General features: G+C 52.8%; 10 protein-coding genes across 28 annotated transcripts; 8 read left to right on the forward strand and 2 right to left on the reverse strand.

Annotated features, from left to right (window-relative positions):
- Positions 1-27783: 27783 nt before the first annotated feature.
- Positions 27784-29750, forward strand: NANOS2 (nanos C2HC-type zinc finger 2). The gene has a single exon (XM_003915742.3). It carries the CDS (start codon positions 28275-28277, stop codon positions 28689-28691), a length of 417 nt encoding a protein of 138 aa, XP_003915791.1. The 5' UTR covers positions 27784-28274; the 3' UTR covers positions 28692-29750.
- A 12287-nt stretch (positions 29751-42037) lies between these two features.
- Positions 42038-55472, forward strand: MYPOP (Myb related transcription factor, partner of profilin). 2 transcript variants are annotated; one of them, XM_031659145.1, is made up of 3 exons: positions 42038-42095; positions 42839-43389; positions 53921-55472. In XM_031659145.1, exons 2-3 carry the CDS (start codon positions 42891-42893, stop codon positions 54613-54615), a joined length of 1194 nt encoding a protein of 397 aa, XP_031515005.1. In that variant the 5' UTR covers positions 42038-42095; positions 42839-42890; the 3' UTR covers positions 54616-55472. The 2 variants fall into 2 exon arrangements, with proteins under 2 accessions (XP_031515005.1, XP_031515004.1); XM_031659144.1 differs by having other exon boundaries at positions 42046-42095; positions 42287-43389.
- Positions 55473-56610: 1138 nt separating this feature from the next.
- Positions 56611-61228, forward strand: IRF2BP1 (interferon regulatory factor 2 binding protein 1). The gene has a single exon (XM_003915741.5). The coding sequence runs from the start codon at positions 59073-59075 to the stop codon at positions 60822-60824; it is 1752 nt and encodes a 583-aa protein (XP_003915790.1). The 5' UTR covers positions 56611-59072; the 3' UTR covers positions 60825-61228.
- Positions 61229-70978: 9750 nt separating this feature from the next.
- On the reverse strand, positions 70979-81324 carry FOXA3 (forkhead box A3). The gene is made up of 2 exons (XM_003915740.1): positions 81059-81324; positions 70979-72699 (listed from the first exon to the last, which is right to left on the reverse strand). Exons 1-2 carry the CDS (start codon positions 81125-81127, stop codon positions 71716-71718), a joined length of 1053 nt encoding a protein of 350 aa, XP_003915789.1. The 5' UTR covers positions 81128-81324; the 3' UTR covers positions 70979-71715.
- A 1065-nt stretch (positions 81325-82389) lies between these two features.
- On the forward strand, positions 82390-132576 carry SYMPK (symplekin). 4 transcript variants are annotated; one of them, XM_009194777.4, is made up of 28 exons: positions 82401-82496; positions 90753-90780; positions 92092-92215; positions 92352-92417; positions 94390-94443; positions 94540-94613; positions 98006-98132; positions 98878-99127; positions 103221-103391; positions 105228-105467; positions 109835-109989; positions 113896-114046; positions 117002-117206; positions 118334-118484; positions 119334-119569; positions 120622-120703; positions 120902-121015; positions 121963-122110; positions 123009-123169; positions 124456-124564; positions 124873-124973; positions 125495-125585; positions 126588-126689; positions 129880-130067; positions 131064-131240; positions 131441-131536; positions 131835-132167; positions 132317-132576. In XM_009194777.4, coding segments are annotated over exons 2-28 (3846 nt in total). In that variant the 5' UTR covers positions 82401-82496; positions 90753-90778; the 3' UTR covers positions 132455-132576. The 4 variants fall into 4 exon arrangements, with proteins under 4 accessions (XP_009193040.1, XP_009193041.1, XP_017808026.1 ...); XM_009194776.4 differs by lacking the exon at positions 90753-90780 and having other exon boundaries at positions 82390-82496; XM_017952537.3 differs by lacking the exons at positions 82401-82496; positions 90753-90780 and adding an exon at positions 82873-83135.
- Positions 132577-132648: 72 nt separating this feature from the next.
- On the forward strand, positions 132649-152710 carry RSPH6A (radial spoke head 6 homolog A). Of its 5 annotated transcripts, none has more exons than XM_017952539.2 (6): positions 132649-133463; positions 137635-137872; positions 143071-143835; positions 146567-146711; positions 148030-148214; positions 152298-152710. In XM_017952539.2, exons 1-6 carry the CDS (start codon positions 132817-132819, stop codon positions 152304-152306), a joined length of 1989 nt encoding a protein of 662 aa, XP_017808028.1. In that variant the 5' UTR covers positions 132649-132816; the 3' UTR covers positions 152307-152710. The 5 variants fall into 5 exon arrangements, with proteins under 5 accessions (XP_017808028.1, XP_009193036.1, XP_003915787.1 ...); XM_009194772.2 differs by having other exon boundaries at positions 152302-152710; XM_003915738.4 differs by having other exon boundaries at positions 148097-148214.
- Positions 152711-155871: 3161 nt separating this feature from the next.
- On the forward strand, positions 155872-164948 carry DMWD (DM1 locus, WD repeat containing). 3 transcript variants are annotated; one of them, XM_009194770.3, is made up of 5 exons: positions 155872-156396; positions 157622-157804; positions 161805-163079; positions 163957-164031; positions 164382-164948. In XM_009194770.3, exons 1-5 carry the CDS (start codon positions 155956-155958, stop codon positions 164427-164429), a joined length of 2022 nt encoding a protein of 673 aa, XP_009193034.1. In that variant the 5' UTR covers positions 155872-155955; the 3' UTR covers positions 164430-164948. The 3 variants fall into 3 exon arrangements, with proteins under 3 accessions (XP_009193034.1, XP_009193033.1, XP_009193035.1); XM_009194771.2 differs by lacking the exon at positions 163957-164031 and having other exon boundaries at positions 155903-156396; positions 164382-164943; XM_009194769.3 differs by lacking the exons at positions 163957-164031; positions 164382-164948 and having other exon boundaries at positions 155882-156396; positions 161805-163430.
- Positions 164949-165212: 264 nt separating this feature from the next.
- Positions 165213-178232, forward strand: DMPK (DM1 protein kinase). 9 transcript variants are annotated; one of them, XM_009194768.2, is made up of 16 exons: positions 165408-166427; positions 168231-168289; positions 168757-168848; positions 169104-169187; positions 169266-169361; positions 169992-170140; positions 170425-170518; positions 170770-170976; positions 171059-171322; positions 173313-173398; positions 175246-175357; positions 176077-176234; positions 176329-176426; positions 176598-176644; positions 176934-177023; positions 177351-178232. In XM_009194768.2, exons 1-16 carry the CDS (start codon positions 166249-166251, stop codon positions 177501-177503), a joined length of 1968 nt encoding a protein of 655 aa, XP_009193032.1. In that variant the 5' UTR covers positions 165408-166248; the 3' UTR covers positions 177504-178232. The 9 variants fall into 9 exon arrangements, with proteins under 9 accessions (XP_009193024.1, XP_009193023.1, XP_009193026.1 ...); XM_009194760.4 differs by lacking the exon at positions 168231-168289 and having other exon boundaries at positions 165213-166427; XM_009194759.4 differs by lacking the exon at positions 168231-168289 and having other exon boundaries at positions 165213-166427; positions 176938-177023.
- Positions 178233-178693: 461 nt separating this feature from the next.
- Positions 178694-183137, forward strand: SIX5 (SIX homeobox 5). The gene is made up of 3 exons (XM_003915736.4): positions 178694-179896; positions 180764-181569; positions 181814-183137. The coding sequence occupies exons 1-3, from the start codon at positions 179088-179090 to the stop codon at positions 182422-182424; spliced, it is 2226 nt and encodes a 741-aa protein (XP_003915785.1). The 5' UTR covers positions 178694-179087; the 3' UTR covers positions 182425-183137.
- Positions 183138-183374: 237 nt separating this feature from the next.
- Positions 183375-220065, reverse strand: BHMG1 (basic helix-loop-helix and HMG-box containing 1). Its single transcript, XM_009194758.4, has 14 exons — positions 219875-220065; positions 215123-215227; positions 207555-207684; positions 198424-198535; positions 195264-195401; positions 193992-194237; positions 192600-192708; positions 191392-191492; positions 189323-189478; positions 188866-188939; positions 186164-186352; positions 185848-186092; positions 184476-184565; positions 183375-183933 (listed from the first exon to the last, which is right to left on the reverse strand). Exons 1-14 carry the CDS (start codon positions 220024-220026, stop codon positions 183786-183788), a joined length of 1995 nt encoding a protein of 664 aa, XP_009193022.2. The 5' UTR covers positions 220027-220065; the 3' UTR covers positions 183375-183785.
- Positions 220066-223919: the final 3854 nt, after the last annotated feature.

Genomic DNA, 223919 nt, shown 5'->3' on the forward strand with positions numbered 1-223919 from the left:
AGTTGCAGTGAGCCAAGATCACACCATTGCACTCCAGCCTGGGCAACAAAGCAAGACTGTCTCAAAACAAAAAAAAAAAAAATTAGCTTCCAGGGCCTCAGTGTCCAGTCAGGAGAACCGACACCACCACCACCACGACCACACACATACACAGAGCCACAGTCCCACAGACAGGCTCTTGGACACACATCTCCACACACAGCCCTGCAAATACACAACACCAGGTAGAATCAGGATAGGCCAAGGTCGAGGTTTTCGAGTCAGGTGAGCTACGGGTTTAGATCCCAGTGCTGCTGTGTTACCCTGAGTCCTTTGTTCCTCTGAGCCTTCATGTCCCCATCTGTAAAATGGGGATTTTTTAAATTGTTATTTCTACATCATATGGCTTATGCTTGGATCAATACACTATTCACTTTTTTAAAATGATTACTGAAGATCTATGATGCATAAGGCACTGTTCTAGGTGCTGAAGATAAAGCAATGAACAAAACAGACGCAGGTATCTCTGGCTTTTTGGAGCATATAGTCTACTGGAATTGGGAAATTCTTCTTAACACAAAACCTGACACATGGGACTAAAGTGAATTCAGAGGTTGCAGACCATCGGCCAACAGGCAGGTGCGGTACCCATAATTTCATTTGACCCGAACAGTGTTTGGTGGGATTGTTGCCGGCATTTAAACATTGGGAGACTTCTGAAAACATGGGTTTCAAGACCCTCTTGAGAAATGCCATGTGATAGCTTCGATTGCAGTTGCCACCTGCCCACAATGGGCTGGCCTGGGGCCGCCACTGCCACTCACCCAGGGCAGAGAGGCTTAGCCCCTTCCTGACCTGCACTGCTCATTTATGTCACATGCCTAGGTTCTGGACGTTTGCAGCCCCTGAGCAAATATTTTAAAATTACTAGCCTGGCCGGGTGCGGTGGCTCACACCTGTAATCCCAGCACTATGGGAGGCTGAGGCGGGCGGATCATGAGGTCAGGAGTTCGAGACTAGCCTAACCAACGTGATGAAACCATGTCTCTACTAAAAATACAAAAACTAGGCCAGGCGCGGTGGCTCAAGCCTGTAATCCCAGCACTTTGGGAGGCCAAGACGGGCGGGTCACGAGGTCAGGAGATCGAGACCATCCTGGCTAACACGGTGAAACCCCATCTCAACTAAAAAATACAAAAAACTAGCCAGGCGAGGTGGCGGGCGCCTGTAGTCCCAGCTACTCGGGAGGCTGAGGCAGGAGAATGGCGTAAACCCGGGAGGCGGAGCTTGCAGTGAGCTGAGATCCGGCCACTGCACTCCAGCCTGGGTGACAGAGCGAGACTCCGTCTCAAAAAAAAAAAAAAAATACAAAAACTAGCTGGACATGGTGGCAGGCAGCTGTAATCCCAGCTACGCAGAACACTGAGACAGGAGAATCACTGGAACCCGGGAAGTGGAGACTGCAGTGAGCCAAGAATACACCACTGCACACCAGCTTGGGCAACAAAGCGAGACTCTGTCTCATAAAAAAAAAAAAAAAAAAAAAATTAGCCTGGCCAGACATGGTGGCTCATACCTGTAATCCCAGCACTTTGGGAAGCCATGGCAGGAGAATTGCTTGAGCCAGGAGAATCACTTGAGCCCAGGAGTTTGAGACTCTGTCTCAAAAAACTTAAAAATGAACCAGGTGTGGTGGTACATGCCTATAGTCCCAGCTACTCAGGAGGCTGAGGCAGGAGGATCACTTGAGCCTGAGAGGTCGAGGCTGCAGTGAGCTGTGATTGCACCACTGCACTCCAGGCTGGGCAACAGAGCAAGACCCTGCCTCAAAAAAAAAAAAAAAAGATAAGTAATTGCCTTACATTTTGGAGGTGTCAGAGATGCAGCTTGGCAGATGACAGAGAAACAAAAGAGACCAAGACCAAGGAGGCGGGGTGGGGTGAGGCCAGATGCTTGGATTCTGATGTGACCCAAGGCACTTCGCTTCCTCTCCCTGGCTCCCAATCTCCACATCTGGAAAACGCCCTAGAAAACTGTACTTGCCTTCTAGTATATTCCAGAAGGATTCTACATGTGACTCACCCCTTTAGTATCTCACATAGGGAAAATGCTCAGCACATTGTAGTCACCAGAGACCCCCTCCAGCTGATAAAAATAACAATAACAGGACTCCAGAGAAGGACAAGCCCAACAGAGGGGGATGGAAGGAGAAGGGGGACTCAGGCTAGGATAAAGTAAGCAAGAGCCGTAGGGATGAAGAGAACGAGGGCAGACGTGCAGATGAGGCTCCAGCTGCTGGAGGTGTGTCCATCCACTCATTCATTCATTCATTCAACAGGTATTTATTGAACACCTACTGTGTTCTGGGCCTAGGGATATGGTGATGCCCAGGACACATCACTGTTCTTGTATTTATAGCCCACGGGCCATATCCCTCACTCTCAGCACGTCATAGGTGCCCAAAAGTCTACCATCCCATAAGCCACAGGCGCCTCTGGTACTGGCCTGTGACCCTCAAACATTGCCAAGCCAGACTGTTTTCAGGAAGAGTAAAGGAATTTGCCACCAAGAAGCTAGGAAGTTGGAAAGGATTTGGAAGGAGAGGGCGGGTGTTTCTGTTCTGCTGTGTGGCTTTGGAAAACCCTCATGATCTCTCTGGCCCAGGAAACGGAAAGGAAAGGAGATGAAGTCAGGATGAAGGTGAGTAATGGGAGATTCCTAGCTCCCTCAAAGCCCCCAAACCTTCTTCTCTGGGCGGGGGTGAATGGGGCGTAGAGAGATTTGCAAAGGTGGGGGATCTGAGTGAGAAGAGAGATGAAGGAAGAAGACAGAGAAGTTGCCTGGAGCAGAGAGACAGTCCTAGAAAGAGGGCTAGGAAGGGGGAAGGAGGGAGGAAGAGGCCTAGGCAGGGACCTGGTGGGGGTGTCTCAAGAGAGGTCTCTACACATCAGAGGGGCCAGGTCATTAAGAGAGGAAGGGGAGGCCCGGCGCGGTGGCTCATGCCTGTAATCCCAGCATTTTGGGAGGCAGAGGTGGGAGAATCTCGTGAGCCCAGGAGTTTGAGGCCAGCCTGGGCAACATGACGAAACCCTGTTTCTACAAAAAACACAAAAGTTAGCCAGGTGTGATGGCACATGCCTGTAGTCCTAGCTCCTTTGGAGGCTGAGGTGGCACGATCGCTTGATCCCTGGAGGCAGAGATTGCAGTGAGATCACACCACTGCACTCCAGCCTGGGTAACACAGGAAGACCCTGTCTCACACAAAAATAAAAAACAGACGAAGGAGAATAGAGAAGGTAGAGATGGACTAGAAGAGAGGGAGAGGCAGACACACACAAACAGAAAATGAGAAAGAAACAGAAACTGGAAAGTGATGGAAATAAGGTTGCCAAGGTTTAGCAAATAAAAATACTGTGTGTCCAGTGGCATTTGAATTTCAGATTAAAAGAAGAAGTTTTTAGGCCAGGCGCGGTGGCTCACACCTATAATCCCAGCAATTTGGGAGGCCGAGGTGGGCAGATCACCTGAGGTCAGGAGTTTGAGACCAGCCTAGCCAACATGATGAAACCTCCATCTCTACTAAAAATACAAAAATTAGCCAGGTGTGGTGTCTCATGCCTGTAGTTCCAGCTACTCGGGAGGCTGAGGCAGGAGAATCGTTTGAACCCAGGAAGCAGAAGTTGCAGTGAGCCGAGATCACACCATGTCACTCCAGCCTGGGTGACAGAGTGAAACTCCATCTCAAAAAAAAAAAAAGTGTAAAAATGTCCCATGCAATATTTGGGCAATAAGTATGCTACAATATGAATTGTTGCTTATCTAAAATTCAAATGAAAGTGGGCATCCTGTATTTTACCTGGCAACCTTAGGTGGAAGAAAGCAAAAAGAAATCTCGGGGGCAACACAAAAAAAGCCAGAATTGGTTAAAGGAGCCAGGGTGTCCACCATCTGGAATCCCAACTGGGACATGCCCAACTTACTGCCTGTAACTCCTGTATCCCTTTCCTCTCTGCCCTTCTGTCACCCCTCTCTGTCCCTCTGTGCCCCCCATCCCTCTGTCCCCTCTCTCTGTTCCTCCATCCTCCCTCCCTCTGTCCCTCTGCCCTCCACTCTGTCCCTCTGTGCCCCCCATCCCTCTGTCCCCTCTCTGTTCCTCCATCCTCCCTCCTTCTGTCCCTCTGCCCCCACTCTGTCCCTCTGTCTCCCCATCCCTGTCTCCCTCTCTCTATTCATCCTCCCTCTCTCTGTCCTCCTCCTCTGTCCCTCTATCCCTCCTCTCTGTCTCTCTGTCCCCCACCTCTGTCTCCCCTCTGTCCCCTCTCTCAGCCCCTGGATCCCTCCCTCTCCATGCCCCTAGTTTCTCTACTATGTCCCTCAGTCTCCCCTTTCTCTGCCTCACACTCTCCCTGCTTTCTGTCCCTACGTTTCCCTCTCTTTTTCCCTTGGTGTCCCTGTTTTGCAGTCCTTCTGTCCCTCTTGCCATCCCCAACTCCTCTTAGTTCCTCAGTCAGTCACTACTACTCCTGGAATCTGCCTCACGCATTAAAACCGGTTGAGTCACTGTTCTCACTCCTACCAAGCTGTCAAGTGGGGGCTGGTTTTGGGGGGACAAGGCCTGAGGGGCAAGTGATGGAGAATGGGAAACACTTTCAGGGGCACTACCCCCTCCGCAGTCAGAGCTGACGAAGCTTTGGGCTGGGAATAGGCGCTGGGACAAAGAGACGTTCTGCCAGACAAATGCTCGCTCCCATCTGCCACTGAACTCGGAGAGTCTGGCAAGTCAGAGATCTCTCCAAAGTCCCCTCTATTCTCCTGCTTTCAACTGCCATGCCTTCAGAGAAGTCTGTTCTCTAAAGAGGCCTCTTGGGCCGGGAGCGGTGGCTCACACCTGTAATCCCGGCACTTTGGGAGGCCAAGGCGGGTGGATCACTTGAGGTCAGGAGTTCGAGACCAGCCTGGCCAACATGGCGAAATCCCGTCTCTACTAATAATATAAAAATTAGCCAGGCGTGGCGGCGGACGCTTGTAATCCCAGCTACTCGGGAGGCTGAGGCAGGAGAATCGCAGGTGGAAGTTGCAGTGAGGGAAGATTGCACCACTGCACTCCAGCCTGGGAGACACAGCGAGAGTCTGTCTCAAAATAAATAAATAAATAAGTAAATAAATAACAATGTAAAATGAGGCCTCTCAACCAACACCTTCATGCCAGCATTCTGGTGAGGTCTCTGTGTCCCTGTTTCTGGCCCACCTGCCCTTGCCTCTCACTCCTCTCTGCCTGTTACCTTCTGTATTTCTCCGAGTGTCTGTCTAACCAGGTCTTCCTCCTCCCATTGATTTTTTTTTTTTTTCCTGCATCTGAATCCCACCTCTGCAGAATTGTCTTTCTCCTTGTCTCTTCGGAGGGATGGGGTTTCTGTGTGTCTCCCTGAATCACTTTCCCTGTGTCTGGCCGTGTCTGCATCTATTTCTCCGTCACCCATCGTTGCCCAGAGGCAGCGAACAGAATTCACTTGGGACAGTGTAAACAAAAAGGACTTATTAAGGGACACAGAGCCTCTCAGAAGAAACAGAATCCAGGCTGAGCCTCCAGGGTACTTTCAAATCCAGCGCCCAGAAAGGGCCGCCCAGGAACTGCTGTTCCTCCTGCGCGATCAGGACGCCGGTAGCCCGTTCCGCCACCGCAGCGTCTCGCAGGAATCTGCACTGGCCTCCGGGCTGCCTCTCGCTCAGCTTACTTCGGTAAGAAATTCAAGCTTCCCGCGGAGGCACCTGATTGGTGGAACCTAACTTTCGTCCACAGGCGCAGCCACAAGGCGTTCTGGGAAATGTAGTTTTGAGCCCTCCAGCCGCTGCAGTTGCAGAAAGGTGCACTAGGAGAATGGAATAGATGCTGAGAGAGGCCACACTTTCTCCCCGTGGTTGCACCCCCTCTCTCTCTGTCCATCTCTGTGTTTATGTGCATGTATATCTCACTTGCTGACTTTATGTGTGTTCTGTCTCCTTTGTTTGTTTTTTTTTCACTCTCCAGGTTTGTTTTTGTTTTTGTTTAGTTTGAGACAGTCTCGCTCTGTCACCCAGGCTGGGGTGCAATGGTGCGATCTCGGCTCAGTGCAACCTCTGCCTCCCGAGTTCAAGCGATTCTCCTGCCTCAGCCTCCCGAGTAGCTGGGACTACAGGCACCCACCACCACGCCCGGCTAATTTTTGTACTTTTAGTAGAGATGGGGTTTTTGCCACGTTTGCCAGGCTGGTCTCGAACTCCTGACCTGAGGTGATCCATCTGCCTCGGTCTCCCAAAGTCCTGGAATTACAGGCGAGCCACCGTGCCTGGCCCCCAAGCTCCAGTTTTATTTCAGTTATTCCATCTCTATGGCCTTCTCTATCCTTTTTCTTGGTCACCACCTGTATGACCAGTGCCGATTCTCATAGCCCCCTGCCTCACCATTATCCTCATCCTCAGTTCCAACCTTACTATCGAGGATCTCCCTCTTGACCTTCACCTCATTTTCAGCTGAACCAGAGACTCAGAGCCCCAAGGAAGAGGAGGAGGGAGAGGGAAGATATGGGTGTCCCCTAGTTCCACAGACAAGCCAGACACAGGACCCATGCTTTGGCATTTATCAGCTGCTCTCCCTGCAGGTGGAAAGATCTAGCACCTCCAGGTAGGCAACGTGAACCAAAAGAGACGGGTGAGTTACTGGCTAGAGTTGGAGCGGTCACAGGGGTGAATTACGGTTTCGGTTAGGAGCAGAGTAGGACCCTCAGTTGGCTAGTAGTAATTGACCACTCAGCTTTACTCTCCAGAAACCTGTGGCCATCTCGACCCCATTCCCTCTTCACTGTTCTTTCTCTTAACCAATGAGCTTCCAACTGTATGGAAACGGGAGCTGCATCCTTCTCAGGAAGTACCTAGTCATTTAAAATGCATATATTTATTGGCCGGGCTCGGTGGCCCATGCCTGTAATCCCAACACTTTGGGAGGCCAAGGCTGGTGGATCACAAGGTCAGGAGTTCAAGACCAGCCTGGCCAAGATGGCGAAACCCTGTCCCTACTGAAAATACAGAAATTAGCTGGACGCGGTGGCAGGCACCGGTAATCCCAGCTACTCGGGAAGCTGAGGCAGGAGAATCACTTGAACCCAGGAGGTGGAGGTTGCAGTGAGCCGAGATTCCTCCACTGCACTCCAACCTGGGTGACAGAAAAAAAACAAAAAGTTACTAAGCATCTACCATGGGCCAAGGACTATTCTAAACACTGAGGGTTCACCAGAAAACAAAAGAAAACAAATTTCCCTATCCCAGGGAGTTTATACGGTACTGGGGAAAAGAAACAATAGCCAAAATAAATGAATAAATTATACAGTACACTAGATGACTAATATATGTTATGAAGAAAAATAAGGTAGAGAAGGAAAATTGAAAGTACTGGAAGAGGGGACACTGCAGCTTCCAATAAAGTACACAGGAAAGGCTGCACTGAAAATGTGACATGTGTTGGCCGGGCGCAGTGGCTCAAGCCTGTAATCCCAGCACTTTGGGAGGCCGAGACGGGCGGATCACGAGGTCAGGAGATCGAGACCATCCTGGCTAACATGGTGAAACCCCGTCTCTACTAAAAATACAAAAAACTAGCCGGGCGTGGTGGCGGGCGCCTGTAGTCCCAGCTACTCGGAGGCTGAGGCAGGAGAATGGTGTGAACCTGGGAGGCGGAGCTTGCAGTGAGCCGAGATCGCCACTGCACTCCAGCCTGGGTGACACAGCGCGAGACTCCGTCTCAAAAAAAAAAAAAAAAGAAAAAGAAAATGTGACATGTGAGTAAAGACCTAGAGGAAGAGCAGGGCTGGGCACGGTGGCTCACGCCTGTAATCCCAGCACTTTGGGAGGCCCAGGCGGGTGGATCACCTGAGATGAGGAGTTTGAGACCAGCCTGGCCAACATGGTGAAACCCCTGTCTCTACTGAAAATACAAAAAAAGGCCGGGTGCGGTGGCTCACGCCTGTAATCCTAGCGCTTTGGGAGGCCGAGACGGGCAGATCACGAGGTCAGGAGATTGAGACCATCCTGGCTAACACGGTGAAACCCCATCTCTACTAAAATACAAAAAAAATTAGCCGGGCCAGGTGACGGGCGCCTGTAGTCCCAGCTACTCGGGAGGCTGAGGCAGGAGAATGGCATAAACCTGGGAGGCGGAGCTTGCAGTGAGCCGAGATCGCGCCACTGCACTGCAGCCTGGGTGACAGAGCGAGACTCCGTCTCAGAAAAAAAAAAAAAGAAAATACAAAAAAAATTAGCCAGACGTGGTGGCAGGCGCCTGTAATCTCAGCTACCCAAGAGACTGAGGCAGAAGAATCTCTTGAACCCAAGAGGCAGAGGCTGCAGTGAGCCGAGACAACGCCATTGCACTCCAGCCTGGGCGACAAGAGTGAGACTTCGTCTCAAAAAATAAATAAATAAATAAATAAAAATGTTTAAAAATTAGCCAGGTTTGGTGGCAGGTGCCCGTAGTCCCAGGTACTCAAGAGGCTGAGGCACAAGAATTGCTTGAGCCTGGGAGGCGGAGGTTGCAGGGAACCAAGATTGTGCCACTGCACTCCAGCCTAGGTGACAGAGTAAGACTCTGTCTCAAAAAAAAAAAAAAAAAAAAAAGATTCATTAGATTCAGGTAGAGATGACAACTAGCCTTGGTGTTTGGATTATGCCCATGGTCAAGGTTAGGGTCAAGTATGAGATCAGGGTAAAAACTGGGTGTAGAGTTAAGACTGGCTATAGCTAGAATCGAAGTTAAGGCTAGGACTATAGCCAAAAATTAGGGCTATGTTTACATCTAAGACTGAACTGGGATTATAGCTGAGATCAAGGTCAGGGTGAGCCTCCAGTCAGGTCCAGGGTTAAGGTGTAGGCTTGGGGTATAACAGGGCCATGATCATCAGACTTAGCATCAGGGTGACAGTCATTAGAGATAGAATTAGGCCACGATTGGAATCATGGGTAAGAACAAGCCATAGGTTTAAGGTTGGGGACAGCGTTGGGGTTAAGGACAGTCAGAATTTATAACAGAGTTAGGGTTAGAGATATAGCTGAGGTCAGAGTCAGGTTAGGCCAAAGGTAGAATTAAGACTGGGACTGGGGTAGGATGACTTTAAGCATTGATCCAGCTTTTGGCAGGGTGTGGGCTGAAGTAAGGTTGTGACTTAGTTAGGACTAATGTAGGCTGGAGATGGATGTGAGTTGAAGGTTCAGAAATGTGATTCTTGAAGGCCGGGCATGGTGGCTCACGCTTGTAATCTCAACACTTTTGGAGGCCGATGGGGGCAGCTCACTTGAAGTCAGTAGTTCAAGACTAGCCTGGCCAACATGGTGAAACCCCAGCTCTACTAAAATTAGCTGGGAGTGGTGGCACTCACCTATAGTCCCAGCTACTCAGGAGGCTGAGGCAGGAGAATTGCTTGAACCCAGGAGGTGGAGGTTGCAGTGAGCTGAGAACACGCCACTGCACCCCAGCCTGGGCAACAGAGTGGTGGCTCATGCCTGTAATCCCAGCACTTTGGGAGGCTGAGGTGGGCGGATCACCTCAGGTCGGGAGTTCAAGACTATCCTGACCAACATGGAGAAACTCTGTCTCTACTAAAAATACAAAATTAACTGGGCATGGTGGCACATGCCTGTAATCCCAGCTACTCAGGAGGCTGAGGCAGGAGAATCGCTTCAACCCAGGAGGCAGAGGTTGCGGTGAGCTGAGATCGTGCTATTGCACTCCAGCCTGGGCAACAAAAGCGAAACTCCATCTCAAAAAAAAAAAGCAGAGAGGGAGAGAGAAACAGACCCAGAGGCAGAGACAGACACCAAGAAGGGGTGGAATAGATACCCCAAGGGTTTCAGGGCAGAGTCCCCGAGAGAGAAGAAAATGAACCAAAAATTGAGAAATCTGGGAGGGGTGACTGAAGCCCCCTCCTCGTCCTCGCCCTGAGCCATCCTTCCCCTCTCTCTTCATTTAATGAGGCCTGACCACCCTATTATTAGTAATACTTGTTCATTTGCTGTTTTTAATAGATGAAGTATCATTGTCTCATTGTCTCATTTTCTGTTTCTTTTCCTCCTTATTTTTTTTTCTTTTTATGTTTCTATCCTAAAGACAAGGGGAGGAAGCCTACCCAACTCTGACCTACCCCTCATTTACAAACACGGGCAGGCCGGGCGCGGTGGCTCACGCCCGTAATCCGAGCACTTTGGGAGGCGGAGTGGGGTGGATCACCTGAAGTCAGAAGTTTGAGACCAGCCTGGCCACCATGGCGAAATCCCGTGTCTACTAAAAATACGAAAATTAAGCCGGTGGGGTGGCGGGCGCCTGTAATCCCAGCTACTCCGGGAGGCTGAGGCGTAAGAATCGCTTGAACCCAGGAGGCGGAGGCTGCAATGAGCCAGGTTGCGTTGCTGCACTCCAGCCTGGGCGACAGAGCGAAACTCTGCCTCAAAAAACAACAACAACAAAACAAACAAACAAAAAAAACACCTAACCCTTTCCTCCCTTACCATAGATCTCAGGGCGTGGGTAGAAATTTGAGGATGAAGGTAGCAGACAAGTGGCCTTTGGTGAGGAGTGTCCCCACAGTGCCCCCAGGTGGGGGCACTTGGCTCTTTTCTCCCCACCAGAGGGTCGATCTCTGGAGATGCTTTTGAGAGGGGATAGGGCTGGGCAGAGGTCTCTGGGTCACGTGACCCTCGAGTCTTCAGCCTCCCCCCACCACTCCCACCCATCACCGCCCCTGGGATTCATGTGTCCCAGGTTTGGGAGGTACCTCGCCAATCCCCCCCATGCCAAGACCTTTCTAGGAGCGAACAAAGTCTCCGAGACTGACATCCCTCCACAGTCTGGTGACTGGTCAACACCTAGGCCACTGAGGTGACAGAGCGGGGAGTGAAATCCGGGTGGGCGGGGAAGGGGTTAGACCTCCATACGGGACGGGGCGTGGCTAGCCCTGGGCGAGGAGGGGGCGTGGTTAGTGCGCACGGATTTGGGCGGACCCAGACCTGAGCGTGGCTTAACATTCTCATGCCTGCGATTGGAGGTTAGAGGCAGGTTGACCCGTTCCGACAGATTGCAGAACAGAGGATGCTAACCTTGTAACTAGTCCTGGAAGTGAATCCTTAGCGGTCCACGTGGTTCTCTAAGCTCCTCAGAGGCCAAACGTAACACCTGGATGTAATTTGGCGCGGTGTCACAATAACGGTAATCCGCAGCAGCACCGGCGACCAAAGCGAAGGCGATCGCTTGAGCCCAGGAGCGCCCGAGGGTATTGGCTATGATCGCGCAACTGCACACTCCCAGCATGAGCGACAGATAGATCCTCTCTTCTTTCTTTTTCTTTTCTTCTTTCTTTTTCTTCTTCCTTCTTTTCCTTTCTTTTCTTTTTTCTTTCTTTTTCTTTCTTCTTCTTTCTTTCTTCTTCTTCCTTTATTTCTGTTCGTTCCTGTTTGTTTTTTTTTTTTTTTTTGACTGAGTCTCACACTATTGACTGGGCTGGAGGCTGGGGGGCAGTGGCAATCTCAGCTGACGCAACCTCCGCCTCCCAGGTTCGCTGATTCTCCTGCCTCCACAGCCTCCCGAGTAGCTGTGATTACAGGCGCCCACCACCACGCCTGGCAATTTTTTGTATTTTCAGTAGAGATGGGGTTTCACCTGTGTTGGCCAGGCTGGTCTCGAACGCCTGACCTCGTGATCCACCTACCTCGGCCTCCTAAAGTTCTGGGATTACAGGCATGAGCCACCGCACTTGGCCACCGAGACCCTGTTTCTTAAAGCAAACAGAAACAACAACAACAAACACTCAATGGACGTACAGTGAAGCTGACGGAATCTCTCATAGCAAACACACTGCAGTGCTGACACCAAACCCTATAGGCTGCCCTTAGTGAGCCCCCCACCACATATACTGGACCTCACCACCCTACTGGTGGTTATTAGTAATACCTGCCTGCCACGTAATGTTCACCATTTCCTTGAATTCTCACAGTGCCCTGTGAAATTGAAACTGTGATTATTTCCATTTTACAGACATGGCATAGAGACACTAAGTAACTTCCCCAAAGTCACATAGCTACTGAGACCTGGGCCACTTCCCTCCTGAATCTATGCTCTGATTTAAGACTGATACTGCCACAGACCCCAGGAGCAGGCACAAGGAAATGAGTAACAAAGTATGGCTCAGTGACACAGAATACTAAAAACATAGTAATTTTTGGCCAGGCGGGGTGGCTCATGCCTGTAATCCCAACATTTTGGGAGGCCAAGGCAGGAAGATCACCTGAGGTCAGGAGTTCAAGACCAGCTTGGCTAACACGGTGAAATCCCATCTCTATTAAAATTACAAAAATTAGCTGGGCACGGTGATGCACGCCTGTAGTCCCAGCTATTCAAGAGGCTGAGGCAGGAGAATCGCTTGAACCCAGGAAGTGGAGGTTGCAGTGAGCTGAGATCAAGCCACTGCACTCTAGCCTGGGCAATAGAGTGAGACTCCATCTCAAAAGAATAATAATAGTAATTTTTTAAAAGCAACGAAAGCACATTGTACACAGGAAGACACACACCCCAACTGAATGATCCTCTCCCTATACCTGCTTCCCAGTTGTGCGACCCCAATCCACTCCCTCCCCTGCCAAGCCTGGGGTACTCACCTTATCCAACAGTGACAGGCTCAGCTTTGCCCACCTTTCTTGGCAGAGCTGAGGTCAAGTAACTCACCAGAGTTGTTTTTTTGTTCTGTTTTGGTTTGTTTTTGTTTACGTTTTTTATTTTTGAGATGGAGTCTCACTCTGTCGCAGGCTGGAGTGCAGTGGTGTGATCTTGGCTCACTGCAAGCTCCGCCTCCCCGGTTCATGCCATTCTTCTGCCCCAGCCTCTCGAGTAGCTGGAACTACAGGTGCCCGCCGCCACACCCAGCTAGTTTTTTTTTTTTTTGTATTTTTTAGTAGAAACAGGGTTTCACCGTGTTAGCCAGGATGGTCTCGATCTCCTGACCTTGTGATCCGCCCGTCTCGGCCTCCCAAAGTATTTTTTATTTTTTGTAGAGATAGGATCTCACTATGTTGCCCAGGCTTGTCTCCAACTCTTGGGCTCAAGCGGTCATCCCAGAACACACCCAGCCCACCTGGCTTGTTTGTTTGTTTTTTAGTGAAAGGGAATCAGCAGAACACCTGGCTTGTTCTTAAAAAAAAAAAAAAAAAAAAAAAGCCAGGCGCGACGATCATGCTTGTAACCCCAACACTTTGGGAGGCCAAGGAAGGAGGATGTTTCAATCAAGGAGCTTGAGACCAGCCTGGGCAACGTAGCAAGATCCTGTCTCTATTAAAAATTCAGTTAGGCCGAGTGTGGTGGTTCAACCCTTCCCAGCACCTTGGGAGGCTGAAGTGGGTGGATCATTTGAGGTCAGGAGTTCGAGACCAGCCTGGCCAACATGGTGAAACCCTGTCTCTACTACAAATATGAAAATTGGCTGGGTGTGGTGGCAGGTGCCTGTAATCCCAGCTACTCTAGATGCTGAGGCAAGAGAATCGCTTGAATCTGGGAGGCGAAAGTTGCAGTGAGCCAAGGTCATGCCACTGCACTCCAGCCTGGGCAACAGAGTGAGACTCCATCAAGAAAAGAAAAGAGAAAAGAAAAGAAAAGAGGAGGGGAGAGGAGAGGAGAGGAGAGGAGAAGGCTGGGCATGGTGGCTTACACCTGTAATCCTAGCACTTTGGGAGGCCAAGGCAGGCGGATCACTTAAGGCCAGGAGTTTGAGACCAGCCGGGTGGTGGTCTCTACTGGTGAAACCCCGTCTCTACTACAAATACAAAAATCAGCTGGGTGTGGTGGCAGGCGCCTGTAATCCCAGCTACTCGGGAGGCTGAAGCAGGAGAATCACTTGAAAACCCAGGAGGCAGAGGTTGCAGTGAGCCAAGATCGTGCCACTGCACTCCAGCATGGGTGACAGAGCAAGATTCTGCCTGAGGGGGAAAAAAAAAGTGATTGCTCAAGTTGATTAGATTCCTATAGTTCCTGGAGGCCCTCCCTATATGCTTCTATTTCTCTCCCCTCTCCCTCCCATCTCATGGGGTGGTGAGCATTGGCTGAAACCCTAGAAAGCCCAGATCCTGCTGATGCGATCTGTACAGGTCAGCACTCAGGACAGAGAGCACTGGGAAGAGAAGGGCAAAAATGGGTCTGCAGGGGCGAATGGAAGTTACCCAGCAGTAAGCTCAGGGGCAGGATGCTATCAGGGTGTCAAATTTATGTGTGTAATTGTAAAGAAAGATGAGTGGCCATCACGGTGGGTGGTTCACACCTGTCATCGAACACTTTGGGAGCCCCAGGACACAGGAGAATCACTGAAGCCTAGCCGTTCGAGAACAGCCTGGGCAGCATAGCAAGACGCTGTAGAGACCCCGTCGCTACAAAAAATACAAAAATTAGCTGAGCATAGGGGCACACACCTGTAATCCCAACAACTCAGGAGGCTGAGGTGGGAGGATTGCTGGAGCCCGGGAGGTTGAAGCTGCAGTGAGCTATTATCACGCCACTGCACTCCAGCCTGGGTGACAGAAGACTCTACCTCAAACAAACAAAGAGCCTGTGGTACATTCACGCTATGCAATACTACTTAGCAATAATAAAGGAAAGAAGGTTTGGTACCTCCAACAGCTTGGATGAATTTCCAGAGCACTATGGTATTGAAAAAAGCCAATCCCAAAAGGTTGCATACTGTATTATTCTACTTCTGTAGTTCATTAGTCTGTGCTCACACTGCCAAAAAGAAAACTACCCGAGACTGGGTAATTACAAAGGAAAGAGGTTTAGTCAACTCACAGTTCCTCAGGCTTAACAGGAAACATAGCTAAGGGGCCTCAGGAAACTTACAATCACAGCAGAAGGTGAAGGGGAAGCAACTACCTTCTTCACAAGGCCTCAGGAGGGAGGAGCAGGGGAAATGCCAGACGCTTACAAAACCATCAGATCTTGTGGGAAGTCACTCACTATTACGAGAACAACATAGGGGAAACTGCCCCTGTGATTCAATTACCTCCCATCCTCCACACGTGGGGATTATGGAGATTACAATTCAAGATGAGATCTGGGGCTCATGCCTGTAATCCCAGTACTTTGAGAGGCCAAAGATGGGCTGATCACTTGAGGTCAAGAGTTCAACTTGGTGGCCAACTTGGTGAAATCCCATCTCTACTAAAAAATACAAAAAAATTAGTGAAGCATGGGTCAGGTGCGGTGGTTCACACCTGTAATCCCAGCACTTTGGGAGGCTGAGGTGGGTGGATCACCTGAGGTCGGGAGTGCGAGACCAGCCTGACCAACATAGAGAAACCCCATCTCTACTAAAAATACAAAATTACTTGGGAGTGGTGGCACATGCCTGTAATCCCAGCTACTCGGGAGGCTGAGGCAAGAGAATCGCTTGAACCCAGGAGGCAGAGGTTGTGGTAAGCCAAGATCTCACCACTGCACTCCAACCTGGGCCATAAGAGTGAAACTCCATCTCAAAAAAGAAGAAAAAAATTAGCCAAGCACAGTGGCACATGCACCTGTAATTCCAGCTTCTTGGGAGGCTGAGGTGAGAGAATCGCTTGAACCTGGGAGGCAGAGTTTGCAATGAGCTGAGATCGCACGACTGCACTCCAGCCTGGGCATCACAGGGTGAGATTCTGTCTTGCAAAAAAAAAAAAGAGAGAGAGAGAGATTTGGGTGGGCACACAGCCAAACCATATGATGAGATTTGGGTAGGGACACAGTCAAACCAACATTCTTGAAAATGACAAAATTATTGAAATGGTTAATAGAGTAGTGCTGGGGATGAAGTAGGGGCCAGGAGGGAAGTGGCTGTGGTAATAGAAGGATCACATGAGTGATCCATGGTGATATCGTTTGAATCTATGTCCCTGCCAAATCTCACATTGCAATGTAATCGTCAGTGGAGGTGGGGCCTGGTGGGAGGGGCCTGAGTCATGAGGGTGGATCTCTCATGACTTGGTGCTGTCCTTGTGACAGTGAGTTCTCCTGAGATGAGGTTGAGTCGCACCTCCCCCGGGGCCTGCAGAACTGCGAGCAGTTCTTTTGTTATACATTACCAGTCTCAGGTTCTTTTTTTTTTTTTTTTTTTTTTTTTGAGACAGTATCTCGCCCTATCACCCAGGATGGAGTGCAGTGGCACAATCACAGCTCACTGCAACCTCCACCTCCCAGGTTCAAACAATCCTCCTGCCTCAGCTTCCTGAGTAGATGGGATCACACGAGTGTGCCACCACATCTAGCTAATTTTTTTGTATCTTTTGTAGAGACAGGGTCTCTCCCTATTACCCAGGCTGGTCTTGAACTCCTGGGTTCAAGCTCCACCTGCCTCGGCCTCCCAAAGTGTTGGAATTACAGGCGTGAGCCACTGCGCCTGGCCTCAGGTATTTCTTTATAGCAATAAATGTAATAAATAATAAAGTGGCCTAATACATTTGGGGTAATGAAAATGTGCAGTATCAGCAGGGCACAGTGGTTCCACCCCTGTAATTCCAGCACTTTGGGAGGCCGAGACAGGTGGATCACCTGAGGTCAGGAGTTTGAGACCAGCCTGGCCAACATGGTGAAACCCCATCTCTACTAAAAATACAAAAATTAGATGGGCGTGGTGGCGTGTGCCTGTAATCTCAGCTACTCAGGAGGCTGAGACATAAGAATCGCTTGAACCCGGGAGGTGGAGATTGCAGTGAGCTGGGATCGCACTGCTGCACTCCAGCCTGGCGACAGAGCAAGACTCCGTTTCAAAAAAAAAAATTTCCAGTATCTTTTCTTGGGAAATAAATTATATTGCGTAGAACTAAGGCTGGGCACGGTGGCTTATAGCACAAAAATTTGCAATCCTACAAGGAGAGAGAGAAGGAGACAGAGATCAGATCTGCAGAGAGAGTGGTTGAAATTTTTCCAGAACTGATGAAAGACACCATATCACAACTTGAGAAGGCCAGCAGATTCCAAACACGCCTGTAATCCCAGGACATTGGGAGGGCAAGGCAGGCAGATCACACGAGGCAAGGCAGGCAGATCACACGAGACCAGCCTGGCCAACATGTGGGATTACAGGAGCCCAACAGGTGGTGGTCTTCTGTAATCCCAGCTACTCGGGAGACTGAGGCAGGAGAATTGCTTGAACCCGAGAGGTGGAGGTTGCAGTGAGCCGAGATCGGGCCACTGTACCTGGCCTGGTGACAGAGCTTTGGTGACTCGGCCCCAAAAAAAAAAAAAAAAAAAATTAAAGCAACCACAGGAGGAAATAGAGGGTTGTTAGGCTAAGTGGTTACTTCTCAACAGCACCAGTAGAAATCACAGGAATGTAAAATGAAATATTCGATGTGCTGAATAACAGAACTCTAATGCAGGAATTTGAGGTATTTAACATGCTATGTATACAAGGAAAGAAGGAATAATGTAGAATTTTATACCTTGCAAAAATAACTTTAAGAACGTACATTGTATTAGTTTGCTAAGGCTGCCATAAGATACCACAAACCGGGTGACTTAAACAAGAGAGATTTATTTTTTTTTTATTTATTTTTATTTTTTTTTGAGACAGAGTCTCGCTTAGTCGCCCAGGTTGGAGTGCAGTGGCAAGATCTCGGCTCACTGCAAGCTCCGCCTCCCGGGTTCACGCCATTCTCCTGCCTCAGCCTCCCGAGTAGCTGGGACTACAGGCACCCGCCGCCTCGCCCAGCTAATTAAGAGATTTATTTTCTCACAATTTTGGAGGCTAGAAGTTCAAGATCAAGGTGTCAACAGGTTTGGTTTCTTCGGAGGCCTCTCTCCTTGGCAAATCGCTGCCTTCTCTCTGGGTCCTCACATGGCCTTTCCTCTGTGCACACAGTGTCTAGTGTCTCTTCGTATACCTCAATCCCCTCTTCTTTTTTTGCTTGTTTGTTTGTTTTGAGACGGAGTCTCGCTCTGTCACCCAGGCTGGAGTGCAGTAGCGTGATCTCTGCTCACTGCAAGCTCTGCCTCCCAGGTTCACGCCATTCTCCTACCTCAGCCTCCAGAGTAGCTGGGACTACAGGCACCCGCCACCATGCTCGGCTAATTTTTGTATTTTTAGTAGAGACAGGGTTTCACCATGTTAGCCAGGATGGTCTGGATCTCCTGATTATCTGCCTTGGCCTCCCAAAGTGCTGGGATTACAGGCATGAGCCATCATCAATCCCCTCTTCTTATAAGGACACTAGTCAGGCTGGATTAGAGTCCACCCTAACAACCTCCTTTTATTTATTTTTTATTTTTATTTTTTTGAGAAGGAGTCTCGCTCTGTCACTCAGGCTGGCTCAGTGTCACAATCTTAGCTCACTGCAATCTCCGCCTCCCGGGTTCAAGTGATTCTCCTACCTCAGCCTCCCAAGTAGCTGAGACTACAGGTGTGGGCCATCATGCCCGGCCAATTTTGTATTTTTAGTAGAGACGAGTTTCACCATATTGGCTAAGCTGGTGTCGAACTCCTGACCTCATGATCTGCCCGTCTCGGCCTCCCAAAGTGCTGGGATTACAGGCGTGAGCCACCAGGCCTGGCCCAGCCTCCTTTTAAATTACCTTCTTAAAGGTCCTGTCTCCAGATGCGGTGGCTGACACCTGTAATCTCAGAACTTTAGGAGGCCAAGGCCAGTGGATCACTTGAGTCCAGGAGTTCAAGACCAGCCTGGGCAATATAGTGAGACCTTGTCTCTACAAAAAAAAAATAATAATAATAATAATAAATAAATACAAAATAATGGTCCTATATCCAAATATCGTCACATTATAAGGTCCTAGGTGTCAGGGCTTCAACATATGAATTTGGGGAGACACAATTCAGTCCATGATACAGCAAATTTTTTTTTTTTTTTTTTTTGAGACGGAGTCTCGCTCTGTCGCCCAGGCTGGAGGCAGTGGCCGGATCTCCGCTCACTGCAAGCTCCGCCTCCCGGGTTCCCGCCATTCTCCTGCCTCAGCCTCCCGAGTAGCTGGGACTACAGGCGCCGCCACCTCGCCCGGCTAGTATTTTGTATTTTTTTAGTAGAGACGGGGTTTCACCGTGTTAGCCAGGATGGTCTCGATCTCCTGACCTCATGATCCGCCGGTCTCAGCCTCCCAAAGTGCTGGGATTACAGGCGTGAGCCACCGCGCCCGGCCGATATAGCAAATATTTTTAAAAATATTTTTAGGCAAATATTTTTAAAAACATGGCAGCTCACGTCTTTGGTCCCAGCACTCTGGGAGGTGAGGCAGGTGGATCATGTGAGGTCACGAGTTCAAGACCAGCCTGGCCAACATGGTGAAACCCCATCTCTACTAAAAATACAAAAATTAGCTGGGCGTGGTGGCAGGCATCTGTAATCCCAGCTACTCCGGAGGCTGAGGCAGGAGAATCACTTGAACCCGGGAGGTGGAGGTTGCAGTGAGCAGAGATCATGCCACTGCACTCCAGCCTGGGAGACAGAAAGAGACTCTGTCTCAAAAAAAAAAAAAAAAGAGAGAGAGAGAGAGAAATGACACTTGGGTGGCTACAGAGGAGTGAGCAACTGGAGCCAAATGCAATGGAAAATGAGATCATAGAGATCCCAGGGAAGGTGGGAAGAGGGGACACATATTACCTAGGGGCCTGTAGGTCACAGTAATGTTTTGGGACTTTATTCTGAGAATAATAGAGAATCAGAGTAAGTTTTAAGCAAGAGGAGTGACATGATCTGATTTATATTTTAGAAGTCTCATTCTGCTGCTATGCAGTAATCAACACCCAGCCACTCCTCGACACTTTCTCTCTGCCTTCCCTCTAGTCCAGCCACCATCACCTCTTGCCTTGACCTCACAGGGCCCTCAGCTTCTGCCCTCAACTCCCACTGTCTGTCCCCCCACAGGGCAGTTAGACAAATCTTGCTAGATCTTCAGTCAAAGCATTCCCTGCTGCTGCTCAGACACGCTCATCACTCCCACCTCACTCAAAGCACAACCCAGCGTCCTTACCGTGGCCCACGGGGTCCTGCATTCTCGACCACCCCCTCCCATTCTCCCTCTCAATCCACCTGAGCCACACTGGCCTCCCTGAACACCCAGTCATGGTCCAACCTCAGGGCCTTTGCGCTGGCTACTCCCTCTGTCTGGGTCGCACTTCTCCACATATTGAAAAGGCTCCCTCCTCCACATCCTTGAAGACCCTTCTCAAATAGTACCTCTTTCAAAAGGCCACTCCTGACCACTACTCCCTTTTTTTCCTCTATAGCACATAGCCCAACCTGAAAAATATACATAACACATATTATATATTATATGTATATAACTATTAATTTTTATATAATTACATATAAAATGTTTTTAATTCTCTTTTTTTTTGAGAGGGAGTCTCACTCTGTTGCCCAGGCTGGAGTGCAGTGGTGAGATCTTGGCTCACTGTAACCTCCACCTCCCAGGTTCCAGAGATTCTCATGCCTCAGCCTCTTGAGTAGCTGGGACTACGGGTGCACACCACCACGCCCAGCTAATTTTTGTATTTTTAGTAGAGACAGGCTTTCAACATATTAGCCAGGTTGGTCTCAAACTCCTGACTTCAGGTGATCTGCCTGCCTCAGCCTCCCAAAGTGCTGGGATTACAGGCATGAGCCACGGTGCCCAATTATATATATAAAATTTTTATATACATTATCATATTCATATTTGATAAAATATAAACATATAAATGTATTATATTGTTATATTATGTATATAACTATTATATTTTATATATAAATGTATATTATATATATTATTTATATATTATATATAATGTATATTTATATATTTATATATTATATATTTGTATATTTATATATTTATAAAATATATATTATATATTATACAAATATATATATTTATATTTGTATTATATTATATATATATTTGTATATATTATATATTATATATTTGTATATTTATATATTATATATTTATATAAAATATATAAATATACATTTGTACATTATATATGAAATATAAATATATAAAATATATAAATATAACATAAATATATAAGATACACATTTATATAGAAATATATAAATAAATATAAACATTTATATATAATATAAATATTAATAAGTGCATTTATATTTTAATACTAAAGGTACATGTCTTAATATTGATAAATATATTTATATATAAATATATAAATGTATAAAGCATAAATATATTTTTAAATTTATAGATTTATATAAAATATATATGATATATAAGATATATAAATATATGACATATATACATATAAGATATATATGCTATAAAAATATATATTTTACATAAGTACATATATACCTTTTATATTATATATAACATATTTATATATTATAAATATATTATTAATATATTATTAATCATCAGTGTTGATATACAGTATTTTGTAAATGCAAACATATTTATGTATTATTGGCCAGGCGCGGTGGCTCACATCTGTAATCTCAGCACTTTGGGAGGCCGAGGCAGGCGGATCACGAGGTCAGAAGATTAAGACCATTCTAGCTAACACGGTGAAACCCCGTCTCTACTAAAAATACAAAAAATTAGCCGGGCGTGGTGGCGGGCACCTGTAGTCCTAGCTACTTGGGAGGCTGAGGCAGGAAAATCGCTTGAACCCAGGAGGTGGAGCTTGCAGTGAGCCGAGATCACGCCACTGCCCTCCAGCTGGGGCAACACAGCGAGACTCCATCTCAAAAAATATATATATATAATTACTATATTAATAGTGTTATATATTATGTATAATATATAAAAATATGAATATATAAAAATCATGATTCTAATTCTATAAGTATAGCATATGTATTCACTTATATATAACTAAATATATACAATATATAATTTTAACAAATATATATACTTTTTTTTTTTTTTTAAGAGACAAGATCTTGCTCTGCCTGCCCAGATGGAGTGTAGTGGCACAGTCACTACTTGACATACTGGGCTCAAGCAATCCTCCCACTTTAGCCTTCTGGGTAGCTCAAACTATAGGCATGCCTCCACATCCAGCTAATTTTTTATTTTTTTTTAGAGATGGGGGTCTCACTATATTGCCCAGGCTGGCCTTAAACTCCTGGGCTCAGGCGACCCTCCTGTTTTGTTCTCCCAAAGTGCTGAGATTACAAGGGTGAGCCACCACACCCAGCCCCAGATCTTGATTTGAGTCCAGTCTAACTGAATCACATCCATGAGAGATGTCACCTCCAAGCCTGTTTCCTGTTCTGTGAAATGAGAATATTACAAGATACTTGACAAGGCTGTCTGGGGACTTAATGAGATGGCATAGGCAAGCACGCAGTAGAGACCATGAGGACAATGATGATGATGGTGACCTCGCTGGCCCTCGGGGTCTCTCTCCCCCTGGTCTTCATCTCCCGTCTTGGTCCCCGCATGAGCGGGTCCCTCGGTCTCTCTGGGAGTCACTGCGGCCCATTTATGTGTTTCTCCCCACACTTTATCGGGGTTTTTAACTCTTGCCCCTCCCCACACATCTCTGGACCTCCAGCAAGAGCTATTTTCTGCCAGGCATCAGGCGGAGACGGAAACTCACAAATAAACAGGGCACCTTGGCGTCAGGTTAGCAGACAGTGGTCGTGGCCTTGGGGTGGGGGCGGAGGTTAGGGCGTAGTAAACACCGGGGCTGATGAATTTCTAGTCAGTATCATCTCCCGTTCCCTTAACTCATAGCAGCAACCACACCAGGGTAAGAGGGCTTCGTCTGAAGAAGGATAAGCGATATTTTCAATCAACTCAGCCAATAAAATTGGAGTGGGGGTGTGGAAAGCATCCGTGGCCCAAGTAACAGAATCCTAGAAGAAAACAATCAGGGAGAAAATAATAAGGGGGGAAAAAATAAAAAATAAAAAACACTCCCAAGCCAGCAGTATCTGGGATTCTCCAAACAATAGGTGCAATTGTTAAGGGGAGTCATGGAGCCTCGGATCGGCCTCTCCTGACATCATTCTCAGACACCCCGCAGATGTCACAGCTGTAACCACTGTCACTGGGTTACTGGGTCCAGGCCCTGCACAAACAGGGAACTCACACCTCCTGCGAGGAAGGTCAAGGCTGTGATTTGCGGAAAGCACTCAGCACAGGGACCCCCGTGCCCATCATGGTGCCTCCCGGGGAGCCTTGTTCTTCCATTCTGCAGACCACAGTCTCTTCTGCTCTCGAGTACGTCTGTCCATGGCTGACAGGTCTCATCTGCTCTGTGTCTGAATAGCTAGCTACCTGGCTCAAATACGCCCATCCTTCCTGGCTTCCCACCTCCATCTGTCTCTACACCTGCAAGACCCCCAGGGTCTGCTGCTTTCCCTTGGGGTCTTAGGCAGGCTCTTGGCTCACAGCGGGCTTGCCTGCTCCTTCACAGAGGGTGGGAGGATGTCTGAGCTCGAGGTCAAGCAGTCTTGGGTTTCAGATCCAGAGTAACACTTTTTTAAACATTATTTTTATTTTTAATTTATTTTTTTGAGACAAGAGTCTTGCTCTGTCACCCAGGTTGGAGTCCAGTGGTGCGATCTGGGCTCACTGCAACCTCCACCTCCTGGGTTCAAGCGATTCTCTTGCCTCACTCTCCCAAGTACCTTGGATTACAGGCACATGCCACTGTGCCTGGATAATTTTTGTGTTTTTAGTAGAGACCGGATTTCACCATGTTGGCCAGGCTGGTCTCTTAACTCTTGGCCACAAGTGATCTGCCTGTCTGGGCCTCCCAAAATGCTGGGATTACAGGTGTGAGCCACCAAGCCAGCCCAGATTAACACTTACTGTCCATATGACTTTGGACAAGTTCCTGAGCCCCTCTGAGTCTCCTTTTGCTCGTCTGTAAAACAGGACTATTAACGGACTCTGTTTGACAGGATCTGGGAGGATTTAGAGATGACACAGGTCAGGCCCTGAGCATGGTGCCAGCCTAAAGATGCTCAGTAATGAGTCTGCCTATGATTATTGCCTCAATTGTGTCTTCATTATCGTAGATGATCTTTTTTTTTTTTTTTTTTTTTGAGATGAGGTCTCACTCCCTCACCCTGGGCTGGAGTTCAGTGTCGCCAACACAGTTCACTGAAGTCTCTCAGCCTCCTAGTTTCAAGCAATCCTCCTGCCTCAGCCTCCTGAGTAGCTGGGACTGTAGGCATGCATCACCAGTTAACTTTTTTGTACTTTTTGTAGAGACTAGGTCTTACTAAGCTGCCCAGGCTGGTTTCAACCTTCTGGGCTCAAGTGACCCTCCTGCCTCAGCCTCCCAAAGTGCTGGGGTTACAGGCATGGGAATTTGGGACAATGGATAGGGCCAAGAAAGGACCCCCAACAATATAGATAATATTTTGAAATGCCCCTTTAGAACTTTGAACATTAAACTCATAGGTAATATAGCCCACCAACATACAAATTTTACTTTATTTTATTATTTTCTTTTCCTGAGACGGAGTCTTGCTCTGTCGCCCAGGCTGGAGTGCAGTGGTGCTATCTCAGCTCACTGCAACCTCCACCTCCTGAGTTCAAGCAGTTATCCTGCCTCAGCCTCCCAAGTAGCTGGAATTACAGATGCATGCCACCACACCTGGCTAATTTTGTATTTTTAGTAGAAACAGGGTTTTGCCATGTTGGCCACGCTGGTCTGGAACTCCTGACCTCAAGTGATCCACCTGCCTCGGCCTCCCAGAGTGCTGGGATTACAAGCGTGAGCCACTGCGCCCAGCCACAAATTTTATTTTCAAAAATGCATATCGTGTCCTAGCCAAAATATAAAAGGAAAATAAAAAGACAGTAATTTATAATAAAATAATGTTTATTTAAGTATATGAATGCTCCGGTATGGACACTCCAAAAATCATCTGAGCGGGGCAGACACTAGCCTCTCTGTGTAAATTCACCATGAATGAGATACAAACAAATGGTATGTTGTTTGGGGACAGATACCACAAGCAGCATTGCCTTGAGTGTTGTGGCTTCTAGAATTGGTGAATAACTGAATAAAGTTCTCAGAAAAACCAAGAGCTTGAAGACCAGAATGAACATAGTGGTTGCATTCCAGGAAAAATGAGTGTTATCTTAAAATATCGCAAAAAGCACCTAGTGCTTATATATAAAACATAGCTAGGCTCTGAATTCGGATAATTATAAATGGGTTTTTCTACCTAGATGGGTGTTCAGTGGGACACTGGAAAGTTAAGTGGGGCCCAGAGCAGGTCTTGGTGGTGCGAACTGCTGAGATATCTGCCATCCCTGGTCCCCACCCACTAAATCCAGCCACACCCCCAATCACTGTGACAAACTCAAAACGCCCTCACCAATTCCAAAACATACCCTAAGGGAGATTTGCAGAGTCTGAGGGTATCCAGCCCCTGCAAACCATGCTGGCTTCATCTTGGAACCTTCACTCCATTCTAGCCACTCCAGCCCCCTTGCTGTTCCCAGATCTCAGGATGTCTTTTTTTTTTTTTTTTTTTTTTTTTTTTTTGAGATGGAGTCTTGCTCTTGTCACCCAGGCTGGAGTGCAATGGCACGATCTCAGCTCACTGCAACCTCCGCCTCCCAGGTTCAAGCGATTCTCTTGCCTCAGCCTCCTGAGTAGCTGGGATTACAGCTACTAAGCCACTACCACGCCAGCTAATTTCTGTATTTTTAGTAAAGATGGGGTTTCGCCATGTTGCCCAGGCTGGTCTCAACCTCCTGACCTTGTGATCTACCCGCCTCAGCCTCCCAAAGTGCTGGGATTACAGACTTGAGCCACTGTGCCCAGCCTGCTAATTTTTGTATTTTTAGTAGAGATGGGGATTTCACCATCTTGGCCAGGTTGGTCTCGAACTCCTGACCTCAGGTGACCCACCCACCTCGGCCTCTCAAAGTGCTGGGATTACAGGCATGAGCCACCGTGCCGAGCCACAGTTTCCATATCTTGTGTTCCCCTTCCTGGAAGATTCTTCTTAGTAGTCTCAGCTTCCAAGTCCCATCCCTGAGCCAGCCACTCTCAGAACACCCGGTTCACAGGTCAGCAGGTCTTTACAGTCTAGGGGTTTCTCATTTACTGGTTGCTCTCCTGACCTTGTTCATGAAGCAGACATAAGGTAGCCTTGGTCACTGCTGAATTTCCAGCACCCAACACGGAGCCTCAATAACTATGTGTTGAATATCAAGGTGGTCCATGAAGACCGTGGGTGGAAGAAGAACCCCTGTAGGTGCGGTGGGTGGGAGACAAGGCTTTTGCTGGTTCCAAAGGCCGGGAAGGATTTAAGACAATGAATAGGGCCAAGAGAGGGTTTTGTTTGTTTGTTTGTTTGTTTAAGAGACAGGGTTGTCCAGGTGCAGTGGCTCATGCCTGTAATCCCAACACTTTGGGAGGCCGAGGCAGGTGGATCACCTGAGGTCAGGAGTTCCACACCAGCCTGGCCAACATGTCAAAATCCTGTCTCTACTAATACAAAAAATTAAACAGGTGTGGTGGTGTGCACCTGTAATCCCAGTTACTCGTGAGGCCGGGGCAGGAGAATCACTTGAACCCAGGAGGCGGAGATTGCAGTGAGCCGAGATTGTGCCACTGCACTCCAGCCTGGGTGACAGAGCAAGACTCCATCTCCAAAACAAAAAAAGAGACAGGGTCCACTCTGTAGCCCAGGCTGGAGTGCAATGGCACAATCATGGCTCACTGAAGCCTCAACCTCCTGGGCTCAAGTGATCCTCCTGCCTCAGCCTCCTCACTAGCTGGGATTACAGGCACATGCCACCATGCCCAGCTGATTTTTTATTATGTGTAGAGACAGGGTCTCACTATGTTACCCAGGCTCGTCTCAAACTCCTGGCTTCAAGTGATTCTCTAGCCTCAGCCTCCCAAAGTATTAGGATTACAGGCGTGAGCCAGCATGCCCAGCCCAAGAGGGGGCATTCTAAGTGAAATCGTCTTGTGCCAAGGTCCTCTGCCACTTCTAACCTCAATTCCCAGTTCCCAGAGTGAGTATGAAACCCGACTCTGCCATTTCCTTGCTGTGTGACCTTGGATACATTCCTTAACCTCTCCAAGCTTCATATCTTTCTCTGTAAAATGAAAATAATAGTCCTGGCGCAGTGGCTCACGCCTGTAATCCTATCGCTTTGGGAGGCAGAGACAAGTGGATCACCTGAGGTCAGGAGTTCCAGACCAGCCTGGCCAATATGGTGAAACCCTGTCTCTACTAAAAATACAAAAAAATTAGCCGGGCTTGGTGGTGGGCGCCTGTAATCCCAGTTACTCAGGAGGCTGAGGCAGAAGAATCGCTTGAAGTTGCAGTGAGCAGAGATCACGCCATTGCACTCCAGCCTGGGCGACATAGCGAGACACTGTCTCAAGTAAATAAATAAAATAAATCAGGTCATGTTGTTATTATTATTTTTGTCTGTTTATTTTTATTTTTTATTTATTTATTTATTTATTTATTTATTTATTTATTTATTTTTGAGACGGAGTCTAGCTCTGTCGCCCAGGCTGGAGTGCAGTGGCCAGATCTCAGCTCACTGCAAGCTCCGCCTCCCGGGTTTACGCCATTCTCCTGCCTCAGCCTCCCGAGTAGCTGGGACTACAGGCGCCTGCCACCTCGCCCGGCTAGTTTTTTGTATTTTTTAGTAGAGACGGGGTTTCACCGCATTAGCCAGGATGGTCTCGATCTCCTGACCTTGTGATCCGCCCGTCTCGGCCTCCCAAAGTGCTGGGATTACAGGCTTGAGCCACCGCGCCCGGCCGTCTGTTTATTTTTGTAGAGACAAGATCTCGCTATTTTGCCCACGCTGGTCTACAGGTCCTGGGCTCAAGCGATCCTCCTGCCTCGGCCTCCCAAAGTGCCCGGAGTGCAGGTGTGAGGCACTGCGCCCAGCCTGGTTGCTATGATGATCAGGAATAACTCTGAAGTCTACGAAGGGTGTAGCCCCTCCAGCCTAGGGGTGGGGGATATTTGCAGACATGGGCTTTCTTTGAACAGATAGGGAAACTGAGGCACAGAGAGTGGAAGTGTCTTCCCAGAGGACACAGAGCACCTTGGCAGCAGAGCAGGGACCAGAGACCAGGGGAATGATCTCCTTCCAGATCTCTGTGAAGAATTAAAGTCAGATGGGGGTTATGGGCAGGGAGTGGGCCCTTTAAATCCTAAGCTCCACCTTTGCTTAGAAGAGTCTCTGGGCATTATAAAAGGGGGTGCAGCTCCCTTCTGCTCTGGGAAACGCCTGCTGCCCTTGCCTACGGGCCCCCAGCCCCAGCCCCTCTCCAGTGGCCCACCACCCCTGTTTTGGTGCCATGCAGCTGCCACCCTTTGACATGTGGAAGGACTATTTCAACCTGAGCCAAGTGGTGTGGGCGCTGATCGCGAATCGGGGGCAAAGGCTGGAGACCCAAGAGACTGAGGAGCCAAGTCCTGGGACTCCGTTTGGGCAGGATCAGGGGCTGGGTGGGTCAGGGGCCAACGGGGGCCTGGGCACCCTGTGCAACTTCTGCAAGCACAACGGGGAGTCCCGCCACGTCTACTCCTCACACCAGCTGAAGACACCAGACGGCGTGGTGGTGTGTCCCATCCTGAGGCACTACGTGTGTCCTGTGTGCGGTGCCACCGGTGACCAGGCCCACACACTCAAGTACTGTCCGCTCAACGGTGGCCAGCAGTCCCTCTACCGCCGCAGCGGGCGCAACTCGGCCGGACGCAGGGTCAAGCGCTGAGGACCGTGAGATGTCCACCACCCGCACCCCTGACCCTCCTGGTCTGTCCCACCCAAGTCCCTAAACTCTCTCCTCCAGTCACCCAGCCCTTTGGAATTTCTGGCCCCCAGAACTCCACCTTGGCTGGATCCTGAAACAGTGGAGACTCCTGGGAGCCAGGCCAGCCCCGCCCCCTTGGACCTGTCAGCCCTGGGAGCTCTGGCCTGTGGGCGCCCGAGGGTCCTTGGTGTGCGGGAACCCTTCCTACATGGCCTTGTAGTGCCTTCTGGGCCCCGGTTCTTGGATCTTTTGTCCTCGTGGGGCCTGCTGGTGACAGGAGCCCTGCCCCTTCAACTTCTCCGTTCCTTGTGGAGTTCTTGGATTTTTGAACCTCCAGGATTCCACGGTGCTGTCCCAAGCCAGCCCTTAGGAGACACCGAACAAGGCTGGCTGAGAAGTGCCAACCCGAGAACTTCAAGATGGGATGTCCACTTAACACCAGCCTTCTCCACCTTCACCCTCCTGTAGAACCACGGTGTCATCGTGGACCACATCGGTTCATTCCTTCCCTGACCTCAGCACCCATCCGTCAGGAGCTGAGTGGGACGCTGGAGAGCACCGTGTCACTGGAGGGCACGTTGTCTTCATAGGCTCACCTGCGCCTGGAGAGTCATGGGGTGAGCTGACACCTTTCAATGCCCCCTGGTTGTTCTTCCCCTTGTTCAGCCCATTGCACTCGGCACGTGCCCCCATCCTCAAATCACCGATGGGTCCTTTTCCCCAGCAAGAAGCACATCTTTCCAACACCTCCCATCCGATCCCCCAAATTGTGATAGTTGACTAAAGGATATTTTTTTCCCCCTCCTGTATTTTTCATCCTCCAACTTTTAAGTCGAGGATACCCCGATAAGAGAGGGGTTTGAGTACCCGGATGGGAAAGGCAACGGCCTAGCTTTTATTTTAGGGGCAAAGAAAAGAAGGACCCCAGTCAGATTTTAAGTTGTTCAGTTTTTGGCACAGGGCTGGGACCCTGAGTATTGAGCTCTGGTGAATAAAAAGATTTTTCAGTCGTCTTTGAAATGGCTGTATCTGTTTCCATCTTTGGTTTGTTTGTGAGACAAAGTCTTGCTCTGTCGCCCAGGCTGGAGTGCAGTGGTGCGATCTCGGCTCACTGCCCGGGTTCAAGTGATTATCCTCCCTCAGTCTCTCCAGTAGCTGGGACTACAGGTGCGCCCCACCACACCTGGCTAACTTTTTTTTTTTTTTTTTTTTTTTTTATACGGAGTTTTGCTCTTGTCACCCAGGCTGGAATGCAATGACGCAATCTCGGCTCACTACAACTTCCGCCTCTCCGGTTCAAGCACTTCTCCTGCTTCAGCCTCCCCTGAAGCTGACATGCATCACCACGCCCGGCCATTTTTGTATTTTTAGTAGAGACGGGGTGACCGAGTAGCCGGGACTACAGGTGCGCACCACCACACCCGGGTAATTTTTATTTTTGGTTTCTGTTTTTTCAATATTGAGATGGAGTTTCGTTCTTGTTACCCAGGCTGGAGTGCCAATGGTGCAGTCTCGGCTCACTGCACCCTCCAGTTCCCGGGTTCAAGCGATTCTCCTGCCTCAGCTTCCCAAGTAGCTGGGATCACAGGTGCCCACCACCACGCCCAGATTTTTGTGTGTGTGTGTATTGTTAGTAGAGACGGGGTTTCACCATTTTGGCCAGGCTGGACTCGAACTCCTGACCTCAGGTGATCCGCCCACCTCGGTCTCTTAAAAGTGCTGGGATTGCAAGCGTGAGCCACTGCACCGGGCCTTTTTTGTTTGTTTGTGATGGAGTCTCTCTCTGTCGCCCAAGCTGGAGTGCCGTGGCCCAGTATCGGCTCATTGTAACCTCGCCTCCTGGGTCCAAGCGATTCTCCTGCCTCAAGCTCCAGAGTGCCTCACCACACTGGCTAATTTTATATATGTGTGTCTGTGTCTGTGTGTGTGTGTGTGTGTGTGTGTGTGTGTTTAGTAGAGATTGGGCTTCACCATGTTGGCCAGGCTGGTCTCGAACTCCTGACCTGAGGTGATCCGCCCTTCTCGGCCTCCCAAAGTGCTAGGATTACAACGTGAGCCACTGCGTCCAGCCTCTGTCTCCATCCGCTCATCTGGCTTTGTCCTCAGCGGCTGCGGGAAGGAGCAGGTAGCTGCATTGGCCAGACCCAACACGCAGGGAAGCTGGAGGCAGGACAGGAAGGGGCTTTGGGTTCCCCTCCCAGCCTGCACCCGATACATCCGCCAACCTGTGAACTGGCTCTCAAATTCCTCCCGTGCCTCCGCCTTGATCCCCGTTCCCTTTTCATGTCATGTCTATGGGTTTCTCTGGCCCTGTGAACTCCCGGGATCTTCCAGGACCGGCTTTTTGGTAGTCCTTAAACTTTGAGTTCCCAGAACCCATTGGAGAGGTGTTGAAAACTGTGGTCCCTGCCCTGCGTGGTGGCTCACGCCTGTAATCTCAACACTTGGAGAGGCGGAGGTGGGAGAATCACTTGAGACCAAGAATTTGAGACTAGCCTGGCCAATATAGTGAGACCCCGTTCCTACAAAAAATACAAAGCAATAGTCAGGCATGCTAGCATGGGCCTGTAGTCCCAGCTACTCGGGAGGCTGAGGCGGGAGGATCACTTGAGCCCAGGAGTTAGAAACTGCAATGAGATATGACCTTGATGCTGCACTCCAGTCATGGTGACAAAGTGAGACCCTGTTTCAAAAAATAAAATTAAATTAAAAATAAATAAATATGCTGGGTGTGGTGGCTCATGCTTGTAATCTCAGCAGTTTGGGAGGCCAAGGTGGGCAGATCACCTGAGGTCAGGAATTTGAGGCCAGCCTGGCCAACATGGTGAAACCCTACCTCTACTAAAACAAAAATCAGCCAGATGTGGCGGTGCATGCCTGTAGTACCAGCTACTTAGTCACCCTGTCTCCATTAAAAATGCAAAAATTAGCCGGGTGTGGTGGCGTGCACTTGTAGTCCCAGCTACTTGGTCACCTCATCTCTATTAAAAATACAAAAATTAGGCCTGACACGGTGGCTCAAGGCTGTAATCCCAGCACTTTGGGAGGACAAGGTGGGCGGATCACCTGAGGTAAGGAGTTCGAGTCCAGCCTGGCCAACATGGTGAAACCCCGTCTCTACTAAAAATGCAAAAATTAGCTGGGCATAGTAGTGCGTGCCTATAATCCCAGCTACTCAGGAAGCTAAGGCAGGAGAATTGCTTGAACTCGGGAGCAGAAGTTACAGTGAACCAAGATTGCAGCACTGCACTCCAGCCTGGGTGACAGAGCAAGACTCTGTCTCAAAAAAAAAAAAGAAAAAGAAAAAATATTAGCTGGGCGTGGCGGCAGGTGCCTGTAATTCCAGCTACTCGGAAGCTGAGGCAGGAGAATTGCTTGAACCGGTTGCAGTGAGCTGAGATCACACCACTGCCCTCCAGCCTGGAAGACAGAATTATGTTCCGTCTAAAAAAATAATCGGCCGGGCGCGGTGGCTCAAGCCTGTAATCCCAGCACTTTGGGAGGCCGAGATGGGCGGATCACGAGGTCAGGAGATCGAGACCATCCTGGCTAACACGGTGAAACCCCGTCTCTATTAAGAAATACAAAAAACTAGCCGGGCGAGGTGGCGGGCGCCTGTAGTCCCAGCTACTCGGGAGTCTGAGGCCAGAGAATGGCGTGAACCCGGGAGGCGGAGCTTGCAGTGAGCTGAGATCCGGCCACTGCACTCCAGCCTGGGCGACAGAGCGAGACTCCGTCTCAAAAAAAAAAATAAAATAAAAAATAAATTAATTAATTAATCAATTAAATAAATAATAGAAAAAAGAAAAGTACAGTCCCCACCCCGGGAAATGTACACATGCAGGAAACGTTGCATGTAACATCAGGGTTTTTCTACCTCATTCTTCCACAAATGTTTATTGAGCACCTACTTCGGGCAAGGCACTTTTTCTTTTTTTTGTTTTTTGAGATGGAGTTTCACTCTTGTTGCCCAGGGTGGAGTGCAATGGCATGATCTCAGCTCACTGCAACCTCCACCCCCTGGGTTCAAGCGATTCCTGCCTCAGCCTCCCAAGTCTCTAGCATTACAGGTGCACATCACCACACCCAGCTAATTTGTGTTATTTTTAGCAGAGATGGGGTTTTGCCATGTTGGCCAGGCTGGTTTCAAACTCCTGACCTCAGGTGACCCACCCGTTTCAGCCTCCCAAAGTGCTGGGATTACAGGCATGAGCCAGCGCGGGGCAAGGCACTATTCTAGGCATTGAGGGTACAGTGGTGAGCAAAACAGACAAGGTCCCTGCTCCCATGGAGCTGTCATGCTAGTGGGAGGGGGGAGCACTGCCAACCCATAAATCTATAATGTCAAGTGCTTCCCTTTATAGAGAAGCAAGGCAGAGTACAGGAATGGAGACTGAGAGGAGAGGCTGGGTTTTTCGTGTGTTTTTTTTTTTTTTTGAGACGGAGTCTCACATTCTGTACCAGGCTGGGTGCAGTGGCCGGATCTCAGCTCACTGCAAGCTCCAGCCTCTGGGTTCACACTTGTTCTCCTGCCTCAGCCTCCCGAGTAGCTGGGACTACAGAGGCATCCGCCACCCTGCGCCGGCTAATTTTTTGTATTTTTTAGTAGAGGCCCAGGGGTTTCACTGTGTTAGCCAGCAGCGGTCTCGATCTCCTGACCTCGTGATCCGCCCGTCTCGGCCTCCCAAAGTGCTGGGATTACAGGCTTGAGCCATCACGCCCGGCCGTGTTTTGTTTTTGAGACAGACCCAGGCTGGAGTGTAGTGGTGCCATTCAGCTCACTGCAACCTCCCACCTCGGGTTCAAGCAATTCTTGTGCCTCAGCCTCCTGAGTAGCTGGGACTAAAGGTGCACACCACTATGCCTGGCTAATTTTTGTATTTTTAGTAGAGACAGGGTTTCACCATATTAGTGAGGCTGGTCTCGAACACCTGACCTCAGGTGATCTGCCCACTTAGGCCTCCCAAAGTGCTGGGAGAACAGAGGTGAGCCACCACGGCCAGCTGAGAGGCTGCTGTATACAGGCTGGTCAGGTGGAGGTGACATTTGAGCAGAGTGCAAATGAAATGAGGAAACCTGGAGAATATCTGGGGGAAGGGCTGTCCAGGCAGATGGGAGAGCAGGTTCAAAGGCCCTGATGTGGGATTGAGAATAAGCAGAAATCTGGCTGAGTTAAGATCAGAGAGGCAGATGGGGCAGGCAGAGAGTCCAGAATGCTGCATACCCTGCTGAGAACTTGACCTTCCTTGTGTGTTTTTAGACTCTGAAACCCAGCCATGGGTTCTTTTGTTCCCTGTGGTTACACAGGGAACCAAAGACTCCAGTTAAAGACCTCTTCCCACAAGGTTCTTTTCCAAAAATGGAGCTCCCACCTGTAATCTCAGCACTTTGGGAGGCTGAGGCAGGAGGACTGCTTGGGGTCAGGAGTTCGAGACCAGCCTGGCCAACATGGTGAAACCTTGTCTCTACTAAAAATACAAAAATTAGTCAGGCATGATGGCACATGCCTGTAATCCTAGCTCCTCGGGAGGCTGAAGCACAAAAATCGCTTGAACCAGGGAGGATGAGGTTACAGTGGGCTGAGATGTCACCACTGCACTCTGGCCTGGGCTACAAAGTGAAATTATAAAAAAAAAAATAAAAATAAATAAAAAAGGCAGCTTTGCCCAGCAAAGACTCCCAAGATAAATCAGACAGTGGGGAAAATGAAAAAGAAGAAGCAGCCCCAAGCCCAGAGCTGTGGTGTTGCTGCAGGGCAAGAGCCCAGCACAAGGGTACCCAGCCCAGCACAAGGGCAGGTGAGGACTGGTATCTTTCTACCTGCTACTCCATCCACCTGAAGGAAGGGGCATCCCTTTCAAATTCACACCAACAGGCTGAACCAGGAGGAGAGTTTAATAAAGAGACTGGCAGGGCGCACTGACTTCACACCTGTAATCCCAGCACTTTGGGAGGTTGAGGCGGGTGGATCAAGTGAGGTCAGGAGTTCGAGACCAGCCTGGCCAATATGGTGAAACCCCGTCTCTACTAAAATACAAACATTAGCTGGGTGTGGTGGTGCGTGCTTGTAGTCCCAGCTACTCAGGAGGCTGAGACAGGAGAATTGCTTTAATCCAGGTGGCAGAGGTTGCAGTGAGCCGAGATCACGTGACTGCACTCCAGCCTGGGCGACACAGCGAGATTTCATCTCTAAAAATAAATTAATTAAATAATAAATAAATAAATAAATAAAGAGATAGATCTCTGCCAAAGTGCACAGCAGTTCAGAGAGCAACAGGGACAGTGTCCCCGGTACTCAGAGGGGTTATGATGGGGCTGGTGGTGGAGGCTGCTTTACACCTGGAAAAGTGAGACAGGAGAGAGCTAGAGAGAGATAAATAGTGGTTGTCAAGTTTTGTGTTTCTCTTTTTTTTTTTTTTTTCGGGTAGGGTTCTGCTCTGTCCTCAAAGCTAGAGTGCAGTGGTGTGATCATGGTTCACTGCAGCCTCAAACTCCTGGGCTCAAGCCATCCTCCCACCTCAGCCTCCTATGTAGCTACAACTACAGGCACAGCTCACCCCACCTAGCTAATTTTTTTTTCTTTTTCCTTTTTTTTTTTTTTTTTTTGTAGACACAAGAGTCTTGCTTTGTTGCCCAAGCTGGTCTCGAACACTTGGCTTCAAGCGATCCTCCCACCTCAGCCCCAAAGTGTTGGGATTACAGGCGTGAGCCACCATGCCTGGCCTGTTTCCCTTGTTTTAAACCACTCAGTTTGCAGTACCTTGTCATGACAGCCACAGGAAAACTGGGGCTCCGGGGAGGCATCCAGGGAGTCTGGACTGAAGTAGGTGTTGTGTCAAAGTCCGGCCTGGAGCCTGTGAGAAGCCTGCATGCAGAGAGTTATGGGAAGAGGTACAGAGAGCTCTGTAGGTGTGGACAGGTCGAGGCCAGATGCAGGACAGTTGGTGATTCTCCTGCATCTGCCCTATCTCCTGCAGTTACCTCCCATGAACCAGTGACCAGGGAGGCAGGCAGATGGACAGCACACAGGGCAGCCTCCTGGGCTCAGAGGAGATACACAGGGGCAGAGTGGGCATGCAGGGGCCACTGGAGACTTCTACATGGCACCCGTGTGCATCAGACACCACCTCGCCCACCCCTGAGGAAATCAGAGAAGACAGCAGCTTCTCCGTGCAGAGAAGCAAATGCTTCAGAACGGCCTCTTCTCTTCAGCACCACTTTGGGCTTAGGAGAGAGAGTAGGGAAATAGTTCTACACCCACACAGAACCAGGGAAGGAAAATTAGATCCACTAAGGATAGACCTAGAGCTTCACAGAGTCCCCATTGTGCCCTGAAGTATATAAGGCCAAGGCTTTGTCTCTGCACCTCACACTCCCACAGTGGCCAAGAGTGCCTACCACTGTGTTGGTCTCTGAAACTGGATTTGTGCACGTGTGGGGTTCTAGGGCTTCTGGTGAGTGGTGACCATAGATTAGACCCCATTTCCAATGCTAACCAGTATCTGGCCCATTCTGGAGAATTTTATACAAACGAAGGGAAAAGATTGCACTTTTTTTTTTTTTTTTTTTTTGGAGACAGAGTCTCTCTCTGTCGCCCAGGCTGGAGTGCAGTGGCATGATCTTGGCTCACTGCAACATCCACCTCCTGAGTTTAAGCAATTCTCCTGTCCAGCTTACCAAGTAACTGGGACTACAGGCATGCGCCACCACGCCCGGCAAATTTTTGTATTTTTAGTACAGATGGGGTTTCACCATGTTGCCCAGGCTGGTCTCGAACTCCTGGCCTCAAATGATCCACCCGCCTAGGCCTCCCAAAATGCTGGGATTACAGGAGTGAGCCACTGCACCTGGCCCAGATCACATTATTAACAAAAGTCTTTATTTGTAATTTGTACTGAGAATGTTGAGAGATCACTTTTAGGTTTATCATTCAGTTTCTCCATTTCTCTACCCTCCCACAAAAAGTCTTGCTCTGTCACCCAGGCTGGAATGCAGTGGAGTGGTCATAGTTTACAGCAGCCTCGAACTCCTGGCCTCAAGCAATCCTCCCTGCGAGGCCTCACAAAGTGCTGGGATTACAGGCATGAGCCACTGTGCCTGATCCAGATTCTCTCTTAATGTGTCTCTCCATCTGTCGTTTTTGCCTTCTTCCTCTGCCCTCCTTCCTTTCTCCTTTCTCCCTCCCCACGTTCCTTCCTTCCTTCCCTCCCTCTTATCCAGTCCAAAACAGAAATCTCACACTCATTAGTAAATCCTCTTGGCTCTAGCCTCAACATCCATCCCAAATCTGGCTATCTCTTCTCCAGTGCACTACCCTCCAATGCCCCACCACCTCTCACCCAGAGTACTGCAGTCACCTCCTCAATGATCTTCCTCCTTCTACTCTCAACCCCTTAGGTTCTATTTTCAGGCTGGGCACAGTGGCTCATTTCTGTAATCCCAGCGCTTTGGGAGGCCGAGGCAGGTGGATCACTTGAGGCCAGGAGTTCGAGACCAGCCTGGCCAACATGGCAAAACCCCATCTCTACTAAAAATACAAAAATTAGCAGGGCATGGTGGCGCACATCTGTGATCCCAGCTACCCGGGAAGCTGAGGCACAAAAATCACTTGAGCCTGGGAGGCAGAGTTTGCAGTGAGCCAAGAAGGCACCACTGCACTCCATCCTGAGCAACAGAGGGAGACTGTCTCAAAAAAAAAAAAAAAAAAGGGTATATTTTCTTTTCTTTTCTTTTCTTTTTGTTTTTGAGATGGAGTCTCGCTCAGTCGCCCAGGCTGGCGTGCAGTAGCATGATCTTGGCTCACTGCAACCTCCACCTCCCAAGTTTAAGCGAGTCTCCTGCCTCAGGCTCCCGAGTAGCTGGGATTACAGGTGCCTGCTATCACGCCTGGCTAATTTTCATATTTTTAGTAGAAACGGGGTATGCCGTGTTGACCAGGCTGGTCTCAAACTTCTGACCTCAAGTGATCCATCTGTCTCGGCCTCCCAAAGTGTTGGGATTACAGGCATGAGCCACTGCGCCCGGCCAAGAGTATATTTTTAAAACCCAACAAAAGTGATCCCATTAAAACGCAAGCCAGCTCACCTCCCTCCTCTGCTCCGAGCCCTCCTGTGGTCACTGTCTTACTCTGACTAAAATCCAAAATCCTCATCTCGGCCCACAAGGCCCCACACAATCTGCCTCTCACCCAAGTCTGGCTCTTTTCCCACCCTCTCCCGTTTGCTCAATCTTCTCAAGCCACTTTGTCCTCTAAGCTGTTCCCCGAACACTTCTGGAACATTCTGGCCTCGGGGCCTTTGCATTCACCCTTCTGGCTCCTTGGACAGCTCTTGGCCCAGATACCTACCTACATAGCTTACTCTGCCACTTCCTGCAAGCCTTTGCTCAAAGGTCACCTTCTCCCCGAGGCCTTCCCACCCACATATTCCTGATCCCTCCAACCCATCTCTACTTTTCTTTCCTCCTTAGCACTTATCATCATCTAACGTGCCGTGCAGCTGAGTAGTTTATGTCTCTGGTTGCAATGGTCAGTTTCACGTGTCAGCTTGTCTAGACCGCTGTCCCGTCATTCAGTCAAATATGAATCTAGCTGCTGCTGTGAAGATATCTCGTAGATGTGATTAAAGCCTATAATTAGTTTACCTTAAGGAAGGAAATCTATCCTCGATAATCTGAGGGGGTCGGGTGCGGTGGCTCACGCCTGTAATCCCAGCACTTTGGGAGGCCAAGGCAGGTGGATCCCCTGAAGTCAGGAGTTCAAGACAGACTGGCCAACATAGTGAAACCCTGTCTCCACTAAAAATACAAAAATTAGCCAGGCATGGTAGTACGCACCTGTAGTCCCAGCTACTTGGAAGGCTGAGGCAGGAGAGTTGCTTGAACCTGGGAGGCGGAGGTTGCAGTGAGCCGAGATCGCACCACCACACTCCAGCCTGGGAGACAGAATGAGACTCTGTCTCACGTAATAATAATAGGCCAGCACGGTGGCTCACGCCTGTAATCCCAACACTTTGGGAGGCCGAGGCAGGCGAATCACCTGAGGTCAGGAGTTCAAGACCAGCCTGGCCAACATAGTGAAACCCCATCTCTACTAAAAATACAAAAAATTAGCTGGGGGTGGTGGTGGGTGCCTGTAATCACAGCTACTCGGGAGGCTGAGGCAGGATAATTGCTTGAACCGGGGCATCGGAGGTTGGCAGTGAGCCAAAATCATGCCACTGCACTCCAGCCTGGGTGACAGAGCAAGACTCCATCTCTATAAATAATAATAATAATCAGGCCGGGCGCGGTGGCTCACGTCTGTAATCCCAGCACTTTGGGAGGCCGAGGCGGGTGGATCACAAGGTCAGGAGATCGAGACCACGGTGAAACCCTGTCTCTACTAAAAATACAAAAAAAAAAAATTAGCCGGGCGCGGTGGCGGGCGCCTGTAGTCCCAGCTACTCGGGAGGCTGAGGCAGGAGAATGGCGGGAACCCGGGAGGCGGAGCTTGCAGTGAGCCGAGATCGCGCCACTGCACTCCAGCCTGGGCGACAGAGCGAGACTCTGCCTCAAAAAAAAAAATTTAAAAAAAAAAAAAAATAATCATCATCATCATCATCATCATCTGAGTGGACCTGCTACAATAAGTCAAAAGGTTTTCAGAGCAGAGCCGAAGCTTCCCTGAGGAAATTCCACCTGTAGAGAGCGGCTTCAGTTCACGCCCAAAGCTCCAGCCTGCACTTCCCACGGGTGCCCTTTGTATGGATTTTGAAGGTGCTTAGCCAGCCCTACAATCCTGTAAGCCAATTCCTTGCAACAAATTGCTTCATACATACCCCCTACTGGCTGCGTTCCTCTGTGTTATACCTGATTGATGAAGTGATCTACTTCCTGTCCATCCCCCATCCCCCGCTAGAAAGGAAATTCTGAGAGTGGAAATCAGTATTTTGTTCACTGCTGTACCCCAGGTGCCTAAGGCGGCACTTTTTTTTCTTTTTCTTTTCCTTTATTTGAGATGGAGTTTCGCTCTTGTTGCCCGGCTAGAGTGCAGTGGCACGATCTCAGCTCACTGCAACCTCTGCTCTGGTTCAAGCGATTCTCCTGCCTCCACCTCCCGAGTAGCTGGGATTACAGGCGCCCACCCCCACGCCCGGCTAATTTTTTGTATTTTTAGTAGAGACGGGGTTTCACCGTGTTAGCCAGGATGGTCTCAATCTCCTGACCTCATGATCCACCCACCTCAGCCTCCCAAAGTGCTGGGATTACAGGAGTGAGACACCGCTCCCTGCCTTGTTTTTATTTTTTTGAGACGGAGTCTCTCTCACTCTGTCGCCCAGGCTGGAGTGCAGTGGTGCGATCTTGGTTCACTGCAATTTGTGCCTCCTGGGCTCAAGAGATTCTCCTGCCTCAGCCTCCCGAGTAACTAGGATTACAGGCACACGCCACCACCCAGCTAATTTTTTTTTTTTTTTTTTTTTTAATTTTTAGTAGAGACAGGGTTTCACCATGTTGACCAGGCTGGTCTCGAACTCCTGACTTCAGATGATCCACCCATCTCGGCCTCCCAAAGTGCTGGGATTACAGGTGTGAGCCACTGCACCCAGCCTTACATTCACCATATCTTACCTGATCCCACACCCCCAAGTGGGACCTGGGCCAGAGACTTGGGTTTCACCTAGATATCTTCCTTTCCCTCCCTAGCCCGACACTCACCATGCTTTCCATATATTCTCTCAAACGTCTCTCCATGTCCCCCCTTGACACTGTCCCTGTCTTAATCTAGTCCCCCCGCCCCATTCCTAATCCTTTTCTTACCCCTGCTCATGACTTTTTTTGACTCTGCCCAGTAGTCTTGCTTCCTTCCACCCACCCTCCACACAATAGGCAGAGGGGCCTTTTATTTTTCTCTCTCCCTTCTTTTGAGACAGGGTCTCACTCTGTTACCCAAGCTGGAGAGCAGTGGCCTGAGCATAGCTCACTGTGGCCTCCAGCTCCTGGGCTCAAGCAATCCTCCCGCCTCAGCCTCCCAAGTAACTGGGACCACAGGCATGTATTTTTTTGGTTTTTTTGAGACGGAGTCTCACTCTGTCACCCAGGTGGAGTGCAGTGGTGCAATCTCAGCTCACTGCAACCTCCACCTCCGGGGTTTAAGCGATTCCCGTGCCTCAGCCTCCCGAGTAGCTGGGATTACAGGCATGCACCACCATACCCGGCTAATTTTTGTATTTTCAGTAGAGACAGGGTTTCACTATGTTGGCCAGGCTTGTCTCGAATCTCTGACCTCAGGTGATCCGCCCGCCTCGGCCTCCCAAAGTGCTGGGATTACAGGCGTGAGATCCACCGCGCCCGGCCCAGGCTACGGATTTTAGCTTTTATGTTCATTGTACCAGGAACTGTATAAGTGCTCATTTATATTTATTGAGTCGATGAATGAAGCACCGCTTGTCGCATGACCTTGAGGACTCCTGCAGGATGCTAACGAACACATTTCTCAGCCGGACTGAGCTCCATCATCCTGCCATTCGGCTCACCTCACCTGCGTTCTGGCTTCTTTCCTATCTCCGTGCACTTGCTTAAAGTCATGCCGGCGTCAGGATTTCCCTCCCTACCAGCCAAGAAGCTATTCCCTCTTATCTTCCCCGCTCCACGAGGTAAAGGTCCGGACAGAGGGGCCCCCAAGGCGTGATTGGAAGGCTTGTGGGTTGCTATGGTTACCGCATCCGCCCGGGGCGGGACATCCTCAGGACGCCCCGCCTCTAGGGGGTGCGAGGTGGGAAGCTCTGGAGCTGCCCAGCACAGGGGCGGGCAAGCCTGGAGGCAAAGCGGTTTCCTCACGCTTCCATTCCACCCACGCAGTTGTCAGGAAGACAAAACGCTTCCCTTCAGCGCTGCCTCCCTCCCCTTTCTCCTAGAGAAAGGGACAGTTGCGTAGTTAGAGAGCAGGGTGGGCTGGAAGACTGTCCGAAAGGATGAGTACTGGCGCGCTCCCAGTGTCTCTGCCACCAAGGCTCGCTACGCCTGCGCCGAGACCCAGTCCCGGGTACGACCCGGGACACGCGCATGCGCGCAACGGAGTTTTTGCGCGTGCGCCGTTGTGGCCCCAGGGGGCTAGGGTACACGCGCGGCGCTAATCTTACGGCTGCGCAGTTGCGGCCTGCTGGTGGGGCTCGGCGGAGCGCAGTTCTGCGCCTGCGCTGTGCTGGGGGAGGTGGGAATGAAACCCAGGCGGTAAGGGCGTTGTGGCCGACTGGCCCTGGGCGCGCTTGCGCCTTGGCATGCGGGGCGGCCGGAGGCGGGGCCCAAAGAGGGGAGGGAGGGAGGCGGGGGGTGGGAACAGGCCGCAGAAGCCCAAGCCCTGACCCACCGGCGGCTGCGGCGGCGCCGGTGAGTGACCCGTGGCCCGACTCGGTCCGCACCCTCCGCGACCCTCGCTCTCCCTGCCGTCCCCCGTAGCCTCCGCTGTCTCCTTGTGATACGGGACCTCCGTTATCTCTAGAGCTCCCCTTAATTTCTAGCAATCCCCAGAGCCTCCACAACCCCCGCAGACCCTGATCCCTAATATTTGATCGTTCCAGCTCTTCCAATGATACAGGAGCTCCCACCTCACCATTATTCCTGGACATCCTCTGAGGGCCCTTCTCATATCAGTCTTACAGACGGCCCGGTTGCCCCCTGGAGCTCCTAGAGCGCCTCCTCTGCTCCAGATTCCCCCCTTCTTGCTGCCTCGCCCCTTACGCATCTCCTTATCTTCATGCATCTAAGACCCCCCAAGGCACCCCCATCCTCCCTCCATTTCCTATCCTCCCATGCCCCCATTATCTAACTCCTGCAGACACCTCCTCTCCTCGCACTTTTCCTCCTTTTCCCTCCATCCCTCCAGACCCTCCCCCAATTTCTATCAACTCTTCAGCGTGGCACTTCGCCCCGCGCGAAGTCCGAGCCGAGCACTCGGCCGGTGTCAGCTATTCTTAGGCGCTTCCGACTGCGCCGGGTGCCCGTCGCCCCCGCCGGCCCCCCGCCCCCACTCCTGCCCCGGGGAGTAAGAAGCTCGCGGCCTGGCGGTCCGGGCGGGGCGGCGGCGGGGGGACGCCGAGCCCCAGCCAGCCCCGTGCGTCCTTTGCCCGCAGCGCCGGCGCCCCCCATGCGCCAGACGGCAGGACGGCGGCGTCGGGGGGCGCCATGGCCTCGGCGGCGGCGGGCGAAGCGGAGGAAACCACCCGGTTGCGCAAGCCGCGCTTCTCGTTCGAAGAGAACCAGATTCTGATCCGTGAGGTGCGCGCCCACTACCCGCAGCTCTACGGCGCGCAGAGCCGTCGGGTGAGCGTGGCCGAGCGGCGGCGCGTGTGGGACGGCATCGCCGCCAAGATCAACGGTATCACCAGCTGGAAGCGCACGGGCCAGGAGGTGCAGAAGCGCTGGAACGACTTCAAGCGCCGCACCAAGGAGAAGCTCGCTCGCGTGCCGCACTCCACGCAGGGCGCCGGGCCCGCCGCGGAGGACGCCTTCTCCGCGGAAGAGGAGACAATTTTTGCCATCCTGGGGCCAGGTGTGGCGGGGCCAGGGGCAGGTGCTGGGGCGGAGGAGCCCCCTGCAGCCCCCTCTTCACAGCCGCCGCCCCCAAGCGCCTGCCCCCAGCGCTACGTGTTGTCGGAAGACCGCCGGGAGGACCGACGTGCAGGTGAGTGTCTTCGGCATCGCTTAGCGAGAGCGAGCAAACACAGAGTCGGCTGTGTGTCTGCGCTGTTCCAGCCTTGCTGCAGCCCTGTGAGGTGGATGCTGTCCTTTTCCCCATTTTATAGCTAGGGAAACTGAAGCTCAGAAAAATGAAATTACTTGCCCCAGGTCCCTTAGCTAGTAACTGTCAAGAGTCAGGAATGGAACCAGACCCAGGAGGCCTGACTCAGGTCCACACCTGGGCTCATCAGCGCAGGCAGGATTTCATTAAATGCAGTGTAGAGTAGTGACTCTGGAGGCAGGCTGCCTGGGCTCCTATCACAACTTTGCCACTCAACTGTGTCATCTGAGTAAGTTACTGTACTTCAGTTGCTGCATCTGTAAAATGGAGATAAAAATAGTCTGCACCTCAAAGCGTTTCTGTGAAGATTAAATGAGCTAATATGGGTAAGTTGCTTAGTTCAGCACCTCCTGAACTCTGTTAGTTCTTGATAGAATCCTCAATGCGGTGAGATGCATACTATTTCACTATTTCGTGAATATAAGACTCAGACATGTTCGGTAATTTTCCCAAGGTCATGCCTGGGATAGAGGTGTGGAGAGCTGACTACAGAGACTTCCTGCTTAGCCTTGATTCTGGATTATTTCTTCTACAGCCGTTCCCTGAGCACCTGCCCCGTGCTCGATGAGGTTGGGGACACATGGATGACTGAGCCAGTCTAGTAGAGGGGTGGGCAAGACAGTGATGACTTGAAGGGTCAGGGCTGGGGTAGGGGATCCTAGGGACTGTGGGAGCCCAGAGAGAGTTTCTGATTTTGGTGGGTGAGGTGGGGGGTTGTCCAGGAGGGCTTCCTGGAGGAGGGGACATCAGAGCTGAGATGCAAAGAGTAAGAATAAAGAAGTGGGAAAGTATTTTTGGTAGAGGGAACAGTATGTGCAATGGCTTAGAAGGAAGAAATCTTGGCCAGTTTGGGAAACTAAAAGAACTTGGGCAGAGGTTTTACAGTGGAAAGGTTGAAGAAAAGTAACATTTTGAGATGAGTTCAGAGAGGTCAGCAAAGGCCAGACCATACTGGGCCTTTAGGCCAAGGTGAGGAGTTTGGATTTTATCCTGACTGCTATGAGGAGCCACTGAAGAGTTTGGAGAAGGGGAGGAACATGGGCATGATCAAACAGGACAGTTCAAGATTATGTGATTCAGAGAGGTTCATTCATTCACCAACCCAAAGTCACACAGCAAGTAAGCGACAGAGTCAGGACTCAATCATAAGTGTGTATCCAACTCCCAGTCCATGGCACTTAACCACTGAGCAAGATTGCCCAGCAATAACAAGAGTTAATATTGACCACAAGTTAGTGAGTGTGCCAGAATTAGATTATACATGGCTTGGAAGTTAAGGTTAGGAATTTGGACTTACTATTTTTTTTCTGTTTTGTTTTTTGTTTTGAGACGGAGTCTTGCTCTGTTGCCCAGGCTGGAGTGCAGGGGCAAAATCTTGGCTTGCTGCAACCTCCGCCTCCCCAGGTTTAAGTGATTCTCCTGCCTCAGCCTCCTGAGTAACTGGGATTGCAGGCACCCGCCACCATGCCCAAGTAAATTTTTGTATTTTTAGTAGAGATGGGATTTCACTATGTTGACCAGACTGGTCTTGAACTCCTGACCTCAGGTGATCCACCCACCTCGGCCTCCCAAAGTGCTGAGATTACAGGCCTGAGTCACCATGCCCGGCCTGGACTTGCTCTTGAGGGCATTCAGGAGGCATGAAAGTCTCTTAAGTAAGAAGGTGACACAATCGGCCGGGCGCGGTGGCTCAAGCCTGTAATCCCAGCACTTTGGGAGGCCGAGACGGGCGGATCACGAGGTCAGGAGATCGAGACCATCCTGGCTAACACGGTGAAACCCCGTCTCTACTAAAAAATACAAAAACTAGCCGGGTGAGGTGGCGGGCGCCTGTAGTCCCAGCTACTCGGGAGGCTGAGGCAGGAGAATGGCGGGAACCCGGGGGGCGGAGCTTGTAGTGAGCCGAGATGGGGCCACTGCACTCCAGCCTGGGCGACAGAGCGAGACTTCGTCTCAAAAAAAAAAAAAAAAAAAGAAGGTGACACAATCACATGGGACCCTTGTTCTCAAACCTTGAATCAAACCTCAGTGTTTCCATCTGTGAGATGGCCCCATAGGACAAGAGCAGAGATGGTCAACTTATTTTTTCAGAAGCTTGTTACCGCTTCATTCACTCATTTAACGTATTGAGAACCTCATCCAAGGCAGACACTGTGGTAGGTGCAGGGAATACTGTAGAGAACAAGACAAAATTCCCTTCCCTTATGGAGCTGACATTATTATTATTATTTATTTATTTATTTGAGACTGAGTTTTGCTCTTGTTGCCCAGGCTGGAGTGAAATGGCGCAATCTCGGCTCACCGCAACCTCTACCTCCCAGGTTCAAGCAATTCTCCTGCCTCAGCCTCCCGAGTAGCTGGGATTACAGGCATGTGCCACCATGCCTGGCTAATTTTGTATTTTTATTAGAAACGGGGTTTCTGCATGTTGCTCAGGCTGGTCTTGAACTCCCGACCTCAGGTGATCCGCCTGCCTCAGCCACCCAAAGTGCTGGGATTACAGGCAGGAGCCACCACACCCGGCCTGGAGCTGACATTCTATGTAGTTGGAGGAAACAGACCACAAAGAAGTAACCCCCAAAACAGACGGTATACCAGGAGGTGGTGAGAACTAAGAGGATAAATAAGGCATATTCAGAGGATGGTGAGTCATGGAAGGGGGCTATACAGACAGGGTAGTCAAGGAGGGCTTCTCTGAGGAGGTGAAATTCAAGTAGAGATGGGAATACAGTAAGCCTGACAGACAGCTGGGAGAAGGGCACTCCTGCTAGAGGAAACGGCACATGCAAAGGCTCTGAGGCAGGAACACGCGTACAGCATCCTCGATTAGAACCTTACACAGGCCTGGCCAGGCGTGGTGGCTCACGCCTGTAATCCCAGCTCTTTGGGAGGTCGAGGCAGGTGGATCACCTGAAGCCACATATCAGTTCAAGACCAGTTTGACTGACATGGAGAAACCCCGTCTCTACTAAAAATAGAAAATTAGCCAGGCGTGGTGGTGCATGCCTATAGTCCCAGCTACTCAGGAAAAGCTGAGGCAGGAGAATCACTTGAACTGGGAGGCGGAGGTTGCAGTGAGCCGTGATCGCACCATTGCACTCCAGCCTGGGCAACAAGAGCGAAACTCCGTCTCAAAAAAAAAAAGAACTTTACACAGGCCTGGCATGGTGGTTCACGCCTATAATCCCAGCGCTCTGTGTAGTCCCAGCTCACACACTCATTTAAAAGTAGGGAAAATGAGGGCCAGGTGCAGTGGCTCATGCCTGTAATCACAGCACTTGGGGAGGCCAAGGCAGGCAGATCACCTGAGGTTAGGAGTTCGAGACCAGCCTGGCCAACATGGTGAAACCCCGTCTCTACTAAAAAATACAAAAATTAGCCGGACGTGGTGGCGTGCGCCTGTAATCCCAGCTACTCAGGAGGCTGAGGCTGGAGAACCACTTGAACCTGGGAGGTGGAGGTTGCAGTGAGTTGAGATTGTGCCACTGCACTCCAGCCTGGGAGACAGAACAAGACTCCATCTCAAAAAAAAAAAAAAAAAAAAAAAGGCCGGGCGCGGTGGCTCAAGCCTGTAATCCCAGCACTTTGGGAGGCCGAGACGGGCGGATCACGAGGTCAGGAGATCGAGACCATCCTGGTTAATATGGTGAAACCCCGTCTCTACTAAAAAGTACAAAAAAAAAACTAGCCGGGCAAGGTGGCGGGCGCCTGTAGTCCCAGCTACTTGGGAGGCTGAGGCAGGAGAATGGCGTGAACCCGGGAGGCAGAGCTTGTAGTGAGCTGAGATCTGGCCACTGCACTCCAGCCTGGGCGATAGAGCAAAACTCCGTCCCAAAAAAAAAAAAAAAAAAAGGAAACTGAGAGCCAAAGTTTGCAAATAAATATGATTTTAACTCTTAAACAGTGAAGCTAGGCACAGAGGCATGCCTGTAATCTCAGCACTTTGGGAGGCTGAGGCGGGAGGATTGCTTGATCCCAGGAGGGCAAGACCAGCCTGGGCAACAAAGTGAGACCCCATCTCTACAAAATAATCCAAAAATTAGCCAGGCATGGTGGCACGGCACCTTGGTCCCAGCTACACATGAGGTTGAGGCATGAGGATCCCTTGAACCTGGGAGGCGGAGGTTGCAGTGAGCCATGATCACACCACTGCACTCCAACCTGGGCAACACAGCAAGACCCTTCCTCAAAACAACCAAAAACAAACTCTTGCAGGGGCACTTCTGTGACTCCTGTGAGCCTTGTGGGCATGAAGGCTACTTTCTGTTCCTTTATACTTCGTAGACTGGAAAAGCCACATTTCTGTGTGGCTGCAATTCCCACGTTCCTCGTAAGGAAGACTTACCATCCACACCCATACCCCAGGCCCACAGCCCTTGCCCAAGGAGTGGTTAAGAGCATGAACTCTGGCCTGGTGTGGTGGCTTACACCTGTAATCCCAGCACTCTGGGGGGCCAAGGTAGGCAGATCCCTTGAGGCCGGGAGTTTGAGACCAGCCTGGCCAATGCAGTGAAACCTCATCTTTACTAAAAATAAAAAAACTAGCTAGGCATGATGGCACATGCCTATAATTCCAGCTCCTCGGGAGGCTGAGGCAGGACAATTGCTGGCAGCTGGGAGGCAGAAGTTGCAGTAAGCTGAGATTACGCCACTGCACTCGAGCCTGGGTGATGGAGTCAGACTCCATCTCAAAAAAAAAAAAAAAGCATGGATTCTGGCCAAGAGTAGTGGCTCACACCTGTAATCTCGGACTTTAGGAGGCCAAGGAGGGAGGATCATTTGAGGCCAGGAGTTTGAGACCAGCCTGGGCAATACAGCGAGGTTCCCATCTCTATAAAACAAACAAAAGAACAGACTATGGAATCAACCTGGGTTCAAATCCCTTTTCTGCATATCACTCTATGACACCTCTCTCTCAGCCTCAAGTCACCTCATCTATAAAATGGGGCGATGATCATGGTAGTACCTACCCCAGAGAATGGCTGGGAGGACTCAGTGAAATAATATAAGTGGGCAGCTTAGCCTAGGTCCTGGCTGGAGCAGGTGTCCTGTCACTGTCAGCTCTGCTCATCTCTCTCCCAGCCTCCCTACCTCCTGCTAGTGGCTGGCCCAGGGGGCCTGGACCCCCAGCAGTCAGGGCAGGAAGTGGCTGGTTTGTTTGTTTTTGAGACAGGGTCTTGCTCTGTTGCCCAGGGCTGGAGTGCAATGGTGCGATCTTGGTTCACTGCAACCTCAGCCTCCAGGGTTCAAGCGATTCTCGTGCCTCAGCCTCCCGAGTGGCTGCAGGCGTGTACCACCAGGCCCAGCTAATTTTTGTATTTGAGTAGAGACGGGATTTCACCATGTTGGCCAAACTGGTCTCGAACTCCTGACCTCAGGTGATCCGCCTGCCTGGGCCTCCCAGCGTCCTGGGATTACAGGCTGAGCCACCGCGCCTGGCCTGGATGGCTGGTTTTTTGTTTTTGTGATTCTTTTTTTCTCTCTCTCTCTTTCTTTGGCTGGCTGTTTTTGAGAGAAGAGCAGGGTGATCTGATTTGGCCAAGGAGCGGGAGGCCAGCTTCCCCGAGGAAGGAACATCCGAAAAAACATCCGAGCTGATGCAAGAGGCAGTGTGAGCCTGGCCCAGGGAGCGGCACGTGGGAAGACAGACAGAAAGGAGGAGGTGGGGGCAAGCACTGAGGCCCCATAGCCGTGGGAAGAGGCTGGACTTTCTCCTGTGGGTGCTGGGAGCTCTGGGGCCTGGGACACAATCAGCACTGAGTCTCTGGAAGCCCCAGTTCTTTTCTCATTAAAGAAAAAATATTGTGCTGGACATTGTTCTAGGCGCCGGGTAAACAGAAGGGAGCAATACAAAGCCCTGCCTGATGGAGCTGACATCAGGAGGAGGAGACAGACAGCAGACACAGAGCCATACCGTGCCAGGTGGAGATAAGTGCTGGGAGAGAAATCAGGTAGGGTTAGGGGAGAAAAAAGGAAGGGGACAGGGCCAGCCTGAGCAACATGGCAAAAACCTGTCTCTACAAAAACAAAACAAAACAAAAATTAGCCAAGCATGGTGGTACACACCTGTAGTCCCAGCTATAGCTACTCTGGAGGCTGGTGAAATAAGCGAGCCCCTGGGAGGCAGGGTTGCAGTGAACTGATTGCACCACTGCACTCCAGCCTGGGCGTGGCTCAGAATGAGACTCCATCTCAAAAAGGCGAGGCGCGATTGGCTCAAGCCTGTAATCCCAGCAACACTTTGGGAGGCGAGGCGGGTGGATCATGGTCAGGAGATCGAGACCATCCCTGGCTAACCGCAGGGTGAGGCCCGTCTCTACTAAAAATACAAAAACAGCGGGCTGGTGGCAGGCGCCTGTGTCAGCCACCCGGGAGGCGGCTGAAGGCAGGAGAATGGCATGAACCCGGGAGGTGGAGCTTGCAGTGAGCCCGAGATCAGCCACTGCACTCAGCCTGAGGTGACAGAGCAAGACTCCGTCTCAAAAATGGAAGCATGATGTATGTGAGGATCAACAAAGGAGAATAGCGTGGCTAAAAGCCAAGTAACAGAGAGGGCAGGATGGGAGCGAGGTCGGGAGGCAATAGGGCAGATGCGTGCGGGGCCTAGAGCTTCAAGGACTGCCTTTACCCTGAGTGAGGTGGGAGCCACAGGACGGTTTGAGCATAGAAACACCCAATATTAATCAACATGCATTTTTAAACAATTATATTAGATATACAGCGTGTCTTTGATGGCTCATGCCTGTAATCCCAGCACTTTGGGAGGCTTGGGCGGGCAGATCACGAGTCAGAGATCAGAGACCACCTAGTAACATGGGTGAGAACCCGTCTCTATAAAAATACAAAAATTAGCCTGGGCATGGTGGGTGGCTTGGCATATGGTTCCAGCTACTCAGGAGGCTGAGGTGGAGAATGACTCCGACCCCGGGAGGCAAGAAGGTTGCAGTGGTGAGATCATGCACTGTGCCAGCCTGGGCAGCTGGGGTGGACTCCATCTCAAAAAGAAAAGAAAGAAACAAAAAGATATACCTATATATGGCTGATATATAATTTCCATACTATACAATCAGCAGTGTACAATTTATGAGCCCAAGAGTTTGAGACCAGCCTGAGGAACACAGTGAGACTCATCTCTACAAAAATAAAATTAACCTGGTGTGGAGTGGCATCTGTGGTCCCAGCAGCTCAGGAGGCTGAGATGGGAGGATGGAAGCAAGCTGAGAGAACTAAGGCTGCAGGGAAGTGAGCTGAGATCTCACTTCCCACATTTCCAGCCTGAATGACAGGCTGAGACTCCGTCTCAGAAATAAAAATCAAAGGCCGAACACGGAGCTCACGCCTGTAATCCCAGCACTTTGGGAGGCGGGGTGGGGGATGCGAGGTTGGGAGACTGAGAGACCATCCTGTGGCTAGCTGCAGTGAAACCCTGTTCTCTACTAAAAATACAAAAATTAGCCAGGTGTGTGGCAGAGCCTGCAGATCCCAGCTACCGGGGAGGGGCCTGAGGCCAGGAGGAGGTCGTTGTGTGAACCGGGAGGCGGGCTTGCAGTGAGCCAGATAGCACCACTGCACTCCAGCCTGAAGCTGACAGAGGGAGACTCCGTCTCAAAGAATAAAAAAATAAAATTAAAAATAAAGTGTACAGGGCCAGGTGCAGTGGCTCACACCTGTAATCCCAACACTTTGGGAGGCCGAGGCGGGCGGATCACGAGGTCAGGAAATCGAGACCATCCTGGCTAACATGGTGAAACACCGTCTCTACTAAAAATACAAAAAATTAGCCGGGTGTGGTGGCGGGCACCTGTAGTCCCAGCTATTCGGGAGGCTGAGGCAGGAAAATGGCATGAACCCGGGAGACGGAGCTTGCAGTGAGCAGAGATCGTGCCACTGCACTCCAGCCTGGGCGACAGAGCAAGACTCCATTTCAAAAAAAAAAAATAAAGTGTACAATTCAATGGCTTGTAGTATATTCAGAGTTGTGCAACCATCGCCACGATCAATTTTAGAACATTTTCATCACTCCATAAAGAAACCCTGCACTTCTTAGCCATCCCCAATCTCCCATCTTCCCCATCTTCCCCCAGCTCCTGGCAGCCACTCATCTACTTTCTGTTTCTATAGATTTGCGTTTTGGTTTTGTTGTTGTTGTTTGTTGTTTGTTTTGTTTTGTTTTGTTTTTTGAGACGGAGTTTCGCTCTTGTTGCCCAGGCTGGAGTGCAATGAAGCAATCTCAGCTCACCGCAACTTCTGCCTCTCGGGTTCAAGCACTACTCCTGCCTCAGCCTCCTGAGTAGCTGGGATTACAGGCATGCGCCACCATGCCCAGCTAACTTTGTATTTTTAGTAGAGACAGGATTTCTCCATGTTGGTCAGGCTGGTCTCAAACTCCCGACCTCAGGTGATCTGCCCACCTCGGCTTCCCAAAGTGCTGGGATTACAGGCATGAGCCACCGCACCTGGCCTATTTTTTATTTTTGAGACGGTCTCGCTCTGTTGCCCAGGCTGGAGTGCAGTAGCGTCATCTTGGCTCACTACAACCTCCACCTTCCAGTTCAAGCAATTCTGCCTCAGCCTCCCCAGTAGCTGGGATTATAGGTATATGCTACCATGCCTGGCTAATTTTTTGTATTTTTAGTAGAGATGGGGTTTCACCATGTTGGCCAGGCTTGTCTTGAAGTCCTGACCTCAGGTGATCCACCCACTTTGGCCTCCCAAAGGGCTGGGATTACAGGCATGAGCCACCGCGTCCGGCCAAATTTGCCTATTTTGGACATTTCATATAAATGGCCCCTATGATCTGTGATTCTTCGTGAGTAGCTTGTTTCCTGTAGCCTAACTGACTTGTATTTTAGTTGGACCCCTCAGGGTGCTGGTGGAAAAAGATACTGTCAGGGACAGGGGTGGAAGCAGAGAGCCCTCAGGGAGGAGATGACCGCAGTGGTCCTGGTGGGAGATGCTGGTGGTTGGACCAGGGTGGGGACCACTGAGAAAGAAGTTGGATGTATTTAATTTGAAGGCAGAAGCTTCTGTATGCAGATGGTGTCTTAGTAAACAAAACAGTGAAGGTGTTTAACCTGAGCAGCTGGGAGGATGGACCTGCATCAGCTGAGATGGGGGTGGCTGAGGGAGGAGCAGGTTGGGGGAGGATCAGAAGCCCAGCTCTGAGCAAGTGAGTTTGAGGCGTTTTTAGACAATGAAGAGTGCACAGCTGGAGACAGGAGTCTGGAGCCCAGGCAGAGGTTCAGGCTGAGCCCAGGAAGCTGGGCGCCCCTGTATGCAAACTGTTCAAGCCCATGAGCTTGAATGAGACCCCAGGTGAGTACAGACTGAGGAAGCCTACCAGGCTGGAGGCTGAACTGGAAAATCCTGCTGTCCTGGTTGGAGAGAGTCTCAGGGAAATGTCCATCAGTGCCCAGCCACCCCAGCTCTCTCTCAGGCCCCTCTCTCACCTCCTTAGGATCCAGCAGTGTGATGCAGTATCCAGATAGTTCAGAGCCTCATCAAATGTTGGCCCTTAACCAGGCGCAGTGGCTCACGCCTGTAATCCCAGAACTTTGGGAGGCCGAGGCAGGTGGATTGCTTGAGGTCAGAAGTTTGAGACCAACCTGGCCAACATGGCAAAACCCCACCTCTACTAAAAATACAAAAATTTAGCCGGGCGGGGTGGCGCCTGCCTGTAGTCCCAGCTTCTTGGGAGGCTGAGGCAAGATAATCATTTGAAGTCGTAAGATGAAGATGGAAGTAAGCCGAGATCGCGCCACTGCACTCCAGTGTAGGCTACAAAGTGAGACTCTGTCTCAAAAAAAATTTAAAAACTAGAAAAACTGTTGGCTCTTACTGTCAGTGAGATGGGAGCTGCCTGGCCCAGCAAGGGACTTCCAGGACCTGCTTCCACTAAAGCGGGCACGAATGTCTCTCCTCTGGGTACAGAGACTGGCCTGCCATGGAGCTTCTCTGCCAAGGCGTGATCTGACGTAGGTTTTAAAAGGATCATTCTGGGGCCAGGCGCGGTAGCTCACACCTGTAATCCCAGCACTTTGGGAGGCCGAGGCGGGCGGATCACTTGAGGTCAGGAGTTTGAGACCAGACTGGTCAACATGGTAAAAACCCGTCTCTACTAAAAATACAAAAAGTAGCCGGGTGTGGTGGCGGGCACCTGAAATCTCAGCTACTCAGGAGACTGAGGCAGGATAATCGCTTGAACCCAGGAGTTGGAAGTTGCGGTGAGCCAAGATCATACCACTGCACTCCAGCCAGGGTGACAGAGCAAGACTATCTTGGGGCTGGGGGGCGGGAGGTAGGAAGGATAATTCTGGGTTCGGGTAGCGGGGAGGTTAGGGAAGGAGAGGGGAAAGGGGAAATCAAGGCAGCATTGAGGGTCACTCACCCCTTGCCTGCATTTCTCTCTCTACAGATACATCAGCCCACAGCAAGGGGGGCTCCAGCAGCCCGGAGCCATGGGCCCGGCCCTCCTGCACTCCCCAGGAAGGGGGCTGCCCACGGCCCAAGGAGCGTGAGTCCCCACCCCCTTCCGCCCTGCAGCCGGTCCAGCTGCCTCGCCTGGCCTTGTCTCCACCACCTCCAGCCCCTCCACTGCCACCCCCACCGCCACTGGCCCAAGTGGCACCCCCTAGTCCCCCACCCCCTCCTCGGCCTCCGCCCACGCTCTCGGCCTCAGACCCCTCCCTGGACTTCCTGCGGGCCCAGCAGGAGACTGCCAACGCCATCCGGGAGCTGGCCGGCACCCTTCGACAGGGACTGGCCAAACTGAGCGAGGCCCTGAGCGCTCTGCTGCCCCTTCTGCCAGGAACCTCAGTTGACTCCCTGCCCCCACCTCTGCCCCCACCCCCACCCCCACCCCCACCCCCCAGGCCCGTCCTGCCCCCACCAGCCCCCAAGGTGGAGATCACCCCAGAGCCCGTGTCTGTGGTGGCTGCTGTGGTGGACGGGGCAGTGGTGGCAGCCAGGGGAGTGATCATTGCCCCAAGGAGCGAGGAGGGGGCACCCCGGCCACCCCCAGCCCCACTCCCTCCACACGACTCCCCGCCACACAAGCGGAGAAAAGGTTTCCCTACACGGAAAAGGCGCGGCCGATGGAAATCTCCGTGAAATCTACTATCTATGCTCCTGCCTGCACCCCCTCTCCCCAGCTTGGCGCAGTCGAGGGGGGCGATGCTCTCTGCCCATCCCAGCTGCACCCTAGCTCCCTGCTCCAGGGATGTGAGCACCCACTCCCTGTGCTAGTTAGTGCCTGATTCTCTGGGGGGGCCTCAGTAATGGGCCCCCCCCAACCCCTTTCTCTGGTACAGTGCTGTCTGCCTGGCTGCCTCCCTTAACCCTGACTTCTAAGCCATCAATTTCATGTTATTTATTATTGCCCTATGTGGGGTGGGGAGGGAACCTCTCGGGTCTGCACATCTCCCCTTCCCTAACAGTTCCTGTTCTTGACTTGAAGAGAATTGACCCGTGGGGGACTCCCCACCTGCCCAACCCAGACTTTGGAGCGGGTGGGAGTTGTGAGACAAATCAAAATATGGATGACAAAGAGGATATAGCCGTGTATACCCCAGGGAGAGGAGGCATTGAGTTCTGATGGGAGAGGTATAAGTTGGGTTCTCTGCCTACCATTGCTGTCTCTGACTTCCGGAGCTCAACCCCCTCCTTTCTCCCAGTGGTGACAAGATATCAATAAACTTATTTTTAATACAATTACTTGAGGCTCTGTCTGAGACAGGCCTGGGGGACCAGCACCTACACCTGCCCCGCCCCCTCCACAGGTAGGTAATTGGGAGGCTAGTGGTTTTCCAGCTTTTTTTTTTTTTTTTTTTTAATTCTTAAAGCCATCAAGTCTTGTGTTTACATGAAATCTTCCTACTCATCCTTTAGATACCAGTCTAAATGTCACCTCCAGGAGAAAGTCCTAGATTCCTTCCCAAGGCTAACATGGGTTTGCCTCTTAGAGTCTCTCTCAGTGTCCTGTGGTTCTTTTTTTCTCTTTGCTTTTCTTATTTCTGGTTTTTCGTTTTGTTTTGTTTTGGGACAGGATCTCGCTCTGTTGCCCCGGCTGGAGTGCAGTGACACGATCACAGCTCACTGCAGCCTTGACCTCCCAGGCTCAAGCAATCCTCCTACCTCAGCCTCCCAAGTAGCTGGGACCACAGGCATGTGCCACCATACTCAGCTACTTGTTTTATTTTTCTAGAGATGGGGTTTTCCTATGTTGTCCAGGCAGATCTCAAACTCATGGGCTCTGGCAGTCCTCCCACCTCAGCCTCCCAAAGTGCTGGGATTACAAGCATGAGCCACCACACACAGCTGGGTTCTTTTTCATAGTGTCTTTAAATGAACACAGGCCTTTATGTATTTAAGGCACATTTGCCCCATAATGTCATGAAGACAGGAACTGGTTCTTTTACTCTGCTGCAGGGCCAGGTAACAAAATAGGTAATCACCACCACTCTGGACTCAGACGTGGCTCAAGTGCTGGTGCTGCCCTGGCCAACTGTGTAACCATTGACTTCCAGTGTCCTTACCTGTAGAATGGGCATAAAGATCTCAGAGTCTTTCTTCCTATAATTAGATTATACTTTTTTTTTTTTTTTGAGATGGAGTCTCCCTCTGTTGCCCAGGCTGGAGTGCAATGGCGCAGTCTTGGCTCACTGCAACTTCTGCCTCCTGGGTTCAAGTGATTCTCCTGCCTCAGCTTCCCAAGTAGCTGGGACTACAGGCGCATGCCACTACACCTGGCTAATTTTTTTATTTTTACTTAGTTTTTTTTTTTTTGAGATGGAGTCTTGCATCTGTCCCCCAGGCTGGAGTACAGTGGTGTGAACCCATCTCCTGGGTTCATGGAATTCTCCTGCCTCAGCCTCCTGAGTAGCTGGGATTACAGGTGTGCGCCACCACACCTGGCTAATTTTTGTATTTTTTAGTAGAGATGGGGTTTTACCATGTTGGCCAGGCTGGTCTCAAACCCCTGACCTCAAGTGATAGGCCTCCCAAAGTGCCGGGATTATAGGAGTGAGCCATTGCCACCGCCCGGCCTAATTTTTTAATTTTTAGTAGAGACAAGGTTTCACCACATTGGCCAGTCTGGTCTCAAACTTTTGACCTCAAGTGATCCACCCTCCTCGGCCTCCCAAAGTGCTGGGATTATAGGCATGAGCCACCATGCCTGGCCAGGAAAGCTTTTCTGGACACACACTCCCCACAGCAGTCATCACAAATTTTAGTTCATCATTTGAGTAAATTTAGTATCTGCCTCCATCACCAGGCTGGGGCTTCTCAGGGGCAAGGCTTAAGCCTGTCTCAGTCACTGCTATGTCCCCAGCATTGCCCACCACGGAAGAGGGGTTGAATATTTGAATAACTGTCCAGCTTAAAAACAACTTCCATTTATGGCACTTTTCTGTGCCAAGCACCAAGCTAAGCATTTATATGCATGTTTGCATTTAATCTGAAGGTACCCAAATAAAAACAGACTCGAGGGGGTCTCCATTTTTTCCAAGAAGTTTAGAGACTTGCCCAAAGCCACAGCTGGTCAGAGGCCAGTCCAGTCCACCTGAAGGCTGAATCTGGCCAGAAGTCTTAACTCCCTTTAGAGTTTCGTAAATAATAGCCGAAAGGCAATTTTAAGTGACATATGAATGTCTCCTTGAATTAGTCGATAGTTTTCACTGATTTTTTTTAAGGTAACCAGTAGATGAAACCCATGATTGTGAACGTATTACCTAGGATGAGGTAAAAATAGATAGATCTTTTTATTTCTATTTATTTTTTTGAGACAGGGTCTTGCTGTGTTGCCCAGGCTGGAGTGCAGTGACGCAATCATGGTTCACTGCAGCCTGTTACCTCCAGACTCAAGCAATCCTCTCACCTCAGCCTAATAAACTTTTTTTAAGGGAGAAAAGTGTTCAAATACAGATAGTAGACAAAATCGTGAAACCATTTTGAAATTGTGAAGTCTGGGTAACAGAATCAGAGTTGCTGCGGTTCCAGTGGGACGGGAGAAGGGACAAGCAGCCCCTCACTAGACTGAAAACCAGGGCCAACTGGCACATCATTCAAGTATTTTTGAGCACCTAACATGGACCCAGGCCTAGAGTAAGGGGCTGTTGTGGGTTAGAACCTGGAGACCCGCCTCCGCCGTTCCCCAAAGACAGCGCCGTCGTGTTCCCAATGCCTGGGAAAGAAGACAGGAGGGTCCTCAAAGCCTGATTGGGCCTTGCAGGTAGTGAGCGCTCAGGGTTGGGGAAAGGTAGTCTGGTGTTCGCCCTTCCCCAGCAACTCCCTCCTCTTGCCCGTCACTTCTTAACCCCTTACTCGTCCCTCAAATTGGGGAGCAACAGAGGATAAGGGTCCCCCAAACGCCATGCTCCGAATGCACGTAAAGAACCCCCAGAAAGGTTGGGGGGGGCGCGGGTAAAGCAGCGTGAATCTGAAAGGCCTACCCCAACCTCCCAGGCGGCGGAAGCACGTCACTTTGTCCGCGTCCGCAGTGCATTTTGGGAATTGTAGTGAAGCGGGTGGAGGACGCCGAGCAGCCGACGGTGTAACCCTTTAGAGACCAGAGCGCGCGGGCAGCTGGGACAGGGTTAGAGGGCTGTCAGTCGCCCCCCTTCTTTACCAGAGAAAACTGAGGCAAGGCTCTGGCTCGGGAGCCCTTAGTCCTCTCCCTTCGCTGGCTGTGGCGGGCCCCAGAGGCATATATCTAGGATTCCGGGGGAGGACGAAGTGCCAAGTGGCCACCCCCACCCCCACCTAGTTGCCTGCTTCCCTTCCCTGCTCTGAAGCCAATCAGGGCTTCTCCGCCCCGCCCCAGAAGCTGCTACCTTCCTAATCCGTCATTGGCCCACCTTTGCTGGGCGGGGAAACTGAGGTTCAGAGAGGGCAAGACATTTTGCCTAAAGCTGCACAACAAATCGGAGCAGAAGTTGGACGCCTGGAAGCCTGTCCACTCACCCCCAAAATTTCTGAATCCGGAGTAGCTCTGATCATTCGTATTGCAAACTCGCCTCCCACCTTTGTGTCCCAGCATCTTGCGGCGCGCCGAACTCCGGCCCCGCGGAGACGGTTATAAGGGCTGCGCGCGGAGAGGCGACGACCCCCCAACCCGCCTCTGCCCGCCGTTCCCTTTAAGAGCCGGCCCCGGCGGGACTACGTTTCCCAGAAGGCTTTGCTGGCGCGTTATGTAACTTTCCCTGCGAAGCGGCCTCTGGGGCAGAAGAAGGAGGTGGAGGCGGCGGCGGCCGTTGCAGCGGCGGCGGCGAGAGCGGCGGGAGCCCGAGGCGGCTGCGCTCGCGGCCCATCGTGGGACCCGAGCTGTGCGCCTCGGCTCGGAGCCCGGACTGGGCGGGGGCGCCGACGTGCCTCAGCCTGCCTTTGCGAGGGAGGCGGGAGTGAGCAGAAAGGCTTAGGGCCCAGGGGGCGGGGAAGGGGGGCCGGGCCTGGATCCGGCGGGGAGGCCGAGCCGGAGGCCGGACCGTGGCTCGCGCTGTCCCGGGGACGCGGATCGAACGTCGGCGGCCGGTGGAACGCGGGAGCCGGGCGGCGCGCGGACTGGGGCCATGGCGTCTGTGCAGGCGTCCCGCCGCCAGTGGTGCTACCTGTGCGACCTGCCCAAGATGCCGTGGGCCATGGTGTGGGACTTCAGCGAGGCCGTGTGCCGCGGCTGCGTGAACTTCGAGGGCGCGGACCGCATCGAACTGCTCATCGATGCCGCCCGCCAGCTCAAGCGCAGCCACGTGCTCCCCGAGGGCCGCTCCCCCGGGCCCCCGGCCCTTAAGCACCCGGCCACCAAGGACCTGGCTGCGGCCGCCGCACAGGGGCCCCAGCTGCCGCCCCCGCAGGCCCAGCCCCAGCCGTCAGGGACCGGCGGCGTCTCGGGCCAGGACCGCTATGACAGGGCCACATCATCGGGCCGCCTCCCCCTGCCCTCGCCCGCCCTGGAGTACACTCTGGGGTCCCGCCTGGCCAATGGGCTGGGCCGTGAGGAGGCCGTGGCTGAGGGGGCGCGAAGGGCCTTGCTTGGCTCCATGCCTGGCTTGATGCCCCCTGGGCTGCTGGCAGCTGCAGTGTCTGGCCTGGGAAGCCGAGGCCTGACGCTGGCACCCGGCTTGAGTCCTGCCCGTCCCCTCTTCGGCTCCGATTTCGAGAAAGAGAAGCAGCAGAGGAATGCGGACTGTCTGGCAGAACTGAACGAGGCCATGCGGGGCCGGGCAGAGGAATGGCACGGGCGCCCCAAAGCAGTGCGGGAACAGCTACTGGCGCTGTCCGCCTGCGCCCCGTTCAATGTGCGCTTCAAGAAGGATCACGGGCTGGTGGGGCGAGTGTTCGCCTTCGATGCTGCTGCCCGTCCTCCAGGATACGAATTCGAGCTGAAGCTCTTCACCGAATACCCCTGTGGTTCCGGCAATGTGTATGCCGGCGTCCTGGCGGTGGCTCGCCAGATGTTCCACGATGCTCTGCGGGAGCCGGGCAAGGCACTGGCTTCTTCGGGCTTCAAGTACCTCGAATATGAACGCCGGCATGGCTCAGGAGAATGGCGGCAGCTGGGCGAGCTGCTTACCGACGGCGTCCGCAGCTTTCGCGAGCCAGCTCCCGCGGAGGCCCTGCCCCAGCAGTACCCAGAGCCTGCCCCTGCGGCTCTCTGTGGCCCACCACCGCGAGCCCCATCCCGGAACCTGGCGCCCACGCCGCGCCGTCGCAAGGCATCCCCCGAGCCGGAGGGCGAGGCGGCTGGGAAGATGACCACCGAGGAGCAGCAACAACGGCACTGGGTGGCACCTGGAGGTCCGTACTCCGCTGAGACCCCTGGTGTGCCCTCGCCCATTGCCGCCCTGAAGAATGTGGCCGAAGCCCTGGGCCACTCACCCAAGGACCCTGGCGGAGGTGGAGGGCCTGTGCGTCCAGGGGGCGCCAGCCCTGCAGCCTCCTCCACTGCCCAGCCGCCAACCCAGCATCGCCTTGTGGCCCGCAACGGTGAAGCAGAAGTCAGTCCCACAGCGGGGGCCGAAGCTGTCAGCGGGGGTGGCGGCGGCACTGGGGCGACCCCTGGGGCTCCCCTGTGCTGTACCCTGTGCAGAGAGCGGCTAGAAGACACCCACTTCGTCCAGTGCCCCTCGGTGCCCGGACACAAGTTCTGCTTTCCCTGCTCCCGGGAGTTCATCAAGGCGCAGGGCCCGGCCGGGGAGGTATACTGCCCGAGCGGAGACAAGTGCCCGCTGGTCGGCTCCTCCGTGCCCTGGGCCTTCATGCAGGGCGAAATCGCCACCATCCTTGCTGGAGACATCAAGGTTAAGAAAGAACGGGACCCCTAGGCTACCACTGCCTCCAGGCTACTGCCCTCTGCCCTTTTGCCATCCACCGCTGACGCGGATAAATTATTCCCTCCCCGACCCAGCCCAGTGCCACCCCTATCTGTGTACATACTCCCTTCCTCCACCCAGATGGGTCCCCTGGGGTAGATGCATTGTGGGTGGGGGGAGAAAGCTTGTGGCTCCTGTCCGAGGGGATATTTGGGGTCCCTTGGCCCCTCCAGTTTCCCTCTGTCCTTGGCTTGGCTTTGCTGCTGCTTGTAGTTGGGGGAGAGGTGCCCCCCTCCTCCTTGAGAAGGGACCTCCTGAAAATTCGCTCTTTATAAACGAGGCAAAAGCATTTTATTGCCCCCCCTCTCCCGCCCCCTTCTGCTCCTTCAATAAACCGAAAGATGGGTTGTTTTTTTTTTTTTCTCTTCTTGGTCCCTTGGTTGTGTGAGATGCTGCGCCCCCTTTGGGACTGAACTAGTCCTGCGAGGGCGAAGACGTTGCGCGGTAGCCTCCAGGTGGCGCCCTGCACCCAGGCCGTCCCGCCGGCCGACCTTCTGCAAGTGCGACCCACTGCTCACGTTTTAGCCATCGGCCCGTTTTCCAGATGAAAGAACTGAGGCTCAGAGAGGGGATGGCTCCTGTAGGGGAGCCACAGACAGTCTCGGGAGTAGATTATCCTTCTGTAGCTGGCCCATCCCCTATCTCTACCTGGAAGGTGGAGGACTCAGCGCCTACGTGGGGAGGGGAAAGAGGCAGAGGGAGGTTTCCTAGAAGAAACGGGCAGGGGGTTGTTGCTGAGTACAAGGGAGAATTTAGGGTAGACTGCTAGAGGGACTACCTGAGGAAAGAGGAAATTTACCTCCACGGGGTAAACTAACAGGATGCCTAGAAACAACTTGGCTACTTCTCGCCTCTGGTGGTGCCCCAGAGGCGGACGTTTGGGAAGCCCCAACTGGACTCCTCGCCCTCGTGTCGGGAGACAAGCCCCTTCGGCGGCCACCCTAGAGAGCAGAGCGAAAGGCACTCGCCCCGCGGCTGCCTCTGATGTGCGCGGCCTTGTCCCGCACCTGTCCGGGTGGCTGATCATTAACCAGGACTTCCTGCTCGCTGGCGTCACGGGGCGGGGCCTGAGCGGGCTGCGGCAAAGCAGGGGTTAAGGGGAGGGGGCGGCCCCAAGAGCCCAGCCCCCACCCCTGCGGCCTCCCCCGCCAAGCCGAGGTGGAGAGATTCCGGGAAGGGGGAATGCGGGGCTCAAAGGCCCGCGGATGGACCGAGATAGGGAATGATTGTCCTACCACCACCCAGCACTGTCAGACAGCTCTAGGACCCGAGGTTGTCCCCAGATCCCCTCGGGAACCCAGGGTTCCCATCACCTAAACCTGGAGGCCTCTAAAGTCCTGCCCCATCAGCCCGGTTAGGCAGGGATCCCACCCATACTTGCATACCTACATGTCCTAACTCCCAGATATTAGGGATCCCTAGGGCGTCAACTTTCGCATCTGGAGGACCCTCTGTTCTTGGGCTGAGAGGTCCCATCCTTCCTCACCCCCCAGCCGTCAGCTCTCAGGTGTTCTGCCACCCCTGGCACTGCCAGCCTGGGCTCAGGGCAGGGCTGGGAAAACCACCCCTGATTAAATACACCAGGTGATAAGCCCAGGGCAAGAGAGACCTGGTTGGAGCTCTGTGCCGGGGCTCCCCTCCCAGGCAAGCCTCTGGCTTCCCCTGACCAGCTCTGCAGACCCAAGTGCTGGGTATCTCACCCATCCCCAAATCTTTAGAGCTGGAGGCCTCTAGACACCTGGCTCCTATGCTGCAGTTGGAGCTAAATTGCTGTGGAGGACACCTGGTCCTTTAAGAACAGCTGGTAAGTGGGTGGGGGGCAGGGGAGTCACCCCCAGCCTGGCTGGTGTGTATTCTAGATAGAGGTTGAGTTAACCATTAACAGAGCAGAAGGCCTGACCTGTGTGGGTGTGGGGGCTGGATCAGCCCCCCTGCCCCCAGTGCCAGGGTGGGGCCAGGGTGGAGGGGTTCTGGATTTATTTGGGAATCAGGGAGCAGGTGCAGAGACTTCGCGACAAACGGGAAACACAGAGAGACACTCAGGGAATGATGGGAGACAACAGAGGTGGGGAGGGAGAGATGCGGAGACCAGCTTACTGAAAGAGACAAGGAGACACAGGAGCCGGAGACCCAGCGAGACAGGGAGAGACTCGAGAGAACCTCAGAGATGAGGCAGACACAGAGAAGGAGAGACAGAAAAGAAAAGGAAATGGACAATATTCTGATAGGTTGAGCCAGACTGAGATGACAGATGAGATGCCAACAACAGAGACGCAAAAGAGGGGAGACTGAGATGCAGAGAGAAGGCAATAAAGAAGAGATGAGGGAAAAAAAAGGAGAGATGAGAAAGACTGAAATCAGGAAAAGGCACAGGTGTGAACTAGAGTGATGACATCCTCAAACTCAAAAGTTCTGTGAGACAGGCAGGGAACGGGAGGAAGTGCAAGATTCTATCTGTTTGGGTCATTTGATCCCCAGTCAAGGCACCTCCTCCAGGAAGCCCTCCCTGACCCCCAGGCTGCATCAGGTGCCATTTCTGCACCCCACATATCCCTCTGTGCTCCCCCAGGCCCAGCCCTGTCCATTCTGGAGTGTTGCTGTCTGGCAAGCAGACTGTGAGCCCCAGAAGGGCAAGGCCAGGGCTGTCTTGATCACCACTGCATCCCCAGCATCACCCAGCACAGGGTCAGCTTAAGGGATGGACAGATTAATGGGCTGCTTCTCTTCCTCAACAAGTGTTTATTCAGCATCCACCATGTGACAAGCACTGGGGGAGATAATGTGGATGGAACAGGAAACAGAATCCAGCCCCTGCTCTCATGGAGCTGGCATTCAGGTGAGAGATGCAAACAGGACAATAAAATACGACAGCCAGCCGGGCACGGTGGCTCACGCCTGTAATCCCAGCACTTTGGGAGGCCGAGGCGGGCAGATCACGAGGTCGGGAGATCGAGACCATCCTGGCCAACATGGTGAAATCCCGTCTCTACTAAAATACAAAAAATTAGCCGAGCGTGGTGGCGCACGCCTGTAGTCCCAGCTACTTGGGACGTTGAGGCAGGGGAATCGCTTGAACCCAGGAGGCAGAGGTTGCAGTGAGCTGAGATCATGCCACTGCACTCCAGCCTGGTGACAGAGCAAGACTCCGTCTCAAAAAAAAAAAAAAAAATGACAGCCATAGAGTGGTCAGTCCTAAGAAGAAAAAATAAACCAGGGAAAGGAGATAGTGATGGGAGTTGCTATTTTACTTTCTTTTTTTATCTTAATGGAGATGGGGTTTCACCATGTTGGCCAGGCTGGTCTCAAACTCCTGAGCTCAAACGATCTGCCTGCCTCAGCCTCCCAAAGTGCTGGGATTACAGGTGTGAGCCACCGTGCCCAGCCGGGGTTGCTATTTTATTTTATTATTTATTTATTTATTTAGAGACAGAGTCTCACTCTGTCGCCCAGGCTGGAGTGCAGTGGTGTCATTCCAGCTCACTGCCACCTCCACCTCCCAGGTTCAAGCGATTCTCCTGCCTCAGCCTCCCAGGTAGCTGGGACTAGCGGCACGCAACACCATGCCTGGCTAATTTTTGCATTTTTATTAGAGATGGGGTTTGACCATGTTGACCAGGTTGATCTCAAACTCCTGACCTCATGTGATCTGCCTGCTTCAGCCTCCCAAAGTGCTGGGATTACAAGCATGAGATAACATGCCCAGCCAGCCGGGGTTGCTATTTTAGAAAGGGATGTAGGGAAGAGCTCACTGAGCACGTGACACTAAGAACTGAAGGAGGGGAGGGAGTAAGCCAGCAGAAATCTGTGTAAATAGCACCTGCAAAGGTCCTGAGGTGGGAGCCTGCTTGGTTTGTCCCAGAAGCAAGCAGGTGACCAGTGCTGGGGGAGAGTAGTAGGAAATTGAATCAGAGGGGTGGTGGGGGAGCAGTAAGAGGACCTGTACACTGTGATAAGGACTTTGAATTTTGTTTTTTGTATTTTTTGGGACAGAGTCTTGCTCTCTGTCACCCAGGCTGGAGCGCAGTGACATGATCTCAGCTCACTGCAACCTCTGCCTCCAGGGTTCAAGCCATTCTCCTGATTCAGCCTTCTGAGTAGCTGGGATTACAGGTGCCCACCACCACACCTGGCTAATGTTTGTATTTTGAGTAGAGATGGGATTTCACCATGTTAGGCAGGCTGGTCTTGAACTCCTGACCTCAAGTGATCTGCCTGCCTTAGCCTCCCAAAGTGCTAGGATTGCAGGCATGAGCCACTGCACCCGGCCTGAATTTTGTTTTAATAGGAACAGGTGGGAGCTTTCAAGCAGGGGTAAAGGGATGGAGCAAATGAGACAGAAATGGCATAGAACCCACTGGGACCGACATTTATCTCTGTGTTCTCAACACGGAGCCCCGCACAAATGCCCGATGACTGTGCCTGCATGCGTGAGTGAGACCCCAAACCAACAGAGAAAACGTCAGAATGGCATCTAGATGGACAGACGGGCTCAGAGACCCCCAGGGAGAGGCCAGCTCAGGGCCCGAGGACACTCAGGGACAGCAGGTCCACACAGACCCACAGCAGCCCTGCTGAGAACTCCCATTCCTTCCAGAACCCTCCCCACCCGGAAAGCTTCCTAGAGCTGGAAAAAACCCCCAGGCCCTCCTGCCCGCCTCACCCGTGGCGTGCCCACTCACACCTCAGGCAGAGGAAGCTGGCAGGCCCCACAGGAACCTTTCTGTGCAGGGGGAGTGGAGGCAGGCGGGCGGCAGGGACGAAGGGAGAAGAGTGGCGGGCGGGCAGGCTGCGGCTACACAAAGGCTCCAGTGTCTTCCCCTCCTGCCTGGGTACAGATATAAATAATACGCACATATACGTTTATACATATACCAGCATGCTGGTGGGGGGAGGCTGGGGGGCACACACTCCCCTAAGGGTCCAGGCATGGCAGTCGGCCCCTGTAGGGGCTGGGGGCTCAGAGACCCACAGAGATAGTGCCCAAGACTAAGAGGCTCAGGCAGAAAGACAGTGGACAGAGAGAAGGAGAGGGAGAAACTTACAAAGTAGGACAGAAAGAGACTTGCAGAGACTGTGCCAGCACTAGATAGAAAGCAAGTGTCAGGAAGCAGGCGGACTTAAATGGAGACACAACAGCCGAACATCCAGAGAAATGGAACTTATCTGCAGAGAGACAGAAAAAGTCACAGGGAGAGGGACAGTGACAGAATGAAGACAACGGTCATTCCAGAGAGAGGCAGAGCCATAGAGAAGCCCAGGTGAGAGGAAGCAGGGACAGAAAGAAACAGAGAAATCGACATGCAGTGAGAGAGAGAGAAGCAGACAGACAGACAGAGTCGAGGCTGAAGGCTCGGGGAGGCTGGTGCCCGGGGGGAGGGGGAGAGTCAGGGCACATTTCCAGTCTGTGGCACACTGTCTGCAGGGCTCTGGTCCAGCCCAGAACAGGCTGAGGGGCAGGAGCGGAGGTGAGGGAGGTGGCCCTTGGGTTCCGGATCTTGGTGTTTACCTGGGGCAGGATTGCAAATAGGCGCCCAGCCTGGCCCACGGTCAGCAAGGGTGGGATGGGCTGGGCCACAGCCTTGGCACCAGTGGGCCCGACACACCCACCTGTGGCCTGGGCGATGAGTAACACATGCACAGTGACACCTGGGTAGATGGTGACACACAGAGGGACAGACACGGTGACACACAGTGACAGATATAGACAGAGCCACAGTGACAGGTCCAGAGTGACGGAGACATAAACAGTCCCTGAGACACCCTGTCACAGACACAGTGACAGACACACTGATGCGTGCTGCATGCTCACAGAAAACACAATGACAGGCAAACATGCTGTCAGGCACAGAGGCACAGTAACAAAGCACACAGCAATGAACAGACACAGAGAACGTGGTGACGGCCACAAAGAAGACAATGACAGAACAGTCACCTACATGTGTACACGGTGAGACAGTCAGTGACACCAACACAAACCCAGCAATGGACACCAACACAGAGGCATCTAAGCACACACACTCATGCGCTGAACAGAGGCACATCATAGAGTAACACACGAGCCCACAGACACAGTGACATCGAGACGCTGACAGCAAGACACGCGAATAAAGCCCAGTGACAAGCCACTTAGACACACATGTCCTACCTAGCTGTGACTGTCTGGTCACCAGTAAGCGTGTGGCTTCTGGGAATCCACCTCCTCCCATATGGCAGGCTATGGCGGAGAATGGGGGTGCCTGCCAGGGAGGGCTTGGGACCCCAGGACTACACTGCGCTGCCGTTGTCCCTCCCATCCTGCAGACCAGCGGGGTGCTTAGGGGCAATGACTCTGGGCCCAGACTGCCTGGGTTCATGCCCTAGCACCCCACTCATTATCTGTGCAAGTTACTTCACCTCTCTGTGCCTCGGTTTCATTCAACAGTAAAGTTGTGGGGAGCGGGAGGGATGCAGCCCATCAGTTCTGTAAGGTGCTAACACAATTCCTGACTCGTGGGAAGCCCTAGGAGCTTTTAATGATCATAATCACCATCATCACCATCATCATCATCATCATCATCGTCTCGTGCCTCCTAATGCTGACAGCCCTCTGCCCACAGCTGGGACCCTGCCCCAGCCTCTGCCCCAACCCACAGGCCCTTCCCCTGGACCACGTCGCCTTAGGCCCACAGCCCAGGGCCGCCTGTGTCCCCATGGCCGCCCCATATCCCTGATTCGTGGTGTCCCGTGTCTGTCCATGCGTCCCATGTCTGACCGTGGTACTTTTCCACGTTGGACATCAGCCGGCTGTCCCTGGGGTGGGGGTCACACCTGCCCACGCCAGCAGAGCTGGTGGCCACCAGACACCCCGATGGATGGCCCCACCCTCCCCCGAGGACCCTACAACAACACCCCGCCCCTCCGGCCACCTGAGGTCCCCACTGGGGCGGCCTGAGGCCCGAGCCTGGGGACAGGAAGCCCCAGGCCTGGCCGCCCTGAAAGCCTCTTTCAGCCAGGGCCTCCTCCCGCCACCACCGACTCCTCCCGCGGAATAATATTTGGGCTGTTGGCCGGGGGGCGGGGGCCAGATCCGGAGGCCGCCTGGGAGAAGCCAGAAACCGCAGGGCTTCCTGCCTCGGGCTGGCCGACTCCGGGAGAGACCCCCAGGCCTGAGGGAGGGGGGCGGGTGCCTGGGGAGACTGAGGGCCTTTCTCTCGGCCCCAGTTGTTTTTTCCAGGAACCGGGAGGAATTCCCCGGCCTGCCCAGGACAGCGAGGCTGGTGGGACGGGACGGGGAGCCAGCGCGGCAGGGGGCGGGGGTGACACGCAGCCGGCAAGGCGGGGCGCAGCGACAGGAATAGAGGGCCTGGCCTGCGAGGTGGCAGGTAGAGGCGGAAACCCAGGGAGCTGGGAGAGGGATGGAGGCCAGAGAAAGAGAGACCAGAGATCCAGGAAAGGAGTAGGGGGAGACGGACCCCAGGAAAGAGTCACTCTGAGAGGAGGGAGAAACCCAGAGACCCAGGGGAAGGGTGGGAGCGAGTCAAAGCAGTAGAGAGAAAAGGGGCAGTGCGGGGAGAGAGAGAGAGAGAGCATGAAGTGAGCCATAGGAGAGATAGATACACAGAGACAGCACCAGCAACTCAATGAAACCAAGAGACACAGATAACAGATAAAAGCACAGAAAGAGGGTCAGGGACAGACTGATACAGAAAGAAATGACACTGGCCAGGCACGGTGGCTCATGTCTGTAATCTCAGCACTTTGGGAGGCTGAGGCAGAAGGATTACTTGAGGCCAGGAGTTCAAGAATAGCCTGAGCAACACAGGGAGACCCCTTCTCCATAAAAAATTTAAAAATTAACCAGGCGTGGTGATGTGCACCTGTAGTCCTAGCCACTCGAGAGGCTGAGGAGGGAGGATTGCTTGAGCCCGGTAAGTCGACACTGCAGTGAGCTGTGATTATGCCACTGCACTCCAGCATGGGTGACAGAGCAAGACCCTGTCTCAAAAAAACAAAAAAAGAAAGAAAGAAAAAAAAAAAAGAAAGAAGGAAGAAAGGAAGGAGGAAGGGAGGGAAAGAAAAAGAGGAAAAAAGGACACTAAGAGACAAGGAGAAAGATGGACCCACAGAAACTGAAAGACACATCACACCAGTGTGCATGCACGCGCGCACACACACACAGGTGGATTAGAGTCTTTGGTCTTCAAATGACTAAATGGCTGTCTGGCTGACTGAATAAATGAATGAGCAACCAGAGAGCCAACAACCAGGAAAGGCAGATGACGGATAAGGAAAAGACATAATCAGATCAACCTTGCCCACCCACTCCAGCCCCGCTGAATGACCTTAGCCCAGTCTCATCCCATCTGGGCCTCAGTTTCCATTCTGAAAGGAGAGGTGGGAGGTGCACAGTTGTGTTTCCCGGACAGCCAATCTGAGCAACAGACAGGCTGACTCAGAGTCACAGGAGAGACCTGGGGGACAGACACCCAGATCCCAAACCCAGAGGCTCACAGTGGCTGAAGGAGGACGCAGCTCCTTCCACACACACCCTCCTGCAAGTGACAGACACCAGGCCAGCCTACTCTCCACACATGTTCACATGCAAATACAACAGTGACAAGTACACAGCAAAGGTGGCCATCAGACACACACAAACACACATGCTTTCTTTTTTTTTTTTTTTTCCTTTGAGACAGAGTCTTGCTCTGTCGCCCAGGTTGGAGTGCAGCGGTGCAGTCTCGGCTCACTGCAACCTTCAGCTCACTGTAACCTCCAACCTCCGCCTCCCGGGTTCAAGCAATTCTCCTGCCTCAGCCTCCTGAGTAGCTGGGACTACAGGCGTAAGCCACCATGCCCGGCCTAATTATTGTATTTTAGTAGAGTATTTTTAGGCCAACTTCACCATGTTGGCCAGGTTGGTCTCAAACTCCTGACCTCAAGTGACCCGCCCACCTCAACTTCCCAAAGTGCTGGGGTTACAGGCACAAGCCACCGCACCCAGACTACATGTTTTCTTTTAAGCATGTATACATGGACTCACAGAAATACAGAACACACAAGAACAGCCAGCCCTGCCATATGCATGTTGTCCCACACACGCATTCTCTGAGGCAGTGAGTTAGGCAGAGAGTGACATTCAGACACACACGTAACACAGTGTGAGACCCAGAGGGACCCAGGGATACACAGAGAACTACACACACAACACAATAAAGACATACACAAAAGGCAGGGCACAGTGGCTTACACCTGGAATCCCAGCACTTTGGGAGCCTGAGGTGGGTGGATCACTTGTGGTCAGGAGTTTGAGACCAGCCTGGTCAACATGGTGAAACCATGTCTCTACTAAAAATACAAAAATTAGCCAGGTGTTGTGGCGGGCACCTGTAATCCCAGCTGCTTGGGAGGCTGAGGCAAGAGAATCACTTGAACCCAGGAGGCGGAGGTTCCCGTGAGCCGAGATTGTGCTACACACTCCAGCCTGGGCAACAGAGCGAGACCCTGTCTCAAAAAAAAAAAAAAAAAACACATACACAAGAGTCTGATATTCCCAACCACCCGGGACAAGTAAGCACATAACCAGGGTATGAACAGACACACAAACCCACACAATCAAGGGATACCGACAACAGACAACACTCTGTGGTAGACCATGAGGACCCCAGTAGGCATAGTGCTATCCTATGACACACAGAGCACACACACGCACACACACACGCAGATAAACTCCAACACGTGCACGATCTCCAGTCATTGAACTGACACCTCCTCTGTCCTTTTTCCTCCTCCCCAGCTTAGTCAAAGATTATTCGGCCATTAGGCTTCCAGAGCCTCAGAGGTAGAGGTCTGTGTGTATGTCTGGGAGGTGGGGGTGGGGAGATGGCCTTGGTCACTGCAGAGCCACCTCCCCCTGCTGCTTTGGCCCCACTGCTGCGGGGGCTGCTATCTGTGAGCAAACTGTCCTTGGGGTCAGGGACAACAAAGAGCCAAAGGTCAGGTCGATGCCTCCCCCAACTCCTCCCCCAGAGGCAGCCAGCTCTTGGGGGCAGGAAGCAGAAGGGACAGAGGAGCGCAAATTCAGGTGTTCAAGCCCCACAGGGCCCACTGGCCAAGGAAAAGAGACTCAGTAAGAGGCGGACATGGTGCCTTTAATGATTAAACACAGCCAGTACCCCGCTTCCCGGGCAAGAATCAGACTTCAGTAGAAATTCCCCATACCCTAACCAGCCTTTTCCGGTTTCTCCTGGACCAGAGTTGGGGGGAAGGGTGGGCTTCAGAGAAAACCAAGGAGTATTCTCACCGCCATCCCCTACCCAACCCATGCCAAAGAGAATGGTGACGACATGGCCAACACAGGCCTGCAGCAGCCATCATGGCACATGGTGGCCCACTGACATTGTCACTTACTCAGTATGATGTCCATCAAAGCACCCAATGGGCCACAAAAGGTGTTACACAGAATGGTGGCCAACTTGGCACCTACTGTGCCAAGAAGTACACCAAAAAAGAAGTGAGCACAGCACCTAATGGGGGGCCAAAAAAGATGTCACGGAAATGCTATCACCATCACACCCAAAGGGCCAACCAAGATGGTGGCTATCAAACCATGCAGTGGATCAGCCAATAATATCAATGTAGCAGTCCTCACAGTATCCAGTGGGCCACCAAAATGTATCCATGGTGGTTATCACAGTACCCAATGGATCAACACCATGCCCACTGAGACAGCAGTCGTCACAGTAAGTAATAGACCCACCCAGATGTCAACCAACGGGACAAGCAAAGTGTCACCAGAAGTGATCAGGCCCCAAGAGCTTTGTGGTATGAGCTCCAGCCATACCCACCACCATGTTCCCAGCCCCTGCTAGGATGCATTAAGCAGAGAGCGGGAATAAAGGCCCTGGTAGTAGACTCCAGCCTCCCCACCCTCAGCCCCGTAGCCCCCAAACCCCACGTCCAGTTTGGGAGGCGCTGGTGTCTGTTCTGACATCAGGTTGTTGATGGAGAAAGGGTGGTTGAAGTTGTAGGGCGCGTCTAGCTTCAGCTCCCCTGGGAGCTCCAGGCCAGTGAAATAGGGTGTGGAGGAAGGGGGTGAGCCACAGTCCAGAGCCCCCACATCTTCCCCACCCTGGGCCTCAGGCTCGGGGGCCGGAGGCGGGGGCTGGGGCGGGGAGGTGACTGTGGCCACGGGGGTGGTGGTCGAGGCAGCAGACCCTGTCCCGTTCCTAGTGGTGGTAGCAGCTCCACTGCCCCCTTTCTTCACCTTCTCCTCCAGCTTGAAGCGCTTCTGGCGGCGCAGGTAGCAACCGTTCTCAAACATGTTCCCTGAGCTGGGGTGCAGGGCCCAGTAGGAGCCCTTGCCAGGCTTGTCTGGGGAGCGCGCCACCTTGACGAAGCAATCGTTGAAAGACAGCGAGTGGCGAATGGAGTTCTGCCAGCGCTGCTGATTCTCCCGGTAGTAAGGGAAGAGGTCCATGATCCACTGGTAGATTTCACTCAAGGTCAGCATCTTGCCCGGTGCCTGCTGGATGGCCATGGTGATGAGCGAGATGTAGGAATACGGTGGCTTGGCGTGTGCCAGGGGCCGCCGATACCCCTTCGGCATCTCCTTCCCATGCACCAGCCCAGGACCCGGGGCCCCATACCCTGAGCTGCTGCTGCCACCACTGGCACCCAGGCCTGGGAAGGTGGGCCCCAGGGGTGCTGCAGGTGCTGGGGGTGCCAGGGGTCCTGAGGGCAATGGGGAGGCAGGGAGCCCCCCAGGGGGATAGGGAGAGCTTAGAGGGTTCAGGGTCATGTAGGAGTTGAGGGGGGCCATGGTGGGAACTGGGGTCACCGGAGAGTAGACCTAGAGGGAAAGATGAAAGGGGTCAGTGGGGTTCCACTCTGCTGGTCAGCGAAGGATCCCAGGACCCACTGCACATCCGTCTGTCGTCCATCTTGCATCCTCTACAAATCCCTTCCATCATCACCTCTATCTGTAGAATGCGGTCTCTAAAGGTCTCTCCTCACTCCCTAGAAATGCCCTTTCTGCTCCCCACTTTCCCACCCACCATGCTCCCATACACTCAAGGTCATCCTTTAAGTGATTCTCCAGGGTTTGGGACACCCAGGGGAGTCTCTGAAACCCTTTGAGGATGTCCACGAAGTCAAAACTATTTTCAAAATAATAGTATTTTTTTTTTTTTCGAGGCAGAGTCTTGCTGTGTCGCCCAGGCTGGAGTGCAGTGGCACGATCTCGCCTCAATGCAACCTCCGCCTCCTGGGCTCAACTGATTCTCCTGCCTCCGCCTCCAGAGCAGCTGGGATTACAGGTGTGCGCCACCACGCCAGCTTTTTTTTTTGTATTTTTAGTAGAGACGGGGTTTCTCCATGTTGGCCAGGCTGGTCTTGAACTCCTGACCTCGTGATCCACCCACCTCGGCATCCCCCAAGTGCTAAGATTACAGGCGTAAGCCACCGTACCCACAATCCTAAGTTATTATTAGCCCTTTTCACTCTCTTTCTCATGAAGTGTACAGTGGAGTTTTCCAGAGGGTGCTGATATTTCAACAGAGAGAATACAGAAGCAGACAGGAGAATCTAGCTGTCTTCCACTGGGCCAAACTTGATTAGCAAAAATGGAAAACAGTGCCACTCTTTTGACTAAATTTTTTGAAATTTGGTTCTTTTAATAGAAATGCTTTTACACTAACAAATGATTGCTATTTTTAAGTGAATTAATACATGATTTTAACATTTCTCAGTTCTAATTTTAAATACAGTAAATGTAGATAGACATAACCCACATCAACAGAAACTGTTTGGGCTCCTCAGTAATTTTTTCCCACAGGGTCTCACTCTGTCACTCAGGCTGAAGTGCAGTGGTTCAGTCACAGCTCACTGTAGCCTCAAACTCTGGGGCTCAAGTGATCCTCCTGCCTCAGCCACCTAAGTAGCTGGGATTACAGGCAGGCATCACTACACCCGGATTATTTATTTATTTAGAGACAGAGTCTCACTCTGTTGCCCAGGCTGGAGTGCAGTGGTTCAATCTTGGCTCACTGCAACCTCCACCTCCCAAGTTCAAGCTATTATGTCTCAGCCTCCCAAGTGGCTGGAATTACGGGCATGCACTGCACACCCAGCTAATTTTTTTTTTTTTTTTTTTTTTTTTGAGACAGAGGCTCGGGCTGTGTCACCCAGGCTGGAGTGCAGTGGCGCGATCTCGGCTCACTGCAAGCTCCGCCTCCCAGGTTCACGCCATTCTCCTGCCTCAGCCTCTGAGTAGCTGGGACTACAGGCGCCCGCCACCACGCCCGGCTAGTTTTTTTTTTTTTTTTTTTTTTGTATTTTTAGTAGAGACGGGGTTTCACCATGTTAGCCAGGATGGTCTCGATCTCCTGACCTCGTGATCCACCCGCCTCGGCCTCCCAAAGTGCTGGGATTACAGGCTTGAGCCACCGCGCCTGGCCAATTTTTTTGTATTTTTAGTAGAGACGGGGATTCACCACATTGCCCAGGCTGTTCTCAAACTTCTGGTCTCAAGTAATCCTCCTGCCTCAGCCTCCCAAAGTAATCCCAGGACTTTGGGAGCTGAGGAGGGTGGATCACTTGAGGTCAGGAGTTCAAGACCAGCCTGGCAACATGGGAAAACCCTGTCTCTACCAAAAATATAAAAATCAGCCAGGCATCGTGGCACACGCCTGTAATCCCAGCTACTCGGGAGGTTGAGGCAGGAGGATTGCTTGAGCCCAGGAGTCTGAGGCTGCAGTGAGCTGAGATGAGATCGCACCATTGCACTCCAGCCAGGGCAACAGAGCAAGACTGCATCTCAAAAACAAAACAAAAAACAAAAAACAAAAAACAGGGGTGCAGAGTCCTGAGACCAAAAAATTTAATAACTGCTGGTTTATTAGGTAAATCAGCAGTTCTCAATTTTAGTAATCATAAAGAGTTATTATAGGCCAGGCGTAGTGGCTCACGCCTGTCATCCCACCACTTTGGGAGGCCAAGGCGGGCGGCTCACGAGGTCAGGAGATCGAGACCATCTTGGCTAACACGGGGAAACCCCGTCTCTACTAAAAATACCAAAACAAAATTAGCTGGGCGAGGTGGCGGGCGCCTGTAGTCCCAGCTACTCGGGAGGCTGAGGCAGGAGAATGGCATGCACCCAGGAGGCGGAGCTTGCAGTGAGCTGAGATCACGCCACTGCACTCCAGCCTAGGCGACAGAGTGAGACTCCGTCTCAAAAACAAACAAACAAACAAACAAAAAACAGTTATTATAACTGTGATAATCTAACATATATGTGTAGCTCTTTTCAATCTTTTAGCTTATAAAATTACTGTATTTAGGCCAGGCATGGTAGCTCACACCTGTAATCCCAGCACTTGGGGAGGCCGAGGCAGGCGGATCACTTGAGGTCAGGAGTTCGAGACCAGCCTGGCCAACATGGCGAAACCCTGTCTCTACTAAAAATACAAAAAACAGCAGGGTATGGTGGCACGCGCCTATAGTCCCAGCTATTCAGGAGGCTACGGCAGAACTGCTTGAACCCAGGAGGTGGAGGTTGCAGTGAGCCAAGATTGCACCACTGCACTCCAGCCTGGGTGACAGAGCAAGACTCTGTCTCAAAAAAAAAAAATAAATAAATAAATAAATAAAAATAAAAAATTACTGTATTTATACATAAAAGTGTTTGAATATCTCAAATCACTTTTCAACCTAATATTATTTATCTATTTACTATATATCTTCAAATCTAAGACTTCTCTGGAAGCTGCAGCATAACTTTATGTATTAATACAAACGGGAAAAACAGTTAAAATCATTGGACACCACTGACTGTAAAATGCATCCCATTTTTGGAAATGTTCAAATGGGGGAAAAAGGAGGATCCTAGGTCAATGGAACATGTTAGATATTGCAATGCCTTTCTTATTTTTATTTTTATTTTTTTTTTGAGACGGAGTCTCGCTCTGTCACCCAGGCTGGAGTGCTGTGGCCCGATCTCAGCTCACTGCAAGCTCCGCCTCCCGGGTTCCCGCCATTCTCCTGCCTCAGCCTCCCGAGTAGCTGGGACTACAGGCGCCCGCCACCTCGCCCGGCTAGTTTTTTTTTGTATTTTTTAGTAGAGACGGGGTTTCACCGTGTTAGCCAGGATGGTCTCGATCTCCTGACCTCGTGATCCGCCCGTCTCGGCCTCCCAAAGTGCTGGGATTACAGGCTTGAGCCACCGCGCCCGGCCTGCAATGCCTTTCTAAGTAACCCTCTGTATATTCTTTCATTCATTCAACCAATATTTATCAGTTAGCTGCTCCGTGCCAGGCGCTGTTCCAGGCACTTCACAAGAATGGTCTCCTTTAATCTTGACAACCGTACTATGGGAGGAGGTGTTATGATGATGCCCATTTTACAGCTGAGCTAGCTGAGGCCCAGAGAGGTTGTTGGGGTCACACAGCAAGAACGGGGGCAGAACTGGGATTCTGCAACCAGGCAGTCTGGCTCCAGACCTGTTCCAGGTCACGCTATAAACGCAGTGACTAGGCGAGGTGCGGTGGCTCACGCCTGTAATCCCAGCACTTTGGGAGGCTGAGGTGGGCGGATTGCTTGAGGTCGGGAGTTCAAGACCAGCCTGACCAACAGGGAGAAACCCCATCTCTACTAAAAATACAAAATTAGCCGGACGTGGTGGCACATGCCTGCAATCCCAGCTACTAGGGAGGCTGAGGCAGGATAATTGCTTGGAACGCAGGGGGCAGAGGTTGTGATGAGCCGAGATCGCGCCACTGCACTCCAGCCTGGGCAACAGAGCAAGACTCCATCTCAAAAAATAATAATCATAAAATAAAATAAAAGCAGGGACTAAGACAGAAATGCCTGCCCTCATGGTGCTAACAGTCTAGCAGGAACACAACAGTGAAGAGAACATGCCAGGAAAACATAGGCATGCTAGAAGGTTGTTTCTTTCTTTGTATCTACCTATCCCTTCTCAACCACTATCTCCCATCCTCTCTGCCCTATCCTCTATCTGGACCTTTCCCCCCTGCCTCCTCTGAGGCCTGGGGTCTCATGGCACTGCGCGGGTTGGGGGAATGCTGCTATATGTAGCACTGGCTAGAGCCACCAAATGTGAGTTAACTGGATACCGCCTAGTCTCCTGCCACTGTAAGCTTTTTTTTCTTTTTTTTTGAGACAGAGTCTCACTCCATCGCCCAGGCTGGAGTGCTGTGGTGCCATCTCAGCTCACTGCAACCTCTGCCTCCCAGGTTCAAGCGATTCTCCTGCCTCAGCCTCCTGAGTAGCTGGGATTACAGGCAGGCACCACAACACTCAGCTAATTTTTGTATTTTTAATAAACACAGGGTTTCGCCATGTTGGTCAGGCTAGTCTCGAATTCCTGACCTCAGGTGATGCTCCCGCCTCGGCCTCCCAAAGTGTTGAGATTACAGCCATGAGCCAGCATGTCTGGCCCTACCACTGTCAGCTTCCGCAGGTCACAAGGTCCGGGGAGAAACGAGTCTTGCCAGGGTGGCTTAGGGAATCAGGGAGAGAGGGCAACCAACTCAACCCTAAGTCTAAGTTCCAGTGGAGAAATCCTCCACTCTTTCCTTTTCATGTCTCTCCAAGGAGCTCTTTCATCACGTCTCTTTGAATCTCTGTTGGCTATTTTTGCCTTTGTGTTACCTGTCTCAGTACCAGTACCCACATTCCCCTCTCCCATCTCCCTCCCCACCCCGGCATTGTTTTCCCTTCTGTCTCCTCCCTAACCTCTTTTGCTCTTCCTCCCTACCCCCCACCCCTCCCATCTTTCTTTCCCCTCCATCTTGGCGCCTATCTCTCTCTCCAGCCTTCCATCTCTTTCTCCCTTCCCTGGCACTCTCTCTCACTACCCAACTCTACCCCACTTCCCTCCCACCCCCAACTCCCACCTGTCTTCCTCCTTCAGCCCATCTTCTTGTCTTTTTTTTTTTTTTTGAGATAGAGTCTCACTCTGTCACCCAGGCTGGAGTGCAGTGACTCCATCTTGGCTCACTGCAACCTCTGCCTCCAGGGTTCAAGCGATTCTCCTGTCTCAATCTCCCAAGTAACTGGGATTATAGGCATGCGCCACCACGCCCAGCTAATTTTTGTATTTTTAGTAGAGACAGTGTTTCACCATGTTGGCCAGGCTGGTCTTGAACTCCTGACCCCAAGTGATCCACCCTCTTCGGCCTCCCAAAGTGCTGGGATTACAGTCATGAGCCACTGTGCCCAGCCACCATCTTCCTATCAATCTATCTATCCATCCATCTATCCAAGCATTTATCTATCTATCTATCTATCTATCTCCCTCCCTCCCTCCCTTCAATGAATCCACTCCTCCTCACCCCAAGTCTCGCAGTAAAATTGCAGCCACAGTTACTCCCTTCCCCCATGCAATCTCTCCCCCTGGTTGGTGGCTTCGGGTCCCCTCCCCAGAAAAAGAAAAGAGATGAGGTGAGAAGGTTATGGATTAGAGGGGTCCACAGAGTTTCCAAATCCTCCTGTACCCCCATCCCCCATTTCTCCAACCCAGTCAGGCTCTCTGGTATTGCACAGTAAGACAGATAGGGACCCCAGGGCCCTCCTTCCTGGCTCCCCACCCACCCGGAAGTCCTCCTTAAGGTCCGACCTCAAGCACTCCAGCTGCTCTAATCCACCCTAGGCTTTCCCACGCCCCGGGGCTGGGATGAACCCCTGGTGTCCGGGTCTGAACCGGATCTCCCCTGCCAGGGTGGGGCTGAGATTGGGGGGAAGCCCTTGGGGGACCTGCACCCCCACACCAGGAGACTGGAATTTCTCCTCTTTCATTTCCTTATTGTCTCTGGAGAAGGGTGTGACAGGGAGCAGAGGAAGGCAGTGTGAAGCCAGAAGCCAAGTTTCTAGTCCCAGACTCAACCCAGGACCCCAGTGTTCTGCGTGCGGGGCTTTAGAGTTACTACCTCTAAAACAGGGGTGCAGCTAGACCAGCTAATCTGCAAGAACCTGAGACCAACAGGGATATCCCGGGATGGTAACTTTCCAAGTTCCTTCCAGACAGCAAGCTGAGTCACCCCAGCGGGAGGGTGCTATGGGCAACAAGTGGTTTGGGGACCCTCTCAGCTCTCAGTTGCTGGCTGAGTGTAGATATTTCTCTCCCCATTGTTCTGACCCAAGGGGAAGAGGTGGGCTCATTTGATGGGAAGGCTCGGGAGAGCCTCAGACAGTATCACCTAACCATTTCCATTCCTCTAAATATTGCCTCTTCCAAAATATTCCCCAAAATGCTGATTACCTCCAGACTGTACCTCTACTACTATTATTATTATTTTTTGAGATAGGGTCTCATTCTGTCACCCAGGCTGGAGTGCTGTGATACGATCACAGCTCCCGGCAGCTCGAACTCCCAGCCTCAAGTGATCCTCCCACCTCAGCCTCCCAACCAAGTAGCTTAGACTACAGGCATGCCTGAGTAATTTAAAAAAAAAATTTTTTTTTGTAAAGACAGGGTCTCCCTATGTTTCCCAGGCTGGCCTGGAACTCCTGGGCGCAAGAGATCCTCCCACTTTGACCTCCCAAAGTGCTGGGATTACAAGTGTGAGCCACTGTGCCAGCTATCCTTCAATTTCTGACACAATTTCCATACAAATTGTCCTCTAAACTTGGATCTATTCAGACTGTGCCCCAAATATCAATTCCTCCTGCCTAGACCCCCATCATTTACTTAAGATGTGCCCCGAAAACAACTGTAGTTGGTTTGTACAATTGGTCTGTAGTTGGTTCCCTTAAATCAGGTCCGCAGACTGAGTTCTCCAGAGGCCCAGCTGGGATCACCCCCGCTGCCTGGAACCCTCCATTTCCCACCTGGGTCTCTGCCTTCCCCATCTCACAACTGATACCTCCAGTCACCCTGCCTCCACCTCTCAACACTCCCAATCCCTTCCCCAGTTGGCCCTGCCTCACCCCACGTGCACCTCACACCTCCCCAAACCCAGGACTGGCCCCTCCCAGGCACCCTGCCAAGCCCTGAAGGCCTGGGGATCCAGGAGTCCCACCCTACAGTTTCAAGCCCCAGACTCAAGACTCAGGCATGCTGGGGGCCCCACAGCCACCAGATCTTGACTCCTTGGAGAACCCAGCCATTCCTGCCCCACACCCCATCTCAAGTCCACAGTCCCCTTCCAGGTTAGAAGTCCAAGTGTCCAGACCCCCATAATTCTCAGACCGAGACCCCAACCCCCAGCCCCCACAACCTCACAACGTTGATTATAGAGTGAGGTAGCTAAGGTGCAGGGGTCGTTGCAGCACGAGGAATGGGGGTCAGACTTGAGGAAGGACTTTCTGTCTGTCCGGGTGAGGGAATGAAGACTATGCCCCCACCCCCTACTCCAGGGAAGCCTTGTCTGAGGTGAGACTGGATGGGAATTTTAGCAATAGCTGGAGGTTGCTGGTTTGCGGGGGAGCAGGGGAAGGTGCACAATCTAAAACTCTCCATCTTCCGATTTGGGGAGTCCCTGCTGAGGGTCATGGGTAGGGATTGTGGGGGGATGGAGAAGATCGGCCCCTCTCCTGCCAATGTGAATGGCCACATCTTCTGCTCTCAGATGCCCAACCCTAAGCCACCTGTTGTTTCACCTCCCAAAACGAAGCTTCATCTCTGAGCACCCCCATCTCTTACCCCTGAGCACCAATCCCCATTTCTGACCCTACCTTAGATCACCAGCTGATCCTTACCCCGAACCCCAGTTCTTTAACACTGTGTGCTGGCCCTGAGCTCCCACCTCAGTCTTCCCTTAATGGTGACTCCTCCTCCATCTTTTAGTCTTTCTTTCCCTCCAACTTTGAACCTCACATCCTGAAACCCCCCAGTCTGTCCCCTACCATGGAACTCTAATTCCTATCTTTGGTTTGTTCATATAAATCCCTTGCTTTTTGGGGCCCCAACACCTGGCTCCCACGTTTAAGGTGTGACCAGACCCTTGGCTAAATTCTCCTGACTTCCATTTTCAAGCCCCGGCCGCGGCGAGGCTGCCCAAACAGCGCTCCCATCCATGCCTCGTCCCGGGTCCCTGACTTCCACACCTGGTCTCCGTGTTCCCAGTTCCTCGGCTGCACAACTAGACGCCTTTGCCCCCATTTGAACCCACAACCAGTCCCTGCTCCATGTGAGCCCACACCCCGATACCTGCCCCCCACTTCCCGCTCCACCATCCCCGAGGACACACCTCGCCCGCCTCCGGGTAGTAGCTCCACTCGGCCAGGTCATGGGCCTCCATCTTCACCGAGCCCAGCATCCCCCGGGCTTGTGCCCCCACCCGCCCCCGCTCCGGCCCCGGGGGAACTGAGCGCTCTGGATCTCTCCGCGGGCACGGCCCGAGCTCCCACCGGCGCCCGCCCGTCCGACCGCCCGGGGTACGGCTGTCCCGAGCGCCGCGGGAGGCGGCCACGCTTTATAGCCGGGACACCCCCGCCCTCGCCCGCCCCGGGCTCCCCTCCCGCCTCCCCGAGGGCGGCGCGCTCGGACTGGGGCGCCCCCTGCGGGATCGCCAGGAGACAGACCTCAGGCGCCGGGGACCTAAGCCCCGGGACGCGACAGCTGGGGGTGATTCAGGAGTGAGGGAGCAGGCGGCAGAGACGCTGCAGATACCAAGGGCCCCGAGGGCAGAACTCTGGAGCCTTTCTACCTCAGGGGGTTTCATCATCTCGACATGAGAGGACGAAGAGCCAGAGCCCTGCATGACCGTGGCGGAAGAAAGGGGAATCAGAGCGCTAGGGCCACTATGCGACTATAAGGACCCGTAAGAGGTCTCCGAAATCACATCCCCACTCGACAGACAGGAAGACTGAGACTTCCGACGGCTAGAAATGCTTCAGACTTGACCAGGCGCGGTGGCTCACGCCTGTAATTCCAGCACTGTGGGACGCCGAGGCGGGCGGGCGAATCACTTGAGGTCAGGAGTTTGAGACCAGCCTGGCCAACAGGGTGAAACCCCATCTCTTACAAAAACTAGCTAGGCGTGATGGTGCGTGCCTATAATCCCAGCTATTCGGGAGGCTGAGGCAGGAGAATCGTTTGAACCTGGGAAGCGGTGGTTGCAGTGAGCCGAGATCGGGCCGCTGCGGTCCAGCCTGGGCGAGAGAGCGAGACTCCGTCTCCAAAAGAAAATAAAAAGAAATGCTTCAGACTGTTGAAAGAGTTAAGAACAAAGGTGGAGGGGATCGGGGCCTCACCGCAGATCCCATTAGGGCAACAGACCACCTCCCCTCAAAGACCCAGGAGCTTCGCTGCCCGAACTCCCCACTCTCCAAGACCAGCCAGCCGTCCAGGGACTCAGCACTACTGAGAACTCCATTTCCCAGAATGCTCTGGTTCCCTATCCTCCCTGTGCCGCCGAGGGGACTACATTTCCCAGAAGGCCTAGCGCCCCAAACCGGAAATGAAGGGGCCGCTCGCCGTAGTAAGGAGGCGGGCAGAAGGCCGCTCTCACGGGACGAGGCATGGGCGGGGTCGGACTGTGCTCTGGACTCCATTTCCCGGCGGCCCTGGGTGTGGGGCGCGTGCGCACAGTTCCCGGCGACGAACGGAAGATGGCGGCGGCGCTGGCGGAGTCTAGGAAGAGGCGCTGCTGAGGGGGCGCGAGGGGAACGGAGGCCAGAGGCGCGGTGAGCGGGAGGCGGCGTTTGGGCCCGGAGACGAAGGGAGGAGGCGCCTAAAGAAGCAGGGGCGCGGGCGGGGAGGGGGTCGCCGTGGGGAGAGGGGAAGAGTGGCTTTCGCGACCCATGTTTCTTCCCCTGCTCGGGACCCTTCCTTGGCTCCCTAGTGCCCTCGAGGCAAAGTTCCAACGTGGCCCTCCGGGTGCGTCCGCCCCGCAGACCTCGCCTGCTTCGACTCGGCCTCTTTGCTTCTTCCCCACCTCTCGCAGCCGCCCTGGCCTTTCGGTTCCTTAAACTTGCCATGCGCTTTCCGGCGTCGGGGATTTTGCACAGGTTGTCCGCTCTGCCCGCAACATCCTTTTACCCATTCGGCCTGGCCAACTCCCATTCATCCTTCGAGTCTCGACACCAACGTCACTTCCTCTGCGAAGCCCTCCTTGCCTACCCTCCATCCCGAAATCCGCCTGTTAAATACTCTTGTCCGTCTCTGTTCCTTCATGTCACGTGTGTTCTAATTTGTTATCAGACTCTTATCTGTGTGCTGTTTTATGATGTCTGTGACCGTGTGTTTCATGAAGGTAGGGACTAGGTTTGTCTCTGTCGTCACTGTGTTCCCAGCACAGCGCCAGTCACGCCGGAGACGCCCAGGTAATGTTGGTTGAAGGAATAAAAGATACTCCTAGAGCCAGTCTGGGGAAACAGGGTAGTCGTCAGATTCCCGGGTAGCAGTGGGGCAGGGTACCACTTCTTAATGAGTACATCGAGAGGAAAGAGGAACCAGTGATACTGTTCATCACAGCAAAAGGCTACATGCATCCCAAATGTTCTTAACTAAGAAGATTGGCTGAAAGAAACTGTAATACATCCACATAAGAAAATACTATGCAACTCTAAAAAGGAATGAGGTAGATAAAAGGAAATGATGAGAATCTCTATACACTGATATAGTGGTCGCCAACATATAAAGGGAAAACAAGTGAAGTGGAGGTTAGTGTTTATTGTGTGTGCTTTTTTTTTTTTGAGACGGGGTCTCACTCCGTCGCTCATGCTGGCACGATCTCAGTTCACTGCAGCCTCCACCTCCCTAGTTCAAGTGATTCTCCTGCCTCAGCCTCCCGAGTAGCTGGTATTACAAACGTGCCCCACCACACCCAGGTAATTTTTATATTTTTAGTTGAGACGGGGTTTCACTGTGTTGGCCAGTCTGGTCTTGAACTCCTGACCTCAAGTGATCTCAGCTCACTGCAACCTCTGCCTTCCAGGTTCAAGCAATTCTCCTGCCTCAGCCTCCTGAGTAGCTGGGATTACAGACGCATACCGCTACCCCCGGCTAATTTTTGTTTTTTTTTTTTTTTTTTTTGAGACGGAGTCTCGCTCTGTAGCCCGGGCTGGAGTGCAGTGGCCGGATCTCAGCTCACTGCAAGCTCCGCCTCCCGGGTTTTCGCCATTCTCCTGCCTCAGCCTCCCGAGTAGCTGGGACTACAGGCGCCCGCCACCTCGCCCGGCTAGTTTTTTGTATTTTTAGTAGAGACGGGGTTTCACTGTGTTAGCCAGGATGGTCTCGATCTCCTGACCTCATGATCCGCCCGTCTTGGCCTCCCAAAGTGCTGGGATTACAGGCTTGAGCCACCGCGCCCGGCCCTAATTTTTGTATTTTTAGTAAAGATGGGGTTTCACCATGTTGGTCAGGCTGGTCTTGAGCTTCTGACCTCGTGATCCACCTGCCTCGGCCTCCCAAAGTGCTGGAATTACAAGCGTAAGTCACCGCTCCCGGCCCTATGTCTGCTTTTTTTGTAAAAGAAAAGGAAATATGTATATATGGGTTTTTCTTTTCCTTTTTTTGCATAAAATCTAGCTCCTGCAGGAGAATTTTATATATGTGTTTAAAAAAAAAATCATAAACCAAAAATCAGTAAGAATGAAACAGTAAAATAATTTGGTTGATCTGGATGTATTATCATCATGAAAAAAGTGGAAATGTTTATTATGGGGTTTTGTTTTTGTTTTTTGAGGCAGAGTCCCACTCTGTGGCCCAGGCTGGAGTACAATGGGGTTGGGATTACAGGCCTGAGCCACCGCGCCCAGCCTGTTTTTTATGTTTTGACTGGGGATGGCATACTGCCGGTTGTTTGGTGGCCAGGATCCTTGGCTTACGTAAACAGACCTGGGGGTGAAAAACAATTCCTTTCAGATAAACAGTACTGTAGCATAGTGGTAAGGAAGATATGCAGCCTTGCTGCTGGCTCTGCCTCTTACAAGCTGTGTGCCTTTGATCAGGTCACTTTACTTCCTTGGTCTTCAGTTTCCTCATCTGTAACATGAAGATTAAAAATAGTAACTCCCAGCCTGGGCGGCATGGCAAAACCCTTCTCTACAGAAAGTACAAAAATTACCTGGGCATTCGCCTGTAGTCTCAGCTACTTGGGAAAGTGAGGTAGGAGGATCGCCTGAGCCTGGGAGGCAGAGATTGCGGTGAGCTGAGATTGCGGCACTGCACTCCAGCCTGGGCAACAGAGCGATACCCTGTCTCAAAAAACAAAAACATAAACCTAACTCATGTATATTAATTCTAATATATACATATTAATTTATTTAAACCTTGGTGTTTGAGGTTTAAATGAGTTAATATGTATATATTAGAATTGTGCTCAGCACGTTAAGTGTTTTCTCTCTCTCTCTCTCTATATATATATATATATTTTTTTTTTTTTTCTTTTTTTTAATTTGAGATGGAGTTTCACTCTTGTTGCCCAGGCTGGAGTGCAATGATGTGACCTTGGCTCACTGTAACCTTCACCTCCCAGGTTCAAGCGATTCTCCTGCCTCAACCTCTTGAGTAGCTAGGATTACATGTGCCCGCCACCATGCCTGGTTAATTTTTTTGTATTTTTAGTAGAGATGGGGTTTCACCATGTTGGCCAGGCTGATCTCGAACTGCTGATCTTGGGTGATCCACCCGCCTTGGCCTCCCAAAGTGCTGGGATTACAGGCTTGAGCCTCCGTGGCCGGCTGTGTTCAATATATATTAACTGATTATTTTTCTTTTCTTTTCTTTTTTTTTTTTTTTTTTGAGACGGAGTCTTTGCTCTGTCACCCAGGCTGGAGTGCAGTGCCCCATCTCGGCTCACTGCAAGCTCCGCCTCCTGGGTTCACGCCATTCTCCTGCCTCAGCCTCCCGAGTAGCTGGGACTATAGGCGCCCGCTACCACGCCCGGCTAATTTTTTGTATTTTTAGTAGAGACGGGGTTTCACAGTGTTAGCCAGGATGATCTCGATCTCCTGACCTTGTGATCCGCCCGTCTTGGCCTCCCAAAGTGCTGGGATTACAGGCGTGAGCCACCGCGCCTGGCCTTTTCTTTTCTTTTTTTGGAAAGAGGTTCATCAGATCCATGCTCTGTTGCCCAGGCTGGAGTACGGTGGCCCAGTCATACTTCAGTACAACCAGGCTCAAACAGTCTTTCCACCTTAGCCTCCAGAGTAGCTGGGACTAAAGGTTCATGGCAATATGCCTGGCCAATTTTTTTTTTTTTTTTTTGAGATGGAGTCTTTCTGTGTCTCCTAGGCTGAAGTGCACTGGCATGATCTTGATGCCCAGCTAATTGTGCATGTGTCTAGAGATGGGGTCTCACTGCATTGCCCAGGCTGGTTTCAAACTCCTGGCCTCAAGTAATGCTCCTGCTTCAGCCTCCCAAAATGTTGCGATTATAGGTGTGAACCACTGCACCTGGCCTTCTTTTTTAGTTTTTAGGCCTAGTCTAGTCCTGAACTCCTGGCCTCAAGCCATCCTCCCACCTAGACCTACCAAATGCTGGGTTTACAACTGTGAGCCACTATACCCATCCTATTTTTCTTTTCTTTCCTTTTTTTTTTTTTTTTTTGAGACAGAGTCTTGCTCTGTCATGCAGGCTGGAGTGCAGTGGTGCAATCTCGGCTCGGCTCGCTGCAACCTCTGCCTCCCTGGTTCAGGTAATTCTCGTGCCTCAGCCTCCCAAGTAGCTGGGATTACAGGCATGCATCACCATGCCCAACTAATTTTTTTGTATTTTTAGTATACACTGGGTTTTGCCATGTTGGCCAGGCTGGTCTTGAACTCCTGACCTCAACTGAGCTGCTCACTTTGGCCCCCTAAAGTGCTGGGATTACAGGAGTGAGTCACCACACCATGCCTTTAAAAAAAAAAAAAAAAAAAAAAGACTTGTTAAGTGCAGTAGTGAGAAAGGGGGAAAGAGTAGAACAAGTATAGCTATTAATTTTCGAGGATTCAAGAGTGAAAGAGCAGGAATACTGAACCCAGTGATTGGGGAGGCTGTTTGGCAGGAGTGTTCATTCAGCAGATGTTTATTGAGCACCTGCTAGGTGCCAAGCACTCTTCTATGCTGGGAATATAAAAAGTGAAGAAACAAAGTCACTGTTCTAGGCTGGGGGGCGATGGCTCAGACCTGTTAATCCCAAGCACTTTGGGAGGCCAAGGAGGGTGGATTGCTTGAGCACAGGAGTTCAAGACCAGCCTGGGCAACATGGCGAAACTCCGTCTCTACCAAAAAATGATTTCAAATAAATAAATCACTGTCCTCGTGGAACTTATAAATATGTAGTGTGCGATGATGATAAATGCTGTGGAGAAAAAGCAACACAGATGGAGATCAAGAGGGAGATGAAATTTGAAATACGGTCATCAGGGAAGGCCTTACTGCAGAGACATGTGAGTGGAGTCCTGAAGCAAATGAAGAGGGAAGGAGTTGTGCTGATACCTAGGAGGAGGAATATTCCAGGCAGAAGGAAGAGAGGCACAGAGTCTTCAAGGAAGGGGCATGTTGGGCATGTTCACGGGACAGCAAGGAGGCCAGAGTGGGTGGAGCAGAGAGCTCGGGGAGAGGCAGTCAGAGGAAGAACAGGCCAGATGCCAGAAGGTCTTGTAGACCTCCGTGGGGACATTGGCCCTGACTCTTTGCAAGATAGTGGGTGACAGGCAGCAGGGAAACTAGGGAGGAGGCTGTTGGCTCGTCATTCATTCAGCAGACACCTATCATGTGATACTACTGTGACTAGCTATTGTGTAGTTCCTTTTAAAAAATGTATCATTGGCCGGGCGCGGTGGCTCAAGCCTGTAATCCCAGCACTTTGGGAGGCCGAGATGGGCGGATCACGAGGTCAGGAGATCGAGACCATCCTGACTAACACGGTGAAACCGCGTCTCTACTAAAAATACAAAAATTAGCCGGGCGCGGTGGCGGGCGCCTGTAGTCCCAGGGACACGGGAGGCTGAGGCAGGAGAATGGCGGGAACCCGGGAGGCGGAGCTTGCAGTGAGTGGAGTTCGCGACACCGCACTCCAGCCTGGGAGACAGAGCGAGACTCCGTCTAAAAAAATGGCCGGGCGTGGTGGCTCACGCCTGTAATCTCCCAGCACTTTGGGGAGGCCGAGGCGGCTGGATCAGCTAAGGTCAGGAGACGGTGACCACGTGAAACCTCGCCTCTACTAAAAATACAAAAAATTGTACCGGGTGCGGTTGTGGGCTACTGTAGTCCCAGCTACCGGGAGGCTGAGGCAGGAGAATGGCGGAACTCCGGGAGGCTGAGCTGCAGTGAGCTGGAGATCCGCCACTGCACTCCAGCTACGACAAAGCTGCAGACTCTGGTGTTCAAAAAAAAAAAAAAATGTATCATTGGCCTGGCGCCGGGTGGCTCAAAACCTATAACCCCAGCACTTTTGGGAGGCCGAGACGGGTAGACTGCGAAGCCAGGAGATCGGTGACCATCCTACACACGGGGAAACCGTGATCTCTACTTCAAAAAAAAAAAAAATACAAAAAACTAGCTGGGCGAGGTGGTGGGTGCCTGTAGTCTCAGAAGACACGTGGGAGGCTGAGGCAGGAGAATGGCTGACCCGGAGGCAGAGGTGCTTGTGGTGAGCTGAGATCCCGCCCACTGCACTCCAGTCTGGCTGCACAGAGCCAGACTCTTTGTCTCAAAAAAAAAAAATGTATCATTTTCTTGAAGCTGGAGGTGTGGTTTCACACTCTGTAATCCCCACACTTTGGGAGACCGAGGTGGGCGGATCACCTGAGGTTGGGAGCTCTAGACCAGTCTGACCAACATGGGAAAACCTCGTCTCTACTAAAAATACAAAAATTAGCCAGATGTGGTGGCGCATACCTGTAATCCCAGCTACTTGGGAGGCTGAGGCAGGAGAACTGCTTGAACCTGGGAGATGGAGGTTGTGGTGAGCTGAGATCCTGCCATTGTACTCCAGCCTGGGCAACAAGAGCGAAATTCCATCTCAAAAAAAAAAAAATAGGATCATTTTTCACCCTTCTCAGATTATTGTTTTTTGGCATGTTTGTTTGTTTGTTGTGTTTTTTTTTTTTTTTGAGACAGAGTCTCGCTCTGTTCCCCAGGCTCTTGTGCAGTGGTATAATCTCAGCTCACTGCAAGCTCCGCTTCCTGGGTTCATGCCATTGTCCTGCCTCAGGCGCCTGCCACCACACCTGGCTAATTTTTTTGTATTTTTAATAGAGACGGGGTTTCACCATGTTAGCCAGGATGGTCTCAATCTCCTGACCTCAGCGATCCAACCGCCTTGCCCTCCCAAGTGCTGGGATTACAGTTGTGAGCCACCGCGCCCGGCCTTGTTTTGTTTTTGAGACAGTCTCGCTCTCTTGCCCAGGCTGGAGTGCGGTGGCGTGATTTCGGCTCACTATCTCTGCCTAGGTTCAAGTGATTCTCCTGCCTCAGCCTCCAAAATAGGTGGGATTATAGGTATGTGCCACCACGCCTGACTAATTTGTGTATTTTTGGTAGGGACGGTGTTTCTTCATGTTGGCCAGTCTGGTCTCGAACTCCTGGCCTCAGGTGTTCTGCCTGCCTCGGCCTCCCAAAGTGCTGGAATTACAGGTGTGAGCCACGGCACCTGGCCTGTTTGTTTTTGAGACAGAGTGTAGCTCTGTCCACAGGCTGGAATGCAGTGGTAGGGATCACAGCTCACTGCAGCCTCCACCTCCTGAGCTCAATTGATCCTCCCACCTTAGCCTCCCAAAGTCCTAGGATTAAAGGTGTGAGCTGGCCAAATTATTATTATTTATCGTAATTGTTATTAACAGTTTATGCAATAACCTTCAGATCTTTTGCAATGTACATAAAAATAATAGTATACTTAGCCAATGTTTACTATGTATACTAACTCATTTAATCCTCAAAATAGTCTTGGGAGGTAAGCCCTGTTACTATCCCTGTTTTCTAGAAGAGGAAACTGAGAGCCAGAGAAGTTCAATGTCTTGCCTCAGGTCATTCTGTGTATGCATGAACACATACTTGACAAAAATGACTTGAACTACATGTATTGTCCTCTGATGCAACAGGCTGTCAGGGACATCTTTTCATGATAATGTATTAATATATTGAGATTCACCATTTTTGTGTGTGTGTGTGTGTGATGTAATCTGTCTCTCTGGCCCAGACTGGAGGAGTGCAGTGGCACGATCTCAGCTCACTGCACCCCTCCGCCTCCTGGGTTCAAGCTATTCTTCTGCCTCAGCCTCCCGAATAGCTGGGATTACAGGCGCAGCTAATTGTTGTATTTTTACTAGAGATGGGGTTTCACCATGTTGGCCAGGCTGATCTCAAACTCCTGACCTCAGACGATCTGCCAGTTTCGGCCTCCCAAAGTGCTGGGACTACAGGCATGAGCCAGGGTGCTCAGCCTCACCAATTTTTTTTTACCCTGTTTCCTCTGCTGGTTTTTGGTTTATCCTTTCAGATTTTTTTTCTTTTTTAGCATATATATTTTTTTGGCTTTTTTTTTTTTTTTTTTTTTGAGACAAGGTCTCACTGTGCAGTGACCCGATTTTGGCTCACTACAGCCTCTGCCTTCACCTCCCTGAGTAGCTGGGACTACCAGGCGCGCCACCATGCCCAGCTAATGTTTGTATTTTCTGGAGAGACAGGGTTACACCATGTTGCCCAGGCTGCTCTCCAACTCCTAGGCTCAAGCGATCTGCCTGCCTCAGCCTCCCAAAGTGCTGGGATTATGAGCATGAGCCACTGCACCTGGCCACATTTTTCTTTTTTTTTGTAAAATAGAAACATATAGTCAACACTGTCTTCAGCTTTGCTTGTTTTCATTTAATATATGCAGTCTCTATCAGTGTCTAGAGACTGTTCTCATTTTTTTTGTTTTTTTCCTTCCTTGTTACAGTTTCATAGTCTGTTTTTTTCCTTGTAATATAAATTTATATTTATATATTTTCTTTTTCACTTTTTTTCACAGGTGTTGGAGTCCCGTGGTCTTTCATTATGTATGTGTATAACCGTGTTTTTCAGCCGGTCTCCCTGTTTGAGGACATTGGGATTGCTTCTCGTCTTTTGCTATTATTTTTTTATTTTTTATTTTTTTTTGAGACGGAGTCTCGCTCTGTCCTCCAGACTGGAGTGCGGTGGCGTGATCTCAGCTCACTGCAAACTCCATCTCCTGGGTTCCCGCCATTCTCCTGCCTCAGCCTCCCGAGTAGCTGGGACTACGGGCGCCCGCCACCACGCCCGGCTAGTATTTTTGTATTTTTTAGTAGAGACGGAGTTTTACCGTGTTAGCCAGGATGGTCTCGATCTCCTGACCTCGTGATCCACCTGTCTCGGCCTCCCAAAGTGCTGGGATTACAGGCTTGCGCCACCGCGCCCGGCCTCGTCTTTTGCTATTATGAATAGCTGTGTAATTGATATATCCTGCCATGTTAATCATTCCATAATTTTACCAGTGTGACTGTGTTAGATGCCTAAAAGCCCCCTTCCTCCCTTTTAAAAACAACTTCATAGTGTTCCAGAGAGTGGCTGAAACATAATTTATTGAAGCAGGCCTTTTATGATGTATTGAGTGCCTACTATGTGCCAGACTGTGTGCCTTGTATTCCTCAGAGCTATGTTTTTGAAAGTTTGCTCTGGGCCAGGCATTGTGGTTCATGCCTGTAATCCCAGCACTTTGGGAGGCTGAGGCAGGTGGAACACCTGAGGTCAGGAGTTTGAGACCAGCCTGGCCAACATGGTGAAACCCCGTCTCTACTGAAAATACAAAAATTAGCTGGGTGTGGTGGCATGTGCCTGTAATCCCAGTTACTTGGGAGGCTGAGGCAGGAGAATCACTTGAACCTGGGAGGCGGAGGTTGCAGTGAGCTGAGATGGCACCACCATACTCCAACCTAGGTGTGAGAGCACGACTTCGTCTCAAAAAAAAAAGTTCGCTCTGGTGCCCAGTCCAGAGCATATCCCAGGTGGAGAGAAGGGAAGCACGGAGACCTGTAAGGTGGCTGTTGCACATTCATGTGGGCCATCATTCAGCAGGTGTTTGTGGTTGGCCCACTCTGTGTAAAGCACTAGAGGTGAGGCTTAGACTTCTGGCTCTGCCTTGGGAGATGTCAGTCTTCCCCAAGTTGCAGCCCCCATGCACACATGCATAAGCCAGAGACAGAGCCTGGAGAGGAGAGGGACTTCAGAAAGCTTTACTGGGGAGGAACAGGCTGGGAAGGAGGGTTGAGCCCGTTGTAGATGTTCGGGTGACAATCTAGCCCAGCCCATCTGCTGGTCCCCTGAGCTTGATCCATCCTCTTCTTTCCCAGGGACAAGCTGACGGCAGCCATGGCGAGTGGCAGTGGGGACAGCGTCACCCGCCGGAGTGTGGCATCACAGTTTTTCACTCAAGAGGAGGGGCCAGGAATCGATGGCATGACCACCTCAGAGAGGGTGAGTGTGGCGGGCAGGGCTTGGAATGAGGAAGCACAGCCCCTGGCTTTGGACAATCTTAGGTGGCAGAGCCCTGGGAGTGCCAAGGGGGCTGGACTGGGCTGGCACTATCCCCTGCCCCTTCCCTTCCTTCCAGGTGGTGGATCTTCTGAACCAGGCGGCGCTGATCACCAATGACTCAAAGATCACAGTGCTCAAACAGGTGAGAGCCCCCGGGGCATCCTGGGCTGAGCAGGTGAAAGGGAGGAGGCTGGGAACCTGAGAAAGAAGACACTAGCAGTAACACCAGTGTCTAAATTTACACACGCAGTGTGTGCCGGCCACAGTGCTCAGTGCAGGCCTCTGCTCTTCTAGTTCTCATGAAAACTCTGTAAGTCAGGGTAATTTCATCCCTGTTTTATACAGAAAGAGGCAGACCCCAGGGCTTAAATCATTAGCCCAAGGTCACTCTGCTGGGAACTGACTGAACTAGTACTTGAATCCTGGATTCCAGCTCCAAATCCTACACTCTTCATCATTGCATTTCTTCTCTGCCAGTGTCCAGCCAGAGAAGGTGCCTGGAGGTGGGGCAGACATGCCTGTCACCAGACAATGGTGACCCAGTATGGGCAGGGCTGGGATGGAGAAGGAATCCCAAGTGGGCTCTGGGAGCCCAGAGGGAGATCCTGACCCAGCCTAGGAATGAGGAGTCAGGGAGGACTTTTGAACCAAATCCTGGAGGATAAAAGGAGAGAAGTATACCAAATTAGAGAGACAGAGCATCTCTTTTATTTATTTATTTTGAGACACAGTCTTGCTGTGTTGCCCAGGCTGGAGTGCCGTGGCATGATCCCTGCTCACTGCAACGCCTGCCTCCCCGGTTCAAGCGATTCTCCTGACTCAACCTCCTGAGTAGCTGGGATTATAGGCACCTGCCACCATGCCTGGCTAATTTTTGTGGTTTTAGTAGAGACGTGTTTCACCATGTTGACCAGGCTGGTCTCAAACTCCTGAGCTCAAGTGGTCCACCCACCTTAGCCCCACAAAGTGCTTGGGATTACAGGCACGAGCCACTGTGCCGAGCTGAGAGGGAGAGCATGTCAAGCTGAGGACACAGAAGTGTGCAAAGGCAGAAGACAACATGGGGCACTTTAGGCTGGGCATGGTTCAGAGCAGGAGTTGGAGTTTAGAGACTGGCGAGGTTAGCATGCCTGTGTGATAACCTGTTCGGCTCCTTGATCAGCCTGTAGCCTTGTGGAGTAGCCCCGCCTCCGAGGTGGAGTGAATGTACCTGGTGCCTCCCCCGTGGGTGGTCATGAGGCCGTTTAGCAATAGTAGCTTGAGTTGTAGCAGCCAGGTCCTGTGCCAGCTCTTTGCTTATTGGAGGATGTCCATGAGAAGGGCTTATTCCAAAGAGTCTGGCCAGCACAAGGGCTTCAGGAGTTGGGTTCTCACTGTGAAGATGTTTGCCGAATCATGGCAATGCGAACTGGGGAGCAGAAGCAGGAGAGTGGGGAGAACTGATGGACAGGTGGAAGGAGGCCAAACCTTAGGAAGGCCTGAGCCCTGGGGCATTTCCCTCTTTTATTCAGCCCCCTCCTGTGTCATGTCCTCACTATCTACCAGGACCTGTGCCTTGTAGGATCTCATTCTGGCCTCCTAATATCCCTTTTGAGTTGATGTTTAAGAGTCTCATTTTAGGCCGGGCGCGGTGGCTCAAGCCTGTAATCCCAGCACTTTGGGAGGCCGAGACGGGTGGATCACGAGGTCTGGAGATCGAGACCATCCTGGCTAACACGGTGAAACCCCGTCTCTACTAAAAATACAAAAAAACTAGCTGGGCGAGGTGGCGGGCGCCTGTAGTCCCAGCTACTCGGGAGGCTGAGGCAGGAGAATGGCGGGAACCCGGGAGGCGGAGCTTGCAGTGAGCTGAGATCCGGCCACTGCACCCCAGCCTGGGCGACAAAGGGGGACCCCCGCCCAAAAAAAAAAAAAAAAAAAAGAGTCTCATTTTATAGATGAGCAAACTGAGTGTCAGAGACCATGCCCAGGGCATAGCACCCTTGGTAGGGAGCAGCAGAGCCAGGCATTGAGATGAGTGTATCTGCTGTCTTCCCCTCTACTCTCCTGTCTGCATTGGTTGGCCCCTGGTTTTATATGGTTATTCTTCCTCCCCACCCCCACTCTCCTTCCAGGTCCAGGAGCTGATCATCAACAAAGACCCCACACTACTGGACAACTTCCTGGACGTGAGTGACTGACAGAAGATAAAGGGGTGTGGTGTACGGGAAACGGGATGTGGATCCTAGTGTAGCCCTGATCCGCTTTCTCTCTGACATTGGCAGGAGATCATCGCATTCCAAGCAGACAAGTCAATCGAAGTGCGAAAATTTGTCATCGGCTTCATCGAGGAGGCATGGTATGGGGTGAGGCAGGGAGCCCCGGGAGCATTCTCACTGGAGGCAGCCTTCAGCTCCTGGCCTGGCCTGGAGGTGCGCCACCAATGAGAGGCCGGCCCTCTGCTTCCCAGACCCTTTCTCTCTCTTGCACACTGATTCCCCAGTAAATACTTAGTAAGATCGAAACCCTGGGGTCATCTGTGATTCCTCTGGTTCTTCCACACTTCACATCTACATCGTCACTAAGGACTGTGGGCTCCACTTTGAGAATATCTGCAGCATCTGACCATTTGTCAATCGCTTACTCTACCACTACACAGGCCCAAGCCACCCTTCCCGCCTACCTGACGACTTCAGTGGTCTCTCTCTGGCTCCCTTGCTTCTTTTTCTTTTTAGTTAAATTCATATAACAAAACTAGCTTCTTTTTAATCTTTTTTTTTTTTTTTTGAGACGGAGTCTTGCTCAACTGTTGTCTAGGCTGGAGTGCCGTGGCGCAATCTCGGCTCACTGCAACCTCCTACTTCTGGGTTCAAGCGATTCTCCTGCCTCAGCCTCCCAAGTAGCTGGGATTACAGGCACGCACCACCACGCCCAGTTTATTTTTGAATTTTTAGTAGAGACGGGATTTCCCCATGTTGGCCAGGCTGGTCTCAAACTCCTGACCTCAGGTGATCCACCCGCCTCAACCTCCCAAAGTGTTGGGACTACAGGCGTGAGCCACTGCACCCTGCCTTTTTTTTTTTTTTTTTGAGAGACTGAGTTTTGCTCTGTTGTCCAGGCTGGAGTGCAGTGGCGCGATCTTGGCTCATCATAACCTCCACCTCCCAGGCTCAAGAGATTCTTGTGCCTCAGCCTCCTGAGTAGCTGGGATTACAGGTGCCCGCCACCATGCCTGGCTAATTTTTGTATTTTTATTAAAGATGGGGTTTTGCCATGTTGGCCAGGCCAGTGACGTCAAGTAATTGGCCCACGTCGGCCTCCCAGAGTGCTGGGATTACAGACATGAGCCATTGCGCCCAGCAAAAATCAGCTGTTTTAAACCGAACAAGTTAGTGGCATTTAGCATATTCACAATCTAGTTCCAAAGCATTTCATTCTCCAAAGAGGAATCACCGTACTCATTTCCCACTTGTCCTCTTGTACTCGGCAGCCAGAGTGATGCTGTTAAATGTAAATCAATCTTGGCACACCCCTGCTCTCAGACCCCAACTGGCTCATCAGCTTACTTAGGTGGAAACCCAAACCCTCACCTGGGCTTCATCTCACTCCTGGCCCTGTCTCCCCTGCTCCTCAGAAGTCACTGTTGGATTTCGCAGCCTGTCTGCTTGCTGTGCCTGTTAGGGACCCTCGTCCCCAGGTTGCCGCCTGGCTCACCCCCTCCCTTCCCTCAGGTCTCTTCCTCAGAAAGCCCTTCCTGCCTACTCCCATGCAGCCCCACGTCTCGGGCACCCCGCCTTCAGTGTTCGTTACAGTGTTCCTCACTCATTGAAATGACCTTGATTCTTCCCACAAAATACCAGCTCTTTAAGGACAGGGCTTGACTTTTTCTGTCTTGCTCACCACTTTGTCCCCACTACCTGCCTGGAGCAATGTTGTCACTTAGTAGGGGCTGACTACGTATTTGTTGCACACGTGAATGAGTGGAACATAACGGTCACCACGTGAACGCGTACTGTGCCCTGCGCTGTATTAGATCCTTTCCCGTGTTATCCTCGTAATCTTTATGGCAGCCTCGATGGATACTGTGGTTATCTTCTATTTACAGAAAGGGAAACAGGCTCAGAATGGTAAAGTGACTTGTTCAAGCTGGTCACTTACTCATTTGTTCATTAAACATTTACTGGATGCTTTGTGACTGAGAGGAAGTAGAATAGCTGCTGTGTATTAAATATTTTTGTTTGTAACGCACTGTACTAAATGCTTGAGCAGCTTCGTTATTCATAGTACTATGGATCAGTTGTTTGACCCTTTAACTGAAGAGAAGACAGGCTCAGAGAGGTGAAGTGAATTTTCTTAAGGTCATACAGCCAGAATGCGGCAAGGCTGGGATTTTATTTATTTATTATTTTTTTGAGATGGAATCTCACTCTGTCACCCAGACTGGAGTGCAGTGGCGCAATCTCGGCTCACTGCAACCTCTGCCTCCTGAGTCAAGTGATTGTCCTGCCTCAGCCCCCCGAGTAGCTGAGATTACAGGTGCCTGCCACCACACCCAGCTGATTTTGTTTGTTGTTGTTGTTGTTCTGTTTTTGTTTTTGTTTTGAGATGGAATTTTGCTCTTGTTGCCCAGGCTGGAGTGCAATGACGCAATCTCGGCTCATTGCAACCTCCACCACCCAGGTTCAAGAGATTCTCCTGCCTCAGCCTCCCAAGTAGCTGGAGTTACAGGCGCCCGCCACCAGGCCCGGCTAATTTTGTATTTTTAGAGATGGGATTTCACTATGTTGGTCAGGCTGGTCTCAAACTCCTGACGTTAGGTGACCCACCTGCCTCAGCCTCTCAAAGTGCTAGGATTACAGGTATGAGCCACTGCACCTGGCCAAGGCTGGGATTTTAACTCATGTCTGCAATGCCAGAGCCCAACTACCCTATCTTCCCATTTACTGGGAGAATTCATGATAAATTTTCTGAATTTGTAAAAAGTCCATTCAGCAAATATATACCATGTGACTGCTGTTGTACCAGGCATCCGTGTTAGACTGTAGCATAGCGGTGAGCAAAAGCATATTATTCCTGCCTTCATGTAGCTGACAGCTAAGTTTCATATTTTTTGACTGATTTAATTAATATTTCAGATTGTAATATATGCTGTGAAAATTCTGTGCTGAGCTCCTGTTTATTCATTGAACAAACATTTATTGGAGGCCCTTCATTTTTTTCTTCAACGAAAATCACCCTGCTGGGGTTATTGCTAAGCTAGGAAAGGGTCCCCACTTTTTGAACCCTCGGACTGAGGCAAGCAAAACTAGTGATTACAGAAAACAAAGTGCTTTAAAGTAGCCATGGCTGGTGTTTACTGAAGGCTTTCTGCATGTCAGGCACTCTTCTAAGCACTTTACATGTATTGTTGCAATTTTCCCAAAAAATTGCATAAACAATTGAGATAGATACTATTATTCTAAATTAGGTGAAGTCACTTGTCCCAGTTCACACAGTTGTCTACCCCTACTGTCCCTTCTGTGAACAGCAGGCCCCTGAGAGAGCAAAGGAGTTGGGGTTGCAGGACCAGTCTAGATAGAGGTTCAGGGACAGCTCAGTCTGGAGGCGCCAGGCACCGTTCCCAGTTTCTGGATGTGCCATTCCTGTCCCCTGAGACAGGCCCCTGATTTCCCTTCCCTCCTGAACCTCAGGCTCCTCCCACCTGCTCTAAGACCACACCTTGACCTCACCCCTTTTTTCTCCATCCCCCAGCAAGCGAGACATTGAGTTGCTGCTGAAACTCATTGCAAACCTCAACATGCTCTTGAGGGACGAGAATGTGAACGTGGTGAAGAAGGCCATCCTCACCATGACCCAACTTTACAAGGTGGCCCTGCAGGTGAGAGTGCCTTCCCACGCAGGACCATCCTGCCTGATAGGTCTTGTTGACAGACTAATATGTTGGGGTTCAAAACCAGCATCCGAGCATACTCTTTATGGGCAAGATGTGCTGTTGTTCTGTGGGAGCAGATAACAGAGAGAGCTAATGTTGTCTCTTGGGTCAGGAAGTTGCACTTAACTTCTGGTCCTTCCATTGACCATCCATTTATTCACTCAGTAGACATTCCCTGGACAGTAGAGCATGTCCTCTGTGATGCTAGGCTAGTGATGCTGGGGACACAGCAGTGACCAAGACAGCTTACTGCCTTCCCAGTGCTCATAACCCAAGGAGGGAGGTAGACCTTAATTAATGAATCACATAACTATTGATTATGGAGTGTGATAGGAAAAGAACACTCCATGGTGTGATGTACATTAGCATTAATAAAATGAATGAATCCATGTAATCACCACCACCTTGTGAAGTCAGCATTGTTACTCCTTTACCTTAAAATGTGCGCCTTCATCACACTGAGTGATCACTGTCTGCATCCCCATGAGGGCAGGGCAAGGCCTGGCAACTACTCAGTCCTGTCTCCAGCATCACCCAGCACTGGGCTGGGGCAGAGTTGGAACTCAGTAACTGTTAACCAAATCAATGTATTCATCATTCATGGTTCTCTGCGTATCGGTGGAGGGTGTTGGTGATTGATGCGTTGTCTTCACCTTTTTGTCCCTTCCATTCCTTCCTGGCCTGCTGGCAGTGGATGGTGAAGTCACGGGTCATTAGCGAGCTGCAAGAGGCCTGCTGGGACATGGTATCTGCCATGGCGGGGGACATCATCTTACTGTTGGACTCCGACAATGACGGCATCCGCACCCATGCCATCAAGTTTGTGGAGGGCCTCATTGTCACCCTGTCACCCCGCATGGCTGACTCGGAGATACCCCGACGCCAGGAGCATGATATCAGCCTGGACCGCATCCCTCGTGACCACCCCTACATCCAGTACAGTGAGTGCTTCCTTCAGCTGCTGCCCCTGACAACCCTGCACCAGTTTCCTCTCTTTCACGCCCCTCCCTCTCTCCCCCTTGTCTTCCTTGGTTTTAAATTTCTGGAACAGTGTGCGCAGTCGCTAAGAGCCCTGATGGAGGTTCAGATCCCAACTGCACTGCTTACTCATCATGAACTTGGGCGAGTTGCTTGTCTCTGTGCTTCATTTTCCTTTTTGTAAATTGGAGACGATAGCGTAGTCCCACTCTCACAGGTTTGTAGTGAAGTTCCATGAGTGTGAGCCAATCAATGCACTAGTTTTATGGTTTTCTTTTTTCTTTCTTTTTTTTTTTGAGTCGGCTTTGCTCCAGGCTGAAGTGCAGTGGCACACGACCACTGCAACCTCCTCGGGCCCACCTAGCGAGCTTGCTCAGTTTTCCTCTGTGGCTGGGACTGTTAGGAGCCCGCCACTCACACCCAGCCAGTTTAAAAATTATTTTTGGCCGGGCGCGGTGGCTCAAGCCTGTAATCCCAGTACTTTGGGAGGCCGAGACGCATGGATCACAAGGTCAGGAGATCGAGACCATCCTGGTTAACACGGTGAAACCCCGCCTCTACTAAAAAATACAAAAAACTAGCCGGGCGCAGGTGGCAGGTTTCGTAGTCCCAGCTACTCAAAGGCTGACAGGAGAATGGTGTAAAACCTGAGGCGGAGCTTGCAGTGAGCTGGAGATCTGGCCACTGCACTTCCAGCCTACATAGAGCTAGACTCCGCCTCAAAAAAAAAAAATTATTTTTAGTAGGTCGGGCGCCGTGGCCTGCCTATAATCCCAGCACTTAGAGGCCGAGACGGGCGATCACAAGGTCAGGAGATCGAGACCATCCTGGCTAACACGGTGAAACCCCGCCTCTACTAAAAATACAAAAACTAGCCGGGCGAGGTGGCGGGCTTGTAGTCCCAGCTACTCGGGAGGCTGAGGCAGGAGAATGGCGGAACCCGGAGGCGGAGCTTGCAGTGAGCTGAGATCCGCCACCGCACTCCAGCCTGGGCGACAGAGCCGGTGACTCCGCCTCAAAAAAAAAAAATATTTTTTAGAGGCGGGAGCCACCAGATAATAGGTTGTCTCAAACTCCGATTCTTTAGGGTCCACTCTGTTTTGGCCTCCCAAAGTGCTGGGATTACAGGCATGAGCCACCCCGCCTAGCAGTTTTATGGTTTTCTTACCTGCAAATTATAAAAGTAGAACATAGGCCAGGCGTGGTGGCTCATGCCCCAGCATTTTGAGAGGCTGAGGCAGGCAGATCACTTGAGGTCAGGAGTTTGAGACCACCCCTGCCAACATAGTGAAACCCCTTATCTACTAAAAGTACAAAAATTAGCCAGGCATGGTGGCGGGCACCTGTAATCCCAGCTACTTGGTAGGCTAAGGCATGAGAATCGCTTGAACCCAGGAGGCAGAGGTTGCAGTGAGCCGAGATTGTGCCACTGCACTCCAGCCTGGGTGACAGAACGAGACTGTCTCAAAAAAAGCGTAGTATATATACACTTGGTGTCAAGCAATATGGGTGAGTCTAAAGGAATAATGTTCCCTCCTTCAGTTCTGCTTTCCAGAGATAAACGCTGGTAAGAGTGTTATGTTTCCTTCCAGATCTTTCCTGTGCAGGTGTAGGTATTTGTATGTGTATATGCATAGTGTCTGCGTTTGTTTGCTTTTCTGTTTGCAAAAACGAGGCCATGCTTTGTGTTTTCATCTGAGAGACATTAAAGTATAGTAGCTTGTGTCTGACACGTAGCCTATTTTCCCTTGTCTCTGAGCCTGATTCCTCATTGGTAAATTGGGGATCATTATTATGGCATCTAATTTAGGATGTAGGTATGAGCATTTGGTGAATTAATATGGCTGGAATAGTAAACATTCCGTAAATATTAGCTATTCTTATGTATTGTCTGACAGCCTTTTTGACTTAATAGTGTCAGTGACATCTTTCCCCATGAGAATCATGTTCAGTTGCTATACCATATTCCATAGTATAGTTACATTACATTCTTCTAAGCAATGCTGTCTTGATGGTTATTTAGATTTTTAATTCACTATTTTAAATAACGTGGCATTCAAATCAAAACTACAATGAAATATCGTCTCACCCCAGTTAAAGTAACTTTTATGAAAAAGACGGAACATAACAAATGCTGGCGAGGATGTGGAGAAAGGAAACACTTGTACGCTGTTGGTGGAAATGTCACTTACTACAGCCTAAAAATTGTTTGGAGTTTGGAGGTTCCTCAGAAAATTTGAAATTGAGCTACCATATGATCTAGCAATCCCACTGCCGGATATGTACCCGAAATAAAGGAAATCAGTGTATCAAAAAGATACCTGCACTCCCATATTTATTGCAGCACTAGTCACAATAGCCAAGACTTTGGAGCAAACTAAATGTTCATCAACAGATGAATAAAGAAAATGTGGTACTCATACACAATTGAGTACTATTCAGCCATAAAAAAGAGGAGATCCTGTCATTTGTAACAACATGGATGGAAGTAGAAGTCATGAAGTGAAATAAGCCAGGCGCAGAAAGACAGCTTTGCATGTTCTCACTTATTTGTGAGAGCTAGAAATGAAAACAGTTGAACTCATGGAGACAGACAGTAGAATGATGGTTACCAGAGGCTGAAAAGTGTTATGGGTGGCTGGGGAGGAAGTGGGAATGGTTAATGGGTACAAAAAAATAGTTAGAACAAATAAGATCTCGTATTTGATAGCCAGGCATGGTGGCATGTGCCTGTGGTCTCAGTCTGGGTGGCGGAGGTTGCAGTGAGCCGGGATCGTGCCACTGCTTTCCACCCTGGGCGACAGAGTGAGACCCCATCTCGGGGGGAAAAAAAAAAAGATCTGGTATTTGTTAGCACAACGGGGTAACTGTGCTGAAAAATAATCGTACATTTTAAAATAATTGAAATAGTATAATTGGATTGTGTCTAACAAAACGGATAAATGCTTGTGATGGATACCCCAGTTACCCTGATGTGATAATTATGCATTGCATGCCTGTATAAAAATCTCATGTATCCCATAATTATTTACACCTACTATATAGCCATTAATATTTTTCCAGTTAAAAAGATACGGCCGGGCCTGGATTACGGGCTCGCGCCTGTAATCCCAGCACTTTGGGAGGCCGCGGCAGGCAGATCATGAGGTCAGGAGATCGAGACCATCCTGGCTAACACGGTGAAACCCCGTCTCTACTAAAAATACAAAAAATTAGCTGGGTGTGGTGGCGGGCACCTGTGGTCCCAGCTACTCGGGAGGCTGAGGCAGGAGAATGGCATGAACCCGGGAGGCAGAGCTTGCAGTGAGCTAAGATCACGCCACCGCACTCCAGCCTGGGCGACAGAGCGAGACTCTGTCTCAAAAAAAAGGTGTATATGGCATTCATTATGTTTCTGTATAGGAAAAGTCTGGAAAGATACCCACCAAAGTTTTAAGCATTAATTTTGGGGACTGTATTGAGGGGAGTGGTGCCACAAGGGACTTTGAGTTGTGTGTATATACACATATATTCTAATCTTTCACTATTGCAAACCCATGCTTTGAACATCTTTATAACTAAATTTTTTTTTTTTTTTTTTTTAATATGGTGTCTCACTCTGTCACTCAGGCTGGAGTGCAGTGGTGTGATCTCGGCTCAGTGAAACCTCCATCTCCTGGGTTCAAGCGATTCTCCTGCCTCAGCCTCCAAAGTAGCTGGGATTACAGGCACAGGCCTCCATGCCTGGGCTAATTTTTTGTACTTTTAGTAGAGATGGGGTTTTACCATGTTGGCCAGGCTGGTCTTGAACTCCTGACGTCAAGTGATCCGCCTGCCTTGACCTCCCAAAGTGCTGGAATTACATGCATAAGCCTCCACGCCCAGCCCCTTGTAACTAAATTTTTATACTCATTAATAGTCTCATAGAACTAATCAACTACCACATTTTCTGTTTTTCCCGCCATTCATAGACATCCAGGTACCAGGATCTGTCCTTCCTTTTAGTCCCAAAAGCTGCTGTCTCCAGAGGCCTGGGAAAAAGGATCCCACTGACTAGTTCTCCTCTCTGTCTCTTAGACGTACTATGGGAAGAGGGCAAGGCAGCCTTGGAGCAGCTGCTTAAGTTCATGGTGCACCCTGCCATCTCTTCCATCAACCTGACAACAGCGCTGGGCTCCCTCGCCAATATCGCCCGCCAGAGACCCATGTTCATGTCTGAGGTGATCCAGGCCTATGAAACTCTGCATGGTAGGTCAACGCTCTCCCCCTGCCTTCTCTTCACTGGCCAGGCCACTCTTTCTGTGGTTTTTGTTTTTTTTTTTTGAGACAGAGTCTCGCTCTGTCACCAGGCTGGGGTGTGCAGTGGCGCAATCTTGGCTCATTGCAACCTCCGCCTCCTGGGTTCCAGCGATTCTCCTGCCTCAGCCTCCCGAGTAGCTGGGATTACAGGACGCACCACCACACCCAGCTGATTTTTTTTTACTTTTAGTACAGACGGGGTTTCACCATGTTGGCCAGAGTGGTCTCGATCTCTTGACCTCGTGATTCGCCTGCCTCGACCTCCCAAAGTGCTGGGATTACAGGCGTGAGCCACTGCACCTGACCTCAACCTGCTCATTCTTGAAGAAATGTAGCTTGGTGGTGGACCCTGAGCGCTAGTCATCCATCTGGCAGGCCTGAGATTCTCCAGATTAGACAGGAATCTTTTGGCATGCGACAAAAACTTGATTCAGGACTGGTTTTAATATTGAGGCATGTGGGGGTGCACTGACATGATGTCTGTGAAATATTTTCAAATATTCCAGTCCTCCCCTGCCACCAAAAGGGAGGATAGATGTTCTTTTTTTTTTTTTTTTTTTTTTTTTTTCTTGAGACGGAGTCTCGCTGTGTCGCCCAGGCTGGAGTGCAGTGGCACGGTCTCGGCTCACTGCAAGCTCCACCTCCCGGGTTCATGCCATTCTCCCGCCTCAGCCTCCGAGTAGCTGGGACTACAGGCGCCCGCCACCACACCCGGCTAGTTTTTTGTATTTTTAGTAGAGACGGGGTTTCACCATGTTAGCCAGGATGGTCTCGATCTCCTGACCTCGTGATCCACCCGCCTCGGCCTCCCAAAGTGCTGGGATTACAGGCTTGAGCCACCACGCCCGGCCTAGATGTTCTAAGATTAGCGAAATGGTGATGGGTACACGGAGACTCATATTATTTTCTCTGTTTTGTGCACAAATGAAAACCGAGAAGTCTGGGGTGTACAGGTCGTGGATCTGCGTCTCTCCATCTCTCGGCTCTTTGTTTCTCCATTTTAGTTTCACTCTCTGGTCCTTTCCTTAGGGTAGCAAAGATGGCCCCCCATAGTTCATGGCTCCCATTCGGTTCACTTAGCAACACCATGGGAAAGAGAGTGTCTCCTTCCCAGCCATTCCAGCAGAAGTCCAAGAGCTGACGGTCATTGTTTCTGATTGGCTGAGCAGAGATTATGAGCCAATCTCTGAGCCAATAATAGTGGCCAAGGGAATGTGGTGTTCTCACTGGCCCCAGGTCTCATGCCCACTCGGAAGGAGACTGGAGAAGGGGGGTTTCCCTCAATGGAGAATGAGAGTGTTGTTGGCTGAGGAAGGGGCAGTGGATGCTAGGCAGGCAGAATTACAGGCATCCTTTTTCCCTGTGGAACAGGGGAGTCTCACTTATCAGGGTGACCATTAGAAAGTCATCCTAGTAGCAGGGAGACCAGCGGTGAGCTGTTGCAGCAGTTCGGTTGGGAGTTTCTGGAGGTGAAAGTGGTGATTATAACCCTCCCCAAGCGAAGCATATGTGAATTTCCAGACCAGAGATGGAGGAAGACGAAACTGTATGTGTTTACTAAAAGAGAGGGTGAGTTTTTCTCTTTAAGGTTGATACTGATGGAGACCCCCAGGATTTTAAGCATCAGCTTGTAAGGTGGAAAGCCACATGTTAGATCTGAGGGTGAAGGAGCTTTTCTAGTAGATGCCTGCAAGACCACTGCCCAAGTTTGGGGTTGAGAATTAGGACTGGCAGCATGCCATGAGATCTGTCCACAAGACACAGCTCCTGCCTCTTTCTTCACAGCCAACCTGCCCCCAACGCTGGCCAAATCGCAGGTGAGCAGCGTGCGGAAGAATCTGAAGCTGCACCTGTTGAGTGTGCTGAAGCACCCGGCCTCCTTGGAGTTCCAGGCCCAGATCACCACCCTGCTGGTGGACCTGGGCACACCTCAGGCTGAGATCGCCCGCAACATGCCGAGCAGCAAGGACACCCGCAAGCGGCCCCGCGATGACTCGGACTCCACACTCAAGAAGATGAAGCTGGGTGAGGGGCTGGTGGGGCGGGGCAGGCAGACCATGCTGAAATGTTTCATTATTTACCTTAAACTATGCTGAATTTATATTCACTAAGATTATGTTATAGATTATATTATGTGGGCCAGGCACAGTGGCTCAAACCTGTAATCCCAGCACTTTGGGAGGCCGAGGCGGGTGGATCATGAGTCAGGAGATCGAGACCATCCTAGCTAACACGGTGAAACCCCGTCTCTACTAAAAATGCAAAAATTAGCCGGGCATGGTGGTGGGTGCCTGTAGTCCCAGCTGCTCGGGAGGCTGAGGCAGGAGAATGGCATGAACCCAGGAGGTGGAGCTTGCAGTGAGCCAAGATTGCACCACTGCACTCCAGGCTGGGCAACAGAGCGAGACTCCCTCTCAAAAATAAATAAATAAATACATAAATACATAAATAAGGAATTAGGCTGGGCGCAGTGGCTCATGCCTGTAATCCGAGCACTTTGGAGGCCAAGGCATATGAGTCACCTGAAGTTAAGAGTTCGACACCAGCCTGGCCAACGTGGAAAACCCTGTCTCTACTAATAATACAAAAATTAGCGGGGTATGGTGGTGCATGCCTGTAATCCCAGCTACTCCAGAGGCTGAGACAGGAGAATCACTTGAACCTGGGAGGCAGAAGTTGCAGTAAGCTGAGATCATGCCATTGCACTCCAGCCTGGGTGAGAAGAGTGAAACTCCGTCTCAAAAAAAAAAAAAGGCCAGGCGCGGTGGCCCAAGCCTGTAATCCCAGCACTTTGGGAGGCCGACACGGGCGGATCACGAGTTCAGGAGATCGAGACCATCCTGGCTAACATGGTGAAACCCCGTCTCTACTAAAAAAAATACAAAAAACTAGCTGGGCGTGGTGGCGGGTGCCTGTAGTCCCAGCTACTCGGGAGGCTGAGGCAGGAGAATGGCGTAAACCCGGGAGGCGGAGCTTGCAGTGAGCTGAGATCCGGCCACTGCACTCCAGCCTGGGCGACAGAGCGAGACTCTGTCTTTAAAAAAAAAAAAAAAGGGAGGGGGGAATTGCCAGGCACAGTGGCTCACGCCTGTAATCCCAGCACTTCGGGAGGCTGAGTCCGGTGGATCCCCTGAGGTCAGGAGTTCGAAATAGGCCTGGCTAACATGGTGAAACCCTGTCTCTACTAAAAATACAAAAATTAGCCAGGCATGGTGGTGCGTGCCTGTAGTCGCTGCTACTCGGGAGGCTGAGGCAGGAGAATTGCTTGAACCGGGAGGCAGAGGTTGTGGTGAGCCAGGACTGCACCATTGCACTCCATTCTGAGTGACAGAGCAAGACTCTGTCTCCAAAAAAAAAAATAAATAAAATAAAATAAAAAATTAAAGAGTGAAGTAGAGATCTTACTATATTTTTTCATAATTAAGTAAGTATACTAAGCAGCAGCGTATTCGGTACCTTGAGTTGTTTTCATTTACTTTAATCTCAGAGTTCTTTCTACATCTACACGTAGAAATCTACCTCATCCTTTTTTTTTTGGAGACAGTCTTGTTCTGTTGCCCAGGCTGGAGTGTAGTGGCACAATCTGGGCTCACTGCAGCCTCCGCCTCCCAGGTTCAAGCGTTTCTCATGCCTCAGCTTCCTGAGTAATTGGTAACTACAGGCGTGTGCCACCACGCCCGGCTAATTTTTGTATTTGTTTCTTTTTTTTTTGAAGATGGAGTTTTACTCTTGTTAGCCAGGCTGGAGTACAATGGTGTGATCTCGGCTCACTGCAACCTCTGCCTCCCAGATTCAGGCAATTCTCCTGCCTCAGCCTCCCAAGTAGATGGGATTACAGGCATGCACCACCATACCCAGCTAATTTTGTATTTTTAGTAGAGCCAGGGTTTCGCCGTGTTGGCCAGGCTGGTCTTGAACTCCTGACCTCAAGTGATCTGCCTGCCTTGGCTTCCCAAAGTGCTGAGATTACAGGCCTGAGGCACTACCCCCGACCAGGGTTTGTGTATTTAAAGTTATATTTTACCCACTAACTTTATCTTTGTTTCCTTTTTTTTTTTTTTTTTTTTTTTGAGACAGTCTCGTTCTGTCAAAAAGGCTGGAGTGCAGTGGCCTGATCTTGGCTCGCTGCAACCTTTGCCTCCCAAGTTTAAGAGATTCGGCCGGGCGCGGTGGCTCACGCCTGTAATCCCAGCACTTTGGGAGGCCGAGGCGGGCGGATCACAAGGTCAGGAGATCGAGACCACAGTGAAACCCCGTCTCTACTAAAAATACAAAAAATTAGCCGGGCATGGTGGTGGGTGCCTGTAGTCCCAGCTACTCAGGAGGCTGAGGCAGGAGAATGGCGTGAACCCGGGAGGCGGAGCTTGCAGTGAGCCGAGATCGCGCCACTGCACTCCAGCCTGGGCGACAGCGCGAGACTCCGTCTCAAAAAAAAAAAAAAAAAAAAAAAAGAGATTCTCCCTCCTCTGCCTCCCGAGCAGTTGGGACTAGAGGCGTGCACCATCATGTTCCACTAATTTTTTTGCATTTTTAGTAGAGACGGAGTTTCACCATGTTGGCCAGGCTAGTCTCGAACTCCTGACCTCAAGCAATCCACCCCCCTCGGCCTCCCAGAGTGCTGGGATTATAGACGTGAGCCACCACGCCCAGCCTCTTTCTGTTTCTTTAAGCTTTTTATTTTGAAATAATTTTGAATTTACAGACAAGTTATAAAAATAGTACTAAAAACTGTGTACTCTTATGAGGCATGGACCACACATTGCGTTCAGTTGGCATGTCCTGAATTAGTTCCTCAGCCTTCCTTTGTGTCTCGTGACATTGACATTGTTAAGAGTCCAAGACAGTTGTTTGGTGGAATGCCCTTCATTTGGGTTTGCTCTTGCCTCGTGATTGGAGTCAGGTTAGGCATTTTTGGCAGGAACGCTACAGAAATGATCCCCTGGTTGCCTCAGTACATGGGATCAGGAGGCACATGGTGTCCCATTGTTGGAGATGTTAACTGTGAACACTTGGTTAAGATAGTATCAACCAGCTTTCTCTAGTGTCAAGTGCCATTTTTCTCTTTGTCAGTAATAAGCTGGGGGAGATACTTGAAACTATGTAAAATACATGTTTCTCTTTAAACGTTCACCCAGTGGTTTTTTTGGTTTTTTGGGGTTTTTTTTTGAGAGGGGGTCTGGCTCTGTTACCCAGGCTGGAGTGCAGTGGCATGATCTCAGCTCACTGCAAGCTCCGCCTCCCAGGTTCACGCCATTCTCCTGCCTCAGCCTTCCGAGTAGCTGGGACTACAGGTGCCCGCCACCACACCTGGCTAATTTTTTGTATTTATTTTAGTAGGGACGGGGTTTCACTGTGTTGACCAGGATGGTCTCGATCTCCTGACCTCGTGATCTGCCTGCCTCGGCCTCCCAAAGTGCTGGGATTACAGGCGTGAGCCACCGTGCCCGGCCTCACCCAGTGGTTTTAACATCCAATGATGATTATTGCCTGAGTCTATTATTCTGTCCTGGCTCCAAAGAGATTTTCCTTCTACATTTATTAGTTGACATTCTGCTGTAAGGAAGGACTTTCTCTTCTTCCCACTTATTATCAGGAATAAGTTGTTTTGAGCATTACACTTACTTACTAGCATGACAAAATGTTCTAGATTCCTCTTGTACTGTCCTTGCACCAGCCCTGGAATCATTCTTTCTTTCTAAGGAGCCCTGGTTTCCTTTAAGTGAGGAATAGTTTCAGAAATCAAGGTCTAAGTACCAGGTGTGCCCTTAGCTACTGAGTATACATTCTTGATAGCCATTGCCAAAGTGCCTTCTAAACAACTGCACAAGGCCAGGCGCGGTGCCTCACGCGTATAATCCCAGCACTTTGGGAGGCTGAGGCAGGTGGATCACCTGATGTCAGAAGTTTGAGACCAGCCTGGCCAACATGGTGAAACCCCATCTCTACTAAAAATACAAAAAAATTAGCTGGGCCTGGTAGCGCATGCCTGTAATCCCAGTTACTTGGGAGGCTGAGGCAGGAGAATCACTTGAACCTGGGAGGCGGAGGTTGCAGTGAGCCGAAATCATGCCACTGCACTGCGGCCTCAGCAACAGAGCAAGACTGTCTCAAAAAAACAGTAATAATAATCTTTTCCTAGAGCTCAGCATGATAAGCTGCAGGGGTGTGGCTTACTCCCATTTCCCAGATCAGGAGAACTGAGGCCCAGAATGAGTCAGGTAGTTGCCCAGGGTCATACAGTGCTTTGGTGCCAGAGGCAGAGCTGCAGCCTGGATCTTCATCCGCTGTTTGCAGAGGCTGACTAGAGGCAGGGACCACCTGGGCGCCCCGGGAGGATGGAGGGCCTGCTGCTCTCTCTATAGCCAGCATCTTGTTCTTTTCCCTTATCCCAGAGCCCAACCTGGGGGAGGACGATGAGGACAAGGACTTGGAGCCAGGCCCATCAGGGACCTCGAAGGCCTCAGCCCAGATCTCCAGCCAGTCAGACACGGACATCACAGCTGAGTTCCTGCAGCCTCTGCTGACGCCTGATAATGTGGCCAATCTGGTGAGGATGAGTGAGGAGTGTTTTCCCCTGGACCAGGAAGGAAGGATCTCGGTCTTTCTCCTGCCTCCACTTCACACTGTCTACCTCCAGAGTACCCTTCTAATTTATAAAGAAAAGGGGTTTAATTGGTTTACAGTTCTGCAGGCTGTATAGGAAGCGTGGTGCTGGCATCTGCTTCACTTCTGGGGAAATTTCAGGAAGCTTCCAATCGTAGTGAAAGGTGAAGGGGGAGCAGGCATCTCATGTGACAGAGCAGGAGCAAGTGAGAGGGAGTGTTTTGGGGCAGGGAGGTGCCACACACTTTTAAATGACCAGATCTTGTGAGGACTTGCTGTCCCGAAGACAACACCAAGCCATGAGGGATCCCCCCCACGATCCAAACACCCCCGACCAGGCCCCACCTCCAGCATCGGGGATTTGGGAAGGAAACATGAGATTTGGGAAGGAAAAAATACCCAAACTACATCAGTGAGCCTCAGGCCTGGGTATGCAGCCCGCTTCTGATCGTCCTCCACTGGGATGTCCCAGAAGCACCTCAGACTCACACGGCAGATCTGCACTTTTCCACTTTCTCCCCACGCTTCTCTGCAGGCCCCACCTAGTTCCCAAACCAGAAACTGGGAGTGGGCCGGGCGTGGTGGCTCAAGCCTGTAATCCCAGCACTTTGGGAGGCCGAGGCGGGTGGATCACGAGGTCAGGAGATCGAGACCATCCTGGCTAACATGGTGAAACCCCGTCTCTACTAAAAATACAAAAAACTAGCCGGGCGTGGTGGCGGGTGCCTGTAGTCCCAGCTACTCGGAGGCTGAGGCAGGAGAATGGCGTGAACCTGGGAGGCGGAGCTTGCAGTGAGCCGAGATCACGCCACTGCACTCCAGCCTGGGTGACACAGCGCGAGACTCCGTCTCAAAAAAAAAAAAAAAAAAAAGAAACTGGGAGTGAACCTCTTTTCCTTCTCTCCCTAATCCTTGCCCTCTTTTCCACCCCTGCAACACTTGCCCTGGGCCAGGCCCACCCTTTTCACCTGAAGCCCAACCCTCACTTGCTACCTGGCTCCAACTTCCTTCAAGTAAAATTTAAGTTCCCCTTGCCTTAGTCAGCCATCTTTGATCCGGCTTCTATTAACTTGTTCTACCTTTTGTCTTTTTTTTTTTTTGAGGCGGAGTCTTGCTTTGTCGCCCAGGCTGGAGTGCAATGGCACGATCTTGGCTCACTGTAACCTCCGCCTCCTGGGTTCAAGCTATTCTCTTGCCTCAGCCTCCCGAATAGCTGGAATTACCGGCGCCCACCGCTGCACCCAGCTAATTTTTGTGTTTTTAGTAGAGACAGGGTTTCACCGTGTTGGTCATGCTGGTCTCAAACTCCTGACCTCAGGTGATCTGCCCACCCCGGCCTCCCAAAGTGCTGGGATCACAGGCATGAGCCACCACGCCCGGCCGTTCTACCTTTTGTCTTATCACACGCTAGGAATTGACCTTTTTAGTTTTGCCATGAAGTTGCTCCTCACCATTTATAAAAATGCCTGCTATTCATAGTATAAAATACCATATGTCCGTAATGTGCCCCTTTTTTGTTGCTACTACTATGTGCAATCTTGCAAAATATTTGCTTGTTTTCAGTCATCTCAAAAGAACTAGCTCTTTGTTTTGTTCATATTCTTTTGGCACTTTTTCTGTTTTATTTCTGTTGCCTTTATTTCTTCCCTGCTACTTTATTTGAATATTTTTCCCCATGGTTTTAAGTGATTGGCTCATGAATTTTTAGTCTTCTTTTCCAATGTAAGCAAGCATTTAGGGATTTGATTTTCCATCTAAGTACTATTTTAGCTGCATTCCACACATTTTAATTTATAGTAGTTTCATTATCTTTCTGTTCTAATTAGTTATTACTTAGAGTGTGCATTTAAAGTTCACTGTGTAGCCTTGGCAACATAGCAAGACCCTGTCTCTACAAAAATAAAAATAAAAAAATTAGCTGGGCGTAGTGGTGTGTACCTATGATCCCAGCCACAGGAGAGGCTGAAGCAGGAGAATTGCTTGAGCCTAGGAATTTGAGGCTGTAGTGAGCTATGATGGCGCCACTGCACTCCAGCCTGGACAATAGAATAAGACCCTGTCTCTAAGAAAAATTTTTTTTTTTTTTTTTGAGACCGAGTCTCGCTCTGTTGCTCAGGCTGGAGTGCGGTGGCGTGATCTCGGCTCACTGCAATCTCCGCCTCCTGGGTTCACGCCATTCTCCTGCCTCAGCCTCCCGAGTAACTGGGACTACAGGCACCTGCCACCATGCCTGGCTAAGTTTTTTGTATTTTTAATAGAGATGAGGTTTCACCATGTTAGCCAAGATGGTCTTGATCTCCTGACTTCGTGATCTGCCTGCCCACTTTGGCTTCACAAAGTGCTGGAATTACAGGCATGAGCCACCGCACCCAGCATAAATTTTTTTTAAAGCTCCAAATGTATAGGGAGTTTAAAATTATCCTTTTCCAGCCTGGCCAAGATGGTGAAACCCCATCTCTACTAAAAATACAAAAATTAGCCAGGTGCGGTGGCAGGCACCTGTCATCCCAGCTACTTGGGAGGCTGAGGCAGGAGAATTGCTTGAACCCGGGTGGCAGAGGTTGCAGTGAGCCAAGATTGTGCCACCACACTCCAGCCTGGGGGACAGAGTGAGATTCCATCTTAAAAAATAAATAAATATAAATGAAATTATCTTTTGTTACTAATGGCTGGCATCCATGGATGTTCTCTGTTAGGATTCTGGGGGGTTTTTTGTTTGCTTGTTATTTGAAGTCAATTCCCAGTCCTTACACTTTTCCCTGAACCTCTTTTTGCTCCTCTCTCTCCTTTCTTTCTTTCTTTTTTTTTTTTTTTTTTTTTTTTTGAGACGGAGTCTCGCTCTGTCGCCCAGGCTGGAGTGCAGTGGCCGGATCTCAGCTCACTGCAAGCTCCACCTCCCGGGTCTACGCCATTCTCCTGCCTCAGCCTCCCCAGTAGCTGGGACTACAGGCGCCTGCCACCTCGCCCGGCTAGTTTTTTGTATTTTTTTAGTAGAGACGGGGTTTCACCGGGTTAGCCAGGCTAGTCTCGATCTCCTGACCTCGTGATCCGCCTGTGTTGGCCTCCCAAAGTGCTGGGATTACAGGCTTGAGCCACCGTGCCTGGCCTCTCTTTCTTTCTTTCTTTCTGTCTGTCTGTCTGTCTGTCTGTCTGTCTGTCTCTCTCTCTCTTTCTTTATGAATAAGACGGAGTCTTGCTCTGTCACTCAGGCTGGAGTGCAGTGGTGCGATCTCGGCTCACTGCAACCGCTATCACCTGGGTTCAAGCAATTATCCTGCCTCAGCCTCCCGAGTAGCTGGGGTTATAGGCACGTGCCACTGCACCTGGCAAATTTTTGTATTTTTAGTAGAGTCAAGGTTTCACCATATTGGCCAGGCTGGTCTTGGACTCCTGACCTCGAGTGATCTACCTGCCTTAGCCTCTCAAAGTGCTGGGATTGCAGGTGTGACCCACTACACCTGACCTCTTTTGTTCTTTGGACAGGGTGCCAGCTCTGCTGCTTCTTAGTCTTCTCCCATGGTGTTTCTCTACGGGGAATACACACCCCTCCCACTGCAAAACCTTGTCCTGTATTAGGCTGACTCCTACCCTCCATCAGTTCTCTTGCCCAGGGAGCCCTTGCCTTGCCTGGCTCCTGCTGTGGCTCACAGTACCCTTCGCGTTCCTCTCTCAAGCACTACACTGTATAGTTATTTATTTTCTCTGTGACTTCCCCAAGAGGCTGAGCTCCAGGAGTGCAGGCCCAAGTCGGTTTTAGGCACTGCCATTTCCCCAGTATTGGCATGGGCGTGGAAAGAATGCTTGTTGAGTTAATGATTAAGGAGAGGCTCTCTTCCTGGGCATCCCACAGGTCCTCATCAGCATGGTGTACCTGCCGGAGGCCATGCCAGCCTCCTTCCAGGCCATCTACACCCCTGTGGAGTCAGCAGGCACAGAAGCCCAGATCAAGCACCTGGCTCGGCTCATGGCCACACAGATGACAGCTGCCGGACTGGGACCAGGTGAGTGTGTCCTGGCCCTAACCTGGGCCAGGGGTTGGCACTTGTGGCTTCTGGGTTCTCCTTACTGGAAGAGCACCTCCTTGTGGTGCAGATGAAAATCACGTGGGAGCTAAGGTGTAGATAATGACAGGTACCACAGATAGATGGCTCAGTGTTTTTAAGTCCTGGGCTTTGAAATCCAACAGACCTGGGTTTGAGGTTTGAGTTGAATCAGATCTCATCCACTTAATAGCTGTATAACTTTGGTCAAGTTAGCTAACCTCTCCGAGCTTCATAGTTTTACCCCGTTTTAACAGTACTATTAATGTATAATACACATAAGTACAATGCAGAACTCTTTTAACTATAGACCTTAGTGAATTTTCACAAAGTGAACACACCAGTGTAACCATCACCCAGATCAAGACACAGGTTAAATATCCCTTATTGAAAATGCTTGGGGCCGGAAGTGTTTCAGATTTCACACCTTTGCATTTGGAATATTTGCATGTACATGATGAAGTATCTTAGGGATGAGACCCAAGCCTAAACATGAAATTCATTTATGTTTCTTATACGCATAGTTCAAAGGTAATTAGATATAATATTTCTTTTCTTTTTTTTTTTTCCCTTTGAGACAGAGTCTCCCTCTGTCACCCAGGCTGGAGTGCAGTGGCGCAGTCTCAGCTTATTACTGCAACCTCTACCTCCCAGGTTCAAACGATTCTCCTGCCTCAGCCTCCCGAGTAGCTGGGACTGCAGGTGCCCGCCACCACACCTGGCTAGTTTTTTTGTTTGTTTGTTTGTTTGTTTGTTTGTTTTTTGAGACGAAGTCTCGCTCTGTCGCCCGGGCTGGAGTGCAGTGGCGCCATCTTAGCTCACTGCAAGTTCCACTTCCCGGGTTTACACTATTCTCCTGCCTCAGCCTCCCAAGTAGCTGGAACTACAGGCACCGGCCACCATGCCTGGCTAATTGTTTGTATTTTTAGTAGAGACGGGGTTTCACCGTGTCAGCCAGGATGGTCTCGATCTCCTGACCTCGTGATTCACCCACCTCAGCCTCCCAAAGTGCTGAGATTACAGGCGTGAGCCACTGCACCCGGCCCTAGTTTTTTGTATTTTTAGTAGAGACGGTTTCACCGTGTTCACAAGGATCGTCTCCATCTCCTGACCTTGTGATTTACCCACCGCAGCCTCCCAAAGTGCTAGGATTACAGGCGTGAGCCACTGTGCCCGGCCCTAGTTTTACCTATTCTTGAACTAAACTAAATAAGATCACAAAGTCTGGCTTGTCTGGCTTACCATATGGTTTTTTGTGTTTTTTTGTTTGTTTATTTTTAGTTAGTTATTATTTATTTGAGAAGGAGTTTTGCTCTTGTGGCCCAGGCTGGAGTGTAGTGGCACTTTCTTGGCTCACTGCAACCTCTGCCTCCTGGATTCAGGTGATTCTGCTGCATCAGCCTCCCCGAGTAGTTGGGATTATAGGCACCCGCTGCCACCATGCCCGGCTAATTTTTTTTTTTTGCTTTTTTTTTTTTTTTTGAGACGGAGTCTTACTCTGTTGCCCAGGCTGGAGTGCAATGGCATGATCTCGACTCACTGCAACCTCTGCCTCCCGGGTTCAAGTGATTATCCTGCCTTCCAAGTAGCTGGGATTACAGGCATGCACCATCACACCTAGCAGATTTTTTTTTTTTTTTTTTTTTTTTTTTGCATTTTTTGTTGAGATGGGTTTCACCATGTTGGCCAGGATGGTCTTGAACTCCTGACCTCAGGTGATCCACTCTCCTCGGCCTACTAAAGTGCTGGTATTATAGGCGTGAGCCACCGCACCCAGCCTACTATACATTTTTGAGATTCTTCCATGTTGTCGTGTGAGGTGCTAGTTGGTTTTTTTTATTGCTTAGTAGTATTCTGTTACATGAATATACAATCATTGGTTTATCCACACTGGTATTGATGGACCTGTGGCTTCTTTCGAGTTTTTGGCCATTGGAAATAAAGCTGCTGTGAATGTTTGTGTCTAGCTCTCTTCATGTACACATGCTGTCATCTGTCTTGAGCATATACCAAGGAGTGGAACCACTGGGTCATAGGGTGTGATCAGTGGTATAAAAACTGCTGCAGGCTGGGTGTGGTGGCTCACACCTGTAGTCCCAGCACTTTGGGAGGCTGAGGTGGGTGGATCACCTGAGGTCAGGAGTTTGAGACCAGCCTGGCCAACGTGGCGAAACCCCGTCTCTACTGAAAATACAAAAATTAGCTGGGCATGGCAGTGGGCGTCTATAATCCTAGCTACTCGGGAAGCTGAGGCAGGAAAATGGCTTGGACCCAGGAGGCGGAGGCTGCAGCGAATCAGAATCAAGCCACTGCACTCCAGCCTTGGTGATGGAGCAAAACTGTCTCCAAATAAAAAAACAGATGAGGGCTGGGCACAGTGGCTCATACCTGTAATCCCAGCACTTTGGAAGGCCAAGGCAGGAGGATCCCTTGAGCCCAGGAGTTCAAGACTAACTTGGGCAACATATGGAGACCTCATCTCTACAAAAAAATACAAACATTAGCTAGGTATGTTGGCATGTGCCGGTAGTCCCAGCTAGTTGGGAGGCTGAGAGGCTGAGGCAGGATTGCTTGAACCCAGGAGGTCGAGGCTGCAGTGAGCCCTGATTGCACCACTGTACTCCAGCCTGGGTGACAGAGCGACACCCAGTCTCAAAACAAAAACTGCTCATCATGTTTCCAAAGAGTCTGTAGCATTTGCTGCTCCCTCCAGCAATTAGTGGCATTTCTAGTTTGAGCCTCAGTTGTACTGAAAAGTGGGGATAAAAAGAGTACCCACTCCAGGACAGTGTTGTGTGGATTTAAACAAGGTTTTGTGTGTACAAGGCTCAGAACAGAGCCGGGCACATAGGAGGTCCTCGGGTTGCAGCTGGTGGGTCTCACACACTGGGTGTCCGTTTGCTGCCTCCCCCTCAGGTGTAGAGCAGACCAAACAGTGCAAGGAGGAGCCCAAGGAGGAGAAGGTGGTGAAGACGGAGAGCGTCCTGATCAAGCGGCGCCTGTCAGCCCAGGGCCAAGCCATCTCGGTGGTGGGCTCCCTGAGCTCCATGTCCCCTCTGGAGGAAGAGGCACCACAGGCCAAGAGGAGGCCAGAGCCCATTATCCCTGTTACTCAGCCCCGGTGAGTCCTCTTCTGGGTGCTAAGGCAGGACAGGAGCCCTGCCCAGCCGCGTGTGTGTGTGTGTGTGACAGGCAGACAGAAGGAAGTCTGGACTGGGTTCTTCCTGACTCCCGAGTCACTGCCATAACCACTAAGCCTTTGCTGTTTTCCTTCCTGTAAAAAAACAAAAACAAACCCTTTTTTATGTCTAAAATTGGGATAACGATAATATCTTTCGTGTAAGGATCAAAGAAGAATTAAATTAGTTCGTGGTGATGGTGATGGTTAGACAACTAGATTAGATAACTTGAGTGAAAGTGATTGTGATTGTCAAGCATTTTGCATGGTTTTGATGTGTAGTAAATGCTACTGGCTGTCACCATCATTGTCCCCATTATTACCTCCCTTACACACCACAAAATCCAGCCAGTCCCGGCCACCCAAGTCTTTTTTTTTTTTTTTTTTTTTTTTTGAGACGGAGTCTCGCTCTGTCACCCAGGCTGGAGTGCAGTGGCACGATCTCCGCTCACTGCAAGCTCCGTCTCCTGGATTCACACCATTCTCCTGCCTCAGCCTCCCGAGTAGCTGGGACTACTGGTGCCCGCCACCTCGCCCGGCTAATTTTTTGTATCTTTAATAGAGACAGGGTTTCACCGTGTTAGCCAGGATAGTCTCGATCTGACCTCGTGATCTGCCCGCCTCAGCCTCCCAAAGTGCTGGGATTACAGGCGTGAGCCACCGCGCCTGGCCCCAAGTTTTACTAACACAGCTGAGCAGGATCTGCTACCCTCCGAGCTCTCTGCTACCCTTACCCCTCCTCCAGTCACGCCTACAAGCAGGTTCCCAGCTAAGGGCCTTTGCCTGGAGAGCTGGTCCCCCAGACATTTGTGTATCTTGTCCCTGCCTCCATTCAGATCCCCACTTACAGAAGCCTTTCCTAAGACACCCTCTGCAAAACCACAATAACATCCTCTTCCTTCCTCTTACCCACCGCCCCACCATGCCTCAGAGACACAGGAATTGGAGAGGCAGCAGGGGGATGGGGGCCATCTCTGTGGCCTACCTAGTCCTTGAAGTTGGGAGAGTCACCAGACAGGCCTGTGCTGCAGTCTGGGTCCCTGCATCTCTGTCACTGCTCTTTCACATAGGCTGGCAGGCGCCGGTGGGCGCAAGAAAATATTCCGTCTCAGCGACGTGCTGAAGCCCCTGACTGATGCCCAGGTGGAAGCCATGAAGCTGGGCGCTGTGAAGCGGATCCTGCGGGCTGAAAAGGCTGTGGCCTGCAGCGGGGCAGCCCAGGTGTGCCCCTGCCACCCCCCACCCCATCCTTCCAGTCCCCCTACCCAAGCGTCTACCTCACATCCAGCACAGAGTCTGGCCCCGGCATCAAACCTCCCTGGCTGTGGACCCCAGCTCTGCTGCCACAGCCGCTTCTCCAGGTCACTCCCATCCTCCATAAAACAGAGACGGCAGCGGCAGCTCCCCCCGGGTGACAAGGAGGAAACGTGCCATGCACACAGGCGCTCAGGTGCACAGGGCGGGTGCCGGGAGGCCTCTGCAAGTGAGGGCTGCTCTTGTGGTCTTGGTTCTTCACAGTTGTTAACATTCTTACTGTTACTATTTAGCTTTAAAAATATACCTGGTTCTCAGTCCTGATTCTGCCACTTGCTGGCACTGTTACCTTCAAAGAATGGGGAAAAGTGACTTTTTTCCCATTCTGTGAAGTTAATTTTTGATTAGCTAGTAGTATAGGAACGTACTCCCTGAGCTGAAAAATATTTCTGGGGAATCCAGATCCAGTACTCCCTTCCGTGGCCATCACCTGCACCCCATCCCCCTCTCCAAAGGTGACAAAGGCACAAACGAGGGGAATCTTTGAGGATCTTTTTCTGTGCACTTAAGTACATGGGTGCTGCTCCTAGAAACTTGTTTTTATCCTGTGATGATCGATCCCCACCCTGGCACCCCCACCCCCTGCCACACAAATGGGACCTTCCTGGGCATAAGGGTCCTCGACTGGCCTTCCTCACTTCACTCCGTGTCTGCTCTGGGAGTTCCTGTGCCTGGGTGGGAGGAGTCGCAGGGCACCAATGCGGAGTCCCTGGATTGCCCACCCTACACTGACGTGCTGGCTCGCCCTCCCATCAGGTCCGCATAAAGATCCTGGCCAGCCTGGTGACACAGTTCAACTCGGGCCTGAAGGCGGAGGTCCTGTCCTTCATCCTGGAGGATGTGCGGGCCCGCCTGGACCTGGCCTTCGCCTGGCTCTACCAGGAGTACAACGCCTATCTGGCCGCGGGTGCCTCAGGCTCCCTGGACAAGTATGAGGACTGCCTTATCCGCCTGCTGTCCGGCCTGCAGGAGAAACCAGACCAGAAGGATGGGTGAGGGGGCTGACCCTGCACCCTCCTGTCCCCAAGAGGCCCCCTCTTCTGGTGCTGCTCTCCCTTTCTGATTCTGACCACCTCCCTCTTCATCACCCCCCGAGTCAGTCCTTCTCGAGCCCATCCCAAGTCTTCTCTCCTCCTTCCCCCTCTGGAGGCACGTTCAAGGTTGTAGTTTTGCATGTGAGCTGCAGGTCCCACTTCCTGAGCTGTTCCCCTGCTCTGCCACTTGCTCTGAGCATGGTTTGAGTGGCTTTGTCACTCCCCCTCTGTGTCATTTTCCCATCTGTAAATAACAGTGCTCACCCATGGGCCTGGAGATAGACTTCTCTACACCCCATTTCCTACCTGAGTTGGTTCTGTAGCTTCCTGCCTGTCCGTGGCCTCCAGCTTACTCATCTGTCCTCCACACAGCAGCTCCGGGAACACTTTATTATATAAATCCTTTTATTACTTCCCCACGAGGAACCTTCCATGGTTCTCCATTGCTCTTAGGATAAAGCACAGCCTCCTTACTGTGACCAGTGAGGCGTTATGTTATTCAGTCTCTTTGGCTTTACTCCCCGAACATTAGCCACATTGGCCTTCTGTCTGTTCCTCTAACGTGCCAAGTTCAGGGCACTAGTGCTTCCTGTTCTGTCTGCCTGGAATGCCCTTCCCTCAACTGTGTGTGTGGTTGGCTCCTTCTCATCTACCAGTGTACTCTAATGTAACTTCGAAGCGGCCTTTTGAGGCCACCATATCTAAAATACCCACACCCTTCTTCACCCGCCGTCATTCCCTCCCATTTTTATGTTCAATGAATAAAGTTAGGAATCCCTGTTTGACAAAAGGAAGAAATGAGTTTCAGAGAGGTGCAGCCTCTGTCTAGATCATCCAGCCGGCAGCTTTTGAACCCTGGTCTTTTCACTTCCAAAGCTTTATAACCAGGGGCTTGAACAAGCAACCCCTGAGGGAGGGCCTGCTGGCCCTGAGCTCCTACAATTCAGCAGGGCCTGGGAGCCAGGCGGCCTTTTCCTCTGCAGCCATGGCCCTCCCTCCATCTCTCGCAGGATCTTCACCAAGGTTGTGCTGGAGGCGCCACTCATCACAGAGAGTGCCCTGGAGGTGATCCGCAAGTACTGCGAGGATGAGGTGAGGACAGGCCCTGGTCACTGCAGCCTGGGCCAAGGGATAGGGCTCTCCCCTGAGGGTTCTGAAGGGCACACAGCCTAAACCTTGTGGCAGGGGGTTTCATGAGGGACCAGGCCGTTTTGTCAGAGGCAGTCAGGAGAGAGAGCCCAAAGGCACAGTCAGGTGGGCTGAGCTCAGGTCCCTTTCCTCTTGCTGCAGAGTCGCACCTACCTGGGCATGTCCACGCTTCGAGACCTGATCTTCAAGCGCCCATCCCGCCAGTTCCAGTACCTGCATGTCCTTCTCGACCTCAGCTCCCATGAGAAGGACAAGGTGATCCCCTGCTCCACTTCCTGGCTGCCCTCAGCCTGCAGTTTGCAGAGGCCACCTGTATCCTGAGGAACCAACTCGCTCTTAGTCCACCTGTGGTGGCCAGCACAGGCTCCTCGTGCAGCCCAGTCCTGTGACGGGGCCTGAGGGCATTGCCTAGCAGGGGAGCCAGTGTGGCCTCAGCCAGCAGTGAGGACCCAGCATGCTCACCAGCTGAGCAGAGCAGTGTGCAGCTGCGGAGCCCTGGGGAGGGAGGGGCCGACCATCTGGTGGTGGGGTGGGCAGGGGAGGTGTTTCAAGGAAAGCTTCCTTCAAGGAGGGGACATGTGGGCTGAGACCTGGAAAATGAATAGCTGGGTGTGCTGTAGACGAGGGGACAAATGTGCACATGCTGTGGTTGAGAGTGCCCTTGACCCATCCTTGCCTGCAGCCTTTTGCCCCAGCCCCTGCCTGGCAGCATGTTTATTCATTCAGCAGACCTTCATTGCACACCCCTGGCCCTGGCCCTGGCCTTGTGCTGCTGCTGGGATCAGAGTGCCCAGGACCAGCCCCTACCCTCACAGGTCCCGGCAGATAATATCTGAGTGAAACAGTGTTTAGCTGGCAGTAGGCATTCTAGGGAGACTTGGCAGGGAGTGGCACTTTTAAGGAACTGAGATCTCCCTCTGCTTGGAGCTTGGTGAGCAAGGCAAGGAGCAGTGACGGGCAGATGGGCTGGAGAGATGGGCAGATGGGCTGGAGAGGCAGGCAGCGAGGTGGTGCTGTGGGTCCGGCCCTGGCCGGGATATCTGCCTCCTGCGCTGGGGACCAGCTCTGGGCCCTGGTAGCAGCTGGGCTGCCCCTTCTCAGGCTCGGGTCTGTTTTCACATGAGTGTTGCCACACTCGCAGGAATAGCTGTTCTTCCTCTTCCCTCTTCCCTGACCCTGCCCTTCTCCATCTTCCTCCTCAGGTGCGCTCCCAGGCCCTGCTGTTCATCAAACGCATGTATGAGAAGGAGCAGCTGCGGGAGTATGTGGAGAAATTTGCCCTCAACTACCTGCAGCTCCTGGTGCACCCCAACCCACCATCTGTGCTGTTTGGAGCTGACAAAGACACAGGTTGGGTGCAGGTCATCAGATGCATATTGAGTGCTGCTGTGTCCGCGCTCTGGTCGCTGCGAGCAGAGGGGCTGAGTGGGGAAGCCACCCGGACACCAGTGATGGGAACGGGCAGGGCTGGGACAGCCACCTGGGGGCTGTGGGAGTCAGGGTAGGGGCATCTGACCTAGCCTAGGGGGTCAGGGAGAGAGATCTGGCGGACGAGGAGAGCCAGCCATCGGTGGGGCCCCAGGAAGGACCAGGCAGGGTCATCTCAGGCAGGTTCCTTCAACAGAGCCTTGGGTCCCCCAGGATTACAGACAGGTAGACTCAGACCCCGAGTAAATGGACCCTTAAATGGGAAGTCTTGGGGCCATGATAGGGCAGCACGGGAGGCCTGGCCCAGGTGCCAGGAAGCATTCCCAGGAGACGCACAGCCTTCGGGAGGCCCAGAGTTTGAGCAGGTGCTGTGGACCAGGCAGAAAGGAGGGCGGATGCAAAGGCAAAGAGACCAGGGCCCTCGGGACTGTTAGAAGGGGTGTGTGACCACCATGGAGGGCAGCAGGGCAGCAGCAGGCCGGGGCCACCCCATGCAACACCTGGCAGCCACTGGGAGGCAGGGAGCCGGGGGTTTATTCTGAGGCTACAGGGCGTGGCTGGGCTTGGAGGTGGAGAGGGACAGGGTCAGGATCGCACTCAAAGATCCTTCTAATTGCCTTGTGTGTTGGCAGTCGGGGGAGGCTGGAGGTAGGAAGTCCTGGTCCCACCCCATTTCCCTGCCCTAGAACAATTAGCTCCCCAGCCCCGGCTCCCTTCTCTGCCCTCCCTGGCTCCACTGCCCAAGAAGGGACAGTTATTGAGGGTCCGAGGGGGTTGGAGAAGAGTGTGGGCCAATCCGATGCCGCTCCTGCCCTGTCAGAGGTGGCAGCGCCCTGGACGGAGGAGACAGTGAAGCAGTGTCTCTACCTCTACCTGGCTCTCCTGCCTCAGAACCACAAGCTGATCCATGAGCTGGCGGCCGTGTACACTGAAGCCATCGCCGACATCAAGCGGACGGTGCTGAGGGTCATCGAGCAGCCGGTGAGGCCCCTGAGCCCACCAGGCCCTGCCCACCCACAGGCAGGGCTACATCCCCAGCTCCAGCTCTTCCCCAACCTGCTCCACCTCAGAGTGTGCCAAGCCCAAAGGGTGGTCACCCCAGGTCGACCCAGGCTGTGTAGCTTGCGGGCGGTCCGCATGTCACTCATCAGTTCCTGAGGAAACGTCAGAGTGGCCCAGCAGTTAGGAGCCTAGAGCTGGATAGAGCTGGGTTCGTGTTCACTTGTCACTTTCTCACTGCGACCTCGGGCCTGTCAGTAAAACTAGGGAAGACATTCCAGTCCCTCCACGCTGATGCAAGGAGTCCATGAACTCAGGCACATAAACCTCTGTGTCACTGTCACTGTTTATGAGCTGACCTTCCCGGTGTTGCTAATGGGACTCTTTAGCTGTCATTACATAGACATAGTCCTTCCTACCTCTCTCTGGAGCCACAGGGCTGCCCACATGAGAAGCAGCTCAGTGACAGACTGTCACCTGAGATTAGAAGGTCTGCACTTCAGTTTGCAGCAGGGTTTGAAACCACTTTTTTTCTTTCTGCCCCTGACATTTTTGGATTACCGAACATTTTCATGATAAATGGGAGAGAGAACTGTATGTTAATCCCCACCTATCTGCCATTTGGGTTCAGTGGGGCCCTTACCTGGAAAATGGGGATAGCAGGCTTGTAGTCAGGAGGAAACATTTTTGGCCCCATTCTCAAGGTGAGGCAACAAAAGTGATCTCACTTTGCAGAAAAGTGATCCTGTGGGGCTGTGAGCTTCCCGAGGGCAGAGACATTCGGTTTTAGTCAGGAGCGTAAATGTTCCTGGGCGAAGGTGGAGCCTGGCCCCAGCTCCTGTGTTTGGCGTTCACCATGGGGCAGGCTCAGGAAGCAGCAGCAGGTAGAGCCTGGTCTGGGCTCACAGCCAAGCCAGCCGCGCATGAGAAACCAAGTCACGAAGCTGGTGGGTGTGGGTGGAGCCAGAAACATCTTCACCAGTGAGTGAAGCACAGGGTAGGCATTCGAGGTCAGGTCAGGTCTGAGCCACACAGGAGTGGCCTGCTGGAGGACAGCCCAGCCAGGGCTGGGAGCTGGAGCAGGCCACATCCGGAGAGGGTGCAGGGAGAGGCCGAGGTTTCTCTGACCTCTCCCACCCTTCCCTACCTTTCCCCCATCACCAGTCTCACCCTGAGCCCCAGCATTTCCCGCAGCCACCCTGCCGGCAGCACCTGAGCCTTCCCTAAGCTCTCACCCTGGGTGTGGTCATCCCTGTCTCTGCCTCTAGATCCGAGGAATGGGCATGAACTCCCCGGAGCTGCTCCTGCTGGTGGAAAACTGTCCCAAGGGGGCAGAGACACTGGTCACACGATGTCTGCACAGCCTCACAGACAAAGGTGACCCTGGAGACCCCCACCTTTCATGCTTTCCTCCCTCTCCTTAGCCTTCCCCGGGTCCTGGGAATCCGAGCCACTGGGTCCCCAGATGGTCGCACCTCTTGTGGGTCTTTGCCTGTCCTAGGGCCTCAGTTTCTCCATCTGGAACAGTGTGGTGCTAATTGCACGTGAGCAGCCAAGGGTGAAAAGTTCTGCTGTGAAGTTGCCATACATTCCCGCACACCCGCCTGCTTCTCTTTCCTGGGTGCCCACCCTCCCCCACACTCCCCTCTGCCTCCAACTCGGTGCCTCCTGCTGCTTCCATGCAGTCCCACCCTCCCCGGAGCTGGTGAAGCGGGTCCGGGATCTCTACCACAAGCGACTGCCAGACGTCCGCTTCCTCATCCCGGTGCTCAATGGGCTGGAGAAGGTATGGACCCGGAGGCCCGTCTGTCCCTGCTACCTGGGACATGTGGGACCGGGAGGGGCAGGGCAGCACGTTGCAGAAGCGGTTGAGCCAGAGGCACATAGCAGAGGGCAGAAGACACATTGTCTGTGGTCAGAAGTCTTGGAAGCCGCTGGTACCTGTGTACCCTGGAAATGCAGAGCAGCTCCTGGACTCATTTGCATGGGCACCCGGGTGCCCGTGGCTCTGCTGCTTCCTCCTCTACCTCAGGCGGGTCCCTTCCCCTCTTTGAGACTCGCTTTTCTTCTCTCTGAGACAAGGATTAGGATGCCTCTTGGGGGCACACACATGTGACATGGAAGGGACTCAGATGGGGTGAGAGCTGGGGAGAAAGCTCTGTCCTGAGGGTGTGGTGAGGGTAGGAGGGGCTCAGTGAGCCAGAGCTTGCCCTCAGCTCCCCAGGGCAAGCAGAAGGGGTGGCTTGTCTAGAAGGGAAGTGAGGGTGTATCTGACTTAACCCCCACCCCACCGCCTTCTCCCTGTAGAAAGAGGTGATCCAGGCCCTGCCTAAACTCATCAAACTCAACCCCATCGTGGTGAAGGAAGTCTTCAACCGCCTGCTGGGCACCCAGCATGGTAGGTGATGCAGCCTCCTCCCCACCAGGAGGCCCACCCACCCAGGTGCTGGGGCAGGAGGCAAGCTGCAGGCGCCGCCCTCGGGGAGAGGGGCCACATCCCGCTCCCTGGGACACCAGCTGTACTGGACATTTCCATGTGTCCCGGAGCTCCCAGGCCACCCTCCGGGATGCTTGGATGATGGTTTCATTCACAGCAGGGACAAGACCGTGGAGCTGGGGCCGGAGGCTCCAGCAGCGTCTCCCCTTCTAGGATCTGGCCACACCGCAGCCCCTCTCAGGCCTGGCTGTAGTCTGGCCCCTCCTCAGATCTTGCCTGAATCCCTCAAGCTGTGGGCTAGGGGCATTTTGTTTTGACACAGTCAAAAAGAAACAAAACTTTCAACTTAGAAAAACTAGCAAGTAAAGTAGAAGGGATTCTTTGCCCCTTGTGGTTGGAGCTAAAGACAGAATGGAGGATGTCTGTTCCACACAGACAGACCCTGGTGCTTTAAAACACACACATAGATGGCTCTGGGACCATCAAAAGAGCAGCAGCAAAGAGCCACCCCACCAGCCTCCTCCCTCCACTCCCCCAGGCCCCACACAGCTGAAGGCTCCAGCCACTTTGTGGAAGGCTGCAGCCTGGCTTCATCTTGTCCTGTGCCGCAAATGCCCATGAGCCCCTGTGCTGCGTTGGAGTCTGTTGGGGACCACACAATGAGGTGGTCCTACCCTGCCCTCGCAGGTGCACAGCCCGGGGGCAGAGAGACCCAGCCGTGCTACACACTACCCAGGGTGGGAGCCCAGGATGGGGAGGAGCACACGGTGGCAACCGTAGGCTGCCCGAGGGCTGCTGCTACCTTCGGTGTCCCCTTTTTATGTTGTCAGTGACTTCCCCTGTTTCAGCCCTGAAAGCAGAGGGCACCTCATCTTTGCTCCCAGCTGCCCCAATCTGGGGAACTCAGACCCATCTCTTATGCGTCCGTACTGTCTCCCCCACCCTTTCTCCCACCCGCTGCAGGTGAGGGAAACTCAGCCTTGTCCCCACTGAACCCTGGAGAGCTCCTGATCGCATTACACAACATCGACTCCGTGAAGTGCGACATGAAATCCATCATCAAAGGTGAGGTGCTTCCCCCAACTCCAGTGGCCTGGCCCCTGCAATGCCAGGGGCAGGACCTCAGTCACCTACATGCCCCCACTGGAATCTGCCAAGTCAAAGACTGTGCCACTCACAGCCCCACCTCAGAGCTCTGGAGAGCCACCTCCCTCCCTCCTTTTCCTGCCTCCTCCTCCCTCCCTCCCTCCTCCTTTTCCTTCCTTTCTCCCAGGTTTTACCCTTTACAACCCAACTTTTTCTGCCTCTGTCTAAGGCACTCTGATGTACCTGCTGTGCACTGGTACAGAGTGGGCCTAAAGCAGTCAGGGGTAGCCCCACCCCTAACCCCGAGGAATAGAAGGAAGCAGGGCGCACCATGAGTGATAATCAGAGGCTTAGAGGCGCAGCAGCAGGGCAGACTCAGGGCTCCACGGCACTTGTGGCCTAGGGTAGATGAGGCAGGAGAGCTTGCCTCCAGGGCGGCAGGGTTGGTGACGAACTGACTGGCTCACGATGGCCCCCCACTCACTGAGCACTCTGCGCTGGGCTCTCCCCGAAGGCCTACAGACCTGAGCCTGCTGGTCTGCCACTTGGTGAGTATGTTCACTTCCATTGTGTAGACAGGAAATGGAGGCTCCAGAGAGGTTAGGTAACTTACTCAGGGCCGCGCAGAAGCTAAGTGGTGTAGTGGAAAAAACAGAATCTGAAGTGAAACGGACCTGGGTGGGAATCCCAGCTCTGCCGGTTCCGCGACGGAGGACCACCTCCCCTGAGAGCACCTGCCCCTCCACTCCTCCTGAGTGAGGTTTCTGGGCCAGGAGCCATCCTGTCGCACGGAGCTGGACACCCTCACTGTCGCCCTCTCTACTCAGAAGACTGCTGTCCTTTGATTTCTCTTCTCACCCTCAGACAGGAAAGGGCTTCCTCTCTGTGCCACTTACTTTCGTGTTCTAGCTTGAAACAGCTTTTCAGTGACTTACTTCCTAACCTTCCTCTACAAGTTTTCTCAGGAACTTTTAAGGTCAAGAGAGGAGCTTACGGAAATATCAAACCCGCATTAAAACCCAGGAGGCCCCAAGGCCTCTCATGGGAGACCAGCAGGGAGGAAGGATCTCCAGGCTCATAGGCCAGGGCTGTGGTCTTCACGTTCCCCGACCCCTTTGGTGACCTGAGGAAAGTTCTAGCCCATTCCCAGGACAGTATGCTCATATTAATTGCATACAGTTCGAGGGGGTTCACACATACACACACACACACCCCCCAAGACCATTTGTGGACCCAGATTAGAAGCCCTGAGGATCCTAGGCCCAGAAGAAAGGGCCTTGCCGGAGGCCACACAGGCCACCAAGAGCCAGGCCCCTGGAAGGGTCAGCGGGGGCCTACCCTATACCACCCTACCCTTTTCTTCCAACACAGCCAGGCCTGCGCACTGCAGGCTAGACAACCTTCTAGCTGGTGTCCCCAGCACCCAGCCCACGTTTTTCTCCTCGGGCACCAGAATTCTTCTGGTTGCACTCTAAGCTCCAGATCACAAAGTACAGTCCTTTTGTTGTGCACTGTTCACTCCCCCATAGACCACCCTGTTCCTCTGGGGAACTTGTCTATAACTAGATCCACTGCTGGTAGTCCAGCATTAAGAAAACTCAGCACCTCTGCTCACCTGTATCCATCCTGGGTAGTGCTGGGGACACAGGAAGGACAGCCCTAGCCCTGTCCCTCCAGGGCTTACAGTCCAGGGAAAGAGACAAGAAGTCCCTGGCCAGTAACAACTGAGAGGGGTGGCATGGGACTGGGCAGCCCAGAGGGGCCACATAACCCAGCCTGGGTGTGGGACATCAGGGAAGACTTCCCGAAAAAGGGGACACTCGGGCTGAGACCAAGGAAGGCTGAGTAGGCGGCAGCAGCAGGAGACTGCAGGGACTGAGGGAGGTGCTCGCTGGCTGGTTCTGGACCTAGGAGACGAAAGAGGGGGCCTGGTCAAGAGAGGAGGTCAGGCTGTCGCCATCAGGAAAGGCGCCCCTGGGGTCTGCCCACAGGAGTCTCGCAGGCCGTGGTGGGAATTTGGCCTTGTTTCTTGAGGGTCTCTGGGAGGGGCGTCAGGTCTGAGCTTTCCAAAACACCCTTCAGGCTGCTGTATGGAGAATGGATCAGAGGCTCAGGGGAGGCCCAGGTTGGGGGCCAGGGCAAAGCTGACAGGGAAGGAGGAGGGGAGGGCTGATTCTGGAGCCTTTATGTGGTTGAGAGGGCAGGACCAGTGACCACTTGGCCCTGAGGAGGAGCAGGGGCTTCCTCGGTTTCTGACAGGCCCTCGCCTCCACTCTCTTCCCATTCAGCCTCCTCCCACCTGTGTACACCTCCCCCTCCCTTAGAGACCCCATCCCTGTTCTCTGTTAGCCTCAAGGATTTGGGGGGTTGGGGTGTTCTTCTGGCTCAATAAAGACTTCCTGGTTGACATTCACATGGCAAGTGGTGTTTGGGGAAGGGCTTTAAAGGCAGCTCCTGGGGCTTCCCATTAGCACAGTGGATTGGGGCATGGCCACCCACTGGGGAACAGACCCCCAGGGCCTGCCTTCGTGGATGCTCGTGCTGTGCCAACCCTCTGGGTCCTCCTGGTAGTGGCACTGGGTGTTGAGCTCATCGTATGCCCCGGCCCCAGCCGCCTCTTGTCCCTCCCTTCGCTATTACTCTACTGATTGTGCTCATAACCCCCACGCAGCCCTTTGCCTGGCATCCCCCCCCATCTTCCCAGCACCAGTGCAAGCCCTGTACCCTTGTCAGGACCGAGTGGGCAGTCCCTTGGCCCTCTGACAAGCTGGTCTGCGGACTGCTGTTCTCTCTGGAGGGGCTGGTGGAAGCCAATAGCTGCCTTCCCTCCCTGGCAGGGTTGGGGGGCCCTGCCACTCCCCCAGGGCTTAGCAACACATCTTTCCCAAGGTCGTCCTCCAAGTGAGGGGCCATGGGTTCCCTGTTCTACCCATTTTGGGGCTTCCTGGAGTTGGATGTCTTCTCCCTTGAATGAAGCCCGCAGGTTTTCCAAGGGCAGGGCTGCAGTGTGCCTTCTGCTGGGTGGGGGGAGTTTCCTGTCTCCCTCAGGGGCTTTAGAAGTCAGGGTTTTAGAAGTCTTCCCCTCACGGGCAGACAGCAGGGCCAGGGCTCCCACCTCCCAGGGGGCAGCTGGGCAGAGAGGACAGGCCCACTCTCCGCCTCCTCGCAGCCACCAACCTGTGCTTTGCGGAGCGGAACGTGTACACATCAGAGGTGCTGGCCGTGGTGATGCAGCAGCTGATGGAGCAGAGCCCCCTGCCCATGCTGCTCATGAGGACCGTCATCCAGTCCCTGACCATGTACCCCCGCCTGGGGGGCTTCGTCATGAACATCTTGTCCCGCCTCATCATGAAGCAGGTAACCCACCCCCGGCCACCCCGCCCCCAGGCTGCAGACAGCAGCAGACCTAACCAGCAGGCTTCTAGCCTGCTTGCCCTCCCCTTCCCCTGACCCCAGAGGGATCCTGGTGGAGGATGGCAGGCTCTGCTCTGCCTCCTTGCCAAGAAAATAGTGGAGCTCCAGGGTCTATGACTGGGCCAGCTCCCAGGTGATGAGGGAGGGCAGCTGGGTGGTAGGAGCTATGGTAACCCTCAAGGGGTGTGCACCCAGGAGAGGCGTGGCTGCTTCTCACCCTCCACTGCTGTGTGCCCGGCCAGGATGCATCCCAGAGCTGAAAAATGGTCCAGTTTTTTAAGAAGTGCTAGAAATTTGGGCTTTAGAAATACGACAATGAGGCCAGGTGTGATGGCCCACACCTGTAATGCCAACTCCTTGGGCGGCCGAGGCAGGAGGACTGCTTGAGCCCAGGAGTTTGGGGCTGCAGTAAGGAAGAAACGCGCCACTCACTGCACTCTAGCCTGGGCGACAGATTAAGACCGTGTCTCCAAAAAAAAAAAAAAAAAGAACGTGATGGAACAAAAAACCAAATCCCGCAGGGCTAATGTCGCCCCCTGGAGGCTGCCGTGAGAATGTACATGTGACCCGGGACAGGTCCCGGCACCGGCATTGACCTCCGCTGTTTAGCAGGGCTAATGTCGCCCCCTGGAGACTGCCGTGGGAATGTCATGAGACGTGCTCCCGCAGCACTTAGCCTAGGCCTGGCCCAGGGGGAGCTCTGGTAAAAGGCGGCTCTGAGTTTTCTTCCACCCCCTTCCCAAGTTGCCCTCATGGTCCAGCCGCCTGGATCGGGAAGACAAAGGCCTCTGGAGGGAGGTCAGGGCTGCTTGTGGCCCATCCAGAGGAATCTTGGATGGTGGGATTTGGGCATGGTCTTGGCAAGGTCTTTCTCCCAGTGTCAAGGCTGGGGGACTGCCTGTGTGCCCCTCCCGACAGCTCCCTCCCTCCCTGGTTCAGGTGTGGAAGTACCCCAAAGTGTGGGAGGGCTTCATCAAGTGCTGCCAGCGCACCAAGCCCCAGAGCTTCCAGGTCATCCTGCAGCTGCCGCCCCAGCAGCTGGGAGCCGTCTTTGACAAGTGCCCTGAGCTCCGGGAGCCTCTGCTGGCCCATGTCCGCTCCTTCACCCCCCACCAGGTACCCCTTCCCCCCACCCCGGGTGTGCGGTGGGCGGCCCCCTGGGTCCCTCCGGTTGGTGGGGACTGGATGGAGGTGGATACAAGAAGGCCCTGCACTGCTAGGAGCTCTGGAGGGTTAGGGCCCTGGGACCTGAGGTGTGCAAGTGGGGTCTCTGTGCCAGAGCTGTCCCCAGCGCCCCCTTCCTGCTCTCCACCCAGCAAGCTCATATCCCTAACTCCATCATGACCATCTTGGAGGCCAGCGGCAAGCAGGAGCCAGAGGCCAAGGAAGCGCCTGCGGGGCCCTTGGAGGAGGTGAGGGCCCTGCAGCCCACCCATCTGGATCCTCAGACTCCCACCCCATATCCCAAGCCAGCAAGGCTCACCATGGCCTCCGCCCGACCCCGGGAGACTCAGGCCACCCCTGCTCTGAGCCACCCGTCTCCCAGGGGATGCGCCTGCTGGAAGGGAGTTGGGGGTCTGGGAGACAACTGCCCCTTCCTCCCCATGCTCTTGGTGACCTCGAAGACCACCTCAGGGTGGTTCCTTCTCTTTCCCGCCGTCCTCTGAGCCACCCACCTCTGAGCTTCTGTGTGGCCCTCCCCACCCTCAGGACGACCTGGAGCCTCTGGCCTTGGCCCCCGCCCCGGCCCCCCGTCCCCCGCAGGACCTCATTGGCCTGCGGCTGGCCCAGGAGAAGGCCTTAAAGCGGCAGCTGGAGGAGGAGCAGAAGCTGAAGCCGGGAGGAGTGGGAGCCCCCTCCTCTTCCTCCTCCTCTCTCTCTCCCTCGGCCCGGCCGGGCCCGCCCTCGTCTGAGGAAGCCATGGATTTCCGGGAGGAGGGGCCTGAGTGTGAGACCCCGGGCATCTTCATCAGCATGGATGACGACTCAGGGCTGACCGAGGCCGCGCTGTTGGACTCTAGTCTCGAGGGCCCCCTATCCAAGGTAGGGAGAGCAGCCTTCGCTGCGAAGGAGGAAGCCGGAGCTGGGCCGGGGTGAAGGTGGGGGACGGGCATCAGGGGACAGGGCCTGAATGGGAGCATGGAGGGGACCACACCATCCAACCGGCTCCCCTTTCCTTCCCCGGTCACCAGGAGACGGCAGCGGGCGGGCTGACCTCTAAGGAGGAGCGGAGCCCCCAGACCCTGGCACCTATTGGAGAAGATGTCGTGAAGACCCCCAGCCCGGCTGCCGAGGACGCCAGGGAACCCGAGGCCAAGGGGAACAGCTGACGGGGCTGGGGGCGGGGAAGGGGGATGGGAGGGGGACGCGGAGCTGGGGGACGGGGCGGGGCTTGACCTGCAGGTGCTTTGCCTTAAAAAAAAAAATAAAAGATGTGAACTTGGGCAAGTTACTGAAAAGAAAAAGGGTGGGCCTGGGGTGCGGGTGCTGTCTTGAGTCTGGCGCGACGTCCGCCGTGGGGCTGCGCGGGATCGGGAGCCTGCGCAGAACCCACCCTGGCCCGGCTCCCCGCGCCCTCCCGGGTAACGGCCCCCGCTTCCGGTGCTCAGAAACCGGCGGTGTCCACGGGTGGCTCGCTTGGCTTCCTTGTCTGTAAGCCTTTCTCCTAGAGGTCTGTTCCTCCTGGCGAACCATGGGGGACCTGCCGCCCTACCCAGAGCGCCCTCCCCAGCAGCCCCCGGACCGGAGGACTTCCCAGGCCTCCCAGAGGCAGTACAGTTGGGACCAAGTTCAGCCCCTGGCAGCGGACCCCGAGGAGGGGCAGCAGATAGCGCCAGACGCCCAGCGTAACGCCCCGGGTTGGTCACAGAGGGGCAGCCTGTCCCAACAGGAGAGCTTGCTGATGCCCCGGGCCTTCCAGGCTGAGGAAGCCCGGATAGGTAGCATGGAGTACCCATCCATGAACACCGGCTTTCCCTTGGAGTTCCAGCCCCAACCTTACTCGGATGAAAGCAGGATCCAGGCCGCCGAGGTCACCACTAGCCTAATGCAGCGGCTCCAGCAGGGCCAAAGCAGCCTGTTCCAGCAACTGGATTCCACCTTCCCGGAGCCCCCAGTCAACCCCTTGGACCCGTTCAACCTCTACCAGACAGACCAGTTCTCTGAAGGTGCCCAGCACGGGCCCTACATAAGGGATGACCCTGCCCTTCAGTTCTCGCCCTCTGAGCTGGGCTTCCCACACTACAGTGCCGAAGTGCCTGAGCCCGAGCCTCTGGAGCTGGCCGTGCAGAACGCCAAGGCCTACCTGCTGCAGACCAGCATCAGTTGCGACCTCAGCCTGTGAGCAGGGGCTAGGAGTGGGGCGGGTGGGGGACCCAGGCAGGGAGGGGCCCCACCCAAGTCCCTGCCTCAATCAGTCAGACAAGGGATCGTCCCTCATGGAAAACCAGTGACTGCTCCCGGCCTCTAATTCAGCTCAGAGTCGGAATCAGTGCCAACAACGGCTAGCATTCACTTCCCAGACATGTGCTGGCACTGCACGCACACACGCCTAATTCTCAGGGAGATGGGCACATCAGCTTATCCTGCTTTACAGAGGAGGAGACTGAGAAGACACGGAGAAGTTGGGTCGCTTACCCAAAACTACACAGCTAGGATGTGGCAGAGTCAGGATTCCAGAACACGTGATTTGGCTCCCCAAGTCCTCTTGCTTTTTTTTTGTTTTGTTTTCGCCCAGACATAGTCTCACCCTGTCGCCCAGGCTGGAGCCTGGAGCACAGTGGCGCGATCTCGGCTCACTGCAACCTCTCCCTCTTGAGTTAAAGTGATTCTTCTGCTTCAGCCTCCCGAGTAGCTGGGGTTACAGGCGTGCTCCACCTCACCCAGCTAATATTTGTATTTTTAGTGGAGAAAAAGTTTCACCCTGTTGCCCAGGCTAGTTTCAAGTTCTTGACCTCAAGTGATCTGCCCATCTTGGCCTCCCAAAATGCTGAGATTGCAGGCATGAACCACCGTGCCCAGCCCTCCTGAGACCCTCTTATCCTGCAACTAAACCTCCCTGCCTGAGGAAGATACTTGCCAAAGCCACTTAGCTGCAGTCACAATACACTGCTCTCAGCCTCCATTAGATGCCTAGGACGCTCTCTTTATAGGGGAGTGGGCAAGAAATAGAAAAAGTGATCAACTGAAGCTAAGGGCTCAGGTCAAAAATAAGGGAGGCTAAGAGGGCTAGGGAAGACATAAAATAGTGGACGTCTGACCAGGCGTGGGGGCTCAGGCCTATTATCCCAGCACTTTAGGAGGCCGACACGGGCAGATCACCTGAGGTCAGGAGTTCAAGACCAGCCTGGCCAGCATGGTGAAACCCCATCTCTACTAAAAAATATAAAAATTATCAGGGCATGGTAGCATGGGCCTATAATCCCAGCTCCTTGAGAGGTTGAGGCAGGAGAATCACTTGAACCGGGGAGGCAGAGGTTGCGGTGAGCCAAGATCATGCCACTGCACTCCAGCCTGGGCAACGGAGCGAGACTCCGTCTCAAAAAAAATAAATTGTGTGGGTCAGAGAAGGCCTGTCCAAGGAGGTGACATTTGATTAGCGCCCTAAAGGAGGTGAGGGAGAGCATCTTGCAGATAACTGGAGGAAGAGTGAGCCAGGCAGAGCGCACGACAAATGCAAAGTCTCTGAGGCTTGCTGTTTTTGAGGAGCTGGTATGTCTGGAACCAAGGGAGGCAGAGGGAGAGCGGGAGAAATGAGATTGATGAAGTAATGGTTCTTACTAAAGCACAAAGCTGGCCCTATCCCTCCAATGCTCAGAATCTGCTATGGCTCCCCATTGCCCGTGGGGGAAGCTCAGACTCCTCACCGCAGCCTTCAAGGCTCCTGACCTGAAACATACAAGGCCTTGCTCATGCCAGTAATCCCAGCACTTTGGGAGGCCGAGGCAGACAGATCACTCGAAGTCAGGAGTTCGAGACCAGCCTGGCCAACATGGCAAAACCCGTCTCTACTAAAAATACAAAAAGCCAGGCATGGTGGCGCAGGCCTGTGATCTCAACCACTCAGGAGACTGAGGCAGGAGAATCACTTGAACCGGGAGGCAGAGGCTACAGTGAGCCAAGATCGTGCCAATGCACTCCAGCCTGAGCAACAGAGTGAGACTCTGTCTCAAACAAACCAACAAACAAAAGGCCTTATATGGTTCAGCCCCTGCCCACTGTCCAAATTTCATTTCTAGTCACTACCTGCTCCTTCCTCGGATCCTAGAATCTAGTCAGAATTAACCTCTGGCTATTCCCCAAGTGCCAGCTTTTCAGAGCTTCAGGCTGTCTTCCTGAGAATCCCTAGCCAAAGTCTCACCTCTTCTTACCCTTCCCAGCTTCCATGATGGCCCAACACCACACCCAAGACTGCCAACAAAACAGTTTCCGCATAGCAAAAGGTGACACATAACATGCTTGGAAATCAGACCAATTTGGTTTCAAAGGCTGACTGTGACCGGGCCCGGTGGCTTACACCTGTAATCCCAGCAGTTTGGGAGGCTGAGGCAGGCAGATCACTTGAGTCCGGGAGTTTGAGACCAGCCTGGGCAACATGGCAAAACCCCATCTCTACAAAGAGTACAAAAATTAGCCAGGCATGGTGGCACACATGTGTAATCCCAGCTACCAGGGAGGCTGAGGCGGGAGAATCACTTGAACCCGGGAACCAGAGGTTGCAGTGAGCCAAGACCGAGCCACTGCACTCCAGCTTGGGTGACAAAGTGAGACCTTGTGTCAATAAAAAGAAAAATACAAATGCTGGCCAGGCACAGTGGTTCATGCCTGTAATCCCAGCACTTTGGGAGGCCTAAGTGGGCAGATCACGAGGTCAGGAGTTTGAGCCCGGCCTGGCCAACAAAGTGAAACCCCATCTCTACTAAAAATACAAAAATTAGCTAGGGATGGTGGTGCGCACCCGTAGTCCCAGCTACTCAGGAGACCGAAGCAGGAGAATCGCTTGAACCCAGGAGGCAGAGGTGGTGGTGAGCTGAGATCACACCACTGCACTCCAGCCTGGGCAACAGAGCAAAACTTTGTCTCAAAAATAATAAGAAGAAGAATATAAATGTTGGCTAGGTGTGGTGGCTCATGCCTGTAATCCCAACACTTTGGGAGGTCGAGGAAGGCGGATCACCTGAGGTCAGCAGTTTGAGACCAGCCTGGCCACCATGATGAAACTCTGTCTCTACAAAAAATACAAAAACATTAGCGGGATGTGGTGGTGTGTGCCTGTAATCCCAGCTACTTAGGAGGCTGAGGCAGGAAAGTCGCTTGAACCCAGGAGACAGAGGCTGCAGTGAGCCAAGGTCGCACCACTGCACTCCAGCCTGGGCAACAGAGCGAGACCCTGTCTGAAAAATAAATTTAAAAAATAAAATTGCAAACCCTCTCCTATCCCTGGCACCCCCAGGCCCCATTCAGTACTTTATGTGTCACCCTATAAATTGCCACCCCATGCCTGACACGCCGTATATATTTTACTTGTTTGATTAGTCTCAGTCTCCATCATAAGAATGTCGGCCGGGAGGCCACACGTGGCGGCTCACGCCTGTAATCCCAGCACTTTGGGAGGCCGAGGCGGGCAGATCACCAGGTCAGGAGATGGAGACCTTCCTGGCTAACATGTTGAAACCCCGTCTCTACTGAAAATACAAAAAATTAGCCGGGCGTGGTGGCAGGCACCTGTGGTCCCAGCTACTTAGGAGACTGATGCAGGAAAACAGCGTGAACCCGGGAGGCGGAGCTTGCAGTGAGCCAAGATCGAGCCACTGCACTCCAGCCTGGGTGACAGAGCGAGACTCTGTCTCAAAAAAAGAATGTCGACCGTTCATGGTGGCTTATGCCTGTAATCCCAGCACTTTGGGATGCCGAGGCGGGCAGATCACAAGGTCAGGAGTTCAGGACCAGCCTGACCAACATGGTGAAACCCCGTCTCTACTAAAAATACAAAAATTAGCCGGGCGTGGTGGCGGGTGCCTGTAATCCCAGCTACTCGGGAGGCTGAGGCAGGAGAATCGCTTGAACCCGGGAGGCAGAGGTTGTAGTGAGCAGAGATGCACCACTGCACTCCAGCCTGAGCAACAGAGCGAGACTCCATCTCAAAAAATAAATAAAAATAAGTAAACAAGGGGGGAGGGGGGAGGGATTGCATTGGGAGTTATACCTGATGTAAATGACGAGTTGATGAGTGCTGACAAGTTGATGGGTGCAGCACGCCAACATGGCACAAGTATACATATGTAACAAACCTGCACATTATCCACATGTACCCTAGAACTTAAAATATAATAAAAAAAAAAAAGAAAAAAATAAGTAAACAAATAAATAAATGTCAGCTACACCTGAGCAGGAACCTTTTCTGTTCCCTACTGTGTCCCCAGCACCAGGCACAGGGCCAGGCACATGGGAGCCGGCTCAGTGAGCTGAGTGAGTGAGGCCCCTCTCTTCCCACTCCTCCTGCGGGAGGCAGGTACGAGCACCTGGTGAACCTGCTGACCAAGATCCTGAACCAGCGGCCCGAGGACCCCTTGTCTGTCCTGGAGTCGCTGAACCGCACCACGCAGTGGGAGTGGTTCCACCCCAAGCTGGACACGCTGCGGGACGATCCCGAGATGCAGCCCACCTACGAGATGGCAGAGAAACAGAAGGCGCTCTTCACCCGGAGTGGAGGCGGTGCCGAAGGCGAACAGGAGATGGAGGAGGAGGTGGTGAGTGAGCCAGTCAGGAGAGGTGGGCTTCAGGGTCAGTGGGAGCCCAAGCATACTTAGGGCACAGCCTGTGTCGAGGCCCGGAGGCAAAAGACAGCATTGGACAATCCAGTCACAAAATAACTTCAGTCTTGGCAGGATGGGGTGGCTTATGCCTGTAATCCCAGCGCTTTGGGAGGCCGAGGTGGGTGGATCACAAGGTCACGAGTTCAAGACCAGCCTGGTCAATACGGCAAAACCGTGTCTCTACTAAAAATACAAAAATTAGCTGGGTGTGATGGCGGGCGCCTGTAATCCCAGCTACTCAGGAGGCTGAGACAGGAGAATCACTTGAACCCAAAGGTAGAGGTTGAAGTGAGCCGATCCCGCCACTGCACTCCAGCCTGGGCAACAGAACGCAACACTGTATCAAAAAAAAACAAAAAAAACAAAAAAACAAAAACAACTTCAGTCTCATGGGTGCCCCCAGTGGAGGAGGCAGGACCAGGTCACAGGAGGCCTTGAACACCAGGCAAAGGATGTGGGCTTTCTTCTGAGGCCACTGGAGCACCGCTGAATGGTTTGAAGCAAAGGAAAGGCTGTCAGCTCTGCTTTTTATTTTTTTAATTTTTATTTTATATATATATATATATTTTTTTTTTTAATATATATAGTTTTTTTGGCCGGGCATGGTGGCTCACGCCTGTAATCCCAGCACTTTGGGAGGCCAAGGCAGGCAGATCACGAGGTCAGGAGATCGAGACCATCCTGGCTAACACAGTGAAACCCCGTCTCTACTAAAAATACAAAAAATTAGCCGGGCATGGTGGTGGGTGCCTGTAGTCCCACCTACTCAGGAGGCTGAGGCAGAAGAATGGCGTGAACCCGGGAGGCAGAGCTTGCAGTGAGCCAAGATCGCACCACTGCACCCCAGCCTAGGCGACAGAGCGAGACTCCATCTCAAAAAACAGAAAAAAAAAAAAATTAAAAAAAATATATATATATACACACACATACACACACACAGTTTTTTCTTTTTTTCTTTTTTTTTTTTGAGACGGAGTCTTACTGTCTCGGGGGCTAGGAGTGCAGTGGCGTGATTTTGGCTCACTGCAACTTTCACTTCCTGAGTTCAAGTGATTCATGATTCTCCTTCCTCAGCTTACTGAGTAGCTGGGACTACAGGCAAGTGCCCCCACGCCCAACTAATTTCGGGGGGTATTTTTTGGTAGAGATGGGGTTTCACTGTGTTGGCCAAGCTAGTCTTGAACTCCTGACCTCAAGGGATCCACCCGCCTCTGCCTCCCAAAGTGCTGGGATTACAGGCATGAGCCACTGCGCCCAGCTGTTTTTGTTTGTTTGTTTTAATCTTTTAATTGGATTTTTCACTTAAGCATACCCTGAGAAGCTCTGCTTTTTAGAAAGCTAAGTCCAGCTGCCAGGCAGAGACGGAGACTGGTCTCTCGTACCGTCTCCTACTCCTCTCTCCAGAAAACGATTTTGCCCTGCAGACCTTTTCTGTGAAATTCAGTGCCTCCTGGAGTCTCTGGACACTGAATCAATTACTCCTTTTCTCCCAGCCTCAGTTTCTCAGTTTATAAATTGAGATCCACTAAGAACTGCAGCACCCAGGACTCATTAACATTCCACCGTCCTCAGAATACAAGATGCTCTTCGGCCGGGCGCAAGGGCTCACGCCTGTAATCCCAGCACTTTGGGAGGCCGAGACGGGCGGATCACGAGGTCAGGAGATCGAGACCATCCTGGCTAACACGGTGAAACCCCGTCTCTACTAAAAAATACAAAAAAACTAGCCAGGCCTGGAGGCGGGTGCCTGTAGTCCCAGCTACCCAGGAGGCTGAGGCAGGAGAACAGCGGGAACCCAGGAGGCGGAGCTTGCAGTGAGCTGAGATCAGGCCACTGCACTCCAGCCTGGGCAACAGAGCGAGACTCGACAGAGTGAGACTCTGTCTCAAAAAAAAAAAAAAGAATACAAGATGCTCTTCAACTCCTGCATAGGGTCAGGTCCCAATAAATCCATTATCAGTCAAAAATACTGGCCGGGCACCGTGGCTCACGTCTGTAATCCCAGCAACTTTGGGAGGCTGAGGTGGGCAGATCACCTGAGGTCAGGAGTTTGAGACCAGCCTGATCAACATAGTGAAGCCCCATCTCTACTAAAAGTACAAAAATTAGTCAGGCGTGGTGGCAGTGCCTGTAATCCCAGCTACTCGGGAGGCTGAGGCAGAAGAATGGCTTGAACCTAGGAGGTGGATGTTGCACTGAGCCAAGATCGCGCCACTGCACTCCATCCTGAGTGTGAGAGCAAGACTCCATCTCAAAAAAAAAAAAAAGGTCAAAAATGCATTTAATACCCTGAAAAACCCACCCTAAAGTTGAAAACTCTGAATCAAATTATCTTAAGTCTGGGACTGGCTATATTTAATTTCACAAACCCAGAATTGGATGATGCTTAAAATTGGGGCGAAGTGTTCTTTCACTCGTTCAACAGACTTTTGTTCTGGACTCTATGATAATTCTGACACCTGCTTGGTCCCCTGCCAAGAGTTTTAGGAGCTTGCTCTCATTTCATCATGTAACTGAAGCGCCAGGCATTCATTCTACATGCTGTTACTCTCTGCACACAGAGCCAATCACTGAGACATTGACAATCACCAGCTGGAGGCTTTTCTTTTTTAAATTTTAATTAATTGCAACAGGGCCGGATGTGGTGGCTCACGCCTGTAATCCCAGCACTATGGGAGGCCGAGGCGGGTGGATCACGAGGTCAGGACTAAAATACAAACATTGTACTAAACACAAAAAATACAAACTACAAAAAATGCACTAAAAATACACAAACTAGCTGGGCGTGGTGGTGCATGCCTATAATCCCAGCTATTGAGGAGGCTAAGGCAGGAGACTGGCTTGAACCCAGGAGGCGGAGATTGCAGTGAGCTGAGATCATGTCACTGCACTCCAGTCTGGGTGACAGAGCAAGACTCCGTCTCAAAAATAATAATAATAATAATAAAATAAATAAATAATAAAGATTTCGGGACTGATTGAATAATAAAGTGTTGGTGACAGCCTTGTGGCCACGTGGATAGGGGCTGGCAGGCATTTTCCCTGGGAGAGGTAAGGATATTGGTCTGTGGCCTGTGCAGATGTACATTACACTTCTTTCCCTGGCTTCTGAGCCAAAACTTTGCTGGCTTCTTTTTTTTTTTTTTTTTTGACGGAGTTTCCCTCTGTCACCCAGGCTGCAGTGCAGTGGCACGATCTCCGCTCACTGCAGGCTCCACCTCCTGGGTTCATGCCATTCTCCTGCCTCAGCCTTCCAAGTAGCTGGGACTACAGGTGCGTGCCTCCACGCCTGGCTAATTTTTTGTATTTTTAGTAGAGACGGGGTTTCACCATTTTAACCAGGATGGTCTCGATCTCCTGACCTTGCGATCTGCCTGCCTCGGCCTCCCAAAGGGCTGGGATTACAGGCATGAACCACTGTGCATGGCCGTAAACTTTGCTGGCTTCTAGTTTCAGCTTGCTTGCCTTCAATCCCTTTCTGAGCCGAGCGCTCTCTCTCTCTTTCTCCTTCTTTCCTTCTTCCTCTTTTTCCTCCTCCTCCTCCTCCTCCTCTCCTTTTCTTCTTCTCCTCCGCCCCACCCGTCCTCTGGCTGTGTGAATCAAGCAAATGGTATAGATGGAGGCAGTGAGGGCAGACTTATTACCATCCTCTAACATCACTGACTCCTCCGTTCAAGACCTGTCTTCTCCCTTAACTTTCTGTGAAACATGGAGTTCGTGTTAGGAATGCATGAGGCTTGGCCGGGCGCGGTGGCTCAAGCCTGTAATCCCAGCACTTTGGGAGGCCGAGACGGGCGGATCACGAGGTCAGGAGATCGAGACCATCCTGGCGAACACGGTGAAACCCCGTCTCTACTAAAAAATACAAAAAACTAGCCGGGCGAGGCGGCGGGCGCCTGTAGTCCCAGCTACTCGGGAGGCTGAGGCAGGAGAATGGCGTAAACCCAGGGGGCGGAGCTTGCAGTGAGCTGAGATCCGGCCACTGCACTCCAGCCCGGGCGACAGAACCAGACTCCGTCTCAAAAAAAAAAAAAAAAAAAAAAAGGAATGCATGAGGCTTCAAGTCACAGAAATCGTGAATAAAAGTGGCTTCTTTGTTACAGGAGGAAGAAGGTCAGGGTGGGTAAGGCAGCTGAGCAATGCTACTGGGGACCAGGCAATTTCCACCGTTCATCTCCAGCACCATTAAGGGTGTAGTACTTTGTCTCCCGTGTGTTGCCTCATGGTCCCAAGATAGCTGCTGTGGCTCCAGATCTTACGTCCCCATTCCAGGCAGGAAGAATAGGGAAAGACAAAAGACAAAAGGCAAAAGATTTTCTCCTAGTGTGGTTTTCCCTTTTCTTCTCCATCAGGGACATCCTCTCCAATGGCTTTCCCTACATCTCACTGGCTGGCATGAGTGGCAGCTGAGTTACAGAATCTCTTCGGTCTTCTCTTCTCTTCTCTTTTCTTTTCTGAGACGGAGTCTCACTCTGTCACCCAGGCTGGAGTGCAGTGGTGTGATCTTGGCTCACTGCAACCTCCACCTCTCAGGTCCAAGCGATCCTCCTGCCTCAGCCTCCCAAGTAGCTAGGATTACAGGCGCCTGTCACCACGACTGGCTAATTTTTGTATTTTTTATAGATACAGTGTTTCACCATGTTGGCCAGACTGGTCTCAAACTCCTAACCTCAAGTTATCTGCCTGCCTTGGCCTCCCTAAGTGCTGGAATTTCAGGTGTGAGCCACCACATCAGGCCTCTTTTTATTTTTTGAGACCGTGTCTCACTCTGTTGCTCAAGCTGGAGTGCAGTGGAGCAATCTCAGCTCACTGCAAACTCTGCCTCCCTGGTTCAAGTGATTCTCCTGCCTCAGCCTCCTGGGTAGCTGGGATTACAGGCGCCCGCTTGTATGGCTGGCTAATTTTTGTATTTTTAGTAGAGACAGAGTTTCACCATGTTGGCCAGGCTGGACTGGAATTCCTGACCTCAAGTGACCAGCCGACCTCGGCCTTTCAAAGTGCTGGGATTATAGGCGTGAGCCACTGCACCCAGCCTCTTTTAGCTCTCTTGACTCTAGAAAAGTCTGGAAAAGGTAGACTAGGGAGCGGAGCTTCAGCATTCTCCCCTCTGCCCTCCACCCTACCCTGCGCAGGGGGAGACGCCAGTGCCCAACATCATGGAGACCGCTTTCTACTTCGAGCAGGCCGGCGTCGGCCTGAGCTCCGACGAGAGCTTCCGCATTTTCCTGGCCATGAAGCAGCTGGCGGAGCAGCAGCCAATCCACACCTGTCGCTTCTGGGGCAAGATCCTGGGAATGAACCGCAGCTACCTGGTGGCCGAGGTGGAATTCCGGGAGGGCGAGGAGGAGGCGGAGGAGGAGGAGGTGGAGGAGATGACGGAGGGTGGCGAGGTCATGGAGGCGCACGGCGAGGAGGAGGGCGAGGAGGACGAGGAGAAGACCGTGGACATCATCCCTAAGCCCGTGTGGAAGCCGCCGCCCGTGATCCCCAAGGAGGAGAGCCGCTCGGGCGCCAACAAGTACCTGTACTTTGTGTGCAACGAGCCGGGCCTGCCGTGGACGCGGCTGCCCCACGTCACCCCGGCCCAGATCGTGAACGCCCGAAAGATCAAGAAGTTCTTCACAGGCTACCTGGACGCACCGGTCGTCAGCTACCCGCCCTTCCCGGGCAACGAGGCCAACTACCTGCGGGCCCAAATAGCCCGCATCTCGGCCGCCACGCAGGTCAGCCCGCTGGGCTTCTATCAGTTTAGCGAGGAGGAGGGCGACGAGGAGGAGGAAGGTGGTGCTGGGCGCGACTCCTACGAGGAGAACCCCGACTTCGAGGGCATCCCCGTGCTGGAGCTGGTCGACTCCATGGCCAACTGGGTGCATCACACACAGCACATCCTGCCGCAGGTGAGCGCCGGGACTCCCGCCTCCCACATGGCAGGGGCAGGGGGCTTGCGCATGACCCTGCAATACTGACCTCAAGCTCTTACTCTCTGCTAGGCAAGTAACATTCATTCGTTCATTCATCCATCCATTGATTGGTTCAACAGATACTGGCGGATAATCCCGTCGGAAACCTTTGGGGGCAGAGGCATTTTTTTTCTTTTCTTTCCGTTTTTTTTTTTTTTTTTTTTTTTTTTTTTTTTTTTTTGGTGGGGGGGGGGAACGGAGTCTCTGTCACCCAGGCTGGAGTGCAGTGGCACGATCTCAGCTCACTGCAGCCTCCACCTCCCAGGTTCAGACGATTCTCCTGCCACAGCCTCCTGAGTAGCTGGTACTACAAGCACACGCTGCCACGCCCGGCTAATTTTTTGTATTTTAGTAGAGATGAGGTTTCACTGTGTTGCCCAAGCTGGTCTCAAACTCCTGAGCTCAGACAATCCGCCGGCCTTGGCCTCCCAAAGTGCTAGGATTATAGGCATGAGCCACTACGTCCGATCCTTTTTTTCTTCTTCTTCTTCTTTTTTCCTCTTTTTTTTTTTTTTTTTTTTTGAGACAGAGTTTTGCTCTTGTCGCCCAGGCTAGAGTGCAATGGCATGATCTGGGCTCACTGCAACCTCTGCCTCCCTGGTTTAAGCAATTCTCCTGCCTCAGCCTCCCAAGTAGCTGGGATTACAGGCATGCACCACCACGCCCAACTAATTTTGTACTTTTAGGAGAAACAGGGTTCCTTCATGTTGGTCAGGCTGGTCTCAAACTCCTGACCTCAGGTGATCTGCCCGCCTCAGCCTCTCAAAGTGCTGGGATTACAGCACTTTGAGCCACCACGCCCAACTTTTTTTTTTCTTTTTTTTTTTTTTTTTTGAGAGGGAGTCTCGCGCTGTCGCCCAGGCTGGAGTGCAGTGGCGCGATCTCGGCTCACTGCAAGCTCCGCCTCCCGGGTTCACGCCATTCTCCTGCCTCAGCCTCCTGAGTAGCTGGGACTACAGGCGCCCACCACCGCGCCCGGCTAATTTTTTGTATTTTTAGTAGAGACGGGGTTTCACTGTGGTCTCGATCTCCTGACCTTGTGATCCGCCCACCTCGGCCTCCCAAAGTGCTGGGATTACAGGCGTGAGCCACCGTGCCCGGCCTTTTTTTTTCTTTTAACACATAGCATCTTGCTGTGTCACCCAGGCTGGCATGCAGTGGCACGATCATAATTCACTGCTACCTTGACCTCCAGGGCTCAAGCAATCCTCCTGCCTCAGCCTCCCGAGTAGCTAGGACTACAGGCAAGTACCACCACAACTATGCCTGGCTAATTTCTTTTTTCTTTTTCTTTTTTTTTTTCCTGAGACAGATTCTCGATCTATTACCCAGGCTGGAGTGCAGTGGCATGATCTTGGCTCACTGCAAGCTCTGCCTCCTGGGTTCACGCCATTCTTCTGCCTCAGCCTCCTGAATAACTGAGACTACAGGCGTCTGCCATCACGCCCGGCTAATTTTTTTGTATTTTTACTAGAGATGGGGTTTCAACATGTTAGCCAGTATGGTCTCCATCTCCTGACCTCGTGATCTGCCCACCTCGTGCTGGGATTACAGGTGCCTGACACCATGTCCAGCTAAATTTTATATTTTTTAGTAGAGACGGCGTTTCGCCATGTTGGCCAGGCTGGTCTCAAACTCCTGACCTCGAGTGATCCACCTGCCTCACTCTCCCAAAGTGCTGGGATTACAGGCATGAGCCACTGCTCGGGCGGTGAACCCAGGAGGCAGAGCTTGCAGTGAGCCAAGATTGCACCACTGCACTCCAGTCTGGGTGACAGAGTGAGACTCCATCTCAAAAAGAATCAATGCGTGGCCGGGCGCGGTGGCTCAAGCCTGTAATCCCAGCACTTTGGGAGGCCGAGACGGGTGGATCACGAGGTCAGGAGATCAAGACCATCCTGGCGAACACGGTGAAACCCCGTCTCTACTAAAAAATACAAAAAACTAGCCGGGCGAGATGGCGGGCGCCTGTAGTCCCAGCTACTCGGGAGGCTGAGGCAGGAGGATGGCGTGAACCCGGGAGGCGGAGCTTGCAGTGAGCTGAGGTCTGGCCACTGCACTCCAGCCTGGGCGGCAGAGCGAGACTCCGTCTCAAAAAAAAAAAAAAAAAAGAATCAATGCGTGGTCAGGTGCGATGGCTCGCGCTAGTAATCCCAGCACTTTGGGAGACCGAGGCGGGTGGATCACTTGAGGTCAGGAGTTCGAGACCAGCCTGGCCAACATGGCGAAACGCTGTCTCTACTAAAACATACAAAATTTAGCCGGGTATGGTGTCAGGCACCTTAATCCCAGCTACTCGGGAGGCTGAGGCAGGAGAATCACTTAAACCAGAAGGCAGAGGTTGTAGTGAGCCAAGATTGTGCCGCTGTACTCTAGCCTGGGCCACAGAGTAAAACTCCGTCTCAAAAAGAAAAAAAAAAGAATCAATGAGTGAATGAATGCATGAATGGGGGTCACACAGTCAGGAGTCCTCATCTCAATACAGCAGTTCTGTCGGCCCGTTTCCCACCTCCTCTTAACTGTGCGGCTAAATCTTGCCCTCTTGCCCATGCCTGGGTCTCTGAGGACAAGGCTGTGCTTCAGTCCTGTTGGCCCTTCACCTCCCCCACAGGATGTAGGCTGGGCTCTGTGCACTGGGGCCATCGCCTGAGCTTCCCCCCACCCCCAGGGCCGCTGCACTTGGGTGAACCCTTTGCAGAAGACAGAGGAGGAAGAGGACCTGGGGGAGGAGGAAGAGAAGGCTGATGAGGGGCCAGAGGAGGTGGAGCAGGAGGTTGGCCCCCCACTGCTAACGCCACTTTCAGAAGATGCGGGTAAGGAAACCCTCTCAGCCTGTACACCACTAGCTGGGGAGGGCTGGGAAGAAAGGGAGGGGTGGCTGCACTGCTGGGTCTCCCCAGTCCTTCCCTCCCAGCCTCAGAGGCGCTCTCAGCTAAAAAATGGGCGTGATCACAGTGGCCCCATCAGGAGGTTCTGGGAACATGTCCATAGACTTGTGGCAATGGCCCAAACCTTAGGATATGGCCTTTTGAGTCCCATGTGGGCCTGGAGGGAGGGGGATGTAGTTGGGGAGCCCTCCCTAAAGACTGGAGCTGGGTGTATGTGTGTGTGTGTGTGTGTGTGTGTGTGTGTGTGTGTGTGTTGCTGTTGTTGTTTTGAGACGGAGTCTTGCTCCGTCGCCCAAGCTGGGGTGTAGTGGTGCAATCTTGGCTCACTGCAACCTCAACCTCTCAGTTTCATGCAATTTTCTCGTCTCAGCCTCCTGAGTAGCTGGATTGCAGGCATGTGCCACCACTCCCAGATAACTTCCGTGTTTTTAGTAGAGATGGGGTTTCACCATGTTGGCCAGGCTGATCTCGAACTCCTGACCTCAAGTGATCCACCTTACTCGGCCTCCCAAAGTGCTGGGATTACAGGCATAACCCACTGTGCCCAACCTGGAGCTGGATTTTGGATGAATGGACAGGAATTTTGTAACGTTGGGGCCTCAGGCACCCACAGGGAAGTGAAGAGAGAGGCTAGGAGTGGGCCAGGGGACAAGTCCTGGATTTGAAGCCAGATCCTGCCAGGCTGTGCCCTGCCCTCTGCACCCTGGTCTAAACTGATGGCCAACTCAGGAGCGGAATCACAGCAGCTCCTCAGTCGGGGGGCCCTGCTGGGCACCAGGCACTGCAGCAGGTGTGTGCAGACCTTGTCACCAGGCCTCACTGCCACCCTGCAACAAAGGCCAGATGAGTCTCCCCATTTCCTGGATGCAGCCAGCCGAGGTGGGTGGATCACCTGAGGTCAGGAGTTCGAGATCAGCTTGGCCAACATGGTGAAACCCTGTCTCTACTAAAAATACAAAATTAGCCGGGCGTGGTGGTGCACGCCTATAATCCCAGCTACTCGGGAGGCTGAGGCAGGAGAATCGCTTGAACCCAGGAGGCAGAGGTTGCAGTGAGTCGAGCTCACGCCACTGCACTGCAACCTGAGTGACAAAGTGACGAGACTCTGTCTCCAAAAAGAAGAGCGTGCGAGAGTGAGTGTGGTCTGCAGCCAGGGTTCAAACACCGCAGCCCGAGCTGTTGGTGGCTGTAGTTCCCCTTATGCCCCTCCAGGCCTCCCTTATTGCTGCCTGCCTTCCTCCAGGGTGCAATGCAGGGACTGAGGGCCTTCCTGACCCTGCTGCCTCCCCTCTGCTGCCTCTCCACCACAGAAATCATGCACCTGGCACCCTGGACCACCCGCCTGTCCTGCAGCCTCTGCCCGCAGTACTCAGTGGCCGTTGTGCGCTCCAACCTCTGGCCGGGGGCCTATGCCTATGCCAGCGGCAAGTAGGTCTTCCCCCAGCCCCTCCCAGCAGGAGAATCCCTCAGGACTTCTTCAAGGCCTGGCTGGGCTGGGCAACTCACCAGGGTGGGCAGAGATGGGGAGGTTCCCCTTCAGGAAGCCCCTAGGACTGACCCCCTCATAGCTCCTATGAGTTTCATCAGGGCTAAAGTGGGAAATACCAGCCCACTAGGATGGGTCTTGGTGATAAGTCATGACGAGAGCATGGAGAATCAGAGGGTGGGAGGGACTGGCTAAGGTCACACAGCACTTGTGGGATACGAACCTGGATCTCCAGCCCCCGGATGACAGGGACAGAGTCCCTCTCTGGGGAAGCTGACTCCTTCCCTGGGGTCCCCTGGACAGTTCTTCCAGTTTTTTTGTTTGTGGTTTTGTTTTGTTTGAGATGGACTCTCGCTCTGTCACCCAGGCTGGGTGACAGTGCAGTGGCGCCATCTCAGCTCACTGCAACTTCCGCCTCCAAAGTTCAAGTGATTCTCCTGCTCAGCCTCCCTAGTAGCTGGGACTACAGGCACATGCCACCACACCTGGCTAATTTTTGTATTTTCTGTGGAGACAAGATTTCACCATGTTGGCCAGACTGGTCTCAAACTCCTGACCTCGAGTGATCTGCCCACCTTGGTCTCCCAAAGTGCTGGGACTACAGGCGTGAGCCACCACACCCGGCCTGTTCTTCCATTTGGAAGGCTCTTCTCTCTATGGGGCAGAAACCTTCCCTCCCACCACCAGTTGTTCCAAAAAGAATGGCAAGCTTGGGCCAGATGCACTGGCTCATGCCTGTAATCCCAGCACTCTGGGTTGCCAAGGTGGGAGGATTGCTTGAGCCCAGGAGCTCGAGACCAGCCAGGGTAACATAGTAAGACCCTATCTGTACAAAAAATAATAATAATAAATTTAAAACTCAGCTAGGCATAGTTGCACGGACTACAGATTCCCAGCTACTTAGGAGGCTGAGGCAGAAGGATTGCTTGAGCCCAGGAGGTCGAGGTTGCAGTGAGCTGTGATCCCACCACTGCACTCCAGTCTGGGCGACAGAGCAAGACCTTGTTTCAAAAAACAAGAATGGCAAGCCGAAGTCAGTCCCACATCCTCCCACCCAGTTGCACACTCCCCACAGTCCTTCTCCTCCAGGCACCTGGCAGCCCTCTGCTCTGCCGCGTGACGGGGTTTGCAGCTGGAGGTGGGCGCACCTACCAACTTTGTCCACCAGATGGCAGGACGATTTTTCCTAGAATTTCCTTTTTAATCTCGATGTGAACTGGGACTGGATTCGCTCCTGTATGAATCACAGCCGTGGTGGGATTGCATGTAATCTGGATACTTTAACACATTCCTGGCATTTATTTTTTCCTTCTCTGGAAGCTGGGAAGAGGCACGTTTGCTTTTGCCAACTCCCTTCTTCAGGCCATACCCCAAGATGCCAACATTCCTCTGAAAGCAAATTATCCAAACTTGAGGCTCCACTTGTCCATCCATCCTCTGCCCCCACCCTCCCAATGCTCTTCTGTCCCCCTACCCATTGTTCCATTGTTTTTTTCTTTTCTTTTTCTTTCTTTCTTTCTTTCTTTTTTTTTTTTTTTTTTTTTTTTTTTTTTTTTTTTTGAGATGGGGTCTCTCTCTGTCACCCAGGTTGGAGTGCAGTGGAGTGATCACGGCTCACTGCAGCCTCCACCTCCTGGCCTCAAGCAACCCTCCCACCTCAGCCTTCCAACATACTAGGATTACAGATGTGAGCCACTGTGCCTGGCCTCATTTTTAAATATTTTCTTTTCTTTTCTTTCTTTCTTTTTTTTTTTGAGATGAAGTCTTATTTTGTCACCCAGGCTGGAGTTTAGTGGTACGATCTCAGCTCACTGCAACCTTCGCCTCCCAGGTTCAAGCCATCCTCCTGCCTCAGCCCTCCCAGTAGCTGGGATTACAGGCATGGGCCACCACGCCCAGCTAATTTTTGTATTTTTAGTAGAGACGGGATTTCGCCATGTTGGCCAGGCTGGGCTTCAACTCCTGACCTCAGGTGATCCACCCACCTAGGCCTCTCAAAGTGCTGGGATTACAGGCGTGGGCCACCGCGCTCGGCTCTCTCTGCCTCTTTTTTTTTTTTTTTTTTTTTTTTTTTGAGACGGCGTCTGGCTCTGTCGCCCAGGCTGGAGTGCAGTGGCCTGGTCTCAGCTCACTGCAAGCTCCGCCTCCCGGGTTTACGCCATTCTCCTGCCTCAGCCTCCCGTGTAGCTGGGACTACAGGCGCCCGCCACCTCGCCCGGCTATTTTTTTGTATTTTTTAGTAGAGACGGGGTTTCACCGTGTTAGCCAGGATGGTCTCGATCTGCTGACCTCGTGATCCGCCCGTCTCGGCCTCCCAAAGTGCTGGGATTACAGACTTGAGCCACCGTGCCCGGCCTCTCTCTGCCTCTTTATCGGTCTCTGTCTCCCTCTCTCCCTACCTCTTAGTCCCCTCCCTTTCCTCCCATCTGTTCCTCTTCCTTCTCTAATTAAAATTCTGCAGAAAGGCTGAATTGGCTGGGTTAGGACTGGGCACTAATCTCCTTGTTCATTGTCAATCTCCTCTTAGCAGAATATAGGCACAACCCAGGGATTTTTTTTTTTTTTTTTTTGAAATGGAGTCTCGCTCTGTCACCCAGGCTGGAGTACAGTGGTCTGATCTCCGCTCACTGCAACCTTCATCTCTTGGATTCAACGGATTCTCATGCCCCAGCCTCCTGAGTAGTTGGGACTACAGGCGCCTGCTACCACGCCCAGCTAATTTTTACATTTTTTGTAGAGATGGGGTTTCACCAGGGTGGTCTTGAGCCCCTGACCTCAGTTGATCCTCCCACCTCGGCCTCCTAAAGTGCTGGGATTACAGGCCTGAACCACTGCACCCGGCAGGGATTTTTGTCTAGTTTGTTTACTGCTGTGTCCCCAGCACATAGACAATTTTATTTATGTCCCACATAATATGTTGGACATAAATAAAATGTCACATATAAATAAATTGATATCCAACATAAAATTATGTCTTACGTAAATAAAATAGGAGCCGCATATACAATTTAAATTTGTTTTGTTATTTTTAGTTACTTACTTCTTGATTTATTTTGAGACAGGTTCTCACTCTGTCACCCAGGCTGGAGTGCAGTGGCATGATCACAACTTACTGCAGCCTCAAACTCCTGGGCTCCAGCAGTCCTCCCACCTCAGCCTCCCCAGTAACTGGAACCACAGGCACGTGCCACTGCAACTGGCTAATTTTTACACTTTGGGAGGTGGAGGCAGGCAGATCACTTGAGGTCAGGAGTTTGAGACCAGCCTGGCCAACATGGTGAAACCCCCTCTGTACTAAAAATACAAAAATTAGGCCAGGTGTGGTGGCTCATGCCTGTAATCCCAGCACTTTGGGAGGCTGAGGCGGGCAGATCACTTGAGGTCAGGAGTTTGAGACCAGCCTGGATAACATGGTGAAACCCCGTCTCTACTAAAAATACAAAAATTAGCTGGGTGAGGTGGTGTGCACCTATAGTCCCAGCTACTTGGGAAGCTGAGGTGGGAGAATCACTTGAACCCAGGAGGCAGATTTTGCAGTGAACCCAGGAGGTGGAGTTTGCATCCAGCCTGGGTAATACAGAGAAACCCAGTGAGCACATTTCACCCTGCCATCCACAACTTTGCAGTCATGCTATGCACACGCTTTGTCCTACCCTTAAAGAAAGTTAAGGCTGGCCAGATGCAGTGGCTCATGCCTGTAATCCCAGCACTTTGGGAGGCCGAGGCAGGCGGATCATGAGGTCAGGAGTTCGAGACCAGACTGGCCAACAGGGTGAAACCCCGTCTCTACTAAAAATACAAAAATTAGCTGGACATGATGGTGTGTGCCTGTAGTCCCAGCTACGCGGGAGGCTGAGGCAGGAGAATTGCTTGAATCAGGGAGGCGGAGGTTGAAGTAAGCTGAGATCGCACCACTGCACTCCAGCCTGGGCAACAGAGTGAGACTCTGTCTCAAAAAAAAAAAAAAAAAAAAGTAAAGTCTGGGGTCTTTGAGGGAGAATTTCACAGTGTCTCTGCCTCTCCAGAAAGTTTGAGAACATCTACATCGGCTGGGGTCACAAGTACAGCCCGGAGAACTTCAACCCTGCCCTGCCAGCCCCCATTCAGCAAGAGTACCCCAGTGGCCCAGAGATCATGGAGATGAGTGACCCCACAGTGGAAGAGGAGCAGGCTCTGAAAGCAGCCCAGGAGCAAGCCCTGGGAGCCACCGAGGAGGAGGAGGAGGGCGAGGAGGAGGAGGAGGGCGAGGAGACAGATGATTGAGGCCCGCCTTCTAGCCACTTTCCCCAAGCAGGTAGATAGCAAATTTCCCCTTAGAGGTCGTTAGTATGTATTTATATTTTCACTGTTTGCTTCCTGTCCCCAGAGGGCAGGGATAGAAAAGGAAGGCAACTGCTTCAAATAAAATTTCTCCACGGCGTTATGGATGAGCCATTCATTCATTTGTTCACCACATCTGTTGACACGAACTCTAAGCTAGGGGTGTTGGGCCCTGCAGAGGGCACAGACATTGCCTGGCAGTCTCTGCCACCTGTCGTTGTTTGAGACAGGGTCTCATTCTGTCACCCAGGTTGGAGTACAGTGGCATGATCTCAGCTCCCTGCAGCCTTGACCTCCCAGGCTCAAGCAGTCCTCCCATCTCAGCCTCCTGAGTAGCTGAGACCGCAGGTGCACGTCACCACATACACTAATTTTTGTAATTTTTGTAGAGACAGGGTCCTGAGTAACTAGGACTGCAGGCACAGGCCACCATGCCCAGCTAAATTTTTTCAATTTTTCGGGGTTTCACTATGAGATGGGGTTTATGTTACCCAAGCCAGTCTTGAACTCCTGGCATCAAGGGATCTGATTGTCTTGGCCTCCCAAAGTGTTGGGACACAGCTGTGAGCCACCGCGACCAGCCCCACAGGTTTTATTTGTTCCTTTACCTCACCATCAAACCATTATTGAAATGCCTCCTGTCAGCCCAGCCCTGGGCTGGGGACACAGAGGTGACCAACTAGCCGCAGCCCTGCCTTCCTGGGCCTCACAACACTATAGGGAGAGAGACTCATCTCCAGACAGTGACAGCCCAAATGGGGAAGCCCAGAGGACTGACAGAGCTCCCGAGCCAACTCTTATAAAGGGTCAAGAAAAGAATGGGGAAAGGCATTCCAAGGATAGGGAACAGAATGTGCAAAGACCCAAGGGCAGGAGAGTGTGATATATTGGGGTAGTTTTTCAAGCCTCATTTTAGGTGATAGATAGTGTGAGGAGTTAGTGGTGAGAGATGAGATTGAAAAGAGGTTGACAGGGGCCAGATCACTTGGGGCTTAACTTTGCCCTGAGAGCACTAGGGAGCTACAGATGGGTTTTGAGCAGGGGAGGGCCCTGATCATATTCATGCTTTAGAAAGACCTCTCTAGGCCAGGTGCAGTGGGTCACACTCATAATCCCAGCACTTAGGGAGGCCGAGGTGGGCGGATCACCTGAGGTTAGGAGTTTGAGACCAGCCTGGCCAACATGGTGAAACCCCGTCTCTACTAAAACTACAAAAAAGTAACCAGGTGTGGTGACAGGTGCCTGTAATCCCAGCCACTCAGGAGGCTAAGGCAGGAGAATCACTTGAACCCAGGAGGTGGAGGTTGCAGTGAGCCAAAGTCATACCATTGCACTCCAGCCCATATGACAAGAGCGAGACTCTGTCTCAAAAACAAAAAACAAAACAAAACAAAAGGCCGGGTGCTGTGTCTCTTGCCTGTACTCCCAGCACTTTGGGAGGCTGAGGTGGGTGGATCACCTGAGGTCAGGAGTTCAAGACCAAGACCAGACTGCCCAACATGGTGAAACCCCATCTCTGAGCTGAGATGGTGCCATTGCACTCCAGCCTGGGTGGCAGGGCAAGATTCTGTCTCAAAAAAAAAAAAAAAACAAGGCCAGGCGCGGTGGCTCACGACTGTAATCCCAGCACTTTGGGAGGCTGAGGCAGGCGGATCACGAGGTGAGGAGATCAAGACCACAGTGAAACCCTGTCTCTACTAAAAATACAAAAAATTAGCCGGGCGTGGTGGTGGGTGCCTGTAATCCCAGCTACTTGGGAGGCTAAGGCAGGAGAATGGCGGGAACCCGGGAGGCGGAGCTTGCAGTGAGCCGAGATCAAGCCACTGCACTCCAGCCTGGGTGACAGAGCAAGACTGTGTCTCACACACACACAAAAAAAAGACGGAAAAACAAAACAAACAAACAAAAAAACCCAAAAACCTCTCTACATGCCAAGTGAAAGGTGGAAGTGGGGGTGAGACAGAAATCTGGGAGACCAAGAGACACGGTTGATGTGGGGGTGAGGGAAGGGCTCGGGTAGAGGAGGACCTTGGATCAGGGCTGCGGAGAACAAGGAACTGAGAAAGAGGAATTGCAAGTGGTTGAATGCAAAAGACTTGGAGGCTGTAAGCAGGGGAGAGTGAAGATAAATGGTACACATCTAGGAAGACACCCAGGTCTGTGGCCTGGTTGACTGAGTGGACAGCAGATCTAACCCTAAGATGGTGATGCAAGAGAGGAGAAGGATTTGGTGTAAGACGTCAAGTTCATGGTAGGATTCTTTTTTCTTTCTTTCTTTCTTTTTTTTTTAGAGAGACTGAGTCTGGCTCTGTCCCCCAGGCTGTAGTGTGGTGATGTGATCATAGCTCACTGCAGTCTTGATCTCCTGGGCTCAAGTGATCCTCCCACCTCAGCCACCTAAAGTGCTGGGATTCTGGGATTCCAGACGTGAGCCATTGTAGGATTTTTTTTTTTTTTTTAAGTGTTAGATGCCCTTGGGACACTCTAAGGAGAAATCGTAGAGGCCATTGACTACGTGAGACTAGGAAGATCTATGATGGGGCTGGGTGACTTCAGCAGACATGGGGAGCACTGGCTATGAGTAGGAGCTGTTGGGATCAGTGGGAGACTTTGGGTTACGAGTGGATCACTGGGACACTGGGGCACCGTGGGGATCAATAGAATTTGAGAATCAGAGGTGGGTTTTGGAGGACAAGTGAGGTTGTTGAAAGTAAGAAAGTCATGGAAATATACATTGGAGGTTGGTGGAAAATATGAAGGACGTTTGGGGTTAGCATTAATCAATAGTGGGTCAGAGGAAGTCCTCTGAGTTGTGTGGGGACACAGGGATTTGGCGGGTCACCAAGGGTGGGGAAGAATGGTAGCAGATGCTGTGGTCATTCAGGGATTTGAATATGTCAGTGGGAAACATTGGCGGTCAGGAGAGTGTATGTTGGGCGTCTAAGGAGAGACCAGGGTCACTTGGGGTCGGCTGTGACTTCATGGGAAGGCTGGACTATGGATGAGGGCTTCTTTGGTGAGGGTCCCTCCGTTGCTAGGCAAACGGTTCCCAGGGCGCGGTTGCTAAGGACTTGAGCTTTCTAACTGGCCACGCCTCTTTCCATTGCGGGCTCCGCCCCCGCAGTCAACCACAAGTCGGTCACAGGCACAAAGACCGCGCCCACCTTCTCGCCCCGCCCACAGTCCCAGCACCGTTACCCGAGCGACCGTGGGGGTTCGTCCCGCCTCCGGACCTGGGTGCCAATCGAAGAGGCGTTGCCGGGGCGACGACTCCACCTTTTCCGGTGCGGGCCCGCGGCTTCCGGCAGGGGGCCCGGCTGCGGGCGGCAGTCCGGCAGTGGCGGGGCCCGGGGGGCGCCCAAGATGGCGGCGGGCGGCGCGGAGGGCGGCTCGGGCCCCGGCGCCGCCATGGGGGACTGCGCGGAGATTAAGTCCCAGTTCCGCACGCGCGAGGGTTTCTACAAGCTGCTCCCGGGCGACGGCGCCGCTCGCAGGTCGGGTCCGGCTTCCGCCCAGACCCCGGTGCCGCCCCAGCCGCCGCAGCCCCCGCCCGGCCCTGCCTCCGCCTCCGGTCCTGGCGCTGCAGGCCCTGCGTCGTCCCCGCCGCCCGCAGGCCCCGGGCCCGGGCCCGCGCTGCCCGCCGTGCGCCTCAGCCTCGTGCGCCTCGGGGAGCCCGACAGCGCCGGGGCCGGGGAGCCGCCCGCCACGCCCGCGGGGCTGGGCTCGGGGGGAGACCGCGTCTGTTTCAACTTGGGCCGTGAGCTCTATTTCTACCCAGGCTGCTGCCGCCGTGGGAGCCAACGGGTGAGCGGCCTGCATCGTGGGGCCCTGGGTGCTGAAAGGATGGACTTTCCAGAGAACTGATAGGAGGGTGCCTGAATTGATATAGGGCCCTGAGATAGGCATCCTAAATGTGATGGACGTCCTGGGGCAACAGCATTGGAGGGAGTACAAGATTCTGAAATGCGATGGGAGGCCCGCGGGGTGCTGGGCAGGCATCTTTGAGGTGATGGGGGAAATCCCCTTTACCCCCGTTATGCGTAAGGGTTCTGGGATGGCGAGTATTGGACATGATGGGGTATCTGAGATGAGATGGGATCCCCCGGGTTCTGGGGTGGCAGGTATTCTGCAGGTAATGGGGAATCATGAGGTGATGCAAGCTCAGAGGTGATGGAGAACCCAGTATTGCATCCTGGAGGTGTTGGAGAGGGGCTTGAGATTGAGCCCAGGAATGTGGAGAAGTCTAGAAGTGATGGAGGCCTTGAAGGTAATAGGGGATCCAGAAGCTGAATGGGATCCTAGAGAAAATTGGGGTCTGGAGGTCATGAGGGTCCTGGAGGAGATAAGCGTCTGGAAGCTGATGGGAGCTCTCAAGGGATGAGAGGCTCTGGCAGGCGAATCTGCAAGTGTGATTCAGGGCATCTCTAAAGCGATGTGGTGAGAACCTTGGGAAACTTATGGTGGCCCCAGAAATGATGGGGATCCTCAGATCCCTGAGGTAGTAAATGGGCCTAAAATGTGGGAGACTATGAGTTTTGATGGGTCCCTGAACTGTGGCGGTTTAGGGATTCCAAAGTGAAACGAATACTAGGATGTTAGGCTTTAGAGTCCTCGGAATTTGGGTGACCTTGAGGTTTGGGGGTCTTGGAATAATGTGGTACTAGGTCCTAAGGGAGCTGCTGAGGTTATAGGGTGGAGTGGTGGGGCTAAAAGGAATCGGAGCTCAGGAACTGTGTGGCCCCAGAACCCTGAAGTTGTGGACAAGGGTGTCTCTGAATTAGGGGTGACCCAACTTGGGGGAGGCACTGTGGTCAAGGGGGATCCTTACTATCTTTTTTGCTACTCCGTCTGTGATTTAGGTCCCCTTCCCGTCTGTGGTTGCCCCCTCCTTCCCAATCCACCTACTCACCTCCCCACTTCCCTCTGGGTTCTAACCCTGCTTCCTCTTAGTGGTTTCCCCCAACCTCAACATCCTTTTCCTTCCCCTCAGTGGCATACACCATTAACTCCTTTTCTCCCACCCCTCAAGTCCATTGACCTCAACAAGCCAATTGACAAGCGGATCTACAAGGGCACCCAGCCCACCTGCCACGATTTCAACCAGTTCACTGCTGCCACCGAGACCATCTCCCTGCTGGTGGGCTTCTCAGCAGGTCAGGTGCAGTACCTCGATCTCATCAAAAAGGACACCAGCAAGCTGTTCAATGAGGAGGTGATTGCAGCCCCCAGAACCCCCAACTGCTCTGCCTTCTCACCTACCCACTATATGCCATTAGGTTTCAGCTGCCTGGGGACCAGTGTAGGCCTGAGAGGGGCAGGACCAGGGAGAGATGAGAATGGGGTGACAGCAGCTAATGACAGCTGCACTGTACCCAGGCCCTATGCTGTGTTACCCCTGTGCTGAATACTTTACTCCTTGAGTTTTATTTATTTATTTATTTATTTATTTTATTTATTTTTTTGAGACGGAGTCTCACTCTGTCGCCCAGGCTGGAGTGCAGTGGCGTGATCTCCGCTCACTGCAAGCTCCGCCTCCCGGGTTCACGCCATTCTCCTGCCTCAGCCTCCCGAGTAGCTGGGACTACAGGCGCCCACCACCACGGCCAGCTAATTTTTTGTATTTTTAGTAGAGACGGGGTTTCACCGTGTTAGCCAGGATGGTCTCAATCTCCCGACCTCGTGATCCGCCTGCCTCAGCCTCCCAAAGTGCTGTTGTTACAGGCGTGAGCCACCATACCCGGTTTTTTTTTTTAATTGTAATTGTAATTTTTATTGTTTTTAATTTTTTTTCCTTTTTGAGGCAGAATCTTGCTCTGTCACCCAGGCTGGAGCGCATTGGTACAATCTCTGCTCACTGCAACCTCTGCCTCCCCAGTTCAAGCAATTCCCCTGCCTCAGCCTCCTGAGTAGCTGGAATTATAGGTGCCCACCATCATACCTAGCTAATTTTTGTATTTTTGGTAGAGACTGGGTTTCACCATGTTAGCCAGACTGGTCTCAAACACCTGACCTCGTAATCCACCTGCCTTGCCCTCCGAAAGTGCTGGGATTACAGGCGTGAGCCACTGCGCCTGGCCACTCCTTGAGTTTTCATCAACCAGTGGATGCAGAAGTGTGCTGCCCATTTTGCAGATTAGAGAATTGAGGCTAGTAAATAAGTTGGGACTTAGTTGATACCCTTGCTCTTTGAGTTCTGGGCTCTGGAGGCTTTGGATTCAAAGCCCTGCTGCACCACTTACTCACCGTGTGACTTTGGGAAGGTGACCATTCTCTGAGCCTCACTTCTCCTTCTCTGCAAAATGGGATTCCAGTTCCTACCTTGCAGAACCGCTGTTGTAGAATCATACATGGAGATTGCTCAGTCCTGGGCCAACTTGGCCTACGAGGAGATACCAGTAAACGACCTTATCCGCGGGCAGGGACTGCTCTTGGCTTCTGTCTCATTCTCTCTGGTCCAGAGGAGGTGTTCCATAAATATTCTCAGAATGAGTGAATGGCTGAAGGGAGTGAACGGAATAGTGAGTGGATTAAAAATTCATTAGCTCATCCATTCACAAATAGTTTTTGAGCATCCGTTCTGTGCCAGGCACCGTTCCCAGCAGTAGGGATATCACATCTCAGGGCCCTGGACAGGAGGCCCTGCCCTTTTGGAGCTTTCAGTCTAGCTGGGGAGATGGACAGTTAATCAAGTTAAGTCTTCATGTGTCAGCAGGTGATTAAGGCCTGCTTAGAAGAAACAGTGGGGAAGGGGCTGAGGGAAGCTTGAAGAGTCTAATAGGGTGGTCAGGAAAGCCCTCACTAAGAGGTGATATTGAAATAAAGACCTGAAGGAGGCAGGTGAGAAGAGTTGCCTGGGGAAGGGCATCTTTTTTTTTTTTTTTTTTTTTTCTTTCAAGATAGGATCTCACTCTGTCGTCCATGCTGAAGTGCAGTGATACGATCTTGGTTCACTGCAACCTCCGCCTCCCAGGCTCAAGCAATCCTCCCATGTCAGCCTCCTGAGTAGCGGGGACTACAGGCATGCACCACCACAATTGGCTTGTATTTTTCATAGAGATGGGGTCTCTTTGTGTTGCCCAGACTGGTCTCGAACTCCTGGGCTCAAGCGATTCTCCTGCCTTGGCCTCCCAAAGTGCTGGGATTATAGGGCTGGGCCACCACACCCAGCCAAGAAGGACATTCTGAGTAGTGGGACCAGCTAGGACAAATGCAGGATAGCACAGAAGTCGTGTGGCCAGAGCAGTTACTGAGGGAGAGAGGATGATAGATGAGTTCCAGGAAATAACAGAGGGGCCGGCTCATGGGGAGTCTGGAAGGTGGTGGAGAGACTTTGCCTTACTCTTAGTTGGAAACCTGTGGAGGAGCCTTTCTCGGTGGGGCTCAGCTGAGCCCTGGAAGGCAGAAGTGACTGGAGTGATTATTTGCTCAGTTCTCCCAAGGATGGGAGGCCTCTCATCCTGGGAGAGCAGCTCCTTAGTTGCATATGCTGACTGCCTGAGGGCATTAGGGCCTGGGGCTCTGGAACCCTGCTTGAGAGAGGCTGCTAAGCGTTCAGAGCAGGACAGTGCCAGGTGCTGACTGATACTTAACAGAGCATTGCTGTGGCTGCTGCAGAGGACAGACAGGCCCAGACAGTGGAGCCTGAGGCCAGTCACACAACATTGCAGGCTGGATGGGATGGTGAGAGGAGGTCAGATTCTGGTTGTATTTTTTCTTTTTCTTTTGAGATGGAGTCTCGCTCTGTTGCCCAGGCTGGAGTACAGTGGCATGGTCTCCGCTCACTGCAACCTGCGCCTCCCGGGTTCAAGCAATTCTCCTGCCTCAGCCTCCTGAGTAGCTGGAACTACAGGCGCCCACCACCATGCCTGGCTAATTTTTGTATTTTTAGTAGAGATAGGGTTTCACCATATTGGCCAGGCTGGTCTGGAACTCCTGACTTTGTGATCCGCCCGCCTTGCCCTCCCAAAGTGCTGGAAGTACAGGCGTGAGCCACCGTGCCGGCCGATTCGGGGTGTATTTTGAAGGTTGAGCCCACAGGATTTGTGGAAGGATTGGATGTGAGGAAAAGGGCAGGTGCTGAGGTTTTTTGTCTAAGCACCTAGCAGGATGGGGGGTTGTCACTCATTTGTCCAGGAATTACCTTCAAGCCGCCTCCTGTGTGCACTGCTTTAAAGAACAGCGAACCAAACAAAGATCCCTTCCTTTGGGGAGCTGGCTTTCTGTGAAGAAATTTCCTGCTTAAAGCCTGACATAGTAAAGATTGGGGGAGGGTTAGATAGATAGAGCAGAGGTCCCCAACCTTTTTGGCACCAGGGACCGGCTTAGGGAAGACAGTCTTTCCACGAACTGCTGGGGGGATGGTTTGGGGATGAAACCGTTCCACCTCTGATCATCAGGTGTTAGATTCTAGTAAGGAGCGCACACCTAGCTCCCTCGCATGTGCAGTTCATGGTGGGGTTCGCGCTCCTATGAGGATCAAATGGTGCGCTGCTCCAGTAGGAGGCCGGGCTCAGGCTGTAATGCCTGCTCGCTCACCGCTCACCTTCTGCTGCATGGCCCGGTTCCTAACAGGCCATGGACCACTACTGTTCCATGGCCCAGAGGTTGAGGACCCTGAGATACAGGACAATTCTATGGCAAGCAGGACTGTCCCCTCACCAAAGATGACACATTGAGGCTCCTTGGAGCAGCCCCTGTTCCCCCATGTCTTTTTTTTTTTTTTTTTTTTTTTTTTTGGACGGAGTCTCACTGTGTCTCCCAGGCTGGAGTGCAGTGGCGCGATCTCGGCTCACTGCAAGCTCCGCCCCCCGGGTTCACGCCATTCTCCCGCCTCAGCCTCCCAAGTAGCTGGGACTACAGGCGCCCGCTACCGCGCCCGGCTAGTTTTTTTTTGTATTTTTAGTAGAGACGGGGTTTCACCATGTTAGCCAGGATGGTCTCGATCTCCTGACCTTGTGATCCACCCGCCTCGGCCTCCCAAAGTGCTGGGATTACAGGCTTGAGCCACCGCGCCCGGCCCCCATGTCTTCATGACCCAGTATCCATCTGTCTTCCCCAGTTTGGGAGCTTCTCGTCGAGGAGGACCTGGGCCTGGTGTGGCATCTGCTGTGTGGGCGGGGCCGTGTCCAATGGCCTTGGGGACTTCAGGTTGGGGAGAAGGTCTGCCTGAGTTTTACTGCCTTCTCCCAACCCCACCCTGTCTCCCCTGGCAGCGGCTGATCGACAAGACCAAGGTGACGTATCTGAAGTGGCTGCCTGAGTCGGAGAGCCTGTTCCTGGCATCACACGCCAGTGGCCACCTGTACCTATACAACGTCAGCCACCCGTGCGCCTCGGCCCCACCCCAGTACAGCCTGCTGAAGCAGGGCGAGGGCTTCTCTGTCTATGCTGCCAAGAGCAAGGCGCCCCGCAACCCGCTGGCCAAGTGGGCGGTGGGCGAGGGGCCCCTCAACGAGTTCGCCTTCTCGCCTGATGGCCGGCATCTGGCCTGTGTGAGCCAGGATGGCTGCCTGCGCGTCTTCCACTTCGACTCCATGCTCCTGCGCGGGCTCATGAAGAGCTACTTTGGGGGCCTGCTGTGTGTGTGCTGGAGCCCCGACGGCCGTTACGTGGTGACGGGTGGTGAAGATGACCTGGTCACCGTGTGGTCCTTCACTGAGGGCCGCGTGGTGGCTCGAGGCCACGGCCACAAGTCCTGGGTCAACGCTGTGGCCTTCGACCCCTACACCACACGGGCAGAGGAGGCGGCGACAGCAGCCGGTGCTGACGGGGAGCGGAGTGGCGAGGAGGAGGAGGAGGAGCCCGAGGCTGCGGGCACAGGCTCGGCCGGGGGTGCCCCGCTCTCTCCACTGCCCAAGGCTGGCTCCATCACTTACCGCTTTGGCTCGGCGGGCCAGGACACGCAGTTCTGTCTGTGGGACCTCACTGAAGATGTGCTCTACCCGCACCCGCCCCTGGCCCGCACGCGCACCCTCCCTGGCACTCCTGGCACCACGCCACCGGTCGCCAGCAGCTCGAGGGGTGGCGAGCCTGGCCCGGGCCCCCTGCCTCGCTCGCTGTCCCGCTCCAACAGCCTCCCGCACCCGGCGGGCGGGGGCAAGGCAGGCGGCCCGGGCGTGGCGGCAGAGCCTGGCACACCATTCAGCATCGGCCGCTTCGCCACGCTCACATTGCAGGAGCGGCGGGACCGGGGGGCCGAGAAGGAGCACAAGCGCTACCACAGCCTGGGCAACATCAGCCGGGGTGGCAGCGGCGGCGGTGGCAGTGGGGAGAAGCCCAGCGGCCCTATTCCCCGCAGCCGCCTGGACCCCGCCAAGGTGCTGGGCACCGCACTGTGCCCACGCATCCATGAGGTGCCCCTGCTGGAGCCCCTCGTGTGCAAGAAGATCGCCCAGGAGCGGCTCACAGTCCTCCTGTTCCTGGAGGACTGCATCATCACTGCCTGCCAGGAGGGCCTCATCTGCACCTGGGCCCGGCCGGGCAAGGCGGTGAGTGGCTCCATGCCAGCCTGCCGGGGACCTGGCAGGACCCTTGGTGGGAAGAAGCAGTCATTGGCAGAGAGAGGGCTTTGTTGCTGTCACAGCCTCTGGCTTCGTGGGGTGAGGGGAAGCCATGGAAATCTTAGTGTCTCAGAACAAGACCTCTCAGATTTTAGAGTGAGGGGGGCTAGCCCCAGGTGGCAGGCAGCAGAGAGAGGGGTGGGTGTGAGAGCCAGCTGGGAGACGGGGCGTCCAAGGCTGGCCGTCTGAAGGGCAGCAGATGGGCCCCGCATGGCCAAGTCTTACTGCCTGTCACTCGAACCAAAATCTATTTCTATTGAACATCTGTTTTTTAAATGGTGAAACTTTTTTGAGTACTTCAGGCCAAAACTCTAGGGGCGAGCTCAAGCCTGTGGGCATGGCTGCCAGGCTGGTTCTGGACTCAGGATCTGAGCCTCCTGCTGAAGGCACAGTCTGGGAATCCCAGGCCTGGGTTCCAGTCCCACTCCCTGTGTGATCCCGGACAAGTCACTGCTCTCTCTAACCTCCAACTTATCACCTAAGTCTTAGAGCCTGTAGAATGGGCAGGGGGGGATGCGTTTGCCTCCTGGGTGGGCTATGGTGTTGGAAAGGTCACAGTAGGCAAAAGCAGGCCTGGCATCTTGTCAGTCCGGAGCTTGTCTTGGGTGTCTCCGCTCCTTAGGGCTTGGACTCAGCTGCCCAGGGGCCTGGAGGCTGTGGTTTGGTTCCTCAGATCCTCGGTTTTGGTATCGTAGAGTCCTGAGTCCCTAGAACTTGAGAGTACAGTCTGAGTGCCTCAGAGGCAAGAGCGGTGGGATTTGGGGAGTCTGGTTGAGTCCTAAAAGAGAGCCCTCTGTCTCCCTAGTTCACAGACGAGGAGACCGAGGCCCAGACAGGGGAAGGAAGTTGGCCCAGGTCACCCAGCAAGTCAGTGGTAGAGGTAGGACTGTCCCTGAGTTCTTTCCCCAGCACCTCAGGGTCCCTCCCAAGTTAGAAGGGAGCCCCAGTTTCCCCCTCGCCTCACACCCCTACCCTTACCCCATCATCTCACTCAGGATCTGCCGAGGACTTTGATTATTGAGTGAAAGTGCCGACTGGCAGGACAGGAAGCTAGCTAAGATGCAAATTCCCAACCTAGAGCAGCGGCCTCTGGGGGCTCTGGGGTGGACCCAAGGGCAAGGCCAGGGTGGCAGCAGCTTTGGGGACTCTGGGCTGGCTCCCTCCCCTTGACACTGGCTGAAGTCCAGGTGGTCTCTAACCCCTCCCATCTCTCCCTCTCATCTTCCCCAGGGCATCTCCTCCCAACCAGGCAACTCCCCGAGCGGCACAGTGGTGTGAAGCCATGGATATCGGGGCCCCTACCCCATGCCCCCAGCCTCCTAGCCATAACCCTCCCTGCTGACCTCATGGATCAACGTATTAACAAGACTAACTATGACAGATGGACTGCGCCGGTCCCCCAACCTGCACAAAATTTGGGGGCCCCCCCAGACTGGCCCAGACACTGGGGGAATGTAATGGCCCTTGTGGCCTCAGCCTTGTCCCCCACCCACTGCCAAGTACAATGACCTCTTCCTCTGAAACATCAGTGTTACCCTCATCCCTGTCCCCAGCATGTGACTGGTCACTCCTGGGGAGAGACTCCCCGCCCCCGCCACAAGAGCCCCAGGTCTGCAGTGTGCCCCTTAGTTGAGTGGGCAGGGCTGGGGGTGGTCCAGCCCTCACCCGGCCCCCACCCCAGCTGCCCTTGCTATTGTCTGTGCTTTTGAAGAGTGTTAAATTATGGAAGCCCCTCAGGTTCTTCCCTGTCCCCCAGGACCTCTTATTTATACTAAAGTTCCCTGTTTTCTCAGCGGCTCTGTCCCCTTCGGAGGAGGTGGTGTAGAGGACCCGTGTGTGTGCTCTGCGGTTCCAGGCAGTCCACTTTCCCCAGAGGAGGAGTGCAGGCCTGCTCCTGGCCCAGCGCCTCCCACCCCTTTTCATAGCAGGAAAAGCCGGAGCCCAGGGAGGGAACGGATCTGGTGACCCACACCAGCGACTGGAGCAGGGCCCTCTCGGGGAGAAGAGCATCCTGCCTGCGGCCAGGGCCCCTCATCAAAGTCCTCATTGGGTGTTTTTAACATTCTCAAAACTGCCCAGAACCTCATTTCCCAAGCCCTGCCCAGCTGGGACTCCTTGGTCCTTGCCTCGTTTCTCAGGCCTGGCCCTCTCAAGGCCCAGGCACCCCAGGCCAGCCGGAGGCCCCGACTTCCACTCTGGAGAACGGTCCATACTGGAAAGAAGAGCTCAGATCCCTCCTGGCTCTCGGAGCCACAGGGAGTGTCTTCCCGCGCCACCCTCCACCCCCCCGAAATGTTTCTGTTTCTAATCCCAGCCTGGGCAGGAATGTGGCTTCCCGGCCAGGGGCCAAGGAGCTATTTTGGGGTCTCCTTTGCCTGGGGAGGGCTTGGCTCCACCACTTGCCTCCCCCAGGCTTTGGGCAGCGGGTCACCCCTGTTCAGGCTCTGAGGGTGCCCCCTCCTGGTCCTCTCCTCACCACCCCTTCCCCACCTCCTGGAAAAAAAAAAAAAAAGTGTAAAGCAGAGAGCCTGAGGGCTAAATTTAACTGTCCGAGTCGGAATCCGTCTCTGAGTCACCCAAGAAGCTGCCCTGGCCTCCCGCCCCCTTCCCAGCCCTCAGCCCCTTTCTCCTACCCAGCCCCCAGCCCCCAGCGCCTAGCTCTGGAGCTTGTCAGGAGCAAGGGGGTGGTTGCTACTGGGTCACTCAGCCTCGACTGGCCCCGTTTTAGTAATGGGCAGGTTCCTCTTGGAATCCATCACACCTGTGGCTTCCTCTGTGCTCTACCTTTTTATTGGGGTGACAGTGTGAGAGCTGAGATTCTCCATCCATCCCCTCTAGCACTGAAGGGTTCTGAAGGGCCCTGGAAGGAGGGAGCTTGGGGGGTGGCTTGTGAGGGGTTAAGGCTGGGAGGCGGGAGGGGGGCTGGACCAAGGGGTGGGGAGAAGGGGAGGAGGCCTCAGCAGCAGAGAGAAGTGGCCAGAGAGGCCCAGGGGACAGTCAGGGACAGGCAGACATGCAGCCAGGGCTCCAGGGTCTGGACAGGGGCTGCCAGGCCCTGTGACAGGAGGACCCCGAGCCCCCGGCCCGGGGAGGGGCCATGGTGCTGCCTGTCCAACATGTCAGCCGAGGTGCGGCTGAGGCAGCTCCAGCAGCTGGTGTTGGACCCCGGCTTCCTGGGGCTGGAGCCCCTGCTCGACCTTCTCCTGGGCGTCCACCAGGAGCTGGGTGCCTCCGAACTGGCCCAGGACAAGTACGTGGCCGACTTCTTGCAGTGGGGTGAGTGCCTGCCCTCAGGGCTCCTGCAGATGGGGTGGGGGTGGGGCAGGAGACAGGTCTGGGCACAGAGGCCTGGCTGTTGCGGGGGCAGGATGGCAGGATGGGCATGGGAAGATCCTCCTATCCTGGGGCTCAGAGCGTGGACCTGAGTCCTGGGACAACATTTCTCTGTCCTATGCCACCACCCTGGAGGGGCAGAGTGAGGTCAGCAGAGGCCAGGGTGGCTATGACTCAGAGCCATGGCTTAGGAGTCACAGCAGGCTACACTGCCAACAGCCTCCCATGGCCTCTCTGCACCCTGCCTCAGGGACAGGGCCAGTGTCATGCTGGGAGCTCCCTCTCCTAGGACCCTCTCCCCAAAAGTGGGCTCTATGGCCCACTCCCTTGGTTTCCTGCAGCCCGGGGCAAGCCAGGAGGGCCAGCATGGGGCAGCTGCCAGGGGCGCAGCCGACAGGCAGGTGTTCGGCGCCAGCCTCTCCAGCTGCCCCAACAGGTGCCCAGGCACTGGGAGGGCGGTGACTCACGCGGGCCCTGGGGGAGAACCAGCTTTGCAGACAGGCGCCACCAGCACCCCCTCCTCTGTGATCCAGGAGGGACAACTTTGGGTTCTTCTGGGTGTGCCTCCTTTTGTAGGTTCTGCACCCACCCCCACCCCCAGCCCCAAAGTCTCGGTCCCTATGAGCCGTGTGGGTCAGCCACCATTCTCGCCACCCCAGCTCCCTGCGTCCTTTAGTTCTCCTGGCCCACGGCCTCCAACCTTCCAGCTGCCCCACAAAGCCCCTCTTGCAAGGACTTTCCAGGGCCTGGGGCCAGGGCTGGAAGGAGGATGCTTCCACTTCTGCCAGCTGCCTTGTCTGCCCACCTCCTCCCCAAGCCCAGGACTCGGGCTCACTGGTCACTGGTTTCTTTCACTCCCAGCACCCTGCCCCTCTGGCCCTCACGTGCCTGGCCCTCAGCGACTGGCACTTGGTCTTTGGTCTGTGTGTGACAAACTATGTGACACTTGTTTCCTGTTTCTCCACCTTCCCCTGCTTCCTCTTGTGTCCATCTCTTTGTGACCCAGGTCTGGTTCCTCTCCCTCCTCCTCCCATTTCACAGATGGGAAGGCGGAGGCCAAGAAGGGCCAGGCCACTCAGCCTCTGGAAAAACCTTCTCCCAACCTCCCGCAGCCCCTAATGACTCTCCTGGCCCCCCTTTAACAGAGGATGAAGTTGGGCTGGCAGGGTAAACTGAGACCGGGCGGGGTAGGGGTCTGGCGCTCCAGGGAGGAGCACTCCTTTTGTGGCCCGAGCTGCATCTTGCGGCCCCTCCCCTGCCAGGCCTGGGGCGGGGGAGGGGGCCTGGGTTCCTGCTGCCTTAAAAGGGCTCAATGTCTTGGCTCTCTCCTCCCTCCCCCGTCCTCAGCCCTGGCTGGTTCGTCCCTGCTGGCCCACTCTCCTGGAACCCCCCGAAACCCCTCTCTCTCCTCCAGAACCCACTGTCTCTTCTCCTTCCCTCCCCTCCCATACCCATCCCTCTCCATCCTGCCTCCACTTCTTCCACCCCTGGGAGTCCAGGCCTCCCTGTCCCCATGGTCCCTGAGCCACAAGCCTCCACCCCAGCCGGTCCCCCACCCAAGCTGCCCTGTTTAACATTCCTAGTCATAGGACCTTGACTTCTGAGAGCCCTGATTGTCATCTGTAAATAAGGGGTAGGACTAAAGCCCTCCTCCTGGAGGACTGAGAGATGGGCTGGACCAGAGCACTTGAGTCTAGGATGTGTGACCATGCCGGCTTTGTCTCCCTGTCCTGTTCCTTCCCCCAGCCCCAGATCCAGGGTTTCCCAAAGTGTGGTTCAAGAACCACCTGTATCTGAATCTAGAGGTACTGGATACAACCCCACGTCTGGGCCATTACCCAGGACATTCTACATGAGAACGAGGGGGTGGGGCCCTGGCTGCGCCTGAACTGTCACCTGGAGTCCGGGTGGAGGACTGGAAGCCCAGGAAGGTGGAAGAACTGGGTCTTATTTCCTTCTCCCCTTGTTCTTTAGGGTCTGCCCTTCTGCGGACTTTGTTACCCCACCCTCACCGTCCTGCACACCCTTGGAGCCCTCTGGTCCAATGCCCTGTCCCGCAAAGGGCTTCCCAGGCATCTCGCCTCTATGGGAGGGCAGTTTTGGGTCCCCAGAACCTTACACAGTGTTTATGTGGGGAAGCTCTTGGGAAGCAGACAGTCCTAGGGTGAAGCTGAGAGGCAGAGAGAAGGGGAGACAGAAGGTGGGGCTTTTCCCCTTGTCTCCAGTGCCTTTTCTGGTGACCCTCGGTTCTTTTCCCCCACCACGCCCCCAGCGGAGCCCATCGTGGTGAGGCTTAAGGAGGTCCGACTGCACAGGGACGACTTCGAGATTCTGAAGGTGATCGGACGCGGGGCGTTCAGTGAGGTAAGCTCAACTGGTCGGGAGCCCGACTTGACTTGTGGTGGGTGGGGCATAGGGGTTGGGGTGGGGCCTTAGAAATTGATGAATGACCAAGCCTTAGAACCTAGGGCTGGGCTGGAGGCGGGGCTTGGGACCAATGGGCGTGGTGCGGCAGGTGGGGCGGGGCCACGACTGGGTGCAGAAGGGGGTGGAGTTGGGTCTCGGCGAGCCCTTCTGTTTTCCCGGCGTCTCCACCTTGTCTGCCTGTCTTGGCCTCAGGTAGCGGTGGTGAAGATGAAGCAGACGGGCCAGGTGTACGCCATGAAGATCATGAACAAGTGGGACATGCTGAAGAGGGGCGAGGTGAGGGGCTGGGCGGGCGTGGGGGCTTTGAGGATCCGCGCCCTCTCTCCGGCTGCAGCTCCTCCGGGTGCCCTGCAGGTGTCGTGCTTCCGTGAGGAGAGGGACGTGTTGGTGAATGGGGACCGGCGGTGGATCACGCAGCTGTATTTCGCCTTCCAGGATGAGAACTACCTGGTGAGCTCCGGGCTGGGGTGACTGGGAAGAGGTACAGAGCCCATGCTGTCGCTGGATGAGGAGGTGGGGAGAGGAAGCTCTAGGATTGGGGGTGCTGCCCACCACAAGTCTCCCACACCTGTGGGAGAGTCTGTGTGCAGTAAGAGGGTGTGTCAGGTGGATGAGGGGCCTTCCTTATCTTGGACGGGGATGGTGTCCCTCAGTGCCCCTTTCTGGGGTGTTTTGGGGGACTCATATAAAGATGTCTCTGTTGGGGGGGGTCTCTTACCTGGAATGGGATAGGTCTTCAGAAATTCTAACGGGGCCACTGCCTAGGGAGGGAGTGTCTGGGACCTATTCTCTGGGTGTTGAGTGGTCTATGAGTTCTCTTTCCCAGAACATCTCAGGGAGAGTGAATCTGCCCAGTGACATTCCAGGAAAGGTTTTTTGTTTGTGTTTTTTTCCGAGGGGCAGGGGGCGGGGGCCGCAGGTGGTCTCTGATTTGGCCTGGCAGATCTCTGTGGTTATCTCTGGGCTGGGGCTGCAGGTCTCTGCCCAGGGATGGGGTGTCTCTGGCAGTGGTTGTCCCGGCCATCCGTGATGGATCAGGGCCTCGGGACTACCAGCCACCCATGACGAACCCCTTCTCAGTACCTGGTCATGGAGTATTACGTGGGTGGGGACCTGCTGACACTGCTGAGCAAGTTTGGGGAGCGGATTCCGGCCGAGATGGCGCGCTTCTACCTGGCGGAGATTGTCATGGCCATAGATTCGGTGCACCGGCTCGGCTACGTGCACAGGTGTGTGTGGCATGGCTGAGGCCTAGGGCGAGGGGATAGCAAGCTTGTTCCCTGGCAGGGTTCTTGGAAGGTCAGAGCCCAGAGAGGCCAGGGCCTAGAGAGGGACCTCCTTGGTTGGGGCCCACTGGGGCATGCCTGGGAGTAGGGTCCAGAACTGTAGAATCCCTACAGGGGTGGAACCCAAGGAAGTGGGGCCCCAGGTGGCACTGCCCAGAGGGGCAGAGCCTGGTGGGACCACAGAAGGGAGGTTCACTTATCCCACCCTTCTCCTTTCCTCGGTGCAGGGACATCAAACCCGACAACATCCTGCTGGACCGCTGTGGCCACATCCGCCTGGCCGACTTCGGCTCCTGTCTCAAGCTGCAGGCAGATGGAACGGTGAGCCAGTGCCCTGGCCACAGAGCAACTCGGGCTGCTAATGAGGGATGGGAGGTGCAGAGTGTGGGGGCAGGACTGGATTTGGAGGGGAAAGGAGGAGGTGACCCAGGCCTAAGTGTGCATCTGTGTGGCGGAGCATTAGACCAGGCAGAGGGAGAGGCTAAGCATTTGGGGAGTGGTTGGAAGGAGGGCCCAGAGCTGGTGGGCCCAGAGGGGTGGGCCCAAGCCTTGCTCTGCTCCTTTTGGTCCAGGTGCGGTCACTGGTGGCTGTGGGCACCCCAGACTACCTGTCCCCCGAGATCCTGCAGGCTGTGGGCGGTGGGCCTGGGACAGGCAGCTACGGGCCAGAGTGTGACTGGTGGGCGCTGGGTGTGTTCGCCTATGAAATGTTCTACGGGCAGACGCCCTTCTACGCGGATTCCACGGCGGAGACCTACGGCAAGATCGTCCACTACAAGGTGAGCATGGCCCCAGGGAGCCCTGGCCTCTCCAGGTAGGCGCTCCCCAACTATCGCCTCCTCTCCCTCTCCCTCTGAGCAGGAGCACCTCTCTCTGCCGCTGGCAGATGAAGGGGTCCCTGAGGAGGCTCAAGACCTCATCCAGCGTCTGCTCTGTCCCCCGGAGACACGGCTGGGCCGGGGTGGAGCAGGTGACTTCCGGACACATCCCTTCTTCTTTGGCCTTGACTGGGATGGTCTCCGAGACAGCATGCCCCCCTTTACACCGGATTTCGAAGGTGCCACCGACACATGCAACTTCGACTTGGTGGAGGACGGGCTCACTGCCATGGTGAGCGGGGGCGGGGTAGGTACCTGCGGCCCCTGCTCGGCTGCGGGAACCTCCCCATGCTCCCTCCATAAAGTTGGAGTAAGGACAGTGCCTACCTCCTGGGGTCCTGAACCACTCATTCCCCAGAGCACCTGCTGTGTGCCCATCTAGTGCTGAGGACCCAGCAGTGACCTAGACTTATAGTCCAGTGGGGAAACACAGACCAGTCTTCAGACAGTGAAGCCCCAGAATGATCAGGGCTGAGACAATGGAGTGCAGGGGGTGGGGGGCTCCTGACTCAGCAAGGAAGGTCCTGGAGGGCTTCCTGGAGTGGGGAGCTATCTGAGCTGAGACTTCGAGAGATGAGAAGCAGGAGAGGACTCCTCCTCCCTCAGGATGGCTCTCTTCACCGTGTAATGAGCTGTCGTGGAATGCTTGCTTGGCTCTGGGTGCCCTTTTGCTGGACAATACTGGGGATCTAGCACTGACCAGATCATCTCTGGTCCCTGCCCTCATCCACTTGCAGTCTAGAGAATGAGAGAATTATGGAGAGTGTGGCAGGTACCCTGAAGGGAAGCAACAGGATACAAGAAAAAATAGTGGGGCCAGGCGCCGTGGCTCACGCCTGTAACCCCAGTACTTTGGGAGGCCGAAGCGAGTGGATTGTTTGAGCCCAGGAGTTCAAGACCCGCCTGGGCAATGTGGTGAGACCCTATCTCTACAAAAATGTTTAAAAAATTGGCTGGGTGTGGTGGAGCATGCCTGTATACTCAGCTCCTAGGGAGGCCGACCTGGGAGGCTCACTTGAGCCCAGGAGGTCAAGGCTGCAGTGAGCTGTGATTGTGCCACTGTATTCCCGCCTGAGCAACAGAGAGAGACTCTGTCTCAAAAATAAGATAAAATTAAATTGAAATTTTAAAATAGGCTGGGCTGCGGCCGGGCGCTGTGGCACATGCCTGTAATTCCAGCACTTTAGGAGTCCGAGGTGGGCGGATCACGAGATCAGGAGTTTGAGGCCAGCCTGGCCAACATGGTGAAACCCCGTCTCTACTAAAAATACAAGAAAAGTCGCTGGGCGTGGTCGTGGTTGCCTGTAATCCCAGCTACTGGGGAAGTTGAGGCAGGAGAATCGCTTGAACCCGGGAGGCAGAGTTTGCAGTGAGCCAAGATCATGCCACTGCACTGCAGTCTGGGTGACAGAGTGAGACTCTGTCTCAAAAAAAAGAGAAAAAAAAAATAGGCTGGGCAAGATGGTTCACGCCTATAATCCCAGAACTTTGGAAGGCTGAGGCAGACAGGTCACTGGAGGTCAGGAGTTCAAGACCAGCCTGGCCAACATGGTGAAACCCTGTGTCTACTAAAAATACAACATTTAGCCAGGCTTGGTGGTGTGTGCCTGTTGTCCCAGCTACTCAGGAGGCTGAGGCAGGAGAATTGCTTGAACCTGGGAGGCGGAGTCTGCAGTGGGCTGGGATCGTGCCACTATACTCTAGACGGGGAGACAGCAAGATTCCATCTAAAAAAAAAAAAAAAAAAAAAGAAGTGGGCCGGACACAGTGGCTTATATTTGTAATCCCAGCACTTTGGGAGGCTGAGGTTGGAGGACTGCTTGAGCCCAGAGTTTGGGACTAGACCAGCCGAGGCGGGCGGATCACTTGAGGTCAGGAGTTTGAGACCAGCCTGGCCAACGTGATGAAACCCCGTCTCTCCTAAAAATATAAAAAATTAGCCAGGTGTGATGGAGGGCACCTGTAATCCCAGCTACTCGGGAAGCTGAAGCAGGAGAATCGCCTGAACCCAGGAGGCAGAGGTTGCAGTGAGCTGAGATCACGCCACTGCACTCCAGCCTGGGCAACAGAGCAAGACTCCTTGTCAAAAAAAAAAAAAGAAAAAAAAAAAGCTGGAGGGGCCACTTTAGATAAGCCCTGAGTTGGGGCTGGTTTGTGGGGAACATGTAAGCCAAAATCAAAAAGCAGTGAGGGACCCACCCTGACGATTGCCAGTCACATCTGTGTGTCTTGTGCAGGAGACGCTGTCGGACATTCGGGAAGGTGCGCCACTGGGGGTCCACCTGCCTTTCGTGGGCTACTCCTACTCCTGCATGGCCCTCAGGTAAGCACTCCCCGAGGCTGCTGGAGCTTCCTGGGTCCTGCTCCTTGGCAGCCAATAGAGTTGCAGGATCAGTCTTGGAACCTTACTGTTTTGGGACCAAAGACTCCTAAGAGGCCAGAGTTGGAGGACCTTAAAATGTCAGATACATGTACTTCGAAATGTTAGATTGAACTTTAAAACCTCAGAGTTACAGATTGGGCTTTCCAGAATCTCGTAACCATCAACTTTTACGTCTGTAGTACACAGAGTCACAGGACTTCAGAATCTTGGAAAATATGAAGTTGAGACTTTTATAATCTAATTGTAAAAGAATGCAAACTCTTTGAATCACCCACATAATAATAAGGCCATTTAAAAATATTAATTTAGGCCAGGTGCGGTGACTCACACCTGTAATCCCAGCACTTTGGGAGGCCGAGGCGGGTGGATCACCTGAGGTCGGGAGTTCAAGACCAGCCTGACCAACATGGAGAAACCCCGTCTCTACTAAAAAACAAAATTAGCTGGGCGTGGTGGTGCACGCCTGTAATCCCAGCTACTCAGGAGGCTAAGGGCGGGAGGCAGAGATTGTGGTGAGCTGAGATCGTGCCATTGCACTCCAGCCTGGGTAACAAAAGCGAAACTTCATCTCAAAAAAAAAAAAAAAGTATTAATTTACAGGCTGGGCATGGTGGCTCACGCTTGGAATCCCAGTACTTTGGGAGGCTGAGGTGGACGGATTGCTTGAGCCCAGGAGTTCAAGACTAGCCTGGGCAATATAATGAGACCCTGTCTCTACAAAAAATTGAAAAAATTTAGCCAGGCATGGTGGTCTGTGCCTGCAGTCCCAGCTATTCAGGAGCTGAAGTAGGACGATCACTTGAGCCTAGAGTTTGAGGCTTCAGTGAGCCATGATAGATTCCAACCTGGGCAACAGAGTGAGACCTGGTCTCAAAAAAAAGTATTAATTACACAAATAATGCATTGCTTATCACAAGTAAATTAGAAAATACAGATAAGGAAAAGGAAGTCGGTATCTCGTGAGCTCACCAGACGGCAGTGGTCCCTGGCTCACACGTGCACAGACACGTTTAAATACTGGAGAACAGGTGTTTTGTTGTGTTTTTTTTTTTTTTTCCCCTTCTTCATGCTACTTTGTCTAAGAGAACAGTCGGTTTTCTAATCAGCTTTTATTACTGGACAACATTACAAATACTGTACCTTACCGTTAATGAACTCTAACTCGATTCTGAACTGCTGTGGGGCCTGAACAGTGGGTCAGGATTGAACCCATCCTCTATTGGAGCCCAGATGCATGCCCAGGATAGCTGGGTCCTGAGCCATGTTCCCACAGGAGGGACTGCTAGGTTGGTGGGGACAGCCACTTCCTACCCTAGGGAGGAGTTGTCCCCTTCCCACAGCTGAGTGGGGTGTGCTGATCTCAAGTCGCCATCGTGGGGTCTCATGTCCAGTCTTAGGACCACATCTGTGGAGGTGGCCAGAGCCAAGCAGTCTCCTTCATCAGGTCGGCCTCCCTGTCCTGTGGCCCTAAGAAGAGGGTTCTGCAGAGATCACATGTCAAGGGAGGAGACGAGCTGACCCTGGAACATGGGGGTCTGGACCCCGAGTCCCTGCAGAAGGTTTACAAAGAGCAGCTCCCAGGGGCCCAAGGCCAGGGGAGGGGCAGGGCTTTTCCTAAGCAGAGGAGGGGCCACTGGCCCACCTGAGACTGTTCTCTTCACGCTGTCGCTCCCCTTCCTCAAATCAGGAGGTCTTTGAAGCAGCTGCCCCTTACCTGCAGGCCAGGAGCTCTGGTTCTCCACCAGAGAATCAGCGTTCTGCCTCCCTCCCCACCCCCCTCTCCTCAGGGACAGTGAGGTCCCAGGCCCCACACCCATGGAACTGGAGGCCGAGCAGCTGCTTGAGCCACACGTGCAAGTGCCTAGCCTGGAGTCCTCAGTGTCCCCACGGGATGAAACAGTAAGTTGTGGAGGGGAGGGGGTCCGTCAGGGGCAAGCAGGAGAGAAAAGTTGAGGGCTTCCCGGGTGACGTGTGCTGTAGAGCCCTCTGGGGACTTCCTGAACAGAAGCAGACAGAAACCACGGACAGACGAGGTTACTTCAGACATGACACGGTCTCTGTAGTTACAGTGGGGCATTAAGTAAGGCTGTGTGCGTTGGTGGGGATCTGAGGAGTTGAACTTTGAGCTGAACGCTCCTGAAGGAGAAGCCAGCCATGGAAAGAAAGGTGCCAGCCATGGAAAGAAAGGTGCCAGCCATGGAAAGAAAGGTGCCTTGAGCAGGTGGGAATCCTGATATCCTGATTTATTCCTGTTTGGCTGAACCGTTCCTGAGAATGCCGGAGAGGCCAGCAGGCAACAAAACCCAGCAAGGCCTTTTGTCGTGAGGGCATTAGGGAGCTGGAGGGATTTTGAGCAGCAGAGGGACACAGGTTGTGTTCGTGTTTGAGGACCAGCTCTCTGGTCCCTGTGTGGATTTCGAGGACCAGACTCAGAGAAGGGGCTGAGGGAGGTAGGGAAGGGAGGGGGCTTGGATCATTGCAGGAGCTGTGGGGATTCCAGAAATTTTGAGGGGACGGAGAAGTAGGGGACAAGCAAGGATCCCTAGCCTGGAACCAGTGCCCAAGTTCTGAGTCCTCCAGGAGCCACAGGCAGCCTTAAGCCCGGTCCCCATACACAGGCTGAAGTGGCAGTTCCAGCGGCTATCCCTGCGGCAGAGGCTGAGGCCGAGGTGACGCTGCGGGAGCTCCAGGAGGCCCTGGAGGAGGAGGTGCTCACCCGGCAGAGCCTGAGCCGGGAGATGGAGGCCATCCGCATGGCCAACCAGAACTTTGCCAGGTCGGCGTTGGGGCCGGGGCGCAGGGCCCATGGCAACCCTTGGCAGCCCCTCTCGTCCGACTCGGACTGACTCACCGTCCTTACCTCCCCACAGTCAACTACGCGAGGCAGAGGCTCGGAACCGGGACCTAGAGGCGCACGTACGGCAGTTGCAGGAGCGGATGGAGTTGCTGCAGGCAGAGGGAGCCACAGGTGAGTCCCTCATGTGTCCCCTTCCCCGGAGGGCCGGGAGGAGGTGGACCGTCTGCTCTGCGGGGCACGTATAGACACCTGGAGGAGGGAAGGGACCCATGCTGGGGCACGCCGCGCCACCGCCCTCCTTCGCCCCTCCACGCGCCCTATGCCTCTTTCTTCTCCTTCCAGCTGTCACGGGGGTCCCCAGTCCCCGGGCCACGGATCCACCTTCCCATGTAAGACCCCTCTCTTTCCCCTGCCTCAGACCTGCTGCCCACTCTACAGATCTCCTCCCTGGCTCCTGGTCTCCCCGTCCAGATACAGGGCTCACCCTACGTCTTTGCGACTTTGGAGGGCAGAAGCCCTTCGTTCAGCCCCAGATCTCTGTCCGTTCAAGGCTCACCAGATTCCCTCCGGGATCTCCCTAGATAACCTCCCCAGCCTCGATTCCCCTCGCTGTCTCTCGCCCCACTGCTGAGGGCTGGGCTGGGCTCCGATCGGGTCACCTGTCCCTTCTCTCTCCAGCTAGATGGCCCCCCGGCCGTGGCTCTGGGCCAGTGCCCGCTGGTGGGGCCAGGCCCCATGCACCGCCGCCACCTGCTGCTCCCTGCCAGGGTACGTCCGGCTGCCCACGCCCCCCTCCGCCGCCGCGCCCCTCGCTCCACCCGCCCTGTGCCACCCGCTTAGCTGCGCATTTGCAGGGCTGGGCCCACGGCGGGAGGGCGGATCCGCGGGCAGCCAATCAACACAGGCCGCTAAGAAGCAGCCAATGACGAGTTGAGACGGGATTAGAGGCGTGCGAGTGGACTAACAGCTGCCGGCTGTTGGGGCGGGGGTGGGGAGCAGGGAGGCGTGCGGGCCCACCTATGGGCGTAGGCGGGGCGAGTCCCAGGAGCCAATCAGAGGCCCATGCCGGGTGTTAACCTCGCCCTCTCCCCGCAGGTCCCTAGGCCTGGCCTATCGGAGGCGCTTTCCCTGCTCCTGTTCGCCGTTGCTCTGTCTCGTGCCGCCGCCCTGGGCTGCGCTGGGTTGGTGGTCCACGCCGGCCAACTCACCGCAGTCTGGCGCCGCCCGGGAGCCGCTCGCGCTCCCTGAACCCTAGAACTGTCTTCGACTCCGGGGCCCCGTTGAAAGACTGAGCGCCCGGGGCACGGCAAAGAAGCCGCGCCCACCGCCTGCCAGTTCACACCGCTCCGAGCTTGGGTCTCCGCCCAGCTCCAGTCCTGTGATCCGGGCCTGCCCCCTAGCGGCCGGGGAGGGAGGGGCCGGGTTCGCGGCCGGCGAACGGGGCTCGAGGGGGCCTTGTAGCCGGGAATGCTGCTGCTGCTGCTGCTGGTGGTGGGGGATCGCAGACCACTTCTTTCGGCCAGGCTGAGGCCCTGACGTGGATGGGCAAACGGCAGGCCTGCGAAGGCAGCAAGCCGGGTCGTCCGTGTTCCACTTTCCACGCACCCCCACCTACCGTCGGTTCGCAAACTGCAAATCCTCCCTTGTGCATGACGCCCTGCTCTCTGGGGAGCGTCTGGCGCGACCTCTGCCCGCTTACTCGGGAAATTTGCTTTTGCCAAACGCGCTTATTCGGGGATCCCGCGCCCCCTCCTCACGTGCGCAGCTCTCGGAGCCCGAGCCGGCTCTGACTGCTTCGGCGGTTTGGATATTTATTGACCTCGTCCTCCGACTCGCTGACAGGCTGCAGGACCCCGAACACCCCAATCCACGTTTTGGATGCACTGAGACCCCGATATTCCTCGGTATTTATTGTCTGTCCCCACCTAGGACCCCACCCCCGACCCTCGCGAATAAAAGGCCCTCCATCTGCCCAAAGTTCTGGACTCCGCAGTCCGCGGTTTGCGTAGTGGGCAGGAGGTTGCGCAGCGGGCCAATCCGAAGGCGAGTGGAGGCGGCCGAAGGTCTGGGAGGAGCTAGCGGGATGCGAAGCGGACGAATCAGGGTTGGGGGAGGAAAAGCTACGGGGTGGGGCCTTGGCATCCGGCCAATAGGAGGGCGAATGGGCCACCCGGAGGCACCGCCCCGGCCCAGCTGTGGCCCAGCTGTGCCACCGAGCGTCGAGAAGAGGGGGGATGGGCTGGAAGCGCGCGGCCATCCTCCTTCCACTGCGCCTGCGCACGCCACGCGCATCCGCTCCGGGGACGCAAGCTCGAGAAAAGTTGCTACAAACTTTCTAGCCCGTTCCCCGCCCCTCCTCCCAGCCAGACCCGCCCCCCCTGCGGAGCCGGGAATTCCAAGGGGCGGAGCACAGGCCGAGATGGGGAATGTGGGGGCCTGCAGAGGACCCTGGAGACGGAGGCGTGCAGAAGCTTAGTCTCGGGGCGGAGGCTTCGCGCCCTTAGCCCTCCTGGACGGCCCGTTACCTTCTGCGTTGTCCCGATGGGGAAACTGAGGCCCTGAGCCAGAAGCACACGCTGGGGGGAGGCAGAAAGCGCGGCCAGAGGCGGAGGGAAAACAAAGGGAGAATCACAGACAGAGGGGAGGGGAACGGACACACACACGGGGACAGAGACCCGGGTCTCGCCTTCCCGGCGTGGGGCGCAGTCGGCCAGGGAGAAGATCGAGAACAGCGGGGAGTGGGGGCGAAAAGGGGGGACAGGCGGGGGAGGGGGCTGGGGAAAGCCCAAGGGAGGAAGAGAAGGAGGGAGGAACTTCCCAAAGTTGCAAAACATGGCTACCTTGCCTGCGGAGCCGAGCGCGGGGCCGGCGGCCGGGGGGGAGGCGGTGGCGGCGGCGGCGACCGAAGAGGAGGAGGAGGAAGCGCGCCAGCTCTTGCAGACTTTGCAGGCGGCCGAGGGTGAGGCGGCGGCGGCGGCGGCGGCGGCCGGGGCCGGGGCGGGCGAAGCGGCTGCGGGAGCGGAGGGCCCGGGATCCCCGGGCGTCCCCGGGTCGCCCCCCGAGGCCGCTGCCGAACCGCCCACGGGCCTCCGCTTCTCGCCCGAGCAGGTGGCGTGCGTCTGCGAGGCGCTGCTCCAGGCGGGCCACGCCGGCCGCTTGAGCCGCTTCTTGGGCGCACTGCCCCCGGCCGAGCGCCTACGTGGCAGCGACCCGGTGCTGCGCGCGCGGGCCCTGGTGGCCTTCCAGCGGGGCGAGTATGCCGAGCTCTACCGGCTACTGGAGAGCCGCCCCTTCCCCGCCGCCCACCACGCCTTCCTGCAGGACCTCTACCTGCGCGCGCGCTACCATGAGGCCGAGCGGGCCCGCGGCCGCGCGCTGGGCGCAGTGGACAAGTATCGACTGCGCAAGAAGTTCCCGCTGCCCAAGACCATCTGGGACGGCGAGGAGACAGTCTACTGCTTCAAGGAGCGCTCCCGCGCCGCGCTCAAGGCCTGCTACCGCGGCAACCGCTACCCCACGCCGGACGAGAAGCGCCGCCTGGCCACGCTCACCGGCCTCTCGCTCACGCAGGTCAGCAACTGGTTCAAGAACCGGCGACAGCGCGACCGGACCGGGGCCGGAGGCGGCGCACCCTGCAAGAGGTGAGGGGCCTCGGGCGGCGCAAGTCCCGCTCTCCTGGGGACATCCCGTCCACCAGCCCTCCTTCCCCGTGCCTATTACTGGGGCCGGCGTGCCGAGGTCCTTGGACACCTCCCGCTCACAACCCCGGGCGCCCGCGGGGCGCGGGGACTAAGCGTGGACGGGACAGACACCCGCCCGGGCCCTCTCCCCGGCATCACTGCCCCGCGCGTCTCCTCTTCCAGCGGCTCCACTCCGAGCTCCTGTCCCAGTCTCATCGGTGTTGGGGAACCACACTGCGGGGCCACTAGAGGGGCTGCGGAAAGGGGATAGGGGCCTGTGACCACCCCCAGCCCCCTTTCTTCACTGACCGTTACTCTTACCCACCCGCCCCCACACCCCCTCCGAGTCCCGACGGCGTGGTCCATCGTCTGCCTTTGTTGTGAAACGTGAACCTTCCCCAGCTCCGGTTTCCCTGTAACCTAAGCCCTTCCCCTCCCACCCTGAGCGCCGGCCTCTCCCTTCTCTGACGCCCCGCGGGGAGGGCACCGGGAACTGTGCTGGCGGCTGCTGCTCCCTCTCTCCAGGGCACTCGCCCTTTATACCCAACCAAGGAACTTTTAGGGCAACCTGGGAGCTCAGCCTCTGGGGACCCGAGGCTGAGGCAGGGGGAGAGCAAGGGCCACTTTCCTCCCCAGCGCTTCTCTGCAGTGGTGTCCATGCAAGACTTGCAAAAGGCCCTGGGGTTTGGGGTGGTCTCAGAGAGGCTTCATAACCCCTGGAATGACCCACCGAAACTAGGGCCGGTAAAGGTGGGGGAGCAGCCGGCTGGCTCTGTGGGAGGCCCCACAGGCTAAGGGACCCCAGCTGACAGCCATTTCTCCTGCCAGCGAGTCTGATGGGAATCCCACCACTGAGGACGAGTCCAGCCGAAGTCCTGAGAACCTGGAGAGAGGGGTGGCCCCAGTGTCTGCCGAGGCCGCTGCCCAGGGCTCCATATTCCTGGCAGGGACCAGCCCGCCGGCGCCGTGCCCGGCCTCCTCCTCCATCCTGGTGAACGGGAGCTTCCTGGCGGCTAGCAGCTCCCCAGCAGTGCTTCTCAACGGGGGCCCCGTCATCATCAACGGCCTCGCCCTGGGCGAGGCCTCCAGCCTGGGCCCGCTGCTGCTCACTGGGGGTGGGGGTGCCCCTCCACCGCAGCCCAGCCCTCAGGGGGCCAGCGAGGCCAAGACCTCCCTGGTCCTGGACCCTCAGACAGGGGAGGTACGACTGGAGGAGGCTCAGCCGGAGGCCCCTGAGACCAAAGGGGCCCAAGTGGCTGTTCCAGGACTAGCCCCTGGAGAGGAGGTCCAGGGGCCCCTGGCCCAAGTGGTGCCTGGTCCCCCGCCGGCTGCCACCTTCCCTCTTCCCCCCGGGCCAGTGCCTGCTGTGGCTGCCCCACAAGTGGTACCACTCTCCCCACCCCCAGGGTACCCCGCGGGCCTGAGCCCCACCTCCCCGCTATTGAACCTACCCCAGGTAGTGCCCACCTCGCAGGTGGTGACCCTGCCCCAGGCTGTGGGGCCCCTGCAGCTGTTGGCAGCCGGGCCAGGCAGCCCTGTGAAGGTGGCAGCTGCAGCAGGCCCTGCCAACGTGCACCTCATCAACTCCGGGGTGGGCGTGACTGCCCTGCAGCTGCCTTCGGCCACTGCCCCAGGTACCCCCATCTCCCTCTCTCAGGCCTGGGTGAGAGCCAGGGGAGGGGGTGCAGTCATCTCAGAGGGAGGAGCTGTCAGTGGGCTCCTGGGGGGCATCTCATCCCTGGCAAGTCTCAGTGCCCCGAGGACAAGGCCCACTGGAAGGCTCCTTCTGCCTGCCCTCCAGCCGCACAGTCTCTACCTCTGCTTGGCTTGGCGGGCTCTCCTGGCTCTCACCTGCGCTCGTTCCCTTTCTCCCCACAGGAAACTTCCTCCTGGCCAACCCTGTGTCTGGCAGCCCCATCGTGACGGGTGTGGCCGTGCAGCAGGGCAAGATCATCCTCACCGCCACCTTTCCCACCAGCATGCTCGTCTCCCAGGTCCTGCCACCAGCTCCTGGCCTGGCCCTGCCCCTGAAGCCAGAGACAGCCATCTCCGTGCCCGAGGGAGGCCTCCCGGTGGCCCCCAGCCCTGCTCTCCCAGAGGCTCACGCCCTAGGCACCCTCTCTGCGCAGCAGCCACCCCCCGCCGCTGCCACCACCTCCGGCACCAGCCTGCCCTTCTCCCCTGACTCCCCTGGCCTCCTTCCCAACTTCCCAGCGCCCCCACCGGAGGGGCTGATGCTGTCACCCGCGGCTGTGCCTGTCTGGCCAGCAGGGCTGGAACTAAGCACAGGAACAGAGGGGCTGCTGGAAGCAGAAAAGGGGCTGGGGACACAGGCCCCCCACACCGTGCTGAGGCTGCCGGACCCCGACCCCGAGGGGCTGCTCCTGGGGGCCACTGCAGGGGGTGAAGTTGATGAGGGGTTAGAGGCTGAGGCCAAGGTTCTGACCCAGCTCCAGTCGGTGCCTGTGGAGGAGCCCTTGGAACTGTGACCCAGTGCGGCCCTGTGGCCTCTCCCAACAATGGTGCTGAAGATGCAGGGACAGGAGTGGGAGGAGGGGGCCCCAGAAACACGGTTGCTGAAGACCCCAGCCACCACATCCTTCTGCCCGGGTGGCCTCTCCAAGCCCTGGTGGTGCTCGGGGTCGCGTCCCTGGCTGCCTCCTGTCCAGGTCTCCCTCCCTCTGTGGATGGGAAGCTTCTCTGTTACAGCCCTCCCCATGCTGTGTCCTACCATATACATGGGGGACCCAGGGTCCTGACTCAGGGGCCCTGCCCCCTCCACTTGGTACTAGCTGTGAGTGGAACACCCTGCCCCAGGGCCGGACTTCCAGCCCCCAGAGCCCTCTCCCAGTCACTCCCTGAAACACTATTAATAGCTCTGCTGATAGCTGGTGTTGTCACAACTGTCTGGAATCCAAAAGTGGAGGACAGGCAGCCCCGTGCCCCCAAGACTGGAGACCCTCCCCAGCGTGGCATTTCCTGCCGGGGGCGGGAGGGGGCAGCTGTGGGGAGGCGGGGGTCTTCCCCCACCAGCTCTCTTGGACTCAAGCCCTTGTCCTCATATCTGGCCCAGACCAAAGATTCCCTCATCCCTGGGGGCAGCCCTGCCGCTGTGTCTCCTTTGTATCCTAAATCTTTATTTTTCTAGGACATGTTATGCCTCCATTTTCAATTAAAATAAAGTGACCGGACTACACCACCACCAGGGGTGTGGGGTGCCTTCCAGGGGCGGTCCAAAGGAGCTCTGAACACACCCGGCCTTCCCACTGCTGCCTCCCGAGGGGGAAGAGGGGTTTGCGTTCAGATGCACAGGGTGGCTGGGGAGGGGGTGGCAATGAGGCCTCTTGCAAGCCACAGGCCTCCAGATGAGGGTGGAAGGAGCACCCCAGTGGGGCAGCAGGGGGACGCGGGAGGGCCTGCCCTTGTCTCTCTTGCTGGTAACAAAGGTTCCACTTGCTTTATTTTATTTAAAACAATAAATAGTCTAAAAATAGAACAGGAGAGGGAGGAGTAGGGTGAGGTGAGCATGAACAGGGTTGCAACTGTGTGGCTCGGGTGGGGACGGGAAGGGGAGAGGGGTGGGTAAACTTCACCTTCCAACACCCCGCATTTCATTTTGGGTTTCCTTCCTAAGCCTGGGGGAGAATCGAGGCAGCTGCGGGCGACTGGTGCTCCAGGCAAACGTGCTCAGCAGTTGGGGCCAATCAGTGCCCCCCTCGCAGTCCCATGGTACCTGCATTCTCAGGGGCTGGAGGCCCAGGAGGGACAAGTTCATTGATGGGCCTGGCTTCCAGCAAGAGCTGTGGTTGCCATGAGGGGTGAGGGGAGCGAGGTGAGGGGCCGCCCTTTCTCACTGGATGTGCGGGGGCAGCGGCAAGGCCTTCTCGGCCAGCAGCTGGTAGAAGGGCTTGGGCGTCTCCCAGTCCTCAGCCTCGCTGCTGGAGCCATCCTGCTTCACGATGCGGTTGTGCTGGCGGCTGAACCTGCGAGCCTTGGTGCTGGGGAGACGGCGGCAGGACGGCCCAGCTTCCTCACTCGCCTCCCGGGCATCCCTGTCCCACCCCCAATCCTGTGGCCCCCACAGCGGCCTGGGCCACCGTTTTAGCCTCTACTGGGCGAGCCTTGGAGCCACCAAGTCCTGGTCTGTAAAATGGGACTCAGCCAAGGGCTCTGGGATGTGTTCAAAGTCAGGAGCCAGGGCAGGTGGCAGCTCCTTGAAAGTGGAGGGGACAGGGTTTGGGGGAGTCGAGGTGGCCAAGTGACAGAAAAATCAGACCACACCCCAAGAAACTCATGTGGCAGAGACGCAAAGGAATTGAGGCTGGGGGTCCTTGTCCGGGCTCAGCTGTTCCCCAGCTTAATTGTGGTATGCACCCCTACACCTGTGTCACTCCCAAGGGTTTCATAAGAAGGGGCAACACGCAAATTCCTCGGCCCAGTCTCCCATGCCATGACACCCAAGGCTCCAGAGACAGAGCAGGTTCTGGGGCAGGGAGGCCCTTCCAGCCCCCACCCACAGCTCGGGGCCGGGGCCTCTCACCAGTATGGCCTCCGCTCCTGCTGGGTCATCACCCGCCACAGCTGGGCCAGCTCCTTGGTGGCAGCTGTAGAAGCGGTTCCAGGACAGGATCTGGGACAGGAAGAAGGAAGAGGTAAGGAGAGGCCTGCAGGACACCCTGACTGAGAACTCAGACCCTTCCTAGACTTGTGGGTCTACAAGGCCTCCAAGACCACCCTCTGGAGCTGAGGATGCAGACGGAGCTGGACTCAGTGGCTGTTCACAAGGGGGCATCCGGCATCCCAGGAGCGTGTAGGGGACCTGTGGCCACCGCTCCTGGCCCCCACATCTGGATCTTCCTGTAAAGGAACGAGCTCTTCTCCTCTGTGGCTTGGGGGGGCCTCCCCATCCCCTGGCTCCAGGCCTGACAGTGACTGGTTCCGGATTGGCATGAGATCTACCAAAGTCAGTCCCAAGGACTTTGCTTAAAACCTCAGAGACCTCTGCTCCCCCCGGGGTCGCTTGGGTGGGGGACGGGACCTGAGCCTGCACCTCCTGGGGTGACCCCGCCTGCCAGAAAATGAAGCCAGCACAGAAGACAGCGGAACTGAGCGAAAAGGACAAAGATTCCAGACAGCCTGTGTGAGCCCTGAAACCAACTACATCTCAAGGCAGTCTATACCTGCCCTTGTTTTCTAGGTTATATAAATCAATTCATTTCCTTTTCTTGCTGGGCCTGAGGCTCACGCGTGTAATCCCAGCAATTTGAGAGGCCAAGGCAGGTAGATCACTTGCAGGTTTTGAACTCCTGGCCTCAGATGATCCGCCCACCTCAGCCTCCGAGAGTGCTGGGATTACAGGCATGAGCCACTGTGCCTGGCCTATTTTTTTTTTTGAACAAAGTCTCGCTACTAGGAATGCAGGTGAGGCGTTCGAGACCAGCCTGGCCAACATGGTGAAACCCTGTCTCTACTAAAAATACAAACATTAGCCAGGAGTGGTGGCATGCCTGTAATCCCAGCTACTCAGGAGGCTGAGGCAGGAGAATCTAGGAGGCAGAGGTTGCAGTGGTTTGAGCCCGGGAGGCAGACATTGCAGTGAGCCGTGATTGTGCCACTGCACTACAGCCTGGGCAACAGAGTGAGATTCCATCCCCTCCCCACCCCCCAAAAAAAAGTCCTTTTTTCTGAAGGCTAAAGTCTGAATTGGATTTCAGCGCTGACAATGGATGGACCCTGTCCAATACAATGGGGCCGGGTTCAATTCTGGGGAAGAACTGTGGTCCAGGAAGAGTTTGTGGGGTCTGGGATGGGGAGAAAGTGTCAGACAGCTGTGAGGAGCGGCATGGCCAGGCTACGGGCAGAGAACGAAGCCAGGGCCTTCCCCAGGGCCAAAGACGGACCCCCCTACCCACCGGATGTACTGCTTCCGGTTCATCCTGCAGAACATGATGAAGCCATTGACACACTTCTTCTTCATCTGGGGTGGGCAGGGGCCTTTCTTCTTCTCCTTGGGCTTCACAGGGGCTCTGGCTGCTTGGCCCTTCCTGGCCTTTGTCTCGGCTGCTGGCAGGGGTGAGGTCGGCCGGGTGGGGGTCCATGTGGTGTCTTCGTCCTCTTCACTGGAGCCCGGCATGCCCGCAGGGTTGGCCTGCATATCCTGGGGGAGGGAGAGGGTGGTGAGAGAGGAAGGAGGCCCAGCTGGCCCTGGCGTGTGGCCGTGTCTCTCACCTCTCGCTGCTTCCACAGGGGCTCTGAGTCGCTGTCCTCCGAGCTGGAGCTAGAGCTGGAGCTGGAGCTAGAGCTGGATGGCACCTTGCTATTCCCGCTCAGTGAGAGGTAGCAGTGGTCCAGCGAGACTGAGGACCGGTGCAGGCTGTGGGACTCAGGAGGGTCTTTGGGGGCCTTGGAGGCTGTGTCCTGGGGCATGACGAGGGAGAAAGATGGGAGGGGAGACAAGTGGTGCCCCTTCATCCCCCCAATACTGCTTTTCTAGGACGTAACATGAGCATTAGCAGCAGCTCAGATTGGCAGGGTGTGATGGCTCATGCCTGTAACCCCAACACTCTGGGAGGCTGAGGCAGGAGGACGGCAGGGCCAGGAGTTACAGACCAGCCTGGGCAACATAGAAAGACCTCATTCTACAAAAAATAAGAGAAAAAAAAGGCCAGGCACAGAGGCTCATGCCTGTAATCCCCACACTTTTGGAGGCTGAGGCGGGTGAATCACCTGAGGTCAGGAATGCAAAACCAGCCTGGCTAACAGGGCGAAACTCTGTCTAAAAATACTAAAAAATTCGCCGGGTGTGGTGGTGGATGCCTGTAGTCCCAGCTACTCTGGAGGCTGAGGCACGAGAATCGCTTAAATCTAGGAGGCGGAGGCTGCCGTGAGCTGAGATCGCACTACTGCCCTCCAGCCTGGGCAACACAGTGAGACTCTGTCTCAAAAAAAAAAAAAAGGAATTAAATTAAGTTAAATTTAAAAATAAGTTTAAAAAAAAAAAAAACAGCTGGGCATGGTGGTGCATGCCTGTATTCCCAGCTACCTGGGAACCTGCAGCGGGAGGGTCATTTGAGCCCAGGAGTTCAAGGCACTGATCTATGATGGTGACACTGCACTCCAGCCAGCCTGGGCAACAAAGCAAGACCCTGTCTTTCTCTCTTTCTCTCTCTCTTTCTTTTTCTCTCTCTCTCTTTCTTTCTTTTTTTTTTTTTTTTTTTTGAGATGGAGTCTTGCTCTTGTCCCTCAGGCTGGAGTGCAATGGTGTGATCTCAGTTCACTGCAACCTCTGCCTCCCACGTTCAAGTGATTCTCCTGTCTTGGCCTCCTGTGTGGCTGGGGTTCCAAGTGCACGCCACCATGCCCAGCTAATTTTTGTATTTTTAGTAGAGATAGGGTTTCATCATATTGGTCAGGCTAGTCTCAAACTCCTGACCTCAGGTGATCTGCCCACCTCAGCCTCCCAAAGTGCTGGAATTACAGGCATGAGCCACCACGCCCAGCCACGCCCTGCTATTTTTTTTTTTTTTCTTTTTTTTAGACTAGGTTTCGCTCTTGTTACCCAGGCTGCAGTGCAATGGTGCCATCTCGGCTCACTGCAACCTCCGCCTCCCAGGTTCAAGCGATTCCCCTGCCTCAGCCTCCTGAGTAGCTGGGATTACAGGCATGTACCACCACACCCGGCTAATTTTGTATTTTTAGTAGAGATGGTATTTCACCATGATGGCCAGACTTGTCTCCAACTCCTGACCTCAGGTGATATGCCCTCCTCGGCCTCCCAAAATGCTGGGATTATAGGCGTAAGCCACCGTACCCGGACAATTTTTGTATTTTTTTTTTTTTTTTTGGAGACTGAGTCTCACTCTGTCGCCCAGGCTGGAGTGCAGTGGCTGGATCTCGGCTCACTGCAAGCTCCGCCTCCTGGGTTCATGCCATTCTCCTGCCTCAGCCTCCCGAGTAGCTGGGACTACAGGTGCCCGCTGCCTCGCCCGGCTAGTTTTTTGTATTTTTTTAGTACAGAGGGGGTTTCCCCGTGTTATGGTCTCGATCTCCTGACCTCGTGATCTGCCCATCTTGGCCTCCCAAAGTGCTGGGATTACAGGCTTGAGCCACCGCGCCCGGCCAAGTTTTGTATTTTTAGTAGAGATGGGGTTTCCCCATGTTGACCAGGCTGGTCTCGAACTCCTGACCTCAGGTGATCCACCCGCCTCAGCCTCTCAAAGTGCTGGGATTACAGGTGTGAGCCACTATGCCCAGCCTAGTCTTTTGATTTCAGTTTCCTCATCTGTAAAATGGGGCCACAGGAGACCCTGCTTCGTATAGTAGTTGTAAAATGATGTGGGAAGCTGGGTGCGGTGGCTCACACCTGTAATCCCAGCACTCTGGGAGGCCAAGGTGGGCAGATCACTTCAAGTCAGGAGTTGGAGACCAGCCTAGCCAACATGGTGAAACCCCATCTCTACTAAAAATACAAAAATTAGCTGGGTGTGGTGGCAAACGCCTGTAATCCCAGCTACTCAGGAAGCTGAGGCAGAACCGTTTGAACCCGGGAAGTGGAGGTTGCAGTGAGCCGAGATCACGCCACTGCACCCCAGCCTGGGCAACAACAGGGAATCTCAGTCTCAAAAAATAAATAAATAAATAAATAAAATTAAATAGTTGTTTTTTTTTTTTTTATGGGCACCTGGCAGCTTTTATCCTTTTTATCCAATTCATTCCACGTGCCCAGCACAGAGCCAGCATCTGGTGGCCACCGGCAGGTGCACAAAGGGTGGGGGGCTTTTAAGGATGAGGAGAAGCATGAGTGGAAGGAGAGATGGGTAGATGGCGGCTGAAAAAAGGGTGAGGGAGTGGATGAGTGAGTGAAGCCGTGAGTGACGTGTGTGGAAAGACGGACGGATGTATCTGTGGACAGAGGGGCAGAGGATGTCTACCTTCTCCAGTGGAGCCTCCTGCGTGCAGGCTGAAGGTGAAGACTCCAGATCTAAGCACACTTCTTCAAAGAAAGCTGCCAGGGAGGGAGACCAGAGGGGCTGCCAGAGCAGAAATGCTTCTCCCACACCGCCAAGCTTCGGCCACGCTGTCCCTGCTAGCTGGAGTCCCCGTCTCTGGCGTTTTCCTTCAGGATCTCCCACCCTGTTTCCAAATCCCACTCACAGCCCACTCCCCTGGGTCACTTCCAACACACAAAGTGAGCCCAAGTCCTGCTATGGGCTTCTAAAGCCACACACGCACCACACCAGCCTGTGGCTGCTCCCCTACTAGGCTGTGGGCTCCTTGAGGCAGGGCCAGGGCAGGATTTACCCTGGGCACCCAGGACGGCCCCATGCAGGCCTGGCCGCCGTATGTTTCCCGAATGAACTAAGCATCAGGGCCAGGCTCGGGCCTCACCTTGAGTCAGGTACTCTGTGCCATCCTCCAAGATCTCGTCTGGCAGCAGTTTCCCTGGGGAGCTGAAAAGGCTAGGGCTGAGCCCGAGGATCTCACTTGGGTGGCCTGTTCCACTCCAGACATCAATCTGGGGAGGCCCCAGGGACAGTGGGCTCCCTGGAAAGGAAACAGTAGACTCAGGGGTGTGGCTAGAGATCACCCTCTGCCCTAGCACAGCAGCTGGCGTTGAGGAGATAGTGCCTGATGCTTCGGAAAGCGAATCTCAGTTTCTCATTTTGAATTCTTTTTTTTTTTTTTTTTTTGAGACGGAGTCTTGCTCTGTCACCCAGGCTGGAGTACAGTGGCCGGATCTCAGCTCACTGCAAGCTCCGCCTCCCAGGTTTAGGCCATTCTCCTGCCTCAGCCTCCCGAGTAGCTGGGACTACAGGCGCCCACCACCTACGCCCAGCTAGTTTTTTGTATTTTTTAGTAGAGACGGGGTTTCACCGTGTTAGCCAGGATGGTCTCGATCTCCTGACCTCGTGATCCGCCCGTCTCGGCCTCCCTAAGTGCTGGGATTGCAGGCTTGAGCCACCGCGCCCGGCCCATTTTGAATTCTTGATTGGAGAAATGAAGAGGCAGCTGGGCACGATGGCTCACGCCTGTAATCCCAGCACTTTGGGAGGCCAAGGCAGGCGGATCACTTGAGGTCAGGAATTGAAGACCAGCCTGGCTAACATGGTGAAACCCTGTCTCTACTAAAAAATACAAAACTTAGCTGGGGGTAGTGGCATGTGCCTGTAGTCCCAGTTACTCAGGAGGCTGAGGCGGGAGAATTGCCTGAACCTGGGAGCAGAGGTTGCAGTGAGCCGAGATCGTGCCACTGCACTCCAGCCTGGGTGACAGAGTGAGACCCTTTCTCAACATTAAAAAAAAAAAGAAGAAGAAGAAGAAATGAAGCGAAGTGACGTTTGGCATTATGTCAGGGATGGCCAAAAAAAAAGAAAAATCAATATCATAATGTACAAAATCCCATAGGCTGATTATAACTACCTGCAGCTCTACAATAAGAAAGATTCTGAGGTCAGGTGCGGTGGCTCATGCCTGTAATCCCAGCGCTTTGGGAGGCTGAGGCAGATGGATCACTTGAGGTCAGGAGTTCAAGATCAGCCTGGACAACATAGTGAAATCCTATCTCTACTAAAAATATAAAAATTTGCTGGGTGTGGTGGTGCACACCTGTAATGCCAGCTACTCAGAGGCTGACGCAGAATCACTTGAACCTGGGAGGTAGAGGTTGCAGTGAGCCGAGATAGCGCCATTGCATTCCAGCCTGGGTGACAAGAGCAAAACTCTGTCTCAAAAAAAAAAAAAAAAAAAAATGGATTCTGAGGTCAAGAGCAGTGGCATGTGGCTGTAATCCCAGCTCTCTGAGAAGCTGAGGCAGGACAATCCCTCGAGTCCAGGAACTGGAGGCCTCAGTGAGCTGTGATTGTGCCACTGCACTCCAGTCTCAGGGTGAGAACTTGTCTCAAAAGAAAAAACAAAACAAAAACACAAAAAGAGGTCCGAGGGGTGGCTCACACCTGTAATCCCAGCACTTTGGGAGGCTGAGGCGGGTGGATCACCTTGGGTCAGGAGTATGAGACCAGCCTGGCCAACATGGTGAAACCCCATCTCTACTAAAAATACAGAAATTAGCCAGGCATGGTGGTGGGCACCTGTAATCCCTGCTACTTGGGAGGCCGAGGCAGGAGACAGAGGTTGAAGTGAGCTGAGATTGCGCCACTGCACTCCAGCCTGGACGACAGAGTGAAACCCTATCTCAAAAAATAAAACAAACAAACCAAAAAGACCCAGAACGATTCTGAGGCAGTGTCTGGGCTCAAGGAAAGAGTGGTGATTGATTAGCAATGTCTGCCATGGCAGCGGTGGTGGACAGATGGCAGGTACACTGCATGTTTGCCTTCCCTGTGCTTAGGGGATCTCTATTCCCTTTCCTGCCTACCCTCTTCCATAGAAATCCTCAGACTGGAAGTATGGGAAGGCCCACACCAGCCTACAAGGAGGAAAGACAGAGTTGCAGTCACCTTGGGGGCTGTTCTCTGGGGTCCAGGCAGGAAGCCAAGGGTCAGCATCTAGGGACCCTTTGTCCACATCCTCGCTGGAATCATAGAACACCAGCTTCTGCCTGCAAGAGATGGAGTTTCAGAGTCAGACACACAGGCCCCGGGCTGGAAACTGCTATAGGGCCCTTTGGCGCTCTGCACTGGCCCCTGGGGGAGTGCTGGGGGCATAAAGCTCAGTCAGTTGAGACTCCCATCCTCAGAGAGCTTACAGTCTCATGAGGAGAGCCCAGCCCGTAAGCAGGCGCTGCAGACGACAGGGCAGTGCTGTGACCGAGGGCATTGGAGGATGAGCCAGTGGAGGGCAGTGGGCTCAGCCTGAGGGATGGGTGGTTTTCCAGGGGCACAGGGAAGCAGGCTATCCAGGAAGAAGTACTGGAATGTGAGAAGCTCAGAGGGGCTGGCGCAGGGCTCCTGGGGAATGGTGAATGTGTGGTGGTGTGAAGTGTGAGTCATGGGTGAAGGACAGGAGAGAGGGCTGACGAGGTGAGTTGGGGGCCACTAAAAGTCTCACAGGCCAGGTAAAATATCGGGGCCGGGCGCAGTGGCCCATACCTGTAATCCCAGCACTTTGGGAGGCTGAAGTGGGAGGATTGCTTGAGCCCAGCAGTTCAAGACCAGCCTAGGCAACATAAGGGGACCTTATTTCTACAAAAAATAAACATAAAAAAAATTAGCTGGGTGTGGTGGTGTGTGCCTGTGGTCCCAGCTACTCAGGAAGCTGAGGCAGGAGGATGGCTTGAGCCCTGAAGGTTGAGGCTGCAGTAACCTATGATTGCGCTACTGGTCTCCAGCCTGAGCGACAGAGTGAGACCCTGTCTTAAAAAAAAAAGAAAGATATTGGACTGTATGCTGCAGGCACTGAGGAAAGGCTTTAAGCCACAACCTCCATGGTCAAGGTCTCTGTGTTGGAAAAGCCATGTGGTCCATGAGGATGAGATGGAGGGGAGATAGAGGAGGCAGAGAGACTGGTGAGGAAGCTGTGACCATGTCCAGGAAATGGGAAGTCAGGCTTTCCTGCGAGCTCACAGTGGCAGGCACAAAGCTGGGCCCCCACTGGTGCTCAAGGGGCACCCGCAGAGGACACACCTTGGCCTCTCTTCCCACTACCCGTCACCCACGCCAGACCAAACGCCTCAGCGCCGCAGTCAGTGCCCTGGGGACTCTCTTACCTGGGATAGGGCTGGGTCTTGTTGAGAAAATGGATCCTCGCCACATCTTCCTGGGCCAGGAGCGCAGGGAAAGGCACGTCATCCTGGACACTGCCCTGGCACCAGCAGCCTAAGGGGCAGATCAGGGTGAGCATGCCTGGGGACTGGGCCAAATTCCAGGAAGCCCAGACGCAGGGGACAAAGGGGTGCCAGCTTCTGCCACACACCCTCTCACTCCCCAATCCTAGTCCAAACCTCAGGATGCAGGGCGTCGCATCGGTGTGAGGCTGAGGGGTGCCCCAAATCACCCCTGGGTTTTTTGAATCCCACATCCCTATCAGAAGCTGTAATGGGGGCCGGGCACAGTGGCTCATGCCTGTAACCCCTGCACTTTGGGAGGCCGAGGCGGGTGGATCACGAAGTCAGGCGTTCAAGACCAGCCTGGCCAAGATGGTGAAACCCCGTCTCTACTAAAAATACAAAAATTAAGGCTGGGTGCAGTGGCTCACGCCTGTAATCCCAGTACTTTGGGAGGCCAAGGCGGGCAGATCACGAAGTCAGGAGTTCAAGACCATCCTGGCTAACACGGTGAAACCCCATCTGTACTAAAAAAAACAAAAAAAATTAGCTGGCCATGGTGGCATGCGCCTGCAGTCCCAGCTACTCGAGAGTCTAAGGCAGGAGAATCACTTGAACCCAGGATAAGGAGGTTGCAGTGAGCTGAGATTGTGCCACTGTACTCCAGCCAGGGCGACAGAGTGAGACTCCGTCTCAAAAAAAACCCAAAAAACAAACAAACAAACAAAAACCAGAAATTAGCCAGGCATGGGGGCAGGCGCCTGTCCCAGCTACTCATGAGACTGAGGCAGAAGAATCGCTTGAATCCAGGAGGCAGAGGTTGCAGTGAGCCGAGATCATGCCACTGCACTCCAGCCTGGGCGACAGAGCAAGATTCCATCTCAAAAAAAAAAAAAAAGAAAAAAGAAAAAATAAAAGGCTGAATGAACAAATAGAGGAACGAGATGACTTGAGGCCTCAAAGCCTTGAGCTCCGAACTCCCTCCCTCTCGCCTAGCTCTCTGCTTGAACACATCACCACACCTTTTCCAAACCAGTGCAGTGACTGGGGTACAGGAAAGCCCAGTGAGGCCTGAGGTGGAGGCCCTGCCCTCCTCCCCGGTTCTGTGATGGGAAACCCACACAAGACGATGCTGATCTCGTCCCACCCTTAGAGCCACGACACAGCCTGCGATGAAGACCACCAGAGCAAGGCCACAAGCTTGAGAAGTGAGACGCGGTGTTTCCTATTCACTGCTGCAGCCCTCACTACTGGTACTGTGTCTGGTACACAGCAGGTGCCCCCAAAGTGGCATCTCAATGAAAGAGTAAGTTCAGAGTGAGGAAAGAGACCCACTCGAGATGCCACAGTGGATGGTGTCCTCGGCCAGATCCAGCAGTGTCAGCTGGGACTGTCCTCCTTTTCTATCAGCTGGAGGCGAGGATGATGCAGGCCTCGGGTGACCACAGGAGTCAGGGCACCTTGGAGGGGTGGTGGTCCCCGCTGTGCTGCTTCCTTTCTGGTCTGGGGATGGGGTCACCAGCTTCTCAGGCTTGCTCAGGGCCAGGGAGCGGCGAGGCTTCGGGGTCCGAGTCTGGCTTTCTGGGGAAGCAGAGTTCAGGTGTTACAGGGGCCTGGGGGTCACCTGCCTGTCACCAGAATAGGGTTCAGGTGGGAAATGTCCGTGTCTGTGTCAAAGCTATGCCTGGCCCGGTATGGGTATGCCCAGATCCTCAATCACAGGCCGCTTTGTTCAACCCCTGTCCACGTGTGAGAATCATCTTGTGATCTTTAAAAAACACCAGGCAGGGTGGGTGCGGTGGCTCACGCCTGTAATCCCAGCACTTTGGGAGGCCGAGACAGGCAAATCACAAGGTCAGGAGATTGATACCATCCTGGCTAACGTGGTGAAACCCCGCCTCTACTAAAACAGAAAAAATTAGCTGGGTGTGGTAGTGGGCACCTGTGGTCCCAGCTACTGGGGAGGTTGAGGCAGGAGAATGGTGTGAACCCGGGAGGCAGAGCTTGCAGTGAGCCGAGATCGCGCCACTGCACTCCAGCCTGGGCGACAGAGCGAGACTCTGTCTCAAAAAACAAACAAACAAACAAACAAAAAAACACTGACCAGGAGCAGTAGCTCACGCCTGTAATCTCAGCGCTTCGGGAGGCCAAGGCAGGCAGATTACTTGAGGTCAGGAGCTCAGGACCAGCCTGGCCAACATGGTGAAACCCTGTCTCTACTAAAAATACAAAAATTAGCTGAGCATGGCAGCAGGTGCCTGCAATCCCAGCTACTTGGGAGGCTGAGGCAGGAGAATAGCTTCAACTTGGGAGGCAGAGGGGGCAGTGAGCCGAGATGCGCCACTGCACTCCGGCCTGGTGGACAAAGCGAGACTCTGTCTCAAAAAAAAAAAAAAAAAAAAAAATACTGATTCCCAGGTTCTGCCATAGACCAGTGAACCCCAAATTTCTGGGTGTGAAGCCTCAGTGTTAATACAAGGAGGAGTTGGGAGTTGAACCCAGGCATAGGGTGCTGAGAAGGCCCCCAGAGTAAGGACATCCCTGGAGAAGGAGCCCTGCTCCCGGATGACCTGGGCTTCTGGTTCCGCCTCCAGTGACAGCTTGTACCTGATGCCTGGGTCAGCTTCTTCTTCCGAGGCCTCTGGCACGCCCCCTGGAGACGGGACTTCTGAGAGCTTGGGGAGCTGGAGGGGGTAGAGTGTCTCCTCCGCCTAGCTGGGCCCCAGGCTGGATTCTGACTCAGCCCTGCAGGGATGGAGAGGGAAACAGGTCAGATCCCGCACTCTATCTGCACCCAGCGGCAGTTCCTGTCTTCTAGACAATGCTCCTCAGTCCCGGGTCAGGGTGGGACCCCAGGCTGACTTTACAGTGTGAAAACTGAGGGCTTATCCAAGGCCGCTCAGTCAGGACTGTGAAAGTAGAGGGTGAGAACTCAGGTTTCTTCAGGGCTGTTTTGGGCCTTGGCCCAGGGGGAGAACGGAATCAACACTTCCCCAGACTGGGCACCTTGAAGATGCTTCGCTTCACCCTCTCCCCGCCCACACCAGCTTCTCCTCCAGCCTTCCTCAACACAGTGAGTGTCCCTACCCAACTCCCCCACTGGGGCCTTTCCCTCTGGCCTCTTGATTCTTCCTCGTTAACATCTCCTAGGTTTACTCACTTCTATCCACATTCTCAGCTACAGAGCTCGCTTGGGCCTAATTGTCCCCTGTCTAGATCACTCCGAACAGTGTCTTTCCTCATCTCCCTGACTCCAGTCTCTCACTTCATGACCAGTCCTCTACACTACATGTTAGGGACAAAAATTAGCTGGGTGTGGCGGCGGGTGCCTGTAATCCCAGTTACTCGGGAGGCCGAGGCAGGAGAATCGCTTGAACCCAGGCGGTGGAGCTTGCAGTGAGCCGAAATTACGCCACTTCACTCCAGCCTGGGCAAAAGAGCGAGACTCCGCCTAAAAAAAAAAAAGAATAAAAAGAAACTATCTGAGTAAGAGTTTGCAGGCATGAGAAGACACGTGCGGGGTGTCTGGGGACGGCAAGTCACTGGGTGTGATTGGAGGTCTGCATGGCATGGAGATGATGTGTGTGGGCTCTGAGCCAGGTCCTGACTCAGGTTCATCTCTGTGACCTTAACCTCTCTGTGCTTCAGTTTCATCACCTGCAAAACGGGGCCACACTAGCTTTTCCCTTCTGTATTTGTCCTGAGGATTAAATGTGAGTTAATACATAGAAATAAGTCAGACTTGGTGACCCACTCCTATAATCCCAGCACTTTGGGAGGCCAAGGCGGGAGGATCGCTTGAACCCAGGAGTTTAAGACCAGCTTGGACAACATAGTGAGACTCTGTCTCTACAAAAAAAAAAACAAACAAAAATATTAGCCAGAGACAGGCACGATGGCTCACATCTGTCATCTCAGCACTTTAGGAGGCTGAGATGGGTAGATCACTTGAGGTGAGACCAGCCTGGCAACCACGGCAAACTCCCGTCTCTACTAAAAATATAAAAATTAGCTGGGTGTGGTGGCATGCACCTCTAGTCCCAGTTACAGCTAGAGAGAGACTCCATCTCAAAAAAAAAAAAAAAAATTATCTGGATGTTGGTGGCACGTGCCTATAGTACAACCTACTTAGAAGTCTGAGGCAGGAGGATTGCTTGACCCCTGGAGTTTGAGTCCTGGGAGTTTGAGGTTACAGTGAGCCATGATCATGCCACTGCATTCTAGCCTGGGTGACAGAGTGAGACCCTGTCTCAAAAAAAAAAAAAAAAAAAAGAGGCCAGGAGCGGTGGCTCATGGCTGTAATCCAAGCACTTTGAGAGGCCGAGGTGGGTGGATCACCAGAGGTCAGCAGTTCGAGACCAGCCTGGCCAGTATGGCAAAACACCGTCTCTACTAAAAATACAAAAAAATTAGCCGGACATGGTGGTGGGTGCCTGTAATCCCAGCTACTTGGGAGGCTGAGGCAGGAGAATCGCTTGAATCGGGGAGACAGAGGTTGCGCTGAGCCGAGATCGTGCCACTGCACTCCAGCCTGGGCAACAAGAGTTAAACTCTGCCTCAAAAAAATGAAAAAAACATACCACAGCACCAGGAATACATCAGTCCCCTAAGGCTAGATGTGCTGGGTGCTGTCACTGTTACTGTAGTGTAAAATATACTTGTAGAGGCCTGGGAGGCAGAGGTTGCAGTGAGCCGAGATTGTGCCACTGCACTCCAGCCTGGGCGACAGAAAGAGAGACTTCGTCTCAAAAAAATAAATAAATAAAAATGAATAAATAAGCCTGGCCAACATGGCGAAACCTCATCTCTACTAAAAATACAAAAATTAGCCGGGTGTGGTGAGGCATGCCTGTGGTCCCAGCTACTTGGAAGGCCGAGTCAAGAGAATCGCTTGAACCCAGGAGGCAGTGAGCCGATAGCGCGCCATTGCACTCCAGCCTAGGTAACAGAATGATATTCCATCTCAAAAAAAAAACAAACAAAAAAAAAACCACACACACACACATACACACACAAATGAAACAACAAAAAAACAAAAAAACCCACAAATAAATAAATAAAATATGCTGGCAGAATGCTAGAAGATGAGGCTGGGGAGGTTTGGCAGGGACTAGGAAGGCAGGGATGAGATCCCAAAGGGCTTCCAGCATCAGGCTATGGAGGGAAGTGAAGAAGATGAAAATTACTGAGGGATTTATGCCAGGGGAAGGTCATGATCAGATTTATTTTATTTATGTATTATTATTATTATTATTATTATTATTATTTTGAGACAGAGTCTTGCTGTGTCGCCCAGGCTAGGGTGCAGTGGTGTGATCTCAGCTCACAGCAACCTCCGCCTCCCAGGTTCAAGTGATTCTCCTGCCTCAACCTCCGGAGTAGCTGGTATTGCAGGTGCCCGCCACCACGCCCCACTAATTTTTATATTTTTAGTAGACACGGGGTTTCGCCATGTTGGCCAGGTTGGTCTCGAACTCTTGACCTTAAGCGATCCGCCTGCCTCGGCCTCCCAAAGTGCTGGGATTACAGGCGTGAGCCACTGTGCCTGGCCTGTTTCTTCTGCCTGGCTGGGCTTCCCTGAATCTCCTACTGTCCTGAAGGCCCAGCTCCAAGGCCCCTCTTCTCTGAGTTCCCATGGCATCTTGCATATCTTTCTGACTTTGTCTCCTATACCAGGCCTTCATACAAGGGTCACTCAGTATCCCTGATGGCTGGAACAACACTTGGCACATCGCAGGCACCAGGAAACACTGGCTGAACTACTTACCCGCAAGTCCACCTTCCCCAGTGGTGGTGTGGCATTTGAACAAGGCCTTGGCGGCATCGATGTTTCTCTGGAGGTACTGAATGTACTGCAGGACATGCACCAGAATCTCCTTCTGCCTCGAAAGAAAGACACGGTTGGCCAGGCTCACGCCTGTAATCTCAGCACTCTGGGAGGCCGAGGAGGGCAGATCAACTGAGGTTGGGAGTTTGTGACCAGCCGGACCAACATGGAGAAACCCCATCTCTACTAAAAATACAAAAATAAGCCAGGCATGGTGGTGCACGCTGGTAGTCCCAGCTACTCAGGAGGCTGAAGCAGGAGAATTGCTTGAACCTGAGAGGTGGAGGTTGTAGTGAGCTGAGATCTTGCCATGGCACTCCAGCCTGGGCAACAGAGCAAGACTGTCTCAAGAAAAGGCTGCAGAGATGGAGCAGCAGAGTGAGAATCTCCTGGTGCAGTTTTTGGCACACACTCCCTGGCGTCTCGCCTGGCTCCTCGCTCATGCTGTATTACTCTCTATCTGCAAAGCCCTCGTCTTCTCCCCATGAACTCCCTCACCAGCTTCTCCCCCTCTGAGCCTCTGCACAGTGGTCTCCTCTTCCAGAAGTGCCACCTCTCTGCCCCCTCACCCAGGCTGGGTCAGCTGTTCCCTCCCGCGCTTTTTTTGTTTTTTGGAGACAGAGGTTTGCCCTTGTCACCCAGGTTAGAGTGCAATGTGCGATCTCAGCTCACTGCAACCTCCACTTCCTGGGTTCAAGCGATTCGATTCTCCTGCCTTAGCCTCCCAAGATGCTAGTATTATAGGCATGCACTACCACGCCTGAGTAATTTTGTATTTTTAGTAGAGATGGGATTTCACCATGTTGGTCAGGCTGGTCTTGAACTCTTGACCACCTCAAATGATCTGCCCGCCTCAGCCTCCCAAAATGCTGGGATCAGGCTTGAGCCACCTCACCTGACCCCCTCCTGCACTCTTGTGACACCCTGGGCCTACCTCCACGAAGGCACTTGCCACACTGTTTTATAATCATCCATCATTCTCTGCCACTGACCATGAACTAGTGAAGGGTGAGACTAGCAAATTGGTTTCTCATCCCAAGCACACAGAATTGAGAGGTCACTAAACCAGGCATTGTCGAAGGAATGAGTCTCCCCAAAGCACCATGAAGGATGTCTCCTGCCCCACAGGCATCATCCATGCAGCCACCAAATACCTCCTGAGTTGGTACTGGAGTCACAAAGCTAAAAGAGACTATGACTGACTAGGGGCCAGGTGTGTCAGGGTAAACTGGACATGCTTTTTTTCGACTTCATGGAGCTTACAATCTAGTGAGAGCAACACATCTTAATAAACTCACCAATTATCGAAAATGATCGACTGTGTGATAAGCATTATAAATAAAAGAGTATAACAAGGGCTTCCAAAATTAGGGTGTCTGAAAAGGCCTCTCTGAAGAAGTAGCACTTAAACTGAGACCCAGGCCGGGCGTGGTGGCTCATGCCTGTAATCCCAGCACTTTGGGAGGCCGAGGCGGGCGGATCACTTGAGGTCAGGAGTTCAAGACCATCCTGGCCAAGATGGCGAAACCCAGCCTCTACTAAAAATACAAAAATTAGCCAGGTGTAGTGGTGCACACCTGTAGTCTCAGCTACTTGGGAGGTGGAGGCAGGAGAATCACCTGAACCCAGGCGGTGGAGGTTGCAGTGAGCCGAGATCATGCCACTTCACTCCAGCCTGGGTGACAGAGAGACTCTGTCTCAAATAAATAAATAAACTGAGATCTGAAGAGTAGAAGGAGTTATTCTGGGGAAATGGTGAGGGAAGAACACCAGGAAGTACTTTTCAAATCAAACTGGATCCCTAGAAAAATAATACAACAGCAATCATCTTCCCAACTCCAAATCAGAAAACATGGTCTGATGAAGGGACTCATGCGAAGCTGTTGTATAAAACACAGACAGTCACTGAAATGATTCAGCGTGGTCCACAGAAGGAAGCTATAATCTAACTCTGTGATCTAAGAGACAGAGGTGACTCAGCAGAGAGGACACTGGTTTTGGAGAACCTGGGGCCAATCTGCCACTTTCCGGCTGTGTATTGGCAACATGGCATTTTTAGTTCTTTGAGCCTCGTTTTTCTCATCTGTGTGATGGGAATGAGGATATTAATTCCAGCTCAGATGATTGTCATTAGAACTAAATAAATTAGGGTATGTGAAATCACCCAGCAGAGTCTGCGTGATAAGCATTATAAATAAAAGAGTATAACAAGGGATTCAAAAATGGCCTATATTACCAGGCACGGTGGCTCATGCCTGTAATCCCAGCACTTTGGGAGGCCAAGGCAGCCGGATCACTTGACCTGAGGTCAGGAGTTCGAGACCAGCCTGGCCAACATGGTGAAACCCTGTTTCTACTAAAATACAAAAACTGGCCAGGCGTGGTGGTTCACATCTGTCATCCCAGCACTTTGGGAGGCCAAGGCGGCTGGATCACCTGACCTGAGGTCAGGAGTTCGAGACCAGCCTGGCCAACATGGTAAAACCCTGTCTCTACTAAAATACAAAAACTGGCCGGACGTGGTGGCTCACGCCTGTAATCCCAGCACTTTGGGAGGCCGAGGTGGGTGGATCACCTGAGGTCAGGAGTTCAAGATCAGCCTGGGCAACACGGTGAAACCCTGTCTCTACTAAAAATACAAAATTAGCCAGGCATGGTGGCACATGCCTGTAATCCCAGCTACTCGGGAGGCTGAGGCAGGAGAATCGCTTGAACCTGGGAGTCAGAGGATGCAGTGAGCTGAGATCGCACCATTGCACTCCAACCTGGGCAACAAGAGTATATCTCTGTCTCGCCAAAAAAATAAATAATAAAAAATAAATAAAATAAAAATAAAATAAAATACAAAAATTGGCTGGGCGTGGTGGGGCGTGCCTGTAATCTCAGCTGCTCGGGAGGCTGAGGCAGGAGAATCACTAGAACCCAGGAAGCAAAGGTTGCAGTGAGCTGAGATTACAGGCATGAGTCACCACACCTGGCCTCAGTCTTTTTAAGCTTATTATCTCTAATACCAGGTTTTGAGCACATGGTTGGCACTCGATAAGAAAAAGTCCTTATAAACCATGAAGTAATATATAAATGTTACTTATTATTACTAGTATAAAGGTTTTATGTAGAAAGCAATTGGGCATCATCCCAGATTTCAAGACAGAAGCCTCAGTAATTGCAACTTCAGGAAGGTTAGTTTGGAGGCTACACCAGAGTCTGAACTCTCAAAGACCTACTGAAGGTAAGATCAACAGGTCCTGTAACTGTCCCAACCAAGGGGGCTCATTCAGTCATTCAACAAACATGTATTGAGCCTTGAGTGGCAGAATGGTTGAAGGGAAGAGCCTTTGGAGTGAGATACATCTGACTCTCTCTCTTTTTTTTTTTTTTTTTTTGAGACGGAGTCTCACTCTGTAGCCTGGGCTGAAGTGCAGTGGCCGGATCTCAGTTCACTGCAAGCTCCGCCTCCTGGGTTTACACCATTTTCCTGCCTCAGCCTCCCGAGTAGCTGGGACTACAGGTGCCCACCACCTCGCCCGGCTAGTTTTTTGTATTTTTTAGTAGAGACGGGGTTTCACCGTGTTAGCCAGGATGGTCTCCATCTCCTGACCTCGTGATCCGCCCGTCTCGGCCTCCCAAAGTGCTGGGATTACAGGCTCGAGCCACCGCGCCCGGCCGACTCTCTCTCTTTTAAGACGGGGTCTTACTCTGTTGCTCAGGCTGGAGTGCAGTGGTATGATCTCGGCTCATTGCAACCTCCACTTCCCAGGCTCAAGCTATCCTCCTGCTTCAGCCTCCTGGGTAGTGGGTACCATGGCTGGTTAATTTTTGTATTTTTTGTAGAGATGGAGTTTTGCCACATTGCCCAGGCTGGTCTTGAACTCTGAAACTCTAGCAATCTCCCTGCTTCAGCCTTCCAAAGTGCTGGTATTACAGGCATGAGCCACTGTGCCTGGCCACATCTGAATCCCTCCCTCTCTCTCTCTGTCTGTCTCTCTCTGTATTTTAACTCTGTGCCTGTGGGCGATGTGACTATTCTCTGCACTTCAGTTTCCTCAAACCAAAGAATGAGCATAGCCATACATCTCTCACAAGTCTTGTGGGAGAGTTAAGTGAGAGATGTATCTGAGACACTCAGCACTCAAGACCTGACACCTAGAACTCTCAGTAAGTTGGGAACAGTTGTTACTGCTCTCTGCTTTATGCTAGGCCCTGTGGGCAAGGCGGACAGAGATGTCTCCTTTATGGCTCTCGCTGAACTCCACCTAAAGGAGGTCGGAAACAAGGAAGTAATTGCAGTGATACACTGCAGGTGTTCATGGTCAGAGGGAGAACCTACAGGATCAGATGGGGCAGGGGGCAATTCACCAGCCAGAGTGGTGAGGAAGGACGCTCTGAATCGAAGCTGCACCTCAAATCTCTAATACAGGAGAGGCAATTCATCACAGCTCCCGCTATGGCACGGAGCACCGGACTGAGCATGTCCCATGGCCCCGGGACGCGGGTTGTCTGTGGAGTTGGATCCCATGATGCAGTTGAGGGAAGGATGAAGAGGGAGGAGAAGAGGGGTTCTGAAGACAGCAGAGGATACATGGTAAATAAGTAGGCTGAGGCCTGGGGAGAATTCCAAGAGATGTGGCCATCAAGTCATTTATGAAATGTTGCCAGTCCCCTGACGAGACTGCCATTCCTCGAGGGCAGGGACTGTGTCGTAGTCATCTCTGGCTCCCCAAGGGCTATTCCAGCACCTGTGTATGCCAAAAACTCACATTCCTCAAATATTTTTAGCACCATGATGGACTGCATAATGCCTCCCCCCAAAGTTCCAAAGATGTCCATGTCCTAGTCCCTAGAACCTATGAATATGTTGCCTTGTATGGCAGAAAGGACTTTGCAGATATGAGATATGATTGAGTTAAGGATCTTTTTTTTTTTTTTTTTTGAGACAGAGTCTTGCTCTCTCACCCAGGCTGGCGTGCAATGGTGTGATCTTAGATCACTGCAACCTCTGCCTCCTGGGTTCAAATGATTCTCCTGCCTCAGCCTCCTGAGTAGCTGGGATTACAGGCATGCGCCACCACTCCTGGCTAATTTGTTATATTTTTAGTAGAGACGGGGTTTCACCATGTTGGCCAGGCTGGTCTCAGACTCCTGACCTCAGGTGATCCACCCGCCTCAGCCTCCCAAACTGCTGAGATTAGAGGCGTGAGCCACCGTGTCTGGCCGTGTTAAGGGTCTTGAGATGCTATGATTATTCCTGTTTATCTGGGTGGGCCCAGTGTAATCACATATAATCTTATGGAGGCAGGAATGTCAAAGGCAGACAAGGCAATGTGACAACAGAAGTGGTAGGACAGGAAAGAGATTTGAAGATGCTTCCATGCTGGCTTTGAGGGACCATGATGAGTCAAGGAATGCAGGCAGCCCCCAGAAGTTGGCAAAGAGAAAGGAAACAAACTCTCCAAAGCTTCTAAGAGGAACCAATCCTGCTGACAACTTGACTTGAAACCAGTGAGACCGGCCAGGCGCAGTAGCTTATGCCTGTAATCCCCGCACTTTGGGAGGCCAAGGTGGGTGAATCACTTGAGGTCAGGAGTTTGAGACTAGCCTGGGCAACATGGTGAAACCTTGTCTCTACCAAAAATACAAAAAATTAGCTGGGTGTGGCAGTGGGTGGCATGAGCCTGTAGTATCAGCTACTTGGGAGGCTGAAGTGGGAGGATTACTTGAGCCTGGGAGGCAGAGGCTGCAGTGAGCTGAGGTCAAGCCACTGCACTGCAGCCTGGGTGAGAGAGTGAGATCCTGTCTCAAAAATAAAACAGAACAAAACAAAAACAAAACCTAAAAACCCCAAAACAACCAAACAAGTGAAAAAGCCACTGAGACAGATATTGGACTTCCGAACTCCAGAACTGTAAGAGAATAAATTTGGCTGGCCACGGTGGCTAACACCTATAATCCCAGCACTTTGGGAGGCCAAGGAGGGTGGATCGCCTGAGGTCAGGAATTTGAGACCAGTCTGACCAATATGGTGAAATCCTGTCTCTACTAAAAATACAAAAAAAACAAAAAACAAAAAACAAAAAAACCAGGCGTGGTGGCGTGTACCTATAGTCCCAGCTACTCGGGAGGCTGAGACAGGAGAATCACTTGAACCTGGGAGGCGGAGGTTGCAGTAAGCCGAGATCGCATCACTGCACTCCAGCCTGGGCAACAGAGCGAGACTCCATCTCCAAAAAAAAGAAGACAGAATAAATTTGTGTTGTTTTAAGCCACTAAAGTCTGAGGTGATTTGTTACCATAGGAAACTCAGGGATTTAATACAGCTTTTATATATAAAGCACCTACTAGTGAGAGAGATTTAGGAGAATCCATGTGACCCGGTAGTTGACAGATGTGGTAGGCAGGATAACGGTTAGGGTTAGGGTCAGGGTTAGGCAAATCTGTCCCAAACACCCACTCCTCTGAACCTCTCTAAAGGCAAGTCACACACTCTAGCTGGGATCAGTTTTTCCTGTGTTTAAATCTTTTTTTTTTTTTTTAGACAGAGTCTTGCTCTGTTGCCAGGCTGGAGTGCAATGCCATGATCTCAGCTCACCACAACCTCTGCCTCCTGGGTTCAAGCGATTCTCCTACCTCAGGCTCCCGAGTAGCTGGGATTACAGGCATGCACCACCACGCCTGGTTAATTTTTTGTATTTTTAGTAGAGACAGAGTTTCTCCATGTTGGTCAGGCTGGTCTCAAACTCCCGACCTCAAGTGATCCACCTGCCTCGGCCTCCCAAAGTGCTGGGATTACAGGCAAGAACCACCACTGCGCCCAGCCAAATCTTTTTTTTTTTTTTTTTTTCCTTTGAGACGTAGTCTTGCTTTGCTGCCCAGGCTGGAGTGCAGTGGTGTAATCTTAGCTCACTGCAACCTCCACCTCCCAGGCTCATGTGATTCTCATGCTTCAGCCTCCCAAGTAGCTGGGATTATAGGTGCGTGCCATCACAGCCAGCTAATTTTTTTTTTTCTTTTTTTTGAGATGGAGTCTGGCTCTGTTGTCCAGGCTGGAGTGCAGTGGCGCAATCTCGGCTCACTGAAACCTCCACCTCCTGGGTTCAAGCAATTCTCCTGCCTCAGCCTCCTGAGTAGCTGGGATTACAGGCACATGCCACGATGCCTGGCTAATTGTTTTGTATTTTCAGTAGGGATAGGGTTTTACCATGTTGGCTAGGCTGGTCCTGAACGCCTGACCTTAAGTGATCCACCAGCCTCGGCCTCACAAAGTGCTAGGATTACAGGAGTGAGCCACTGCGCCCAGCTAATTTTTGTATTTTTAGTAGAGATGGGGTTTCACCATATTGGCCTGGCTGGTCCTGAACTCCTGACCTCAGGTGATCCACCCACCTCAGCCTCCCAAAGTGCTGGGATTACAGGCATGAGCCACCATGCCTGGCCCCTGTGTTCAAATCTTCATCTTCCTGACCAGATTCTGAGTTCCCAGAGGATGAGCACTGAGTCTCAAATTTCCTTGCCTCTCCCTATTGTAACAGAACAGCTGCCTGCATCCAACAATCTTTCATAATGCCTGATGAATGAATGAGTAGATAAATGCATGAGAGGAAACAGAGCAGGAAAATATCCTACCAAGGCTTCAAGATCTGAATTTCATATTAAGGTACTCCCACTGGGCACAAGGTGTTAGCTTAGCACTATATGCATTTCTGGAGTAGCCTATGGGGACGCAGAGGGAAACCTTACCTATTCCTGCCTAATAGAGATGATACCCATAGGTCACAAAACAAGGTGCTAGAGGGGAAACTGACGTTTACTTGAGGCATGCTATGCACTGGGCTTGTCACAGCTATATTGTCATTTTGGTCTCACAGTGTCTCTGGGTAGCAAGAGTCACCCAGGGTGGAGTGCAGTGGTACAATCTCGGCTCACTGCAACCTCCACCTCCCAGGTTCATGTGATTCTTGTGCCTCAGTCTCCTGAGTAGCTGGGACTACAGGCACCCACCACCACACCCGGCTAAGTTTTGTCTTTTTTTTTTTAATTTAATTTTTTTTGAGAGGGAGTTTTGCACTGTTGCCAGGCTGGAGTGCAGTGGCATGATCTGGGCTCACTGCAACCTCTGCCTCCCGGGTTCAAGCAATTCTCCTGCCTCAGCCCCCCAAGTAGCTGTGACTACAGTTACGCACCACCATGCCCAGCTAATTTTTGTATTTTTAGTAGAGATAGGATTTCCCCATGTTGGCCAGGATGGTCTCGATCTCTTGACCTCGTGATCCGCCCACCTTAGCCTCCCAAAGTGCTGGGATCACAGGCATGAGCCACAGCATCCCGCCTAAGTTTTGTCCTTTTTAGTAGAGATGGTGTTTCACCATGTTGGCACGGCTGGTCTCGAACTCTTGACCTCAGGTTATCCGCCTGCCTCGGCCTCCCAGAGTGCTGGGATGACAGGCGTGAGCCACTGCATCCGGCTCCAAGAGTTCTTTTCCCTTGTTTGACAGTTGAGAAAACTGAAGCTTAGAAAGTTGGCCAGGCACAGTGTCATCCTAGCACTTTGAAACTGTCTCTACTAAAAATACAAAAATTAGCTGGGCGTGGTGGTGGGCACCTGTAATCCCAGCTACTCGGGAGGCTGACGCAGGAGAATTGCTTGAACCCAGAAGGTGGAGGTTGTAATCAGCGGAGATTGCACGCCAGCCTGAACAACAAAGCGAGACTCCCTCTCAAAAAGCGAAAAAGAAAAAAGAAAAAAAGTCTGGGTAGCCTGAGGAACTGCCCAGAGTTCTGCAGCTGTGAAGCTAGAGGGCTCAAACCCATGGCTATTTGATTCCTGGAACAATGATCTTTGTGCTATCTCTATTTCCCCAGCCCGGTTTCTCCTGTCTCCTTTGCAAAAAAGCATCCTCCAGGCACCTAGTTATGGGATCACAGACTCCCAGAAATTCCCGTTCAGAATAGCCCCATTCCCATTTGAATGCTGCCACTGAAAGGATCTGTCTAGGTTTCCCAGGAGAGGGTGACCCAGTTGCTGCTATTTAAAGACCTGCCTCCCAAATCTGGCCCCTCTCCTCTAGTCCCTGTACCTTTGTGAGCTTCTTGGTCCTCGTCTTCAGGGCTATGGGCAGCAGCAGTGCCAACTCTTGCAGCTTGCTAGTGTGGTTTTTCCTCTGCTTCTTGTTTGGGGACAGGAGCTGGTTTTGGTTCCTCTGATTCCTGTTTGGGGACAGGAGCTGGTTTTGGTTAGGACATCCAAAACTGAATTCCACATCTAACCCGCAAACCTCCTGTCTGTGTTACCCATTTTAGGGCTGCCTGCACCCTACCCTGGACACTCAAGACAGAATCCCAGGCATCACCCGTACTTGTTACGTTCCCTTAGCCCTTAATCAGTCAGTCACCAAATCTTACCCACTCCTCCTCCATCGCCTTCTCTTCAACCTCACAGCCCTGCCCTAGTCCATGTGTTAACATCCCAATAGTTCACTCAACCCTGCCATTTGGCCTCTTCCACCCCTACTTTCTGCTAGAGTCAGGGTGACCTTTCTGAAACACAAATCTGACCACGTCACTCTCTTGCTTCAAACCTCTCCATGTCATCTCATTGTTAAGGATCAAGTTTAAGTGCCTAAGGTGGGTTGGGTGCAGTGGCTCATGCCTGTAATCCTAGCACTTTAGGAGCCTGAGGCAGGAGAATCCCTTGAACCCAGGAGGTAGAGGTTGCAGTGAGCCAAGATTGTGTCACTGCACTGCAGCCTGGGAGACAAAGTGAGACTCTGTCTCAAATAAATAAATAAATAAATAAATAAATAAATAAATAAATAAAATACAAAAATTAGCCAGGCGGGGTGGCAGGCACCTGTAATCCCAGCTACTGGGGCAGGCTGAGGCAGGAGAATCTCTTGAACCCGGGAGGTGGCGGTTGCAGTGAGCTGAGATCACGCTACTGCACTACAGCCTGAGCGACAGAGTGAGACTCTACCTCAAAAAAGAAAAGTCCCTAATGTGGCTTATCATTTGCATCCTGCCCCAGCTGATCATTCTGGTGTCCTCTCTTGCTTCCTTTGGCTCTCTCCCATCAACTGATTCCACAGGATGGGTGAGGTGGCTCTGCTAAGGCCCCTGTGCCCTGGTGCTCACACACCTCTGATCACTTCACCAGGCTGTCACCTGTGTTGGGGGCACCACTGCACCCCTAGCACCTAGAACATGGTCTGGCATATTGTGACGACTCACTGTGTATTTGCCAAGTGAATTAATAAATAAGGACATGAAATAAGTTGTGTTGGCTGGGCGCGGTGGCTCACGACTGTAATCTAGCACTTTGGGAGGCTGAGGCAGGTGGATTACTTGAGCTCAGGAGCTTGAGACCACCCTGGCCAACATGGTGAAACCCCGTCTCTACTAAAAATACAAAAAAATTACCCGGGCGTGGTGGTGGGCACCCATAACCCCAGCTACTCAGGAGGCTGAGACAGGAGAATCGCTGGCTGGCTAACTTTTTTATTTTTTGTAGAAGTATGCTCCACCGGCCGGGTGCAGTGGCTCATGCCTATAATCCTAGCTCTTTGGGAGGCCAAGGCGGGCAGATCACAAGGTCAGGAGTTCGAGACCAGCCTGGCTAATATGGTGAAACCCCATCTCTACTAAAAATACAAAAATTAGCCGGGTATGGCGGCGGACGCCTGTAGTCCAGCTACTCAGGAGGCTGAGGCAGGAGAATGGCATGAACCCGGGAGGCGAAGATTGCAGTGAGCGGAGATCATGCCACTGCACTCCAGCCTGGGCGACAGAGCGAGACTCCATCTCAGAAAAAAAAAAAGAAGTGCGCTCCACCACCTAGGTGGCACATGGCTATAGTTCCAGCTACTTGGGGGGCTGAGGTAGGAGGATCACTTCAGCCAGGGAGGTCGAGGTTGCAGTGAGCTGTGATCACCCCATTATACTCTAGTCTGGGTGAAAGAATGAGACCCTGTCTTGAAAAATAAAACAAAAAACACCAAGAACAAATACAGCCCCTTGTTCTGGAGATTACAGTATAGTTGGGGCTAAGGTAATTAATCAAATTGTCACACAAACAAAATTGCAAGTAAGACCAGAAAAAGCTACATAATTTACTGGGTTAACGGGCCATTGTAAACGAAAATATGGAGCCTCTTATTCAAAAATTGAGAATTTAAAGATGGTGAGAGCATGCCGGGTGTGGTGGCTCATGCCTGCAATCCCAGCACTTTGGGAGGCTGAGGCGGGCAGATCACCTGAGGTCAGGAGTTCAAGACCAGCCTGACCAACATGGAGAAACCCTGTCTCTACTAAAAATACAAAATTAGCCGGGCGTGGTGACGCATGCCTGAAGTCCCAGCTACTAGGGAGGCTGAGGCAGAAGAATAGCTTGAACCTGGGAGGCGGAGGTTGTGGTGAGCTGAGACCACACCATTGCACTCCAGCCTGGGCAACAAGAGCAAAACTCCGTCTCATAAACAAAACAAAACAAAAAAACATGGTGAGAGCAGAGCATCAAACCAAGCATCGAATCATCCTAAGCACAGGGCCCTATGTGACTGCACATGTCTATGAAGCTGGCCGTGACAAAGAAAAAAGTGTTGCTTGGTGTTATAGAAGTTTGTAAAAGGAAGCCAGGCGTGGTGGCTCATACCTGCCATCCCAGCACTTTGGGAGGCTGAGGTGGGCTGATCACTTGAGGACAGGAGTTCGAGACCAGCCTGGCCAACATGGCAAAACCCCATCTCTACTAAAAATACAAAACTTAGCTGGATATGGTGGCACGTGCCTATAATCCCAGCTACTTGGGAGGCTGAGGCACGAATATTGCTTGAACCTGGGAGGCTGCAGTGAGCTGAGATTGTGGGCGACAGAGCCAGACTCTCAAAAAAAAGAAGTAAAAATAGGCCGGGCACAGTGGCTCAAGCCTGTAATCCCAGGACTTTGGGAGGCCGAGACAGGCGGATCACGCGGATCACGAGGTCACAAGATCAAGACCATCCTGGCTAACACGGTGAAACCCTGTCTCTACTAAAAAATACAAAAAACTAGCCAGGTGAGGTGGCGGGCGCCTGTAGTCCCAGCTACTCGGGAGGCTGAGGCAGGAGAATGGCGTGAACCCAGGAGGTGGAGCTTGCAGTGAGCTGAGATCCAGCCACTGCACTCCAGCCTGGGTGACAGAGCGAGACTCCGTCTCAAAAAAAAAAAAGAAGCTTGTACAAGGAAATTGATCTGAATGCTAAGTAGCAAGTGCAGTGTCACCAATACATAAAGAGGCTGTGTTTTGCTTTTGACCAAGTGTGGTGGCTCACATCTGTAATCCCAGCACTTTGGGAGGCCAGGGTGGGAGGATCACCTGAGCCCGGGAGTTCAAGACCAGCCTGAGCAAAAAAGTGAGACCTCGCCTTTACAAAAAAATAAAACGTTGGCCAGGCATGGTGGCTCACACCTGTAATCGCAGCACTTTGGGAAGCTGAAGTGGGCAGATCACTTGAGCCCTGGAGTTCAAGGCCAGCCTGGCCAACACGGCAAAACCCTGTTTCTACTAAAAATATAAAAATCAGCCGGGTGTGGTGGCGAGCGCCTGTAACCCCAGCTACTCGGGAGGCTAAGGCAGGAGAATCGCTTGAGCCTAGGAGGCACAGGTTGCAGTGAGTTGAGATCACACCACCGCACTTCAACCTGGGCAACAGAACAAAACTCTGTCTCAAAAAAAGAAAAAAATCACTGATGAGTCCTCAAATTACCTCCTGGTAGAAACCATAACTTTGAGCCAAGGGGGTGTTGGGGTTCTATCCTTAGAGGTAAATTGAGTAGGCTGACCTTAAACTCCTGTCTAGCCCTGATAAATATATATATATTGCACATTATTTCCCGTGTGTTCTAGAGGGGCCCTTGGAAGACCCGGCAACAAACAACTCAGGAAGCAAGGAAGAAAAAGTGTCCAGGTCTACTTATAAAGTTCAAGGTGTTATTTGACCTTGTCTCAGAGAGTTTCCTATAAACCATAGTCCCTGGATGTTTACTCTGGGTTTTACAGGTTTTACAAAGCACTGGGCGAAACTTCTGGGCAAACACAGAGGTTAGGGAGCAACTGAGTGGCTGGGAATCCCAATGTCTTGGCATCCCCTGGGCAGTAGTCCTGAATAAGTACAACCTGGGCTCTGCTCTCAGGGGCCTCCAGGAGCCAGGGACCACCTGCTAGGGCTGCCTCTTTCTTTGCTGGATGGTTTGGGTTTTAGCCAGTTTCCTCCCTCACAGTCTCTATATCTGCATCCACTAATCTCAGCTGTGCCCTCTGGGTTTTCAGGGAACAGGTCAGCTCCAGCCACATGGGTTTTCTTTCTGTTTCTCTAGACTGCCAAGTTTATTTCTGCCTTAGGGCCTTTACTATTCCCTCTGTTTGGAATGTTCTTTTGCCCTGGTTTTTGTTGTTGTTGTTTTGTTTTGTTTGTTTGTGTGTTTTGAGACACAGTCTTGCTCTGTCACCCAGGCTGGAATGCAGTGGTGAGATCTCAGTTCACTGCAAGCTCTGCCTCCCGGGTTCACGCCTCCTTGGCCTCACGTTCTCCTGCCTCAGCCTCCCAAGTAGCTGGGATTATATGCACCCACCACCATGCCTGGCTAATTTTTTGTATTTTTTTTTTTTTTTTGAGACGGAGTCTCGCTCTGTCGCCCAGGCTGGAGTGCAGTGGCCGGATCTCAGCTCACTGCAAGCTCCGCCTCCCGGGTTCCTGCCATTCTCCTGCCTCAGCCTCCCGAGTAGCTGGGACTACAGGCGCCCACAACCGTGCCCGGCTAATTTTTTGTATTTTTAGTAGAGACGAGGTTTCACCGTGGTCTCGATCTCCTGACCTTGTGATCCGCCCGCCTCGGCCTCCCAAAGTGCTGGGATTACAGGCGTGAGCCACCGCGCCCGGCCTAATTTTTTGTATTTTTAGTAGAGACGGGGTTTCACCATGTTAGCCAGGATGGTGTCGATCCCCTGACCTCGTGATCCGCCTGCCTCAGCCTCCCAAAGCACGGGGACAGGCATGAGCCACTGTGCCCAGCCCTGCTTGTTTGTTTTTAAAGAGACAATGAGTTGCTCTGTCACCCAGGCTGATGTGTAATAGCACAATCATAGCTCACTGTAACCTCAAACTCCTGAACTCCACCAATCCTTCTGCTTCAGTCTCCCAAGTAGCTGAGACTTTAGGCACGCACCACCAGGCCAGGCTATATTTTAAATTTTTTTGTAGAGACAAGGCTGGGTGCGGTGGCTCACACCTGTAATCCCAGCACTTTGGAGGTCGAGGCAGGATGACCCCTTGAGCCCAGGAGTTTGAGTCCAGCCTGGGCAACATAGTGAGACCCTGCCTCTACAAAAAAACTTTTAAAAATAAATTTTAAGCTGGGCGTGGTGGCTCACACCTGTAATTCCAGCAGTTTGGGAGGCCGAGATGGGTGGATCACCTGAGATCAGGAGTTCAAGACCAGCCTGATCAACGTGGTGAAATCCCGTCTCTACTAAAAATACAAAAATTAGCCAGGCATGGTGGCAGGTGCCTGTAATCTCAGCTACTTGGGAGGCTGAGGCAGGAGAATCGCTTGAACCCAGGAGGCGGAGGTTGCAATGAGCAACCGAGATTGCACCATTGCACTCCAGCCTGGGCAACAAGAGCAAAACCTCCACCTCAAAAAAAAATAATAATAAATAAATAAATAATAAAATAAAAATAAATTTTAAAATAAATTTTTTTGTGGAGACAGGGTCTCTCTATATTGTACAGGCTGTGAAATCTTATTTCTTTCATTATTTATTTATTAATTATAAATATGAACTCCAAGAGGGCAAGAATTGGTTTGTTTATTTGTTTGTTTGTTTTTGAGGCAGAGTCTTGCTCTGCTGCCCAGGCTGGAGTGTAGTGGTGGGCTCTTGGCTCACCACAACCTCCACCTCCTGGGCTAGTGATTCTCCTACCTCAGCCTCCCAAGTAGCTGGGATTACCCACAGGACAAGAATTTTTGTTTTATTTATTGCTATATCCCAGGCTGATTGATCCATAAAATGCAGAAAGCACAGTGCTTAGAACCCATGATACTTTTAGGGGCTCATGAAAATATTCTAATTCCTTTTAAATTAGAACAAAAAATAAATATCACCCCATCTGTAGTATACTTGTCTTTATATTAATACTATCATAAATCATAATTGTTAATATTTTTCTTTTTTTCCCCCCCGAGACGGAGTCTCACTCTTGTTGCCCAGGCTGGAGTGCAGTGGCATGATCTCAGCTCCGCCTCCTGGGTTCAAGCGATTCTCCTGCATCAGCAACCCAAGTAGCTGGGATAGCAGGTGCCCGCCACCACGCCTCCTAACTTTTGTATTTTTAGTACAGACAGGGTTTCACCACGTTGGCCAGACTGGTCTCTAACTCCTGACCTTGTGATCCGCCCACCTTGGCCTCCCAAAGTGCTGGGATTACAGGCATGAGCCACTGCGCCCGACTCAGTAAAACATTATTGAATTAATGAATACTGAGAGGTCTTGGGATAGCCTCTTAGACTTCTGAAGTGGTCTATGAAACTAATTCCCAAGTTTCCTTTTCCCTGAGATAATCAACCTGAACATATCCTAGTTACTTTACTGTTATTGAGATGGAATCTCCCCTTGTTGCCCAGGCTGGAGTGCAGTGGCATGATTTCGGCTATTGCAACCTCCATCTCCCAGGTTCAAGCAATTCTCCTGCCTCAGCCTCCCAAGTAGCTGAGATTACAGACATGTACCACCACACCTGGCTATTTTTTTTTTTTGTATTTTTAGTAGAGATGGGGTTTCACCACGTTGGCCAGGATGGTCTCAATCTCCAGATCTTGTGATCCACCCGACTCAGCCTCCCAAAGTGTTGGGATTACATGCATGAGCCACCGTGCCTGGCCTTCATTTGTTTTAATAGTGTGTAGGGATGTAAGAGTAAGAGCTGCCCCAAAGTGGGACAAAGCAGGGGACAGTCCCAGGAGGTGGCATAAAGGTTGATATATAAGCTCAAGTTTTTGAAGCAGAAACACTGGGATTCCAATCCTAGTTCCGCCACTTGCTGTGTGACTTTGGGCAACTGCTTTCATTTCTCTGTGCCTGTTTCTTCCTCTTTTACAAAATGGAGGTGGTTAGGAAAACCTTGATCCTGTCTGGAAGGTGTTTTGTATAGTGCCTGGTACATAGGGAGTGTTCATGAAATGTTAGTTCAAGAAAGCGGGTGGTGTCAGGTGCAGTGGCTCACACCTGTGTCCTAGCACCTTGGAAGGCCGAGGCGGGAGGATCACCTGAGGTCAGGAGTTCAAGACCAGCCTGACTAACATGGTCAAACCCCGTTTTAAATAAAAATACAAAAAATTAGCTGGGTGTGATGGCACACACCTGTAATCCCAGCTACTTGGGAGGTTGACGCAGGATAATCACTTGAACCCGGGAGGTGGAAGTTGCAGTGAGCTGAGATTGCACCATTGCACTCCAGCTTGGGCAACAAGAGTGAAGCTCCGTCTCGAAAAAAAAAAGAAAGAAAGTGGGTGGACAGTCATTTGTCAGAAGGATTTTAGGGGTAAGAGGTGTTGATGAATGGGCTGTTTTTGCTTGACCAACATCCAATCCCCCCTTTTCTGTTAACAGTACCTCAATTTTCCTTTGAGCAACCATTTCTCCTCCATTCTCAGTCCACGTGGTTCAGAGGGGCTGACCTTATCTTCTCCTTCCACTAGGGAGCACAAAACCAAGGTTCTGCCAAGAATAGTCACAGTGATTGGTTCAGGGTTGGAGTGGTAATCCCAGGTTTGGCCAATCAGAGTTCATCAACCTTAGAGGCTTTCTCTTCTGGGTATATGGAGTTGGCAAGATATGGACCTGGAGCTGCTGGGAACCATCTTGCCCTTCCAAAGGGACAACCTGCAGCTGGGCACAAAGACTCACGCTTGTAATCCCAGCACTTTGGGAGGTCAAGGCAGGCAGATCATTTGAGGTCAGGAGTTTGAGACCAGCCTGACCAACATGGTGAAACCCCATCTTCGTTAAAACTACAAGAAAGTTAGCCTGGCCTGGTAGCACATGTCTGTAATCTCAGCTACTCAGGAGGCTGAGGCTGAGGCAGGAGAATCCCTTGAACCCGGGACGCGGAGGTTGCAGTGAGCTATCACGCCACTGCACTCCAGCCTGGGGGACAGAGCGAGACTCCATCTCAAACAAACAAACGATAAGATAAAATAAATAAAACAAAGGGATAACCTGCTTGAGACAGAAGCCATCGCAGACAATACCAGAACCAAGAGTAACAGATTCCTGGCAACATCATTTAACCTCCATCCTGGAACCAGCCAAGGCTGACACCCTTGAATTTTTTGTTTAAATGATCCAATAGGCTGGGCGTGGTGGCTCACGCCCGTAATCCCAGCACTTTGGGAGGCCGAGGCAGGTGGATCACGAGGTCAGAAGATCGAGACCATCTTGGCTAACACGGTCAAACCCCGTCTCTACTAAAAATACAAAATTAGCCCGGCGTGGTGGCAGGCGCCTGTAGTTCCAGCTACTGGGCAGGCTGAGGCAGGAGAATGGCGTGAACCCAGGAGACGGAGCTTGCAGTGAGCCAAGATCGCACCACTGCACTCTAGCCTGGGCGACAGAGTGAGACTCCATCTCAAAAAAAAAGAAAAGATCCAATAAGTCCCTTTTTATGCTTAAGCCACTTTTTGCTAGGTTTCTGTTTATTGCAACTAAGAGTCTTTATCAACACAAGGACCCCCACATCTAGAAAGGGGGATGAAAGTATGAATTGGGGGCAACTCTAAAATTCCAGGAGGAATGGGCAGCGGGATAGGCATTCTTCATTTTCTTCATGGTGCTTCTTCTGAGCATAGCATCTAGGTAGAGAACCTGAACAAAGCACACAGTCCTCATCTTATAATGGTCGGACTTAACATTTTTCGACTTTAGGATGGTGTGAAAGCCATACAAATTCAGTAGAAGTCATACTTCTCTTACTGTGTTGGGCAGCAACACTGGACAGCTCCCAATCAGCCATGTTTTTTTTTTTCTTTTTTTTTCTTTTTTTAGACTGAGTCTTGCTCTGTTGCCCAGGCTGGAGTACAGTGGCGCGATCTTGGCTCACTGCAACCTCCACCTCCCGGGTTCAAGTGATTCTCCTGCTTCCGCCTCCTGAGTAGCTGGGATTACAGTCGTGCACCACCATGCCCAGCTAATTTTTGTATCTTTAGTACAGATGGGGTTTCACCATGTTGGCCAGGTTGGTTTCAAACTCCTGATCTCAAGTGATGAGCCCACCTTGGCTTTGCCAAGTGCTGAGATTACAGGCATGAGCCATCAACCATGCATTTTTGACATACAGTATTTTCAATTTATGATAGGTTTATCAGGACATAACCCCGTAGATGCTTAATTTTGGAGTTAATGAAGAGATAGTTGGATGGAAAGTCACTGGGGGGAGATGGTAGGGGTTAACATGAACTCTGGCCTTATTTTTTATTTTTCCAGACTTTGGAGGGAGGGAGAAATCTGATCCAACTCCTAATCTGCTGTGACAATCCCCTCTATAAGATTCATTATACTTGGTAGGTGCTTGATGGATGAATGAATGCGTGAATAAAAGAATGGAAGTAAAGACATGGCAGCTCACGCCTGTAATGCCAGCACTTTTGGAGGCTGAGGCAGAAAGATCACTTGAGCCTAGGAGTTTCAGAGCAGTGTAGGCAGCATAGAGAGACCATGTCCACAATTTTTTTTTTTTTTTGAGACAGTTTCTCTCTTGTCGCCCAGGCTGGAGTGCAATGGCACCATCTCGGCTCACTGCAACCTCTGCCTCCTGAGTTTAAGTGATTCTCCTGTCTCAGCCTCCCAAGTAGCTGGGATTACAGGCATCCACCACCACGCCCAGCTAATTTTTGTATTTTTAGTACAGATGGAGTTTCACCCTGTTGGCCAGGCTGGTCTCAAACTCCTGACCTCAGGTGATCCACTCACCTTGGCCTCCCAAAGTGCTGGGGTTATAGGTGAGAGCCACCACACCTGGCCTTTTTTAAAAATTAGTTGGGCTTAGTGGAGTGTACCTGTGGTCCTGCATACTTGGGAGGCTGACGTGGGAGGATTGCTTCCGCCTGGGAGGTCAAAGTCGCAGTGAACTGTGATCATGTCACTGCACTCCAGCCTGGGGAACAGAGCAAGACCCCGTCTAAAAAGAAAGAGCCAGGTGTGGTGGCTCATGCCTGTGACCCCAGCACTTTGGGAGGCTGGGTGGATCACTGGATCCCAAGGGTTTGAGACCAGCCTTGGCAACATGGCAAAAATCCATCTCTATGAAAAATACAAAAATTAGCCAGGCGTGTTGGTGCGCACCTATGGTCCCAGCTACTCAGGGAGCTGGGGTGGGAAGATTGTTTGAGCCCAGAAGGTCAAGGCTGCAGTCAGCTGTAATTGCACCACTGCATTCCAGACTAGGTGACAGAGCAAGACCTTGTTTCAAAAAAAAAAAAAAAAAAAAGGAAAGAGGCCAGGCTTGGTGACTCACGCCTGTAATCCCAGCATTTTGGGAGGCCGAGGCGGGTGAATTACCTGAGGTCAGGAGTTTGAGACCAGCCTGACCAACATGGGGAAACCCCGTCTCTACTAAAAATACAAAAATTAGCTGGGCGTGGTGGCTGGCGCCTGTAGTCCCAGCTACTCAGGAGGCTGAGGCAGGAGAATTGCTTGAACCCGGGAGGCGGAGGTTGCAGTGAGCCAAGAGCACGCCATTGCACTCTAGCCTGGGCAGCAAGAGTGAAAATCCATCTCAAAAAAAAATAAAAATAAAAAAAGTCCAGGTGTGGTGGCTCATGCCTGTAATCCCAGCACTTTGGGAGGCCAAGGCAGGTGGATCACGAGGTCAGGAGATCGAGACCATCCTGGCTAACATGGTGAAACCCCGTCTCTACTAAAAATACAAACAACAACAAAAAAATTAGCCAGGCATGGTGGTGGGTACCTGTAGTCCCAGCTACTCGTGAGGCTGAGGCAGGAGAATAGCGTGAATTGGGAACAGAGCTTGCAGTGAGCCGAGATCGTACCACTGCACTCCAGCCTGGGCGACAGAGCAAGACTCCGTCTCAAAAACAGACAGACAAACAAACAAAAAATGGGCCGGGTGCAGTGACTCACGCCTTAATCCCAACACTTTGGGAGGCCAAGGCAGGTGGATCACGAGTTGAGGAGTTTGAGACCAGCTTGGCCAACACAGTGAAACCCTGTCTCTATTAAAAATACAAAAAAAAATTAGCTGGGCGTGGTGGTGGGCACTTGTAATCCCAGGTACTTGGGAAGCTGAGGCAGGAGAATCACTTGCGCCCAGGAGGTGGAGGTTGCAGTGAGCTGAGATCGTGCCACTGCACTCTACAGCCTGGGCATCAGAGCTAGACTCTGTCTAAAAAAAAAAAGAAAGAAAGAAAGAAAGAAAGACACTCAGAATGTCAATTGGGCGTGGCGGCTTAGTAATCCCAGCACTTTGGGAGGCTAAGACAGGAGGATCACTTGAGGCCAGAAGTTCCAGACAAGTCTGAGCAACATAGCAACACCCTGTCTCTACAACAAATAGAAAAATTGGCTGGGTGTGGTGGCATGTGCCTGTAATCTTAGCTGTTCAGAAGGCTGAAGCAGGAGGATCAAGCCTAGGCTCAAAACCAGGAATCTGAAGCTATAGTGAGCTATATGATGCCACCACTGCACTCTAGCATGGGCAACAGAGTGAGACCGTATCTCTGAAAACAAACAAACTCAGAATGTCACAGGCTGCAAGGACCTTAGAAGTTATCTTTGCCATAAAAATAAAAAAAGAAAAAGAAAAAAAGACATGGGCCGGGCATGGTGGCTTACACCTGTAATCCCAGCACTTTGGGAGGCTGAGACAGGCAGATCACTTGAAGCCTGGCGTTGAAGACTAGCCTGGGGAAAATAGCAAAACCCTATCTTTACAAAAAATATAAACATTAGCCAGGCGTGGAGGCATGTGCCTGTAGTCCCAGCTACTCGGGAGGCTGAGGCAGGAGAATCATTTGAGTTCGGGAACGGAGGTTGCAGTGAGCTGGGATCGCACCACTGCACTCCAGCCTGGGCAATGGGAGTGAAACCCTGTCTCATAAATAAATGAATAAATAAATAAGTAAGAAATAAATGATCTTTGCTGATCATCTCAGAGTATTCTCATCTGGAAAATGGTAGGCATCTTTGTATATACTTCCTCATGGGGGTTGTTGTATGGATTAACAGTTATCATACAAACAAAAGGTTTGGCAAAGAATCTAGCAAATGGTAAATGCTCAGCAAATGTTTTTGTTGTTATTATTCAATGAGAGTGGCTGGGGCTATAAGGGAGATGGGGCAAGCCCTTACCTGTCACTGGGACCCACTGAACTAGCTCTGGGCTGTTCAGAGGAACACAAGCATCTGCTGGAACTGAACATCTGCAAAGAGGGAAAAAGAATGATTAGTGACCTCTGAGATTGCGGGAATGATGGGCAGGAAGCCTGATGGGCACCCTTCATTTTCCCTATGATGCTCCTTTGAGCACCCAGAGATCCCACAATAAGAGTCCACATTTTAACTGCAGAAGTGCATGGGCCCAGAGACCCAAATTTTTTTTTTGGGAACAGAGTCTCGCTGTGTCTCCCAGGCTGGAGTGCAGTGGCGTGATCTCTGCTCACTGGCTTCCGCCTCGAGGTTCAGCCATTCTCCGCCTCCAGCTCGAAGTAGCTGAGACTACAGGCACCGCCACCACACCCGGCTAGTTTTTTGTATTTTTAGTAGGGCGGGGAACACCATGTTAACTCCAGGATAGTCGATCTCCTGACCTCGTGATCCACCCGCCTCGGCCTCCCAAAGTGCTGGGATTACAGGCTTGAGCCACCGCGCCCGGCCCAGAGACCCAAATTAAACAGGTAAACCTTGGCCGGGAGTGGTAGCTCACACCAGTAATCCCAGCATTCTGGGAGGCCGAGGCAGGCAAATCAATCGAGGTCAGGAGTTTGAGACTAGCCTGGCCAACATGGTGAAACCCCGTCTCTACTAAAAATACAAAAATTAGCCAGGCATGGGGGTGCACGACTGTAATCCCAGCTACTCGGGAGGCTGAGGCAGGAGAATCACTCAAACCCAGCAGGTGGAGGTTGCAGTGAGCCAGGATCAAGCCACTGCATTCCAGCCCGGACAACAAAGTAAGACTGTGTCTCAAAAAACAAAAACAAACCCCTAAACCTCTAAACTCAAATCTGTGAATCCCAAATTGTAAATCTGGGCCTTAAATCATGATCCAGACTTAAAACTAAAACCAGCAAACCCCTAAGCTTGACTTCAGAACTTAGACATTAATAGTGAGATGCCAGACTCTGAAACAGAGACTACCAGGCCTTAAAAGTGTGGCTTGAGACCTACAGACTGTGATTTTAAGACACTAAAACTGGCCAGGGGTGGTGGCTCATGCCTGTGATGCCAGCACTTTGGGAGGCCAAGGCAGGTGGATCACCTGAGGTCAGGAGTTCGAGACCAGCCTGGTCAACATGGTGAAACTCATCTCTACTGAAAATACAAAAATTAGCTGTGTGTGGTGGCACACGCTTATAGTCTCAGCTACTCGGGAGGCTGAGACAGGAGAATTGCTTGAACCCGGGAGGCAGAGGCTGCAGTTAGCCAAGATTGCACCACTGCACTCCAGCCTGGGTGAGACAGGGAGACTCTGTCCCCCAAAAAAAAAAAAAAAAAAAAAAAAAACACAAAAAAAACAAGACACTAAAACTAATACTTTAGAGTCCCAAAATGAGGACCTAAATCCTCACTTTGGAGCCCTCACAAAGCCAGGCACAGTGGCTCAAGCCTGCAATCCTAGCACTTTGGGAGGCCAAGGCGGGAGGATCACTTGATCTCAGGAGTTTGAGACCAGCCTGGTAATATGACAAAACTCCACCTCTACAAAAAAAAAAAAAAATTACCTGGGCATAGTGGCACATGCTTGTAGTCCCAGCTACTTGGGAGGCTGAGGTGGGAGGATTGTTTGAGCCCAGGAGGTCAAGGCTACAGTGAGCTAAAATCGCACCACTGCACTCCAGTCTGGGTGACAAAGTGAGATCTTATCTCAAAAACAAAAAAAGGAGCCCTCCCAAACCTACAAACCCTAAATTGTAATACTGAGACACCCCAGACCCTCAAACTGTCAACTTCTGATCTCCAAATATGATCCTAATACTAAGATTACAGACCACAAGCTGTAACACTATGAACCTATATCCTAAAATAAGAAATCCAGGACCCTATGAAGCAAACCTCACTCCTCCAAATTGACCTCTTAGACCCCCATATTGTCCCTCAAATTGTGGCCCCAACCCTAAAACTGAGATCTTGAATGTGGGTCCTACTCTGAAACCCCAGACCTTAAAACTGGGAGCTCCCATACTCAAAGTGGGCACTCCGGGCCCTAATACGTGCTTTTAAAGACCCGAACTGCAACTCCAGATCCTAAAGCCTCATACGATACATTGGGATTTAGGCCCTAAATCTACACTGAGGCTTCAATTGCCCCAAATTAGGCTCCAGACTCTCAAAATGTTACATCATAACTCAGAACTAAGACTTCCAGATCCCCAAATTGGGATCTCTGGATTCCAAGGAGAAAGCTTCCAGTCACAAAACCCAAGCCCTTCAGATTCCAGAACTAGTCACCCCTAGACACAAATCCCGAGATCCCAGATCGGAACTCGAGAGCCCGGATCCCCAACATAAACAGAGTCTTCTGTTCCTCAAACTCGAACTTGGACCCCTGCCTTCAAACGTATACTCCTTCGCCCGCGGCCCTGCACCCAGAGCATGTTCTATTCCCCTGAGACACCCCCCGAAAGAGGCTCCTGTGGGGATCCCGGGTTCCCCTAAGCCCAGCTAGTGCTGGGGGAGTCACCCTGCCCCGCGCCCCATTCCCCTTGGCCTCCAGCACCCGCCTCAGGGCGTGCAAAATGGCGTGAGGCTGCCCCCGCCGTTCTGGTTTCTCCGGGCCCCACTCTAGGGAGCCCGATCAGACAGCGTCTCGCGCGGGTCCCGGAAAGACGGCCGCGCGCGGGGGTCCCAGACGGTCTCGGACACCACGTTCCCAACCCGGCTTGGGGTTGGGTGCGAATCCTCCCGGCGCGAGGATCCTGCGCGAGGCGTGAAGAGCAGAGCAAGAGTGCGTTCCTGAGGCCAGGCCACGCCCCCACCAGTTCCAGCCAAGGTGTGCTGGGCACGAGACGACGGGGTTGAAAGGGCAGGGTGCAAGTGGCCGTGCGCACGCGCGCCTCGGGAAGGGCCCTGTCGTCTTGCACAGCGTGAGCTGGGCCTCAAGCCTTCTGACAAGGCCTTTGCCGGCGTGAGCCGCTAGGCGGCCAATCAACGCCCGCTCAGCCACCCGCCTTTTTAAGCGGTCACGCCCCTGCACGACCCCAGTGGTCCAGGGCCTTTGCATCCCAAGGAGGCTGGGTTTCCCCAACTGCCAACTCTCAGGAAGAGAGCGAGAGAGCTCGCTTGTGTCCCTTCTGGCCCTGTGGTGCCCCATTTCCACGTTTTCCCTTCAGTTCTTGTTTCATGAGGGCCTCCTATGTGCCAAGCACCAGGCTGGATGGTGGGAATTTAGCCACTGTCTTCCCAGTGCAATCAAGGCCATGAGAACCTCCGACACATGAGAATCCGGTCAGACGGGAACTCGGTTAATGCAGAGAACAATATGTTGGGAAAGGACTCAAAGAGGAGGGCCATTTGAATTGGGCCTTCTTGGGAGGCCGAGGCGGACGAATCATTTGAGGTCAGGAGTTCCAGACCAGCCTGGCCAACAATGGTGAAACCCCGTCTCTGCTAAAAATACAAAAATTAGCCGGGCGTGGTGGGGCGCGCCTGTAGTCCTAACTACTCGAGAGACTGAGGCAAGAGAATCATTGAACCCAGGAGGTGGAGGTTGAATAAGCTCCAGCCTGGGCGACAGAGCAAGACTGTCTCAATAAATAAATAAATAAATAAATAAATAAATAAATAAATGAAAAAAATAAAATAATTGCCCCCCCCCCTTTTTTTTTTGTAGAGACGAGGGTCTCACTTTTTTGCCCAGGCTGGTCTTGAACTCCTGGACTAAATCCAGTCTCCAGGCTGAGATTATAAGCGTGAGCCACCGCAGCCAGCCTGGAAAATACATCTTAAGGGGAGGTGATCTAACGATCTAGTCAAGAGTAGAAGCCCTGAAATCCAATATATTTCAGTTCAAATCGTTTTCTTGGCTGTGTTGCCAGCGACAAGAGGCTTAATCTCTTTCTGCCTTATAAATTTAGGATGGTAATTCTTACTAGGGTTGTCTGCAGGGTGTCTGGCATATAGTTCTGATGCAATAAATATTTACTGAAAACATATTTACGCTGTTCTAGGTGCTTGA

This window comes from Papio anubis, chromosome 20 (genome assembly GCF_008728515.1).
Source record: "Papio anubis isolate 15944 chromosome 20, Panubis1.0, whole genome shotgun sequence".
NCBI classification, from domain to species: domain Eukaryota; kingdom Metazoa; phylum Chordata; class Mammalia; order Primates; family Cercopithecidae; genus Papio; species Papio anubis.

Excerpts from the sequence above, each read along its gene's own strand:
- RSPH6A (XM_009194772.2), top strand. The coding sequence starts at position 132,817 with ATGGGGGACCTGCCGCCCTACCCAGAGCGCCCTCCCCAGCAGCCCCCG. Across the intron at positions 133,464-137,634 it reads ATCAGTTGCGACCTCAGCCT|GTACGAGCACCTGGTGAACC; the intron begins GTGAGCAGGGGC and ends TGCGGGAGGCAG. Across the intron at positions 148,215-152,301 it reads TATGCCTATGCCAGCGGCAA|TTTGAGAACATCTACATCGG; the intron begins GTAGGTCTTCCC and ends CTCTCCAGAAAG.
- BHMG1 (XM_009194758.4), bottom strand. The coding sequence starts at position 220,026 with ATGAAGGGTGCCCATCAGGCTTCCTGCCCATCATTCCCGCAATCTCAG. Across the intron at positions 215,228-219,874 it reads TCAGTGGGTCCCAGTGACAG|AACCTTGGTTTTGTGCTCCC; the intron begins GTAAGGGCTTGC and ends TATTCTTGGCAG. Across the intron at positions 189,479-191,391 it reads CCCAGAGAACAGCCCCCAAG|GGAGCCCACTGTCCCTGGGG; the intron begins GTGACTGCAACT and ends TTTCCTTTCCAG.
- FOXA3 (XM_003915740.1), bottom strand. The coding sequence starts at position 81,127 with ATGCTGGGCTCGGTGAAGATGGAGGCCCATGACCTGGCCGAGTGGAGC. Across the intron at positions 72,700-81,058 it reads ACTACCCGGAGGCGGGCGAG|GTCTACTCTCCGGTGACCCC; the intron begins GTGTGTCCTCGG and ends CTTTCCCTCTAG.
- MYPOP (XM_031659145.1), top strand. The coding sequence starts at position 42,891 with ATGGCCTCGGCGGCGGCGGGCGAAGCGGAGGAAACCACCCGGTTGCGC. Across the intron at positions 43,390-53,920 it reads CCGGGAGGACCGACGTGCAG|ATACATCAGCCCACAGCAAG; the intron begins GTGAGTGTCTTC and ends CTCTCTCTACAG.
- DMWD (XM_009194769.3), top strand. The coding sequence starts at position 155,956 with ATGGCGGCGGGCGGCGCGGAGGGCGGCTCGGGCCCCGGCGCCGCCATG. Across the intron at positions 156,397-157,621 it reads GCCGCCGTGGGAGCCAACGG|TCCATTGACCTCAACAAGCC; the intron begins GTGAGCGGCCTG and ends CCACCCCTCAAG. Across the intron at positions 157,805-161,804 it reads GCAAGCTGTTCAATGAGGAG|CGGCTGATCGACAAGACCAA; the intron begins GTGATTGCAGCC and ends CTCCCCTGGCAG.
- SIX5 (XM_003915736.4), top strand. The coding sequence starts at position 179,088 with ATGGCTACCTTGCCTGCGGAGCCGAGCGCGGGGCCGGCGGCCGGGGGG. Across the intron at positions 179,897-180,763 it reads GGCGGCGCACCCTGCAAGAG|CGAGTCTGATGGGAATCCCA; the intron begins GTGAGGGGCCTC and ends TTCTCCTGCCAG. Across the intron at positions 181,570-181,813 it reads GCCTTCGGCCACTGCCCCAG|GAAACTTCCTCCTGGCCAAC; the intron begins GTACCCCCATCT and ends TTCTCCCCACAG.
- IRF2BP1 (XM_003915741.5), top strand. The coding sequence starts at position 59,073 with ATGGCGTCTGTGCAGGCGTCCCGCCGCCAGTGGTGCTACCTGTGCGAC.
- DMPK (XM_009194768.2), top strand. The coding sequence starts at position 166,249 with ATGGTGCTGCCTGTCCAACATGTCAGCCGAGGTGCGGCTGAGGCAGCT. Across the intron at positions 170,977-171,058 it reads GCAAGATCGTCCACTACAAG|GAGCACCTCTCTCTGCCGCT; the intron begins GTGAGCATGGCC and ends CCCTCTGAGCAG. Across the intron at positions 176,427-176,597 it reads GCAGGCAGAGGGAGCCACAG|CTGTCACGGGGGTCCCCAGT; the intron begins GTGAGTCCCTCA and ends TTCTCCTTCCAG.
- SYMPK (XM_009194777.4), top strand. Across the intron at positions 120,704-120,901 it reads GCAAGTACTGCGAGGATGAG|AGTCGCACCTACCTGGGCAT; the intron begins GTGAGGACAGGC and ends CTCTTGCTGCAG. Across the intron at positions 124,974-125,494 it reads TGCTCAATGGGCTGGAGAAG|AAAGAGGTGATCCAGGCCCT; the intron begins GTATGGACCCGG and ends TTCTCCCTGTAG.
- NANOS2 (XM_003915742.3), top strand. The coding sequence starts at position 28,275 with ATGCAGCTGCCACCCTTTGACATGTGGAAGGACTATTTCAACCTGAGC.